Below are 253,960 nucleotides of genomic sequence, written 5' to 3' on the forward strand. Positions count from 1 at the left end.
TTCATTTTTTTTTTAATTGAACTATTCAAAAAGGTTTTTCAAAATAGCAAAAAAGGCAAAGAAGTTTAGGGATAAGGGGTATAGCACTGGAGAAAATAGGTCCCTTTATTGTGTGTGTGTGTGTGTGTGTGTGTGTGTGTGTGTCTGTCTGCCTATCTGTGTCACAGCTCATTGGTGTTTACCTCCAGTTTTCTTTTCTTCTCACGTGTGTTATACTTCATGAAATATAACTTAACTTAAAATGTATAATGGCAGTCAATGGAGCTATCTGTCATAGATATGTCATTATAGATGACTTCTTTCACAGGCAGGCCACGCGATGAAGTCTTAAGCCACACCATTCCCATGTGGTGATTCACCCTTGTCTTCATATATATGCTATATTTGATTAATAGATCATGCTCCCCACTTCCCTATTATTTTCCCCGGGCACCTTTGTCTCAGTTTATCAGTGTGATTTCTTTCTGTCTCAGGGTGTGGTCAACCATGGAACCAGCCACGGGTTGAAGGCTCCACCAAAGCTCTACAGGTCTCGGGTGGTCGGAGTCCGACCCACTGACGTCACCTCCATCCACTTCTCACCGTTCAGTCCAGCCCTGTTCCTGGTGAGCCCTTTAACACCATCGGGGCCCATGGCATGACGTAAATCACCGTCAAGTTCAAGTGCACGGTCATGTGCCCGAAATTAGTGCTATGAAAACTGATCGCATCGCTCTACAGCCTAGAGGTGCTTGCTGACGATGGGCACATTTTATTAATAATTGCAATAGGCCCGGGCCCTCAAGGTGTTAACTTTAGCTTGACGATTCATTGTCACACGGCACGATTAAACGATAAATTATTTAATTGTGTTTTTTGGCATTGAACACTGGAACATATCAATACACATTTTTATTGCCTTTTCAGGCTTCGTAATAAATAAATCAAATCACATCTCAGATATGACAAATTACCTAAATAAACAATTACATTACTGACATTAATAATAATTTTATACAATAATATAAAATAAATGTAACAGGCCTACCTCTCACGTGGAGTTCAAGGGTTTGTGAGGGCTGCAGGGCACATGTAGGGGTTTGTGAGGGCTGCAGTGCACATGTAGGGGTTTGTGAGGGCTGCAGGGCACATGTAGGGGTTTGTGAGGGCTGCAGTGCACATGTAGGGGTTTGTGAGGGCTGCAGTGCACATGTAGGGGTTTGTGAGGGCTGCAGGGCACATGTAGGGGTTTGTGAGGGCTGCAGTGCACATGTAGTTCATGTGACTGCAGACACCATGTGTACTGTAGTGTACACTGAGTACACGTCTTCAAACATGCTGATGTGTGCGTGCTAAATCTGCATTTGGTAGTAGTTCTCAAACCAAACCTTTTCTTGCCAAGGACCCCCAAATCGATATATATATTTGGCCGCGCGGACCCCCCATCTGAGAATGTGTTTGTGCCAGGGACCCCCAGAAGACATTATTTATGTTAAAAAAAATGATTCAAAAGTTTCCAAACATTTTCAATATCTTTCAAAAGTCGTAAGAAATTACAGATGAACCAGCTTACCGCTGAAGGATTGTGACACTACTGCTACTTTTCTACAAATTTTGAAAAGGCTGTTGTAGACATGATTAAAGTTCTTACTCTGTCTCCTCCGTTAATTTCAATTTGAGGTTCCCGTTGATCCTAGGAGCACCAATCTACGTTGTTAACTCAACTCTCATCTCCACACCTGGTTGATCTCTCTCTCTCTTGGCATGTGTTTGCTGTGCGTGTGCTGCTAGGTGGGCTGCGCAGACGGCAGCATCAGACTGCATGCGGCCTCCCAGGAACAGCCTGTGCTGGAGTGGAACGACTCCACAGCCGGCGAGCCGGTCGTCTCGGTGCAGTGGACTCGGACCCGGCCGACAGTCTTTTGCGTCCTGGATGCGGCTTCTAACCTCCACATATGGGACCTGCAGAGGAATGACCTGGAGCCCGCCGTCACTGAAAGGATCCACGCTGACAGGTAACAACATGGAGAACAAATGACCCAGTGTTTATTTATGGTTTCGTTTTTTTATTTATCCCACAATTCTGTAACCACTTTTTTCACCCGCCAATTGCCTAAGCGGTAGTGTAATCCTGGCACTAGGCCTACTCTCCCTCTGCCAACCTGGGGAGAGCCCCGAACTGAGCTCATGCTTCCCTCAATGCGTGAGGAGTGAGCAGGCCGCCTTTTTATCACCTGACAGTTTCCCCGGGAAGGCGTGGAAGGAACACGTTATTCCAACCAGTTCCTTTCCCCATCCATCAGGATTACTGCATGTTTTTTTCTGAGCGTACCTACCATAGAGCAGAGGTTCCTAAACACTGGTACGCAGACCGGTGCCTGTCCGCGGGACATGTACCACCGGTACGCGAGAAGACGGGCGGGAATTCCGAGTTTTCCCAGCCTTGCGACTCATTGTGAGATTGTAGATCGGCTATTTTAAACTGATTTGAAAGCTTGAAATGAGACATTCTGCACAATACTTTCTACTTTTGGTACTTTCACTACATTTGATACCAATACTTTTATTCAAGTAAATTTAGAATTCCAGACATTTACTTGTAACAGAGTATTTCTACATTGCAGTATTGATACTTTTACTTACCCATTTTGGGCAGGAACCCCTTTTGGTGTTAGCATTATGTTATGCTTTAGCTATTGAAAAATAGCAGATCTACAAGCTCATAGCGCGCCACCAAGTGGCGCACTACAAGCTTGTAGGTCTGCTATTTCTGAAAAATCTTAGAATGATTGACATAGAAACATAGCTTTTTCAGAAAACTGTCAGGATGTAGAAGACATTTTTAGAATCGTTCCCAGGTCAAAATGGGTTAATTAAATTGTGAGTACTTCCACTGGTCAGGGTGACGGCCATGTCGGTGTTTGGAGACTCAGGACAACAGAACATGTACTCGGGTGTAGCGCTGGCTCACGAGTCGGGGAAACTGCAAGTGCAGTATTTCAACGAAAGATTCACCGTTCCCAGTGCTGCAGAACCAGAGACTTTGGAGAGTATGATCAATGACGCCTTCTGAAATAATGTGTCAGCTTATGATTTGGTTTTTACGTTGTGTTTTCTTTGTGTAACACGTACACATTCTTTAAACTCTGGAACAATGTGCGTTTTTTCTTTAACAGTCAAATGTTGTCATTCACTAGCTTAGCCTACTTTTTTTTGGTTGACAACTTGACAGTATCCATATATGAACACATGAAATGATACATGTAAATAGGTTTTGGTATGGTGTAAATAATTTTCATCACTATGAAAAAGTTTATTTTTTATATTCTGCAGAAAATAAATTAAGACAATTGTACACATCCGTTGTCATGCATTCCTTTTATTCCATAAAGAGGAGGCAGTCAAGCTAAAGCATTAGGTTTGTAAACAATGCAGGCAATTAAATGCCACTAACCAGTCTGAGCAGTTGCCAGTTTTCAGCGACCCGTTGCTTGGCAACTAACAGCGCGCACCGTTGTTAAACTAGTTAAAGCAAAGGCTCTGTGAGGTAGAGAGTGAAGTTACATTTTATTCCTTTACATTTACGAAGACTCGCCAAAAGATCAGTAGGGTGTTTTCTGACTTTTTCCATTTGAAGATAAATCTCGGCTTAGGACATGCTATAATTTATTTACCTTTTTTCTGTAAATTGTGCTTTGTTCAAATTCGTCTAAATTTGTTCAAATAGTTCTTAGTTGAGACGGAACACTACAACATCAGACTAGATGTTTCTGTGCCCAGCGCACTGCGCAGATGCTTGTCTCGTTGGTTTTATCAGGGAGGGAGACGGCAGATGTAGAAAGTAACAGCAGCAGAAAGAGGGTCAAACCAATCTTGACCCCCACACCGTCTGGAGAGAGAACCTGAAGAGAAGACACAAGGAAAGTCCTGTGGGAAGTGGAAGTGACACTTCCTGTGAAAAGGAGCAAGGAATGGACAAGGTAAGGTAGTTTTAAGTACAATGTTGAGGTATTTTTTTTACATTACTGGAGCACTTCTACTTCTACTCCACTTACACCTCAGAACCAAATATTGTACTTTTACTCCACTACAAGTATTTGAAAACGTAGTTATAGTTAGCGACAACCACGGCGGGCACCAGGCGCCCCTGCTGGCCCTGAGTGCCTACCCTTAAAAAACATACATTAACCACTTCAACATGCTATTTTTGAAAGATTTCTATACATTTCGAAAACTTATTATTTTTATGCTTACTTTTACTTTTAGTACTTTAGTAAATTATATTGCCAACACGTTTCCATTTTGAATACCAGACTTTTACTACAGAGTATCTTTTTTTTGTTTTTATGATATTTTTGGGGCTTTTTCTGTCTTTATTAATAGTTTGAAAGTAATTTGACATGGGGGGGAAGACGCGGCAAAGGCCGTCAGGATCGGGAGTCGAACCCGCAGCATGCCCTCAGTCTGGCTTAGCAACGTAGGTGCCCAGACGGTTATGCTATAACCGTCCATGCCACTAAAGAATATTTCTACCTAGTGCTATTCATTATTTAATTTTACATAAGTACAAAATGTGAGAACTTCCAACACTGGCTACATAAGACACAGTAATACAATCCTGTCTTGTCTCTATCCAGGTTCAACATGGTGATGACAACAACCCCCCTGTCTTCACTCACGGTCTCCATCACCTCCGTCACCTTTCCTCCGTCAGCCCTGTGCGCTACATGATGTATTGTGAAGCCGCGGCAGCGTTCATCAGCCTGCACCAGGACAACACAGTCCAATTCTACCAGCCAGATGGCCGACGTCGAGCTTCCACAGACCAAGGTTTTAATAGAGATTCTTCATTTTGAATATATATATTTTCTAATGCAGTTAGTTTTAATAGTTTTGATATTGTGTAATAAAAACTTAACAAAAGATAGCATTTAAAAATGTATTCAGTTACAGATATACAACCACACAATACAGTGTTAGTCATCGTGTATTTTATATAAAAGCTACAATGAGTAGCTTTTATATAGTTCAGTTGACAGTTCTTTTTTCCAACTTTAGTTTTCGTTATTTCGTTAAGTTTCTGTTAACTACAATAACCTTGCCACAGACGACTCCATGTCGATGCCCTTCATGGGCCTGACCTCCACCAAGCTGCCCGGCGGTCGCCTGGTGGGCTGGGGCCCGGGGCCGGTGCTCACCCTGCTGGACGGCAAGCTGCGTCGCCTGGCATCAGCCCTCCAGCCCCTGGATGTACGTGTGTGCCAGGCTGTGGGGCACCACTCGTCCACAGAGGTGTGTTGTGGCAGGATTAGGAATTTACCTTACTCCAGTAAAGAAATCACACCTGTGTGAACTGAGTGGTGCAACTCCCCTCTCTCTCTCCCCACTCCTCTCTCTCTCTCTCTCTCTCTCTCTCTCTCTCTCTCTCTCTCATTAGCAGGCAACAGTGCAGCACTATCTCTCTCTCTGTTTCTGGCACAACAGCGCCCCTACTGGTACTCATAGTCATACTGGTGCTCATAGTCACATAGGTGAACCATAGGTGAACTACCACATAGGTAGGTTAACGTCACGGACATTGCTGTTCCTTGGAGTGGTTGCACCACTCAAAAACAATGAAGGAATGAATCAATGCATTTATTTAACAAAGGTCGAGAGCTCTCTGAGACTGTCTCATGCAAATGCAGGCTCCTCAATATCAGACATGTTTTCCCTTACACAACAAGATTACACAAATAGATAAGCTCAGTTAGTGGACAGAGCCACACGTGGCTTTTTCTACAATGACGATGCTAGATTTACAAATAGTTATTCTGACAGACTAGTCTACCGACAGATGAGAACATGCTTTGCTCACTAAACTGAGTTCTATATAGACCTGTATAGTGAACAAAATGTCCTCTTAGTAAAGGCTCATAGGAGGCATAACCATAATAATCACAGACAATCACAGACGGTGGCACAGTCGGTGTCGCTGTCGCCTCACAGCTAGAAGGTCCTGGGTTCGATTCCTGCTGGGGGGCGTGTTCTCTCCCCCGTGTTATCAGTGCCTGGGTGGGATTGACAAAAGGGCCTTTCTGTATGGAGTTTTCATGTTCTCCCGTGTCCCCTAGGTATAGGTACAGAAACTATAGAAAAATACGCACATCACTTCATGGAGGTGCTGGGTTCAAAAAGTAACATATGAAAAGAGAAGGGAACCCGCACACTCGTATGCTCCAAAAGATAACTTTTATTGACGACGTTTCGAGCCAAGGCTCTTGGTCAGTTTGACCAGATGAAGAGCCTTGGCTCGAAACGTCGTCAATAAAAGTTATCTTTTGGAGCATACGAGTGTGCAGGTTCCCTTCTCTTTCCCTAGGTATAGGTACCCTCACAATATACATGCAGCAATCCTGGTCTCTAAACTGCCTCCCCCTGGTCATCCGGGGCGCCTGATGGAGGGGAAAGGAACTCGTTGGAATAACGTGTTCTTTCTACACGCTACTTCCAACCAGGGAAACTCTCCCTTGTCAGGTGAAAAGAAGTGGCTTTGACTCGTCATGCATAGAAGGAAGCATGAGGTTAGTCAGTCCATTGCTCTCCCCAGGTTGGTAGAGAGTCTAGCGCCAAGGATTACATTAGATAATTGACACTGGGTGAAAATTTGAGACACTGGGTGATGAAAGGAAACATTTTAGAAAATAAATCAAATAATCACAGTCAAAACAGTCTATCTAGTCTAGTACTGTCATGTTCTCCATTGCAGGTGGTGACTGCGGGAGCGGGCAACGTGTGTGTGTGGGCCGTCATGACGCACACGATGCAGTGCAAGGTGAAGATACTGGAGGGCGTGAGCCGCAGTGTGTTCACTCAGATGGCGTTGGCCCCGCCGCGTCACAACAGACCCCGCAGGGCCTTCGCTGTGTGCGGCCGAGTCATGACGGTGGTCGACCTCGATGCCGGGCACGTACTGGAACACAAGAAGAACCTCTGCTCGCGGTACGTGAAGTGTGTGTGTGTGTGTGTGTGTGTGTGTGTGTGTGTGTGTGTGTGTGTGTGTGTGTGTGTGTGGGGGGGGGGGGGGTTTGAGACGGTATAACATCTCTCTTCTTCTAGTGACATCACCTCAGTAGTGCACTGCTCACAGCTGGACCGTTTGATCGTGGCATCTAAAGACCTGTCCATTAAAGTCTGGGGTCCCTACTGGGAGCTCTGCATGGCTTTCACAGGACACCAACGTAATAAAATAATGTCTTACAAAAACTCATAGAAAACGTACATCACTTAGAAGAGGTGCTGGGTTGGAAAACTTGGATCTGGTCAAACTCGAGTTTGACCAGATGAAGAGCCATGGCTCGAAACGTCGTCAATACATTATATTGGAGCAGATGAATGCGCAGATTTATTCTCCTTTTTAAAACATGCACATTCCTATCTGTCTGTGTTGCTTTCTCTGTCTATCTCTGTTTGTTTCACACATTACACCAGGAATGATTGGGTGTTGTCATGGCAACAGTGTCATGGCAGTGTGGGAACATGCATATAGGCACCTGAGCTCCAGGTGACTGGATCCTTCTGTACCATCATTTCCCCTGTTGATTCACAGTAAACGTTTGCATTACCATTTACCTCTCGTGTATGTGGCTTCTTTGGATATATAATATATATATATCCCTTTGGCTATTGAGCATGGTATAAGGGCCCTCCTCATGTCTGTCTGTCCGTCCGTCCGTCCAGATCTGGTGACCTCGATGCTGTACTGCTCCAAGACGGCCATGTTGCTCTCAGCCTCTCAGGACCGCACCGTGCGTTGCTGGGACATCATGGAGGCGCGGGGCGAGGAAGTCCAGTGCGTCCACACCGGCGGTGAGAATCCCCCCTCGTACATCGGTGGGGGCCCGGTGGCCGGGAAGAGAGGTTCCGTCATCTTCTCCTACTGCCGCCACGGCGGGGTGGATTTCTGGACACTCAGCCGCGTGTACACCCTGCACTGTAAGCTGGGAGGAGGAGGAGGAGACGTGAGGTATACTATGTGACATTTTTCTTGTGGAAAACAGACCCCCTGGTTGTACGGCTGTGCAGCCTGCAAATAAGACCCTACGGCTGTGCCGTTTGTGAAACAAGCTTGTAAATATCTGGAAAGCCCTTACTTGCATTGTAAATAAGATCACTGATCAGAGAGACCCCATGGCTGTGCTGTTTATAAATTACCTAAGAGAGACCCTACGAGTGTGCTGTTTGGGTGTGGAACGAGCATCTAAATTGTCTTTCCTGCTTTGATCTCCTAACCCCCCGCCCCCCCGCTTCTTCCCTTTCTTTGTTTTATAACACGATGAACAATAAAAACAAATTTCACCCACTTTTTTACTTTTTTGACTCTGATTCTGAGGAGGAATCCGCTGAGGCAGATCCTTGTCCCGCCTTGCCGCGCTGCCCCCTACACCTCCCGTGCGCTCTGCGTGATTGGGGACGGCAGCGTGGTGTTGGTGGCTGCGGAAACGGGAGCGGTGTTGTCGTCCTTCTCGGCGGCGGCGGAGAGGGTTGTGAGCGCCGCGTACTGCGTGCACAGAGAGGTCCTGCTGGTCCTGACGGAGGCAGGCGCGGTGCTGCAGGCCAGTGTTGATTTTGCCGTCTAAAAACTGTGACAAAAAATGCTCGTCGGGAGTTCACTGACGAACACTAAATAAAAACTACCGGTAATAAATGATGACTGAGCCTAAATATATTGACAATCTCGTCAACAAATAAAAAGTAGACTAAAATGTTATGGAGAGACTATAGTGGAGAAGAGATCCAGTGGAACTAAAAGACAAGTTATTTTAAGTTTGGTTGCGCTCTGGTGTTGTGCTCTGACAATAACAGATCTTGTAGAGCTGCTATTTTCAGCACGCAACCAAGTGTAAAAAAATCAACCATTATACTTTTTTGTCAACAAAAATCTTTGATATTCAGTCGACTAAAAGTAAAACTAAAATGAAACCAAAACTTTTCAGAACTTTTCAAAAGACTCAAACGAATTCAAAATGTTGCTGTCAAAAAATGAACACTGCAGGCCGACACTCTGACCAACCCAGGCACACTGATGGATGAGTGGAGGGGGAGAGGTACGGGCCCATGGTGGGGTGATGACAAGACCCCTGGTCCAGGCCCTGGGCCGGCCTCCTGCCTGGCTCTCTACAGTCACGTGGCTGATGCCCAGACGGCCTTCCAGGAGTGGAGGAGTTTGCAGGAGGAGACAGGACACAGTCACAGGAACGTGGCGGCTCTTCTTCAACACGATGCCAATAACAAGTGAGCTACTCCTGCTGCAGCCCCCCCCCCCCCACACACACACACCAAAGAATTTAGTTAAAAATGTTTGCTCTAGAAAAATTAAGAAGAAGTGCTGAAGAAGTTATCTGTCCTGGGCCTTGACTATGTTTGTGTGACTGTGTTGCCACAGGTTTCTGGTGGTCCTTGGCCAAACCGGAGGCTGTATCAGTGTCCTGGAACTGAACAATGGCAGATTGTTGCACAGGACACCTGCACACAATGGCCAGAGAGTCCCTGGCATGCAGACTGACCCTGAGAACAGCCACCTGCTCACCATAGGTACATGCCTATAGTTCAATAGTTAGGAAATACTTTTGAAATATGTTGGAATCTACTGTATATCTATAAATGCACCAAGTCTCTGTATGTCTGTCTGTGTGTACGTCTGTAATGCACGTAACTCGAGAACCGTTCGCCCCACCGACTTCAAATTCGACACACGCGTTCCACACCCCCACAGGGAGTGCAGTGCCCGGTGTCGAGTCGGTCGGACCCACGGTTATCCAGGACCGCCACAAAAGGCCTCTGCCCGGGTTCTGGACAGGGCCCCTGCCCAGTGTCAATATATGGAGCTGGCCTGTTCTGACATCACAACACTCCATATTTGGGCATGCCTGACATCACAACACTTTGGATCTGGCCTGTTCTGACATCACAACACTTCATATTTGGTCATGCCTGACACAGAACTCCATATATAGGAAAAAAGGGCCACAGAGAGACAGATACAGAAATCTCCATATAAGGGGCATAAAAGGGACACAGACAGATGGGTGGAACACGGATACAACAGGTATTGCATAACCGGGTGGGGCATGGATCTCCAACTTCCATCATTACCGACTCTGTGCTCTACAGCCGGGCACCGGTCTAGTTAATTTAATTAATGAAAAAATAAACTCTTTTAAGTCTTTGGAAATATGCTGTTTTTTTTAATGGAAGACACAAAAAATGGGATATAAATGATGTTGTATGGGAATGGTGTAGACTGGCATATTACTGACCAATAGCAATAGTAACATTTTACACAGCATCGGCAGCATTTCCGATACTGGTATCGGAACAACTCTACTGGAAACCCTCTTCTCCTCCTCTCCCTCTCAGGTGAAGACCAAACGGTGTCGATATGGATGGTGTGTCCTTACTCTGAGGAGTGCCTCCTCAGCCTCCATCGTAGCCTGTACTGTGGCCAGTCTGTGCTCCATGTGGCCGTGCTGGGACCCCGACTGGCCCTGCTCTCCCAGGACCCCCACAGTACCACATCACACAGCCTGCTGACGCAATACAGCCTGCTCAGCCAGAGTCCTACTACTGACCACCACCCTGCAGGCGAAGGCCATATGGGGTACCATATAGGTGACAGAGACAAGATTATTTTAATATTTATTTTATTGATTTAGCAGACATAAAAGACATAACAAGAAAACAAACAAGCACCAGATTATAAAGCATTATAAACTTAAATCATGAACCTATCATGATGATTAGTGTTACTGGTGGTTAAGTACCACAATTGAAAAGTTGGACACATTAACAATTATACAGAGCAGAGCAGTCATACAATACAGTCAGCAGAGTGAAGAGGACCCGTGATATGAGCCAGGTGTATTCACATTTTGTTAAACTCTTTGCAACGCAAAGCCTCTCCAGATGTGTCAATACAATCTCATTAAGCCATCTAGTGAAACAAGGAACAGTTGAACTCTATTAAAACCCATTCTGGGCAGGAACCCCTTTTGGTGTTAGCATTATGTTATGCTTTAGCTATTGAAAAATAGCAGATCTACAAGCTCTACGAGCTTGTACTCTACGAGCTCTACGAGCTTGTAGGTCTGCTATTTTTTTTAAATCGAAGAACGACTGACATAGAAACATAGCTTTTTCAGAAAACTGTCAGGATGTAGAAGACATTTTTAATCTGATCTCAGGTCAGAATGGGTTAAAATGATTCTCTTGTGCACCCTTACCAACAGAGTACGGTAAAGCGAGAGGGTGGAGTCATCAATATGTCCGCAAGGCGCACACAGACACATGTGTCCCTGGAAGACGTGTCCTTGTCCATTACAAATTCTATATTGAGTTTTTACTCACAATTATAATGTTCTGATTTTGACACGACACACAATTACAGAATGTCAGTCTCCAGGTTTTCTTCATAATATGTACGAGTAAGACGCGCAAACGCGGGAAGCGAACGCAGCTCGTACATATTTGGGTTTTGGACGTATAGCATGCTTTGGGGACTTATGGTGCCCCTTTTGTGCCCATATATGGAGCTGAGTGGACCTGGCCCCTTTTGTGCCCATATATGGAGCTGAGTGGACCTGGCCCCTTTTGTGCCCATATATGGAGCTGAGTGATTGCTGATGCAACACACTCCATATTTGGATAGCGGGACAGACACACAGACAGACAGACATGATCTGCTAGGTCTCATAGTAAGTGCTCTCTGCATTCGCAATGACACTGAATTGCTATCATAATAATAATAATAATAAACTTTATTAGCACCTTTCATGACCTGAAATGCAACTCAAAGTGCTTTACAAAGCAGTAAAGAAAAACTAAAAGCAAATGCATAAAACAACATTAATAATAATAAAAACATTGCATGGATGCACCTGGGACGTATCCTCAGTGATGTATCCCATGGTCATTGGGTTTTCGGGTCTGGCAACAGCATCACTCAGGTGACCCAGCCGGAGTGATCAAGTCCCGACTTATGTCCCAGTAGCTACCCTCGATCAGTCCCATTATGGAAAGACCAAGGCCACACAATCCGTTGCTCCGGAACTACTCTGCCAGGACTGGGAGAACCAGGTTCTGGCGCGTGGAAGGACTAGGCTCTGTGGGTTGACTCCTGTCTGGGCCCTTCCTACGTCTCACCGTCTCATTAAAATATAATAATCAGGCAAAACAATGAATGAATAATAAAACACAGACATTTAAAAATGTTAAGAGTAGGCCTTGAGCTGTGCTGAGCTAGGACACCACTATGGCACATTAGGAGACCACTAGAACGTTAACCTTGACCTTGACAATTGTAATGTGTTCCTAATGAGATGTACCTGATGCATATTGAGGTGTTCGGTGACTCCGGTGTGTGTCATTGTTTATTTACATGCGTGCTTACGACTTACGGAGGCCTTTGTATGCCCTGTGTTCCGAGTGTTTACTTACATTGTGTGAGTGCGTTCCTGTTCCTTACCTTACGGAGGCCTGTGTGTGTGTGCGCTAAGTTTGGAGGCCTTATTTACTGTGTGTGTGTGTGTGTGTGTGTGTGTGTGTGTGTGTCATGTGTGTGTGTGTGTGTGTGTCATGTGTGTGTGTGTGTGTGTGTGTGTGTGTGTCATGTGTGTGTGTGTGTGTGTGTCATGTGTGTGTGTGTGTGTGTGTGTGTGTGTGTGTGTGTGTGTGTGTTCCTGTGTTCCTTACCTTACCTTACGGAGGCCTGTGTGTGTGCCCTGAGTTTGGAGTGTTTGCCTCTGCCAGCGCGGACGGGACAGTACGTATTTGGAATCAGGAGAATCGTCTCATCAGGTAACATCTCAGGGGCAAATATTATACTTTTACTCCACAACAATTATTTGAAAACACTTACTTTGTAGATTTGGAATATTATTACAAAACATACATTACCCACTTTGGCCCAATATACATTTCGGCCATTTGGAAATAGCAGATCATGAGGCGACACAATGTGAGCTTGTGGATCTGCTATTTTTGAAAGATCTTTTATACATTTTCTGAAAACGTGTGAATTGGGACATTCTGCATAATGAGTAGGCTCCTTTTGTACTTTTATTTTAGTACTTTAATACTTTAGTACTTTTACTGAAGTAAATTTACATTGTGGTATTGTCATGTCATGTCGTGTCGCTTTCTCAACTTTATTTCTTAATTATGGATGTTATGTCGGTGCTTCGGCTTGTATCTTGTTGTCCTCTCTACTGGGATACTACAATTAAGTGCATAGCTTGCCTTAGAGTGTAGTGTCCTCTCTACTAGGACACTAGTAAAGTGCACAGCCTGAGTGCATAGCTTACAGTCTGGTGTCTGTTACGCTCAAATTGTTAAGCCAAATGTGCCCGGGGACCCCAAAGGCAAAGACACTGAGACAGGAGTATGCAAAAGGAAATTTTATCCAAAATCAAAACTTTACGTCAGGGGTAGAGATGTGACGTTCGTGAACGAATCGGATCATTTGAACGGCTTTTTGAAAGGAACGATGGGATCCGGTTCACAGTAGGGAGCCGTTCCTTTTTAGAGGAGGATGGGGGCAAGGGGGTTTCAACCAGGGCAATCTGGGATCCTAAACAGGATGGATACACTGGCCCCCTTTCTGAAACCAGCTCCTCGCCACTCGCCCTGCTCTCTGTCCGCATGGAAACCGCAACCTACAAATGTAAGTACCACCACAAATAAATAATAAATAAACGCCTCCTAAACAATCTTCATCTGATGCAGAATAGACAACGCTCCAACTGATGTTCACAAGGGCTCTTTATTTACCCCACCGTGAAAAACTATAAATGAAACCACACAAACAAAACAACTTTTAACAATGACTTATAAACACCATGGATGTATATGACATTTTTGACAGTCACACTGTATTTCCTTTTTCCATATTAATGAAATCCACATGTCACACAAACATACACGATGCAATGCAATATAACTGTACAAACAAAATAACAGGTAAAACAATTGCATGACGGTAACCATGGCAACGAATGGTGTCTGTTTCCTGTTTCTGCACAAGGAGGGCGAGTGTATTTCCAAACAGTTTTTTATATCCAGCATCCTAATCAAGGGAACTTGATTCAGCTGGAGGGGCACTTCCTGACGAGGGAACCTCCCGAGAGCACTTCAAGTCAAGGGACTGGTTTCAGAAAGGGCCTGGGGAGGCACTGTGGAGACACTGGGGAGTTACTAGGGAGGCCCTGGGCAGACATTTGGGAGTTTTTTTTTTTTTTTTTTGTCCCCCAGGCCCCCACCCATCGGTGAGCCCCGTGAGCCAGTCTTTTGAGCCAGTCTTTTGAACGACTCTTTGAAAGGAACGGATCCTAGAGATCCGGCTCCCTTCAAAGAGCCATAAATCCCATCTCTAGTCAGGGGTGGGTTGTTGGAAGCAACGTTCAAGCGTCGGGCGCCGGCTCTCAGCAGCTTATATTGGCAGCCTCTGTTGATGGTGATTGTGGAGCAGCTGGGCTGATTGGAATCAGCCACACCTGTGCTGGCTGCTGGCTGAGGAAGACACCCGGCCCTTGCCCTATGATGTCGTGCATGGGAGGGACTAGGAACGTGGGGAGCTTGTGGCACAACAGTGACTCCTCTCTACTAGGACACTACAGCTAAGTGCACAGCCTGAGTGCATAGCTTACAGTCTGGTGTCCTCTCTAATAGGACACTACAGCTAAGTGCACAGCCTGAGTGCATAGCTTACAGTGGAGATGGAGGAGACTTGCTGCTGGGCATCAGAGGGGACTTGTACAGGATCAGCTGTGCCACATTCCTACCACCTGACTACCATATAAAAGTAACTCACTAGGCTAGTGGATGGATGCATGCATGCATGTTTTAGTCACAGTCTTTTTAATAAAATGTATTTAGTTTGTCATATTTTAGTCATCGGAAATGTTTTAGTTTTAGTTCGGCTAAATATCACACGAGTTTAGTCGACTAAATCTACAGTTGGTTTTGCTGGTAATTTATGCCTGATTGTACACTTCAGAGTGCAACACCTGAGCGCAACCAAACACATTGTTTTACTGGATCTCTTCACCACTATTGTTTTAATTGTTAGATGAACATTTTCCATCATAGTTTTAGTCGACGAAATTATCACTGGATGGATGGAGAAATGTATTCATAAATATGGAAATCTCACCCTGCTGACTTTGCATTACGAGAACTGATATTCCCAGGGTCGGGACATTTTCACAGCAAGACTGCACATTCCTCCACTGTATGCATTTTCTGTTAACAGTTTCTCTGCACGCTGACATCAGAGCCTGTTCCTGACATCACCATGTTCCTCAAACACAGGTAATCCACTTTAATACTGGTGCCACTATTTTGGGCATGTCGCTACACATATACATGTACAATATGATTGTATCCTTTAATTTCATAAATATTTCTTATGAAATTAAAAAGATGTTAAAAAATGTTTTTTCAAATTAATTAATAAGTGATTGAAATTCTGTGACCATGATCTTTACAAACTGGTCTTCTAACAGGGCCAAAACAGAGGAAAATGGGACAAACTTCAGAGGTATTGCCAGGGATTCACTACAGAATGCTGATCTATGGAGTCAGGTGTGTGTGTGTCTATAATTTCAGTTCATTTAATTTAGTTTTGTAAACACACAATACATTTTCAGTTAGTTATCATTTATTATATTTTTATTGTAGTTTTTATTTAGTTCAGGTAACGAAAATGTTTATTTTATTTTTTTCAATTTAAAATTTCGTTATTTTGTTAGTTTTCGTTAACTATAATAACTTTTGACAACACAAGTGCATCTCTAAACCCAGGACTATGAGGCCTTGCTGTCCCGGAACAAAGACCTGGCTTCCCTCCTACAAGGGACCGTACAATGCAAGGGAAGAAAACCCTCCTCTACGCCCAAAACTCGCAAAGATGCTTTTGATCGCTATATAAAAATGATTTATGGTACACCTCCGAAGATTAAGGTAGGTTCAACTACAAAAACTAATAGAATAATGCACGTCACTTTGTTGAGGGTGCCATGGGTTGGAAAGTATCATGAAGGAAGTCCTGCATGCTCTTCTGTTCCAATGTAATTTAATGACAATGTTTCGAGCCGTTTAACCTGATGAAGAGCCTCGGCTTGAAACAACTGCAGCAGTTTACTGTATATACCCATCTGAATGCAGTTTACATCCCACACAACAAGTAGTAGATCACTAATTATATACTTTGATTTGAGATTGAAGATCGGAAAGCTCTCCTGTTTCGTCCCAAACCACGACAAGAACAACCCTGTTCCGCTCCAATATTGGTAAAAGGCTTCTTCTCTGAGCGTGTGGATTCAGAGACTAAGAAGAACCAGGTAAAGACTCACTGTATGCATTGATTCGATGGTGAGATTGGGGTTAATTTTGGATTGCTGTTGTCCAGTGTTGTAAAGTAACTAAGTGCATGTACTCAAGTACTGTACTTAAGTACAATTTGAGGTATTTTTTACTTTACTTGAGTATTGTGTCGTGAGCTTGTTTTCTAAAGATTTTAATACTGTGTATATATTTGAAAACATAAAATCGGACATTCTGCTAAACTACTACTTTTACTTTTGGTAATGTAAGTATATTTTGATGCCAACCTTTGGAGTTGGCATCAAAGTAAATTTTGCAAACAGGACTTTTATTTGTAACAGAAATATGTCTACATTATTTTACAAAATAAATTGTATGTATGTAAATAAAAGTAGGGTAATTTCATATTTTTTCAGAAATAAAAAGCTACGCTTGAATTATATTAAGCAAGTCAGCTGTCTGTTGAAGCAATACTCCACCGATATGGAGGATAGGATATGGACAATACAGTAATAGCTGCAGTGCTATTGTGTGCCTGAAGTTCGTACAATAAATAGATGTAGATAGAGTTGAAAAATCACAGAAGTCTTTCTCCGCCATTACAGAGAAACCAGCAAAAGCCAGCTCCAGCCCAGTGCAACACATCAGGAAGCCAACCCAACTCGATAGTTGTAGCAAATGTAGGCATTGTAGGGGCTGAACAAACCATTCCCAAGGAACCCTACAGACTCAAGGATCACTTGGGTTGGGATGTAGTAGAGGTGAGTGCACAAGCATTCTTTTGAGATGGAATGTGTTATTATTTGTGCGAGAAATTCGCAAATAGCTTGAAGCTGTTTTGATGTCCCCATACAGAGCAAAGAAGAGAAAAGGGCTAAGTTTAAGGTTGTGGGATATCCGGATAATATGGAATCATTAGTGTCTCTTCTTGGAGAAGAAGAAGAGGAACTCCATCCTCCTCGGAGGGTGGGCATGACACTTCAGGTGAGACAGTGAACATGGAACATCTCTGCACCCCGTAATGAATTGTTGTGCTGCGGTGAAAGCACATCGCTCGATATGACAGCATGCATGTCTGAGTGACCTTTAGTTGTTGTCTCCGAAGAACCCTTCCCAAAGAACGCCTCTTAAGGCCCTTTCTCCAAGAACGCCTCCTTATACCCTTTCAACAACGTCTGCTGAGACCCTTTCTCCGAGAATGCAGCCTAACTCCAGAAGCCCTACTCCACCTCCTCCTCCACCAACACCACCCCAGACATCTACGCCTGAGATTCCAGGGTTCCTCGAGCAGTTTGCAGAGGAGGGCTGGTTCAAGGACATCTATTCAGATCATAGGGTAATACAAGTAATCTTCAAAGCTTCCCTTTGTGTGCGTGACATGCTGTGTGTGTTTTTTGTGTGTGTGTGTGTGTGTGTGTGTGTGTGTGTGTGTGTGTGTGTGTGTGTGTGTGTGTGTGTGTGTGTGTGTGTGTGTGTGTGTGTGTGTGTGTGTGTGTGTGTGTGTGTGTGTGTGTGTGTGCGTGTGTGTGTGTGTATACATATATAGTATAGTATATTAGTGGTGTAAAGTAACTAAGTACATTTATATTTATTCAAGTACTGTTGCTAGTTTTGTCAACAGTACACGTTTGAGGATTTTCTTTTGCTTTACTGGAGTGTTTCCTATTTTTTAAGGATTTTTGTACATACAAATATTTATACATTTGAAAACATGTGAAATGGTACTGCAAGTACTTTTACTTTTGCTACATTTTGATGCCATACATTTCTGCTTTTAAGTACATTTTGAATACCAAACTTGTACTTACTAACTAACAGACAATTTAGGCTATTAATACTTATACTTCCTGTAAGTAAAAAAAATCACACCCGTGTGAAGTGAGGGGCGCTATAATAAAGCAATAAATTCTCCATTCATTGTCAATGGCATTTAATGTTTGTGTTAAGACAGAATCTACACTATAGCTGAGTAGTTTTCCCACCACAGAATATTGTACTGTATAATAATGTGCCCCCATGTATGCAGTGTATTCCATCCACGCTAACACCAGAGGACTTGTCTGTTTATCTGCTGGGCTGCCTAAACCACTGCACTGCTACGTCCAAGTCAAAGCTCCTGGCAGCGCTGCAGATGCTGCACAGTCAGAGACCTCTGCAGAACTCGGACAACGTGTTCAAAGGCCTCATCGACTCTGTGTATAAATGCGTGGGGCCAAACATGGTAATCCATGCCCAAGCTTTCCTCTTTGTGTTTGAAGCATTACTTCCAAATGTTGTGTCCAAATCTTCACGTGTGTGTGTGTGTGTTTCTTTTTCAGGACCTTGAGGAACGAACCTTGATTAGTGAAACGTTAAAATTGTTAGTATGTCTGAAACCTGACAGCGATGACCTGACGATGACGCTTCTCTCTCTACTGGCCTATAAAGACTTGTCTCTCCAGTAAGATGCACAGTAGTACACTACTGCTATACAATGAACGGCAATGCATGTCTATTGAGCAATTCAGATCATTTACCATTTACCCCCAGGTGAAAATGTTCAAATGCGCATGGTGGAGCATATATTTTGACTGATTCATGGAATCAGTCCAAATATATTTATGTACAATGCTGCCTTCCTGCACAGAAAAACAGTGCTGGGCTTGCTGAAGGAGTTGGGAGTAGAAGGGGCCGAGGAGTGGCTGTGGCCAGAGCTGGAAAGCTGGGAATCCGAGTCACGGCCCGAGCACCCTGACACCTGGAAGAGTCTGCGGGACAGAGCCGACAATTGGTTGGAGTTTTGGACCACAAAGTATATGGTATAAATGAAGTGTGTGGTGCGAGTTAAGCTCTGGCTGCAGATTGAGTTTCTTGAGGACAGAAACTGGTTTTAAATTCCCCATCACCATTAATTTAAAGTATTTTTAAACACGACAAAAGAGCAGAGCAGGGGCATGACAAATGAGGGCATGAATCATCTCTCCACCGTGTATGTCCTTTTCTCTGACCCCAACACCTCTAAATACGACAGCGTTGATGATTGGCGTGGTAATGTGGAGGTAGGTATCGCTTAAACCGTTTTCCTTCTCTCTCCTGCTACTGTATACCTCCAGGAACATAGCAGATGTATTTCCCCCCAGACCAACGCAGAGAACCCTTTGACCGTACTGAATTACTTCTGCTCAGTCCAGAAAGAGGAACCTTTGAATCCACATTATGTTCCACCTAAAGGCCGCAAAGATGCAGTGCTTCTCCAGACGTCTAATTACTGGTACTTTAATGCATTAGATACTTTTACAGTACAATGTACATACAATATAGATCCTATATGACCTGTTATAGTGGTAGGCTATTACTAGTCAGTGTAGACTTAAGGAATTTATCTTGCACTAGTATGACACAATTTATTTTCTTGAATGTTACACGGTACCATATATTTGTTTTTAAAACAAAACAAAAGTAACCTTACAAAGTCCCTTGCCATTTATTATCCAACATATTAAACAAAAGTAGATAATCTTAGCTAAACTATTGGGGACAATTGTAGTTCGGAAGTTTAACAATTTTTGCAGTAAGAGAAAAAAGTGCGTCTTATTTAGTCTCTAGGCTTTAACCTGTTCCTCTAAAAAATACTTACTGTACATCTGTGTGTTTAATAGCTCTCAGCCAGTCCACCGTCTAGGAGAGAATTATTGCATGGCTCGGAAACGCAGGCCAGGTAGTACATTTCACAAATTCGACATCTGGAGAAACTAGCACACTTATCTACCAGGGGAATAAATGCATGTTTTCTAACCCACAGTGGGTTTTCGTCCCACAGGTAGGATCCTGCCCCCTGTCTCAAACCGGCCTTTCCTCATGGGCTCTACGAATGTCATCACCTTGCCATTACCTCGGATCAGTCTCCTTCCCTTCTCCATCCACCTACAATACCCAAAGGCCATACCACAACGACACTTCATTCTCAAAAGCTCTTATGTAGAGTACTACAGGTGACGATGGCAGATATTTTGCCAGGCAAAACTAATTGGGCCCCTTGAAAACCTAGCTAAGTTTGTGTGTACATACTTTTATTGAGGGATGCAAACACATCTAGTGTACAAAACGTGACAAAACCCAGAAGACATTACCTATAGCTAGCTATAATACCTGGAGAAGTAAACAAAAAAAAAGAAAGGAAGGTATTTTAAAAGCCCATTTCTAACTTTAAAATGAAATGTTTTGGATGTTTAGCAGATGCTCTTTTCCATAACATTGAAAGTTCTAGGTCTGAGTTGACGGCATTAACACTACAGAATAATGAAATCAAAAACTAGGTGCAACATACAAATCACAAGGACATGTTTACACACACACACACACACACACGCACACACAATAAAGCAAATGTGACACATTTGGATGTGTGTTTATTGGATGTATTCTTGCACAATGGTGGTTTGGTACAGTATTCACACCGATTCTTTGGAACTTGGAAGTCTTATAGACAAACACAGAAAATAAGTAATTTTCAAGCTATACAGTATACCTACCATATATGGACTAATTTGTATTAGTCTATGTGGTAGGCATACTGTATACTTGTATAGTATAGTGTCAGAAAATAAAGGGACTCCTAAAAGGCCCAAAATATATCACATGATAAGAGAGGTGGAAAGCCACTTGAATGTATGTTTAATTTCTTGGTTAGTGTACAATGAAATAGAAATGTATGCATTTATATGCCTTTAGTGTGCTTCTAAAATGCGCACCATTTGAGCAATTAAACACTGTAGCACAGTATATGACAGTGATTCAAATGACAAGAATAGCACAAAGATAACAAAATTAGCAAAACACCCTGTTTTTTTTTAACTGACTAGTAAAAAAAAAAGGAGTACTTATTTCATAACATTTCCTTTTTAAGGAATCGTTTATGTAGCATTTACCAAGTATAATGCTATGAAGTTGCTTGTTATTATGCAATGTATGTTACAACATGTTTTTCAAATGCATGATCTGTGGCATGGCTGCAAGGCCACCCCTACTGCAGAGATCTGTGGATGTGCCTTTCATTGACAAATACTGGTGACGGATGAGAAGGCACATGGGTGGACAGGCGGTAACCGTACACCTGGTGAGCTTGCTGATGTGGCTATCCCAACTACGGTATGTTCTACTCTGCTTATGTAACAAGAGGTATGTTACAACTGGATTCATACAGTTAAGACATGATAGTATTTAGACATTTTAGACTTGAAGCAATGTTTAATTTAAGAATAGGTTTTACTTCCGATTACGCCGAGAAATGAGACATGCAATTAACTCACTAAAGAAGACGATTAGAAAATAGTACTTTTTCAAAGCCCTTACATTCTCATACATTGATACTTTATTGTCAGATTGCTCATTGCTTCAGTAGATTGGATAGTGAGTTTTAGAGCTCATCAGAGCTTTCCTCTAGTCCACTAAGTCTTTGTCATAGTTAAGCAGGTCGCAGGTCAAAAAGAGGTCAGTGCGGCCGTTTTCCGTGAGCACCCTGTTTAGCTTGATGCTGGTGTTGTTGACTTCCATCAACTCGTCCAGAGGCCAATCTAGCAGCTGCGAGCTGGAAGGCAACTCGGGCAATCCCGGCTGGTAGTCTTCCAGGGGATTGGGGTAGAGAAGCTGGCGGAGTGAAGGCATTCTCGCCGCGATTCTCACCAGATCCAGGAGCCCGGCTAAAGAGAGCGGGTTGAGGGCCAGGCCCAGGCTCCTCAGGGACTGGCAGCAGCTCAGAGAAGGCAGCAGGGTCGCCAGCAAGCCGTCGGTGAGGCCACAGCCGCTCAGGGTGAGATGCTGCAGGGTGCTAGAGGCCTGTGAGAGCAGGCGGCGCATCGAGGGCAGCGTACTCTCGTCAAGGTGGTTCTCGCTGAGGTCCAGCTGCTGCAGCATGGAGGCGTGCTGGCTGCAGGATAGATAGGCGAGGTCCGCCGGCGTCAGTCTCAAGTAGGGAAGCTCCAGTATCTCCAAAGGATGAGAGAGAGAGCTGGAGCAAAACGGGAGAGAACATTTAATTGGTCTACTAGCAAGTCCTATGATGATAAGTGATAAGAAGTGGACACTTGATGGTTGAATGCTCGTGCTCTCTTCAATGCTTCATAGAAGAACAGGAAAATGAAATTGACATGCTTACGTTTCAAAGTCTGGTTTGAGAAAATTAAAGTGGGCCCACAGGTTTTTAAACTGAACTTCCAATGTTGTATTTACCTTCTGGATAATATAATTATGATACATTTCCAAGTACTTGTAATTTAAGCCATGATCACTGTCATTGATGCATGCTATACAGGAAACTGTTGTCAGAATCAGCATGAGTTAGGAAACAGAAATCGATAACCGGACGCAACTTTGAAAAGCCCTGACATTTGTCATTTACTGTACTCAATCAAAAAACACACTGAGGGTTTAGACCCTCTTTTCCAGTGGTGCAGATCGCCGACATCACAAGAAATGTCATAATCTAATCATATATTTATATTTTTTCCTTAGATTACAGGTATTGAACACCCTTTATGTCTGTGTGTTGGTTAAAAATATATTGAACCAATGAAAAGTAGTAAAAAGTGCTTTGGAAAATAACTTCACTCCATTAGATTTAGACCTTGAAACTGTCTGCTAATAAAGCAGCTAACTCCACCACCTCTCTCCCTCTCATGCAAGTAATTGACAATATATAAAATCACAACACCAACTTTGATGGGGCAGTATGGTAAAAATATAAGGTTTTATAGTTATAGTACCGGTAGTATAGTTTTCATTTCCTGACAAATGAACATTTTGGAGTTAGGTGGTTAATTCCCGACAGAAGAGATATACAACATTAGATTATTAGATGATAAACAAGTCATAGAGGCTAGAAGAGCCTTACCTGAGCAGCATGCGTAGGTGTCCAGGGAGGCGCAGTGCAGTGAGGCTAACGTGGCGCAGTTGCTGTAACTGTCCCAGACCCAGTGACATGTCCCTCAGAGCGTCCTCTTGCCCAGGCTCATCTCTGCGGAAGTCCAGGTTGCAGTAGTGCATGCGCAGGGAACTCAAAGCGGGGAAGGCGGAGAGCTGGGGCAGCAGCAGAGAGAGGCCGGTCACGCCCAGGCTGCTGTAGCGGATGTCCACTCCCAGCAGGCTCTGGCGAGGCAGGAGATCCAGGAGCGTCCCGATGCTGGACACAGAGAGTTCCTCCACGCGGAGATATCTGCACTGGAGCTTTAGAGGCCCCGTCGTGCTTAGGGCCGCGCGCACGCGCTCCCAGGAACGGGCGTTGACAAACAGGTCGGCTCTCACGTGCACTAGCACCTCGCTGTCTGGATCTACGTCCCCGGTCACCCCTCTGCTATCCGCCACGCCCTGCTTTGCAGCAACCTGCCTCATCCTCTCCATCCTCCTCCGTACCCCTTTTATCAACTCCTCGTCACCCGAAGGCCCTGGCGCTCCCATCTCCTCTGTAACGACTCTCACATGGTCCCTGGCGCTCTCTGTGTTCTCCTCACAGTCACCCGGTCCTCCCAAAACCATCGCCTCTGGCTTCCCTTCTTGTCCCCGCTCTCTTTTGACATATTTTTCTCTCTCCATGGCCAAGACTCTTTTTCTCTCCCGCTCGCCATCTCTTCTCTGTGCTCTCTGGACTCCTGTTCTGGCCTGAACGACCATGGTGCACAGAGCTACGGTCAGAGACCAGCCGCCCATGGGGTCTCCCATTCCGCCTTCCTCACCTTGCAAGTCACAGAGGTCCAGCAGCTGCAGAGCACACCTAGAATGTTCAATAGAAGACGTTACAGACTAAAAGCCTCAGTACATATAGCACTGCAACATTAATGATGATGATGATCAATATAGATTCTATATTATAGAATAATGCCACATCACACAGTAAAGTCCTCAGTGTTTAAAGCAAATCCATTTCCAAATATTCAATCCTGAGAGTGAGCAAATGTAACCACTGGTTATTTTTGGTTACATTGTACATTCTCAGGAGTTAAGTTAAATTAAATCAAGTCTTGTCAAATGTGTTTATAATAAAACATTACGACAGGCAAAAAAAGGACAAAGATCAAACCAGACAAAACACAAAATAGGAATTATTGCATAATGAAGTTTAAGCACATTAAAGCGCAAAAAATAAAACTGTACAAAAAAGTATACTAAAATCATACCACTGTACTACAAACTGTTGCAAACTGTTAATAAAGTATCCAATCAATGGTTGTAACTGCTCTAAGTGTAGCCTCTGGGGCTACTGTAAGTGTAGTAGCCCCCATATAATGGGGCTACTGTAAGTGCAGCATTGCATGGGTCACCTTTTGTCCAGCAGTCCTCTGACCACGGACAGCAACAGAGCCTGGATGCAGAGGCGGTTGGGGGTCTTGCGGCCCCGTCCCCGTCTCTTCTTGCCGCCCACCCTCAGGGTGCGCTCGGGCCACCGCTGCACCAGCTCACCCACGGCCAGCGGCCGGCAGCTGCTGAAGGCGGCCTCCAGCAGGGCCGCGTACAGCTCCCTGGGCACGCAGCTGAGCCACGACGGCGAAGAGCTGTGGTCACTCACCACCTCCTTGGCGCAGAGGGTCACCAGGGAAACAAACACCATGGTAAATTGTGCGTTTGTTTGCCTCAGTCAAAATACTTTTTAAAGGTGTAAGAATGGACGCAAAACACGTCCTTATTAGACTATAGAGTTAAGCTGAATGAGTTTGCAGTCGCAGCTAACATTAGTTTTATGAGAGAAATCTGATGCGAGTCCATAAACTCTCCCAAAAAAGACTTTATAAGACCACCCGATAGCTGGCTATAATTTCTAATATTAAATAAACCATGCTCCAGTTACTGGTTGCATGCTGAGTGTTAAGTATATAAGGTTCCAGACAGTCCAGACGTGAATCTATCTCTGTATGCTCAGTCACAGTGCTGCTCCACTGTTTACATGGACCGTCTGTCGCGCAGTCGCACATCGATGATGTCCACTGACGCCATTTATGAAACGTCTCTTGTATTATTTTAGTTCCCTTCCCTGCCTGTGGTCAGGTCACTGTGAAAACTAAAGTATGCATTGCTTATGTAGCATTCCCCGCACAAGCGGTGAAGGGTCAAGCTGTGAAGCCCGGCCGACCCCGGGGCTCCCACTCGCCAGACCAACCGTGCCAATTTAGGGCTGATGAGCGGCCTGAGCCCGATTGGCAGGCTGGTTGCGGGCTGGGTCATGGGTCTACAACTCTTAACTCTACACTACACCATAGACTTAGAGTATTGGGGTCTACACTTTACTAATCCACAGGCTGTGGATGCCAAGTGATTAATTACGGTCCTCAGTTGTTAAATGATTAATAAAATGTTCCGAATTCCATCGTAGAAAACACGTTTCGCAAAAGAGCTGGTGGAAAGAACAGTTCAGCAGTTCAACTTCATCAGTCAAAATGCTGTCGACACTGCCCAGTTTAGACCCCAAAATGAACAACACGACACGTGACACATAATGTTGTTCCAGTTGTCAGTAAACTCAAACCAAGCCATGGTTAAATTGTAGCCTGCCTATGTATTGTAGTAGGCAGTGGGCTATTGTCGTGTCGGTCAATTTTTACATTACATTTTTAAGTCGGGAATCGGGATACCAATCATTCAATCGGCCAGAGCGACAAAATTGGAACTTGAACAAGAATCTCTAGTTGGATGAAATTGGATGAAATTGATGTCCCACACCTGGACACTTATTTTCGTTCAGGATACTACATCCTATATTATATACAAACCTGCAGGCCTGCCGTAAACTACACTCAGTTGTACTTGTGTGACATGTAATAGATCTGATTTCTCATTTCTTTGACTAAGACAAATACAAAAAGAAAACCATTCACCACTGTATTTCCTTTTTTTTAAACATAATTATGTTTATTAATTTTCTTTACAGTACAAAGAAGTATATTCAAAACAATTGACATATATTTTTTACCCCCCACATCCCCATGGCAGCACAAATACAAACAAAATCTTATCACAAAATGTTTTGTAAAAAAATAAAAAATAATGACAAAACGAAAAATAAGACGAAAATAAAACACATTACATACAGTTAAACAAACAAATACACAATGTCCGTCACAGTTCCCTACCCCCACCCCACAGCTGACTACTCAGTTAACCACTATACATCCAAAGCCTCTTCAATATCACCTCGCTTAATGAAGTCCAAGAACTTCTCCCATATCTTATAGAATACCGCAGGTTTCTTCCATTCACCACTGTATTCATTTATTTCTTAAAATGGAGCGTTAAATGTGCTACAATGCTACATTGTGCAAAAAGTAGTGGATTTCACGGTCACCCATCCAACAGTATTAGGGTAACCGGGCGGAGGCTATTGCTATATTAAAGAAGTTATTGTGAATCTGATGATTTCCCCTAAAATGTTTAGGAAAAGTAAGGGTAGGTAGGTTTAAACCTCCCTCCCTCGTCATTATACTGACATCTAGTGGCGATATTGAGAAACTAAATCACAAATTTTGAATTATAAAATGGAGCTTACAGTATGACACTATGTTCTCTCAGGGCCAGGGCGTCTTACTAGTAGTCATCATTATTACTAGGGATGCACCGAAATTCTTGGCCGATACTGATATATTTATTAATTTATATTTATTAATTTATATTATAGATAAGATCAGTTTAATGTTGCCGATACCGATATTGACCGATAACGGCAAATATTGGCCAATACCGATATGTGGCCGATACATCAGTGCATCCCTAATTATTACATTGTTATGAATTGTAAATATTTGTAGTTGTAAATATGCAATATACATGCATATACAATAAATCTGATAACATAGTTGTGGAATATCAATTAGTGCATGCAACAATGGAGGTATATTTTAGATATAGACCAACCAATATAGAGATACTTGCACATAAAGGACTTGCAAAATTTACTGTAGCAGCAGAAACGTTAAAGTAGGCTAGCTTAACGCATTTAGGACGGGAACCCCTTTTGGGGTTTTAACTTTTTACCTTCAAGACGGGAAACCCTTTTAAAGAAGTTATGTACAGTAGCAACATAACATTTTTGTAATACATATATATTTGAAGACCCCTAAGATATGAACTTCCCACTCACCCAAAACATGTGATAGCCATAATATGTATCATAGTTATGTATTGTAACTTGCATCAACACAAGTCCAATGTGCATATTGGTAAGCTTAAGCTAATAAGCTCCCTCCTTGATGCAATGAAAATAAATAAATACAAGAATAGCTTTCAAATGAATACTTAGTTTGAACATTTTGTGACTTGCATTGTTTGAATACGTAATCTGTAACTAGTAAATATCTTTGTTATGGCGAGACATATTATATACTCTATGTATAATTTATTCATGTGGTTTTAATTAGCAAGATATTTAAGTGTGGGCTGGAAATTGATCACCAATTGAACACCTGTGTTTCTTCTCTATGAACAGAGATAATCTAACCACGCCTGCATCGCCAAGAGACCTGGACCCTGCCAACGATGAAGACTGACTGCCAAGCACCTTGATGTGTACACGGTACATTTCAATATATATTATGGATTGACAACTTTTTTTAAACTCCTGCTTCTCAACTGTGCCGTATTAAGAAGCTCTGTTGTTTCAGCACCCTGTTGATCTTCTCGTTCTCAGGGAGTCTAATGTAATGTTCACAAGAATGTTCTGACGAATAGTCTGTTGACAATGTTCAATTCATGAAATTAAAATTAAATGAATAAACAAGATATTGGCCAGATATGAAAAGGAATTCGACTTGTATGCATTGCAGCATCACATAGAAAAAGAAGAAAGTGTAATCAAGTAGGGAAGGCTACAGTACATCTTGCACGACCCGTTTCAGTTTTTGAGTGATTGTCTTTCGTTTCGACTTCAGTTGTACATAAGTCAACACTGTGATATTCCTCTTTAAATAACTCATTACACAACATTTAGCCCAATCTGGTCATCTTATTATTCATACACTATAAGATGTTTGGCCAGGGTTTTCATCGTATATAATATTATGAGCTTGTACCCAAGCTTTGAATTATTGTAACTTATAATTATATCATAATTTACCATGGTTAGTCTGACTTGTACAGCTCCAATCAAATCAGACAGTAATTTCATTCAAACAATTTTATTCACATATTCAACATTGTATTACTCAATAAAGTAATGGAATTCCAACCCATTTGTATGAAACATAAAAGAGTACTTTCGCAAGTTTCTAAAACTTCAATATAATTATTTCAGGGGAAGTTCTGCAACCACTGTCTTTAAGTTGTACTGTACATTCACTTGCACCTCTCAAAGCCTTTGCTATGCAAAATGAAACAAACCGAGACAGAAACATATAAGTTGACGGGAGTTGGGATCTGTAGAAATATAGAAATATGAACAAAAGCAAAAGAAAACACACTGGAAACGGTATAATGTCGTGCAGCAAAACAAGACTGTTTCTACTATCTACCGGTATTAGATTGAAAATGATGTCTTAGCTGCAACCTGGGTGCCCATAGTACTTTCCTTGGCAGTGTTCTCCCTTCTGATATTGAGGAGCAATGTGCAGTAATATAAGATTCAATAGTACAGGTTACAAATGCAGCGTTTAAATTCAAACTCAGTGCTAAAGAGTATTTAGTTGTCACAGTAACATGAACAAAAAAGCAACACACAAAAAACAAAACACAAGAAGCAAATAATTATAAATGAGTCACACTGTCAATCACATCAACTCCATGCCCAGCCCAGCTCGCTAGGTAGAGATGCTACCAAGTCGCTCTCGTTGAACTGAATCACGTTAATGCTGGTGATGTGAAACTCTTCTTCTTGTTTTCTGGGTATGTATGACATCATTTGCAACTAATCTTATATTTGCAGTCTGTGTGATCACCTGTCCGTCACAGAACCCACACCTCCATTCAACAGTCTGCGATGGAATCTCTTTGGAAGTGCCTCATTCAATTCAAGGCCGGTGCTGAGAGATGTCCCAATGTGTCACAGGAATGGGAGCTAAGGGTCAGTAATCACATTGGCCAAAGGAGCTGAATGCTGCTAAAAAAACGTCACTCAGGGGTATTTCAAAATGTCCTTCACTTATGGTACTTTACTTTTCAATATTACGTCCAACTCGATGAAAAGGCTTCAAACATGCATGTCTCTATAGGAAAAATGTCTTTATGAGACAATGGCTTTGGATCAGGCAGCGGAGAAAAAAAAAGAAACACACAGACAAGTGGGTAGATCAGAGAACAGAAACGGGATATGTAGAGGGCTAGAATATCTTTGGCCCTGGAGTTTCTTCTGGGGAGCATCACACACAAAGCGCTCTGGGGAACCTGTACATGGGGAAGACGAGAACAAAAATATTTATTTGGATGCCGCACTGACTAATCTTCCATACCAATATGAGAAAATATTTGGGCCAATACGGCAATTTAAAGGTTTCTATATGTGCCAAAATATAGCATATCCGTGCATTTAACAAGTTGATTACGGGCTCTATTCTTACCTGCCCTCTGTGAACCCATCCATCTCTTCCTCATCATCAAGCTCCATGTCCAGCTCATTGTCAAAGCAGCCTTGACCATACCCGCTCATGACACTGTGGGAAGGAGACCTCGTTTAAAAAATTGTAGACAGTACATACTGATGTTAACTTAATATTCAAATCCAATATATGCTGCTATTGTGGCTGCTAACCTGACTGAGCGACAGGTGAAGAAAACAATCCTCTTCAGCTTCTTGTTGTAGAAGAAGTAGTTGAACGACCAAAGGCTGCCCTCTTCACCGAAGGGGTCAGAGTCCAGGTCAGGGTTGTAGCTGTAGGCAGACATGGACACATCCGTATCAAACCAGTAACATACCAAGTAAGCAAGTATTAATGCAAAAAAACAAAACATGAATAGCTTTGCCCTTGTGTACACACAGACGTCAGACAGTCAGACAGACACACACCTATAAATGTCACAGCCCTGTAGGGCGATCTCCTGCTCGATGACGTTCCACAGCTCCGGCCCCAGGGAGTTGAACTCTTCTCCGACAGCTGAAAATAAGCTGCTGTTCACAGCATTGGCCACCTGAGGGAGAGGTAGACAACACAGTCACACGCTTATCCTGTTTGGAGGAATGGAATGGCCTTGTCAGGGGGGAATCCGAATCAGTCCCCAAGGGGGTTGCCTTACGCACACAACTTTCAGATAATTCAATGGTATCCCTCATTTGTCTTTTTATTTATGTTAGGTTAGCAGCAGCACTGACCCAGTTGATGCTTGGCTCCCGGCTGAACTCGTGGGCCCGCGCCGCGCTGAAATCGTAGTCGGGCCTGAATGACTCGTTGAGCGTCGTGATGAGGTAGAATAAAGTCTTCCTGCAACACTTGTCACTCAAAGGGCTCTCGCCATCCTCGCTGCTCTTCGCCAGTCTGGATAAAAGGACAAAGTGCAATAAGAGATGGAGAAAGAATTCGGAGGAAAACCTTCATACCATAATCGTATCCATCTCAATCTTCTTTTTCAATGTGTATATCACAGAAGGATGTAATATACTCCTTCTCCTATCACGATTAGAGTAATGACTGAGGTAGAACTGCTACTTGTCAAACCATATAGTAACTGGCCCGCACTGTGGGCTGCAGTACTACTCACTGTGAAGGACTGGCGGCAGATGTACCGCTGGCAGACTGAGGTGGAGATAGGGCCTCCAAGACATGTGGCTCCCCCTCCTGGCAGAACTGCTTAAACATGTGTTTGTCATCCCCTGCCATCTTACAGGAGTAGCTCTCGATCCTGCAAAGACAGCCAGAGATGTATCACTATATCATTATACACGTTATTAATAAGTAGTGATACATTTTATGCTTGTGCTATGATGAATATGCATAATGGGTTAATTAAAGGCTGAGTGATAATGTGCCTTGAATTCCTTTACACACAAGTAACACTTGTTTATTTTCAAAGTATGTTAAGTTTGAGCAAACTTGATAAACTTGGAACAAATTTCAGTTCAGTGTTCCTTAATCTTTACTTATTTTTGTCTATCTGTTAGCAATAAGCTACAGATGACTGTAAGCTACTTTGCAAGCAGAAGGCTGATCGCTGATGATGTAACATGGCAATGTTACAATAACTCCCCTAAGGTGCTGTAAAAGTGTTTCTGGGTCAGAGATCGTAGGCACAGAGATAGGAACAGGGCTGACTGGTGTGTGTTTACTTCCCCCCCACTGTATCCAACACAGTTATGCAAGAGCAAAGTTTGTGAAACTTAAGAACGGCCTGTCTCAGAGCCTCAGATACCCTGGCTAGTCTAATTATAGGGGCAATTACCCAAAGGGTATACGATGCATTGTATCATTTTGTCTACTAAAACTATGATGAAAGTTTGTTGATTACCAGGGACTAGTGGAGAAGAGCTCCAGTATAAAACAAAATAATACATTTTATTCAAAAGATCGTTGTGACTGAGTGATGTAGCCCTGGCAGCCCCGCTATCATCCGCAATGCGCAGCATTGTGATCTTGTGGATCTATTTTCATTGCGCAACATGATGCACTTCCAAGTATAAATAAACCAGGCTTTTAAGCTTGGGAACTGCTGCTGTCATGATGGCTGCTGTACTAATCCACTAAGCAGCCTAAACACCAGCAGACTAGTTTTGGCAGCTACTGCAGCACTCAGCTGTGATATGGAGGTGTGTATACGTGTGTGCCCACTCCTATTATGATCTCCATTACAGTCTTCAAATAGCCACAAAGACATGTTAGAGGACACTGTGTGGTGCCTCAGAGCAGGTCACACGGCCAGTGTAGAAGCACAATCGATGTCCTGAAAACAGCTTACGTAGTACCAATTGCTGTTTATGTGAGTACCGAGTATACCGACTGAAATACGCAGAGTCAATGGTCGGGCGAAAACAGCAGGGGTTCTGAGTGTTGGTGCGTGCATGGTAGTCTGTAACTTTGTGTGTATACTGTAGTTTTGGCTGTAATCAGACTGTAGCCACTAGCCAGTCACGTTCAGGTTTAGTCAGCACAATATAGTGGAGATGTGGGGTGGTGTCATTTTCTACACAAAAAACTCTGGAGTCTGGACTTGTTGTGCAAATGAGAAAGTGATGTACATGTAATGAGGGCGCTCCGTCTGAGAAATTGTTTTACATTTTTAGGGGATCACTGCCGACCCAGGCTGCTGTGACCTCCGCTGTTGTCAGCCGGTAGTCAACGTGGTCTATTTTGGTCGTTGCCGTTTACTCTAGGTCCCACAAAATAACAGACAATTTACATTTAGATAGAAGGAGCTTTAACATTTAGACCTGAGGACGATTGTACAAATGTCTTCTTATCATGACAGTTTTCTGAAAAACCTATGTTTCTATGTCAGTGGTGCTCTAACTATTTCATGTGAAGGACCCCCAGAATTATATGTAATTGGCCGCGGACCCCCATCTCAAAATATGTTGTTCCAGAGACCCCCCTCCCATTTTCACGATTAAAAATAAATAGCAGATCTACAAGCTCGTAGCTAAAGTATAACGTAATGCTTAAAACACCAAAAGGGGTTAATTAATGTATCCTGTGGAGGAGGAAATAGAGCCACCAAAGGCAGCAGAAGTAGTTTTACAGAATCAAAAGGTCAAAAGTCAATGTTGAGTGAGTCATAATTATATTAACCAGAAATTGTTCGTTTGCTCTGCTGCCCTTAGCTATCAGCAGTACTATGTCTGTGATCTCTAGAACAGCCACACCTGATGAAGCAACCTCATACGCCCCCTTTACCTACTTTTATGACACCAGATAAAGAAAACCCCCATTGTATTTGTCAAAGTAGTCATGTAGGGACTTGTTAACTTGTTTACACTGACTGCACTAGTCTACTTCCAATGCTTCTCCTTCCAACTACTTGGGCACAAGTGTTTGTCTGGCAGGACTGTTGATGATGTGCCCATTGAGCTTCCCAGTCTGGACTCCAAAAATAGAAACACAAAACTTTAAGCTAGTCACAAACACACTCAGCAAGGTGGGCATGAAGTGTGTTGGCGTGCGCGCACACACACACACACACACACACACACACACACAGAGGGGTATGTCTTAAACGAACCGTGGCCTAAAAAAAACAACAAAGAACAGTGGTATTCATCACAAAAGCTTCAAGACCATCTGTTCCATATTGATTTGATTTTGACAGATAATGGAAGTGAATGTCTGCCTGGCCCTGCAAATAGTGCAGAGGTCTGGACGCTGTCACTGTATTTCTGAGTATACAGAGTATACATGATATTACATGTAATAGTATTACTGTAATGTTATGGCTAGTCCGCAACAATACAAATACTTGCAGTCTTTGAAGTTGTTTCATTGGTGTGGACTGGCCTTGGAATTGTGACTAGTTGCATTGGTGCAGCCTGGCCTTTAAACAAGACACATTCATGGCATGCAGAGACACCAGCGTTAACATTGGAAAGACACCAGGTAACATTGGAAAAACACCAAGATTCGAGCTGTTACCTGCCAATGATGCGAGACTCTCCTGTTTCAACACACAGCTGAGAGCTCATAGCCTCGAAGCTGGAGTTCTCCAACAGTTTCATGTTGTCTGCAAGGGGTGTACAAAATGCAAAATACATGTTAAAACATCAAACGCATTTACTCGTATGGGGATAGCTGGCATCAATATAAAGGTTGCCGTTTTGTACATTTGGTCCTATTTGTCTTTTGTTTACTGATCTATGATTGTTAATTCCCAGTTCACAGATTTGAACTGCATTGTAGTTATAAAGAACACCTTAGCCAAATGCATCTATGTTGTAAATGTCATTAGTATTGTGATGTTAGTACACACATACACATCATATGCTGTAACTATTTATTTATTTGGATCACAATGGAATTAAGTCCTCTGACTTTTTGTGCAATCCTGATAATTCTGTACTGCTCTTTTATGAATTGTATCATGAATATATCAAAACAAAAGCTGCACTGTTCCGCTAAGCGTCAACTGACAAGATAATCAGGATGGAAAACAAAACTCAGCTTGGTGTCGTTGGTACTACTCAATTAAACAACGTTGAACTTGTTATGCTTATCCTAACTGTAGTCACCTTGGATCAAGACTATCAAGACTACGTTTTTTTTATCGAGTCCGACTTTTACTTTCGTATCTAGATATGCAGATGTCAATAAAAATCTATGATAGTCTTGATCCAAGGCTAGACTACCATAGACATAGATGCATTTGATGGAGTCTGACATTAAGCAAAAGTCAGACACGATCACATTACATGTCTTGATTGATCCGAGGCTGTTGTTTACACAGTCAACAAGACAACAACTTACAAAGAGAACGACGGTTTCAGAGATCATAAAACATGAACGGTTTCGCTCAGAAACATCATTTTTGTGTATAATAAATAATAATATAACTGGTTTTGTCACATGGACCCCGATGGAAACAAGCCGTACGGCTTTATTATGCTACCCTATTGGCATCCTTTTGTATGAAACTGTACCTCTCTCTTTTTAATACCAATCAATCAAAACTGACAGTATGGTAGACCACAGCGCCCCCCTGAGACCAGTTACATACAGTAGGGGGGGACGGAATTTCCTCTTTCTGTAATCTCTACTGCCCCTCCCCCACCTCAATTCAAGTCGAAGTTGCTGTAATTTGTCTTCCTGGTTCTATTTTACACCCGTTTCACTCACACAACTTACCCAAATAATAACAATATCAAGAAGCGGAAAGTTACGTCTTCTGAGACACTCGAGTCGTAGATAAGAACAGTTATTTCGTCCGCTAATTCGTAGATTTCGACGTCCGTCCCGCTTTGTTGTTGATCTGCGTTGGTTCGCTGGCTCGAGCTGCTGCTTATTTATTTATTTAATAGAGTCTTCTTCTTAATTCCAGGCTGATATTAAGCATCTTTCGAAAGCACTCGGTCGAGAATGATTCGTTCTTCTGCAAACGTTCGTCGTCGTACTCGTCGTTATAGAAAAACTGCTCTTGCCGATTAAATGTGACGATATTAAATCCAAAGAACGGTTTTCGCTCTGCAGCGACGGCATCCCTTTTGACCTGGTTTCACAAAAGGCTTTTTTTGTGCGCGAGCTGGATCAAGTCGCCTCCACAACAAAGCGACTCGATCATAAAATTCAACAGTGGGGAAAAACGAGCTGTCTGAATCGAAAAAGCAGGAATTAAGAGACACAATTATGTGAAATACTCCGTGCGTTCCTGTAAAATCCTCTGTGTCGGTCGGATCCACAACAACTGACAACAATCCCTCCTCCTCTACGGTCTCCACTGTACAATGATGAAGGTTGCCAGGTTTGGGTAAAACAAGCAACCTAGTCTATGAAAACGAGCCCAAAAGAGGCACCTATTATAATGATAATGATTTTTATAGCACCTTTCTTCACACATAATGCAAAACTCAAAATGCTTTACAAAAAAGAAAGAAAGATCATAACATTTAAAACAATAAAATAAAAATGCAAAGTACATAAAGAAATGTGCAGAAATATATAATATAGGCCTATACAAATGAACAGAAAAGAAACCCCACTATCTCTCAATACTAATCATTGCGATAAGGAACTGAGCTCAGCTAGGCATTATGTATTGACTATTTTAAATTGGCTATTTCACAAATCTTGACATAAAATATTTCCAGATGGGGGGGTCTGCTGATAAATACATTAATTTGGGCGTCCTCGTCGACATACATGAAAGTGTTTGAGAACCGCTGGTTTAACAATATTTAGGAAACAAGCTCAAATAATCAACTTCAACAATGAAAAAGTACAACCCACAAGGCCACAAGTTCCACAACTAGCAATATTTAAAAGCAACTTTACAGAAAAATAAGCCTACAATAGCTTACAATAAGCGAACATGGCAAGCCCGCGATGAAGCCTAGCCCAATTTTCATAGTAATTTATCTTTGCCACACAACACGCCTACTCTGCGTGTCAACGTGTGTGATTGGCTGTTAGACATGTCGTACATTAAATCCGATGAAGCGATTGGCTAAAAATGTTAATTTAGCCAACAAAGCCTTTTATATATTGAATATTGTTTTGCTTGGGAACAACATTTAGTAATATAACAAAACATTATCATATATAATACTTAAATTGTAGGCCTGTAATTGGAGCGCAAAAAACAGCCCGATGGGATAGGTTGTTTTTGTTTAAAATTATGTTTAAATGGTCAATTTTGCAGATGCATGATGCAGTTTATAAGCGACACAACAATTCGAAATACTGCTTATTTGCTCTGTTCCGGTTATTGAAACGGGAGCCTAGGGTAATTCATGGATAGACTGGATATGTGTAACTACTGTTAAAGTTACAGTCCATTTGGTTTAATTTTAAATTTAGCCTACTCTCTCAGATGAAAACCTGCTGCAGTAGGCCTACTGCGTATACTATTTTTGAGATAAATTGAGAAGAATGTGGGTCTGGCCGTCTGGTCTGGGTCGTATTTGTCCGCGCTATATTCAAGTTTCAACTAAAAAGCATGCAGTACTGCTAACAGTGCAAAGCGCTAATTTGTACATATTTGTTTAAATATACCATTTAACAGCCTGGCCCAGTGGCCTAATGGATAAGGCATCAGCCTCCGGAGCTGGGGATTGTGGGTTCAAGTCCCACCTGGGTCGAATGAAGTCAGGTTTTGACCTAGATGCTACATTGTAAACACTGTTATCTCTTAAAACAGAACGCTTTGCAAATGTACTGATTCTACTTTGACCTAATTCCCTTTCACATATTTGCAACTGCATTGTAGTTATAAAGAACACCTTAGCCAAATGTATATTTTCTAATGCTATTATGCATTATGATATCTGCTATTTGATGTCTTATTTGCACACTTCTATTTCATTCTGGTTTTGATATTCAATACATTTTCTTATTTAAAATGGACACCACAACATTGCATTTAGCTTGTATGAGTAATCGATTTAATTTGTATAACTTCATATTTGACACAAATGTCAAACTGCTGCACTGCATGAGTCAAAAGAAAAAAGATTTATACAACCGCGATAAATATATAACCTTCTGATTATTCTGATTCAATAAGTAGGAAGCTTGAATTTCACCAACTCTTTTACACCTATAAATGTGTCAAGTTGAAAGTAATTATTGGAAAATGAATCTTAGGCCAGTTGTTTTTAATAAGAAATGTAGTAATACAAATATACAGTAAAGTCACTCAGGGACATATTCGAGCACATTCTCCAGGGATGTGGTTTCATTGTCCAGATACTCCAAGATCACATTACCCCCACTGTATAGGGGTGTCTCTGGGTGAGCCAGGAGGGACTGCAGCGTGTCATCCATCCGCAAAGCTTCACCTGTCTGGGGATGGCACAACCGCAGCTTCTAAACATCACCAAGACAACGTGAGTAAAGAAGACAGAAGCATGTTGTTAGCTACATGTGTAGAGTTGTGCAACCGTAACTCACAAATGTCTTATAATCCAATGAAAGCTTTAGCAGAATATATCTTAAAAAAGATAGATAGGCTGCAAAATTCCTAAATTAAATAAAATGTATTTTTTTCTCTGTAAAGTATTATAAATCTATAAATGCTATGTTGATTAATTGAATACATAAGGCCACAATGGAAACAAGTTCCCAGTATCTTTTTTTTCTCCTTCTTCCTTTTAGCTTTACATTTTAAATGATTAGTTCACCCCAAAAATGACTTATTTTCGATAAATTACACTCCCCACAAAGCCTTTGTTTTCCTCTCGTCACATTTGGATGACCAGGTCATCAGTCAGTAGGAGAATCTTTGAGTCTCAGCCGGTCAATTATTGGCTTAGGAATGTGACAATAACAATCCATGAATTTGGCTTCGTGGGGTGTGTAATTGATAGAAAATAATATTTTTTGTCTGAACTACTCCTTTAATGTTACTGTAACACATGCTGTTTATATTTCGGACTAATAAAGTATTCAATTAATCAATCGATCCTCTCTGGGGATGGACTGGAAATATGGTTTGGCCAGGGTAGAGGCGAGGACACTGGATGCCTCGACATTCAAATTAATAAATTAATGTTATACTTGGCTCAGCCATGGTATTGTGATTACCTTAGCTGCCAGGACATTGTTGTTATTTTTTAGGCTGGCTAGAGTGGCAGCATAATCCACCACTTTTCCCACACTCCACTTAGAACAGAAGAACATGGGTTTGCTGGAGTCATCAGACTCTTTGGGGAGGTGCACCTGAAAATAGGTCCTCTCTGTCTGGAAAGCCAAATTGAATATAAATGCATACACGTATCACATAATTACTGATAATCATAAGAAATTTGCAGTCGCATATACCAACATTTTGATGATAGATTAAACAAATTTCACAAAAACCCAGCTCAAACTTATTTGAATTAGAATTGTACCTGTGGTAGTCCCTTGTCTCCCACAGCATGCAGTTTCAATTTCATCAATGCCACCTTTGCTGCAGTTGCACTATTCTTTGCCCCCTTCCGTCCCTTTTTGGTAGGTGCCGACTTTGACTCTTAAGAGGGGAGGAAAAAAAGAAGTCAACCAAACAAATATAATTGGAGTATTGGACTAGTGTTCCAGACTAAAGTAGTACAGAGTAGTGATACAGAGCAGAGTGTTCTATACTGCTCCTGTGTGGATAAAGAAAGAATGGCATGAGAAACATGTAGTGACATGTAGGCAATAGACATGGCACATAATTCCATTCCAATACCCCAAATATCGGTCAATCGCTCACTCACACTCAGTCACTCCCAAGGCCCCAGTGAGGCTCTCCAACGTTGAAGCACTGGGCCCTAGTGGTAAGCTGCTGTACTTTATACCTCATACTTTAATGCTTAGTATGAGGTATAAAGTACAGCAGCCTTGTGTTCCTAAAACAGAAAGATTGGGTATTGTATCTTTCAGGACCTTTCACTGCTTTGTCTCAACCATTACTCAATGGCTCTGGTCTCAGCCACAGGCAGTAGATTTTTTGACATTCATTTTTTAAATGTTGCCACTACTGTTGGAGCAGCCATAAACTACACAGGTTCATCCAGATGTTCTAGGCATCTTTGTAATGTTAGTGTTACTGTAGTAAAAAGCAGGTAAAGGAGTAACGTTTGAGGCAGACTAACATCAGCCACTTTTCCATTCACTGTAGAAGAAGCTTGGTGCGGGGAAACCGCAGATGTGTTGTCTCTGCATACAGGAAATACGTAGGCTGCGACCATGACACCCGTTATGGAATCGGTCCATACTCTATGGGTCACTCCAGCTTGGCAGTGTTACGATATATGAAGTCCACGATGGTCACCAATTTAACCGTAACACCACCATGCTGGAGTGACAGAGTGTGAGTGAGTGGGTGGCTGAGATTTGGGGTATTGGAATTCAGATATAGACACATGGCTCTGCTGCTACAAAACTGGTTTATAAAACAAGAAATAAATAGGATAGGCCGAGATTTGGGGAATTGGAATTTGGCTTTAGCCTTAGGTTGTCAAAATTGTCACAGACCCACAATCCTTTGCACTAGCGCTTTGGTGGCAGCCATTCGAGGCTTGGGTGTCTCCAGTTTCACACACTTGTGATCATCTTGATGCCGATGGCTGTAAAAAAAAACAAGCAGTGTCACAGGAGAAATGGGTGCATTGAAATAGGTTACACACTACAGTTTGAATCACTGAATTGAGAGGCACTCTGGTGCTTCATACAACAATATGTATAGTAGTGTACAAATAACATTGGCTTAAAGAAGAGATGAAAGTGTGTGAACCTACGCCAAACAGAAATGATTTTCACACTGTGGGCAAATAACTGGTAACAGTTCTTTTCCCTTGCAGTCTTGAAATGAACATGGATAACTTGAACTGCCGCCCGAGGTCTGACACTCCCTTTGCACCGACACCTGTATAATGAATATACAATATTGATATTATGTGCAAAAGGCATAGGCCAAAGGCAAATTCATACCAAAGGTGACAAATGCTCTTGCCGCTGTTGGGTGGAACCTCATCCTGAGTTATCCATGTCCAAAACCATTCCTTTGTATTATTAAAAAGAATAATACACACCGCTCTCGTGAGCGATGCAATTTACGTGTCACATCGCATTGTGAGCTTTTAGATCAAAATTATCGACTAAAGAAAATAAATATTTTCATTGAAAAAAATAGAATCGTGTGAGAATCGTGATCTCAATTCTTGTGGAGAATAGATTCACATTTGATAAAAAATTGTGCAGCACAAGATGTATTTGTGTTAGTTTGTTTAGAGGTTACTACACATTTTAGTGCACTATAGCCAGCCTACCTCTGGACATGAATGGGATGCTCTGCTTCTGTGCTCAAGACTGTAAGAGAAGGTAGCGTGGACATTTGATACACAGTACAGGAACACAAACACCCAAATATCATTGATAAAGTGGTTAAATTATGTATGGTATGGGATGGGATGAATCATCTTACCAGAACATGCCACTACATGAAGCACATACAAAAGGCAGGAAATCTATTGGAAGAAGGAAAATACGTTATACGTCTGACACTATAAAGGGCAAGTTCAAAATGATTATTAATTAATAATACACCTGATATGCAGTTGACATTAAACTGATCTTTATTTAATGCTATAGCACAGGCGTCCGCAACCTTTTTGCCATATCTTTATTTTCTTGATAATCAGTGTGCCACCATGTCAATAAAGGCAGATAAAGCCCAAAAAACATATTGTCCATAGGCTGTACGTAACATTGCTTTAGAAATATTTTTCTTTCACATCAGGACATTGCAATAAGACACCCATCTCCCAGACTCCCTCCCCATTCAGTTTGAATGAATGTAGAATTTGTAATCCCCGCTCTCACACACTTTATATGCCAGTGAGTGATCAAACCCCCTTGTGCCAGTGCCAATATTAGACAGGTACATGGGTACCCCTGCTATAGCGTGTTTAGATTAGTTATTAACAGTTTGGAGAATTACAGTACATTTCAAGCACGACTCAATACAAAACTGTTAACTGTGGACGACACCAGGCATAAAGCATTACACTTTTACTTCATGATAATCATGACAGGGGTAGCCATGGTTCACATTGTGAACCATGGCTACTCGGTGCTAAGCCTCAGAATTTAGCGTTAGCCACCGTGATAGCCAACATTGACAAAACGACTTTGACAATTAGATTAAGTGATCGCGATTAACTGGCCAAATGGACATTTGTATTCCATGCAACGTCGACACTTTCGACACAAACCTTGTTGATTACATGTATCGATTTGGCAATGACTCCCGATGTCTATTTCAGCCATGATGATTCTGAATGAATGTCAACATCAACTTTGACCCGAAGAGTCATATATCACGTGACTTGCCCCGCCCCTCCTTTGGCTCCGCCCCCCATAGATATATGCTGCCCCCCAGTAAGAAAGAAAGAAAGAAAGAAAGAAAGAAAAAATAGACCAAATACAGTCTTGAAATATTTAGGTGAAAGAGAAAACTGCATATGATAGAGTCAGACAGGCGTATTTTTGATAAATTCATTAATTGTCTCCACCACCACCAGGCCGAAGGCTAGCCCCTCTCGGCACCCACCGTAAAGTTTTCTGAAATTTGGATGTTACTTTACGTAGGGTCCTTATGCATTTATTCCACGCGATATGGTATACAGATGTACCCTCCGTGCTGGCCGTGCTGCGGCCTTTTGGTGGTGGTGAGATGTTTCAAAAGAAGCATATATCGGCTATAGGAGACAACAGAAACGTGAGAGAATTTTCATTTGGCGCAGAAGCCGTTAAGTATTTTTAATTTTTTAACTTTGTTTGACCGTTTTGGATGCCCTGAAATTCTCTCTTCCTTCCTTCCTTGCTTCCTTATTGACTTCCCATTGTACCGCCTCCCGCACCTACACTAAACCCAAGCGTTTAGGTTTTAAACAGTTTTAAACACATAATTTTTAACACTTTTTAAACGTGTCACAGTGTCTAGACAGTACAACATGTTTAATCCCTGTAACACTTTTTAAACACATAAACGTGTTTAGTTTTTACAATCAAAGTCAGTCATATAGGTGTTTAGAATTTGAACACTAGGTGTTCTCGTGAGGTGTTTGAGTTAAACACTTTGTTTTTGAGTTAAACAGCATTTTATTATTAAACACATGGTGTTTAGGTTTAAACGCGTCACATGTTCCAGGGATTTACAGTGTAGAGTGGCTATCTGCGCGTCCCTACGTTCCTGCCTCTGATCTGCTCTGTCTCAGACTTTTCTGTTTGGATTAATGGGCTGTCTCCTGTCTGTCTATAGGGAAGTTGCACCTAGTTAGCACCTTGCTGACAAGATGGCAGCCGTGTGCTGCCATAAACCAGGTTTGTAGCACCAGATCCATGTCTTACTCTATGGAGCCATGTCTTGATGTATATGGCTCTGTGTAGCACAGAGTACCAGAGATGTCACATGTCACCTGGAGGTTCAAAGGGCGTCAGTCTTCAAGGCACGTAGAGTAGGCCTACGTCATGCAGGTGGTGTGAAAGTTCACTGGCTATGTCTGCTTTTGAATGCAGGTAGAAAGCATAGAGTAATAAAAGGATAGAGGGTAGAAAGCCGTCGGGCAGGAAGATCAACTTCTTACTGAGATACCGACCAAAGTTTTGACCCTGCGGTTAGCTTATCGTCTAAAAAGTAGTGAATGCAGCTGTAGACCCGGGCAGTGTGTGTACCAAAACAAAAAACGGCTTTACAATGAGCAAAATATCGAAATTGTTCGATTGGTCGCGGTTGGGATCGGGATCGAGTCCGACCCCACAGGAGGCAATCCACAGGCTGCGAGAAACCGAGGAGATGCTGTCCAAGAAGCAGGCCTACCTGGAGAAGAAAATAGAAGAAGAAATAATGGTAGCCAAGAAGAATGGCATGAAAAACAAACGGGGTATACGTTTTATTATTATTTTATTGTATTGTATTGTCTGTATTGTTTTATCTTTTCTGTAAAGATTTCGTTGTGTAATGTATTTATTATTTTCTTGTCTAGTTTAGTTTCGTTTGTTGTCTTAATTGTTTGTGAAACTAATTGAAAAAGCAATAATAATTTTAAAAAACTAGTCGCGACCTGGTCGTTGGTCGCTATACCGGATCTCGCCTTTCCTGGAATAATTGACAAACGTTAGGAAACAAAAACATGAAGGTATATTCACTCGCAACCCATGGAAATGGATCTGTGACCCACAAATGGGTCCTTCGAGTCCTGACCTAAGCATTGAAGTTGTTGAGTGTTAGCAAAATTGCACAGGGCAGATTATGACAAATAATCATGGGGTTGATTTAATTTGGATTTCAAACTAACTAAAAGGCAAACATTTATTTTTTGTGTAATGTAATGTTTTTGTGGTGTTTCAGATTCTCTGCAGGCCCTGAAGAGGAAGAAGCGTTTCGAGCAGCAGCTCACCCAGATTGACGGGACCCTCTCCACCATTGAGTTCCAGAGAGAAGCACTGGAGAATTCCAGCACCAACACTGAGGTTCTGAAGAACATGGGCTTCGCTGCCAAGGCTATGAAGGAAGCCAACCAAAAAATGTAGGCTAAGTACCACTGGGCAATAAAAATGTATATATATTTAGATTAAATAATATTTAGATTCAATAACAGACTTATATTATAGTTTTTTTGGATTCTTTTTTAAATAATAAACTAACTCAATTAGTCTTAGATCTTTGATTAACCACCATTTTTGTACAGTGGTGAAAATAGTACAAATTGTGAAAATAGCCGCTGTACAAGTTTACAATGCATCGCGTTGTGAGCTCATAGATCTGCTACAATTTTCCTTTTTTTATGAGACATTCATTAATCGTAATCGAGGCAAAAGTTTAAAATAATTGTGATGTTGATTTGAAGTCAAACATACGACTATCTTTTCACCACATGACTAGGTGTGATAGGCAAAAATTGATAGCGTGTTGTGAGCTTGTCGATCATTGCTGCATTCCACGTTGTTTAATAAAAAGGCATTTTTATCCGAGCGCCCCGGCTATTTTTTTCAAACGGGGTGTGTTCGGAAAACTCACCTATTAGTTTGTATTGGCAGTCCGGTCAGCATGCCTATATCGAACACACCCAGTGTTTCAGAGTGCAACACTCCTTCCCCACCGATAGGGGCGCATGGTTGAAAGCCTATGGCAAAAAAACAGCTCGGATAAAAATGCCTTTTATTAAACAACGCAATATGCATAAATGCTAATAAGCACATTTCTAACACCCGTGGCCCACGTGTTGAGTACTTTATATTTGAAATCTGAATGTTTATGTACACGTTTTCACAGTAAATGTAGCGATCGCGTAACACAGGTGGAAGTTAAGCCATGCTCGTGAAGTAACCACGAGCGTCATGTGAACCATGGCTAACGCTGGGCAAGACCTACTCTGTAGACGGTATAATTTGTTTTTGTCGGCAGTTGCAGGATTTGGGCGGAAGTACCGCTCAAGGAAATGACGTTGACGCTTTACAAATTTGAAATACATTTGACGGATGTTCCGACCCGCCGATACCGTTTCTGCCTTAGGTTGTACCCAGGCTTTTCTCTTTGCAGATGAGTAAGCCTCATGGGGCCGAGGCTAATAGGATAGGGGGTTCCAAATGAAACCTTACGGGACTGTAACTCCATTTGTACACTCTCAGAGTTATGGTGGTCCTTTACTTTTGAGAACCACCGGTATTATAATTATATAACAGACATGAAGTCGGTTCCCAATGTTTCCAACCGATTCTGGTTCCTTAATGTTGGATTCAGTTCCTCCGGTTCCGGATCCCAACTCTAGTACTGTATGGAATGCATAATGGAACATTAATTTCCTAATATGCTACAGTGTGATCTGATATCATGGTTTGATTGATTGATTTAAATATTTATTAACAGTTTGCAGAATTACAGTACATTTCAAGCACAAACTCAATACAAAGACTGTTAACTGTGAGTGGACGACCCAATTAAGCATTACACTTGTTTACAAGAGGGTCCACCATGTTCAATGCATCAAAACATTTAGAGACGTACAAATAGACACTTCTATATAGTTAACTATATGGTTAACTCTATGTGCCTGCTTTGAAGACAAAACGCATGTATTAGTAACAGTGTGTTCTTACCACTCACTCTCTACTCTCTCTTTCTCAGGGACATTGATAAGATAGAATCCATCAGAGAGGATATCACAGAGCAACAGGAAGTGGCTCAGGAGATCAGTGATGCAATCACCCGACCTTTCGGCGAGACATTTGATGAGGTAATGACATTTCAAGTCATTAATCAAAATGAATCCCATATCTATGTTTTTCCTCCTTTCTTTGTAAATCCATTTGTTACCACAGATCCTACTATGGCACATGTCATGTTAATGATCTATAATCATTAGATGCATCATAATGCATCTGAGAAAGTATTAACTTTTTTTTTAGGATGAGCTGTTGGAAGAGCTAGCAGAGTTGGAACAGGAGGAGTTTGAGGAGAGCATGAAGAACAGGGGCAGGCTGCCTAGTGAGCACTCCTCCAAACTCCCCTCCACACGACCGAGTCAGCGTGCATGTAAGTATTACACAATTTCACTTTTCAACTTAAAAAAAAACAACAATTTGAACCATCCATATTCTGTGTGGATTCTGTGGAACATTAGCCCAAGAAAAGGAGATCTACTCAAGCTTGCACGTCATAGTTTTTGTAGATGGAAAAAAGTGGCCGATGTACAGAGCCAACTCGGGTCCAGTTTACTAAGTCTAGACTAGAGGGTTGAATGGAATAGTGTGAGCCCTTAGAAATGGCTAGTTTTAAATGTCAACTAAATTGGCAGCCATTGTCACTCATAACCAATGATAATGATTTCCTACCATATAATATTATGCCCAAACAATAGTGTATAAACAATTGTATATAATATGATGTACAGTAATAGAGAGTATGCGTGTGACATCATCATCATACCCGGAAGTTATGCGGGAACGCCTACTGAGTGGCAAAAACAAATATGTCTTAAGTTGACAGCCCATACATCCAAACAGAAATCTGATTGCATTAAATGACGTTAAACAACATTTAACTCACTTTGCCACTCACTTTGCCACTCGATATGCCATTCACTTCATGCATGTGCATTGTGCCTCCTCCATTTGCAGCATCCAAGAAGAAGGTGGTCGAAGATGACGATGACATGCAAATGCTCGCTTCCTGGGCAACTTAAGTACAATAATGTGAATTGATTCAGATTGATACAGCACACATTTTGTATTATTAGCTATTTTGATGGTAAATATGAAGTACTTTCTTTTTTATGCACACATACTGTCATGTGTCTTGTTCTGTGGTAGGCCCAGGAATGCATGAAGGATTCAATATATGGCTCTATCTATGCTATTTTCTTCTTCCCATTGTTTGTTTCATGTTTGTTTGCTCATTGCTAAGATAATGTTGTATAGTTTAATTGATATTAATTTATTTGTGCATTACATTTCCCCATGGTCACAGTTGAAGTGAGTGAGCACAGTGATATGCTGCCCCCTAGTGTCATTTGTTCATGTAAAATGTCTGCGGTCTATTGTTTGGTGTCCTTTTTTTTCATTACATGTTGTGGTATATCAAACAGATATACAAAAGGCAGGAGGGCCAGAACCAGATTTAAATATTTATCCCTATCCTATTGATGTATTGTTTTATAAACCAAGTTTGTTGCATATGGATATGGCTCTGTAGCACAGAGTAGCAGAGATGTCACCTGGAGGAGGTTCAGACTCAGAGCTGGTTCAGAGGGCGTCGGTCTTCAAGGCACGTAGCGTGACGTCATGCAGGTGGTATGAATTTTCTGTGAAAGTTCACTGGCTGTCTGCTTTTGAATGCAGGTAGAAAGCCGTTGGGCAGGAAGATCAACTTCTTACCGAGATACCGACCAAAGTTTTTGACGCTGCTACGCTGGACGGTAGAACTTAACTTATAGTCTAAAGTAGTGAATGCGGCTGTAGACCCGGGCAGTGTGTGTACCAAAACAAAAAACGGCTTTACAATGAGCAAAATCTCGAAATTGTTCAAGGGGAGCAGCTCCTCCAGCTCACATTCACATTCATCCAGTAGTTCTTCGAGGTCCAAACAGCATCGGTCGCGGACGGGACCGACCCCACAGGAGGCCATCCACAGGCTGCGAGAAACCGAGGAGATGTTGTCCAAGAAGCAGGACTACCTGGAGAAGAAAATAGAACAAGAAATAATGGTAGCCAAGAAGAATGGAATGAAAAACAAACGGGGTAAGGCAGGCTGTGTTGTCTTTTGCAGTGTGTGCTGCTTGTTAGATTTGAAAGCGTAGAGACAACAACAACACTACAGCCTTCAACAGATTGTGTAGGCTATAGCCCAAGAGTTTTTTTCGATTCTGAGAGCGATATCGTCAGAATCGAGAAAACGCACGCACGCACGCACGCACGCACACACACACACACACACACACACACACACACATGGATACCAAAGTAACCAAAAGACTCCCCCTTTACCAACTCTCCCCCGCGAATTCAGTTAACAGTTAATTTAGTATTTCCCTCCCTCTGAAATGATCTTGCATACAGATTTATTTGATTGTATAGTAGTCGATCTCTCTCTATACGCTATCAAATTCAGAAAGAATAACATGAGACAGAGACGGTGACTGCTTAAGTAAGTTAATTTTGGACCTTCTAACTGCAGTTAATTTAGATTTATTAAACACATTTTTCCATGTAGCCCATGTTTTGTAATGGCATCATGTTATTGGTACCCTAGTTTACCTTTTCTGAAGTTTGGACGAAGGTAAGTTAACCCTAGGGTCCCTGATCGGTTATGCCACTCTCCATGGGATGCAGATGTACATAGCTAGGCCTACCCTCCATTCAAAGAGAGTGGCGCGCCGCTTGAGTGTTTGTGAGATGTTTTAAAGATGCATAACATGCATAACAAATGTGGGCGAAATCGCATTAACCGCCGATGCCGTTAAGTATTTTTTTTTAAGTTTTGGCTTCTCTGAAATTCTCTCTTACTCAATTCCTTGACTTCCTTATTGACTTCCCATTGTACCGCCTCCCGAGCCTTGACTGGCTAGCTGCACGTCCTAGTTACTGCCTCTGATTGGCCGACCGCGTGCATGCATGATGTTTATAATGCTGTTGTGTCGTGGGAGGCGGGACATGGGAAGTGAGGAAGAGAGAATTTCAGAGAAGCCAAAACTTAAAAAAAAGATTAAAAATACTTAACGGCATCGGTGGTTAATGCGATTCCGCCCACGTTTCCGTTGTCTCCTATAGCCGTGTCATGCATCTTTGAAACATCTCACCAACACTCAAGCGGCGCGCCGCTCTCCGTGAACGGAGGGTATGTACATCTGCATCCCATGGAGGGCTTAATAACCGATTAGGGACCCTAGGGCTAGCAATGTCCAAACTTCAGAAAAGCTAACAATGACTTAACAATGATAAATTAATATGATAATACCTTTTTATATAATCACCAACATGAATTATGTTTGTTATTTACAGCTAGGTAGAGTAGTCGGGCGATGGAAAAGGGGCGTGTGTGTGTGTATATATGTGTGTGTGTGTTACTTTGAAGTTTTTGGTTATTATTTAAGCAATATTACACGAGATGACGAGAGGGTGTTGTTTAACGTGATTATTGCCACGACAGTGATGCGGTAGGGCAGGGTTCCCCAATTCATTTTCCTCAAGGGCCATATTTTCACTAGCGTACCAGGCTGGGGGCCGAGTCTGCATGCGCGAGGTCGAGGTCTTGCCCTGAAAATTCATTTTCAGGGCAAGACCCCATTTGAAAAGGATGCCCAGTTTGACATGCATAGGCTACTGACCCCAATTTAATGCCATTTATATCTGGGACCCTTAAAAAAATAAATATATATATATATATATATATATATATATATATTTTTTTTTTTATTCCATGGGCCACAAGGGGGCGCTCCGGCCCGCGGGCCGCCTATTGGGGAACCCTTTCGTCTCGTTCCGCAAGCATCACTGAAGTGGCAATAATCACGTTAAACAACACCCTCGAGTGTAATATTGCTATTAGGAAGTAGGAGGGGCCTGGACATGAGTCAACCCACAGAGCCTAGCCCTAGTCCTTCCACATGCCAGACCTCCCAGTCCCGGCAGAGTAGTTCGGGTGCGACGGACTGTGTGGCCCTGGTCTTTCCCTAATGGGACTGATCGGTTGCTAGTACTGGGACGTAAGTCAGGACTTGATCACCCCGGCTGGGTCACCTGAGTAAGGGTTATGATGTTGCGAGACCCGAAACCCAGATGACCTTGAGATACATCACTGAGGATACGTCCCAGGTGCATCCATGCAATGTTTTTTCTTCGTTCTTAAATTCACACGCAACCCATGGAAATTCATCCGCGACTCACAAATGGGTCCTGACCTACTGTTTGGGAAGCAGTGTTCTAGCTTATGCTACCGCAGGCAGGGCTTGACATTATGGCTTTTCCGCTTGTCCGGGACAAGTAATAAATCTTTCCGGACAAGTGCATTACAATTTTACTTGTCCGTTGGACAAGTTACTCTTGATTTCACTATTGTCTGGCTTTCCTAATAATCACCTTCCCAATATTGTTAATGGCGCTAGAATGTCTGTGATCTTACATACATTTCATGTGTTCCAAATACACAGCCATAGATCGGTCACAGACAGCAGATTGACCACGTCGTTGTTTAAACTACACACGCAGTACAAACTGCGTGAGTAGTTCTTAAAACTAACTCAGTATTTAATTCCCAAGATTGGAGTCAGATATTGTCTTCTAGTTTCATATCCATTTGAGAGTTCTGGCAGAAAACGTGTGTTAAGTATAATATAGCCACTTTTCCAAGAGGAAAAGCTGGACAAGGAACAGTGTTTGGAAAGCACAAACGTATGTGGCACACAATTGACAGGTGTGTTGCGATTGGTGTGGGCCTTGGGGTAATTGATCACACCACCTATTTTGTGTGCCTCATACATTTGTGCTTCATAATAGCCCCTACACACTGTAGGACTCTGCAAGTCATCAGTTTATGTATTTCACGCTACAGGAGTCTTAAAAAAAAAAATCGGCTGTCATATTATCTTTGTGGCTTTCACACTAAACGATTGATCGCTGACTAGGCATTACACACGGCAAGAGTTCACCAAGATGCGATCCAGACCCGATACATATAGGCTATATCATTTGTTTTTTATTCCAATTCATGTTGACATCTCACGCAGGATGCCGTGATACAAGCACGAGACGGGACCCACACAGGGCGCATCTCTCTCTCTCTTTGTGTGCACGCCACACACAGGAATAGCCAGGCTACACAGGGCAACATGTTTTTGATAGCGCTGCGCTATAGCGAGACAGGACGTTATAATCTTGAGTTTCATTAAATAACTCTCCGCGCATACACACAGGTTACACACAGCGCACAAGGTTCAAAAGTTTGCTCTGCACTGTTGATTCTGATGAGGTTTTATCAACATTATTCAAGTGAAATGCGGCTATTGGGCTAATATACCAATATGTACGACACTGGGATTTACCGACGGAATGAAGAATCTTATCATCTGATCAGATAGACAGCAGTGCTGTGAGCAGTGTGCTCTCATTGGCTGTAATGCAGGCCGTAAAAACTCGGCGATCAAAGTATGATCTTGCATCAGATCGAGGTTTTTTCGCCAAGCGCCAGAAATGCTCCCCGACAGCATAATCGGAGCAAATATCGGGGAGTGTGTACGAGGCATAAAGGAAGTTTGATATGTTCAGTCCTACAGTCATTCCGGGCCCCTCACCAGAGAGAATGTCATCCGTGTACAACAGATATTTTACAGTAAAAAAATACACGTTTTCTGCCAGAACTTTCTAATTAATATGAAACTATTCCCCAAAACTACTCCAAGTCTTAGGAATTAATTATTGGGTGAGTGCACACGCAGTGCTACAAGTTTAAAGGCCGACTAGGTCAGTCTGCTACCCGTGTGTGAATAGGACCTATCTATGGCTGTGAAATTGGAATACATAAAATGTATTTAAGATCAGACATTCTAGGGCTATTCACTTGTAACCTGAGAATATTCAAACATGTATTCACCAAAACCCAACTTACAGTTTTTTTGTGCCCGGACAAGTGAATGGCAAGTGAATGCCTCAAAAAGTCAATGTCAAGCCCAACTACCGCTACCCTGTAGTCCAAAATTGCACAGGGCAGATTATGACAAATAATTGTGCGGTTGATTTAATTTCAAACTAACTAAAAGGCAAACATTTTGTTGTTGTTGTGTAATGTAATGTTTTTGTGGTGTTTCAGCTGCTCTGCAGGCCCTGAAGAGGAAGAAGCGTTTCGAGCAGCAGCTCACCCAGATTGACGGGACCCTCTCCACCATTGAGTTCCAGAGAGAAGCACTGGAGAATTCCAGCACCAACACTGAGGTTCTGAAGAACATGGGCTTCGCTGCCAAGGCTATGAAGGAAGTCCACCAAAAAATGTAGGCCAAGTACGACTGGGCAATAAAAATGTATATATATTTAGATTCAGTAACAGACTTATATTGTAGTTTTTGTGTGGTGCAACCACTCCTATAGACAGCTACAGTGTGTGTGTGTGTGTGTGTGTGTGTGTGTGTGTGTGTGTGTCTGTGTGTCTGTGTGTCTGTGTCCGAGCACGGAAATAGCATATTGTCACCACCAAGTGTCACTGTTGTGCAGCCTAACACACAGACACACAGGCCAGGGAGGAGAGCTAGTACAGTACAGTACAGTACAGTACAGTACAGTACAGTACAGTACAGTACAGTACAGTACAGTACAGTACAGTACAGTACAGTACAAATACAAATACAGTACAGCACCACTCACTTCAGACGGGGCTGATTGTTTTGGATATATATGTTTTAAAATAATCAACTAAGGAGCATATACTTATTTAAACGCATGTCGACAGTGGGTGCAGGGCCAATGAATCCTTTACCAAAATAATGGCTACCTCCTTCCAAATAATCAACGAACTCAATCGTAATCGAAGCAAAAGTTTAGAATAATTGTGATGTTGATTTGAAGTCAAGACATACGACTGACGTGAAATCTTTTCGCCACATGACTAGGTGTGATAGGCAAAAATTGGTAACTGTTTGTGATCAGACAACTGACTTCCATTTTAAAATGTTTAAAAAATATATTTTAGTAGTCTACTGCCTACTAATGGCGTGCACAAGAACTCTGGTGCTGCTACCATTTACTTCACTCTAGGCTATATGTACGGATCAAGTGTGTTGTAGCGACTACTTCTTCCCATCAATTCAAATAGAAGTATTGCTATGAGGCTGAGCTGTCGGCAGGAACTGTGTGACGCGTTTCAATCAAATCCAGAAAAGTTCTTATTATAGTTAAGTTGATTTATTGTCAAATAAACAAGGTCCAAAAAGAATGTACTGAAGATGTTGATAAATGAAAACGTAGGTATACTTATAAACGACTAAACGACTAAACGGTCAACAGAAAATATTGAGCCTAGAGCTCACCCCCATTCTCTCACTGAATGCCACTGCCCAGACACACAGCTGACATAAGTACCATGATTAGCAGACACACAGCAGGAGCTCATCAATCAAGTAAGGGCTGTGGCACATCGAAAACCCAAGCATGGGAAAAAATAAACAAATAGAATAAACAACAAACAAAATGTATATTTTGGCTCCTACAAAGTGGTTCATACGATCTAAGAATTGTGTAGTCGTGTGCAGCATCTGTTTCTTTTCTGAGTCCGTTCTGATTTACGTCTGTCTGACTCCTGGACACTTATCAATTGTATCAGAGAAGATGCCAATCAGGAGAATGACACTAGCTGGCCTTCAACACCATAAACTCCCTGCCAGCAAGCTCGTACTGTGGAAACCAACACACAGGCATGCCGTCAATCACAAGGACATCCCCACACCTAGTGGGGTTGTGCTAAAGAAAGATGCCGAAAGCACAAACGAGCTGGCCAGATGTTTGGAGAATTGAGATGACTGGATAAGCTGACATTTTCATTGATAAAATGCATATACATATGCTCTCCCTATAGGATAGGGGATTCCAAATGAAAACTTACGGGACTGTAACTCCATTTGTACACTCTCAGAGTTATGGTGGTCCTTTACTTTTGAGAACCACCGGTATTATAATTAATACAGACATGAAGTTTGTTCCAACTTCCAACCCATTCTGGTTCCTTAATGTTGGATTCAGTTCCTCCAGTTCCGCATCCAAAACTCTAGTACTGTATGGAACGCATATGCCACATCAACTAATTTAATTTCCTGGTTATGATACCTGTGTTATCTGATATCGTGGTTAACTGTATGTGCCTGCTTTGAAGCCAAAATGCATGTATTAGTAACGGTGTGTTCTTACCACTCACTCTCTACTCTGTCTCTTTCTCAGGGACATTGATAAGATAGACTCCCTCATGCTGGATATCACAGAGCAACAGGACGTGGCTCAGGAGATCAATGATGCAATCTCCCGACCTTTCGGCGAGACATTTGATGAGGTAATGACATTTTTTGAGTGGTGCAACCACTCCTACAATCAGCAATGTCCATGTACCTACGTGTGTGTGTACCTGTGTACATGTGTACATGAGCCTGAGTATATACTGATTTATACCAGTAGGGGGCGGCAGAAACAGAGGGAGGGGTAGTGCTGTGTAATGAGAGAGAGAGAGAGAGAGAGAGAGAGAGAGAGAGAGAGAGAGGGGGGGGGGGGGGGGGGGGGGGGGGGAAATTGCACCACTCAGTTCACACGTGTGTGATTTTTAGTCATTGATCAGAATTAATCCCATATCTATGTTTTTCCTCCTTTCTTTGTAAATCTATTTGTTACCACAGATCCTACTATGACACATGTCATGTTACTGATTTATAATCATAGAATGCATCTGAGAAAGTATTAACTTGTGGCTTTCTGCTCATTCTTTTCTTTTTTTTTAGGATGAGCTGTTGGCAGAGCTAGCAGAGTTGGAACAGGAGGAGTTTGAGGAGAGCATGAAGAACAGGGGCAGGCTGCCCAGTGCACACTCCTCCCAACTCCCCTCCACACGACCGAGTCAGCGTGCATGTAAGTATTACACAATTTCACTTTTCAACTTAAACAAAAGGTTGACATTTCTTTTTGAACCCCGCCATCCATATTCTGTGGAACATTAGCCATTAGAAATGGCTAGTTTTAAATATCAACAAAATTGGCAGCCATTGTCACTCATAACCACTTGCAACTGATTTCCTACCATATATTACGCACAATCAATGGTGTATAAACAATTGTATATAATATGATGTAATTGTGCCTCCTCCATTTTCAGCATCCAAGAAGAAGGTGGTTGAAGATGACGATGACATGCAAATGCTCGCTGCCTGGGCAACTTAAGAACTGATACAGCGCACATTTTGTATTAGCTATTTTGATTGGAAATATGAAGTACTTATTTTTTTTTCTTACGTCTTTTTATGCACACATACTGTCATGTGTCTTGTTCTGTGTTAGGCCTGGGAATGCATGAAGGAATCAGGCTCTATCTATGCTATTTTGTTCTTCCCATTGTTTGTTTCATCATCCTCAAATGTTACTAGCAGTCATTCTAATCCTTATGAAGACATGGGTGATATTTTAATATGATTGATGATTCATGTTTAACAAAGATGTTAGTCATTAAAAAAAAGAAAAAAGCTATGTAGGTCTATATATTTTTTTAATTTTGATCTGTTTATTCCTTTATCTTTTAACCTATTCCAACCAGGAAAGCATGCAGTTGTTTCAGATTTTAGTTATAGCAAGTTAGCAAGATACGTTTAAAAAAATAACCCATTAGAACTTTGGTTTAGATAAGTGGTTCTCAAAAATAGCAGATATACAAGCTTTATTTTTTTCTCGATCCTGGGCCCGATCCTGTTTTTACTGTACATATTGCCCCTAGGGTTTATCATAACTAAACACAACATCTCATTCCGCTGATGATATTCAAATATATTTACCTCTTTCACTCAAGCCAAACTAAAATAATATTGATTATAATCCATTAAAGTTATTACAGGACTGCCTGATGGCCTCAAATGTTCTCAATCTTAACGCTAGCAAGACAGAAATCATTTTCATCCTCGACTCTCCCACCCCTCCCACCGACATCCTAGGTCTCCTCAATTCTTACATCCACTCCTCAGTCAAAAACCTTGGTGTCATCTGCGATTGAGCCTTTAAATTGGACAAACGGGTCAGCTCGGTCGTCAAAAAAGCTTTTTTCATCTCCGACTGCTAGCTAAAGTGAAAACATATCTCTCCCATAATGACCTGGAGAGGGTCATCCACGCATTAATCTCATCTAGATTGGATTATTGCAACTCAAGGCCTATTCATAGTCTGGATTTTCGGTGATGAGGTGACCACCGGAGCTGAAATATCATTGAGCGGTGGTGAGTAAAAACAGAGAGAAGGGCTGGAGCGGTGGTGGTGGTTTGCTCTTCACCGCGGCTCGTGACGTCATGTTGTAGTTCGGTGGTCACCTAACCACCGTAAATCCAGACTATGTATGAGCCTTTACTCTATGTCGGCATTGACCAATCGTTGCTCAGTCGCTTACAGCTGATCCAAAATGCCGCTGCCCGTCTCCTCACTGGAACAAAGAAGCAAGAGCACATTACTCCAGTCCTAGCCTCGCTAGGACTGGATTCCGCATTGATTTTAATGTATGTTTTTTAAATTTGCAGTGGGTTAGCACCCTCATCCCTTGCAGACCTCATTTCTAATTACAACCCACCTAGGGCTTTGAGGTCGGCCGACCAGCTAAAGCTGGATGTGATTGCGACCAAGGTCAAAGGTTGACCGGGCCTTTGCGGCAGCTGCCCCAAGCTCTGGAATACCTTGCCTCTTCACATCAGAGCTGCCCAGTCCATAATTACCTTTTAAATCTCTGCTTAAAACATATTTATTCTCCTTAGCCTAACCTCCCACGAGGCAGCACACCTAAACCTAACCGTAACCCTCTCCCAACCCTTAACGCACCCCTCACCAACCTTAATCCGGTCGTTTTAACGCACCCCTCACTAACCTTAATCCGGTCAGACCAATGCTATGTCTAACCAAAGTATGCCTCCCAGCCCTGCTCCCCTCATTTGTGAAAATGTCTGCTTTTCGCACCCCTCACCAACCTTAATCCGGTCGTTTTAACGCACCCCTCACTAACCTTAATCCGGTCAGACCAATGCTATGTCTAACCAAAGTATGCCTCCCAGCCCTGCTCCCCTCATTTGTGAAAATGTCTGCTTTTGTTTGTGCTTTTTGGATTGCCTGCTAAAATCTGTCTACATTGTATTGGTTCTTTTTTGCTTCTATTTCAAATGCCTGCTTAAGTTTTTAGGTAGGTTTACGTATTATAGTTTTACTGAGGTTAAGGTTAGGTTTAGGCTGTCAATCACAGCGACTGGCCAATCACAGCACACCCCTTGCACAACCTGTGTAGGCTTTGGTATGACACATCCTTTGTAATGTTTCTGTATCTCAATGAAGAAACTTGGTTCTTGATATGATTCTTTATTTGAACTGGTAGGGTTGGGTAGCATACAGGTCATACATCCTATTTCTATGATCTGGAAATGTTTGTAGGTGTGCCCATGATATAGGTGTGGCACAGTCATCATCATTGCCATCTAGTGGCTGTTACATATCACAACATCTCCTTTTCTTCAAATGTAAAATCACACAACACATTCTGTGAATTGTTACTCAACTGTTGCTATTCCAAATGCATAACACATATCAATGTCCATTTTTTTCTTTTTTTTTTTCTTTTTTTTAATGCGTGCTCAAAAGTATAAGTGTTTTTTCTTTTTTAGTTTTACTGCAAATAGATACAGCTCTGGGGCTGTCCTTTAGAGGACCAGTCTGTCAGGTGGTTTCGACTGGCGTGTTGACCTTCTCAGTACAGGTGTCTGGTCAGTTGAAGTTGTCTGGTCAGCTGGAGGTTTTGCCAGCTCAGCCGGTGGTGCTGCTGTGGTACAAACTTCATCATCAGCTGACTGTTCATTTTGTTCAAGTGTCTCTGGTGATTTCAACAAGCTCCTTCGATTCCTTCTCAGCACTTGACCATCTTCTGTCCTGACAGTGTACGATCTAGGACCCACTTCCTTCAAAACTGTGGCTTTCTTGTTCCAAGAGTTAGAATCTTCAACTCTCACTGTGTCATGTTTTGATAGCGACACTAAACATTTTGACACTTTGTCATAGTTTGCTTTCTGTCTGTTTTGCAGACACTTCTGTTTCTGTCTCACGATGTTATGCTTTTTCTGTTTTACAGTGTGAGGAAGTGTGGTTCGTAGTCTGCGTCCCATCAGTAGCTCAGCTGGAGACATTCCATGTTCTAGTGGTGATGCTCGGTAACTCAGTAGAGCTAGATATGGATCAGAACCACTTTCTTGTGCTTTTTTGAGTAGATTTTTTACTATGTGCACACCTTTTTCTGCTTTGCCATTGGATTGGGCATACAGGGGGCTTGATGTGACATGCTGGAAATCATATTCTTCTGCAAAGTTCTGGAACTCCTTACAGTTGTAACATGGCCCATTGTCTGATTGCAAAGTTTGACAAATCCCATGTCTCGCAAAGATAGATTTCAGATGTGTAATCACACAAGTAGCTGTCATGCTGGAAAGCAGTGCAATCTCTGGAAAGTTAGAAAAATAGTCTATGACCAGTAGATAATTCTTTCCATCCAGGTGGAACAAGTCAGTTCCCACTTTCTGCCAAGGCACAGTAGGTAGGTCTGTAGTTACCATGGGCTCTTTCTGCTGCTTGGCATGATGTTTCAGACAAGTTTCACAGCTCGAAACCATCTTGGCAATGTCTGTGTTGATTCCTGGCCAATAAATTGATGATCTGGCTCTTCTCTTACATTTCTCCATTCCGAGATGCCCCTCGTGAAGTCTTTTCAACATCTCTTTTTTCAGTGACTGAGGAATGACAATTCTGTTCTTTCTGAGTAGAAGTCCATTTATAACACTCAGCTCCGCTCTGATGTTATAATATGGTTGACATTCACCTCGAGGCCAGTTCTCTTTCAGATTTTTCATGACCCTCTGTAGTACGGGGTCCTTCTCTGTTTCTGCTACAATCTGCTTAGATTTCCTGTCTGACACAGGTAGTGATGCTGTAATCAAGTTCACATGTAATTGAACATCAGTCTCTGTAGAGCTCACTGGTGTGTCACTCTGTGTTGTTGCCCTGGACAGAGTATCAGCCATCACAATGTGTTTACCTGGTGTATATGTCAGCTCGAAATCATAACGTTGCAGTTTCATCATGAGTCTTTGTATTCGTGGTGACATCTCACTGAGGTTTTTCTTTATGATGGAGATTAATGGTTTGTGGTCTGTCTCTGCCTCAAACTTGGGTAGGCCATACACATAACTGTGGAACTTTTCAAATTCATACACTAGTCCTAAGCACTCCTTTTCAATTTGTGCATAGCGACATTCTGTTTGTGTCATTGTTCTTGATGCATAGGCAACCGGCCTCCAATCTTCTCCATCTGCTTGTAACAACACTGCCCCGATTCCATTCTTTGATGAGTCAGTAGAAATCTTTATCCTCTTGAATGGATCGAAAAATGTCAGCACTGGCTCCGTTGTGAGAATGGTTTTCAGTGTTTTCCACTCCTCTTCATGACTTTCAGTCCACTTAAAGTCACACTTATGGTGTAACAGCTGCCTGAGGTGCGCTGTTTTTGTTGATAAAGTTGGTATGAACTTTCCAATGAAATTTATCATTCCCAGCACTCTCAACACTCCTTTCTTATCTTCAGGCCTCGGCATCTCCAGTATAGCTTTCACCTTGCGTATGTCAGGCTCAATACCTGCACTCGACAGCTTGTCTCCCAGAAAGGTGATTTCTCCCACACCAAACTGGCATTTTGCTCTGTTCAGCTTTAGTCCATGCTTTTTGATGTTTTGCAGCACTTTGATGAGTCTCTCATTGTGCTGCTCCAGTGTGGATCCCCACACAACGACATCATCAACGAACACTCGTGATCCATCTACGCCTTCCAGGATGTGCTCCATCGTTCTGTGGAACACTTCAGGTGCAGAGCATATTCCAAAAGGCATTCTCTGAAAGGAGTAGCGGCCAAACGGTGTATTGAATGTACAGTACTTTGTGCTGTCTTCATGCAGTTTTATCTGCCAAAAGCCCTGTGAAGCATCCAGTTTACTGAAGTATTTTGCACCAGCCATTTCACTTGTTATTTCATCTCGGGTTGGAATCTGATAGTGTTCTCTTTTAATGTTGGCATTTAGGTCTTTTGGATCCATGCACACACGTAGATCACCATTTGGTTTCTTGACACACACCATTGAATTCACCCACTCTGTGGGCTCCTCCACTCTCTTTATAACTCCCAGCGACGTCATTCGGTCGAGCTCTTGCCTTAACTTCTCTCTGAGTGCTGCAGGTACTCGTCTGGGAGCATGAATGACTGGCTGTGCATCATCTTTTAGTTGGATCTTGTAGGTGTATGGTAAAACACCAAACCCCCGGAATACATCTGCATACTGATCCACTATTGTCTCTACGTTGTTCTGTGCATTTATTTTGATGCTATACATCCTCTTGACTAGACCTAATTTCTCACATGCTTCATCTCCCAACAGTGAGTCATGTCCATCTGGAACTATTACAAACATTAGGTGATGTTCTTTTCCTTTAACTCTCACCTTCAGTCTGCACATTCCTCTTGTAGGGATGGGCTGTCCATTGTAGGCCTTGAGTGGAATTAGATTAGGACGAACGTGCGGCTTCACTTTCATGTTTCTGATGTGAAGTTCATTTATCATGTTAGCCTTTGCTCCTGTATCCAGTTTGAAAGGAATTTTCGCTCCATGTATGTGCAATGTCTCCGTCCACTTGTCTTGCTCCACTCGATTCACCCTTGTCTCTTCAGACATGTTGTCCACATCTTCTGTCACCATGCCCACAAAGAAGGTATCACCCAAGTCATTTTCCTCTCCTATGTGATGTTCCTGCACTGTGTGTACACGGTCACCTCTGCCTTGTTTACCCTTGGAAAAGCATTGCTTGGAAAAGTGATTTTGGCCTTGACACTTGTGACACATTTTCCCATATGCTGGGCATTGTTTTGGTGCATGGCGTGTACCACATCTTTTACAATGGAAAGTCTCTGATTTATTTCGCTGATTGGACTGCCTCGGTGCTTCTTTGTTGTATGTCTTTCTCGAGATCATGGCGACTGCTGCACCATCCTTTATAGTGTCGCCCGCAAATGTTCTGGCATGCTGTATTGCCAATTCACTGGCATGGCATATTCTCACAGCTGCTTCAAGGGTTAGCTCTGTCTCCCGCAGTAACCTCTCCCTCAATTTTGAATCTTGTATGCCAAACACAAGCTGATCTCGGATCATAGAATCATGCACATCTTTAAAGTTGCATGTTCTTGCTTTTAGCTTTAAATCCGTCAGAAAGACATCAAAACTTTCAGCAGGCTGTTGCATTCTGGAGCGATATACATATCTTTCAAAGGTTTCATTTTTCTTTGGTGAACAGTGTTCATCAAACTTCTTGACAACCTCCTCAAACTTATCTTTGTCTTGCGCGTTGGCAAACTCAAAGGTGTTGTATACTTCCACAGCTTGTTGTCCAGCGACAGTCAGAAGCAGTGCAATCCTCCTTGCCTCCGACTTCTCATCTAGGCCTGCAGCCATCAGGTACAGCATGAAACGCTGTTTGAAGGTACGCCACTCATAGTCCACATTACCAGTCCAATTCACTGCGTCTGGCGGCTTCACACTTTCCATGACGACTCGTGACCACTCCTGGTACCATGTAATGTTTCTGTATCTCAATGAAGAAACTTGGTTCTTGATATGATTCTTTATTTGAACTGGTAGGGTTGGGTAGCATACAGGTCATACATCCTATTTCTATGATCTGGAAATGTTTGTAGGTGTGCCCATGATATAGGTGTGGCACAGTCATCATCATTGCCATCTAGTGGCTGTTACATATCACAACAAGTTTTTAGGTAGGTTTACGTATTATAGTTTTACTGAGGTTAAGGTTAGGTTTAGGCTGTCAATCACAGCGACTGGCCAATCACAGCACACCCCTTGCACAACCTGTGTAGGCTTTGGTATGACACATCCTTGACCACTGATTTGTAGAATCGGCTCAGGACAGGACTTCATGGGTTAAACTTAAAACCTTGGCATGCGTGTACTGATATGCAGAGATCATGGTGTCTGGAGGTTTCCAGGCTAACAAGTTGTATCTGCTCTGCATGTCAACAAACCAGGAAATCCACCACTGGGGCAAACACTATTGACACTAGCAGAGAATGCTTAATTTCTTTGGAGGGGGTTAATGTTGACTCTAATCCGGAGTATCTGGAATGATTGGTCTACTTGGGCTGTTTATTGTTTCCTGGTATGTTCATTTTTGAGTGGTGCTAGCCACTGAGTGAGTTCTCAACAGGCCTGAAAATTAAGGAGGCCGGCCCTAACTGCTCTTGCCCGAGGCTCGGTCCGGCCTAACTAATCAGTAATCAGCATATATTTTAGGCCTGAGTCCAAATTGTCGTACCTATTGGGTTTGGGCAGAATTTGAGAACTTGAGTAAAAGTGGCAAGTGCCAGTCATTACCGCATATTCTGATATTCATAATAAACAGACGGAACATCATTATTTTTATTATTGTAAATTAGGTATCATAGCCTACATTTTAGACCTGGCCGGGCCTAAAATGTATCATGCTAATCAAGGACATACGCCAGATACCGGTATCTATACGCAAATGCATACATGTCAGGCAGGCTCGATAAAATATATCTACGATCGTCTTGATCCAAGCCAAGGCTACAAGTACTGTACTACTGACTACTGTTAATTGCCACTAAAAAAATAAAAATAAAATAATCAGACGGAGTTTTATTTTGAAGTCCAAGACCGGACGTCATATGTCCCTTTAGTGACTCCCTTTTGTTTTTGAAACTAGAGCCGGAAGTCCTTGTTTCTGTTTCTTTCTTATTCTTGCCTAGTCTCGGCCAGGTCTCGGCCCTAAAGTATAATACAAGTTGGTCTTAACTAGTATAAACTCAAGAATGGAAACGAATACACCGGAGGAAGCAACCGGTGAGTTCTCAAACAAACAGTTATATTTATTTAACCAGTAACAAGTGTTGCGAAACAACGGGAGATCGCGGGACTTTACTTTGTGAGGAAGCGTCGCTTTTACCGGGAATGTGACACGTTTCATACGCCAGTTCAGTGTCACTGGGTTAAGTTTACAAGGCCAAAATGTCACACAAGGATGAATTAACGTTAACGTTCTGATCGTAAACACGTCCAGAAGAAGCTCACCTTGCTCTGACTTTGACTGAACTGAACGCTTTATGTAACTTGATCCTTGTTGTATATTATCAACAGAGGCTGCCTGCTACACATAACCTGCTGAACGGTTCTGGCTGAACCTTGTTTTATGTTGATATGCTGAACGTTTGTGACAGGAAAGCAGTACCAGACCAGTGCATAGGAAAATCCGAAATTGACATATTTTATTTATTTATTACAATTACGAGGACACACACACACACACACACACACACACACACACACACACACACACACACACACACACACACACACACACACACACTACACTAGGCCTATATCAGTGGTTCCCAAACATTTTTAGTGTAGAAAATAATAGATGTAGCCTACTAAGATTGCTTCACCACTTTTGAATAGCCAACCTATAGAATATGGAATATGGAAGTGGTTAAAATGATTATGATGCTATACTAGAAGTTCCTGGGTACCCCCACCTCTGGTACCCTCTCAAGGACCCCTGGGGGTTCCGAACCCCACTTGAGAACTCACTCTCTCTCATGGATATATACAATTGTATTTAACCACACTTAGCAACTCCTGGTGGAAAATCAAGACGATAGTGGTGTAAAGTGCACAAATGAATATAGGCCCCCTCCCTCCCCCCATTATGTGTTTTGTATTCACATTGCTACCCTGACTTGTCACTACAGGGACGACAGGAAATGGCACGCCCGGCCCTGAGAAGGAGAAGCGGGAGCCGGCGGCCGCCTCCACCCATCTGTCCGAGCTTCGACTGGTGCTGCTGGGCTGGAGGTGGCCCGGGAAGAGCCTGACCGGCAACACCATCCTGGGCCGCGAAGAGTTCCGCTTGGAGCGAGCGGCAGAGTTCTCGGTGAAGCGAGAGACCGAGGTGGCGGGGAGACGGGTGATCGTGGTGGACACACCAGGCTGGTTCACCTCCCAGGACACGCCCGCCTGCTACCAGCAGGAGATAGTGAAAGGTCCCACCATGTGTCCTCCGGGGCCCCACGCCTTTTTGCTGGTCATCCCGGTGGGCATGTTCTCGGAGGTCGACCGCGCTCGCATCGAGGAGCACGTGGGCCTGTTCGGGGAGAGCGTGTGGAGGCACACGATCGTGGTGTTCACCTGGGCCGAGGTGCTGAGGAACATTTCCATCGAGAGGTACATCCGCAGGGAGGGCAAGGACCTGCAGTGGGTGCTGGAGAAGTGTAAAAAGAGATACTTTGTCATCAATAACTATATCTTCGGGGAGCACCCCCAGCTAGGGAGATTAATGGAGAAAGTGGAGAAGGTGGTGGCGGAGGAGGGGGGCGGCCTCTACAACCCAGAGGAGGAGGTGGAGCGACGGAAGAGAACCCTGGATCAGAATCAGAACCCTACTGCTCAGAGCCAAGCCAGGGAGGGGCGAGAGCTCGGGGCGCGGCCCAAACAGATCTCCTCTGCTGCACTGGCTCAAGTGGTGGACCCTCCTGTCAGTGAGTGATGTATTGATCTTAACTCGCAGAGTTCAAGTGTGATTGCATATATCAGAACTCAACATTCAATCTATATTAGTATGATTAAGCTGCTTAATACGCAATGCCAAGCTGCTTAATACGCATTATTTTCTACTGGTAACCAGAAAATGCAGGTAAAATGGGGGAGAACATTATCCACCCCTTTTCTGGTGGGTAATGGTGTCCGGCAGGGGGGATTTTATCCCCAGCCCTCTTCAATTTATATATGGACGGCCTGTCAATGCAGCTGGGGGGGTGCATAACAGGTTGTATGATGGGTGATAGCCTAATTAATCATTTTATGTATGCGGATGACCTTGCCATACTTTACCCTAGTAGCTGTGGGTTCCAACAGCTACTCAATGTATGCACAAATTATGGTATTGACTTTGATATTCACTATAATGCCAAGAAGAGCATGGTACTTATAGGTAGAACTAAAGAAGATCTGGAGGTCTGGTCAAATTATGAATGTGTCCAAAATTACAAAATATCTTGGGCATATCATAACAGATACCTTAGAGGATGACGAGGACATGTTTAGACAGGAGAATGCATTATGTACAAGCCAACATGCTGGTCCGTAAATTTCATCATTGTACTACGGATGTTAAGGTAAACCTCTTTAGAGCTTATTGCACCCCTCTCTACACAGCTCCACTGTGGGTGAAGTATAGACCGATTCCGTAGCTTCATGGTCGCAGCCTACGTATTTCCTGTTGGCGTACTCAACGTAGCTGCGGGGTTTAAACCCTCACCAGGCGCATCTCTTCCACTACAGTGAACGGCAGAGTGACTGATGTTAGTTTCCCTCAAACTTTACTCTTTTACCTACACTAACATTACAAAGATGTCCAGAACATTGAGATGAACCTGTGTAGTTTATGGCTGCTCCAACAGTAGTGGCAACATAAAAAATAAATAAATACGGAATGTCAAAATATCCACCGCGGTGGCTGAGACCAGAGCCATTGAGTAATGGTTGAGACAAAGCAGTGAAAGGTCCTGAAAGATCCATCATTTCAGTCTTACCCAATACCCAATCTTTCTGTTTTATGAACACAAGGCTGCTGTATTTTATACCTCATACTAAGCATTTAAAGTATGAGGTATAAAGTGCAGCAGCCTTGTGTTAATAAAACAGAAAGATTTGGTATTGGGTAAGACTGGCGTTATGTATCTTTCACTGCTTTGTCTCAACCATTACTCAATGGCTCTGGTCTCAGCCACCGCGGTGGATATTAGACATTCCGTTTTTATTTTTATTTTTTTACCACTACTGTTGGAGCAGCCATAAACTACACAGGTTCATCTCAATGTTCTGTGCATCTTTGTAATGTTAGTGTTAGTAAAAAAGGTTAGGTAAAGGAGTAAAGTTTGAGGCAAACTAACATCAGTCACTCTGCCGTTCACTGTAGTGGAAGAGGTGCGCCTGGTGAGGGTTTAAACCCTGCAGCTACGTCGAGTCCGCCTACCTAACCCTTGTAGCACTCTGAGATTCCCTGTGAATGAAAAGTGCATTATAATTAAAATTCATTATTATTATTATTACGGAATCGGTCTATAAGAAGGAGAGCTTACGCAAACTGCAAGTAGCCTATAATGACTGTCTTAGAATCCTGTTAAAAAAGCCCAGGAGCACTAGAGCCAGTGGGCTTTTCTGTTCATTGGGTCTCGCTACGTTCATGGCTCTATTGAGGAACCTGATATTCAAGTTCATGAGCAGGCTGGATCGTTCACTGAATGGACTCATTGGACAGATGACAGATGACAGATGACAGAAGGTACACTTCTACCATCAGAGGACACTGGCATGAGTGCCTCGCTTAGAGTAGTAACCTGCTGGGGCTGTATTTATTTATTTTTTAATTTATTTGTATTCTCGTATATGTGATGTGTGTCTTACCTTGGGTGCCACGAGCCTGTAATAAAGTTTATATTAAAGGTAGCTGGCTGCACTAGTGCACTTTTAGGCTGTTGATCATGATTTAACCAACTGGAAAGGCGCCTGTGTCATTTTAGATTTTTGCGTTGGCTATTAAGAAAATAGCAGATATACAAGCTCACAGCGCATCAGTTCATACTGCGATGCAAGCTTGTACATCTGCTATTTTTGAACATATTTAAAAAATCTTGAAAGTGTGTGAACTGCTGATTTAGAAGGCAGAGTTGTAGAATCAACCTCAGGTCGTAATGGGTTAAACCGCAGAAGCGATGTAATGTAATTGTATGCTCTACAGTGTACATCTTTCCCCAACTGCCTCACTTTGTGAGAACAAAAGATTGACAAGTTCTATCTGTCTGCTTAGTGCTATATGGCCGTCATGACCTAAGAATTGACCTTTAACAATTTATCCGTTTTTGATTTCAGATTAACTGGACACTTCCGCTGTCTGATGGATCCTGCAAGCTGCCACTAGGGGGACACTAAATAATCTGCTTCTTACCTGATCGTAAACAACATGCAGATTTTATATCCTCTTGAAACGTAGCCTACTGAACATGCAAGTATGTATGTTTATTTTTGTGGAGAAAGCATATTTTGGATTTGTTAGTGTGGACTCTGGGCAGTCTTTATTATGCAGAATCTTCCCTGCTGGTTTGGTGTGTCCGACTTTGTTTTTGCAGTATCACACCATTTTTCAAGTTCAATATTTGGCCGCAGCAATTTCAACAGGCGGCCTTTGCTTGGGGCTTAGATTTTCATTAATGTCTGTGTGATTTTTAATAGACCAAGAAGGCTGTTGGTTTGTGATGATAATGGCACGAGACAGCCTTAATTGGTTCTGTAAGAAGGAAGAACATGCTGTTACTCAGGCAGCTGTGACGAATTGCAAACCCTTGATGAACAATTATCTTGTCTTTACTGACAGACACCCATGGCACATCTGCACTACTACATTGTTACTGTAACGTTCAGGGGAAGATATCCTATTTATTGTGACCAAACTCTTTCTTCCCTTTTACTCTATAAGTGTATAGTTGTTCAGCCGCCCAAAAATTACTTATTTTATATTACACACCCCACAAAGCCTTGAATTCATGGAGATTATTAGTTTTTTGTCGCATTTCCTAAACCATTAATTTGATGACCGGCAGAGTCTCTGGGAGTCTCCTATTGACCGATGACCCAGTCATCAAATTATTGGCGTAACAATGTGATAAAAAACCAAAAACTCCACAATCACAAATTGGGGTGTGTAATTGATATAAAATTAGTAATTTTTGGGGTGAACCACCCCTTTAATGCTACTGCTTGTTTGTTTTTCCTTCTCTTGCAACAGTGCTTACTTGAAAGCATGTGCTTTTCTCGACCATGAATGTATTTTTACTGCACTAGCAGTGTGTGTATATATATATATATATATATATACATACACACACACACACACACACACACACACACACACACACACACACACACACACACACACAGTATGAGTGTGTGTTACAGTACAATTGGAAAACCAGTGAAAATGGCACGCCACCTGAAGGTGACTTGAGCTACGAGAGGCATCGCCGAGTGAGCTTAAGGCGAGCGAGTTGCATTGCGTTGCGAAGGCAGTCACCTTCATTCGACTCAGCGCGGTCAAGTTATGTCCCGATAGGGACAGAATCATAATTCATCCCCCCCAAACACACACGAAAACGAGCACTCCTATTTTCAATCTGACTGGGGCTTTTCAATCATACTGTAACATTTACAGTATATAAAATATAGTCTGCTACAGTGCATTTTTATTTGTGTGTTTTGCTGTGTACAGTATACTATATATATACATTTATCTGACAATCATAACATGCACTATAACTGTCTTGAAATGTGGCCAGATACTGGCCAGACTGTTGAATAGTACTGAGTACTGACGTATAACCATAGTCCTAAATGTAGTCCAAGTTTAGCCTGTTATTGAATATTGTGTGTGTGCATGTGTACAGTACACAATACAATACACATTACATGTAACTATCCCTCATGCTGCATGTACCAGCATGTGAATCAAGTTACTTTTAAATACTTTATATGGGGAAAGAGGGTGTTACAACTCCATATTTTAATCTCCATGTCCTGTTGTAGCCTATAGCCCTAGTTACAACTCTTGTTTTCCTACAGAAATGATCAAAGTTTCCTATCAAGAAAATAATTTCTATCTTTTAACAATACAAGCAAGCACTGGTCTTGTCTCTTTTCTATTTCATCAAAATAAATGTCTATTTTTGATTAAAGTCTAGACCTAGTTCTTTAAAATCTTAACAGACAGTGACCCTCGAGATCATAGTATTTTGTGGTGTTGACACGGTAGAGTTGCCCATTATTTGTTTACCCCCTTTTTCTCCCAATTGTATGTGTTATGTCAATGAATTGGTCCCTACTTTCTGTATTGCCACTTCTGTTGAATCCCACTGGTCCACCTTTACCCCATAATTTAGCCCACATGCGTACCCCTAACTCGTACCCTAGCTCCATAACTCACCTAATGGACTCGAATAGGGGAGGTACTTTGGCTGTGCAACTTTGACAGTGTTCTTTGTACCACTAGATGGTAGTAAGATATCACATTTCATGACAGACGACATGCATAATAATGTACTTTGATGGGCATTGGTGCATAATTGTAGTGAACTTGCCAACAACAGAATCATGTTTCCTTCACCATGATATAGAGGGCAATGACATGCATAAAGTGAGTGTCAAAGTGAGTTTAACATCGTTTAATGCAATAGGATAGGATAGGCTAGCTGGCCACTGCCACCGACATCATGAACTCCCGGCCAAAAAGCTTGTACTGTGGGAACCAACACACGGGCGTCGATCGAGAGGACGTCCCACACCTACATACGTGGACGTACTAAAGAAAGATACTGGTGCGGAAAGCACAAAGGAGCTGGCCAGATGTATGGAGAACCGAGATGACTGGAGACGACGATGGAGGGCTCGTCTGAGGACGACGTAGAGAGACGTATGGGCTGTCAATGCCAAAAGGTAGTTTTATGCCAGTAGGTGATCCCACATAACTTTCGGATATGATGATGATTATGTCACGCGCATATACCCTCTCTATATGATGGGTGTCCAACTATCACCTCACCTCTACATAATGGGGTCATTCCTACTAGTATTCAGTGCCATTTGTGTCCCCAGGTTATAATACAGCATATCTTGTGTAAAATAAGCAAAAACACTAATTCCAAAAATCTTATACTATTAAAGGTTTTCCACCATAGAAAAAATATTTGTACCTCAGAGTGAAATCCTGCATGTTTTTTCAGCTTCAGTTACAAATATATCTAATGAAATTCAAAGTAAATCTAAATTTTTAAATCGTATTATACTAGAATTTCGCGGCCCTGACGGGCCGCTCACCCTGGTTACGTTGCAGCGCAGTATGGGAAGAAGGTAATTGCGGGCGCGCGCGCACACACACACACACACCGCCTCCTGGCTGCTGCAGACCCAGAGGCTCTGTGCAGTGAGACCCCGATATTTATTTATCGGGTTAACGCAGCACGTTAGGTTGAGAAACACTGCTGTAGGCTATACCCACACATTTAACTTGAATAATGTGTGCAGAGAGTGCCTGTCTAATAGCCCATGGTCCAAAATGATGAGAAACGAGGATAACTTTTTTTTTCAAAATTTCAAAAAACATGCGCTATAACCCATCGTTTTTGTCATTTCGTCATTTTTTTCAAATCCTCAAAAATTATGAAAAACTGCGCGCTATAGTATGCCGTACGATATGGGCTATAGCCCACGGTCCAAAATGATGAGAAACGAGGCTAACTTTTTTTTTTAAATTTAAAAAAACATGCGCTATAACCCATCGTTTTTGTCATTTTTTCATTTTTTTCAAATCCTCAAAAATTATGAAAAACGGCGCGCTATAGTATGCCGTACGATATGGGCTATAGCCCATGGTCCAAAATGATGAGAAACGAGGCTAACTTTTTTTTTCAAAATTTCAAAAAATATGGGCTATAACCCATCGTTTTTGTCATTTTTTCATTTTTTTCAAATCCTCAAAAATGATGAAAAACGGCGCGCTATAGTATGCCGTACGATATGGGCTATAGCCCATGGTCCAAAATGATGAGAAACGAGGATAACTTTTTTTTTCATAATTTCAAAAAACATGGGCTATAACCCATCGTTTTTGTCATTTCATCATTTTTTTTTCAAATCTTCAAAAATGATGAAAAACGGCGCGCTATAGTATGCCGTACGATATGGGCTATAGCCCACGGTCCAAAATGATGAGAAACGAGGCTAACTTTTTTTTTCAAAATTTCAAAAAACATGGGCTATAACCCATCGTTTTTGTCATTTTTTTATTTTTTTCAAATCCTCAAAAATGATGAAAAACGGCGCGCTATAGTATGCCGTACGATATGGGCTATAGCCCATGGTCCAAAATGATGAGAAACGAGGCTAACTTTTTTTTTCAAAATTTCAAAAAATATGGGCTATAACACATCGTTTTTGTCATTTTTTCATTTTTTTCAAATCCTCAAAAATGATGAAAAACGGCGCGCTATAGTATGCCGTACGATATGGGCTATAGCCCATGGTCCAAAATGATGAGAAACGAGGATAACTTTTTTTTTTCAAAATTTCAAAAAACATGGGCTATAACCCATCGTTTTTGTCATTTCATCATTTTTTTTCAAATCTTCAAAAATGATGAAAAACGGCGCGCTATAGTATGCCGTACGATATGGGCTATAGCCCATGGTCCAAAATGATGAGAAACGAGGCTAACTTTTTTTTTCAAAATTTCAAAAAAAATGGGCTATAACCCATCGTTTTTGTCATTTCGTCATTTTTTTCAAATCCTCAAAAATGATGAAAAACTGCGCGCTATAGTATGCCGTACGATATGGGCTATAGCCCACGGTCCAAAATGATGAGAAACGAGGCTAACTTTTTTTTTGTAATTTCAAAAAACATGCGCTATAACCCATCGTTTTTGTCATTTCGTCATTTTTTTCAAATCCTCAAAAATTATGAAAAACTGCGCGCTATAGTATGCCGTACGATATGGGCTATAGCCCACGGTCCAAAATGATGAGAAACGAGGCTAACTTTATTTTTCAAAATTTCAAAAAACATGGGCTATAACCCATCGTTTTTGTCATTTTTTCATTTTTTTTTCAAATCCTCAAAAATGATGAAAAACGGCGCGCTATAGTATGCCTTACGAATATGGGCTATAGCCCATGGTCCAAAATGATGAGAAACGAGGATAACTTTTTTTTCCAAAATTTCAAAAAACATGGGCTATAACCCATCGTTTTTGTCATTTCGTCATTTTTTTCAAATCTTCAAAAATGATGAAAAACTGCGCGCTATAGTATGCCGTACGATATGGGCTATAGCCCATGGTCCAAAATGATGAGAAACGAGGCTAACTTTTTTTTTCAAAATTTCAAAAAACATGGGCTATAACCCATCGTTTTTGTCATTTCGTCATTTTTTTCAAATCCTCAAAAATGATGAAAAACTGCGCGCTATAGTATGCCGTACGATATGGGCTATAGCCCACGGTCCAAAATGATGAGAAACGAGGCTAACTTTTTTTTTCAAAATTTCAAAAAACATGGGCTATAACCCATCGTTTTTGTCATTTCGTAATTTTTTTCAAATCCTCAAAAATGATGAAAAACTGCGCGCTTTAGTATGCCGTACGATATGGGCTATAGCCCACGGTCCAAAATGATGAGAAACGAGGATAACTTTTTTTTTCAAAATTTCAAAAAACATGGGCTATAACCCATCGTTTTTGTCATTTTTTCATTTTTTTCAAATCCTCAAAAATGATGAAAAACGGCGCGCTATAGTATGCCGTACGATATGGGCTATAGCCCATGGTCCAAAATGATGAGAAACGAGGATAACTTTTTTTTTCAAAATTTCAAAAAACATGGGCTATAACCCATCGTTTTTGTCATTTCGTCATTTTTTTCAAATCTTCAAAAATGATGAAAAACTGCGCGCTATAGTATGCCGTACGATATGGGCTATAGCCCATGGTCCAAAATGATGAGAAACGAGGCTAACTCTTTTTTTCAAAATTTCAAAAAAAATGGGCTATAACCCATCGTTTTTGTCATTTCGTCATTTTTTTCAAATCCTCAAAAATGATGAAAAACTGCGCGCTATAGTATGCCGTACGATATGGGCTATAGCCCATGGTCCAAAATGATGAGAAACGAGGATAACTTTTTTTTCCAAAATTTCAAAAAACATGGGCTATAACCCATCGTTTTTGTCATTTCGTCATTTTTTTCAAATCCTCAAAAATGATGAAAAACGGCGCGCTATAGTATGCCTTACGAATATGGGCTATAGCCCATGGTCCAAAATGATGAGAAACGAGGATAACTTTTTTTTCCAAAATTTCAAAAAACATGGGCTATAACCCATCGTTTTTGTCATTTCGTCATTTTTTTCAAATCTTCAAAAATGATGAAAAACTGCGCGCTATAGTATGCCGTACGATATGGGCTATAGCCCATGGTCCAAAATGATGAGAAACGAGGCTAACTTTTTTTTTCAAAATTTCAAAAAACATGGGCTATAACCCATCGTTTTTGTCATTTCGTCATTTTTTTCAAATCCTCAAAAATGATGAAAAACTGCGCGCTATAGTATGCCGTACGATATGGGCTATAGCCCACGGTCCAAAATGATGAGAAACGAGGCTAACTTTTTTTTTCAAAATTTCAAAAAACATGGGCTATAACCCATCGTTTTTGTCATTTCGTAATTTTTTTCAAATCCTCAAAAATGATGAAAAACTGCGCGCTTTAGTATGCCGTACGATATGGGCTATAGCCCACGGTCCAAAATGATGAGAAACGAGGCTAACTTTTTTTTTCAAAATTTCAAAAAACATGGGCTATAACCCATCGTTTTTGTCATTTTTTCATTTTTTTCAAATCCTCAAAAATGATGAAAAACGGCGCGCTATAGTATGCCGTACGATATGGGCTATAGCCCATGGTCCAAAATGATGAGAAACGAGGATAACTTTTTTTTTCAAAATTTCAAAAAACATGGGCTATAACCCATCGTTTTTGTCATTTCGTCATTTTTTTCAAATCTTCAAAAATGATGAAAAACTGCGCGCTATAGTATGCCGTACGATATGGGCTATAGCCCATGGTCCAAAATGATGAGAAACGAGGCTAACTCTTTTTTTCAAAATTTCAAAAAAAATGGGCTATAACCCATCGTTTTTGTCATTTCGTCATTTTTTTCAAATCCTCAAAAATGATGAAAAACTGCGCGCTATAGTATGCCGTACGATATGGGCTATAGCCCACGGTCCAAAATGATGAGAAACGAGGCTAACTTTTTTTTTTTAATTTCAAAAAACATGCGCTATAACCCATCGTTTTTGTCATTTCGTCATTTTTTTCAAATCCTCAAAAATTATGAAAAACTGCGCGCTATAGTATGCCGTACGATATGGGCTATAGCCCACGGTCCAAAATGATGAGAAACGAGGCTAACTTTATTTTTCAAAATTTCAAAAAACATGGGCTATAACCCATCGTTTTTGTCATTTTTTCATTTTTTTCAAATCCTCAAAAATGATGAAAAACGGCGCGCTATAGTATGCCTTACGAATATGGGCTATAGCCCATGGTCCAAAATGATGAGAAACGAGGATAACTTTTTTTTCCAAAATTTCAAAAAACATGGGCTATAACCCATCGTTTTTGTCATTTCGTCATTTTTTTCAAATCTTCAAAAATGATGAAAAACTGCGCGCTATAGTATGCCGTACGATATGGGCTATAGCCCATGGTCCAAAATGATGAGAAACGAGGCTAACTTTTTTTTTCAAAATTTCAAAAAACATGGGCTATAACCCATCGTTTTTGTCATTTCGTCATTTTTTTCAAATCCTCAAAAATGATGAAAAACTGCGCGCTATAGTATGCCGTACGATATGGGCTATAGCCCACGGTCCAAAATGATGAGAAACGAGGCTAACTTTTTTTTTCAAAATTTCAAAAAACATGGGCTATAACCCATCGTTTTTGTCATTTCGTAATTTTTTTCAAATCCTCAAAAATGATGAAAAACTGCGCGCTTTAGTATGCCGTACGATATGGGCTATAGCCCACGGTCCAAAATGATGAGAAACGAGGCTAACTTTTTTTTTCAAAATTTCAAAAAACATGGGCTATAACCCATCGTTTTTGTCATTTTTTCATTTTTTTCAAATCCTCAAAAATGATGAAAAACGGCGCGCTATAGTATGCCGTACGATATGGGCTATAGCCCATGGTCCAAAATGATGAGAAACGAGGATAACTTTTTTTTTCAAAATTTCAAAAAACATGGGCTATAACCCATCGTTTTTGTCATTTCGTCATTTTTTTTCAAATCTTCAAAAATGATGAAAAACGGCGCGCTATAGTATGCCGTACGATATGGGCTATAGCCCACGGTCCAAAATGATGAGAAACGAGGCTAACTTTTTTTTTCAAAATTTCAAAAAACATGGGCTATAACCCATCGTTTTTGTCATTTCGTCATTTTTTTCAAATCTTCAAAAATGATGAAAAACTGCGCGCTATAGTATGCCGTACGATATGGGCTATAGCCCATGGTCCAAAATGATGAGAAACGAGGCTAACTTTTTTTTTCAAAATTTCAAAAAACATGGGCTATAACCCATCGTTTTTGTCATTTCGTCATTTTTTTCAAATCCTCAAAAATGATGAAAAACTGCGCGCTATAGTATGCCGTACGATATGGGCTATAGCCCACGGTCCAAAATGATGAGAAACGAGGATAACTTTTTTTTTTTTAATTTAAAAAAACATGCGCTATAACCCATCGTTTTTGTCATTTCATCATTTTTTTTCAAATCTTCAAAAATGATGAAAAACGGCGCGCTATAGTATGCCGTACGATATGGGCTATAGCCCACGGTCCAAAATGATGAGAAACGAGGCTAACTTTTTTTTTCAAAATTTCAAAAAATATGGGCTATAACACATCGTTTTTGTCATTTTTTCATTTTTTTCAAATCCTCAAAAATGATGAAAAACGGCGCGCTATAGTATGCCGTACGATATGGGCTATAGCCCATGGTCCAAAATGATGAGAAACGAGGCTAACTTTTTTTTTCAAAATTTCAAAAAATATGGGCTATAACACATCGTTTTTGTCATTTTTTCATTTTTTTCAAATCCTCAAAAATGATGAAAAACGGCGCGCTATAGTATGCCGTACGATATGGGCTATAGCCCATGGTCCAAAATGATGAGAAACGAGGATAACTTTTTTTTTTCAAAATTTCAAAAAACATGGGCTATAACCCATCGTTTTTGTCATTTCATCATTTTTTTTCAAATCTTCAAAAATGATGAAAAACGGCGCGCTATAGTATGCCGTACGATATGGGCTATAGCCCACGGTCCAAAATGATGAGAAACGAGGCTAACTTTTTTTTTCAAAATTTCAAAAAACATGGGCTATAACCCATCGTTTTTGTCATTTCGTCATTTTTTTCAAATCTTCAAAAATGATGAAAAACTGCGCGCTATAGTATGCCGTACGATATGGGCTATAGCCCATGGTCCAAAATGATGAGAAACGAGGCTAACTTTTTTTTTCAAAATTTCAAAAAACATGGGCTATAACCCATCGTTTTTGTCATTTCGTCATTTTTTTCAAATCCTCAAAAATGATGAAAAACTGCGCGCTATAGTATGCCGTACGATATGGGCTATAGCCCACGGTCCAAAATGATGAGAAACGAGGCTAACTTTTTTTTTCAAAATTTCAAAAAACATGGGCTATAACCCATCGTTTTTGTCATTTCGTCATTTTTTTCAAATCCTCAAAAATGATGAAAAACTGCGCGCTTTAGTATGCCGTACGATATGGGCTATAGCCCACGGTCCAAAATGATGAGAAACGAGGCTAACTTTTTTTTTCAAAATTTCAAAAAACATGGGCTATAACCCATCGTTTTTGTCATTTTTTCATTTTTTTCAAATCCTCAAAAATGATGAAAAACGGCGCGCTATAGTATGCCGTACGATATGGGCTATAGCCCATGGTCCAAAATGATGAGAAACGAGGCTAACTTTTTTTTTCAAAATTTCAAAAAACATGGGCTATAACCCATCGTTTTTGTCATTTCGTCATTTTTTTCAAATCCTCAAAAATGATGAAAAACTGCGCGCTATAGTATGCCGTACGATATGGGCTATAGCCCACGGTCCAAAATGATGAGAAACGAGGCTAACTTTTTTTTTCAAAATTTCAAAAAACATGGGCTATAACCCATCGTTTTTGTCATTTCGTAATTTTTTTCAAATCCTCAAAAATGATGAAAAACTGCGCGCTTTAGTATGCCGTACGATATGGGCTATAGCCCACGGTCCAAAATGATGAGAAACGAGGCTAACTTTTTTTTTCAAAATTTCAAAAAACATGGGCTATAACCCATCGTTTTTGTCATTTTTTCATTTTTTTCAAATCCTCAAAAATGATGAAAAACGGCGCGCTATAGTATGCCGTACGATATGGGCTATAGCCCATGGTCCAAAATGATGAGAAACGAGGATAACTTTTTTTTTCAAAATTTCAAAAAACATGGGCTATAACCCATCGTTTTTGTCATTTCGTCATTTTTTTTCAAATCTTCAAAAATGATGAAAAACGGCGCGCTATAGTATGCCGTACGATATGGGCTATAGCCCACGGTCCAAAATGATGAGAAACGAGGCTAACTTTTTTTTTCAAAATTTCAAAAAACATGGGCTATAACCCATCGTTTTTGTCATTTCGTCATTTTTTTCAAATCTTCAAAAATGATGAAAAACTGCGCGCTATAGTATGCCGTACGATATGGGCTATAGCCCATGGTCCAAAATGATGAGAAACGAGGCTAACTTTTTTTTTCAAAATTTCAAAAAACATGGGCTATAACCCATCGTTTTTGTCATTTCGTCATTTTTTTCAAATCCTCAAAAATGATGAAAAACTGCGCGCTATAGTATGCCGTACGATATGGGCTATAGCCCACGGTCCAAAATGATGAGAAACGAGGATAACTTTTTTTTTTTTAATTTAAAAAAACATGCGCTATAACCCATCGTTTTTGTCATTTCATCATTTTTTTTCAAATCTTCAAAAATGATGAAAAACGGCGCGCTATAGTATGCCGTACGATATGGGCTATAGCCCACGGTCCAAAATGATGAGAAACGAGGCTAACTTTTTTTTTCAAAATTTCAAAAAATATGGGCTATAACACATCGTTTTTGTCATTTTTTCATTTTTTTCAAATCCTCAAAAATGATGAAAAACGGCGCGCTATAGTATGCCGTACGATATGGGCTATAGCCCATGGTCCAAAATGATGAGAAACGAGGCTAACTTTTTTTTTCAAAATTTCAAAAAACATGGGCTATAACCCATCGTTTTTGTCATTTCGTCATTTTTTTTCAAATCTTCAAAAATGATGAAAAACGGCGCGCTATAGTATGCCGTACGATATGGGCTATAGCCCACGGTCCAAAATGATGAGAAACGAGGCTAACTTTTTTTTTCAAAATTTCAAAAAACATGGGCTATAACCCATCGTTTTTGTCATTTCGTCATTTTTTTCAAATCTTCAAAAATGATGAAAAACTGCGTGCTATAGTATGCCGTACGATATGGGCTATAGCCCATGGTCCAAAATGATGAGAAACGAGGCTAACTTTTTTTTTCAAAATTTCAAAAAAAATGGGCTATAACCCATCGTTTTTGTCATTTCGTCATTTTTTTCAAATCCTCAAAAATGATGAAAAACTGCGCGCTATAGTATGCCGTACGATATGGGCTATAGCCCACGGTCCAAAATGATGAGAAACGAGGCTAACTTTTTTTTTTTAATTTCAAAAAACATGCGCTATAACCCATCGTTTTTGTCATTTCGTCATTTTTTTCAAATCCTCAAAAATTATGAAAAACTGCGCGCTATAGTATGCCGTACGATATGGGCTATAGCCCACGGTCCAAAATGATGAGAAACGAGGCTAACTTTATTTTTCAAAATTTCAAAAAACATGGGCTATAACCCATCGTTTTTGTCATTTTTTCATTTTTTTCAAATCCTCAAAAATGATGAAAAACGGCGCGCTATAGTATGCCTTACGAATATGGGCTATAGCCCATGGTCCAAAATGATGAGAAACGAGGATAACTTTTTTTTCCAAAATTTCAAAAAACATGGGCTATAACCCATCGTTTTTGTCATTTTTTCATTTTTTTCAAATCCTCAAAAATGATGAAAAACGGCGCGCTATAGTATGCCGTACGATATGGGCTATAGCCCATGGTCCAAAATGATGAGAAACGAGGATAACTTTTTTTTTCAAAATTTCAAAAAACATGGGCTATAACCCATCGTTTTTGTCATTTCGTCATTTTTTTTCAAATCTTCAAAAATGATGAAAAACGGCGCGCTATAGTATGCCGTACGATATGGGCTATAGCCCATGGTCCAAAATGATGAGAAACGAGGCTAACTTTTTTTTTCAAAATTTCAAAAAACATGGGCTATAACCCATCGTTTTTGTCATTTCGTCATTTTTTTCAAATCCTCAAAAATGATGAAAAACTGCGCGCTATAGTATGCCGTACGATATGGGCTATAGCCCACGGTCCAAAATGATGAGAAACGAGGCTAACTTTATTTTTCAAAATTTCAAAAAACATGGGCTATAACCCATCGTTTTTGTCATTTTTTCATTTTTTTCAAATCCTCAAAAATGATGAAAAACGGCGCGCTATAGTATGCCTTACGAATATGGGGTATAGCCCATGGTCCAAAATGATGAGAAACGAGGATAACTTTTTTTTCCAAAATTTCAAAAAACATGGGCTATAACCCATCGTTTTTGTCATTTCGTCATTTTTTTCAAATCCTCAAAAATGATGAAAAACTGCGCGCTATAGTATGCCGTACGATATGGGCTATAGCCCACGGTCCAAAATGATGAGAAACGAGGCTAACTTTTTTTTTTTAATTTAAAAAAACATGGGCTATAACCCATCGTTTTTGTCATTTCGTCATTTTTTTCAAATCCTCAAAAATGATGAAAAACTGCGCGCTATAGTATGCCGTACGATATGGGCTATAGCCCACGGTCCAAAATGATGAGAAACGAGGCTAACTTTATTTTTCAAAATTTCAAAAAACATGGGCTATAACCCATCGTTTTTGTCATTTTTTAATTTTTTTAAAATCCTCAAAAATGATGAAAAACGGCGCGCTATAGTATGCCGTACGATATGGGCTATAGCCCATGGTCCAAAATGATGAGAAACGAGGATAACTTTTTTTTCCAAAATTTCAAAAAACATGGGCTATAACCCATCGTTTTTGTCATTTCGTCATTTTTTTCAAATCTTCAAAAATGATGAAAAACTGCGCGCTATAGTATGCCGTACGATATGGGCTATAGCCCACGGTCCAAAATGATGAGAAACGTGGCTAACTTTTTTTTTCTAAATTTCAAAAAACATGGGCTATAACCCATCGTTTTTGTCATTTCGTCATTTTTTTCAAATCTTCAAAAATGATGAAAAACTGCGCGCTATAGTATGCCGTACGATATGGGCTATAGCCCACGGTCCAAAATGATGAGAAACGAGGCTAACTTTTTTTTTCAAAATTTCAAAAAACATGGGCTATAACCCATCGTTTTTGTCATTTCGTCATTTTTTTCAAATCCTCAAAAATTATGAAAAACTGCGCGCTATAGTATGCCGTACGATATGGGCTATAGCCCACGGTCCAAAATGATGAGAAACGAGGCTAACTTTTTTTTTCAAAATTTCAAAAAACATGGGCTATAACCCATCGTTTTTGTCATTTTTTCATTTTTGTCAAATCATCAAAAATGATGAAAAACGGCGCGCTATAGTATGCCGTACGATATAGGCTATAGCACATGGTCCAAAATGATGAGAAACGAGGATAACTTTTTTTTTCAAAATTTCAAAAAACATGGGCTATAACCCATCGTTTTTGTCAATTCGTCATTTTTTTCAAATCTTCAAAAATGATGAAAAACTGCGCGCTATAGTATGCCGTACGATATGGGCTATAGCCCACGGTCCAAAATGATGAGAAACGAGGCTAACTTTTTTTTTTCAACATTTCAAAAAACATGGGCTATAACCCATCGTTTTTGTCATTTCGTCATTTTTTTCAAATCCTCAAAAATGATGAAAAACTGCGCGCTATAGTATGCCGTACGATATGGGCTATAGCCCACGGTCCAAAATGATGAGAAACGAGGCTAACTTTTTTTTTCAAAATTTCAAAAAACATGGGCTATAACCCATCGTTTTTGTCATTTCGTAATTTTTTTCAAATCCTCAAAAATGATGAAAAACTGCGCGCTTTAGTATGCCGTACGATATGGGCTATAGCCCACGGTCCAAAATGATGAGAAACGAGGCTAACTTTTTTTTTCAAAATTTCAAAAAACATGGGCTATAACCCATCGTTTTTGTCATTTTTTCATTTTTTTCAAATCCTCAAAAATGATGAAAAACGGCGCGCTATAGTATGCCGTACGATATGGGCTATAGCCCATGGTCCAAAATGATGAGAAACGAGGATAACTTTTTTTTTCAAAATTTCAAAAAACATGGGCTATAACCCATCGTTTTTGTCATTTCGTCATTTTTTTTCAAATCTTCAAAAATGATGAAAAACGGCGCGCTATAGTATGCCGTACGATATGGGCTATAGCCCACGGTCCAAAATGATGAGAAACGAGGCTAACTTTTTTTTTCAAAATTTCAAAAAACATGGGCTATAACCCATCGTTTTTGTCATTTCGTCATTTTTTTCAAATCTTCAAAAATGATGAAAAACTGCGCGCTATAGTATGCCGTACGATATGGGCTATAGCCCATGGTCCAAAATGATGAGAAACGAGGCTAACTTTTTTTTTCAAAATTTCAAAAAACATGGGCTATAACCCATCGTTTTTGTCATTTCGTCATTTTTTTCAAATCCTCAAAAATGATGAAAAACTGCGCGCTATAGTATGCCGTACGATATGGGCTATAGCCCACGGTCCAAAATGATGAGAAACGAGGATAACTTTTTTTTTTTTAATTTAAAAAAACATGCGCTATAACCCATCGTTTTTGTCATTTCATCATTTTTTTTCAAATCTTCAAAAATGATGAAAAACGGCGCGCTATAGTATGCCGTACGATATGGGCTATAGCCCACGGTCCAAAATGATGAGAAACGAGGCTAACTTTTTTTTTCAAAATTTCAAAAAATATGGGCTATAACACATCGTTTTTGTCATTTTTTCATTTTTTTCAAATCCTCAAAAATGATGAAAAACGGCGCGCTATAGTATGCCGTACGATATGGGCTATAGCCCATGGTCCAAAATGATGAGAAACGAGGCTAACTTTTTTTTTCAAAATTTCAAAAAACATGGGCTATAACCCATCGTTTTTGTCATTTCGTCATTTTTTTTCAAATCTTCAAAAATGATGAAAAACGGCGCGCTATAGTATGCCGTACGATATGGGCTATAGCCCACGGTCCAAAATGATGAGAAACGAGGCTAACTTTTTTTTTCAAAATTTCAAAAAACATGGGCTATAACCCATCGTTTTTGTCATTTCGTCATTTTTTTCAAATCTTCAAAAATGATGAAAAACTGCGTGCTATAGTATGCCGTACGATATGGGCTATAGCCCATGGTCCAAAATGATGAGAAACGAGGCTAACTTTTTTTTTCAAAATTTCAAAAAAAATGGGCTATAACCCATCGTTTTTGTCATTTCGTCATTTTTTTCAAATCCTCAAAAATGATGAAAAACTGCGCGCTATAGTATGCCGTACGATATGGGCTATAGCCCACGGTCCAAAATGATGAGAAACGAGGCTAACTTTTTTTTTTTAATTTCAAAAAACATGCGCTATAACCCATCGTTTTTGTCATTTCGTCATTTTTTTCAAATCCTCAAAAATTATGAAAAACTGCGCGCTATAGTATGCCGTACGATATGGGCTATAGCCCACGGTCCAAAATGATGAGAAACGAGGCTAACTTTATTTTTCAAAATTTCAAAAAACATGGGCTATAACCCATCGTTTTTGTCATTTTTTCATTTTTTTCAAATCCTCAAAAATGATGAAAAACGGCGCGCTATAGTATGCCTTACGAATATGGGCTATAGCCCATGGTCCAAAATGATGAGAAACGAGGATAACTTTTTTTTCCAAAATTTCAAAAAACATGGGCTATAACCCATCGTTTTTGTCATTTTTTCATTTTTTTCAAATCCTCAAAAATGATGAAAAACGGCGCGCTATAGTATGCCGTACGATATGGGCTATAGCCCATGGTCCAAAATTATGAGAAACGAGGATAACTTTTTTTTTCAAAATTTCAAAAAACATGGGCTATAACCCATCGTTTTTGTCATTTCGTCATTTTTTTTCAAATCTTCAAAAATGATGAAAAACGGCGCGCTATAGTATGCCGTACGATATGGGCTATAGCCCATGGTCCAAAATGATGAGAAACGAGGCTAACTTTTTTTTTCAAAATTTCAAAAAACATGGGCTATAACCCATCGTTTTTGTCATTTCGTCATTTTTTTCAAATCCTCAAAAATGATGAAAAACTGCGCGCTATAGTATGCCGTACGATATGGGCTATAGCCCACGGTCCAAAATGATGAGAAACGAGGCTAACTTTATTTTTCAAAATTTCAAAAAACATGGGCTATAACCCATCGTTTTTGTCATTTTTTCATTTTTTTCAAATCCTCAAAAATGATGAAAAACGGCGCGCTATAGTATGCCGTACGATATGGGCTATAGCCCATGGTCCAAAATGATGAGAAACGAGGATAACTTTTTTTTTCAAAATTTCAAAAAACATGGGCTATAACCCATCGTTTTTGTCATTTCGTCATTTTTTTTCAAATCTTCAAAAATGATGAAAAACGGCGCGCTATAGTATGCCGTACGATATGGGCTATAGCCCATGGTCCAAAATGATGAGAAACGAGGCTAACTTTTTTTTTCAAAATTTCAAAAAACATGGGCTATAACCCATCGTTTTTGTCATTTCGTCATTTTTTTCAAATCCTCAAAAATGATGAAAAACTGCGCGCTATAGTATGCCGTACGATATGGGCTATAGCCCACGGTCCAAAATGATGAGAAACGAGGCTAACTTTATTTTTCAAAATTTCAAAAAACATGGGCTATAACCCATCGTTTTTGTCATTTTTTCATTTTTTTCAAATCCTCAAAAATGATGAAAAACGGCGCGCTATAGTATGCCTTACGAATATGGGCTATAGCCCATGGTCCAAAATGATGAGAAACGAGGATAACTTTTTTTTCCAAAATTTCAAAAAACATGGGCTATAACCCATCGTTTTTGTCATTTTTTCATTTTTTTCAAATCCTCAAAAATGATGAAAAACGGCGCGCTATAGTATGCCGTACGATATGGGCTATAGCCCATGGTCCAAAATGATGAGAAACGAGGATAACTTTTTTTTTCAAAATTTCAAAAAACATGGGCTATAACCCATCGTTTTTGTCATTTCGTCATTTTTTTTCAAATCTTCAAAAATGATGAAAAACGGCGCGCTATAGTATGCCGTACGATATGGGCTATAGCCCATGGTCCAAAATGATGAGAAACGAGGCTAACTTTTTTTTTCAAAATTTCAAAAAACATGGGCTATAACCCATCGTTTTTGTCATTTCGTCATTTTTTTCAAATCCTCAAAAATGATGAAAAACTGCGCGCTATAGTATGCCGTACGATATGGGCTATAGCCCACGGTCCAAAATGATGAGAAACGAGGCTAACTTTATTTTTCAAAATTTCAAAAAACATGGGCTATAACCCATCGTTTTTGTCATTTTTTCATTTTTTTCAAATCCTCAAAAATGATGAAAAACGGCGCGCTATAGTATGCCTTACGAATATGGGGTATAGCCCATGGTCCAAAATGATGAGAAACGAGGATAACTTTTTTTTCCAAAATTTCAAAAAACATGGGCTATAACCCATCGTTTTTGTCATTTCGTCATTTTTTTCAAATCCTCAAAAATGATGAAAAACTGCGCGCTATAGTATGCCGTACGATATGGGCTATAGCCCACGGTCCAAAATGATGAGAAACGAGGCTAACTTTTTTTTTTTAATTTAAAAAAACATGGGCTATAACCCATCGTTTTTGTCATTTCGTCATTTTTTTCAAATCCTCAAAAATGATGAAAAACTGCGCGCTATAGTATGCCGTACGATATGGGCTATAGCCCACGGTCCAAAATGATGAGAAACGAGGCTAACTTTATTTTTCAAAATTTCAAAAAACATGGGCTATAACCCATCGTTTTTGTCATTTTTTAATTTTTTTAAAATCCTCAAAAATGATGAAAAACGGCGCGCTATAGTATGCCGTACGATATGGGCTATAGCCCATGGTCCAAAATGATGAGAAACGAGGATAACTTTTTTTTCCAAAATTTCAAAAAACATGGGCTATAACCCATCGTTTTTGTCATTTCGTCATTTTTTTCAAATCTTCAAAAATGATGAAAAACTGCGCGCTATAGTATGCCGTACGATATGGGCTATAGCCCACGGTCCAAAATGATGAGAAACGTGGCTAACTTTTTTTTTCTAAATTTCAAAAAACATGGGCTATAACCCATCGTTTTTGTCATTTCGTCATTTTTTTCAAATCTTCAAAAATGATGAAAAACTGCGCGCTATAGTATGCCGTACGATATGGGCTATAGCCCACGGTCCAAAATGATGAGAAACGAGGCTAACTTTTTTTTTCAAAATTTCAAAAAACATGGGCTATAACCCATCGTTTTTGTCATTTCGTCATTTTTTTCAAATCCTCAAAAATTATGAAAAACTGCGCGCTATAGTATGCCGTACGATATGGGCTATAGCCCACGGTCCAAAATGATGAGAAACGAGGCTAACTTTTTTTTTCAAAATTTCAAAAAACATGGGCTATAACCCATCGTTTTTGTCATTTTTTCATTTTTGTCAAATCATCAAAAATGATGAAAAACGGCGCGCTATAGTATGCCGTACGATATAGGCTATAGCACATGGTCCAAAATGATGAGAAACGAGGATAACTTTTTTTTTCAAAATTTCAAAAAACATGGGCTATAACCCATCGTTTTTGTCAATTCGTCATTTTTTTCAAATCTTCAAAAATGATGAAAAACTGCGCGCTATAGTATGCCGTACGATATGGGCTATAGCCCACGGTCCAAAATGATGAGAAACGAGGCTAACTTTTTTTTTTCAACATTTCAAAAAACATGGGCTATAACCCATCGTTTTTGTCATTTCGTCATTTTTTTCAAATCCTCAAAAATGATGAAAAACTGCGCGCTATAGTATGCCGTACGATATGGGCTATAGCCCACGGTCCAAAATGATGAGAAACGAGGCTAACTTTTTTTTTCAAAATTTCAAAAAACATGGGCTATAACCCATCGTTTTTGTCATTTCGTAATTTTTTTCAAATCCTCAAAAATGATGAAAAACTGCGCGCTTTAGTATGCCGTACGATATGGGCTATAGCCCACGGTCCAAAATGATGAGAAACGAGGCTAACTTTTTTTTTCAAAATTTCAAAAAACATGGGCTATAACCCATCGTTTTTGTCATTTTTTCATTTTTTTCAAATCCTCAAAAATGATGAAAAACGGCGCGCTATAGTATGCCGTACGATATGGGCTATAGCCCATGGTCCAAAATGATGAGAAACGAGGATAACTTTTTTTTTCAAAATTTCAAAAAACATGGGCTATAACCCATCGTTTTTGTCATTTCGTCATTTTTTTTCAAATCTTCAAAAATGATGAAAAACGGCGCGCTATAGTATGCCGTACGATATGGGCTATAGCCCACGGTCCAAAATGATGAGAAACGAGGCTAACTTTTTTTTTCAAAATTTCAAAAAACATGGGCTATAACCCATCGTTTTTGTCATTTCGTCATTTTTTTCAAATCTTCAAAAATGATGAAAAACTGCGCGCTATAGTATGCCGTACGATATGGGCTATAGCCCATGGTCCAAAATGATGAGAAACGAGGCTAACTTTTTTTTTCAAAATTTCAAAAAACATGGGCTATAACCCATCGTTTTTGTCATTTCGTCATTTTTTTCAAATCCTCAAAAATGATGAAAAACTGCGCGCTATAGTATGCCGTACGATATGGGCTATAGCCCACGGTCCAAAATGATGAGAAACGAGGATAACTTTTTTTTTTTTAATTTAAAAAAACATGCGCTATAACCCATCGTTTTTGTCATTTCATCATTTTTTTTCAAATCTTCAAAAATGATGAAAAACGGCGCGCTATAGTATGCCGTACGATATGGGCTATAGCCCACGGTCCAAAATGATGAGAAACGAGGCTAACTTTTTTTTTCAAAATTTCAAAAAATATGGGCTATAACACATCGTTTTTGTCATTTTTTCATTTTTTTCAAATCCTCAAAAATGATGAAAAACGGCGCGCTATAGTATGCCGTACGATATGGGCTATAGCCCATGGTCCAAAATGATGAGAAACGAGGCTAACTTTTTTTTTCAAAATTTCAAAAAACATGGGCTATAACCCATCGTTTTTGTCATTTCGTCATTTTTTTTCAAATCTTCAAAAATGATGAAAAACGGCGCGCTATAGTATGCCGTACGATATGGGCTATAGCCCACGGTCCAAAATGATGAGAAACGAGGCTAACTTTTTTTTTCAAAATTTCAAAAAACATGGGCTATAACCCATCGTTTTTGTCATTTCGTCATTTTTTTCAAATCTTCAAAAATGATGAAAAACTGCGTGCTATAGTATGCCGTACGATATGGGCTATAGCCCATGGTCCAAAATGATGAGAAACGAGGCTAACTTTTTTTTTCAAAATTTCAAAAAAAATGGGCTATAACCCATCGTTTTTGTCATTTCGTCATTTTTTTCAAATCCTCAAAAATGATGAAAAACTGCGCGCTATAGTATGCCGTACGATATGGGCTATAGCCCACGGTCCAAAATGATGAGAAACGAGGCTAACTTTTTTTTTTTAATTTCAAAAAACATGCGCTATAACCCATCGTTTTTGTCATTTCGTCATTTTTTTCAAATCCTCAAAAATTATGAAAAACTGCGCGCTATAGTATGCCGTACGATATGGGCTATAGCCCACGGTCCAAAATGATGAGAAACGAGGCTAACTTTATTTTTCAAAATTTCAAAAAACATGGGCTATAACCCATCGTTTTTGTCATTTTTTCATTTTTTTCAAATCCTCAAAAATGATGAAAAACGGCGCGCTATAGTATGCCTTACGAATATGGGCTATAGCCCATGGTCCAAAATGATGAGAAACGAGGATAACTTTTTTTTCCAAAATTTCAAAAAACATGGGCTATAACCCATCGTTTTTGTCATTTTTTCATTTTTTTCAAATCCTCAAAAATGATGAAAAACGGCGCGCTATAGTATGCCGTACGATATGGGCTATAGCCCATGGTCCAAAATGATGAGAAACGAGGATAACTTTTTTTTTCAAAATTTCAAAAAACATGGGCTATAACCCATCGTTTTTGTCATTTCGTCATTTTTTTTCAAATCTTCAAAAATGATGAAAAACGGCGCGCTATAGTATGCCGTACGATATGGGCTATAGCCCATGGTCCAAAATGATGAGAAACGAGGCTAACTTTTTTTTTCAAAATTTCAAAAAACATGGGCTATAACCCATCGTTTTTGTCATTTCGTCATTTTTTTCAAATCCTCAAAAATGATGAAAAACTGCGCGCTATAGTATGCCGTACGATATGGGCTATAGCCCACGGTCCAAAATGATGAGAAACGAGGCTAACTTTATTTTTCAAAATTTCAAAAAACATGGGCTATAACCCATCGTTTTTGTCATTTTTTCATTTTTTTCAAATCCTCAAAAATGATGAAAAACGGCGCGCTATAGTATGCCTTACGAATATGGGGTATAGCCCATGGTCCAAAATGATGAGAAACGAGGATAACTTTTTTTTCCAAAATTTCAAAAAACATGGGCTATAACCCATCGTTTTTGTCATTTCGTCATTTTTTTCAAATCCTCAAAAATGATGAAAAACTGCGCGCTATAGTATGCCGTACGATATGGGCTATAGCCCACGGTCCAAAATGATGAGAAACGAGGCTAACTTTTTTTTTTTAATTTAAAAAAACATGGGCTATAACCCATCGTTTTTGTCATTTCGTCATTTTTTTCAAATCCTCAAAAATGATGAAAAACTGCGCGCTATAGTATGCCGTACGATATGGGCTATAGCCCACGGTCCAAAATGATGAGAAACGAGGCTAACTTTATTTTTCAAAATTTCAAAAAACATGGGCTATAACCCATCGTTTTTGTCATTTTTTAATTTTTTTAAAATCCTCAAAAATGATGAAAAACGGCGCGCTATAGTATGCCGTACGATATGGGCTATAGCCCATGGTCCAAAATGATGAGAAACGAGGATAACTTTTTTTTCCAAAATTTCAAAAAACATGGGCTATAACCCATCGTTTTTGTCATTTCGTCATTTTTTTCAAATCTTCAAAAATGATGAAAAACTGCGCGCTATAGTATGCCGTACGATATGGGCTATAGCCCACGGTCCAAAATGATGAGAAACGTGGCTAACTTTTTTTTTCTAAATTTCAAAAAACATGGGCTATAACCCATCGTTTTTGTCATTTCGTCATTTTTTTCAAATCTTCAAAAATGATGAAAAACTGCGCGCTATAGTATGCCGTACGATATGGGCTATAGCCCACGGTCCAAAATGATGAGAAACGAGGCTAACTTTTTTTTTCAAAATTTCAAAAAACATGGGCTATAACCCATCGTTTTTGTCATTTCGTCATTTTTTTCAAATCCTCAAAAATTATGAAAAACTGCGCGCTATAGTATGCCGTACGATATGGGCTATAGCCCACGGTCCAAAATGATGAGAAACGAGGCTAACTTTTTTTTTCAAAATTTCAAAAAACATGGGCTATAACCCATCGTTTTTGTCATTTTTTCATTTTTGTCAAATCATCAAAAATGATGAAAAACGGCGCGCTATAGTATGCCGTACGATATAGGCTATAGCACATGGTCCAAAATGATGAGAAACGAGGATAACTTTTTTTTTCAAAATTTCAAAAAACATGGGCTATAACCCATCGTTTTTGTCAATTCGTCATTTTTTTCAAATCTTCAAAAATGATGAAAAACTGCGCGCTATAGTATGCCGTACGATATGGGCTATAGCCCACGGTCCAAAATGATGAGAAACGAGGCTAACTTTTTTTTTCAACATTTCAAAAAACATGGGCTATAACCCATCGTTTTTGTCATTTCGTCATTTTTTTCAAATCCTCAAAAATGATGAAAAACTGCGCGCTATAGTATGCCGTACGATATGGGCTATAGCCCACGGTCCAAAATGATGAGAAACGAGGCTAACTTTTTTTTTCAAAATTTCAAAAAACATGGGCTATAACCCATCGTTTTTGACATTTTTTCATTTTTGTCAAATCATCAAAAATGATGAAAAACGGCGCGCTATAGTATGCCGTACGATATAGGCTATAGCCCATGGTCCAAAATGATGAGAAACGAGGATAACTTTTTTTTTCAAAATTTCAAAAAACATGGGCTATAACCCATCGTTTTTGTCATTTCGTCATTTTTTTCAAATCTTCAAAAATGATGAAAAACTGCGCGCTATAGTATGCCGTACGATATGGGCTATAGCCCACGGTCCAAAATGATGAGAAACGAGGCTAACTTTTTTTTTCAACATTTCAAAAAACATGGGCTATAACCCATCGTTTTTGTCATTTCGTCATTTTTTTCAAATCCTCAAAAATGATGAAAAACGGCGCGCTATAGTATGCCGTACGATATAGGCTATAGCACATGGTCCAAAATGATGAGAAACGAGGATAACTTTTTTTTTCAAAATTTCAAAAAACATGGGCTATAACCCATCGTTTTTGTCAATTCGTCATTTTTTTCAAATCTTCAAAAATGATGAAAAACTGCGCGCTATAGTATGCCGTACGATATGGGCTATAGCCCACGGTCCAAAATGATGAGAAACGAGGCTAACTTTTTTTTTCAACATTTCAAAAAACATGGGCTATAACCCATCGTTTTTGTCATTTCGTCATTTTTTTCAAATCCTCAAAAATGATGAAAAACTGCGCGCTATAGTATGCCGTACGATATGGGCTATAGCCCACGGTCCAAAATGATGAGAAACGAGGCTAACTTATTTTTTCAAAATTTCAAAAAACATGGGCTATAACCCATCGTTTTTGTCATTTTTTCATTTTTGTCAAATCATCAAAAATGATGAAAAACGGCGCGCTATAGTATGCCGTACGATATAGGCTATAGCCCATGGTCCAAAATGATGAGAAACGAGGATAACTTTTTTTTTCAAAATTTCAAAAAACATGGGCTATAACCCATCGTTTTTGTCATTTCGTCATTTTTTTCAAATCTTCAAAAATGATGAAAAACTGCGCGCTATAGTATGCCGTACGATATGGGCTATAGCCCACGGTCCAAAATGATGAGAAACGAGGCTAACTTTTTTTTTCAACATTTCAAAAAACATGGGCTATAACCCATCGTTTTTGTCATTTCGTCATTTTTTTCAAATCCTCAAAAATGATGAAAAACTGCGCGCTATAGTATGCCGTACGATATGGGCTATAGCCCACGGTCCAAAATGATGAGAAACGAGGCTAACTTTTTTTTTCAAAATTTAAAAAAACATGGGCTATAACCCATCGTTTTTGTCATTTTTTCATTTTTGTCAAATCTTCAAAAATGATGAAAAACTGCGCGCTATAGTATGCCGTACGATATGGGCTATAGCCCACGGTCCAAAATGATGAGAAACGAGGCTAACTTTTTTTTTCAACATTTCAAAAAACATGGGCTATAACCCATCGTTTTTGTCATTTCGTCATTTTTTTCAAATCCTCAAAAATGATGAAAAACGGCGCGCTATAGTATGCCGTACGATATAGGCTATAGCACATGGTCCAAAATGATGAGAAACGAGGATAACTTTTTTTTTCAAAATTTCAAAAAACATGGGCTATAACCCATCGTTTTTGTCAATTCGTCATTTTTTTCAAATCTTCAAAAATGATGAAAAACTGCGCGCTATAGTATGCCGTACGATATGGGCTATAGCCCACGGTCCAAAATGATGAGAAACGAGGCTAACTTTTTTTTTCAACATTTCAAAAAACATGGGCTATAACCCATCGTTTTTGTCATTTCGTCATTTTTTTCAAATCCTCAAAAATGATGAAAAACTGCGCGCTATAGTATGCCGTACGATATGGGCTATAGCCCACGGTCCAAAATGATGAGAAACGAGGCTAACTTATTTTTTCAAAATTTCAAAAAACATGGGCTATAACCCATCGTTTTTGTCATTTTTTCATTTTTGTCAAATCATCAAAAATGATGAAAAACGGCGCGCTATAGTATGCCGTACGATATAGGCTATAGCCCATGGTCCAAAATGATGAGAAACGAGGATAACTTTTTTTTTCAAAATTTCAAAAAACATGGGCTATAACCCATCGTTTTTGTCATTTCGTCATTTTTTTCAAATCTTCAAAAATGATGAAAAACTGCGCGCTATAGTATGCCGTACGATATGGGCTATAGCCCACGGTCCAAAATGATGAGAAACGAGGCTAACTTTTTTTTTCAACATTTCAAAAAACATGGGCTATAACCCATCGTTTTTGTCATTTCGTCATTTTTTTCAAATCCTCAAAAATGATGAAAAACTGCGCGCTATAGTATGCCGTACGATATGGGCTATAGCCCACGGTCCAAAATGATGAGAAACGAGGCTAACTTTTTTTTTCAAAATTTAAAAAAACATGGGCTATAACCCATCGTTTTTGTCATTTTTTCATTTTTGTCAAATCATCAAAAATGATGAAAAACGGCGCGCTATAGTATGCCGTACGATATAGGCTATAGCCCACGGTCCAAAATGATGAGAAACGAGGATAACTTTTTTTTTCAAAATTTCAAAAAACATGGGCTCCCTTCACATTCAGTAGATCCTGTGAACTTTTGTGGCCAGATGTAATTTCTAGGTCTAGTAGGTCTATAGTAAATCATTTAAAAATGTCTACATGGGCTATGGGCATGGGTCCGAGTGGGCCGTGCACCCAGTTTTCACAAAGGGTCCACCCGTGTTAGCCCATATGGGCTTATGCAGGTTTCTAAGTGGGTCCAAATGGGCCATTCTATTTCAGAACCATGTGTGCGCCACCTGTGTTTGCCTGTATGGGTTTGAACTGGGATCTGATTGGGCCTTAAGTGGGTACCAGCTGGGCGAATTATATGTGACCCATGTAGGCCACACTTGTGTCCGCCCTCATTGTCTTCCGTCCTGTTTCTTGCAAGCCGAAATAGCTCAGTTGGTAGAGTATTAGATTAAAGGTCCCTCAACCTGGGTTTCGGCAGTTGAAATGAAATTAGATATTAGATATAGAAAACCGTATGACTCTCAGGCTGAAGTTTGTTCAGCCAAATTTGTTTAAAAAGTAAAAATTAATTCTGGCTATAAAATAATTGTCTTGTAGAGCAGTGGTTGTCTGTGGAGCGAGGGGTAGGGCAGAGGGCGAGGGGTAGAATCCCCTTCGTTTGAAGGGATGTCTCGACGGGACTTAAAACGGAGCAACATCACTGAGGGCTGAAAGGTGGACGAGGTAAGAAGCCTTTTATGTACTTTATTATGGAAAAATATTATAATAACCAATATTATATGAATGTATTAACAATCTGCATCGCCAAAAATATCGCAATCTCTAGCAAAGGTTAACGTTCCCTCACATGAACTAACGATATGATACGGCGTTGCATTCATACAACGTTACCCATTCATTTGGCGCCGCATCGGCGCTTTATTCTTTTTTATTTATCGCCGGTGCCCCGGTGATAGGCTACAACTCGGAAGCAAGCTAGCTTATTAGCAGGCATCAGTCCGACCCCCCTGACCACGATATGTCAACATTCTGCAGTTTTGGAGCTCTTAAAAGCCGTGAAATAGCCTACTGTACCTACATAACGCTGTCGCTGCATAACGTTGGCTACTCGCTGCAGTGATAGCTATGGTTTTATCATGACCAATGTTAAGCTAATCCCCACAAGTTGCAAAACTTACATAACTAATTAGCAATCTTGTTGTTTTTTCCCCAGGCAAACCAGCTATGGAAACAGATTGCAAGCTGCTGTGCAGACTGTACATTGGATGGAGATGAATCACGATGGCATTTTCATTGATAGAAAATTACTCTGTTCTTAATGATATTAAAAACGATGACCAGTGACCACAGCCCCTTCTTTCTATACTGTAAATAGTTTTTCCTTTTTCTAACCCTATATCTGTACCCATGCTATACAAACCAATAATCAATGAATCAGGTACAACTGTTGAGCAGGTGTCAGAATGAGCTATATCTAGCTGAATTACATTCTGCATGGTGGGCTACCAACATGAGACAAAACTACAATATATTTATTTCATCATAACCACAGCAATGTTATATTTACGTTGCATCTCTACAGCTTAAATCAAATGGAAAGTAGTTTCCAAAGTGGGTTATGGGCTAAATGATAGTTTAACATTCATATAACAATATAAATTGGGGGTCCTAGAGACAGAAATGCCATCAAAGTTTGGGGACCACTGGCCTGCAGTGAGCTTGCAGATCAGCTATTTTCTGAGAACAGGTTGTATATCAATATCTACAAGGGACGTTCAATATTTAGGGACGTTCCAATTCCTAGGGGGATGATTTATCTCCCTACCCCTTGACACTCATTATGTAGGGACAAGGGGCAAGGGCTGAGGGGTAGGGTTAAAAAACGAATTGGGATTGGGCCTAAATGTTCAAATCCCACTCTTCCTAAAGTTTAATGCTAGTTATTGAGCTTCATTTACTGCTATTCTAGCAGTGGCTCACAGCCTCAGCCTCAGCCTGACTACCTCAAAACTCTAATTGTCGTAGTGGTTAAGATGTTGGCTTTCCACGTGGGAGACCAGGGTTCGATTCCCGGCTGTTACACTGTCATACAAAAGAAGACCTCAACAGCGCTAAGAAACATCTGATTAATATAATGCTGTGTTATTTAAACTTTACTGAAGGCTAACGAACAAAAGATCACTTCAAAATTACCAGGAAACTTTGCCTGAGAGTGTCTGACTGATGGTGCAGTGGTCTAATCATCAGGCTTTCAGTACAGACATTCCATGTTGGCCGGTTCAAGTCCCATGTCATGACATCAAGGTGCTGGAGGACCATCGGGAGTTCCTCCTACAACTCAATGCTGCAGTAATTTGAACTTTTCAAGGCTTGAATAAAAAATAAAAACTCAAAAGCACCAGGAGACATCTGCTGAATGCCCCAAGGTGCCTTGGTTCAATGGTGTAGAGCGCTTGACCCGTTGCTTCTGCTTCAGACGGTTGGCCGGTTCAAGTCCCATGTCATGACATCAAGGTGCTGGGAAGGACCATCGGGAGACGGTGCTCTCTCCCCCTGTTTCCTGAAAAGTAACGGTTGGGCGTTATGTCTGAAAGAACCCTGTCCACCTAAAATTTTACAGATAAGAATTAGGTCAAACGTTTAAAAATAAAATAGCAATGCATTTTGGCCCATCATCTGACAGAATAGTCTGTGTTTTTGCATACTGGGGCCCGATTATAATCGTGGACAATGGCAATGTCATTTTCTTGAATTTTGACAATGAAAAACTACCGCAATTTCCGCAATTCCGCAATTTCCGCAATTACCATTTCCGCAATTTCCGCAATTTCGCAATTTCCATTTCCGCAATTTCCGCAATTATCATTTCCGCAATTTAGCAATTTCCATTTCCACAATTCCGCAATTTCCGCAATTAACATTTCCGCAATTTCCGCAATTTCCGCAATTAACATTTCCGCAATTTCCGCAATCTCCGCAATTACCATTTCCGCAATTTCCATTTCCGCAATTTCCGCAATTATCATTTCCGCAATTTAGCAATTTCCATTTCCACAATTCCGCAATTTCCGCAATTAACATTTCCGCAATTTCCGCAATTTCCGCAATTAACATTTCCGCAATTTCCGCAATCTCCGCAATTACCATTTCCGCAATTTCCGCAATGAACTATAGTTCATGGTTTTCGCAACGATTTAAAAAACAAATGTGAAAATGATAAAAAAAACGACATACTATAGTTCAAAAGGTTAGCTGGACAGAGTTCTTTCAGACATAACCCCCAACCGTTACTTTTCAGGAAACAGGGGGAGAGAGCACCGTCTCCCGATGGTCCTTCCCAGCACCTTGATGTCATGACATGGGACTTGAACCGGCTAACTGTCTGAAGCAGAGGCAACGGGTCAAGCGCTCTACACCATTGAGCCAAGGCACCTTGGGGCATTCAGCAGATGTCTCCTGGTGCTTTTGAGTTTTTATTTTTTATTCAAGCCTTGAAAAGTTCAAATTACTGCAGCATTGAGTTGTAGGAGGAACTCCCGATGGTCCTCCAGCACCTTGATGTCATGACATGGGACTTGAACCGGCCAACATGGAATGTCTGTACTGAAAGCCTGATGATTAGACCACTGCACCATCAGTCAGACACTCTCAGGCAAAGTTTCCTGGTAATTTTGAAGTGATCTTTTGTTCGTTAGCCTTAAGTTAGTAAAGTTTAAATAACACAGCATTATATTAATCAGATGTTTCTTAGCGCTGTTGAGGTCTTCTTTTGTATGACAGTGTAACAGCCGGGAATCGAACCCTGGTCTCCCACATGGAAAGCCAACATCTTAACCACTACGACAATTAGAGTTTTGAGGTAGTCAGGCTGAGGCTGAGGCTGTGAGCCACTGCTAGAATAGCAGTAAATGAAGCTCAATAACTAGCATTAAACTTTAGGAAGAGTGGGATTTGAACATTTAGGCCCAATCCCAATTCGTTTTTTAACCCTACCCCTCAGCCCTTGCCCCTTGTCCCTACATAATGAGTGTCAAGGGGTAGGGAGATAAATCATCCCCCTAGGAATTGGAACGTAAATAAATATATTGTAGTTTTGTCTCATGTTGGTAGCCCACCATGCAGAATGTAATTCAGCTAGATATAGCTCATTCTGACACCTGCTCAACAGTTGTACCTGATTAATTGATTATTGGTTTGTATAGCATGGGTACAGATATAGGGTTAGAAAAAGGAAAAACTATTTACAGTATAGAAAGAAGGGGCTGTGGTCACTGGTCATCGTTTTTAATATCATTAAGAACAGAGTAATTTTCTATCAATGAAAATGCCATCGTGATTCATCTCCATCCAATGTACAGTCTGCACAGCAGCTTGCAATCTGTTTCCATAGCTGGTTTGCCTGGGGAAAAAACAACAAGATTGCTAATTAGTTATGTAAGTTTTGCAACTTGTGGGGATTAGCTTAACATTGGTCATGATAAAACCATAGCTATCACTGCAGCGAGTAGCCAACGTTATGCAGCGACAGCGTTATGTAGGTACAGTAGGCTATTTCACGGCTTTTAAGAGCTCCAAAACTGCAGAATGTTGACATATCGTGGTCAGGGGGGTCGGACTGATGCCTGCTAATAAGCTAGCTTGCTTCCGAGTTGTAGCCTATCACCGGGGCACCGGCGATAAATAAAAAAGAATAAAGCGCCGATGCGGCGCCAAATGAATGGGTAACGTTGTATGAATGCAACGCCGTATCATATCGTTAGTTCATGTGAGGTAACGTTAACCTTTGCTAGAGATTGCGATATTTTTGGCGATGCAGATTGTTAATACATTCATATAATATTGGTTATTATAATATTTTTCCATAATAAAGTACATAAAAGGCTTCTTACCTCGTCCACCTTTCAGCCCTCAGTGATGTTGCTCCGTTTTAAGTCCCGTCGAGACATCCCTTCAAACGAAGGGGATTCTACCCCTCGCCCTCTGCCCTACCCCTCGCTCCACAGACAACCACTGCTCTACAAGACAATTATTTTATAGCCAGAATTAATTTTTACTTTTTAAACAAATGAACAGTGTTGGCAAAATATTACTTTAACACTAATATACTACTTATTACTTATTACTTTTAAAAAAAGGAATAAAGTTATACTTTTTATTACTCCCTGAGAAAAGTAACTAGTTACTTATTACTTATTACTTTACTCATTACTTTTTTTCCCTCTCGCCTCCAGTAATTGCATATTTTGTCCCCAAAAGTCTTACTTTGCATTTTCAACATTAGCAGTCCCCCCTCCCCTATTCTGCAGAGTTTATTTAACTCTAAAAAGTGTACTGTATAGTGTACACATGATGATGGGTCCATCTGTACACATTGATTAGAAGTAGATTTTTTCGACGTGGAATATAGATTCTTCCCTATGCACAACTTAAGCGGACAATAATGTTCATCTCGTCTCGATCGCGGACATACACAAAATAATGCGAATACTTCCATTACTGAAAGTAGTATATTACTTAAGTTACTTGCCAACACTGGTTATAGCCCATGTTTTTTGAAATTTTGAAAAAAAAAGTTATCCTCGTTTCTCATCATTTTGGACCGTGGGCTATAGCCTATATCGTACGGCATACTATAGCGCGCCGTTTTTCATCATTTTTGATGATTTGACAAAAATGAAAAAATGACAAAAACGATGGGTTATAGCCCATGTTTTTTGAAATTTTGAAAAAAAAAGTTAGCCTCGTTTCTCATCATTTTGGACCGTGGGCTATAGCCCATATCGTACGGCATACTATAGCGCGCAGTTTTTCATCATTTTTGAGGATTTGAAAAAAATTACGAAATGACAAAAACGATGGGTTATAGCCCATGTTTTTTGAAATGTTGAAAAAAAAAGTTAGCCTCGTTTCTCATCATTTTGGACCGTGGGCTATAGCCCATATCGTACGGCATACTATAGCGCGCAGTTTTTCATCATTTTTGAAGATTTGAAAAAAATGACGAAATGACAAAAACGATGGGTTATAGCCCATGTTTTTTGAAATTTTGAAAAAAAAAGTTATCCTCGTTTCTCATCATTTTGGACCATGGGCTATAGCCTATATCGTACGGCATACTATAGCGCGCCGTTTTTCATCATTTTTGATGATTTGACAAAAATGAAAAAATGACAAAAACGATGGGTTATAGCCCATGTTTTTTGAAATTTTGAAAAAAAAAGTTAGCCTCGTTTCTCATCATTTTGGACCGTGGGCTATAGCCCATATCGTACGGCATACTATAGCGCGCAGTTTTTCATCATTTTTGAGGATTTGAAAAAAATGACGAAATGACAAAAACGATGGGTTATAGCCCATTTATTTTTAAATGTTGAAAAAAAAAGTTAGCCTCGTTTCTCATCATTTTGGACCGTGGGCTATAGCCCATATCGTACGGCATACTATAGCGCGCAGTTTTTCATCATTTTTGAAGATTTGAAAAAAATGACGAAATGACAAAAACGATGGGTTATAGCCCATGTTTTTTGAAATTTTGAAAAAAAAAGTTATCCTCGTTTCTCATCATTTTGGACCATGGGCTATAGCCTATATCGTACGGCATACTATAGCGCGCCGTTTTTCATCATTTTTGATGATTTGACAAAAATGAAAAAATGACAAAAACGATGGGTTATAGCCCATGTTTTTTGAAATTTTGAAAAAAAAAGTTAGCCTCGTTTCTCATCATTTTGGACCGTGGGCTATAGCCCATATCGTACGGCATACTATAGCGCGCAGTTTTTCATCATTTTTGAGGATTTGAAAAAAATGACGAAATGACAAAAACGATGGGTTATAGCCCATGTTTTTTGAAATGTTGAAAAAAAAAGTTAGCCTCGTTTCTCATCATTTTGGACCGTGGGCTATAGCCCATATCGTACGGCATACTATAGCGCGCAGTTTTTCATCATTTTTGAAGATTTGAAAAAAATGACGAAATGACAAAAACGATGGGTTATAGCCCATGTTTTTTGAAATTTTGAAAAAAAAGGTTATCCTCGTTTCTCATCATTTTGGACCATGTGCTATAGCCTATATCGTACGGCATACTATAGCGCGCCGTTTTTCATCATTTTTGATGATTTGACAAAAATGAAAAAATGACAAAAACGATGGGTTATAGCCCATGTTTTTTGAAATTTTGAAAAAAAAAGTTAGCCTCGTTTCTCATCATTTTGGACCGTGGGCTATAGCCCATATCGTACGGCATACTATAGCGCGCAGTTTTTCATCATTTTTGAAGATTTGAAAAAAATGACGAAAAGACAAAAACGATGGGTTATAGCCCATGTTTTTTGAAATTTTGGAAAAAAAAGTTATCCTCGTTTCTCATCATTTTGGACCGTGGGCTATAGCCTATATCGTACGGCATACTATAGCGCGCCGTTTTTCATCATTTTTGATGATTTGACAAAAATGAAAAAATGACAAAAACGATGGGTTATAGCCCATGTTTTTTGAAATTTTGAAAAAAAAGTTAGCCTCGTTTCTCATCATTTTGGACCGTGGGCTATAGCCCATATCGTACGGCATACTATAGCGCGCAGTTTTTCATCATTTTTGAGGATTTTAAAAAAATGACGAAATGACAAAAACGATGGGTTATAGCCCATGTTTTTTTAAATGTTGAAAAAAAAAGTTAGCCTCGTTTCTCATCATTTTGGACCGTGGGCTATAGCCCATATCGTACGGCATACTATAGCGCGCAGTTTTTCATCATTTTTGAAGATTTGAAAAAAATGACGAAATGACAAAAACGATGGGTTATAGCCCATGTTTTTTGAAATTTTGAAAAAAAAAGTTATCCTCGTTTCTCATCATTTTGGACCGTGGGCTATAGCCTATATCGTACGGCATACTATAGCGCGCCATTTTTCATCATTTTTGATGATTTGACAAAAATGAAAAAATGACAAAAACGATGGGTTATAGCCCATGTTTTTTGAAATTTTGAAAAAAAAAGTTAGCCTCGTTTCTCATCATTTTGGACCGTGGGCTATAGCCCATATCGTACGGCATACTATAGCGCGCAGTTTTTCATCATTTTTGAGGATTTTAAAAAAATGACGAAATGACAAAAACGATGGGTTATAGCCCATGTTTTTTGAAATGTTGAAAAAAAAAGTTAGCCTCGTTTCTCATCATTTTGGACCGTGGGCTATAGCCCATATCGTACGGCATACTATAGCGCGCAGTTTTTCATCATTTTTGAGGATTTTAAAAAAATGACGAAATGACAAAAACGATGGGTTATAGCCCATGTTTTTTGAAATGTTGAAAAAAAAAGTTAGCCTCGTTTCTCATCATTTTGGACCGTGGGCTATAGCCCATATCGTACGGCATACTATAGCGCGCAGTTTTTCATCATTTTTGAAGATTTGAAAAAAATGACGAAATGACAAAAACGATGGGTTATAGCCCATGTTTTTTGAAATTTTGAAAAAAAAAGTTATCCTCGTTTCTCATCATTTTGGACCGTGGGCTATAGCCTATATCGTACGGCATACTATAGCGCGCCATTTTTCATCATTTTTGATGATTTGACAAAAATGAAAAAATGACAAAAACGATGGGTTATAGCCCATGTTTTTTGAAATTTAAAAAAAAAAAGTTAGCCTCGTTTCTCATCATTTTGGACCGTGGGCTATAGCCCATATCGTACGGCATACTATAGCGCGCAGTTTTTCATCATTTTTGAAGATTTTAAAAAAATGACGAAATGACAAAAACGATGGGTTATAGCCCATGTTTTTTGAAATGTTGAAAAAAAAAGTTAGCCTCGTTTCTCATCATTTTGGACCGTGGGCTATAGCCCATATCGTACGGCATACTATAGCGCGCAGTTTTTCATCATTTTTGAAGATTTGAAAAAAATGACGAAATGACAAAAACGATGGGTTATAGCCCATGTTTTTTGAAATTTTGAAAAAAAAAGTTATCCTCGTTTCTCATCATTTTGGACCGTGGGCTATAGCCTATATCGTACGGCATACTATAGCGCGCCATTTTTCATCATTTTTGATGATTTGACAAAAATGAAAAAATGACAAAAACGATGGGTTATAGCCCATGTTTTTTGAAATTTAAAAAAAAAAAGTTAGCCTCGTTTCTCATCATTTTGGACCGTGGGCTATAGCCCATATCGTACGGCATACTATAGCGCGCAGTTTTTCATCATTTTTGAAGATTTAAAAAAAATGACGAAATGACAAAAACGATGGGTTATAGCCCATGTTTTTTGAAATTTTGAAAAAAAAAGTTATCCTCGTTTCTCATCATTTTGGACCATGGGCTATAGCCTATATCGTACGGCATACTATAGCGCGCCGTTTTTCATCATTTTTGATGATTTGACAAAAATGAAAAAATGAAAAAAACGATGGGTTATAGCCCATGTTTTTTGAAATTTTGAAAAAATAAGTTAGCCTCGTTTCTCATCATTTTGGACCGTGGGCTATAGCCCATATCGTACGGCATACTATAGCGCGCAGTTTTTCATCATTTTTGAGGATTTGAAAAAAATGACGAAATGACAAAAACGATGGGTTATAGCCCATGTTTTTTGAAATGTTGAAAAAAAAAGTTAGCCTCGTTTCTCATCATTTTGGACCGTGGGCTATAGCCCATATCGTACGGCATACTATAGCGCGCAGTTTTTCATCATTTTTGAAGATTTGAAAAAAATGACGAAATGACAAAAACGATGGGTTATAGCCCATGTTTTTTGAAATTTTGAAAAAAAAAGTTATCCTCGTTTCTCATCATTTTGGACCATGGGCTATAGCCTATATCGTACGGCATACTATAGCGCGCCGTTTTTCATCATTTTTGATGATTTGACAAAAATGAAAAAATGACAAAAACGATGGGTTATAGCCCATGTTTTTTGAAATTTTGAAAAAAAAAGTTAGCCTCGTTTCTCATCATTTTGGACCGTGGGCTATAGCCCATATCGTACGGCATACTATAGCGCGCAGTTTTTCATCATTTTTGAGGATTTGAAAAAAATGACGAAATGACAAAAACGATGGGTTATAGCCCATGTTTTTTGAAATGTTGAAAAAAAAAGTTAGCCTCGTTTCTCATCATTTTGGACCGTGGGCTATAGCCCATATCGTACGGCATACTATAGCGCGCAGTTTTTCATCATTTTTGAAGATTTGAAAAAAATGACGAAATGACAAAAACGATGGGTTATAGCCCATGTTTTTTGAAATTTTGAAAAAAAAAGTTAGCCTCGTTTCTCATCATTTTGGACCGTGGGCTATAGCCCATATCGTACGGCATACTATAGCGCGCAGTTTTTCATCATTTTTGAAGATTTGAAAAAAATGACGAAATGACAAAAACGATGGGTTATAGCCCATGTTTTTTGAAATTTTGGAAAAAAAAGTTATCCTCGTTTCTCATCATTTTGGACCATGGGCTATAGCCTATATCGTACGGCATACTATAGCGCGCAGTTTTTCATCATTTTTGAGGATTTGAAAAAAATGACGAAATGACAAAAACGATGGGTTATAGCCCATGTTTTTTGAAATTTTGAAAAAAAAAGTTAGCCTCGTTTCTCATCATTTTGGACCGTGGGCTATTGCCCATATCGTACGGCATACTATAGCGCGCAGTTTTTCATCATTTTTGAAGATTTGAAAAAAATGACGAAATGACAAAAACGATGGGTTATAGCCCATGTTTTTTGAAATTTTGAAAAAAAAAGTTATCCTCGTTTCTCATCATTTTGGACCATGGGCTATAGCCCATATCGTACGGCATACTATAGCGCGTCGTTTTTCATAATTTTTGAGGATTTGAAAAAAATGACGAAATGACAAAAACGATGGGTTATAGCCCATGTTTTTTGAAATGTTGAAAAAAAAAGTTAGCCTCGTTTCTCATCATTTTGGACCGTGGGCTATAGCCCATATCGTACGGCATACTATAGCGCGCAGTTTTTCATCATTTTTGAAGATTTGAAAAAAATGACGAAATGACAAAAACGATGGGTTATAGCCCATGTTTTTTGAAATTTTGAAAAAAAAAGTTATCCTCGTTTCTCATCATTTTGGACCGTGGGCTATAGCCTATATCGTACGGCATACTATAGCGCGCCATTTTTCATCATTTTTGATGATTTGACAAAAATGAAAAAATGACAAAAACGATGGGTTATAGCCCATGTTTTTTGAAATTTTGAAAAAAAAAGTTAGCCTCGTTTCTCATCATTTTGGACCGTGGGCTATAGCCCATATCGTACGGCATACTATAGCGCGCAGTTTTTCATCATTTTTGAGGATTTTTAAAAAATGACGAAATGACAAAAACGATGGGTTATAGCCCATGTTTTTTGAAATGTTGAAAAAAAAAAGTTAGCCTCGTTTCTCATCATTTTGGACCGTGGGCTATAGCCCATATCGTACGGCATACTATAGCGCGCAGTTTTTCATCATTTTTGAAGATTTAAAAAAAATGACGAAATGACAAAAACGATGGGTTATAGCCCATGTTTTTTGAAATTTTGAAAAAAAAAGTTATCCTCGTTTCTCATCATTTTGGACCATGGGCTATAGCCTATATCGTACGGCATACTATAGCGCGCCGTTTTTCATCATTTTTGATGATTTGACAAAAATGAAAAAATGACAAAAACGATGGGTTATAGCCCATGTTTTTTGAAATTTTGAAAAAAAAAGTTAGCCTCGTTTCTCATCATTTTGGACCGTGGGCTATAGCCCATATCGTACGGCATACTATAGCGCGCCATTTTTCATCATTTTTGATGATTTGACAAAAATGAAAAAATGACAAAAACGATGGGTTATAGCCCATGTTTTTTGAAATTTTGAAAAAAAAAGTTATCCTCGTTTCTCATCATTTTGGACCGTGGGCTATAGCCCATATCGTACGGCATACTATAGCGCGCAGTTTTTCATCATTTTTGAAGATTTAAAAAAAATGACGAAATGACAAAAACGATGGGTTATAGCCCATGTTTTTTGAAATTTTGAAAAAAAAAGTTATCCTCGTTTCTCATCATTTTGGACCATGGGCTATAGCCTATATCGTACGGCATACTATAGCGCGCCGTTTTTCATCATTTTTGATGATTTGACAAAAATGAAAAAATGACAAAAACGATGGGTTATAGCCCATGTTTTTTGAAATTTTGAAAAAAAAAGTTAGCCTCGTTTCTCATCATTTTGGACCGTGGGCTATAGCCCATATCGTACGGCATACTATAGCGCGCCATTTTTCATCATTTTTGATGATTTGACAAAAATGAAAAAATGACAAAAACGATGGGTTATAGCCCATGTTTTTTGAAATTTTGAAAAAAAAAGTTATCCTCGTTTCTCATCATTTTGGACCGTGGGCTATAGCCCATATCGTACGGCATACTATAGCGCGCAGTTTTTCATCATTTTTGAGGATTTTAAAAAAATGACGAAATGACAAAAACGATGGGTTATAGCCCATGTTTTTTGAAATGTTGAAAAAAAAAGTTAGCCTCGTTTCTCATCATTTTGGACCGTGGGCTATAGCCCATATCGTACGGCATACTATAGCGCGCAGTTTTTCATCATTTTTGAAGATTTTAAAAAAATGACGAAATGACAAAAACGATGGGTTATAGCCCATGTTTTTTGAAATTTTGAAAAAAAAAGTTATCCTCGTTTCTCATCATTTTGGACCATGGGCTATAGCCTATATCGTACGGCATACTATAGCGCGCCGTTTTTCATCATTTTTGATGATTTGACAAAAATGAAAAAATGACAAAAACGATGGGTTATAGCCCATGTTTTTTGAAATTTTGAAAAAAAAAGTTAGCCTCGTTTCTCATCATTTTGGACCGTGGGCTATAGCCCATATCGTACGGCATACTATAGCGCGCAGTTTTTCATCATTTTTGAGGATTTGAAAAAAATGACGAAATGACAAAAACGATGGGTTATAGCCCATGTTTTTTGAAATTTTGAAAAAAAAAGTTATCCTCGTTTCTCATCATTTTGGACCATGGGCTATAGCCTATATCGTACGGCATACTATAGCGCGCCGTTTTTCATCATTTTTGATGATTTGACAAAAATGAAAAAATGACAAAAACGATGGGTTATAGCCCATGTTTTTTGAAATTTTGAAAAAAAAAGTTAGCCTCGTTTCTCATCATTTTGGACCGTGGGCTATAGCCCATATCGTACGGCATACTATAGCGCGCAGTTTTTCATCATTTTTGAGGATTTGAAAAAAATGACGAAATGACAAAAACGATGGGTTATAGCCCATGTTTTTTGAAATGTTGAAAAAAAAAGTTAGCCTCGTTTCTCATCATTTTGGACCGTGGGCTATAGCCCATATCGTACGGCATACTATAGCGCGCAGTTTTTCATCATTTTTGAAGATTTGAAAAAAATGACGAAATGACAAAAACGATGGGTTATAGCCCATGTTTTTTGAAATTTTGAAAAAAAAAGTTATCCTCGTTTCTCATCATTTTGGACCATGGGCTATAGCCTATATCGTACGGCATACTATAGCGCGCCGTTTTTCATCATTTTTGATGATTTGACAAAAATGAAAAAATGACAAAAACGATGGGTTATAGCCCATGTTTTTTGAAATTTTGAAAAAAAAAGTTAGCCTCGTTTCTCATCATTTTGGACCGTGGGCTATAGCCCATATCGTACGGCATACTATAGCGCGCAGTTTTTCATCATTTTTGAAGATTTGAAAAAAATGACGAAATGACAAAAACGATGGGTTATAGCCCATGTTTTTTGAAATTTAAAAAAAAAAAGTTATCCTCGTTTCTCATCATTTTGGACCATGGGCTATAGCCCATATCGTACGGCATACTATAGCGCGCCGTTTTTCATCATTTTTGAGGATTTGAAAAAAATGAAAAAATGACAAAAACGATGGGTTATAGCCCATGTTTTTTGAAATTTTGAAAAAAAAAAGTTAGCCTCGTTTCTCATCATTTTGGACCGTGGGCTATAGCCCATATCGTACGGCATACTATGGCACGCCGTTTTTCGTCATTTTTGAGGATTTGAAAAAAATGACGAAATGACAAAAACGATGGGTTATAGCCCATGTTTTTTGAAATTTTGAAAAAAAAAGTTAGCCTCGTTTCTCATCATTTTGGACCGTGGGCTATAGCCTATATCGTACGGCATACTATAGCGCGCCATTTTTCATCATTTTTGATGATTTGACAAAAATGAAAAAATGACAAAAACGATGGGTTATAGCCCATGTTTTTTGAAATTTAAAAAAAAAAAGTTAGCCTCGTTTCTCATCATTTTGGACCGTGGGCTATAGCCCATATCGTACGGCATACTATAGCGCGCAGTTTTTCATCATTTTTGAAGATTTAAAAAAAATGACGAAATGACAAAAACGATGGGTTATAGCCCATGTTTTTTGAAATTTTGAAAAAAAAAGTTATCCTCGTTTCTCATCATTTTGGACCATGGGCTATAGCCTATATCGTACGGCATACTATAGCGCGCCGTTTTTCATCATTTTTGATGATTTGACAAAAATGAAAAAATGAAAAAAACGATGGGTTATAGCCCATGTTTTTTGAAATTTTGAAAAAATAAGTTAGCCTCGTTTCTCATCATTTTGGACCGTGGGCTATAGCCCATATCGTACGGCATACTATAGCGCGCAGTTTTTCATCATTTTTGAGGATTTGAAAAAAATGACGAAATGACAAAAACGATGGGTTATAGCCCATGTTTTTTGAAATGTTGAAAACAAAAGTTAGCCTCGTTTCTCATCATTTTGGACCGTGGGCTATAGCCCATATCGTACGGCATACTATAGCGCGCAGTTTTTCATCATTTTTGAAGATTTGAAAAAAATGACGAAATGACAAAAACGATGGGTTATAGCCCATGTTTTTTGAAATTTTGAAAAAAAAAGTTATCCTCGTTTCTCATCATTTTGGACCATGGGCTATAGCCTATATCGTACGGCATACTATAGCGCGCCGTTTTTCATCATTTTTGATGATTTGACAAAAATGAAAAAATGACAAAAACGATGGGTTATAGCCCATGTTTTTTGAAATTTTGAAAAAAAAAGTTAGCCTCGTTTCTCATCATTTTGGACCGTGGGCTATAGCCCATATCGTACGGCATACTATAGCGCGCAGTTTTTCATCATTTTTGAGGATTTGAAAAAAATGACGAAATGACAAAAACGATGGGTTATAGCCCATGTTTTTTGAAATGTTGAAAAAAAAAGTTAGCCTCGTTTCTCATCATTTTGGACCGTGGGCTATAGCCCATATCGTACGGCATACTATAGCGCGCAGTTTTTCATCATTTTTGAAGATTTGAAAAAAATGACGAAATGACAAAAACGATGGGTTATAGCCCATGTTTTTTGAAATTTTGAAAAAAAAAGTTATCCTCGTTTCTCATCATTTTGGACCATGGGCTATAGCCTATATCGTACGGCATACTATAGCGCGCCGTTTTTCATCATTTTTGAGGATTTGAAAAAAATGACGAAATGACAAAAACGATGGGTTATAGCCCATGTTTTTTGAAATTTTGAAAAAAAAAGTTAGCCTCGTTTCTCATCATTTTGGACCGTGGGCTATTGCCCATATCGTACGGCATACTATAGCGCGCAGTTTTTCATCATTTTTGAAGATTTGAAAAAAATGACGAAATGACAAAAACGATGGGTTATAGCCCATGTTTTTTGAAATTTTGAAAAAAAAAGTTATCCTCGTTTCTCATCATTTTGGACCATGGGCTATAGCCCATATCGTACGGCATACTATAGCGCGTCGTTTTTCAAAATTTTTGAGGATTTGAAAAAAATGACGAAATGACAAAAACGATGGGTTATAGCCCATGTTTTTTGAAATGTTGAAAAAAAAAGTTAGCCTCGTTTCTCATCATTTTGGACCGTGGGCTATAGCCCATATCGTACGGCATACTATAGCGCGCAGTTTTTCATCATTTTTGAAGATTTGAAAAAAATGACGAAATGACAAAAACGATGGGTTATAGCCCATGTTTTTTGAAATTTTGAAAAAAAAAGTTATCCTCGTTTCTCATCATTTTGGACCGTGGGCTATAGCCTATATCGTACGGCATACTATAGCGCGCCATTTTTCATCATTTTTGATGATTTGACAAAAATGAAAAAATGACAAAAACGATGGGTTATAGCCCATGTTTTTTGAAATTTTGAAAAAAAAAGTTAGCCTCGTTTCTCATCATTTTGGACCGTGGGCTATAGCCCATATCGTACGGCATACTATAGCGCGCAGTTTTTCATCATTTTTGAGGATTTTTAAAAAATGACGAAATGACAAAAACGATGGGTTATAGCCCATGTTTTTTGAAATGTTGAAAAAAAAAAGTTAGCCTCGTTTCTCATCATTTTGGACCATGGGCTATAGCCTATATCGTACGGCATACTATAGCGCGCAGTTTTTCATCATTTTTGAGGATTTGAAAAAAATGACGAAATGACAAAAACGATGGGTTATAGCCCATGTTTTTTGAAATTTTGAAAAAAAAAGTTAGCCTCGTTTCTCATCATTTTGGACCGTGGGCTATTGCCCATATCGTACGGCATACTATAGCGCGCAGTTTTTCATCATTTTTGAAGATTTGAAAAAAATGACGAAATGACAAAAACGATGGGTTATAGCCCATGTTTTTTGAAATTTTGAAAAAAAAAGTTATCCTCGTTTCTCATCATTTTGGACCATGGGCTATAGCCCATATCGTACGGCATACTATAGCGCGTCGTTTTTCATAATTTTTGAGGATTTGAAAAAAATGACGAAATGACAAAAACGATGGGTTATAGCCCATGTTTTTTGAAATGTTGAAAAAAAAAGTTAGCCTCGTTTCTCATCATTTTGGACCGTGGGCTATAGCCCATATCGTACGGCATACTATAGCGCGCAGTTTTTCATCATTTTTGAGGATTTTAAAAAAATGACGAAATGACAAAAACGATGGGTTATAGCCCATGTTTTTTGAAATGTTGAAAAAAAAAAGTTAGCCTCGTTTCTCATCATTTTGGACCGTGGGCTATAGCCCATATCGTACGGCATACTATAGCGCGCAGTTTTTCATCATTTTTGAAGATTTAAAAAAAATGACGAAATGACAAAAACGATGGGTTATAGCCCATGTTTTTTGAAATTTTGAAAAAAAAAGTTATCCTCGTTTCTCATCATTTTGGACCATGGGCTATAGCCTATATCGTACGGCATACTATAGCGCGCCGTTTTTCATCATTTTTGATGATTTGACAAAAATGAAAAAATGACAAAAACGATGGGTTATAGCCCATGTTTTTTGAAATTTTGAAAAAAAAAGTTAGCCTCGTTTCTCATCATTTTGGACCGTGGGCTATAGCCCATATCGTACGGCATACTATAGCGCGCCATTTTTCATCATTTTTGATGATTTGACAAAAATGAAAAAATGTCAAAAACGATGGGTTATAGCCCATGTTTTTTGAAATTTTGAAAAAAAAAGTTAGCCTCGTTTCTCATCATTTTGGACCGTGGGCTATAGCCCATATCGTACGGCATACTATAGCGCGCAGTTTTTCATCATTTTTGAGGATTTTTAAAAAATGACGAAATGACAAAAACGATGGGTTATAGCCCATGTTTTTTGAAATGTTGAAAAAAAAAAGTTAGCCTCGTTTCTCATCATTTTGGACCGTGGGCTATAGCCCATATCGTACGGCATACTATAGCGCGCAGTTTTTCATCATTTTTGAAGATTTAAAAAAAATGACGAAATGACAAAAACGATGGGTTATAGCCCATGTTTTTTGAAATTTTGAAAAAAAAAGTTATCCTCGTTTCTCATCATTTTGGACCATGGGCTATAGCCTATATCGTACGGCATACTATAGCGCGCCGTTTTTCATCATTTTTGATGATTTGACAAAAATGAAAAAATGACAAAAACGATGGGTTATAGCCCATGTTTTTTGAAATTTTGAAAAAAAAAGTTAGCCTCGTTTCTCATCATTTTGGACCGTGGGCTATAGCCCATATCGTACGGCATACTATAGCGCGCCATTTTTCATCATTTTTGATGATTTGACAAAAATGAAAAAATGTCAAAAACGATGGGTTATAGCCCATGTTTTTTGAAATTTTGAAAAAAAAAGTTATCCTCGTTTCTCATCATTTTGGACCGTGGGCTATAGCCCATATCGTACGGCATACTATAGCGCGCAGTTTTTCATCATTTTTGAGGATTTTTAAAAAATGACGAAATGACAAAAACGATGGGTTATAGCCCATGTTTTTTGAAATGTTGAAAAAAAAAGTTAGCCTCGTTTCTCATCATTTTGGACCGTGGGCTATAGCCCATATCGTACGGCATACTATAGCGCGCAGTTTTTCATCATTTTTGAAGATTTAAAAAAAATGACGAAATGACAAAAACGATGGGTTATAGCCCATGTTTTTTGAAATTTTGAAAAAAAAAGTTATCCTCGTTTCTCATCATTTTGGACCATGGGCTATAGCCTATATCGTACGGCATACTATAGCGCGCCGTTTTTCATCATTTTTGATGATTTGACAAAAATGAAAAAATGACAAAAACGATGGGTTATAGCCCATGTTTTTTGAAATTTTGAAAAAAAAAGTTAGCCTCGTTTCTCATCATTTTGGACCGTGGGCTATAGCCCATATCGTACGGCATACTATAGCGCGCAGTTTTTCATCATTTTTGAGGATTTGAAAAAAATGACGAAATGACAAAAACGATGGGTTATAGCCCATGTTTTTTGAAATGTTGAAAAAAAAAGTTAGCCTCGTTTCTCATCATTTTGGACCGTGGGCTATAGCCCATATCGTACGGCATACTATAGCGCGCAGTTTTTCATCATTTTTGAAGATTTGAAAAAAATGACGAAATGACAAAAACGATGGGTTATAGCCCATGTTTTTTGAAATTTTGAAAAAAAAAGTTATCCTCGTTTCTCATCATTTTGGACCATGGGCTATAGCCTATATCGTACGGCATACTATAGCGCGCCGTTTTTCATCATTTTTGATGATTTGACAAAAATGAAAAAATGACAAAAACGATGGGTTATAGCCCATGTTTTTTGAAATTTTGAAAAAAAAAGTTAGCCTCGTTTCTCATCATTTTGGACCGTGGGCTATAGCCCATATCGTACGGCATACTATAGCGCGCAGTTTTTCATCATTTTTGAAGATTTAAAAAAAATGACGAAATGACAAAAACGATGGGTTATAGCCCATGTTTTTTGAAATTTTGAAAAAAAAAGTTATCCTCGTTTCTCATCATTTTGGACCATGGGCTATAGCCTATATCGTACGGCATACTATAGCGCGCCGTTTTTCATCATTTTTGATGATTTGACAAAAATGAAAAAATGACAAAAACGATGGGTTATAGCCCATGCTTTTTTGAAATTTTGAAAAAAAAAGTTAGCCTCGTTTCTCATCATTTTGGACCGTGGGCTATAGCCCATATCGTACGGCATACTATAGCGCGCCGTTTTTCATCATTTTTGATGATTTGACAAAAATGAAAAAATGACAAAAACGATGGGTTATAGCCCATGTTTTTTGAAATTTTGAAAAAAAAAGTTAGCCTCGTTTCTCATCATTTTGGACCGTGGGCTATAGCCCATATCGTACGGCATACTATAGCGCGCAGTTTTTCATCATTTTTGAAGATTTAAAAAAAATGACGAAATGACAAAAACGATGGGTTATAGCCCATGTTTTTTGAAATTTTGAAAAAAAAAGTTATCCTCGTTTCTCATCATTTTGGACCATGGGCTATAGCCTATATCGTACGGCATACTATAGCGCGCCGTTTTTCATCATTTTTGATGATTTGACAAAAATGAAAAAATGACAAAAACGATGGGTTATAGCCCATGTTTTTTGAAATTTTGAAAAAAAAAGTTAGCCTCGTTTCTCATCATTTTGGACCGTGGGCTATAGCCCATATCGTACGGCATACTATAGCGCGCAGTTTTTCATCATTTTTGAGGATTTGAAAAAAATGACGAAATGACAAAAACGATGGGTTATAGCCCATGTTTTTTGAAATGTTGAAAAAAAAAGTTAGCCTCGTTTCTCATCATTTTGGACCGTGGGCTATAGCCCATATCGTACGGCATACTATAGCGCGCAGTTTTTCATCATTTTTGAAGATTTGAAAAAAATGACGAAATGACAAAAACGATGGGTTATAGCCCATGTTTTTTGAAATTTTGAAAAAAAAAGTTATCCTCGTTTCTCATCATTTTGGACCATGGGCTATAGCCTATATCGTACGGCATACTATAGCGCGCCGTTTTTCTACATTTTTGATGATTTGACAAAAATGAAAAAATGACAAAAACGATGGGTTATAGCCCATGTTTTTTGAAATTTTGAAAAAAAAAGTTAGCCTCGTTTCTCATCATTTTGGACCGTGGGCTATAGCCCATATCGTACGGCATACTATAGCGCGCAGTTTTTCATCATTTTTGAGGATTTGAAAAAAATGACGAAATGACAAAAACGATGGGTTATAGCCCATGTTTTTTGAAATGTTGAAAAAAAAAGTTAGCCTCGTTTCTCATCATTTTGGACCGTGGGCTATAGCCCATATCGTACGGCATACTATAGCGCGCAGTTTTTCATCATTTTTGAAGATTTGAAAAAAATGACGAAATGACAAAAACGATGGGTTATAGCCCATGTTTTTTGAAATTTTGAAAAAAAAAGTTATCCTCGTTTCTCATCATTTTGGACCATGGGCTATAGCCTATATCGTACGGCATACTATAGCGCGCCGTTTTTCATCATTTTTGATGATTTGACAAAAATGAAAAAATGACAAAAACGATGGGTTATAGCCCATGTTTTTTGAAATTTTGAAAAAAAAAGTTAGCCTCGTTTCTCATCATTTTGGACCGTGGGCTATAGCCCATATCGTACGGCATACTATAGCGCGCAGTTTTTCATCATTTTTGAAGATTTAAAAAAAATGACGAAATGACAAAAACGATGGGTTATAGCCCATGTTTTTTGAAATTTTGAAAAAAAAAGTTATCCTCGTTTCTCATCATTTTGGACCATGGGCTATAGCCTATATCGTACGGCATACTATAGCGCGCCGTTTTTCATCATTTTTGATGATTTGACAAAAATGAAAAAATGACAAAAACGATGGGTTATAGCCCATGTTTTTTGAAATTTTGAAAAAAAAAGTTATCCTCGTTTCTCATCATTTTGGACCATGGGCTATAGCCTATATCGTACGGCATACTATAGCGCGCCGTTTTTCATCATTTTTGATGATTTGACAAAAATGAAAAAATGACAAAAACGATGGGTTATAGCCCATGTTTTTTGAAATTTTGAAAAAAAAAGTTAGCCTCGTTTCTCATCATTTTGGACCGTGGGCTATAGCCCATATCGTACGGCATACTATAGCGCGCCATTTTTCATCATTTTTGATGATTTGACAAAAATGAAAAAATGTCAAAAACGATGGGTTATAGCCCATGTTTTTTGAAATTTTGAAAAAAAAAGTTATCCTCGTTTCTCATCATTTTGGACCGTGGGCTATAGCCCATATCGTACGGCATACTATAGCGCGCAGTTTTTCATCATTTTTGAGGATTTTTAAAAAATGACGAAATGACAAAAACGATGGGTTATAGCCCATGTTTTTTGAAATGTTGAAAAAAAAAGTTAGCCTCGTTTCTCATCATTTTGGACCGTGGGCTATAGCCCATATCGTACGGCATACTATAGCGCGCAGTTTTTCATCATTTTTGAAGATTTAAAAAAAATGACGAAATGACAAAAACGATGGGTTATAGCCCATGTTTTTTGAAATTTTGAAAAAAAAAGTTATCCTCGTTTCTCATCATTTTGGACCATGGGCTATAGCCTATATCGTACGGCATACTATAGCGCGCCGTTTTTCATCATTTTTGATGATTTGACAAAAATGAAAAAATGACAAAAACGATGGGTTATAGCCCATGTTTTTTGAAATTTTGAAAAAAAAAGTTAGCCTCGTTTCTCATCATTTTGGACCGTGGGCTATAGCCCATATCGTACGGCATACTATAGCGCGCAGTTTTTCATCATTTTTGAGGATTTGAAAAAAATGACGAAATGACAAAAACGATGGGTTATAGCCCATGTTTTTTGAAATGTTGAAAAAAAAAGTTAGCCTCGTTTCTCATCATTTTGGACCGTGGGCTATAGCCCATATCGTACGGCATACTATAGCGCGCAGTTTTTCATCATTTTTGAAGATTTGAAAAAAATGACGAAATGACAAAAACGATGGGTTATAGCCCATGTTTTTTGAAATTTTGAAAAAAAAAGTTATCCTCGTTTCTCATCATTTTGGACCATGGGCTATAGCCTATATCGTACGGCATACTATAGCGCGCCGTTTTTCATCATTTTTGATGATTTGACAAAAATGAAAAAATGACAAAAACGATGGGTTATAGCCCATGTTTTTTGAAATTTTGAAAAAAAAAGTTAGCCTCGTTTCTCATCATTTTGGACCGTGGGCTATAGCCCATATCGTACGGCATACTATAGCGCGCAGTTTTTCATCATTTTTGAAGATTTAAAAAAAATGACGAAATGACAAAAACGATGGGTTATAGCCCATGTTTTTTGAAATGTTGAAAAAAAAAGTTAGCCTCGTTTCTCATCATTTTGGACCGTGGGCTATAGCCCATATCGTACGGCATACTATAGCGCGCAGTTTTTCATCATTTTTGAAGATTTGAAAAAAATGACGAAATGACAAAAACGATGGGTTATAGCCCATGTTTTTTGAAATTTTGAAAAAAAAAGTTATCCTCGTTTCTCATCATTTTGGACCATGGGCTATAGCCTATATCGTACGGCATACTATAGCGCGCCGTTTTTCATCATTTTTGATGATTTGACAAAAATGAAAAAATGACAAAAACGATGGGTTATAGCCCATGTTTTTTGAAATTTTGAAAAAAAAAGTTAGCCTCGTTTCTCATCATTTTGGACCGTGGGCTATAGCCCATATCGTACGGCATACTATAGCGCGCAGTTTTTCATCATTTTTGAAGATTTAAAAAAAATGACGAAATGACAAAAACGATGGGTTATAGCCCATGTTTTTTGAAATTTTGAAAAAAAAAGTTATCCTCGTTTCTCATCATTTTGGACCATGGGCTATAGCCTATATCGTACGGCATACTATAGCGCGCCGTTTTTCATCATTTTTGATGATTTGACAAAAATGAAAAAATGACAAAAACGATGGGTTATAGCCCATGTTTTTTGAAATTTTGAAAAAAAAAGTTAGCCTCGTTTCTCATCATTTTGGACCGTGGGCTATAGCCCATATCGTACGGCATACTATAGCGCGCAGTTTTTCATCATTTTTGAGGATTTGAAAAAAATGACGAAATGACAAAAACGATGGGTTATAGCCCATGTTTTTTGAAATGTTGAAAAAAAAAGTTAGCCTCGTTTCTCATCATTTTGGACCGTGGGCTATAGCCCATATCGTACGGCATACTATAGCGCGCAGTTTTTCATCATTTTTGAAGATTTGAAAAAAATGACGAAATGACAAAAACGATGGGTTATAGCCCATGTTTTTTGAAATTTTGAAAAAAAAAGTTATCCTCGTTTCTCATCATTTTGGACCATGGGCTATAGCCTATATCGTACGGCATACTATAGCGCGCCGTTTTTCTACATTTTTGATGATTTGACAAAAATGAAAAAATGACAAAAACGATGGGTTATAGCCCATGTTTTTTGAAATTTTGAAAAAAAAAGTTAGCCTCGTTTCTCATCATTTTGGACCGTGGGCTATAGCCCATATCGTACGGCATACTATAGCGCGCAGTTTTTCATCATTTTTGAGGATTTGAAAAAAATGACGAAATGACAAAAACGATGGGTTATAGCCCATGTTTTTTGAAATGTTGAAAAAAAAAGTTAGCCTCGTTTCTCATCATTTTGGACCGTGGGCTATAGCCCATATCGTACGGCATACTATAGCGCGCAGTTTTTCATCATTTTTGAAGATTTGAAAAAAATGACGAAATGACAAAAACGATGGGTTATAGCCCATGTTTTTTGAAATTTTGAAAAAAAAAGTTATCCTCGTTTCTCATCATTTTGGACCATGGGCTATAGCCTATATCGTACGGCATACTATAGCGCGCCGTTTTTCATCATTTTTGATGATTTGACAAAAATGAAAAAATGACAAAAACGATGGGTTATAGCCCATGTTTTTTGAAATTTTGAAAAAAAAAGTTAGCCTCGTTTCTCATCATTTTGGACCGTGGGCTATAGCCCATATCGTACGGCATACTATAGCGCGCAGTTTTTCATCATTTTTGAAGATTTAAAAAAAATGACGAAATGACAAAAACGATGGGTTATAGCCCATGTTTTTTGAAATTTTGAAAAAAAAAGTTATCCTCGTTTCTCATCATTTTGGACCATGGGCTATAGCCTATATCGTACGGCATACTATAGCGCGCCGTTTTTCATCATTTTTGATGATTTGACAAAAATGAAAAAATGACAAAAACGATGGGTTATAGCCCATGTTTTTTGAAATTTTGAAAAAAAAAGTTAGCCTCGTTTCTCATCATTTTGGACCGTGGGCTATAGCCCATATCGTACGGCATACTATAGCGCGCAGTTTTTCATCATTTTTGAGGATTTGAAAAAAATGACGAAATGACAAAAACGATGGGTTATAGCCCATGTTTTTTGAAATGTTGAAAAAAAAAGTTAGCCTCGTTTCTCATCATTTTGGACCGTGGGCTATAGCCCATATCGTACGGCATACTATAGCGCGCAGTTTTTCATCATTTTTGAAGATTTGAAAAAAATGACGAAATGACAAAAACGATGGGTTATAGCCCATGTTTTTTGAAATTTTGAAAAAAAAAGTTATCCTCGTTTCTCATCATTTTGGACCATGGGCTATAGCCTATATCGTACGGCATACTATAGCGCGCCGTTTTTCATCATTTTTGAAGATTTGAAAAAAATGACGAAATGACAAAAACGATGGGTTATAGCCCATGTTTTTTGAAATTTTGAAAAAAAAAGTTATCCTCGTTTCTCATCATTTTGGACCATGGGCTATAGCCTATATCGTACGGCATACTATAGCGCGCAGTTTTTCATCATTTTTGAGGATTTGAAAAAAATGACGAAATGACAAAAACGATGGGTTATAGCCCATGTTTTTTGAAATTTTGAAAAAAAAAGTTAGCCTCGTTTCTCATCATTTTGGACCGTGGGCTATAGCCCATATCGTACGGCATACTATAGCGCGCAGTTTTTCATCATTTTTGAAGATTTGAAAAAAATGACGAAATGACAAAAACGATGGGTTATAGCCCATGTTTTTTGAAATTTTGAAAAAAAAAGTTATCCTCGTTTCTCATCATTTTGGACCATGGGCTATAGCCCATATCGTACGGCATACTATAGCGCGTCGTTTTTCATAATTTTTGAGGATTTGAAAAAAATGACGAAATGACAAAAACGATGGGTTAGCCCATGTTTTTTGAAATTTTGAAAAAAAAAGTTAGCCTCGTTTCTCATCATTTTGGACCGTGGGCTATAGCCCATATCGTACGGCATACTATAGCGCGCAGTTTTTCATCATTTTTGAAGATTTGAAAAAAATGACGAAATGACAAAAACGATGGGTTATAGCCCATGTTTTTTGAAATTTAAAAAAAAAAAGTTATCCTCGTTTCTCATCATTTTGGACCATGGGCTATAGCCCATATCGTACGGCATACTATAGCGCGCCGTTTTTCATCATTTTTGAGGATTTGAAAAAAATGACGAAATGACAAAAACGATGGGTTATAGCCCATGTTTTTTGAAATTTTGAAAAAAAAAGTTAGCCTCGTTTCTCATCATTTTGGACCGTGGGCTATAGCCCATATCGTACGGCATACTATAGCGCGCAGTTTTTCATCATTTTTGAAGATTTGAAAAAAATGACGAAATGACAAAAACGATGGGTTATAGCCCATGTTTTTTGAAATTTTGAAAAAAAAAGTTATCCTCGTTTCTCATCATTTTGGACCATGGGCTATAGCCCATATCGTACGGCATACTATAGCGCGTCGTTTTTCATAATTTTTGAGGATTTGAAAAAAATGACGAAATGACAAAAACGATGGGTTATAGCCCATGTTTTTTAAAATTTTGAAAAAAAAAGTTAGCCTCGTTTCTCATCATTTTGGACCGTGGGCTATAGCCCATATCGTACGGCATACTATAGCGCGCAGTTTTTCATCATTTTTGAAGATTTGAAAAAAATGACGAAATGACAAAAACGATGGGTTATAGCCCATGTTTTTTGAAATTTAAAAAAAAAAAGTTATCCTCGTTTCTCATCATTTTGGACCATGGGCTATAGCCCATATCGTACGGCATACTATAGCGCGCCGTTTTTCATCATTTTTGAGGATTTGAAAAAAATGAAAAAATGACAAAAACGATGGGTTATAGCCCATGTTTTTTGAAATTTTGAAAAAAAAAGTTAGCCTCGTTTCTCATCATTTTGGACCGTGGGCTATAGCCCATATCGTACGGCATACTATGGCACGCCGTTTTTCGTCATTTTTGAGGATTTGAAAAAAATGACGAAATGACAAAAACGATGGGTTATAGCCCATGTTTTTTGAAATTTTGAAAAAAAAAGTTAGCCTCGTTTCTCATCATTTTGGACCGTGGGCTATAGCCCATATCGTACGGCATACTATAGCGCGCAGTTTTTCATCATTTTTGAAGATTTGAAAAAAATGACGAAATGACAAAAACGATGGGTTATAGCCCATGTTTTTTGAAATTTTGAAAAAAAAAGTTAGCCTCGTTTCTCATCATTTTGGACCGTGGGCTATAGCCCATATCGTACGGCATACTATAGCGCGCAGTTTTTCATCATTTTTGAAGATTTGAAAAAAATGACGAAATGACAAAAACGATGGGTTATAGCCCATGTTTTTTGAAATTTTGAAAAAAAAAGTTATCCTCGTTTCTCATCATTTTGGACCATGGGCTATAGCCCATATCGTACGGCATACTATAGCGCGTCGTTTTTCATAATTTTTGAGGATTTGAAAAAAATGAAAAAATGAAGAAAAAAAAATCCGCAATTTCCGCAATTACGATTTCCGCAATTTCCGCAAATTCCGCAACTCCGCAATTTGACAAAAACGATGGGTTATAGCCCATGTTTTTTGAAATTTGAAACAGAATGGCTCTGTGAGCCCAGAATTATAGAATGACTTACATGATGGATGAACAAACGACACAACCTAACACACAGACAAATGGAACTACAACTAAACCTGACATGAAACACATAAGCAGTCGGCTGGAGGGAAGGCCACACGCTGGAGTGCTCCCACACCACACGCAGCAGTGTTCCCACCCCGAAGTCCAGACAGAGAGTGAGCTTTACAGTCCAGGAAGCAAGGCCTGAGCTGCCACAGGACCAATCCGAGGGCTGATCAGGCTCCAAGCCAGGCCCTCCTCAGGACGGCAACACATTAGGGACAACAATGCTCAGCACCTGCAGGGGACAGAAGCAACAACCAGTACCAGGCAACATAATAGGCGCTCCTCCTATAACCTAGTACCTGCTAAACAAGCATACTAATAAATATATATAGATATGATAGCATCAGCTCTATATATATTGATCATCATTAATCAAACATAATCAAAACAGCCAACAGCTGTCACATGATAGGAACCAAATGGATCCGTTCTCAGGTACATTAACATTGATATTACAATATAAATTGCGGTCAGAATAGAAATACCATTAAATGTTTGTCCGTGTCTATGAGTAGCTGTCTGCCTGCCTGCCTAATTGTCCATGAGTAGCTCTCTGTCTGCCTGTCTATGAGTAGCTGTCTGCCTTCCTGCCTGTCCAATTGTCCATGAGTAGCTGTCTGTCTGTCTATGAGTAGCTGTCCTCATCCTCATCGCTCAAAACAAACAAATCACTGGCTTCCTTCAAGACAGGCCTAAAAATTCACCTGTCAGCAAGTCAAAGGGAGAGGAGGTGATCGCATCAGCCGCTTTTGTGCGAAAATAATCCCCTTCCGATTAACTTTCGGCCCCAACCTGTAAATACTGTATATTTCATGTTTAGAGGAAATGTATATGTTGCCTTAAATTATTATTGTTATATTGTGGCGGGGGCGGTTAAATAAAATACTTATAACAAGAAACACAGTAAAATTAATTAAAGTGCACTATTTAAAGTGCGGTGTGCATATACTGTGAGACTTATTTAAAGTAAAAGGTAGCCAACTACGCCACTTGCTTTTTCGAGGTGCAAGCCCTCAAAGATATTCTTAAATTTCAAAGGACACTCAGGTTCATGTTTTACCCAGGTAAAAGAGCAATACAGCATAAAGAAACCAGGAAAAAGTCTGACACATAAACCAGCTCTCAAGGTAAGTATACACATTTATTATGTTATTCCTAATAACATGGGTTCCTAAAACACCTGCTTAAAATACAATACAAAATGAATACTAAATCCTAAACGAACAACCAAATAAACAAAACAATCAACTCTTAAAATCTGTTACTATCAAAATGTGCAAATTGGCAAAGGAAGGGGTCAGTCCATATGGTAAAGTGCAGACAGTGTCAATAGGAGAGAAGTCTTCAGAACCTTCTATTCTTCTTGTTGATACTGCGAACACACAAGGACAGACCGACAGTACATCCGCTCACAATATCTTATCTCCAACAAATAATAGCAGCCAAAAGGCACACGTCGTCATATCTTCAACATCAAGGCCACAGAGGGGGTACTTATCTGGAAAGAGGGGCTAGTCGCAACTTGGCCCCTCTGCTGAGTCAGTCTGGCTTCCCCTCTTTCAGCGTCTCAAACACAGGTTCCCCGGTCAACCTGTGTGATCATCTCATCTGCTGGTCCCCTTGCATTGTTGCCTCACACCGACGGCCACACGAGCTATCCTGGCCTGGTGTGGGAATTGTCCTCTCCTCTGTCCAGTACCCCACCTTATCAACCCTGTTGCCGCACGGGCAGAGCTGCTACCTTCTAGACCTGCTTCCTTGGCTCTCCTTTCCCAACTGAGTGTGTCCCTATTTGAACCCCAAGGCCGGCCCAAAGTCATCAGCGTGGCTGGCAGTCATCAGGCAATCAAGGGAGACGTTCAAGAACACAACATTATTAAACACACTCAGACAGTAATACACCCGACACAAAACAAGATTACTCAACAGTTAAATAATAAGGCCATTATGCAACACAACAAAAAAAAAGAAAGAAAAGCACACTTGACCCCCGTCACAATATCACTTACTATTACTGTGTTAACTTATTATTCATGTCATGTGTGAGTGGATAGGACCCGAATGGAAACAAGGCCGCAAGGTCTTTCTTCAGTGAAATCCTTTTTTGGACAAAAATGCATGACTGTACTTTGTGCTGTTTGCATTTATGTTGCCTAATAAAGTATTCAATCAATCAATCAATGTCTGCCTTCCTGCCTGTCCAATTGTCCATGAGTAGCTGTCTGCCTGCCTGTCCAATTCTCCATGAGTAGCTGTCTGTCTGCCTGTCTATGAGTAGCTGTCTGACTGCCTGCCTGTCCAATTCTCCATGAGTAGCTGTCTGTCTGTCTGCCTGTCTATGAGTAGCTGTCTGCCTGCCTGCCAGCCAGCAAGTTGGTTAACAGAAAATAAATTGTTATGGCTGAGTAAAATAAAATACAATAAACACAATTTGCCTAAAAATAGATTACCCAGCTATGACCTTTTTCATGAAAAAAAATGAGTAGTGATATGGCTGACTGAGTAAAATAAAACAATCTACCTGAAAATAGATAGCTATAAGTGAAGAGCAATTTCCGCAATTACCATTTCCGCAATTTCCGCAATTTCCATTTCCGCAATTTCCTCAATTTCCATTTCCGCAATTTCCGCAATTTCCATTTCCACCATTTCCGCAATTTCCGCAATTACCATTTCCGCAATTTCCGCAATTTCCATTTCCGCATTTCCGCAATTTCCATTTCCACCATTGCCGCAATTTCCGCAATTACAATTTCCGCAATTTCCATTTCCAACTATTAATGGCAGCTGGGTTTCATCATTCAAATAAAATAGAATTCTGTCCGTTTAATTAGCTATAAAATTATGTCAGGGAATAGGGATACACAGTATGTCTTTCATTTGCATTGCATCTCCCCCCCCCCCCCCCCCAAGCTTTTATTTCCGTTCGAGTAATAGTACAACTCTAATAGTATTACTTATAATAATGTAATTAAAGATAACTTCATTCAGATTTATTTATTTTTATTTCATTTTCCAGATTATTTTTTCTTCTTTTTTTTAGATTTTCATTGGTGGGCCAGTCATAATGGTCCCGCGGGCCACACCTGAGGTTGAGTATCACTGGTGTAGGGAAATAATCGCACATGAGCATCATTTAAACAACATTCTTTATTTCAAATGTAATCAAAATGACAGTAGTTACATAAAGTACAGACAGCTATGGTACTGTGTGATTCTCATCGTGTCCTAAGGAGTGTCATGATAAGGTCAGAGCGAAACTAGGTCACAGTTAAAAGAAAGTTAAATTCTTCTCACCTCATATTAAACTCGCAAAGTGAAACCATGTATCAGGATCAATCATTGTTTATTTCAATGTGTAAATCAGAGAAAATGGAACAGCACATCACCACAGTAACCCATCTCGACGACAGAAAAACGTTGCTTTTCTTCATCTAGAAAGAAAGTGAAACATGTTGACTGAGCGGAGTAAAGCAATCAATCAAGTCCAGTGAAGCAATTCACTTTTCGTTACATGCCTCTTGCTTTCTGATATTTCTTTCACACTCAAACTGTCTAGGCTTTGTAGATAGGCCTATGCTATCACAAATGGATCCAACAGTTTCTCCTCGCCTGTTTTTGACAGTTGCGTCATGAAAAAAAGAAAAAATATATATATTAGCAGTTTCAAGTGGCAGTGTACACCCAGCAGTTACTGTTGGTCTATGTGCTTGCAAAGAACAGTTTGTCATAGGAAAAAAATATATGACAATGTAGAAAAAAATAAAAATAAAACTATATGCATGAAAAGTCAAACGCATTGCTGCCATGCAGAGGATCCGGAAGTCTAGCTTGTGTTCTGCGGTAGTCGGGTCAGTGATCCGAACCTCAGAAAAACGAGGCATTGTCAATGGCCATGAACAACACGGCAGCGATCTTACCCTTATGTCCCCAAAATATGATGTAGGAGCATACTCTTACCATGTGAATATGGTCAATCCGGGTGGCGTTGGGTGTACCTTTCTAATCTAGCCGATGAGTCATCAATCCTCCACAATTAAACAAATGTCTTTCTGGGTTGACTGTTTGTAGTGTGTTTGTCTGACATTGGGGTCAACGATATGGACACTTCTACATTCTGGACTGTGGTACAGTAGAACTGTAGAGTTGGGATAAACACTGTGTACAGGGGGTCAGCTCATCTGAGAAGGTCGGGGTACATACAGTAGTTTACAGATAACGCAGATGGTGACATTAGTCTTTGGTCTCAATACAAGGTCAAACAAAAATGATTAATGGTGAATCTGAATGATGTAAAACTGAATTGTTTTAATATTGCACTTTTGACTTTCTAGCAGTGGCGTGCACAGACATTTAGAGAGGCAGGTGCTCAAGTGAAAAAAGGGCACTTCGTGCAGTGCGTGGAACCGGCCGGTTGCCTTAATAGTGTGAGATTTATAGATTGTGGGGCCTAAATAATATAAAGCTTTTAATCAACAATTGATCAATGTCACCATGGTCCACACTGTACAGTGTACACTGTACAAAAAAGGGCACATTGCCAAAAGGGCAGGGAGCACCCCCTATTGTCTATATGTGCACGCTACTGCTTTCTAGTGTCACATTTTTCACAAATGTCTTCTTAAATCGTTTTCAGAGACTGCATGGAAATAATATTAACAACCGAAATTTGATTTGACTTAATCAATTCAAAAGCCTGATTAGAAACAGCAATGACTGCAATTCTGCAAACATATTCACATTGACTTAAGTAGAGGGTGAAAAACGCAGCTCATAAAAAATAAAAATAAGTTTCCAATATCATACAGGTACGGTATGCTTTGTACAGTATATCATCAGTTACCTAAATCTGCAAATGTTTTGGCCTGAAGGGTCCTTTATATACATCATTAAAACAGTGTTAAAACGGCATTGAATGAGCCAATAATAACCATACTGCCTGCACTGCTGCAGGTCAAATTATTAAAATAAGAAACCACACTGTTTATCCTAAAGGAAAGTCAAGGAAATCTCCTTCCAAGGAAAACTGTGGCCTACATCGGTGGTTCTCAACCTTTTCAGGCCACGACCCCCACAATAATCAGATTATTTTATTGAACTGGGGACCTCCCCACCCTGACAAGCACTTGGAATTATAGCTGTTGAGGCATTCAATTTAGTTTGACTCGGTTCCACCGATGAATAGTGGAAAACAGCAGATCTACAAGCAAGCTGATTAGCTATTTTCAAAAAAATTGCCTCTTGACAATTTGGCCAATGTTTTACCAGTTTTTATAGTATCATTTGTTGATTACTTTTGATGGTCTTTTTCTTTTCTTTAGTTATCAAGGTCTTAAATGTCACTGTCATCTGGGGTCTGGGGATCACCCCAAAAACATGTGGGGACCCCCCTGCTGGTTCTGACACAGTGACATAGGTTGAGAACCATGGGCCTACACAAGCTGTGTCTAACAAGTGAGAATTAAGTACACAGAGCCAGCTCAAACATCATACCCTGCAAGCAGGTAGGATTTCCAATCATTAAAGTACACACACACGCACACGCACATGTACAGTATGTACACACATGCATGTACACATGCACATTGTGCGCACACACAAAAAAGAAAAATCACCAACTCATATTAGTGCACACATTCAATCAAGCATACACACTCACAAGCGCCTGTCTTGTAATTTTGCATTAGTACCACATGTTGAAAGAAAAAAACTGCATGGAAAAAATAACTTGTGCAAACTCTAGTCAAGGGCAAAATGGCACGGCAACGTAAAAAACGGCATCAATAGCACAAGCAACCAGTCAAATGACCAATCCAACAAATAGAAGATTAGAAGAATGTAGAATGTACCCATCACCCCATCCAAGGAATAGCAATATATTCCTAATAAAAATAAAACATTCCGATTCATTGTCAGATGGAAGGGGAAAAAAACATCAAGGAAACCAACCTAAAGTCATCATGAACTTCATGAATAAACGTTGCTGTTGCATGTCTTGCAGGACTTTCATATCACACAAGGCCCTGGTGCAGACACTGCAGTGTCAGAAAGCCTTGACTCATACTTAGTTGCTCGCTAGACTTGCACTGAAAACAGCCAATGTAGAAGCTCAGAACGCGCCGTGAAATGACGCGAGTTTGTTAGAGCCGATTCATACTCCTATTGCTGTAGTGCCGAAATGATTTCGGCTCGTCAGAAATGTTCAGTAGCACCGAAGAGACGACTTTAGGACTGTACCCGCCCCACCGAACCTCGAATGACGTCACATTGTAGGCTCTACAGAGCCGAACCGACTTTTATTCGGCTCTAAAATAGGAGTATGCGCCTTAGTTTTGCAGTGCCAGACAACTAGTTCACAATTTCCGAATGCTATATAGAGTCTGGAAACACACCTCCCGAAATCCATGAAAATATATCCTAAACTAGAAAAGGTGCCCCTCGGGGGACACAGGTCTCCACCAGGCCAGGTCAGGTTGTGGCCTCCTGGTGGCGCTATAATAGGCCAATGTGAAAAGGGTGCCATTTCTTCTTACGCCTTTGATGGCAATTGGATGATTTGACTAGTATGAAAGTGTGTGAAAGATTTCACGTAAATTGCAGGCTGCGTTCATGATTTGAGGCTTTTTGTTAAAAATGGGCCAATCCTGCAAACTTTGAAAGCCGATGGACAGACGGACGGACGGTGCAAAACATACTCTCCCCATGCCTTCGGCTGGTGGAGACAAATATCTTTACACTTTATTTATGGTAAGCTGCAAGCTATATAATTATGCTTAGAGGTTTTTATGCTCCAGACCATATGACCGAAAGCATTTGAAAATTGTGGGATGAGCAACGAAGCAATGAGCTTGTAGATGTGCAATTTACAGTGCGAGACAGCGCTCACCGAGTATAAACCTGGCATAAATGATACAGACCCCCCCCCCCCCCCTAAAAAAAGGCAAACCATGAGTTAAACCTGATGGATATATAAAGGCCTATATAACCCCACCAATGATGAAGGTGAAATCTCTGTTCACATACTTTGTTATTATTTCAGAAAATATATATTGTATAATTCATCCTGCTGTCACCTCAAGTACACCAGTATAAGTCTACTAGTCACGTTTGTACAACCACTCCATATATAGCAACATGGGGGGAGGAGGGGGGGTAGTCTTACATAATCTTGGGTTAGTTAACCGGCTTTGGCGACCCCAATGCTATTTTCTTCCTCTGTCCCATGACGAGTCAGTAACTCAGCCAACAAGAACTCTCTTAGAAGAACCTGGGCAATGATCTGAAACAGAGATCCTGTTTTTCCTTTTTTCTTTGTTATGGCACAGGACAGCAGCTCCTCCGGCATCGACCTCCCCGTCCCGTTCCCCCTCGGATACGATCCCCAGATGGGATCGTATCAGATCTCAGGCCGGTCCTGGTACAAGTCTCACGTCTACAAGTCACTGAAGGACACAACCAGAGGTCAACTCTGACAACATCCACATCTCATTTTTCTCAGTTTTACCCCACTGCCAGTGGGGTCCTGGGGTCGGGGAGTGGCGCGAGCCTCCCCTGACAGCCCTGGAGGTTCGGCGGCCGAAGCGAAAATACTTTTAAAGTGTTGGGAGCCCAGCAGGTCTGGGGCTCTCTCCTCTCTTCCCCCAGCGGGAGAGTGTCTCTCGAGCCCAGGAGGTCCTGGGAGGTCAGTCAGTTTTCCGGCGAGAGGAGGAGATCATGTCGGAGGAGGTGGGTGGCTATGACGGGGTGGGGCGGGGTTGCGGGTGGGTGTCAGGGAGGGGGACGTCGAGGCCCCCTCCTCTCTCAGCACTGCTCGGACTCGATGAAGCCCTCTTTCTCCTGGCCCACCGGCTCCACCTCCGCGTAGGCCGGGTGGCCCGACCCCCGACGGAACTTCATGGCGGGCCACTTGCTGGGACGCCTCTGGAATGGAGGGAGAGCAGACGTCATTATAGGCATGGGATGAGGACATGGTCAAAGGCCTGAAGGTCATCTTTGCCTCTCTAAAGCCCTAACAACACCAAAGGGTCGCCATGCAACTCCTTGGGTCCAAATGGTTGCGAGGCGTTGCATGGTGACCCTTTGGTGTTTTTTGGGGCCATTGAATTCCATGCGTTGAATCACTTGGGACAACTTGGGACGATGTGCGTCAACGTGCAACGGGACATATCACACCGCTGGGACAACGCTAAAACCGTCTCGACCCTTTGGTGTGGTTAGGGCTTAAGGCTAAGCAAAATTAGCAGTATATTGGAGGCACTGCATGGAAAGATTGTGCTTCATTGGCCTCCTGGTGGAACTATAATAGGCCAATGTGAAAAGGGTGCCATTTCTTCTTACGCCTTGGATGGCAATTGGATGATTTGAGGCATTTTGTTCCAAAAATGTGTTTTGCAGAAATCCACCTGTTGGTGGTGCTATAACAGGCCAATGTGAAAAGGCTGGGATATATTCCTCAGCCTAGAAGGAAAGTCTGTGAAAGACTTCACATAAATTGTACAGTGCGTTCATGATTTGAGGCTTTTTGTTCAAAACAGGGAAATCCTGCAAACTTTGAAAGCCAATGTTAGCCAATTAGGATGGAATATGAAATATCGGACAGATCCGGCTTGAACACATGACTATAGAGATAGTGTGTAGCGATTTGCAGGATTTTTGGACAGAATCTGGAGGAGTGATTTTCAAAAGGCGGCCTCCTGGTGGCGCTATAACAGGCCGTTCTGGAAAATTTGGGGCAGAGGTTCATCGTTGGCATCCAGGGAGTGTGTGTGCAAAATTTGGCATAGATGGGGTTAAAAACGGGCACCCTCAGTAAAACTACAGTAATACTGCACTCAAGTACAGCACTTAAGTAAATGTACTTATGTTACTGTCCAGTGTCCACCGCTGCATACTCACCTCGATGAGGAAGAGGCTGGCGGCGGAGGTGGGGTGATGGTAGATGTAGACGGTGAGCAGGACGCCGGCCACCATGATGAGCATCACCAGCAGGATGCCCAGGATGAGGCCAGTGTGCAGAGGGTGTGACGCAGCGGCCCCTGTGGTCCTCTCTGCAGCGCTGTCCGCTGGCATGGCTGAGAGAGAGAGAGCACAAGCATAGATATAAAAAAATAGATGACTCATTGGCCGCTGCAGTTCGTTGGAGCGATGCGTGTTGAAGGAGAGGCGGAAGAATTTACACTGGGAGAGGAAGTACGCCGGAAGTGTGGAAGGCACGTGACGTTACGTCACGCTGCCACTCAAGTGATTACTGGCCAATCACAGCGCATCTTTTCCGAGACTTACAGACCCAAACATGCGCTCTGTGACGCACGCTCACGCTCGGAATCTCGGGAATGTTTTGCCCTCCCTTGAGCACATACGCTCCAGAGCCGGAAAGGGCGTCTACGTTTATGTCTAGGCCTGGTGTCGTAAAAACCAACCAACAAAACGAAAAAGAAAACTATATACTGTATATATATATAGACTAAATACACACACACATACACAAATTGACTTATTTTCTATCAAATACCTATCCTAAGCCAACAATTTGATGGGGTCTCAAAGAGTCTCCATTGAGTCTCCGAGAGATGTCAGTGACAGAAAGTATTCTAACGGCTATAAATACCCACATTAATCTGCCTATACATTTCAATTTTGTAAATGCACGCGCACACACACACACACACACACACACACACACACACACACACACACACACACACACACACACACACACACACACGATAACAATACAATCATTATTAGTTATTACACGTTCTTTATTGCAATTCCTCTAATGGCCACTAGAGGACAGTCATTGTTGTCTTTTTACTCTGGACATCAGAATCAAAGTTTGGCAACATTGTCATTGCACTGGAATCAGAAAAGGGCACCGTTTGGTTCTAATATTAATAATTTCCATGTTCAATGTAAGCAATCCTCGATGAGTAATGTATGATTGAAACTAGTCAAGCTTGGGTCCATTTTGAATAGAAACAAATAAGCTCTAAATGACAAACAGATGGACATCGTTGCTGCAGGAGAGTTAACATTTCAGGAGTCAGGTTTTGAGCTGGCTCTTTAACAGATGGAGGGAGGTGTCTTATCTTCTATCATGCAATTTTAAGTATAGTATGTGGGCTGTTTATCAATTCAAGTCCTCACTACCTCCCCTCCAGCAAAAGATAATCCCAAATCAAGGTTAGCAGTGAATGGTCTTGACAGGAGAAGGAGAAAAACGGATATATGAGTGCTGCTGATACAGCGTTCACTGTGCTATCAGAGCCCACAGCTTTGGTCACTGCGGTCCGGACCGATAAGGCTGTGTGATGACTGCATAATAGCCTTACGGAGAGCCTTGGAACGAATCCCGTTATCGTTAGCACCTTGTTTGTTTTGGGGTCATAGAAATGTTATGCGATCTGGACAGGCTTATTCGGTATTCGTTTACCCACAATATTCCACAGGGCATCGAGCAGTCTTCTTCCCATACTACGGCAACACAACTTTCTTGCCACACAATTGCCCCCCAACAATATGTCACGTGGAAGAAAAACACATGTATAAAACCAGTTGTTACAGGGGGGGGGGGGCACCAAATTGTTGTGTGATTGGCACTTCTTTTTACACTAACAAACCACTTGCATCACTATTCTGAGGGGAACATTAGGCAAAAATAGCAGATCTACAAGCTCACAACACATCACGCTGCAAGGCGTTGTGAGCTTGTAGATCTGCTATTTTCGCAGTACAGAGCTAAATGTCAAGATTACTAAATATTGGGAGTTTAAGTGGTTGAAGGTCTGAAAACACGCATTTAACATTAATCCAACATATTGATAGAAAATATAATTCAAATAATCATCATGTAGCACTGTAACGTGCATAACTGATGAAGTGAAAACAAACAGGACTCTGGCCTCATAGCTGCTCTCCAACAGATTTACAACGCATTCAACAGCAGCTGCCGATCCATTTATTATCCTCCTATGCCCCACCCCCAATGAACACTCCCCACAAACAATCCTCCTCACAAGCTTTAATTAGCAGCTGTATACTGGCTGCCACTGCACCCACCACAACTAGTCAACCAGCCTCTCTCCCCTGGCTCTCTGCTGTATTGATTTCCGGCACACAGAATAACAAGGGTGGTTCAGAGTGCTAATCACACCTGTCCACAGTCGCGTGTGCAAATCTTGTTGATGTCTGGTCTGTCTCTACATCATATTAGCCATTATCTGATTTCAGAAACTGTAGAGGCAGAAACAGCACATAATTGATGAGTTGTTGCACTTCCGTGTATGTGTATGTTTGAAGTGGAACTCCCCATTAGAATGAGATAATTTGAGGGTGAATCTTGTTCATAATCATTGCCAACCACAAAGTTATTAAAGTGAAAGTACACTTGAGGACAAATATCATATTATGACATGCACAGGCTCTATTTACCTTGGCTGAGGTGGCGATAAAAAAAAGACTACCATCAGCCCTAGGGAATATGTGGCAGCCGACCAATCAGTTCGAGTGACTTTGTTGCTGTTCGTGTTGAGATTACAATTTTAACCCAAGTAACCAAAGTCCCATTAATACAGAAGTGGATAATTAGTAACGAGTATGCATTGTATTAAATATATATAATCTAAACCAACCATATTATGTTGACATAACTAGTAGTGTGCTGTTTCATCCTGTAGGTGTCACCGATGATACTAATTAAGGCTCTGTTCTATTTAGTGTAGTATTAGCTCAGTGATACCATCCCAATATTAAGAACCACCAAGTCTTTCCGGGGCGGCACAGTCACTGCTCAGCCTGGTTTTCCGTCCCACCCAGAGGTCTGCGTGAGGACGGCGAGCCCCACCCAGAGGTTTGCGTGAGGACGGCGAGCCCCACCCAGAGGTCTGCGTGAGGACGGTGAGCGTGTTTCAAGGCGAGCATTCCGGTTACCTTCATGTCAACATGGCTGCCGTTAAAAAGGCTTACTGAATTCGTCTTATGACAATGTAAAATAACAAGAATATAAATGTTAGTAAATAATAGAAGTGTGTGTGTGTGTGTGTGTGTGTGTGTGTGTGTGTGTGTGTGTGTGTGTGTGTGTGTGTGTGTGTGTGTGTGTGTAGTCAAATGAGATAATAAAACAAAAGATAGAAATATAAAAACTAATAATAATTTGGGATGCACGATTAATCGGTAGCATAATCGGGATGGTCCATATTGGCCATAAAAATGCCATCTCGGTATTGGATCGGTCTCAAAATAACACATATTATTATTATAGAATTATAAAATGCCATCTCGGTATCGGAACGGTTTCAAAATAACACAGATTATTTAATCAGAATTTTAGAATGGAAGCACTCGTTATCAGTAAAGCAACCTCCTGCTAACTCCTGCATTATGTCCACATTCAAAACAGGTGGTACGCATGGGCCGTTTAGTGATAGTCAACGAGTGCTTCTAAACTCCAGCACTTAGAAAAGAATCAAGATATTTCTTGACAGGAAGTAGCTCATAAAATGTCTACAGTGGATTCTTATGAAACAAACACTGAAAGAGGATAATTCAAGCTTTCCCTGCAATGTTGGTGATTTTGACGGTGTTTAATATAATTAGAGAGGATTTTTCTGTTTGGATGAATGGGCTGTCTATGGGAAGTGTCACCTAGGTATCACCTTGCTGGCAAGATGGCTGCGGTCTGAATATGAAGAATAGGGCCTATAGGCTTGTTTCCATTGTGGTCCTCTGTATAATATCAGAATCGGTCAGAATCGGTATCGGCATATTTGACCCTACAAATAATCGGAGATCAGATATTGGTCATAATTTCATAATAGTGCAGCCCTACTAATAATAAAAAATCTCTCCAATCTCATTGATGCATAGAGTTACAGAGGCAACAGTAGAGATCCACCAGAAGGGGGCGCTGTAGCTGTAGTTGTCACTGCTTCTGTTGAACGTTCAGCAGCTTCAGGATGGCGTCTGCAGGAAGCCTGCGTCTGACCAGTTCCTCTTTAAGCGTTGGCAGCACTATTGCCCTGATGTCTTCTTTGGTCAAAGGAGTCTTTGAGGAGATTCGCACTCTCAGGGCGCTGGTGCCACGAGACCCAGGGGTGTAGCTAATTGAGATATCTGCTGTGGGCAGTGAGATTGTGACTGTTTCGGGTGGAGATGTCACAGTCATAGTTGGTTTAGCACTAGTACTACTAGCAGGTGGTGGTGGGGTTGTAATAGGTGGTGGTGTTGTAGTTAAAGTATCAGGAGGTTCCATGGGTGTAGTTGCAGGTGGTGTGGTGGTTGTAGGTTCGTTTGAGACACTGACAATGACACAGCGAAGCTCCGACTGATATGTGGACGGACTGTTGGTCTGAGCAACAAAGCAGACAGGGTGATGTTCTCCATCCTCTGCCTGTGATGGTGTCCATCTCAGGATGAACTGTCCCTGTGCTGGTCCAGTCAGCTCCATGTTGTGAGGTCCACTGAACAGCAGCTCAGAGACCGTGGAGAGTGTCGTCTCTGTGGTGATGGTGATTTCCAGTGTGTGACCAACAGGGGTGTAGAGCTGTGCTCTGTTATCCGGGGTGGGAGGCAGGAACCTGGGTAGATACTGTCCCTCTGTACAGCTGGCTACTGCTCCATCCACTTTGATAACAAACTGTAGAGGTATATAGCTGAGATGGTCTCTGGTAGTGTGAATGGGCTGAGATCCATCAATGAGTGTGACGGTGATATCCTGGTTGGGATAGTCCTCCATAAACAAATCAATAACGTAGTTATCCTCATTACTGCTGTTGGTGGCAGCAAATGACACAGTGCAATCGGTTGACGTGTTGATAAAAGAAGGAAGAGTAGAAGCATACAAATTCACGCATCCAACCCGGTCTCCATCTGGGTCAAACGCTAACAGGTTGAGGTTTCTCCCACAGTTAGAAGGAACTCGTAGTGAAGGTATGATGGTGGTCTGAGGAGACCTGTTGGATTTCCCAGTGTCTGATCTGGTCCCGAGGTACACAAGCGTATACGCATCCCAGCTCACAGCGTTGTTATTGTTATTTATCCAGTTACCACCAGATAACTCCATATCCAAGTCAGTGTTGATAGGAACCAGTCGAGTCATGATTCCCTCTCGTTGACACCACTCTGAGGTGTTATACACCGTGTTCACCTCCAGGTGGATCTCACTGCCACAGTCTCCACTATAACACTCCCATGTGTCTGAATCTGTGCAGGACGTGAAGGCGTTCTTATAGCACAGAACCACCGTCATAGTTCCATTTTCGTATGTGTCCTTTGGGTATTGGGTGATGACAGTTCCATAAAAGTTGTTCTGTTGGGTTCGTCCACGCTGAGCTCCACAGAGGAGCAAGAACACCGCCGCTGTCCAACTCCAACACACACTCATGGTTTACGGAGAGAAAAAACGTTGAATTAATAAACCAGTGGAGCCGGAGGCTCTGGTTACTACCAGCGTTGCGGAAGATATTTCTACCTTTTGTACTGAGAGAATGGAACAACATCTACTCTGCACTGGCAGGTTTTATACACATTACACACACACTCACCCACACCCACACCCACACCCACACACCCACACACACACACACACACACACACACACACACACACACACACACACACACACACACACACACACACCAATGCCATGTTTGTTAAGAATGCTTAAAATATATATGTATATTTAAATTGCAGCTGTAGTCTAATACAGCTGAATATTAAATGTTCAGTTACTGTGTAAAAGGCTGTTTTGTTACACACATTTTGTGTAACAAAACAGCCTTTTACACGGTCTGAAGTAAGTATAATGAACACTTAGCTAGTGCAACGCTCGTGCTGCAACCATACTATTCAGAGCAAGACAGTTGGAAATGATTTGGACATTTTCCCAGGTTCTAATATCAACAATTGAGCATTGCACCGACTTCATCTTTCCTGCTTGCCGTTTGAAAGGCAATTTGTCTGTGTCTTTCCAAGAGGAGTTTGGGGTCCAAGAACCAGTGGTGGAAAGGAACGGAGTACATTTACTCAAAATCTCTGCATAGTTTTCATACAGATATATGATGATCCACTGTATTTGTTGTATAGTTAATTGAAGATGTGTATTAATTGCTGTATTGGCTTATAGACTATGTGATCAATTAATCAAATGAGCTCACCACCTGCTATGGGTCTCATCCTATCAGGTGTGCATTTGTGTGACTTTATTGCCACATATTGGTCAATAAACTTGACTTGAAACGATATCCTACATTTACTTAAATAAAAAATGTCGAGTACTTATTTTCTTTCTCCCACCACTGACACCACTTGGGTCAACTGGAAGCCCAAAACGTGGTGGAAGGCTGTTAGTCTGAGGTGTTAGCAGGTCAGCAGCAGGAGGCAACGCTACGGAGCCGGAGGGATGGAGAGCCAAGGACAAATCAACAGAACCCCTGACTGACAGTTTCATCTGGACTCATCTGCTGAGAGGTGGTGGTGGCGGGGTGTAGCTGGAGGGAGATTTAGCAAGGGGATGGTGAATGGTACATTTAAGCCATTTGGGCAGTGAAGACATGGGGTGTGGATGCATCCAAATAGCATTCACATTGGGTCATAGTGAGCTTTAGAAACATGCCAGCAGCCTCAAGTCATGTGGACTAAAAGTCATGACAACATTCTCACTGCATGAGTGCTAGATTGTGGATGGAAACTGTCCAGTTATGGAAGTACTGATATGTTTTACTTAAGTAAAAGTCACAATGTAGAAATACTCAATTAAAGGTCCTGATTTAAAAATGTACTCGAGTAAAAGTACAAATGTATTGGCATCAATTTCACACGTTTTCAAAATGTATTAAAATCTTTTGAAAATGATCAGATAACAAAACACAGTGAGTAAAACAACAAAAGAACGTCAGAAACTAATGAAAACAACGGCCGGGAGGTCATTCTTGTTTCACCTGGCAGTTAATGATACACATGTTTCACCTGGCAGTTAATGATACGCATGTTTCACCTGGCAGTTAATGATACATGTGTCATTCTTGTTTTGCAATGGCAGATTCGTCTGGTTTCCAGGCTAGGGTGGCTGGACCATTTGCTGTACTCTCTCCACTATCACTATCAATTAAACAAATTTTTACAGATGCCCAGAAATAACTTTAAAGAATAACCATTTCAATAGGCACAAAATAGACAATATTAAAAGGAAATAAATAGCCTCCAATGCATCCATTAGCTTGGTACCCTAACTTGGTACCCTAACCCTAACCCAATACCCAAGGAGATTAAGCCAAGACTAATGGAACGTCAACCAGCAAATATGTGGATCGATTCATAATTCAGTCTCCTCTCGGTAATTGCCCAAGCATATTCTGCTGTAGCTGGAATGCCCCAAGGGAATAGAGAATACGATGAGACCAATTGACAGGAGACCGAGACCAAAGCAATGTCAAAGGAAGATGTAGCATATCAAGTACCGGTTCCCTTACTGTACCTGTACTCTGAAACCTATTTCCCCACACTGATGTATTGTTATACATGCATTTTACAGTGTGTGTTACATTCACACACCATGCAAGGCACCAACCTGCTCCCCGGTCCGGGAGCAGTTAAGAACATCTCAAACATGAAAACTCTGTAATAAGAGAGCTAATCCGTATACATGAGCACATGTTTCAGCACAGCAGTCACAGTAACTGCTACGGTTCAACTGTACATCAGAGCAGCGAGGATGCCTACCTCCGTTGTCTTTGAGATGCAGCGCAATCTTGGTGTCGTCTGTGAAGAAAAGAGAGAAATACAGAGAGAGAGAGAGAGAGAGAGAGAGAGAGTTAAAATAAAGAAAGATTGTCAAAGCAAAATATTTTTTCTCTTTAATATTTTGTTTGGCTGCCGAAACACAGAGCTTGCCAAAATCAGCAACTCCCCAATGAGGGAGTAAAATATTCAATATTTTCACCGCAAGCTTTTCTCATTAATGGATTATCTTTCAAAGTGAACTGTACATGGTTGATTAAAAATGTATGTTCAGAGTATAATGGTAGAGCATGCATTATTCAACAATGTAAAAGATCAGTCTGGGGTTAACTGTAACTACGTATATGAAATATGTAAATGTATGACCCACTTCTCCTAGAGTAGTGATAGAAGTATTTAAACACACCATACAATATTCACACATTATGCAAATTTGCCACACGCAAAACCAGGAATATAATTAGCGGTAGAGCTACTGTAATTGCATGTACAGGTTCATAGTATTTGACAAAGTAATAGATAATTTCATTATTTTACTCTTACAACCACTGATGCGTTTTTCAGCCGAAAAGCTTGCGGATCTGCTACTTTGGATACTTTCGTTTCGTGCTAGTGTGATCAAATAGGGCACTAAGTTACAAAATGAACACCTTCTTATGAAGATAAGAGGGTTTCGGCAACGATATATGCTGACAGATATGAGACAGGCAGAGTGTGAGCTCTAGAGATGATGTCATTGGGTGGATCCTCTGAGACACTTGCAAGCAGACAGGGAGGAGTTTCCATGTCGGATTATCTCACATCCCAGCAATTTGCCTCCCTACTGCCTCGACACAATAATAATAACAATAATAAAAGGTTGAGGTCTTTCACCTTGTGGTATTGCCCATATGGTTTGTTCAAACATTTTATTTGCCGGATGGGAACCGCAAGGTTGCCAGTTCGAACCCAGGCTCCCCCAGAGTTAGTGTCGAAGTGTCCTTGAGCAAGACACTGAACCCCTAATTGCTCCTGATGTGCTGGTTGGTGCCTTGCATGGTTTCCACCGACATCAGTGTATGATTGTGTGTGTGAATGGGTGAATGTAATGCACAATCTATGTAAAGGGCCTTGGATAAAGGGACTATATAAATGCACCATTTACCAATAAAATGATCCTTCACGTACACGTGTCAGCCAGCTACACATACTCTCATCCCACTCTGCACTGTGTCACACACATGAACAAATATACATAGGCTACATGCAGTGGTGGAAACACTGACAAATTTGTCATTGCAAAAAAACTAGAAGAAGGAAGAAAAATAATTCCCTCGTGCAGTGATATTTGTTTGGCCAAGCCAAGCTAGTGGAAAAAGTACTCACATTTCTTACCCAAGTAAAAGTATCAATAGTGCAATGTAGAAATAGTCTAGAATTCAAAATGTACAACTTTAGTTTTTTTCAACCAAGGTTCATGTTTTAGGTTGTTATTAGATAAAGTAAAATATGGGGGCATTCAAACATGGTCCTAAATATGTATTTTTTTTATTATTTACTATAGTCCTACTAGACCCCAAGAAATTATATCTGGCCATAAAAGATCACGGGATCTATTGAGTCTACGACACACAGTATGGCATCCCCCCTAGTACCTCTACCTTCACATTCAGTAGATCTTGTAGATACAGTGTGATCTTTTGTGGCCAGATGTAATTTCCTGGGGTCAAGTAGGACTATAGTAAATATTAATAAAGAAATTGCCGTCAATAAAGTAACTAGTAGCTAAAGTTGCCAATTAATGGTAGTGGAGTAAAAGTACAATATTGGCCTCTGAGGTGTAGTGGTGTAAAAGTACAGCAAATTGGAAATACTCCAGTGAAGTAAAGATACCTCAAAATTGTACTAAAGTACAGTACTTGAGTAAATGTACTTAGTTCCTTTACATCCACTGCACACAATGCACACACAAACAAACACACAGTCTTCTTCTCTGAGGCCACTCTGGTGAGTGGCCTCACCAGAGCAGCATACAGTTCATGGACTGACCTATATTTGGAGGGCCGGTATGTTTTTACTGCACAGCTGGTCAACTTTCACAACATCCGTCCTTTCCACAGCACCCGTAACCCGCATGCCAATGGGCTTGTAGTACAGGCTATTTGAACTCCATACTCTCTCTACAAGATAATACCAGTAATACGGGTGCCCTAGTATGAAACTGAAATCAAGCTAACTGCCTTTTCTGAACTCTGAAGTCTATAGACCTGACATAAAGCCTGATAAAGAATACTATTGCTAGTACTAGTGCAATGGTTCACAGACTGGGGGTCGGGACCCAAAAATGATTTCCGTGGTCTCATAGACGCATTGAGAGCTTGTAGATCGGCTATTTTCGCTGTGCAACATGCTTTCATTGAAGACATGCTGGCTTCTAGGGAATCCAAATTACTTAAATCAGTCATGCCGTGCCGACTGAGAACCTTAATCCATGCTCATATGAAGACAAATTAGCCGTTTATTGCAATTAATTGATCCAAAGCTATTAACAGGGAAATGGGGGAATGGACTGAATCCAATCAATATAGGCAATTCCACACTCGAGGCTGAGAGATAGACAAAAAAACAAACTACAGAGCACACCATAGCCATTTGCTATGGTATACCATAGCCACTTGCACCAACAAAAAAGTTAATTATAATTATGATAAATACAATTATAAGAAAGTCCAGAATTTGCATCAGATAACTTTGAGATTATGTATGGTTCAAGATAGCCTCCCACTGTGCTGTTAATAATTCACTGCACTACAGTCTGTGGAACATAACCAGCATTATTTCCTGATTATATTTAATTGTGGTGTCCTATGGGAAGGCACTCCGATTGCAAACGCCGGTTTTGTACCATCAAAGTCGTGTCACCCTACCTTGTCAGAATACCTGCGTTGGTATCCCACACATCACTGTGCGTTGTGACAGTGAGACATCGTTATGTGAACAACCTGTTATATTGACAGGATGCTGTATAAAAAACAACGTAGTGTGAGAGATTCATTGTAAAAAGATCTTTTTGACAGGCCAGGGCTGTCACCATTGCATTGTTTAAGTGGACGATTTAATTGCCATACATTCTTTTGCGATTAACGACTTAATTGTGTTTTACTTTTTGGCATTGATGTGAATACAAATGTATTCAAATCAGTTTGGCCTTTAGGCTTTGTAAACAAAGATCGCACAGCGCCGATATGACAAATAGAAAAATAATATACAAAGAAACTACTGACATATTTAATAATGTTAGTCTTCTTGCCTATGAAAATAATGACCATGCCTCATAATACTTTCATTATGTGGCTCATCTGTAATCACTAAAACAAAAATGTAACTCAACTATGACTATTTACTGCAGGAATGTTCTCAGTCCCCCAAGGAAGGAAACATCTAATTTTTAATTGAAGGGAGTGAATACAGCCACAGGTAATAAGGAGAAACAGTCCCCCGTCCCTTAAGTACCTATATCTGTTTTAAATCTAACCATTTTTACTGAATTCCATAAATAATTCCAAAGTCACTTTTAATTTGCAAAGACAGAGGCCAGGACTCCACCTATCAAAGATTCAAAAAATGCAGCTCTTACTCAAACAAATACAAACATTATAATTCTAGAGTTAAACTCTATAATGTCCTGGAGGGTAACTTCAAAAAGAGACTATAATTGGGAAACTTATTTGCCGACGAAGCATGTCTGAAGACTGAGTACTCTGCTACCTAATAATCCATCATTAGAAAAATGCGAGTCTGTTTTCTAAAAGGGGATTCGTAAATCAAAGACTGATTGCAAGCTAACGGAGCTGAACAAGATGAACATGAGTCTGTGTAGATGCATTTGTTTTAGACCGGAGGGATCTTTTTTGCTCAAGGAAGAGAAAGATCATTCTAGACATTCTTCTTGCGAGTACAGAGAGGGAGAGGAAAGCATGATGTGAACACTGTGAAAGAGATACACAGCAATCCCAATCTGAGGCTCAGTTCCAGCAAAATGCACTTCATTATAGCTTTCAGTCAGAACTACACGCAGTGTAGTGTGGATCCGGGCTCCAACAACATGGCATTTTATGTGGCTTTGTTCCAGAATGGCAGTGGTGTAAAGTAACTAAGTAGATTTACTTAAGTAGTACTGTACTTTAGTACAGTATAGTACAATTTTGAAGTATTTGTACTTTACTTGAGTATTTCTAATTTCCAATACTTTTACTTACACTTAATTTCATATATATTTGAACACCTTAGTTACTAGTTACTTTGTAGATTATTATTATTACAAAACATACATTAACCACTTAGACCTATATACATTCCGGCCATTTGAAAATAGCAGATCTACAAGCTTGCAATGCGTCACAATGCAACAGATTGTGAACTTGTACAGTAGATCTGCTATTTACAAAAGATTTTGTGCACATTTTGAAGTTGTGAAATGGCTTTCTGCAATATGACTACTTTTACTTTTAGTACTTGAGTACATTTTTAATACGGGGCTTCTACTTAGTACATCTACATTACAGTATTGAAACTTTTACTTATGTAAAACATTTGAGCACTTTATCCACCACTGCAGAATGGTGGGGCTGGCAACTATCGATTATATTCTTAGTCATTTAATAAATCATTGCTATTGAATACCCTTGTACGTGTGTGCTGGTTTTACAAATATTGAACGAATGAAAAGTATTAAAAAGCGCTTCTGACTAAACCTCCTGACTCCACTGAATTCTCAAACTAATTTAGTTTTTTCCCCATCTGACTTTATCATTCTAATCAATGATGGACAAAACAGCGATATCCACAACAGCACTTAAAGGGACACTTCACCCCTTTTGCAACCAGATCTTATTTTAATGATCTTTGGGAGACAATCTGAAACACTTTCTGGGGTTTTTATGTGGATAATATGTGTTTTTAGATAGTTTAACTGAAAACTAAGTTTTCAAAGTGTCCATGGACTCCATTATGTCATGGACACTGGGCTCACTTACTTCCTGGACTACATGTTGTCTCAGTAAGACAGCCCTCCCCTATCCACAAGGAGGAGCCGTGCATCAAAGCATTACGAGAATTGTTCAAAAGTGATTATTTGCTGTACCTTCCGTAGGGACGCTGGTGGGCGGGCGGGATGTGGACGAGGGGTCTCCAGCAGCAGCAGTGGTGTCTTTGCTCCTGGCCGTGGTCCTGCTCACCACGGTGGTGGTGAAGGTAGGGAGCGGCGTGGGGTTGATGATGATGTCACACGTCTTGTCCTTGGTCTGCACGAGGACAAGACACACAAGCAGGATTAAAGCAATAAGCCACAAGAGGTGTGAGGTTATCGTGTATTTTATAATGGCTGAGAGGCGTGGTGAGACACGAGCACAGCGAGTGTCTCCAACCCTCTCAGACATTATAAAATACAGATAATAAAAAATTAAGTTTTCTACTGTGTGTGTGTGTGTGTGTGTGTGTGTGTGTGCGCGCGCGCGCGCGTGTGCGTGCGTGCGTGCGTGCGTGCGTGCGTGTGACCATAGCCATAGAGGAAGCCTTTACGACCAATGTCATTAAATACCAACCACTTAGACTTAGACCATCTCAGAGCTGGGCTATACTGTAGGTGCCGGTAGCGTAGGAGGACATGCCCACAGACTGGTTGTTACTATAGACTCTATACACACACACACACACCCTATAGTATAGAGGGTGTGTGTGTGTGTGTGTGTGTGTGTGTGTGTGTGTGTGTGTGTGTGTGTGTGTGTTTAGATATGAGGGTTTTGATATATCATTGCAAAGAGTATCCATCAAACTGGCAGTTAAACAAAATGAGAAATATACTTTCACTCACGCACACACACACACACACACACACACACACACACACACACACACACACACACACACACACACACACACACACACACACACACACACACACACACACACACACACACACACACACACACACACACACACACACACACACACACACACACACACTTGATATGGTGTGTCCCGCCGCTGTCAGCAGCAAACTAATCACAGCTGTTTGTTGCACATCATTAGAAATTATGAGTCTGGAGTTCACCTCATCAGGGCAGCTGCTGTCCACCCAGTCCTGGCGATGGCGATCAAAACCACTGGAGCACCTGAGGACACAACATGGCACATCATCACACTGAAAACCACTGGAGCATCTGAGGACACAACATGGCACATCCTCACACTGACGCAAATAATGCAACAGCTAACACTATTCTGTCACGATTATTGTTACGGAGATGGGCTCCCGGCGATAGAATATTTAGTTAAGTATTTGATCATTATTACAAGTATCAGTATTTGATCATTAGGGGGAGGGGCAGAACACCACCAGCAATCATCAATCAAACACAAATGTTTGGTCAAACCATGTGACTCCCATTGGAAACATTAGCTTGATTGGTGTTTCATACGTGTGAATGAGGCCTAAGAGAAAACCCACTATACGAGAGTACCACCCTAACAACATATTGTTTCTCCCCAGCAGTTATACTAAAGCAGGCTGAACAACAATTCAAAATTAATTCCTTTGAATAGTGCTTTGAAAGTGTGCACTCCGGTTCTAACCACCACATATATCGCCTCTTCCTCCCCGAGTCTGGATCCACAGAGTCCAGGGAGGGAGTGGCTTTATATGGATCGAATATGAAGGATTTGTCGAGAGGAAGTTCACTGGGTCAGGGTGTTAGCGAGGGTAAATGGGTTGGGCGGGGGTCTTTGCCTCACGGCTAGAGATTTCTAATACATTTCAAAAGGCTTTCTGTGACTGGCCGCAATTACTCATTCTCAGTCCCATACAAGGAGTACAATTATTAACTCACCCGCTGGTGAACCATCGCCTTCCTTCCGCCATGATTTCTGATTAGTAAATTACAGAGGTTTTCTAAAGCACATACGGTTTTCTAGGCTGTCCCTGCAGTGTTGCCAGGTTTTGCGAGCAACCATGCCTATGGAGAAGGCAAAAGAAGCGACTAGGCTACATGACTACTTGAAACCTATATACAGTATATTTGGAAATAGCAGATCTACAAGCTCACAATGCATCGTATCTTGTATCTAACTCGTGTGAAGTGAGGGGCACTAATATATTAATATATACTGTAAGTCTAACTCATGTTGATTAGGTGATGTAATGGTGATGTAACATTAAATGCCATTAAAAATAAATAGACAATATGATGCAATGAGGGACAATATGTAAATTTTCAACCATGACAAACATATATGGAGGGGAGACCTGACGGACAGACAGGTTTTGCAGGTTTTCATAGTTATGTGCAACCTACAGTCGCAATAATATACATATTAATTTGCAAATGTTTGAGAACCACTATCATGTTGACTAATGATGCATCTTTTTATAATTTTAATTTTAAAATATTGCTGCAAGGTTAATATTAATGGGACCTACAAAGCATCATAAATTTGAAAACAAAGTTAAATTAAGAACTGTGTACTGTGAATCTGTAGTGTAGGTTTAAAAAATTAGGAAATAAGGCCAAAAATGCAAATGCACTTTAGAAGAAAACCCCCAAAAAACCCCAGCCAATATTTACAACCGACCTTACTGAAAAACGAGCCCAAAGTCGCTTATAATAAGCAGACATGGCAACGCTGCATGCTCTCTGGAGTTTACTGTCAAATGGAGTGACGTCTGAGAGTTAGATACCAATATATGACTTGGATTTAAAAATGTCACAAACGTCAAAACGTCCGACAGATTATGTGCTTCATGCTGTCAGGTTCAATATGGGCCCAGTAGAGTCACGGCCATACTGTATTGTATATGGAGCCAGCAGACTAGTAGTTTTTTTCGTTCTTAATTTCTTTAAATTGCCACTGTCATCTGGGGACACGCAAAAGTAATGTGGCCCACAGGTTGAGAACCACTCAAAGAATAGGGGGAAGTAGTAGAGTCACAATCAGTCATATAACGAGGCCAGCAGAGTCGCAGTCAGCAATACAGTATATGGAGCCAGTAGAGTCACACTCATACTGTTAGCGATGGGACTGTGGCCAACATAATTGCAATTAACGACATTAATCAATATATGCTTAAAACTCTTCAAATTGAATTAACCACTTGAACGTCAGCATCCATATCCTGGGGTAGAGTGGAAAAAACGTACCAAGTACACTCTTCGCAGGTCCGTTTTGATCAAGTATTGAGAGTTTAAGTGGTACCGGATTTGCAGCTCAGCAAAAGTAAAATGCCAATTTCACGTTTGTCTGTTTGTTTAATCACGATAAACAAAAATAACAATTATCGTTATGAACTATGATCAATGGGTCCATATGCTGTGACTATGGACTGTATTTAAGTACCAGGTCTTATTACTTAACTTAAGACCTGGAGGTGTGGTCAATGCTCTTTGGCCACTCAGAATAGCCAAATGGCATTGATCGCGTGATCAATGCCATTTGGCTATTCTGAGTGGCCAAAGAGCATTGACCTCCAGGTCTTAAGACACGCAAAATACAGCCCATATGACTCTGTTTGTAATTAAAACAAGCAAAAGAACAAAAAAACAGAAGAGGCTATTGGAGAACCGGATTTGGATAGGGACACATGATCTGATGCAGGACAATGTCACTATGACAGAACCCTGACCCTAAACCTAACCCTGGCCACTAACCCCAACGACTGACCCTGACACAAGAAGAAAGGAGGATAATCTCAAAAATAGCCTAGGCCTATGTATATGCATGACATTCTCTAGCGTTGCACAGCGGAAATGTCAGATCTATAAACACACAGTCATATAGTCAGTCAGCCAGTAGAGTGACCCATAGTCAAAGTCATATGAGGCCACTGGGCCAGTAAAATCCTGCTCATAAATGGGGCCAGTAGACACAGTCACGGTCATCCCGACCCGAGCAGACTGACAATATTGTTGTGGAAATAGCTCTGCATGGAGACAAATCCATTTTCATCTTTCTGCCTCTCTGATCATCCCATTTAACCTTCTCCCCTATAAAAAAGAGAAATCTGCCTCATCTGCTCAATCAGGCGAGACAGAATCCTCCCGCTAATCTCCCTCTCTTTTCTCCGCTTCTAGCCAGTGTGGGTAAAAGGTGGGATTGCAGAGTAAGCCGGGGAGATATTACACTGAGCAGGTCTGGTCCGATGGGAAGCACTCATGTAGGCTTTCTTCAATGGAGTCCGACTCAGTTAATCACCGTCTAACGCGCCAAGACATTGTGCTTTTAATTAGAAATGGGCCAAGGTGCCTCATTTGAATATAAATGAATCCACGAGGGAGAACGTTTCTATTAGGATTTTTGTTCCATTCACTGCTGAGTGGATGCATTTCCTTATCGAGGCTCATAGCTGATGCCTTCTCCATCTCAGAGGAGGTATATACTGTATATACAGTCATATATCTTCGTTTGGATTCCATAGTAGGAGGTGCTTTGCATAATAGTGGAAGCTCACGCTGTGCTATTTGCAGAAGGGAGTATGGGAGTATGGTGAAAAGTAACTAAGTACATTTACTTAAGTACTGTGCTTATTCTTTTACTTTCTTCATTATTTCCAATTTTCAATACTTTTACTTCTACTCCACTACATCTGACAGCTTTAGTTACAAGTTACTTTGCAGATTTAGATTATTATCACAAAACATAGATTAACACTCTGAGCGGCATACACAGAGGTCTCCGATGATATCATAACCGAGCACATTGATGTAATTTCCGGTTGGGACGTCATCCAAAGTGACCCCCCCATTTTAGTGGATGAGATCGAAAATCTTAAAACGTGAATAACTCTTGATCAAAATCAATCCGTCGAATTCTAACCAAAGATTATGTTTTTGACGGCCCATCGCGGTCCCGTCGCTAGTCGCGTTAGAAGTAATCATACCTCGCCTCGGGAGTGTTTTGGCTACATCTAGCTACTTCAGCTACATTCAAGATGGCGATAGCTGCAAATATGAGTACTTCTTCCATCACTGAGTATTATGACGCCACAGCAATTACAGTATTGCTTGACACAACTCACAGCGTGGGAACGTTAACGACTTTAGAATGCTGGGGGACCGAGATTGGTTAAAATCCAATATTCTCCCACTTTAATCTTTAATTGCAAAATGCAAATGAAAGCCATTGCATTTTGACAAACTGTGTTTGTGACACCCAGCAGCTGTGTGTTTTAGAGTAAACAAAACCCCACCAAGCATTTCCACTTACCAGATCAATGCCCTCTAAGCACTGACTATACTGATAGCTATGCTCTATCTATAAGGGATGTCTGGCACCACGCTTCACTAACCCAGCCCTGCGTTTGTACTGACAGCTATGCTCTGTCTATAAGGGATGTCTGGCACCACACTTTACTAACCCAGCCCTGCGTTTGTACTGACAGCTATGCTCGGTCTCTAGGGATGTCTGGCATCACGCTTTACTAACCCAGCCCTGCGTCGTTTGCATGCTGTATGATTCACTAGCCACAACCACTTGATTCGACTCCCGAGCCCGATGGCCTTTGCTGCGTGTCACTTCCTATCTCTCTTTCCTGTCTAGTTACTGTACCCTATCAATAAAGGCAAAAAAACGTCACTTTCTTTTTAAAGAGTGGGTTAACTCGTCCATTAAGCCTCAATTATACTTATATACTACTGTATGCATGGTTGTTGCGCACCAAAAATAGCAGCTCTACAAGCTCGCAGTGCGTTATCCGGTGATGCATTGATTGTAAGCTTATCTGCTATTCTTGGTGCATGCCACTGGTGCCACAAAGAAGTAAATTATAAATCACGTATTACACATTGATGTGTTCATTAGGGTTGTTCGATGCAAACATATCATTCATCGGTATCATTCATTAAGTTCAGGCTCAGCGAGGCTGCTGTTACGCATGCTAATTAGCCTGTTTCTTTCAAAGCAAGCGACCGACAGTCACAAAGGACAAAGTCAGAGTCAGTCAGATGTGCATGATAGTTATATTATTAGAATAATTAGAATGCAGCTTAATTAGATCACCACTGTTATGGCATACACTGTCTCCTCTGCATCAATAGATCCATGTCAGATAGTCATAAATGTGGGTCTATTGCAATGAGCTGTGGTTGCATTTGTTTGTGTCATTCGTAAAGAGTGCAGAATTTCACATAGGGCAGGACACCATCTGACCCCTCACTAAACAGGCCACCATGGCTTACAGAAGTAATTATGAGAGTCATTGTTGCAATAACTGATGAATTAGGGCCTTAAACAGTGAGGTTAAATAAGTCAACGAGACATTTTCCTGAAACCTTTGTGAGAAACTTCACTCACTCGAGTCGATGGACTCGACACCTTAACTAAATTGTAACTTGGACTTTCTAACTGTAACAACTAAATCTATGACAACATTCCCCGCCATCATCACTTCATTTCTACTCTCCGTCTGTTAATCACAGGCCTTTCCATTCAACAACACATAAAGCTCTTCCATTTCACATTTCTGCTGTCAGGATATATATACCCGGTCTGAAAAATAACATTCTTTAGCAACTCAAATATTTACTTTTGTTTGAGGCACGGGGAGATGTGAGGGACGGAACGATGAGAGAGGAAGAGAGGAGGAGGAGTAGGAGGAAGTGACAGAGACGAGTGTGGGTTCGGTGTGAGAAGACGAGTTGAATGTCAAGATTAGCCCATTTTGGGCGGGAACCCCTTTTGGTGTTAGCATCATGTTATGCTTTAGCTATTGAAAAATAGCAGATCTACAAGCTCATAGCGCATTTTTAGAATATGATCTCAGGTCAGAATGGGTTAGAGAGTTTGCTGACGGCAGAACCACCACCACCCCCCCTCAGGTGCTTGTTGTGGCTTATCTTGGTGATCCAGCAAGTGAGTCGGGGGGAAAGACGAAGAGTTAAAGAGATGAAGGAGAAAAACAAGAGAGAGGTAGAGCTCTTCTCAGCGGGATTCGTGGACCTCAGCAGGAGACGGGGGGTCTGGTTCACTGGGAAGCCTCCAGCTCCATTATGAGAACCAGGTGTCAATACAAGACTTCTTACACTTGGGCACTTGCCATACAGAAACACATTTTTCACTTTACTGGAATATTGCCAATTTTCAATACTTTTACTTCTAATCTACACATCTCAGAGGCAAATATTGTACTTTTTTTAAACTTTTGCGGACATTCGCTGGCGAATACTACAACTCTGCTCTCTGACCAATCAAAATGCAGCCCAAACTGCGTTTTGAACTACTGTATAAACAACGTACAATAGTTGTGAACGTACCCGCTGTGATTGTGAACAGAGCAGCAGCCGGCCCACGGCTCTGCAAGGTCCGGGGAGCCTTATCTACGTTACTAACCTACCCTCCACCACACCAGAGCTGTTGGGGGGAGTGGAGCACTTGTGTGCGAACAGCAGGCACCAACTACATACAGAGAGGCAAGTATTTATAATAACATTTTACCGACGGCACGGGTGGGCGGGCCATGGACCACAAATCACTCTGGGTCCAAATTGTGCTGTCTGCATCACGGTAGTGAAGAAGTGGTGGGAAAGATACCAAATTACCAATGACTCAGGAGGAGTGGAGAGGACTGCAGGTGAATAATCAGAAGCAGGAGGAGGAGAGGAGTGCCGATTAATCGCATATACGTGTCACATTTAGATGTGTATAGGCAGATCCGTCAAAATTCAACGGTTTAATATTTCACATTTTCGGGTCGTTTATTTGCGTCGCATTGCTAATTCGCCAGTGTGAGAGAGAGGGATGACCTTAAAAGTATTAATACACTATTGAGTACCAAAAGTAAAAGTAGTCATTGTGCTACAGTATAATGAGTTTTTAAATGTATTAAAACATTGGGGGCCCTATTTTGCATGTCTCTTTCGTGTACCAGGTCTTATGTCTTAACTTAAGATGTGTGGCCAATTCTATTTGACTGTTTTGAGTTAAGAATAAGGTTAAAGAAAGGCTGTTGAAAGGAGAAAGAGTATTAGTCCAACCTGTTGAGCCGATGGCACCAGCTACAGTTGAAGTTGATCTGTGCCGAGATGCAGGAAGTACAGCTGGTGAACTGGAGACAGGCTGGAGGGAGAGAGAGGAAAGGCTAACACCTTGACAGCTTGTACAGTAGATCTATAGGGCTCCATCGTGCGCCACCCTTATCCCTTATCCCTAAACTAATTTGCCATTTCTTACTATTTAAAAAAACCTTTAAAAAAACTTTTAAAATAGTTCAACTAGTTATACTAGCCGATCTACATCGAGACATTGTGAGCTTGTAGGCTATTTGAACCATTTTAAAAGGTTTGGCAAATTAGTTTAAGGATAAGGGATAAGGGGTGGCGCAAGATATAACCCCTATGCAGAAGTATTTGACAAGTGATGACTGTGAGTCCCTGTCCCATGTGATGGATCAGCTTAACACAAGGGTGAATGAAAGTATTACTCTCATGTGAAAATGAGAAGAAGATAGTTGGAAAGTGTTCATTGGTGCTGGGGTAGAAAACAAAAAGGATGATGCTGGAAAAGAGGGCACAGAACACTGCTATCCGATAGATAATTGGATCAGAGCTTTATTGATCACTGAGGGGAAATCTGCCCTTTGGATCAACATGTCCTACATGGGGATTGGGAATTGAGTAATGGGCACAAGTTTGTTATCAACCAGATTAATAACTGCTATTAGAAATGTATAATTGTGCCTAACACCCAACAATGACATTTTTAACTGACTGGAAAAAAGAGCTAAAGTAAATTAACTAGTGGGGCTAAAAGTGAGAGAAAGAAAATGTCTGAGAATGGTGGTAGAGGAAATGTCATGGGTTCACTCAAATTGTGATGGTGCCTCCTCCAAGTGCGTGTAATACACGTATGCATGCGCTCTGCAAATTTCTTGGCAATCCACCTGGTCCAAATACACGAGCAAGCATATTCAAGCTTAGGTTGCACAGATATTTATTGCATGTTTGCATGTATGATGGCACACTTTGGACAGTAATATGAGTAAAAGCTATTAAATTGATTTACTGATTGATTGAATACTTTATTAGACTGCAAATGCAAACAGCCCAAGGTACTTTACAGTCAGACATTTGGGCTAAAAGGATAACTTCTCAATAAATTCTCCTTACTGGGTAAAGGCATCATCTCCACTGCTGTCGAATTGGTGATCTTAGTCTTAGTCAGCTCCACACGGTGGTACTCGTATATAGTTCTCCGCCTCACATCTAGATTGCAGCACAAGAAGGAAAACAGAAAGAATGAAAAGGGGGGTTTAACCATCATCACAAATATTCCCTTGGGAGATAAAACTGGGACAAGTGGTCCCCGCAAAAAGAGGGTGAGGGAAAGGGAGGCAGAATGAGGTCATGTGGGATGCTAGCGCAGCACTCTGTTTCCCCTCCCTTTGTGCCATGGAGACAGACAGACTACAACTTGGCAAAAGGGGGCGGAAGAAATCTCCCCTGGAGCCAATATAAATCAGCACACGTTGAAAGGCAGTCATCAGCCAAGGTAAGATTCAAAGCGATTGATTAGATACATCACTGACTCTTATCGCTCCCCGGCCCTTATAACTCATTGGGGTGCTGCCGTAAAATGCGCCGGCTGGCTATTGCCAGTCATGTACTGCATCTCCCTCTGGCATTAGTGCAGTGAAAAGAAAAACCGGGGAGGTATCACATAAATCCTTCTTAATAAAAACCTGGAAAGAATTGCCGTGCCTAAATCCCATAAGTGTTACAGATCTGCTTATAATTGCTTGTTAGCCAAAACTGCTAATACCATGGTGAAGTTAAACCCATAAAGGGATTTCTATGTGGCATGATGCACGTCAAGTGACGTCGTTTAACACACAAAACATTATTTTCCACCTCTCAAGACACTCCGCACTGCCTATTAAGCTACGGTCACACCTATTAATGGTTTTCAATGGGAATTTTGTTGGCATTGTGCAGCTTTCCACGTGTTGCGCACACCTTGCATTTCGACGTTATATGCACCAGAGCGCCTCGAGTAGAGGAAAAAGTATATTTGAAGCAGATAAATGCTCGTGACCGTCGGTGCTTTACCCCCTCTGTCCAATCGGCCTGGCAATGTCAAGACAGAAGGCACTGCAAGCTACAGCCAGTGTGACCATAGCCTTGAACATGGAATGTTGCTGTTAGAAAGAATAAACACAGAAGCAACTGAGGGTTCCTGTTTTGTACAAGAGGCAAAAACAAAGTCTTAAAAGTCCTTAAATTGTCACTTCACTATCATCTGAGGACCCTCCAACAAATCATGTGGTGATGCCCCCTGGGTGTCCCAAGACTCCCAACCCACAGGTTGAGAACCACTGTAATAAACTGTCGCTGCAGCCTCTGTAATCTTCGGCTCAGTGGGACAAAAAATAAAGAAAAGGGGGTTCTGACTACCGAGTCAGGCAGTGACAAAGTCACTGTGGACGTGTGGAGATTGAGACTGGTATCCGTTTGAGTGCTGAACATGAAAGACGAGACCCCAAGGCCAGATTTTCTCCTCTGCCCCCTCGGACCCCTTTTTTCCTGTTCAGATACCGCGACTTCAAAAGCCTTTTGTGCTGACTCTGCCTCCCCACAAACCTGACTGTGCTGACTGCACCTTATCCAACCAATCTGCTGCTCAACCCACACAGATCTCTTTCACCAGCCAACGGCTGCTATGGTGCATAACTGCACGGGGGTTTCATTAAATGAACGGAACACTGGCTGAGGGAAAAACTAGGAAGACTTTCTGCACTCGCTGTAAAATAACAGAAATGTTGTCCTTGCAACTTCTGAACTGAAAGCAGCAGTGTGGTTGCAGCAGCATGTAGAAAGGTTGATATTTGCAAAGTGCAGACGTCCGGGTGCCTGAACGGAAAAGGGGAGAATTTGCATCATGGGGCTGCTGTCAAAATTTGTTGTGTCAACAGCACACTTGAAATTGAATCATTTGTTTAGCTACTTAATCAGGATATGAAGCAGGTGGCTTGCGCACATCTAGTTCTTGGCTGGTGCACAGGACACAACATTTCATCAGGACACAACGGCCTTCATCAGGTGATAGACTGACTATCACCTGATGAAGGCCGTTCACGGCCGAAATGTTGTGTCTAAAATGATCTAAAATGGTGTTTTAACACAATAAACACTGTTGGAGCTAAGACTGTGTGCGGATCCCTTCTTCTCTGTATATTTGATCTAAAACCCATATCTTTAGAGTGAACATTTCTGAAAATACTGGGTTAATGAACCCAGTGGAATTCGGAAGGGAGTCCCCAATATTGAGAATGAATCATCAAGTTTCTTGAATCATTGTATTTTCCTTCACATTCCAGTCCATTTGGTCCTATAGCCAGCAGGTGCAGGCTGTACTGGAGTGCTGCAGTATCGATTGCTGCCTATCTGAGCATGTGAAAAGGTGGGTTGGAAACTCTTGCTAAGGGACATTCCTTGAAGAAAGATTTTTCTGTATTTCACTTTTGCATTTTTCAATCAGAAATGTCCTTGAGCAAGACACAGAAGCTGCCTAGCGCCTACTGCTTGTTTACTCATTATCAACTTCAAGCACACTGGGTGTAGTGCCTGCTAGATTAAAACTAACAATTTATTCGTAAGAGCAACTTCCAAAGTGCAAGATCAGAATAAATGGCAAAGCAGGTAAATAGAGTGCAGAGGAAACTATGAAGTGCTTCAAGGTAAAAATCAAACCTATTCTAAACAACATGACAACAACATGTCTAGACAACTAAACAGCAGACTTATAATAGCAGAAGAAGCTGGGCTGAGATAAATCATGTAGAACATTTTAAAGGAAGACAGGTGTGGATCTGTTCATATTAAAACTAAAATAAGACGTCATGCCAATTAAAACATGGCCAATTCAGCATACATTTTACGCCACTCTAATTTGAATACTCAAAACATTTGACACTATCTGCAGGCAAAGCAGTGTACCGTATATATATATGGGTCCTGTGGCCATGGAACAAAATTAGAATGTCAGGTGATGGCAATGCTGCTCTCCCTGGGTTAAGAACTAGGGCTTTGGTTTAATTCCCAAGGCAGATATGGGCCAGCTTATGCATTATGAATCACGCTCAAAGCATTATTCTTCAAATGAGTTTCTCAAACTCCCCAAAAACTAATTCAGTTTCATACCTACAGTACTGTACTTGTGTGTGCCTCGATTTATAGATGGACTGGACTTTCTAATTAAATTGGATTCTGCTTCTCGTATTATTATCGTCTGCAAGACATTGAGTGAGAGTCGGTAATTATAGTAGAAGTCAGCATTTTAGTGTTCCTCATTTTGGGGATTACAGTATCATGCAGCAAATGGTTCGTCCATCCGGGGAATCGCACCAGCTACTTGCCGTCAGGCAACAGAGCCTATGTGGTACGCACCCTAACCACTCGGCTATCGGGCATCCAAGTTTGCATAGTATTGTAATGAGTTTGTTCACTGTCTGCTTGTCAGTGGACAAACTCCCACCAGCTCCCCAGTAGGTGTCAATTAATGTCAGCATGTCAGTCGATGGAGATTCATACATATATTCTCATGTTCATGGACTGTAATAACCGTGTATCACTATGCTCTTCCCTATGGGGGTTTGTGTGCTCAGAGTCTGTGTCATGTTTGTTAAATGGTAAATGGTGCATTTATATAGCGCCTTTTATCCAAGGCCCTTTACATAGACTGTGCATTACATTCACCCATTCACACACATACACCGATGGTGGCGGAACCCCCCCCCCCAACACCCTGTTTTATTCTGGGCTACACCAAATACAAATGCATACTATATAATATATTTTTATATATTTTCGATAAAAGGTTTTCATCTCTCAACGAGAGTGTCCTGACTGAGCTTCAACGGTCAGAGGTCTGGTACAACAAATGGTGTGAGTGTTAAAACGGTTCTCACACTGCCACTTTGGGCAGCCAACATGCATCAAAACCTCTCTCCAGGGCAGTTTATGTGCATGTCCAGTGTATACTATATATGAACCTGCTTCTAATTTAGAATGATGGCAAACATTTCCAGGAGCTATTGCCGTACGTCTCAATTCCTTTGTCATTGCAAGGACAGAAACTGAAGATTTTCTTTACGGAACACAGTCTTCTGGTTTTCCAGTTGGAAATTGTGCTGTGTAAGCAATCCTCATACAGAGCACTGTTTGATCAAAGGGTAATGAGACTCTTGTCCAATCTTATTATCTTATTATTGATTTTTAACTTTACCACACATTCTGATTGATTTCCATCCATTTCTATCCATTCTTAGCGAATGATGAATAAGGAATTAAATGGCCAGCTGTCGTTGTGATTTTCATGCCTGATTAATGTTGATATAATACTTGATTTTTCCCGGGCATTTTTCCATTGTATTCTTGGAGAACAGTGGCTGTGTTTGGTGTGCATTTGTTTCCTCCCCGAGTGTGGCTTTAATTTGATTATGGCCTAATTGACACTCTTGTGCATAATTAATAACACAGCTTGTGTAAATCCTCTTTTCTTTGATAGCGTTGGTGGATTGTCGCTAAATCCTCATTAGGCCTTGTTTATGCCGTGGCTGATACGGACCGGTAATAGCTCTGATTTGCAGCTACAATCCTCTGCCACCTCCCCACTGCTGTAGTGCAGTGTTGCCATAAATGCCATTGTCCACTTATTATAAGTGACTTTGTGGCAGATTTATTACATTTGGCCACTGACTCTATTTTCAGATGAGGGGCCAGAGCAAAACACATGTCATTTTTGTATTCAGGCAGACTGTGTCTGTATGCCGTCAGTCTTTACATTTACAGATTTCGGGATATTATTTTGTCATTTTTAGTTTTTTGTAAAAATCTGAAGAATATACACAATATACAGCAACAGTCCTGTAAACTAAACGATGAATAAAGAAAAACAGGTGAACATGTCCTAATAGCTACAGCATGTACGATATGGACCTGCACTAATTAATGTTTGTCATCACTTGAATTACCAGACTAAAAATAACCCACATGGGCAAAACTGTAGTAACTTAATTAGAATCAGTATTTCAGTGGCAGCCAGACTCAAGTATATGTTAATCAGTTGTGTCATTAGACTACTGTATACAAGATCCCATTCGGTAAAAAAAAGAAGAAAAGAAAACAATATGTTTCCCTCCTTTGTTTTTGCCTCTGGGTATGGGGGCACCACCTCCTTTGTTATTTAAGGGAACTTAATTGGGTTTGGTTCTTCCTTTCGGGTAGTTCAGAGTTTATTCTTATAACAACAACCTGACATGTTTAAGGCTTTGGTCACTCCTGCACACTGGCAGTACCTTGCAGCGCCTTCTGTCTTGAAATTGCCAGGCCTTCGACTCATCTGATTGGACAAAGGAGGAAAAGCACCAACAGTCTCCAGCATGTATCTGCTTCAAATATACCTCTTCTCTACTTGAGGCGCCCTGGCGCATAGAATGCATAACGCAAGGTCTGTGCATCACGCGGAAAGCTGCACAACAGCAACAACATTCCCATTGAAAACCACCAAAAGACGACCACATAAGCAGACACAATGTTAGGTTGTTAGTTTGAAAACCACCAATCTGATAATTACAAATGACCACATTCAGCCAACCATCAACAGTTTTGTATTGTGGCTGAACATTGTGTGACCGACAGACAGAACAAACAATCAACTAAGAGACAACACCGACCAACAGAGTAGCTTATAGCTCTTTGGTTGCTGCTAAAAATCCCACCAACACCATAATAAATACTTTCCCGTCCAATTCCACAACCAGACACCGAAGCACAATGCTATTTCTCATACGACAAGCAATATTTATTTAATATATTAAGTGTGTCAAATGACATTCGAAACCAAGTTTCACACGTGCAACCAACGCACACAGCGTAAATCACTGAATAAATCAGGTTTGACAACTCATTATTGTGGCAGACTTTTTCTTATTTTTATCTTAAGAGCATCTGATGTGGCTGAGAAAAAAAGGCCTGAAGTTTCTCCTCTTTGCCTGGGGTTGTTTCAATTTTAATGGGCGCAAATTGGCAGAACTGAGAAGCGAGACTGATCTGGAGCCGAGCCCATAGACCTCCCCACTGTGAGAGGTGGAATGGAGCTGTGCTAGGAGAGGAAAGTGGTGACAGACAGGCCGACAGAATGAAACAGCCAAAAGCCTGCGGCCGGAATAGCTGCCTCTCTGGGCTGTCCAATACAGTTTTATAGTGTAAAAAAATACAACACATACAGTAACAGATTTGTTTGGGGGGGGGGGTTGGCTTACGAAGAATACTACTTACTCAAACAGTAAATGGTGCACAGTAAATTCTGGAAAAGTTAATTGAACTATGAGACTGTGATAAAGCATTAGCGATTAAAGAAGATTAATTAAGGATTAATGTAGGGTTCAGTGGGATAGTGGATATCATCGCTGTGGGGTGAAAATGCTGTATGTCCAAAACCGTTCCTTTTTTAAATTATAATAGTTTGCACGGTTTAAATAGTGAAAATAGCCAATCTGCAAGCTCACAACGCCTCGCATAATTTTCACTACTTTTGTGCGACTCTCTTGCATGATGAAGTAGATATTTAGTAGAACATTCATGTACAAAAAGAACACAAAACGTTAGAATATGGACCTACTGTATGAGGTTTCTGCCCGACAGCAACAATATACACCCCTCTCTGAGGTTATGGCTGTTATCCGTGCACTACAACTAAAACCAAAAATGGTTGTTGACCACCTTTTTTCACTGACAAAAATGAAATAAAAACTAAGACTAAATAGTGGACAAGAGATCCAGAAGAACTTAAAGACATTTTATGTTTGGTTTCGTGCGCTTGGGTGTTGCACCCTGAAAATAGCAGATCTACAAGGTCTCAACGAGCTGCATCGGCTATTTTCAGCATGCAACCAAGTATAACATCTGCCATTACGGCCCGCCAAAACACATTTTAGTCGACAAAATCAACTGTAGATTTTAGTCGACTAAAACTAAATTAAATTTCACTCAAAAGACGATGACTAAAACTAATTCAAAATGTGCTGCCAAAATCAACACGTGGCATGTTGTTGCCGGGCGGACACTTACTGGGGATCTGCTGGATTCTGTGGACCACCACGAAGGCGTCGGACAGGCCCACCTTCACCGGGTGATTGACGGAGCTGATCTGCGACACCTCAATCGGGATCTGAGGGAGACAGAAAGAGTGACGGGTAGAAATCAATTAACAATTAAGTGCCCATTTGTCAAGTCTATAGCACGGTCTATAGCAGTGGTTCCCAAAGGACCCCCCTCGTACTGAAATACCGTAAGGAGGATACGGTGAGCAAGAAAGAGTAAGAAGAGATACTTCATATGCATTCGATGCAAACCACAGTATGTCAAATGAGAGTCGATGAGCTTGAACTACAAACCACACATGCAGAAACTCGCACGTGCGCACACACACACACACACACACACACACACACACACACACAGTGTTTGCAAATGGCTGTGAGAAAACATTGGTCCTTTCTGTATCAGAATATGTTTTGTCAAACACGGGCAATGGTAGCCCTGGCACTTTATTCATATACTCATTATACTGTCCCAGTCTAAGTGTTTTCGCTATGAATATATAGTGAGTTATAGTGAATTTACGTGACACCACTGGAGAGGAGGGCCGGGTTACACCGGGGAGAAGTATATCCCATGATTGGAAATTTGGAATGAATGCTTTAAACAAGAAAAAAGTGAGATGGAGGAGGTGCTCGGGTCGAGCTAACAGGCTTTCCGGTAATAACTCCAATTACATGTAATGGTCGGGGCTTTAGTTCTTCACAACAATAACGCTGACAGGAGATATTCCATGGGAAGAACTGGGGCTGCTCTTTCAAAACCACTTGAAACCACTTAATTAAATACAGAGAAATATAGCACTATACAATTTACAATTTACAATTTAGGCATTTAGCAGACGCTCTTAATCCAGAGCGACTTACATTAAGCAAGAACAAAAAAGCATGGGAATACATCACATAAAAGCATTTATCATGAAACATGCGTAAGCTAAGAAAGTAACAGTGGAATATCTATAATGAAACTATACATATAAGCTATACATCTATACTACTATGCTACACATATGTACTATGACGTGCTATGACTACATACAATGCACTTATGCCGTCTACATAACATGCTATAAGTCTGTATCAAATGCTATCTAAGTCTACAGAATTTCTATCTTAAGTGCTATGGGCCATGATGGAGTCTGAAAAGGTGGGTTTTCAGATTACGGCGGAAGATTGGGAGTGATGCTGCAGTTCTGACTGCAATGGGAAGTGCATTCCACAGTTTTGGAGCCAGAAGGGAGAAGAGTTTGGGACGTGTGGATCGTTGTCCCGGCTTTTTAGTGAGGGTACTTCCAGCTTCCCTGCGTTGGCTGATCTGAGTGAGCGGGAGGGTTTGTAGGGTTCGATCATACTTGCAAGATATGGGGGAGCCATACCTTTGGTTGCTTTGAATGCCAGCATCAGAGTTTTGTATTCTGTGCGGGCAGCGACCGGGAGCTAGTGGAGGGAGCGGTGCAGGGGGGAGACATGTGAGAATTTTGGCTGGTTGAAGACCAAGCGAGCTGCGGCATTTTGGATCAGCTGGAGAGGCTTAAGTGCACAAGGAGGGAGTTACAATAGTCGAGTTTTGACTATAATGTCAAGTTCAGTCAGTCTACTCTAGAGTGTGGGCGAGCTATTCCTCACTCTTATCGTACATACAGTATCTTCTTGGCTAATAAAAGTTTTTGATTGAATGGTACAATGGTCATATTGTACATATTGGACTTACTTCTCTTTATTCTATTAAGAATAATTAAGAATTGTTCTGCATTTACTCTGTTTCTTATTAAATGTAATTTATGTCTTTCCCATCCCTCCGCCCACGGGCAACTCTAAATGTAAGAGTTCACTAGACACACACATCGCAAAATCTAATAAATGTAATCTCTCTCACATGTGTGAGTGAGATGCTGCCTGCGTACGGTATGCTCAATCACCGTTACAGCTAAATGAAGCATATGGAAACACTATAGGGACATTAGGTCATATTTTCTTAGGCAGTGAAAGTCATTATATTGTCAGTCATGGTGGCGTCGCGTTATGAAAGCCTGGGGTAAAAGTGAGGGGCTTGCGAGTCGTGAACGTGACGCTTTATTTCATCAACTCAATCAAGAGATGGAGGTATAAGGTGACGACATTGTAAGGTCTAAAGTATATATGGAATTTTTGTCTTTCTTTTGTTTCATTTTGTTAGAAAGACAGGGTTCATGGGAGGAGCTAGGAAATAAAACATATCTCTGCTGTCGGGCAAAAACCACCTAACTCCAAAATGTAACTTTTTCAGGAAATGAAGAAAACCATATAATTTTAATGAAAGTTGGTGTTGTGACTTTTTATTTATATTCAATTACTTGCATGATAGGAGAGGTGGTGGAGTTAGCTGCTTTAGCAGACAGTTTGAGGGTCCAATGAAGTTAAGAAATTCTGTCCGAAGCACTTTTTAATACTTTTCATTGGTTCAACATTTTTTTAACCAACACACAGACGTAAAGGGTAATAGCACTGATTTACGACCATTGATACGTGTGTGGAATTCATTATTTGAAATTGGCCGTGACTTTGGCCATAAACTATGTCCATTCTCAAGTCAAGTCCGACCCTGACTTACAGGGATCCACGCTTGCGTATATGTATTTACAATGCTTTAGTCTTCATGCTGAATCAATTAATAGGTCCCAAACCTCAAATAAAATATGTAAGCTATCTGCCCAACATTATAGCCTATAAATAGCCAATGTGTTGCACAGCTTCTTCTGCAGTTTCTTCCCAAAAGGACTGGCCTGGTCAGCCTGCAATGACATGCATAAGATCTGGTCATCCAGATAAGATCATCAGTAAGATGTTAAAAGTAAAAAGATTTAGGACGACCGTTGAGCCGATTCTACTCTATGGCTCCGAGACATGGACACTTTCAAAGAAACAAGAGAATCGGTTGGATGGCACTTACACCGCCTTCTAATGAGAGCGCAAAATCTGTCTTGGAAGAGCCACCCATCGACTAATCTAATAAACGCAACCGCGTTTCTTCACTAGTCCGATCCAGAAGAGTGCAGTTTGCCGGCCACTGCTACAGAGCTGACAATGAGGTTATATCTTCCCTTCTTCTCTGGAGTCCTGCCTCAGGGCGGACCAGAGGTAGAAAGCTGTCGTTCCCTGATGTAGGCAGGAACTGGGGGTGGCAATGAAGGACCGGTGCTTCAGTAGGCAGGAACTGGGGGTGGCAATGAAGGACCGGGAAGTCTGGCGTAGCATTGTGGAATCCATGATCTCGACCGCGGTCAAAAAATGATGATGACGCTTATAGGCCTATGCATATTCTATTGTTCACATGACGGTCTGACAAAGACAGACTGACAGTCACTAGGGCTAATTATATAACAAATAGAAGTCCACATTATTGAATGGCATCGGCGTGTTTGCAAGTCGGCCAGTCACAGTTATAAGCCTGTACCTGTACAGGTAGGTAAGCTTATGTGAAACAAACAAAAAATAGTGGACAAAATTTGCCTAAAATGTCATAAAAATACCTTTAGCATTAGTCTGTCAGTTGAATTCAAAATGCTAAATGCAGGCAACTGGGGAGGAAAAGCCATTTTCCAGAAAACCTAATGACTAAAAACAGACCTTAACCTTGATCAGCTCTCCAAAGTATACAGTAAGCTCTCTCCAAAGTATGAGATCATGCCTTACATGATACAATACCGGCTGCCTCGCTGGGCACAGTGGTATTAATTACTACTGTAGGCTACTATATTGATCTCATCATGAACGACATGCCTCAGCACCGAGGCTTCCATCATGCCAAGTGGCAACTAACTCCAAATGTCCCGCGAATCATTTTAATATTATTGACGACATCATCAAGTGAACCATTCATACTATAAATGGTAAATGGTGCATTTATATAGCGCCTTTATCCAAGGCGCTTTACTGTACATAGATTGTGCATTATATTCACCCATTCATACACTGATGGCAGTGGAAACCTTCCGCTAACCTTAGTTTGTGTCACAAGTGCATCCACTCATAACGCATATTGTACGCAGTGCTAAAACAAATGAAGGCACAAGGTTGATTTTCACCACGAATAAACAAAACTAACAGCATGGCACTTGAGCACAGACTACTTCACTTCAGATACTGTCACACTTTGCCCTATAGTGTGGGTAGTGTTTGCCAAAAATAAAAAGGCACATGTAGGAAGCACAGCCAAAAACTGGAGAAAACTGTCTGACAGACACCTTGGATGCAGATAAGTCGGTTCTTTATTCACCTTTTCACAGACCATCAAAATTGAAGAACGAAGGTATTGACACTGGGCAGTTTGGCTCTAGGTCCTCACACCTCTGCAGTCCTGCATTGACTGACTGGCTGTGGGAAGTCTCCCTACTTATATAGGCTAAGCCCCTCCCACGGACCATACCAAACATAAATTGATTCCACAATTACCCCAGCTACTCCTCAATGTCCAGAGACATCACATTTCATATACACATTTAAAGTGTTACATAATATAATATAAATTATCCACATAATATGATCCACATAATTAAAGAGTTCTCTAAACAAACCCTCCCACTGTTTGCATGTTCCCCATACCCCACAGCTGGTAGTTGCTCCCTTCAATGGAGTCAACAATCAATTATCAATCAATGAATCAGACACCACACAATATACATAAAGTCACAATAACAAATATCACTAAAACATAAATAATAATTCAAACTTTAGCCATTCAGTCTCAGTGGCAGGCTGAACTGCCACACAGACACAGAACATTTGACAGAGAGAGAGAGAGAGAGAGAGAAGAGAGCAAAAAGGCCGACCTCCTTGTAAGCGAAGATGATCCTGCCGTCGTTGTGGAGCGTGGCTTGGAACGTGAAGCTGCCCAGGTTGTAGCTGTCCTGCAGATGGACGTGGTCCCACTGGACCACCAGAGCAGTGCCTGGGAAGCACAACCAGAGCAGGAAAATGGGCTCACATTTCAGTGTTCAGACTCACTTTAGTGTCACTTTCAATGCACTGTTTAGGTACATACTGTACATGTGAAAGAAACGTGTAAGCTCGGAAGCTCCAATACAATAAAAAACATGATAAAACGACCTAAAACACTAAATAAACAACAGGCAAGAATATTAGTCAAATAAAGTGCATAGTGCAAAGTACAGAGGGTTATTATCACTTTTCACTGTCTGTTAGTGTAGAAGTCATGAACACCTATAATTTCTCCCAATGTGCAGGTTGGTGCCTTGCATGATTTCTTCCGCCATATTAATGTGTATGAGAATTTGTGAATGTAATGCACAATCTATGTAAATCGCTTTGGATAAAAGCACTTTACATAAATTCACCATTTATTTACCAATATGTACAAAATAAATACTCTTTTACAAGTAAAAGTCCAGAATTCAAAAATGTACTTGAGTAAAAGTACCAAAGTATTGGTATAAAAATGTATACTTAAAGTACCAAAGAATACTGTACTTGACTTGAATGTATGTTACACCACTGATCAGAACCACACATGCACGCACGCACACACACACACACACACACACACACACACACACACACACACACACACACACACACACACACACACACACACACACACACACACACACACACACACACACACACACACACACACACACACACACACACACACACACACACACACACACACACACACACACACACACACTTTATGACCACAGAGAATCACAAAGAACCACACAGACTAAACCACATGCACTGTAAAAGTCCTGACAGTTCATTTAACTCTGAGAGTGTACACATGAACTCTTAACTGTCCACATGGTTCCATTTGTACACTCGCAAGAATTAAATGAACACACAGGGTTTTACTGTGTGTCAACCACATGTGTACTAGCAGCACAAACTCCAACAAAGCAACGCTTCACCAATTGAAATCAAACCGTCGTAGAGTTTGATAAAAACGATGCACTCTCAACTGAAAAAGTGTTGAGTCTATCGACGTCCAACTTGAGCATTGTCTTTTTGTACAAAACAACTTGTATGACAATTAACAAAGTACCTCATCCATAGTCAAGTTCTGGGCCTGCATGAGCCCAGATTAGAACAGTTCCACGTGGCATACAGTATGTTAATCTATACCGATACCATTATCTGAAGCCAATCTGAATCAGATTAATGATTTTAGAACGCTAATATCTCAGATTCTTCTTTTTCACGTGTTCGAGTCCCATTCATGACCACCTTTGCTGCATGTCTCTCCCCTTCTCTCTCTCCTTCTTTCCTGTCAATCTTCACTTGATACTGTCAATAAAGGCAGAAAAGCCAAAAAACGACTTAAACAAATAAATACACACTGGTATTGGATTGGTACTCGGTATCGATATGCAGTTGCGGATATCGGAATGCCCCAGACAGCAGGCTTCGCTCATATACTACTGTCTGGATTCAGCGTGAGCCTCAGAGAGACCCTATCGACGGGAAAGCAACGCCTACGCCTGTAGTCATTTGGCGCAGAGCCAAGGCAATAAAGGTTTGTTAACACAACCAATACTTTTTTCCATCACACAGCCGGAGCTGTCCTCTCCATCCACAATAAATAGAAGATTTAGTTTACCACACAGCCATCTCGCTGCTGCTGCTGCTGCTATGGGAAGTCCCATAATAATTCACATGTGGCATGTGTTGCCCTGGCATGTGTTGGCATGAAGTGGCACCGGGGAGAGGTAGAAGCGGCCCCGGTGTCCTCCTGACGCCGTGTTGGTTAAGACACTGAACCCACTGCTCCCAGCCGACGGACAAGCAGGTTGGCATGGCTTCCTCCGCTGTCCGCGTGTGAATGTGTAGTGGCCGGAACGGCTGAATGTGAGGCATGCATTGTGAAGCACTTTTGAGTGGTGGGTAGAATAGAAGAGCGCTATATAAATGCAGTCCATTTACCACTGCTGGCACAGGTCGTGGCAGAGGCAGCGTGCCCCTCGTTTGGAGACAGACGAAGAGGCATGGTAGACAGTGACACCGTATCGCAGTGGCGTACTGTGGACTTTTGAGCGGCGCTAGCCCCTCCAGTCTATGGACTTTTAATGTTTGTTTAAAGCCTAATTAAAAATAGCCCACGAATCCATTATCCCAACGTTCTCTTTGGACTGCTTCAGGACATCTGACAGTATGCCTACACCTAGAGTACTTAACAGGCCCCCCAATGGACCATTGATATACATCCAGCTAGGGTCATTCCTATATTAATTCATGCTGGCAACACTGGGTGGCTTCGGTGAGCAGTACGGATGGTTGTTTCTGATCGATACACCAGGTAGACACATTCTCACGGGCACGTGTGCAGCTCAAGCAACTAGTCAAAGGCTCTATCTAGCTCCACCACACCTCCTACCCCCCCTGCCATATGGACCCTGCACTGACGAGTAATGATTACTGTCAGGGTAAATAGAAAATGCAGTACATGCAGTAACATGGGCCGGGTCAGGAGAGCGGTATTGTAATCTGTATGATCATACTGATTCATTAATGAACAGTATAATGACCACATTTGTTTGGATGAAAACTAGCAGTGGTATAGTCTGATGACAGGCGGAAGTGGTAGAGGAGAGGTGCAGTGTCATTATTCCGACGGCACGTTGGTCCGACTCTCACATTACTAACCCTATCCCTATAACCCTAACCGCATGCGAAGCCACATAGTCAGACTAATGGGATGGTGGTGTCATGGGCAGTCCCCAGAGGAGAGGGATTAGGATATACAGAAGACACATGATGATGTGAATTCAGGCGACCGAGATGGTTTACCATGCAGGCTACGGTTAGGAGGGAATTAAGGCAGCGAGAAAAAGATGCGCGAGAAGGGACAGTATGTTAGTAAAATAGTGTCTTAGACACCACTGTAAAGCCACAGGCTCAAGCCTACTTAAAATGCATTTAGTTCAGGAGGGAAGGCTGCCATGCAGCGCTATTTGGGGCTACCTGGCTAAAAATACAGAGTACACACTGGCCTTGTTTCTTATTCTATTCTAAATAGCCCGGAGGCTGCATGACGAGAAACAAAAACAATATGCAGCCCTCCTCCTCTACCGGCAGGCATTTAATAGGAAGGAATTATTCTGTCCATAAGACACACTGAGCTGTATTTTGCGTGTCTTAAGTACCAGGTCTTATTACCTAACTTGAGTAAACTAAAGACCTAGAGCCGTGATCAATGCCATTTGGCTATTCTGAGTGGCCAAAGAGCATTGATCACGCCTCCAGGTCTTTAGTTTACTCAAGTTAGGTAATAAGACCTGGTACTTAAGACACGCAAAAACGTGTGCGTACGTGCATGTGTGTATCTACGGTAACTTATATGAATCCATTAAGACCTGAAGCCGAAAAAAACTGTTTTCTGGAAGAAAAAAAATATTTTGTTCCAGGGACCCCCAGAAGCAAAGATTTGAGTTAAAAATGTTCCCTTTAAAAATGATTTATTCAAAGATTTGCACACATTTTCACGACTGTTCAAAAACAGTAGATCTCACACGCTATTAGTTTGTATAGCTGCTATTCTTGAATAGCCAAAGTATAAAAAGACACATTGTGCTTTCCTGCTTTTAATACATGCCCTGCACAGCCCACATGGATTTGGATTGAAACCTTCCAGAGCGGTGCGTTATGATCTGGGGGAAGGTCATGGACCACTTCTAAGAGAGCTGAAACATCAATCAAAGTCAAAATTGCCATTGCTGGTGCAACAATGGCTTTATACTTTAATATCAAAACTTTTCTAAACCTCTAATGTTTATACTGGAAGTCAATCGAGTCTGAAAGTGCACAATATCTGACATCATAAACTAAATAATTGATTGGCATTCATAATTTCTCACATGCCAAGTCTTTTTACTTGACAGAATGCATGTGAGTTCCAGCAGCAACTTACAGTGTTCTCAGAGTCAGTGTCATTTTAGATTTAGCTATTATATACAGCAACATACGTTTTTCAGAAAACAGTAGTAGTTTAGAACAGTAGCTCTCAAAAATAGCAGATATCAATTGGCCCCAGATCTTAACGGATTAATCCAAATTTGCAAGGACATTAATGTTTATCTAATATTGATCTATTAAGTAACTTAAAGGGTTAGTTCAGATTTTGTCACATGGAACTATTTTTTGTGTCTAGTGTCACTACGCCAGCAGCAGCACAAACCCATAGTTCCATGTGACAAAGTTGAACGAAAGTTGCTCTATATTTTAGAAATAGGTCAACAATACAAATGATGCAATTTTTTTGGATTCATTCTTTTTTTAATGAGTGGCACCCAGTGCCCCCCACCAAATGATCGGAATTACTTATTATTCACCTAAACCAGACCAGAACTCCCACCACAGGATTCAGGCAATCAATGAATACCTTTGCAACCATTATATTAATGGAAGTATTTCCTACAGCTTTTATGTCCAAACATCTGAACTATCACTTTAGAAAGTGTCAATCAAATGCTATTTGGTTGTTGTCTTTGTGAATAAATAAGGTTGCGTATAAACTTGTGCAGCGACGGAACCATTGTAGATACAATGTATCTACACTACAGTATACTGTGTATGACATTACAAATGCATTGACGTACAGTATGGTAAATAGTAGTACTGTATATCAAGGTCACCACAGACTTCCTTTGTTGTGAATGTTGAAAAGCCTCCAGAGTCTCTGAGATGGCCAACAATGCAGCTGTTTGTGCAACATGGGCATTCTTTTGAATAAACGTATAATCCATATATATCGATATATATCGTAGCGTGGCCTCTGTATCGTGATACAGTACATATCTATTGTGAGATTGCAAGCAATATCCACCACTAAGTGCTTGTAGTGATTGCAATGGCAGGGCATTGACTGATGTACAGGACAGACAGAGCGCCAGGGGAGCAGCCTTAACGTTAGCATTGATCCTCTGCCAGTCTGGGTAAAGCCTGATGAGCTTCACTGTAGAAAGTCAAACAGCTGGCAAATGATCCTCACGTCTCTACTGGAAGCGGAGTCCCTTTAGAACAGAAAGAACTGGCCTTTATGGTGGACAACCTTAACCGACAGATGGCAAAAGGAAATGAGGTGTATTCTGTGGCAATTGGGGATGACGAAGTTATCAGACAGGATTGAGATTTTTATTTCTGTAATGGGAATGAGAGAGCCAAAATCATCCATCAAAGTCAAAATTGCCATTGCTGGTGTAACGGCTGGGAGCCCTAATTATATACAAACAAGCATATGCCCCCATTCCTGGCCTGAAACAAAGTACACACAGCTAAATCAATTTTACACTTTCTGGGCCCAATAATCTTCCACCAAGCACAATGCAGCGTAAAGCCAGAGCACAATGATCCTTAATATTTCCGGGCCGCCGCAGTTCACATTTTCTCGCCCTGCGCCAGCGTTGATGACAAATGATCTTGTGATTATTTTGCAAGTGGGGCGTAGGGGTGTGTTGGTCTAAAAATGAGGTGTGGCATCTTACGCACAGACTTTGTGTTTCCCCATAACACATGAATTGCTTATGGCGGAATATTCTGTCATATGAAATCCAACCGTGAGCTGCTTCTGATGGAATTCTCCGTCATTAAAGCTTTTTTTAATGATATAAAACGGGATCGCTGTAATCCTTTTTATTTGTGCATGCGCACTGCCGTTCACTTCCTTGTTTACGGCCCGACTAAACTGTCTCTTCTCTTCTCTCTTATATTAATGCTTCTAAATAGACATCAGACGAGGTAGCGCAAAGTACACTTCAAGGCACTCTAGCACCTTTATTCTGAAAAAGTCCCCGGCAGTAAGACGGTTTAAGACCACATCCAAGCTGGTGCAGTGACAGTGCAGGCCTTCCTGACATCATTCAACTCTGCTCCCATATATTTGTGTCTCCTTATCTACTATGCAATTAGCAATAAATGAAAATCCAGCCGGCGCACCTGGCTCTAAAAGGAGATGGGGGCCGACACTCTGATTGATCTAATTAACACCCATGACTAATAGCTCCCACATACATAACACACCATGTAATGTAAGTAGCACCATTTACTGTAGTACCTTTCGTTGTCTAAATAGGACCCTCTGAATTAAATTATGATTCCGTATTTTACTCTGACGAATGTCTAGGGTTGGCATCCGGAACTGGATCCAATATTGCGGAACCGGAATCGGTTCCATCACATTTGGAACCATTTCTGGAATGTTTTTTTAATCACACTGCATGTGGACCTCACGTCTGCTATACAATTACAATACGGATGCTTCTCAAACTCCTTTACATTTCTAGGACCACCATAACTCAGAGTTACAGAGCCGTACGGGTCCATTTGGAACCCCCTAGGGGGATTGTTAAGATGGAATTGTTAACCCATTTTGGGCGGGAACGCCTGTTGGTGTTTTAAACATGCCGTTATAATTTAGCTATTGAAAAATAGCAGATCTACAAGCTCATAGCGGTGCACTATGAGCTTGTAGATACCGATTTTTCAAAAAATAGCAGATCTACAAGCTCATACGAGCTTGAAGGTCTGCTATAATCGTGAAAATATTTATTTCAGAAAACTGGAGGATTTAGAAGATTTTGTTTATATTTCGAGGTCAGGCCTAAATGGGTGGACCCGGAATTGTTAAAATCCTAAAGGATCCCAACCCTAAAAAAAACGCCCTGTTTGAACAAGATGCATCAGGTGTGTTAGTTACCGTTATCAAAGTAGATGACAGTAGAGTTCCTGGAGACACTGGGGTCAAAGTTGGCCATGAGGGGGGCGATGTACTGGGTAGCAGTTAACATCCGATGGACCACATCCCCTGTGTAGATGAAACCTGGGGGAGAGGAAGAAAATGGCACATGTAAGACATATAGGCAGCATCACAGCGTATTATAAACGTTCTATGCATACAGTAAGTATTAGAGTTGTTCTGATACCAATACCAGCATTGGAAAAGCTGCCAATATCTTACAATGAATGCACTGAATCTCTATACGTACAGTACGTGTACAGTGTGTATGTGTGTGTGTATGTACGTCTGCAATCCACGTAACTCGAGAACCGTTTGCCCCACCGACTTCAAATTCGACACACGCGTTCCACACCACCACAGACAACCTGAGCCAATTGGTTACCATGGCAACCCCAGCCTTATTCCCCAATCCCCACACCTGACATTTGATTACTTAGTCAGTCCACTTTTCACAGTCCGTTTGTACTCTTCACACATTCTCCACATACGTTTACCACTGCACACATATACAGACCGTTAAAAAGTTTACCATGTACACATACAGACCGTTAAAACGGGTGTTTACCACTGCACACACATACAGACCGTTAAAACGGGTGTTTACCACTGCACACACATACAGACCGTTAAAACGTTTACCACTGCACACACATACAGACCGTTAAAACGTTTACCACTGCACACACATACAGACCGTTAAAACGTTTACCACTGCACACACATACAGACCGTTAAAACGTTTACCACGGCACACACATACAGACCGTTAAAACATACAGACCACTGCACACACATACAGACCGTTAAAACATTTACCACTGCACACACATACAGACGGTTAAAACGTTTACCACTGCACACACATACAGACCGTTAAAACATACAGACCACTGCACACACATACAGACCGTTAAAACGTTTACCACTGCACACACATACAGACCGTTAAAACGTTTAACACTGCACACACATACAGACAGTTAAAACATACAGACCACTGCACACACATACAGACCGTTAAAACGTTTACCACTGCACACACATACAGACCGTTAAAACGTTTACCACTGCACACACATACAGACCGTTAAAACATACAGACCACTGCACACACATACAGACCGTTAAAACGTTTACCACTGCACACACATACAGACCGTTAAAACAGGTGTTTACCACTGCACACACATACAGACCGTTAAAACATACAGACCGTTAAAACGTTTACCACTGCACACACATACAGACCGTTAAAACAGGTGTTTACCACTGCACACACATACAGACCGTTAAAACATACAGACCGTTAAAACGTTTACCACTGCACACACATACAGACCGTTAAAACAGGTGTTTACCACTGCACACACATACAGACGGTTAAAACGGGTGTTTACCACTGCACACACATACAGACGGTTAAAACGTTTACCACTGCACACACATACAGACCGTTAAAACATTTACCACTGCACACACATACAGACCGTTAAAACGTTTACCACTGCACACACATACAGACAGTTAAAACGGGTGTTTACCACTGCACACACATACAGACCATTAAAACGGATATAATGAGTATTGCATACTAGGGTGGGGTATGTATTTCCCATTTTCCCAAATAGGCCGGAGCCCAAGTGGCACACGACTAGTTGCCTAAAATGCGGCGAGTATGCCAGTCTGTGCCATGCTGATACCATGTAATTCATCACATGATTTAAAGTAGTTTTGAATGCTTCATTTGATGTTGCACGACTGTTTTAAATACTCTTACTGTACGATTTACATTAATATTTAACACTAGATCAGTGGTTGACAAAACTTTTACCTCTTACTCGACCCCCATAACTCTGAGAGTTGTACAAATGGAACCAATTGGACTCTTTCCCAGAGTTACAGACCCTTTAAGGGTCCATTTGGAATCCCGTCAAGTACGACAACTCATAAAACATAACCATCATTCATTCTTTCCTTCCTCCTGCTCTGCCTAGACATTGTACAGAATGCAAAAATGCAATGTCATCAGGTGTCTAAAGTTAAACTCTCCTCATTACCCAACACATCTCTCTCTCCCCCTCCCCCTCTCCCTCTCCCCCTCCCCCCTCCCTCCCTCCCTCCCCCCCCCCCCCATAAAGCCTACAGGGTGTTTCACATCATCAACTGGAGAAGCTGATTAATTAGCCGATCATTATTCTCCATATTAAAAAAGGGGGAACTTGAAGGGCTACTGAAAATGTGCTGAGCCAGTAGTCACTTATATTGACCATTATTACATCTAGGGCTTTCGCATTTCATTTTTCAACTGGACACTGACGTACTGACTGATGTATTTCCCAAGTGGAAGCATCTTAAATCAAAGTAAACTAGAGTTGCATCATTTAGTAATGCTTTTATTAATGAACTCCAGGGAGGTATAGAACAGTCCTATTACTCATAATAAGTGGAGCAGAGCAGAGCAGAGAGAATTCACATTCATAAATGCAGCAAACGGCTCCCATGACAAGAACGTGATGCACAGTAGTCTGTTAGAGGAGAGTTCCTCCAGCCCTGCCTGTGGTGATTACAGTGTCTTATTATACTCCAAGCATCAATCACCACCAGGTGTTATGAAATCACTCCCTGTGCCATGGAGAAGTGTCGCTCAAGGGGAAGTTCAAGGGTAAGTGTCGACCTGAAAAATGACCGTCTGAGGGATATGAGTCAAGGGAAACCTTTTGCTGAGCAAAGCAGAGAAAAGGCGAAGAAAATGAAAATGATTTGGGGAAAGGTCACGCTGATGATGGATGAGACAACGAGCTTACATCAGCATATGCAGTGGGTGATCTGTACATTTTTTAACGGGGGGCATGGCCCAGATCTAGCAGGTGTTGCTTTTCTTAACGCTGGCTGCCGTGCTGCGTCCGTTTGTATGCTAAAGTTGAGAGTTTGAGAGCAGGCTTTGCCAATACAAACACAATATTTGGAATTGGATCAATCATTAATCTACAGAGCAACCTTTGAAGATATCTTGCCAATTGCAAATTACATCGTGGCAAGGTTAGCCCAGAAAGTTTATGACAATACACAACGCAAACTTCCACCAAAGCTGGAGTGCTTTAAGGAGGGGGGAGGCATTACAGTTAGTTTGCTAACAAGGGGCAGTGACAACCCCTCCCCCCCTATTCCCCAAATCACCTACTGAGCTACATGTCTTCACAAACAGCAGAGCAGAACATTTATCACGTCGGCCGAAAGGCCAGGGGCAGAGTAGTACGCCACGAGGGGAATTGCATATCCTGCCTCTAAAGACCTGCCCTACACCCTCCTCAGAAGTGTCTCTCTAATAGTGCTGTCAGCAGGACTCGGAGAGAGATGGAAATGGCGAAAGATAAGTGGGTGCACTGTGTGGGTGTGGCTGGCAGTGATGGAAGAAGTACTCGTGTTTTTTACTTAGTTACTTTAACTTACTTAGTAAAAGTATAAATATCTATTGTAGAAACACTCAAGTTCGATATTCAACATTTACTTGAGTAAAAGTACAAACACATCGGCATCAACATTATGCTTAATGCAAATGTAGTGTAGTTACTTTCCACCAGTGGTGGGAGGTTGTACCGTAAGAAGGATGGAAAACATTAATAAGATCCGGTTGCAAAAGGGGTGAAGTGTCCCTTTAACTTTATCTGTCGATAGCAGCGCATACTCAACTGGAGCACAGAGTCACACGCTCAGGGACTCATTTAGAACCAGGACACCGTGTGAATGTGATAATGTACTACGTGGCAGAATAGAGAGCTACTGTAGCAGGAGGTCTGACACCGAGGCCACCTCCCCCAACAGCCAGAGAGCAACATGCTTTAAGCCCTGCCAGAGTCGGGGCTTCAAACCCCCACTGGAGAAACACCTGTATGTGCTTAAAACTGGACACGGTGGATGAAAGCATCCAGCAAATGACCAGCGCTATGTATCTGCGCGCACGTGTGTGTGTGTATGTATGGGTGGTCGAAATAGTGAGAGAGACATGGCTACTGGACATGCAGGCACTGGTGGTAGAATAGAATAGCGGTATCTGTAATATACAGTATATATAAAAATCACACCATAATGTGAAGTGAGCGGTGCCTTAGCACAGTTAATTCCTGGCCTGTGTGTGTGTGTGTGTGTGTGTGTGTGTGTGTGTGTGTGTGTGTGTGACCTGAATGCGACCCCAATGAGCTGCAGGGGTCAAAGAGTCATGCTACAAACATACAGACGCGGCCAGCCATTGGAGCGGTTAGGCTAGGTTAGGTACAAAAACTATAAAAAATAAATGTATAAAGCCTTCATAATGTCGCCGACCTAAAATGTTCAGCAAAGCAAAGTACAGCAATACAAACCTGTGTGTGTGTGTGTGTGTGTGTGTGTGTGTGTGTGTGTGTGTGTGCGTGCGTGCGTGCGTGCATGCGTCAGTGCACGCGGAAGGGTTTGACACAAATGATTTTCCCTTCCACTCAATCTCCACATTCCATCTCCTCCCCATGTTTACCCAACATCTACACAAACATATTTATCGCTGTCGACTCATCTTGTCCCTGTCTGTCTATACCTCGCTCTTCACTCCTCTGCCTTCCACTTCCCTTTGTCTGCAAAGAAACGCCCACTCAAACACGCAATTATCTGGCCAGACACACAAGTTGTTTGGATGCACACATTACGCACGTGTGCAGACGTGCGCGCGAACACACACACACACACACACACACACACACACACACACACACACACACACACACACACACACACACACACACACACACACACACACACACACACACACACACACACACACACACACACACACACACACACACACACACACACACACACACACACACACACACACACACACACACACACACACACACACACACACACACACACACACACACACACACACACACACACACAGAGAGTGTCATGTTTTTTTCTCCCCGCCATCAGACTGCCTGCAGGCACACAGCTCGTCCAGCGATCTATTGTAAACACAATGAAAGTTATCCAACAGTCTGACGGAAATCAGACAGCCTCTCAATACAGCACAGTAACAGAGCGGACCAAACCGCTGGGCAGCTCAATGGGCCAGTCGTTTCCTTCATTATGGTCATCACTTACACAGCAGAGCAGAAAGGAGTAATGCAGGACTCGGGAGGCAACAATAGATAAAAGAATATGGGAGAAAAATAATGTGGAAGAAGACGCCGACGGGGGTAGGATTAAGCTGTGGTGGAAAAGTAACTAAAAGTGCATGTGCTCATTACTCAAGTACCGTACTTAACTTCTTTTACGTTTATAAACGTAGATGGAAATAAAATAATTAAGTGCAATTTTGAGGTATTCTTGCTTTATTTATTTCCAATTTGGACTTCTTTTACGTTTTGTCCAAGAGTTTGGTTCCAAGGAGAGGGAATACTGGAAATCTCTGTTGGAACTGTTACCCCTGCAACCCGATTCCGGATTAGCGGTTGAATATGGATGGATGGACTACTTTTACTGAACTACTACGCTCTCAGGGGAAAATATTGTACTTTTTGCTCTACACTACAATATTTGAAAACTTTTACTAGTTTACCTTGCAAGATTTATATTATTAGAAAACATTGACCCTGCAATATACTTCAGCAATTTGAAAATAGCTGATCTACAAGCTCACAACACGCTATTTTCGAAAGATTTCTTAGCATTTAGAAAACTTGTGAAATGGGACATTATGCATGAGCACTTTTACTTTTGCCACTTTAAGCATCATTTGACGACAATACATTCACACATTTACTCTTATATAATTGGATTGTGGTATTGATACATTTACTCAAGTATTAACAATTGTTTAGTATTTCCATCACTGGGATTAAACGAGAGCCCTTTCCCTGAGAAGTTGTGTTTATGCGTGGTGCTGTTTGAAAGTGCTTTGACTGTATATCCAAGACAAACACAGGCGGGAATTAGTCGCCCCATTGGGTTAAAGCTGCACTTTATTGGACGGTCTGTTTAGACAAGTTTCATTGTTCATACTTCATTCGGAGCTGCCGTGTTTAATTCATAATTCACCACAGCTGCTCTCGGCCCTGGTGCAGTTGGTGGTGGGATCGCACGCATACATGCTTGCACGCACACATACATACACACTTTAAGAGTATACTATGTATACACAGAAACGCACGTGAATTTCGTTATACACACACACACACACACACTCTATTTCACTGATTCACAAACAGTGAATCCTACATAACAAAATCACACCCGTGTGAAGTGAGGGACGCTCTTATCATCATACATCATCATGACGCAAAATAGACACTATGCTCAGACACAAAAACAATCTTTTCCTTTCAGGGGTCGCCACCGTGAATTATCTGCCGCCATCCCACCCTGTCCTCTGCCTCCTCTTCTCTCACAACAACTAACGTCCTAACTAATGTCCTCTTTCACTACATCTATAAATCTTCTCTTTGGTCTTCCTCTAGGCCTCATGCCTGGCAGTTCCACTCTCAACATCCTTCTACCGATAGTCAGTATCCCTCAGCCCAGTATATCTCAGTCTGGGCTCTCTGGCTTTATCTCAAAAACGTCTGACATGCGCTGTCCCTCTGATTTACTCGTTCCTGATCCTATCCATCCTTGTTATTCCCAGAGAGAACCTCAACATTTTAGTCTCTGCTACCTCAGCTCTGCTTCCTGTCTTTTCCTCAGTGTGACTGTCTCTAAACCATACAACATAGCTGTCTGTCTCTAAACCATACAACATAGCTGTCTGTCTCTAAACCATACAACATAGCTGTCTGTCTCTAAACCATACAACATAGCGGTCTGTCTCTAAACCATACAACATAGCGGTCTGTCTCTAAACCATACAACATAGCGGTCTGTCTCTAAACCATACAACATAGCGGTCTGTCTCTAAACCATACAACATAGCTGTCTGTCTCTATCTAAACCATACAACATAGCTGTCCGTCTCTAAACCATACAACATAGCTGTCCGTCTCTAAACCATACAACATAGCTGGTCTCACCACCGTCTTGTTCTTGTACACCTTCCCTTTCATCCTTGCTGATTCTTTCCTGTCTCACAACACACCTGACACTTTTCTACACTCATTCCAACCTGCTTGCACTTGTTTCTTCACCTCTTTTCCACACTCTCCATTGCTCTGAAATGTTGACCCTAAGTACTTAAAGTCCTCCACCTCCTTCACGTCTACTCCGTGTAACCTCACTGTTCCACTGGGGTTCCTCTCATTCACACACATGTATTCTGTCTTGCTACGGCTAACCTTCATTCCTCTCCTTTCCAGGGAACATCTCCACCTGGCTAGCTTTTCCTCTACCTGCTCACTGCTCTCACTAGAGATCAAAATGTCTTCTGCAAACATCATGGTCCATGGGGATTCCTGTCAAACCTCATCTGTCAGCCTGTCCATCACCGTGGGCCGGCAAACAAGAAAGGGCTCAGTGCTGATCCTTGCTGCATACCACTTCCACCATTGTTTTGCATACTTTGAGCCCTGCCTATATGCACCCGTCTCTGAGCATATCAGGTGTGCATAAAATTTGTTTCCATGAATAAAATCCAAATAATTTCCATAAACCTTCCCGAGTTCAAGCTTGTGCATCTGCTATTTTCACTAGTTTGGGTTCTGGGCAAATTAAGTAAAATAGAGCTTAAATGTTTTGGAACCACTGGCTCTATTTTGTTAATGACATTCACTCTAATTAAACATTGGCTCATCATTTTACCCTTACAAAATGTGTTCTCTTGCTTACTTGTGCATTGGTCTGTCTGTCTGTCTGTCTCTCAGACATAGAGAAAGAGACAGACATAGGTCTTTCTCTGTCTGTCTGTCTCTTTCTCTATGTCTATGTCTGTCTCTATCTCCGTCTCTCTCATCTCATCGCCTCTCCTCTCTATAAACACACTTCCTCTCGACTGTCCCAGATATTATGAGGATGACACAGGGCCAACTTTGGTATAAACGTGTCCTACAAGTGGTGTCCTACATACATATACTTAGCGTTGGCTCAATTTACATGATGAATTTTGCTCATCATACATGAAAGCTTAAAAGTTCTTTGCAAATCCTTTGACTTAATAAACTGCCATAAAGTGATATCACTTTCACCGCAGTGCAACAACTGCTGAACAAAGTTAGCAAAGTTTGCGTGTGTGTAAACAAGAATACATTATGTTATCTGTGTTTTGCAGGGGCTTGGCTTGTTCGCCTGGTTTCCAGCCTAATTCACTACAGTATATGTTTCCATGAATTAGTTTCATCACTTCGCTACTCAAGTGACAAGACAAATTCACGGAACGCAGCGAATCAGGCTGGAAACCAGGCTATTGGCTTGCAGCACATGGGTTCTCAAAGTAGGGTCAAGCGCCCCCCAAGGGGTCATTGAGGGGGTTCCAGGATGTCCAGGATGTCCCCAGCAAAATGTGTTACAGTAGCATTAAAGTTTAACCACGTTTAACCCTAAGGTATACTGTATCTACAAGCCCATCTACAAGCAGCGTGGGTGGGAGTTCTGCACAGAGGCCCGAACCTCAGGTTTCACAATTTCACACGATATTTTGTCCCTCTAGACACGGTTATGAGGCACAATTTTCTTTCAGATGGACGCAGCCAAATTCATATCAATTTGGGGGTTCTTGACATAAATATGTTTGAGAACCACTGACTGCTGCAGGAGGTTTGAAATCTTTCCCAGTTAACGTGCTGTAGTCAACACAGCTGTGTCCAAGCACTGACAGCTGGCTTCCACACAGCGCATATCACGCATTAACTCTGACACGGTGACACCACCTGTCTCTACCACTCTTATCCACCACACACACACACGCTGACCCACATAAACACCCGCACACGCGCACACACACACACACACACACACACACACACACACACACACACACACACTCTCTCAGAGGTTCTCCTCTGGTAACCACAACATGTCATCTCACTACTGTTTTGACATCAGTTTAGTTCTGGGCTGTTGAACGAATGTGGACCGCTAACAACGATCTGTCCTACAGCCTGATAGCGGTTGGCACGTTGGGAGAGCTGGGTGCTGGAGGGTGCTATGCTGTCAGTGGTTGAACGCAACCAAGAACAATTACTCAAGTACTTCACTTTTGAGGTATTTTTGAGGGGTGTGGGTGAGGCTGCCAGCACGTAACAATGTTTGTCTAGATTTTGACGTATGACGTAAATCGTAAATGTTGAAGTCTATGGACTTTATGGATACTACTATGGATATTACAACGTTTGTTTAGAGCACTTCTGATTTTTACTTTACTGGAGTGTTTCCAATAGGCCTACTTTATACTTCCACTCCACTACATTTGAGAGGCAAATATAGTACTTTTACTTTACTACAATTATTTGAAAGCTTTAGTTACTACCAGTAGTTAGATTTGGATTATTAGTACAAAACAAAATATTAACCACTTATTCACCCTATTCTGTATATTTTCGGGAAATATTTGGAAATAGCCGAACTACAAGATCATGTTTATACACTTGAAAACTTGTGAAATGAGACATTGTGCATAATTTTACTTTTAGTACAGTAATATACTTTGTATATTTCAATGCTAACACATTTTGAATACCGAACTTGTATTTCTAAATTGCAGTAGTGATACTTTTACTTAAGTAAAAGGTTCATGAGTACTCCTTCCACCACTGTTTCTGGGTGCTATGCTGTCAAAGCTCTGCTGCTCCTTTGTCACAACTACCCTTAGCTAGGACATTATCAGTCCCTGCAGTGTGTGCGCTGTGCGTACGTGGGCAGGCAAAAAGGTGACACAAGAAAATTTGACTGAACGCAGCAGGAAAGAAGGGAGCAGAGGATTGGGGGCTGACTTGTCAGCGCTAAAACGCAGAGAAAAAACGGGAGATTTTCAGAGACAAAGCTCCCGAGACCTGCAGACGACAGATAGCCGCCTCCATCTCCTCCGGGTAACGCTTCTCCTTCCTGGCCTCGTCCCCTCGTCTCTGTCTGGGAGAGTGCAGATTCTCTTTATCTTTGCTAGGCTTTGCTGCCAGCTCCTTCAGAAGCCAGTCATCCCCCTGTCGCTACACCACACAGCCTACTTAATGCTCACGCCAATGTAGCCCCTGCCCTTTGCATTGATTCTTCCTCTGTGTAGAATTCCATGCCGTTTAGGAGCTAAAGAGTGCAGGGTCACGCCTCCAAAATAGTCGATCTACAAGCTCTCAACGTGTCGCAGCGCCACGCGTTGTGAGCTTCTAGATCTGCTATTTTCTCATTTTTTGCCAAAAGTGCCCTTTCAGGGGCAATTTCAGGCTCTGCATGTTAGAGAGTAACATTCACTTCTCGTCTCTGCTGCCAATCATGTGTATATGGCCACGGATCAAGGGGCGAAGAGAAACAAAATTACCCCTCATTCTGATGATTGAGATGATAAGTAAAAGGATGATAATTTATTTCTTTATTATTGCACTGGCAAGTCGAATGCATGCCATGCCAGCATCGCTGGAATAGTTGGGTAAAGAGTTGGGATTTAGTCTTTTGATGTGATAATAGCCGGTTAGGGTGTTGTGGTTTCAAGCCTCCAGATCCGAGTGGAAAAATAAATGCCTTTTTGCATACAATGGCACACACTGATGCCGCTGTCACGCGTGGAGCACACATACAGTACAGTACGTGCCTACAGTACGTGGAGCACACATACAGTACGTGTCTGCACTTGGGAGAGAAAAGAACTCGCAGAGGAACGCAGAGAGACAGAGATCTATCCCGGCGGGGTTATGGCTTCTCAGGCTCATCCCTCCTCCTCCCATTTCGTGTTTGTGTATGACAGTGGCGTTATAATAAGAGCGCCTTGGCAGTGTGGATTACCAGTGTTTTCCACTTCCAAACCCATACAGGTCTGGATTGCTCTTCCAGTAGACTCTAGGGGTGTGGGGGGGCTGCTTTGCGGGCCAGCCAGCCGGCCAGCCAGGGGGAAGGTGAGGGTTCTACGTGCCTGCGTATACCGGGCTGACAGCCCAGAGCCCAATGCAGGCGGTCTGCAGCGCTGCTTGAGTGCTGTTGGCGGTTTTGCACTGCATCGCTGTACCAGACATCCCTCAGTCTGCGCGCTTGCTTGCTTTTCTGTCGTGGTCTGGACGGAACATCCACCCGATGACACGACCTGGTGAAATAACTCGCAGCTTGACCCTTTCCAATGAGCTGTAAGATCTTTGTGTTCAGCTCTTATGTCTCACGTGCACAGAAAGATTTGCAGTTTAACACAACCAGGCGCACACACGCACGCACGCACACACACGCACACGCGCACACACACACACACACACACACACACACACACACACACACACACACACACACACACACAGCTGCTCTGAATTGCATAAATATCTCTACAAATTGCATAAATATCTCTGCCGCTGGCTGGCTCAATTACACTAACCCTATTACATTATAGTCAGTGGGTCGGGCAAGAACCTTGTGTCTCCATATTTCAACCTTTTATGGTTTTTCGTAAATGAATGCCCTACTCCATCATACAGTGTCACACAAAAATAGCCAGAATGGTCGATCTACAATGTAGACCTGGAAAGTATCCGTTTTGGACATACAAGGTTTCCACTCGACAGCAACGATATTCTCCTGGAGGATAAAGAACTGTCTGTATACAGGCTAAATTATTATGCCACGTATAATTCCAGTAGAATAGCATACTATAGCTAACATTGAGACAGGGAGTAGTAAGAAGAGAGTGTGCCCTTACCGCCTGTCGCCACCGTGATCTCGCGTAGGGAATGTCCATAAAAGGGGAAATCGAAGGATAGATTAACCCTCTGTGGAATGAAATAAAAAAAAGAGAAAGATGAGGTCAGAGACATACAGAGAAACAATATATAGATATGTTGTCTAATATTAGTACAATATAACATATACAATTGGGGTGGTTGTATTTGGTCTCCCTGCTCTTCTATAGAGCGTCGCAGTCCCGCCCCCTTTCATGACGACGCCAGGCCCAGGAAATAATTCCCAATGCATTTTTCCCATAGACATTTCAAAAAGTATTTATTTAAATACCTTTTAAGCGTCATACGAAGCCAACTCGAGTCGTGACAAATCATGAGAACAAACACAATATCTTGGACCAAACAAATAATTACAAAGAAGAAAAATAACAAAAAAAGTGTTGTAAACTGCCGTTTTTTTTCTACTTTCTAATTCTTTGTTTGGCCCAAACATTGTGTTTATTGTCATGATTTGATTTGGCTTTGTCCGCGGCGTAAACGTCTTTAAATAAATACTTTTTGAAAAGTCTATGAGGAAAATGAACAGGGATTTCTTTTCCAGGTCTCTCGAGGGGGCGGGACTGCGACGCTCTATTGAGACATTTAGATCCGACACACCCTTTGACACCTTCCTGTTTGAAGGTCAAAATTCTATTTCTCCCCAGAGCAAGCAGGCAGGCTCTATTAGCATCAGTGCTAAAAAAATGTCAGCACTTGGGCAGGAGTTCAAATCCGGGGTAGAAGAGAAACGTTACATAGTGCAGCTTTGACACGAGTGGGAAACATAATACACAGTGTATAGAAAAGACAGTTTGTACTTCGTTTAAAACAAGTGGGTTTTGGGACTGAGAAGGAGGAATGTGAAATGTAAACACAGAGTAGCTCTGTGTTTTACCTGCCTGTCCCACTCCTCAGGGCCAGGCTGCATGAGTTATTTTAGACACATCTCCACAGTCAAATCCTGAATGTTCATTTTGTATCCTTTACAGTTCAGTTTTCACACAGTTATCTCAGGATAGTGGTGTGTGTTATGGAACTTTTTGAAGCGCATTATAAATCTCACACTGTGACACTGGTAGAAACCTCATTATGTCCAAAACAGTTGTGACTTTTGACTGACTTCGCACCACGTTCCACGTTCTTGTGGATCTGCTACTTTATGTTTTTGTGTGATGCTGTAGTCACGTAGGGTTTACGAAAAAACACAAAAGTAAAAATATGAACATAAGAGAGTTTTTTGTCCCGGGAGCAGTGGAGCAGCATGGTTGGATCCTGACGTCTGGTGGAGCCAAGTACAACACATATTAATGTCATCGAATGCAGTTCAGATTCCAACTTCTGCAAAACCGCACTTTCAATATCATGCAGTGTGTGCAGACTGTGCACACATGCTCATGACCGTGCGCTGTGCACTTTTGTTGACCTATTCGACTGATAGAACTGAACAAAGCTTCTCTATGCATGAACCATGGACATCAACAAAGGGCTGGGAATTGGTAAATGGAACAAAACGTACATAACTCAATGGGCTTTACAAAAAAATGTGTTCGGCAAATGGACTATTCTGAAAGAAATGTGACGTCTTCCTGGAACACAAACTAGTGAAAATAGCCTTGTCTTGGATTTCTTTAACAATGAATGAAATTATCTTGACAAAATGTTTACAATCCCTTTTTAATTTCAGATTTTTTGAAAGTCTTTTAAAATAATAATAATGATAAAAGTAGCAATCGGGGGAAAAGGGATATTTACTCCTGACCCGTAAAAATGGGTACGTGACCCAAACGCTCCGTCCCCCCTGAGAGTCCTGACCCATGTGTTTCGGAAACACTGCTCTAAATGACCTCAAAATATTGCCTAGCATAGCAATTACACCAACCCTGGGGGGAAATTAATAACCGTGCGCACTGCAGGACCACGCTGGGATGTCGAAACAGAACTCCATGGTAAACATACAGAAACACACGCGTCCTGGATTAGGCCATGGGGGAGCAATTCTGTGGTTGCACCACAACCCAATCCATCCCGTCAATCTACAGCTGCGCTGCTCTGCTGGGTGGTGACGAGGCCTGACCTCTGCGGTGCCTCTGGTTTCATCATCCTATTGGATGCTTATGCTGAGTGGCAGGCAGAGTCGAAAATTGTAGTGGAGCAGTACAACATTTGCCCTCTGAGATGTAGTGGAGTAGAAGTAAAATACTCAAAACTTAGTCTGTGCAAATACTTGAGTAAATACACTTGTTACTTTACATCACTGACCCAGCACCGATATCATAAACTTTATTAGTCTCGCATGTTGGTCAGTTGACATGAGGTTTGGCATAGCTGGCTGACACTTAAGTTCAAATTAAAATGTCCATCCCTAGTTTTATCTATGTTCCAGAATTTCTGTGCAGTGCTATGTTCAAGAGGGGGGAGGGGGGGGGGATATTATTCACATTGAGCTTATTGATTTTCCAGACGCAGTTTAAGTCCAGAGAAGCCGCCCACTTTCGTTCCTATGATCAGGATGAAAGGGACCTTTGCCTTGCGGTCCTTTCTCTGCCTGAGAAGAATAGCACATGCCATGGGTTTGTATGGCTCAATCCATCATGGCGTTACTGAAGGATGGGGAGCAGAATGCTCAATGGGCAAGTCCTTTCTATCTCATTTACCAGCCATTGTTCACCCTGGGATACACTTTGCAAAAGTGCCCCCTCGTCCTGTCCCGGACCGGACCGGACCGCCCAGTGGTGGAAAGTAACTAAGTATTATTTATTCAAGTACTGTAGTGAGTACAATTTTGAGATATTTGTACTTTTTCTTTACTGGAGTAAAACTTGAAATGGGACCTTCTGTAGGCTATAGCACTTACATTTGGTACTTGAAGTACATTTTGATGCCAATACTTAGTACTTTTACTCAAGTACAGTCTGTGCATTTACTTGTAGATCTTGTAGATCTGCTATTTTCAAAAAGTCTTGAAATAAAATGTGCAATATTTGGAAGATATTTTTTTTCTGGTACAGGGCTCCCTGGCACATACACATTTTCAGAAGGAGGTTAGGGACAAATACATTCATTTGGGAGTCCATGACATGTAAATATTTGAAAATCACTGGTTTAAATAATAATAAAAATGTGGAAGCAAGACCAAATAAGCAACTACACTTTAGGAAAAAAAAAAAAGAAAAAAAAACTACCAATATTTACAAGCGGAATAGGATTATAGGAAAGGAAGCCGCTTATAATAAGCGGACATGGCAACACTGCTCCCAGTCACTCCTTAATGACCTAATCTGTATGCGCCTCACATGAGGGCACCTGCCCGTTCTGAAGTAACAAGGGAAGAGGGAGGGGAGGGTTTGCCTTATAATTGTCGCTGTTGGGTGAAAATAAACCTTATAATCAGGAAGTGGGAAAAACAACAACCTGTGTTCCAAGGATCCAATGTAGTTAGATATCATGTACTGTGTAGTGTAGTCACACCTCTTGTACTTTTCATTGGTTAAATCAATATTTTATATACATATAAAACCCTTAACCATGCACTTTCACAAAACAAAACAAAATTGTGAGCTTATGTAGATCGGCTACTTTTGCTCCTTTTGTGTGACAGTTTAGTTAGTATGATGAAATTGAAAATGACAAAAAAACATGCTGGGTTTCTGCCTGACAGCAACGATATAGGGCAGAGTAGCACTTTGGCTTAAATTTATACAAACGTTCCAGCATACTAGCCTATAGTGAAACCAGTTCAAGCTCTCTGGTATTCTTGGCCTGAAAAAGACCACCAGGGGAGGTAAATGTAAATACCTTCCATTCACTGCCGCCGCTTTTCCTTTTTGTCTTTTGCACATAATTATTGTTGATGCCATGTATTATTGTGGGGGGATTTAGGACCACAACTAGTCTCCATCCTGGCCTTAATGTCTCACTGTATGTGCTGGTTAAATCTTTCTGACTAATAAAGTAGCCTATTCAATGAATTCCCTTTTAAAACGTGTGGAGCAAAGACCCAATGTTTCCATCAGAAAGACCTACAGTATTTCAGGGTCAGTATAGCAGACCCAAACATAGCAGATGCCATCCAAAATGCCACATCTTGAGTTTTACATTTTATGATGAAACAAATGAAAGTTTACTGTATCCAACAAGCTCATGTAATACCGTCAGATCGTCGGGCAGAGACCTTGTATACCAGTATCCATATTTCCTACCTTTTCATGATTTTTCTTTAATGCCCTATTTTTTACTTTTTATGGTATGACAGTAGCCTATCTATATCTATCTATATATATAAAATAGCAGATCGCCAAGCTGATTGTTTTTCCACTTGCTGAAAAGTCAAGATTTCTACCCGACAGCAATGATAAATCATTTCTGACACCCTCACCATACAATTAGCACAAGTGTGTGTGTGTGTGTGTGTGTGTGTGTGTGTGTGTGTGTGTGTGTGTGTGTGTGTGTGTGCGTGTGCGTGTGCGTGCTGAATCTTACCGCAGCTTGCCTGTGCGTGTTAGACAGGATACCATGGATCTTCACCTTCTCCTTGTCCATGTGGTCGACATCTACCCACAAGTCCTTGCTCATGGGGTCAGTGGGGCCGTACGTCTTCGATGTGTAATAGTTATGATCCGTGTCCTCCTGTTGGTGTAAAAAGGAAAAGTCATAATCATAATTCATCCCGTGGACATGTTTACATTTCCGTCGTCACAACGGGGTACCAGGAATGACCTCTACTTTGTGGTACGATGGTGTCACGCGAAAATAGCCGAAATAGGAGATGTACCAGCATAAGCTCACAACGCGTCGCATCGCGCTATAAAGTGAGCTTGAATATCTTCTACTTTTTCGTGAAACATTCATGAAAGTTTTTTTAAATGTTTGACCTATACTGACACGACAGAAAAGAAACGAGGACATCATGCTGAAAGTGGTAAAATAAAAGAAGAAACAACTTTTATGTGTGCTGCTGTGTACTGCGGTGTTCATTTATGAGTCGTTTCTGCTGCTGAGCAAGGACATCTTTCCCAGCATGCCGCTCAGCTGAACCAAATTCAAACTTAACACACCCCTCCCCATCCCATTTTTTTTACACACTGAACATTAATAATGCAGTTTCAACTCAAAGCCTGGAATTTTTTTTATTTTCCTGAGAAACGAATTATCTGCTTCGCTGGATTATCAGATTGATTGCATGCTGTGTGTGGGTGGGTGTCTGCGTGCTTCAAATGTGACCAGATTGGACTGAGATCCTGCCATCGCGCAAAATCCAGCTTTTCACCAGAGGAGTAAAACTTTTTTTTTTTTTTCAAAAATGAATTAATAGCACAGGCAGACTCATACTAGAGCATGTCTGAAATAAGTGTCAGAGCTGAAATCGAACATAAATATGAAAAAATGCTTAAACATGTAGCTAGGTGTAAGAGTCCACAGAAGTGAACCTTTCAAGCCTGTTTTCTCAACTCGTTGTTTTCTGCAAGACATTACTCTATAAGCCATATCTCCAAAACTGGTGGGTCAAACTGAACAACCAATATGTCAATTTGAAGCTATGATTCCCTGAAACAAAAATTTAAAACAATCCAATGGCAGTCCCTCAGTCAAATCTTGTCACAAATTAAGAATGCCAGATGTCAAGTAGAGGTGCCAGCAATTAATAGAACTAATTGATTATGAAAAATAAACCATAATAACCAATATGTTTTGGTTAAACACTTATCGGATATTTATATAGGAAAAGTAGGCAATAGAATAATCACTTAGAATGAATACAGTATAATTGATAGTTGCAGCCCTAATGTCAAGCAAGAACAAATTGTTGAACTCTCAAAGAGCCCGTCCGCTCCAGACTGCAGAGTCAGGGCCACGTTTTACAACAGACACTTTCATGGGCCTTTTACGGCCCATATGGGAGAGGCTCGTCTGCTTTTTATGGTTTCCTGTACAGAGTTTGGAATAATGCACAGTTCACAGACCCCACAAAGCTTGTCTCTTTTCCTCCGGGTTTAATGAGACGTCTCGCAGATGTTTCTTTTATCCAAACACATTGTCTGACGCTTTAAATGGAAAATGCTCTTGTTGCAATGGAAGAAATTCATTACGATTGTGACCTCACTGCCAAATATACTGTACTACTACTACTGTGATACCAATCTGCCAATAAAAGAGAAGAAAACAGTGCCTTTTCCTCTGAATATGCCTCTGGGGGCGGCGCCAAACAGAATGTGGATAGCAGGATGTTGCCCATTTGCTCCGCCGTAGGCCCTCCTCTTCCGGGCGGGGTGCCTATGTTTTAATTCCCACTAACAACAACAACGTCTACACGTTCTGAATGACCCTGCCGACAGATTCAGTAGCGTAGCTCGAACTCTGCTCTTGAGAGATTACAAATATGATCGATAAAAATCAGCTATAGTTAAATTAATCTATAAAAAGTAAAACCCGTGATCTCTGGATTTGACAAAACCAGTGTGGTAAATGCTAATCAAAGTGCAGCTCTTCATTTCAATTTATTGTAATGCCGTGGAATAATATTGGAGAGTCGTGGTGTGTCCCCTAATACAGTAACATGTAATTATTGAACATTTGCATTGTAAGTAGAGGATCAGAGCTTCATGATATACTGTATTGCTTAGATTGAGTTTTGAACAACTGTAAACAGTTTTGCAATCACTATAATTGATATACACATCAGGTTGCCAAATGGAGTTCAGCCTCGCAGGGTTTCTTTTTTTGCCTTTGGCTTCTGGTATATTTGTAGGTTTAAACGAGCAACACCACCAGAAAGCTTTCAACGCTAGTTAATCTGCACAGACAAATCTTGTTAGGGAATTAAAAAACAGCCCAAAGGCAGCCAAACATACTTTGTAGGTAGAAAAACAAGGGCGCTGGTTAAACGACTAGACACAAATTCAAGTCCGATTAGTTTTGCACTAATGAGCACAAGATGTTTTGGCTTTCTAAAAGAGGTCTGGGGAGAATGGGAGTCTGTGAAGGTGAGAGGGAGGACCAGCTGCCTCTACTGTTCCCCAGATTTCGCCTCTGGTTTCCAGGGAAAGAGTGGCGGGATGGGTGGCCAAGATTCCATACTCCGGCTGGATGTATGGGAGGGTGGGGGAGACATAAACAATGCCAAGACAGAGCAAAGCGAAAAAAGAAATCAACTTGGTGCTCAGTGGAGGTGCAAAAAGTTAAAAAGGTATGGAAGGTGCTTCCAGAATCAAAAGAGATTTAAGAGGAGATGGCGGATATAGAATCAGGGTACTGCCCTAAGCTGAGGTGGGAGCTCAGGGCAGTATATAGGGAGCTCTCCTGGGAGCTCAGGGCAGTATATACTGTAGGGAGCTCTCCTGGGAGCTCAGGGCAGTATATAGGGAGCTCTCCTGGGAGCTCAGGGCAGTATATAGGGAGCTCTCCTGGGAGCTCAGGGCAGTATATAGGGAGCTCTCCTGGGAGCTCAGGGCAGTATATAGGGAGCTCTCCTGGCTGCAGCTCAGTCTCTCTCTGTCCTCCCTGCAAGCAAGACCTGCTTGGGTTGCCACCTGGCTCAAGGGCCTAACCGACCTTTTGTCTAAGTTATGTTTTGCACCATTTTAATACAACACGCATGCAGCACTCTCCACACATCCATACACTGCAGACATTACTGATAACAGATATCCTCACATCCCACACTTCATTATTTGCCATTCCTCAATTACTTTAATATAATAAATATCATTTGAAAACGTTTATACTCTTGTGTGGACTCCCTGTTTTTGACATCCCCTAGTGCATGACAAAATGGGGGCTCGTCATTCTCATTAAACCTGGGAAGTATCCTCAGATTCATGCCAATGTCAGCAGACTCACTGTACACTGGCAATAGTGCAAATGGTGTGAGCACAAAAGGTTCATCTTCTGACATTGGTATGAATCTGAGGATACTTCCCAGGTTTAATGAGAATGATCCAGACACATTCTTTCTGTTATTCGATAGAGTAACAGATGCGCGAAACTGGCCAGACGAAGACCGTGTTTTGTTGTTGCAGTGTTCTCTGAGGCTTCGTACACACCTACACAACAAACAAACACACACCAGTCTATATTGGAGGAGAGCATGGTGCGGTGCCTGCGATGAATGCTTATAAGGACATGACTGGAAGATGGATGACTCTACATGATGAAGGAGGGAGGGGTGGGAAGAGCCTTGCCCGTCAAACACAGTGGTGGAAAACGTATAAATACTACAATGTAAGAAATACTATGTAAAAGTCCAGAATTCAAAATGTAGTTTTGGTATAAAACTTAATGTACCAAAATAAAAAGTACTCAATATGCAGAATGTCCCATTGTACCTAAGTACAGTACTTAATTTATATGTACCTGATTGCATACACCAGAGTGATGCCACATCCTGTCTGTCTGTCTGTCTCACCCTTATTGGAAGCCCATTGTGTACACCGGCTCTGAACGCTCCGAAGGCCAGGAGCACAAAAACGAAGAAATTGCATTCAGCACACAAATCAATCCCAGACTCATTCCCATTTCTGTCCGAGGCGGGGCATTTACTTTGCGCTGGCTTTCGCATCAATATTGCATTACGGGGCGATGCCTGAATATATCTGCGCATGTTTTCATTTCTGAATGGCTCCATCTTTCCAGGAGAGAATCTGTCTAACATAATTCATTTCGGTAACGTTGTTATTGGGTTATCGGGCGGGGGACGCAGACCTTTCTGTAAAATGAAAGAACAGTAACTTGGAAATTATTCAGAGTCTGGTATTTTGTAGAAAGCCTTGGCTGAGATTAACTTAAATCATTATCTCACTGTATGTAAAGCACTTCATGAGATCTCTCTGTGAGGAGTGCTGAATAAATAAAATGTACTTAGATACTGAATGGAAGCTCCAGAATACTGTTAGCAAACATTTAAAAAAAAGTTAAATGAATAAACATTGAGCAAATGCATTGACAAATTTTTATTTACCTAAAATGTTATCAGAAACTTTTCTTTCTGGACTATTAAAGGAGGAATAGAGATTGTTTTCAGACTTTGGTCACCCTTGTTATTTTAGCACTCAAATACGCAGTAAGACCAGCTACATTGAGGGGGTACTACTGCACCTGCAGTGGACAATGGAGTAGTGCTGCACACCTACAGTATGCAATCTCATTTCTAAATTTGAGCAAGAATCGTGCAGCATGTTGGCTGTCCAATTCATTTGAGTTACTCAGAGTAACTGAATTGGTATTCCCCCAGGGATTGATACGGTGTTCCACTATATACCATAAGATAATAATATCCTTTAGTTCTCTTTTAGCCAGACGTCTCATGTTTCTCCACTTGAAAAGATTGGATTCTCACTTAAAATGGTTCTATGACAACTTTCCAGCAAACATGGACCATGTAAAAACCCTGACGGTAGTACCAGAGATGAGCAATATTTGAACTAGGGAAGGTTCAAGGTTCAAGGTTCAAGTCTATTTAGTGTCCCTGAAGGGCAAATTGTGTTGCAGCATAGACAGTACATTAAACAATGAATGAAACAGTACAAACAAACAAACAGTTCACATAGCGGATACCAGAGTACAAAGGTGCACACAACCATTAAAGTGCAGGCGTTTAAAGTGCTATGCGATAGATCATAAAAGTGCGTGTGCATAGACATAGGCACGAAATAATACAGTAAAAAGTGAAAGTGCTCATCATAAGGTTATATCCTCGATCTACCCACAGCAGCATTCAGTGTGTATTACTGTACCTCAGTGTTAATGGAGTTGATCTGTCTAATGTCTGATTGCATGTTCTTCAATGTCCTGAATCTTGAGTGTAGCCAATTATTTAAGGTAAGGTCGACTTTATTGCGACTGTAGGTCATACTATGAAAACCTGCATCTCCGTGTGTTAGTCACACCTCCATATATTATGGTCACGCCTCGTGACATCACACCTCCATATATGGTCACGCCTCATGACATCATGCCTCCATATATGGTCATGTTTTTAGGACTCGAACATTTGCAGGAATTTCCGAGCGAACATCCGAACCATTTGGTTAATTGGTTCCAATTAATTAATTTCTCCGAGTGCTTTTAACCAGGCTACAATTCATAAATAGATCCTCCGGGGCACACACACACACACACACACACACACACACGTCACATCCTAGTACTGTCCCTCTCATTTAAAAGTCTAAACTTGCTGAAGGAACAAACGGCATGCCAAACCTGGCTGTTCTTATTTTCCTTCCTTTGCACCGATATAGCTTTTAGTTGGAACTTGTTGTGTAGAGAGGGCGAGCAGGTTCTTTGAGGATGCAATCAGCTTTATTCAGAATGAGGTCTCTGCACAGCAGAGACATCTGGTCAAACCAAATGACCTCTCTCACCATCCTGATCATGCACTGCGACTACCAAGACCAGACATCCAGGACTCCACTGGGATTGTCCCGGTTTCAAGCAGAGCGTCCCGACAAATGTCACTAGCCACCAGGTATGTTAAGTGCTGAAGTAATTGTCCCCCAAACACAGGTGATTACATTTTCTTTGTAAGAAAATGACCGAAACAAAATGGCAGATTTACAAGCTCACAATGTAAATCGCGATGATGCGATAAAATGTTTTCGCATCATCGCGATGATACTGGTTATTTTTGGTGATCAGCACTGTTGTAGGGTATTTCTCCAGTGACACGGACACAGTGCCATTTCATCAGTATGAAATGTGTGTAAAGCAGTAGAGCAAAAGGTTACAGCAAAGCCGAAGTGCGTATTGAACCGAGAACCATTTCACCCAGTGTCGATCTGGACTGGGTGTCATGGTGATTTGAGCCGGAGCCATTAAATGCCCTTGCCTCCTTACTGCACACAGACATTTTTCCCAAGAATGAATGCCAATTGTAACCTTTCCCATTATAGAGAAAAGCCAGATGTCAGTGGGGTTTTTGTCCAGTGGGAAATGGGCTTAAGAGAGCCTCTGGGCAGAGGCAGAGCGAATACAGCATATTGTCACTGTCGGGTGCAAACCTCCTATCTCCGCTTTTTTTTTTTCTTTAATAAAATCAGTGCTATTGAACGCCCTTTATGTCTGTGTGTGGTTTTTTACAAATATTGAAGGAATGAAACGTATTAAAAACCACACTGAATAAACCTACTCCCAACTCCATTGGATCCTCAAACTGTTGGTCAAACCACATGACTCCAATTCAGTTTTTTTCCCTGTCTGACTTTGTCTTTTTAATCAATGACGGACATGACTATGAACATGAACTATAACCACCGTCACTGGTCAAAAACCTCCTAACTCCACTTGAGCTGTATTTGGGTAAATTGATGATAATACAAGGACATATACTAGTATCACTATCTTCCGATGTATGCAGTCACAATAGCAACTTTAATGAGGCAGTATTGTGTTGAGGCATACAGTATAGCCTAGTTGGTTTCTGCCTGACAGCAGAAATACACTCACAGCTACGGAGGCCAAACAGGGCTGAAGTCACATGCAACACAGCTGACAGAAATATTCCATGGAAGATCTCCCTCATTTCACTATTACCTTATAAACGTGACACAACTGAACCAAAAAACAAACAAAGTAAAGAAACTTCCAAAATAATTATACTCAGGTTTTATAACACGGACTGAGGCAGGGATAAACGCACCTCAGGGAATCAACATGAAGTAATGGAATTCATGGAACTTAGCAGCTCACGGTCTCACTGCATTAATTTTCACCCTGTACGAAACAGAACATATTGAAGCATCAGGCTCATTGCCAACCTCCTGAACAGACATACAGTGATGCAGCAGACAGCTACTTTAAGCATATTCTTATGCCAATACCTTTGTGCTTTTACTGAAGTAAATTTTGAGAACCTGACTTGTACTTGTAACAGACTATTTCTACAATACTTCAATAGGTTTAATAAGTACAAAAATGTAGTACTTCTTCCATCACTGGTAGTAAGAGTAGCCTACAGCTGAACATATCAAATAACAACACTTAACTACAAACCACACCCATAAGGCCATACATCAAAGCAAGCAATATACACTAACAACAGTCATTGTGGAATAAATATGTGCTCCCAAACGCGCACGTGTGTGCGCGCACACACACACACACACACACACACGCGCGAGCACACACACACACACACACTATCACCAAACTGACTTTTATATGGCTGTATGAAAAAGCACCTGGACAACGGACATCCTGTGGCATGACAAATGAATGAATTATGTGAAAAATCCAGGTGTAAAAATGTTTGTGTAACTCTGATTTATTACGCTGCCAAATGTACACCATCAACTCAGAAGAAACATGAAGAGCAATATATTTCTAATCGGTCTGATGCGATGATCTTCGCATGCAGCAGATGGCTCACAGCCAAAGGTGTAAAACTGAGTTATAAATAATCTGAGTAATTTTGACAACTACAAGGCTGTTTGTATGAGTGTGCATATCACATCTTATCCTTTGCGTATTGTCTGATCAATGACTGGCTCAGTCTAATGCCTCCGATAAAGAATTTGGACTTTGAAATGACACAACCCAGGCAGGCATCGATAAGGACCACAGAAACCAACAGCAGAACAACAAAACAACATGAGAGAATAGATCAATGTCACTAAGTCACTTAGTTTGTGGCATGTCCAGACTTGCTTGTGGTTGCAGTAAGAAATGGTTATGAAACCTTGCTTACATCCAGGCATTCCAGCTCTTTTAGCTCCGTCTTTGTCCTCATGGGAGGACTATTATTCTGCCGGTTTACCTGAGGACACCATAACAACCCAACCTTTTTGACCTGAGATCAGATTAAAAAAATGTCTTCTACATCCTGACAGTTTTCTGACAAGTTTCTATGTCAGTCGTTCTTCGATTTTTCAAAAATAGCAGACTTACAAGCTCGTAGCGCACCACTCGGTGGCGCGCTATGAGCTTGTAGATCTGCTATTTTTCAATAGCTAAAGCATAACATAATGCTAACACCAAAAGGGGTTCCCGCCTATAAGGACCTCAGGCCGATTATACAACATGTCTTCTAAATCCTAACAGTTTTCTGGAAAACAATGCATGTTTCTATATCAGTGGTGGTACAGAAATACTTCTTTATTTAATATTCGTCTGACATATCCATCCTGTTGTATGTGGATCTTCATCGGGTCATCACATCCACAGCAGGATGGAAACGTCACACGAATATTAAATAAAGAAGTATTTTTGTACCCATCCTGGCGTGCGGGGTCTATCCATCTTTAAACTGTAGTAGCCCAGCACCCACCTGTCGATGTGCGTTACATGTACATGTACGTCTTCTTTCTATATCATTGGTGCTCAAGGTTTTTCATGTCCCCCAAAATGTATTTTTGGTTTGGTTAATACGGCACAGATGCTTTCCTGGTTTTAATGGGTTAGTCTGGGTCAGAGACATACGTAGGCAGCGTGACTGAGAGAGTCGAGGCCTGCATGGCGTCTGAGAGTCTGCGTAATCCACTGTTTGGAACCTACTGTACATGGTGGAGGTGTGTGGGAAACTATTGTTGCCAACAATGGCACCAGCTAACCCAAACACCGTCTCCTCTCCGAGCAAAGACGGAGAAGGTCACGGTGAGTGTTGTTTTGAAGTGGTAGGCTGATTTATGGGAGCTGCAATGGTGCTGTAAGCCCCGAGTTCAAATAGCCCAGAGATTTTAAGCAGCGATGGTGCCTAACTGGCTGAGTCTCAGACAGTTAGTGCAGTGGTTTTTTCAACCGGTAGGTGGGGACACCTAACCTGACGCTGCCAGATCCAAGAAGCTTGCTACACATGTTTGTTTCACAGCTTATTGGGATCTGGGATCGCGGAAGCAAATTCGATGACGGGGATGTTCCTTTTTTTCAAGATACATGGTAGATGATTGGATGGGACCGTCTGTCTATCACCGTGTGGGCGTGCAAACACAACCAATCATATTGACGTGTCTGTATAGCTTCACATCCGGTTTCGCACATATCCCGCCCTTAGCTCACGCTGATTGGTTCGGTACGGAGCGGTTCGGCGTTAGCTCAACTCCCTGCGAGATTCCAGATGGATGTGGTGTTGGGGAACATGGTTACCCAATACCGCCCCCAGCTGGCAAAGTCAGGTTAGGGGACACCCAGGGGGGCAACCATTTTCTGATCTACCTGTACAAGCTTGTAGATTTTCACAGTATTTATTTGTGGAGTCAAACTAAATGTAATGCACAACTCAAGTACTTGTCAGGGTGGAGGGTCCATAGTGAAGTGTGGTGAAAAGGTTGAGAACCACTGAGTTAGAACACAGCCTGTATATGCTCTTTGTGAGCACTGGGACCAGCATACCAATTGTCTCTCCTCTCCCCTGTCTATCTGCCCTTGGTTTCTTGTTTCTCAACACCACATTTTTCTTAAGTGTGGGGTCCAGGGACGTCAATGGGTCTTTGAGGGGGTTCCAGGGGGTCCCCAGCTAAATGTGTTAACATACAGTAGCATGAAAATCTGTTCAACCCCTTTTAACTCTATAAATATAAATACATCAACTATTCAAAAATAGCCACAAGCTCACAATCTGCTGTTTGCTTTTAACATTTTAACAACACAAGTCTTGTATGGGGGTCCCTGGCACAAACTCTTTTCAAATAGGGGTCCGTGGCCAAATACAAATCAATGTGGGGGTCCTTGACCTGAAAATGTTTGAGAACCAATGCTATAACATTATCATATACTAACATTATGCATTCCTCCCATCTCCATCCATCTCACCATTGTCATTCAACAGTTACTGCACGTAGCTTGCATGATGCAGGGGATGGATGTCTCTCCTGTTTACCATTACCACCTTCTCAATATGAAAGCATTTTCCTTGTCAACAAAAAGGTCGGTGTTGTGTGAGCGTAAATGTTGGCTAGAGGGGTATGAGGGTGTGTGTGTGTGTGTGTGTGTGTGTGTGTGTGTGTGTCTGTCTGTGTGTGCGTGTGTGTATTGGGGGGGGGGGGGGGTAGATAATGACAGGAGCAATGACAGCTTGTTTGTGCTGCAGCCCGGTCTTCCGTTCTGCAACAGCAAATGAGCTCAAAAGTAGGAAAACAACCAGGGAGAGGTCTTGTATTGTGTGTTTATGATGGGGTGTGTGTGTGTGTGTGTGTGTGTGTGTGTGTGTGTGTGTGTGTGTGTGTGTGTGTGTGTGTGTTCGTAAATGACTTGCACATTCGTGCGCGTCGCTGTGGGTGCATGTTTTACAGCTGACGATCAAAGCGCCCCTCCTCCCTCCCATGCTGAGCTGATGCCGGGCTGTTGAACCCGAGATGATTAGAAGGCAGGGGGAGACTTAACGAGCTGTCTGAGGCCCAGGGAGCCGCCATCATTACGACAAAACTCCTCAGCATGGCGCACTGTGCCCGGCCAGGCACCATGAACAAGGCATGCATTTACAAAGCTCAGGAGATACATCGCCCCCGCTGAATTGTGCATGTGTGCAGTGGTGCAAAATTGTACTTCTATTTCATACCTACTGACCACCAGAGGCCTTGTTTTCAACCCCTGGATATGCATCACGCGCTTGCGCGTAGGTCGAATACTAATACCAACACTGTCACTCGTGACCACCTGTGGGCGTGAGCCACCAATATAGCGTGTTCGCCGCGTCTGTGAGTCAGACTCTGCAGCAGCGCAGCACTGAGGGTGTCTTTCGCCCCGCCGCTGCTGCTGGCGTGCGTTCTGCAAGAACTGAATGATTCTGTGAGCCAGTGTAAGTACTTTCTACTGTTGTTTGACAAACATTAGAATTCGACCTATGCGCAAGCACGTGATGCATATCCAGGTGTTGAAAACACCGGTCATCCGGTATTCATAGAACCTTAGTTATATGCATAACTCTCGTTAATCGTAGTCCACTATATCTCGATGCAATGCATTGTGAGCTTGCAGAATGCAGATCTGCTATTTTGTGTGTGTGTGTGTGTGTGTGTGTGTGTGTGTGTGTGTGTGTGTGTGTGTGTGTGTGTGTGTGTGTGTGCGTGTGAGGGGGGTCTGAGTTAATTTCCTCCTCTGGTCTGCCTGGAGCAGGAACCTGTCTCTCACCCTAAGTGGAGGAACAACGGGAGGGGGAGGGGGGGGGCTGTGTTAAAAAGATTTATCCTGAAATGTCCCCCTGGACCCCCTTGTTAATTACTAAACAAATACAAAGATTTATAGTGGCAAAGGATCCGTTTTAGTATTTTAGGTACGGCTCAGGATTTAAAAGGGGGATTGGAGTTCATCGATTGAGCAGCTGTTCACTCAGAATTTAGTTTATAACTGGGGGAGAGTTGCTGCCATGCAATCTGTGAAATGAGGCACAACTAGAAACTCAAGTGACACCAAATCAAGCAGTGTTGCCATGTCTGCTTATTATCAGCTTGTTTTTCTGTAAATGCCACTGAACTAAAAGAATTCAGGCCCATTGCTCTTACTTCCATTTTGGGAAAATGTTTTGAAAGAGTTATAAGCAGACAAATCACAGCTTAGATCATCTCCAATTTGCTTATAAAAGTCAGAGAGGAACAAATGATGCAATGATCAGCCTGTTTAACACCCTGTCAAAGCATCTCCAAGTCCCCTCCCACTTTGCCAGCGTCCCTTTTATTTATTTTACCTCTGCTTTCAACAGCATGCAGATACATACCCTTCTGCAGAGACTCATTGACATAGGGGTAAATGGAGGTATTATCTATCTTGTCAGAGACTTCCTCTCTGACCGTCCTCAACAGGTCTGTGTTAATGATACTCTGTCTGACATCACTGTGCTTAACACCGGCGCTCTGTAGGGGACTATCTTATCCCCCTTACTTTTCTCCTTATATACACAAATTAATTCCAGTTAGACCAGGATATGATTAATTTGTTCAAATATGCGGATGATATGGCCCTGGTTGCCTTACTGAAGAAGGGGGACACAGTGGGGGAGGAAGCATACAGAGTACATGTGTCATCTCTTCAGAACTGGTGCGATAAAAGCTCCTTAGGAACCTGTGCAGTCCATTACAATTAGTGGACAAATAGTGGAGGTAGTAGACAATTTTAAATACTTAGGCACATATTGACAGCAAACTCAATTTCAGTGAAAATACTGACCAGATTTTTAAAACTTGTAACCAACGCCTCCACCTACTACGCAAGCTCAACTCCTTTAGAGTGAGCAAGCATATCATGGAAACAGTCTATAAGAACCTGATAAGAGGGAATCTTGACTTTTAAAATGGCAATGTGGTATGGCAATCTTAATGTAAAAGGAAGAAGCAAGCTGCAGCGAATAGTGAACCTAGCCTCAAAAATCTTTGGGAAGAGACAGAAACAATTAAGTTGTATCTACAAGGAAGTACTTCGGAAAAAAGCTGTCAAGATAGAAACTGACCCCTCTCATCCACTCTGCAGGCAGTTCATACTACTTCGCTCTGGTAGACGGTACAAAGTACCAAAAGCTAACCGTAACATTTAAAAAGTTTCCTTCATTCCAAATGCCATTAAATGATACCATGTCTCGCTAGATTTGTTGTTTTTCAATGTATTTGCTACTGTTGTCCTGCATTTTTTTACACTTCCTGCGTATGTAGCCTAGATGTCTAGCCTTCTTTTTGGGCTCATAAACCTGGTTGCTTATTTCTCTCGCAAAATCCGCCAACACTGGAATCAAGCCAGCATACCTCTATCTGGGAGCTGTTGTCCTGTGTGTCCTCAGCGGAGAGCAGACCTGGGAAGCCCTCTGGTTCCTCGGGTTCCTCGGGGTCCTGGTCCTGGTCCGGGTCGGGGCTGGCCCGGTTGCTGTCCATGTTGCGAGGCTCTGGGGACAGCCATCTCTTCCAGCGGTGACTGTACAGCTTCACATCCACCGCCACGTCCTCCTCGACTGCGAGCGCCGCCCCCGGCCCCTGCGCGTATAAGTAGGAAGCTCCTGAGGAGACAGGATGAGCGATGAGTTCAGTAACGAATGGTATAGAAGAAAGAAAATAGTACATAACGATGCAGGGACGGATTTACAGTAGCTATTTCAATTAATTCAAAATTAAACAGGCCAGTGAGGCCACCATGGGAGCATACAATCTTACTGGCATACAATCTGCCCCACGTGGGCAGATTGTATTTTTCCTTATCCCCTAAACATTTCAAGGACCCCCATAACTCTGAGAGTGTACAAATGTACACTCTCAGAGACCCACTGGTATAGCAGAGTGTTTCCAGTGAGCCAGAAATTTGAAATAACAAGTGGAGGGTCTGGATAATTCTTTGAAGTGCGTGCTCACCACGTGGAGAGAGAGGGGTTTGATTTTCTCCAGCTTGGCTGAACACAATTGGCCGTGCGTTTGGATAGGGATAGGGAGCCGGTATAGCTCTGGTCCAGTAGAGCAGTGACAAGGACGAAATTGGGGATCAAATGAAAAAAGTAAAAATTAAAATAAAACAAATACAAATCCCTAATTATACCCCTGGTAAAGTCAAATAACACCAAATCCAAATCCAATATTAAACTCACTGTCACCGCAAATATACTTTTATTGCTGTAATTATGCAACATGTTTACTAGCATCTTCAAGCCAATGAAATGAAAGCCATTGAAGCCCCAATTAGTGAAACTGAAAAGAAAACCTCTTTAGCCTGAAGTGTGCACCAGTAGATGGTAGAAGTTACATAATTACATGGGACAATATATTTTTTATACCGTCAATAAGGCCGTGGTCCAGCCTCAGAAGTCAGAAGCATGCGGGCGCCTTTTGAATCATGAATCATTCCGTCTCTCCCTCATAACTCACTATCTTAATGAACCATTCTCTTTTTGCAAATCTTCACTGGCTGAAACAGAATGCACATTAATCACTTTACCCAAACGCAGCTAGCCAATAGTAGCCGGTCTACAAAGCTCACAATGCTTGTAGGTCTAATGCTATTTCTGGCAAAGAGATTTGGTGTAGAAGGAAACAACAGCAGACCAAGTACAGTACATTTGTAACTCAGGTCCGTTTCACTAAGAATTGAGGGTGGTTAGCAGGATTGCAAGCTTTTTGACATGAAGTGCCATGATGTGTGTGTGTGTGTGTGTGTGTGTGTGTGTGTGTGTGTGTGTGTGTGTGTGTGTGTGTGTGTGTGTGTGTGTGTGTGTGTGTGTGTATGTGTGTGTGTGTGTGTGTGATAATTAGATCCTTACAGTACACATGAGTCTTCTGTAGCATCTCATTTCCATGCTCTGTATTTATGCTCTTGTGCAGCTCAGCTGTAAGGGTCCAAGTTTCACAAGCATAAGAAGGATTGAGATGACAAGTGATCGCAGTAGTATCACCTTTGATGTCAGACTATTTTAAAATAAAAATAAATCCTTATCCTTATGCCAGTGTGCCATCGATCAACCTCCCCCTGTGCCACTGTTGGCACCGTGCCTAAGCCTGCCTACCTCTGAGGGTTTAAGTGGCTATAAAAGTGACTCAGAGTGACTCAGCGCAGCCATCACACACACCAGTGGGCCGCAGTCACTCACGTACTAGACTGGAACTCACCTATGCTTTTTATAGCATAGGCAGCTCCCGGCAGGATCCGCCGGGAGAAACTAAGCACAGCTGCTGGAAATGAGACTAATTAATTAGAGCGACAGAGAGAGAGGAATGTGTGTGTACGGGTGTGCGTCAATTTAAAAAAGGTGCAGACGATCAGAAATCAGCAGAGAGTGAGCGACATTTTCTCTAGTGTATGCCGAATTGAAGTGGACTCGGCCCCAGACTTTTTTTTCCTCCCTGGAAATAATAAAAACGTCTGGGTTTCCGAGGCTACTCACGGCCAATCAACCTAATCACTGGGTTGCCAGAGATAGACTGATGGTATAGTTCAAACAGTGGTGTTAATGACAGTGTGGTGGGTGCTGCTGTATCCCTCATTAGAAAAAATCCAAAGAGACAAAACGCTGGTGTTTGTCGTCTTTTATTTGCACGGACGCACAGCTTCCTAGAAGTGCACGCAAAACAAAAGACCAGCGCACAGCTTACATGGTTAGCCAACAACTGGTGTCCTTTTAAAAGAATTAATAATAAACGCGTAATAAATTACATAATTATGACCATAAGACGTTTGGAACACTATCCAGTATACAGTCAGACTTTAACCCCTATATACCCTTTTAGTGTGTGTTATTACTTCAGGCCGACGCCAAAGCATAATAAACCTTTCCAAGGAGGGAGGACTGCTACTTGTGGAGTAATTGATGGAGCTGGTGGAGGAATGCTGAAACAGAGCGATGGATCTGAGATGAGACCTCCACACATAGACAGCCTATAGTATACCAATCGAACATTCGAACTTTGTTCGATGGCACGGACATAAAAAAATATATATATATAAAAAAATATATATCTGTCAAAATGGCCCTGCTGAAAAATCCAGCAAAAAACATCTTATGATTGTTGCTGGTTTTAGCTGGTCTTAGGCTGGTATACCAGGCTCGACATGCTGGTCTTGCTGGTTTGTCAGTGTATTTGGTTAGCTGGTCTAAGGCTGGATTCTTTGCTGGTGAGCCAGCAAAGCCAAGCTGGTAGCCATAATGGATATGTAATCAATCAAATGGATTATATACGACACGTCAGCGTCACACCGACTCATCGACGGAGGTCTCCACTAGGTCAGGTTGTGGCCTCCTGGTGGCGCTATAATAGGCCAATGTGAAAAGCGTGGCATTTCTTCTTATGCCTTGGATGGCAATTGGATGATTTGAGGCATTTTGTTCCAATTTTTTTTTTTGCAATAATCCACCTGTTGGTGGCGCTATAACAGGCCAATGTGAAAAGGGCCAATCCTGGCCAATCCTGCAAACTTTGAAAGCCAATGTTAGCCAATTAGGATGGAATATGAAATATTGGACAGATCGGTCTTGAGCACATGAATATAGAGATACTGTGTGACAATTTGCGGGATTTTTGGACAAACTCTGGAGGAGTAATATAAAAAAATGTGTTTTTCAAAAGTGATAAAGGGATAAAAGGCCCAAAAATAAATTGTACAGTTCCTTTTTTTTTTTTTTTTACCCGAGAAACACCTTCACAAAGTTGTCAATGCCCTTATTTCATCTTGCCTGAACAACTGTAATGCCCTCTGCTCAACTCTCAGCAACGGAAACAATCCATACAGCGCCTGCAGTTGGTGCAGAACGCAGCTGCCAGACTCATGAGTGAGGCTTTCAATGTACTACTTTAAAAGAGTGAGAAACCAACCAATAGGCACAACACCAGAGGGAGCTCCACTGATCTCATTCCCCAAATGACATCATCAATCTGAGATTGTGCAGGTCTACAAGCTAACAACACTTCACTTTGATGAGTGTGTGTGTGTGTGTGTGTGTGTGTGTGTGTGTGTGTGTGTGTGTGTGTGTGTGTTGCTTTGAATAACATGAATCGTAACATGAATCGTCTCTTGAGACAGGACACATCAGTTGCTTTGAAGAACAGGATTGTTATGTGCATTTCATCAACGTAAACATGCACTGATGATGAACATCATGCAATCAGGGAGAGACAAACTCTCATTATGCACTTGCACCAATGCAAACAGGTGAAATGTTAACATCTCCTTGTGTTGGCACAGTGCCAGTTTACTCTGCAGCCCTCCCTGTTCAAACTGAGAAAAGGCAGGGAGTGGCAGCCCGCAAGTGATACAGAAATCAATATTGAAGACAAATTGGTTAAATTTGTTCAGGCAGGTCAAGGCAGGTTTCACAAATTTGTTTTTGAGTGATGCCTCTAACCGCTCCAATGACTGGCTGCGTCTGTCTGTCTGTCTGTCTTCTGGGGTATGAATGGAGGCAATACCGGTGGGTGACCTAAAGTGGCACTGTTGAGCCGCCTTAAAGGGCCATTCACACTGAGCACTATCATCATACTATAATTAACTCAATGTCTGAATGTGTGTCAGAAACACTGTCGTAGCTCCTCACTGCCTGCACCAATCACTCCCACTTTAATAATATGGAGGTCTTAACGAAACCCTTTTTCCCATTTACCACAAAATTAATAATTACTTTATTAGTGAATTAAAATTTCCCCAATTTTGCGCCACCATCTACCTCCGCCCCCTAGCGAGACCTGCCACCGTTCTCACTGTTACCACACTGGTATGCTTCCTCTAGCTACCGCAACAAACAGTGGCCTATACAATTTTGCGCCACCATCTACAGTCGAGGTAAACCTTAATATATACTCTAAGAGGTAAACAAGACAGCTGCTTGCTTCGAGCGCCTCCTCACAACGCCACGACGCATGCACAGCCTCACGGAACCTAGCGCCGCGCAGCCCTGTCCTCCAACCTTAATCTTCCCTGCATTACACACGCCAAACAATCAATACCTTTTATGGTGCACTATGGGTTTGTTGATGTTCGTGTGGGCTCACAAATGGACAATTTGGAGCAGTGTTCATCTCCTCGGCTGTCACTGACATATATGCATGTATAGCAGTGTTTCCCTTATCCAGAAGCTAATAGTGTGGGGGGAACACTTGTACACCCATGCACACTTTTGCAGCGCACGTGAATGTTTAGGACCTGTGCACAAGTGTGGGTGGGCGTTAATTTGCCTTTTTTGGGCCTATATACGCGTCCGCCTACTAAAAAGCATGCTGTTCTCCCACACACCGAGCGTTTCTCTCTCAGGCATGCGGTTATGGACGCAAGCATTTCATCTTCATCTGGAACACCTCGCTCCGTGGGCATGACCCGTGCAAGGTCTAATTTGAATGCTGCACGGCTTCCACACAATGTCACTGACTCACTGCCAGTGCTATTGAAAAGTGCAAGAGAGGCCCGTCTACCAGGAGCCTTTATGGATGTAAAATGGTGTGTATGAGGAATGGTCATAGATTGTCTCATTCTGAGCTTCAGTTGTGAAAAGTTCTTCCTACAAGATTTATAGATAGAAATGCACCATAAATCAGCCTGGCATGTACCGTTTGAGTTTGAGATTATGTTCAGCTGATTGAATTCACATTCATGTCACATGCATTGAATGTTCATTCATGTGCATTCATTGCCCTGCCCAAATTAATTTAAAGTAAAAGTATGTAAGTTAAGCTTACACACATGACTGTGGGTCTTTTTATTTTTAGCCATTAAAACCGGGAAAGCATCCGTGTCATTTTAGATTTTTGCATTCTCTATGAAAAAATAGCACATCACTTCATGCCATGCTGAGAGCTTGTACATCTGCTATTTTCGAACATGTATTTGAAGTGTGAGTACTACTGATTTAGAAGGCAATAAGGCATGTTGTAGAATCTGCCTCAGGTCTTGAGAGGAACATGTCACTTCCCCACCCAGTGTCTCAGCATCTCGTCCCATCGTGGGAGTTAGACATACTGTAGTAACTGGAGGCACTTTCCCAACTGCCATCTGAGCCTCTGGATCAAGTGGATATGAAAGTGTTGTCTTTTAAGACTGCTAGCCTACTGCTGGAATTCGCTTCGTTGAAGCGTGTCAGTGAGAATAATGCACTCTGTGCACTTGGGAGTGTATGTGTGCACACGATCATGAGATGGTAGTAATAGATTTTATAGTAGCTTTCATTCCGAAAAGTGTTACCTTTGAATTTAAAGCTTTTAGCCTCCCCCCCCCCCCCCCCCCCCCCTGCATTTTCCTCTCTTGTCTGCAGTATGACTGTAAATTAATACTGTTTGTAATGCTCGATAGGCAATCTTCTTCAAAAGACACAAGACATTTTTTCTCTCCCTCTGGTGGCTCTGTGTCCGTCTCCCAGGGTCCGAGACCAGTGATCCTCAGAGGAAATGAGGGAGAGAGACAGAGAGAGAGAGAGATGGTGGGGGGGCTGGTGATGAGAGCAAAGTGCTAATGCACAGCCAAAGTGGAGGGCTGACACTTTATAATGAGCATCTGCTGTTCAAGGGGCACGAGGGATGTTTTGACACACATGCGCACACACAAAACACATGTGATGCGTGCGCACACACACACACACACACACACACACACACACACACACACACACACACACACACACACACACACACACACACACACACACACACACACACACACACACACACACACACACACACACACACACACACACACACACACACATAAAATAGGATGTGCAGAAGACCTGCATTAGCGTGTTTTGTGTGCAGCTAATTAATATGCAGATTATCTCAGTCCTGTTGTCTCTAAAACGTCTTCTCTCCATAGCCAAGTGTTCAGTCACTCTTCTCACTGCACCTCTTTCTCTCCCCGACACCCTGTCCCTCTCGCCTCATCAGCTAATGGTCAATGGTCATTACATTAGTCACGTCCATCAGGACAATGTGGCCATGGCTATGTGTTTAAGTCCAACAGGAACCTACTGTATAGCCTACACATTCCGCAGGCACATCAACATCTCTTCTCATCGACCCAAAGGACCTTTGTTAGTGTACGAAGGAGAGCTGGCAAACAGGAGGTGCTTTAAAACACACCGTGACAGGAGAAATGTGGGCCTCAAAAAAGTAAACGGCCGTGCCTTTCCCAGCATGTGAATCACTGTGATGAGTTGCCATGTAAAGGGAGCACCTGTGGAAGTCTTTGCTCTGCCACATTCTTTAGAGAACACTCACACCTCTGAGAGGTCCGAGAGCGGACCCCCGAGCGAGGAACACCTAAAATAACCTCCCAGCATGATGAGACTTATCCTCTGCTCCTTATAGCTTTTGTGCGAGATCTTTCCCACCCTCTATTCTTCTTTCTTTCTCTCTCTCTGTGAATGTCCTGCATACCTTCATCCTGACTCTTTAGCTTTAGCGGGCCTGTTTAGCCGGACTCATCGTGCCTGTCAGCGCCCGTAACCTACCGAAACACCATGAGCTGTAACATGGTTTCACCCCAAACCTTTCATTTTATGAGGTCATAAAATCGTGGGCTGCAAAAGGTGCCTGTCTGCAGCACCCTCTCATCATTCCAGATTCTCCTTGATTCTTCTCTTTTCTCCAAGTGTCGACATGACTCAATGGCACTGACAGGGAACATCCACACATGGCTGTCACTCTACATGGCGATGGCGAGCTGAATGCTTTGTGTGTGTGTGTGTGTGTGTGTGTGTGTGTGTGTGTGTGTGTGTGTGTGTGTGTGTGTGTGTGTGTGTGTGTGTGTGTGTGTGTGTGTGTGTGTAACTGTGCACGTGTACGTGCATGGGTGTGTGTGTGTGTGTGTGTGTGTGTGTGTGTGTGTGCGAGCGTATGTTTGCAAATGTCTAAAGTTTGGACTAGTATAGTCATCTCTGTCAGGTGGAAATCTCACATGTTCAAAACAGTTCGTTTTTCAGGATTCAAATAAAACAAAAGTAAGGAAAAAAACAGCAAAAGTAGGAGATCTACAAGCGTGCCGCTTTGCGCAGCATTTCGAGCTTTCAGAACTGCTTGTGTGAGGGTGTTAATTTATGGGAAAAAAATAAACAAAAAGTTAAAATACGTATAGGTGGTTTCTGCCTGACAGCAATTATGTATGTGTATACAATATGTGTGTGCACATGTGCATGTGCAAATGTGTTTGTTTGTGTGGGGAGTGCTTGGCTATATCAGTGTCTCTGTCAGCATGTTCAGTTGGAACTTAAAACCTTTTGACAGAAAACGCCTATACTCAAGTTTCTTTCAGCTGTGCATGTCAGGGTTCTTCATTATGGCCCCATTTAAAGCGTGTTTATCAATATACCAGCAGACCCTGTGCTGCCGTGCCAAGCAATCTGGGGGAGCCATGCCTCGCTGGCGGCCATCTTATATCTGGAATACTCTCCCTGAAGATCCACTCATTACGAACAGTGCGGAAATTACCCATCACAGCTACTCCTCACAAGCTCGCCTCATTGAAGATGCTCTTAATAAGTCTTTGATGAAGCATGAAATGTGATAAATGAAACAAGCCAATCATGCTCAGTCTAAAACGTTTGTCATTTGAAGAGCGCATTCTGGAAATAGCAGTATGCGCGATGCATCATTTTGCAAACAGCGTTATGATGTGATTAAATGTACCATTCAGTCTTGTTCTCATTAGCGGTGAATGATTGATCGGAAATGATTGCCAGTAGACGTGCTCCATCTCTTCCTCTCTCCACACACACACACACACACACACACACACACACACACACACACACACACACACACACACACACACACACACACACACACACACACACACACACACACACACACACACACACACACACACACACACACACACACACACACACACACACACACACACACACACACACACACACACACACACGTGTTAATTATATAAAACATTGTTCATTGTAATTTCATTATCACTTGCCTCTCTCTAGCAAGCCAGTCTAATTATCAATTCAAATGACGGTATTTCCGCTACACCCGTTATTTCCGTTATTAATTCATGAAGCAGTTATGCATAGCTTTGTTCGTTTGGTGATTAAACAGACAGACAGAAAGACATTTTCTACAATGGCAGAGTCTGTTTTCTTATGGCTGTGAACTCTGGACCCTGAAGCCTACCCTGCAGACATCCCTGCATGGATGGGATGCTACACCAGAATGCTGCATGCGGTGCTAAACAGCAACCAGACCCACAAGCATCTGTGTGGGGCGTTGCCACAGTGAGTGAGAAGGTATCATCTGTATGGAGTGTTGCCACAGTGAGTGAGAAGGTATCATCTGTATGGGGGTGTTGCCACAGTGAGTGAGAAGGTATCATCCAGGGGGATGAGCCTGGAATGGTTTTTGCTGCCAGCAAACCGATGCTGGGAGCCAACATCGGGCGATCAAGCACAAGGCTGTCTCGCACCAACCTGACCAGAGTGACGAGCAGATGGATGTTTAATTATAGCACTAGCGCCCCAATAAGGCAGTTTGGGGACGTGTCTGTTGTGCAAGTAATGCACACAACTTATCATTAGTGGAAACCTCGACGAAGGTCTCTATCGTTTACCACCGCGTCATGGGAGTTTGAAAAGCGTGGCAGGAGGAGAAACATCTGCACAAAAACAACAAGCCCCGTGGGCTTGAACCCCCGAATAAACCCAGCTTGCAGAACGGATGCAGAAAGAGATCCATAAAATTGTTTAGCTAATCAGTAAAGCGAGGAGGTGTTGTTTGACCCTGACCTCGTAGACGGAGCATGCAGACAGGGGGTGACCTCTTGACCTCTCACATGTCAAAGCACAGCCAGTGAAGCCTCAGGCAGAAGTACTCACATGTTTAACTAAAGTAAAAGTATCAATACTGCAATGTAGATCTACTCGTATTCAAAATGTACTCGAGTAAAAGTACAAAAGTATCGTATCAAAATCAAAATGATTCTCAAAGCAGCATATTTTGAATATTGCCAATCTACAAGCTGATGTGATGCTATTTTCAAATGGCTGAAAAATATAAATACGGAGTTAGTGTGTTTTGTAATAGAAAGCTCAATCTACAATGTAAATATTTTACAGACTAGTTTTCAAATCATTGTAGTGGTGTAAAAAGTTACATAATATGCTTCTGAGATGTAGTGTAGTAGAAGTAAAAGTTTAGAAATTTGTAAATACTTGACTACCCACTGCTATTGCTATATACACTAAAAACATAAATAGGGAGATAGTTAACAAAGTGAGCTTTAAAAAGGGAGATGGCTGCTCAACGTGCATTAATTTGATCTCAGATAGGCTAAGCTAAGACAAACATGATGACAGGTGTTCTGTTGCAGTGCGCACGCTCCCTTCTGAGGGTGATCAAACAATCTGATTTAGGGTCTGATTGATGCACTATATCCTAATTTACCACACCTGGTGGGTGATTAAATACCACTTAAATTGCGTTCAACTTTTGGTAAATGATTTACTACACATTGCATAAAAAAAATGCTTTAGTACTGTGGTAATAGTCAAGTGCAGACTCCTCAAATCTCTCTGTCCCCTGAAGGGTTGAGGGATAAATATGAACATTAAAACACAATATAGTCTAACATAGAATTCACACACGTTCCAGACATGCGACAGTCTTTAATTAATATACGGAGGAAAGTGTGCTGCATTGCTAACCTGCTATATACTGTAGCCTGCACTTAACAGTGCCTACCTGAAAATAAAACGTAAGCCTATCATTAAAGCAGACAAAGTGAAAAGCGCTGACTATAGGGAAAAGGTAGACAGACAGACAGACAGCACCTGCATAGTTAAAGTCCTTTTAAGACAGCCACTATAGAGTAAAAATCACACCTGTGTGAAGTGAGTGGTGCAACTCTGTGTGGGGTTCCCCGGAAGTTCCAGACCCACAGGAACGCGCCCAGGGTGTCGGCCCGGTTCCGGCAAGCCACCCCGCATCCGAAACAGTCCAGAAATTACACATTTAAACTGACTAATAAAGTATTCAATCAATCAATCAAAAGCTTGTAGAAAGGCTATTTTCGCCAAGTTGCCAGTGAAAGATTTTGGCTGTCATGTTATTTGTGTCCAAAGTGGCTACACTGATACCCCAAACTGTATACGGTAGTGCTGCTATAACGGTATATGTCAACAAAAAGGAAAATATCTAGGTAACAAGCTCAGTCAACAGCTGCATCTGTACTGCTGACATATAGTACAGAATATCATAAATTGCATTAAAGACCAAAAATAAAACACCATGCAGCATAAAGATGCGAGCACGGAAACAAAACACCATACTCCAACAATACTGACAGGCCCAATTTATACACTGTTGCGAACTTGCGACTAATGTATGCGAATAGATCCAGGTATGAGAAAGTGCTCTATAAATAAAACAACTTCCAAAAAATGCCTCTCTCTTTCCCCTAGGTGGATTTGCTCATTTGCACACATCATAAACAAACCGTCGCTGCCATATTTGTAAGGAATTTTTAGATCGAATTGTTAATTTCCAGCGGGTTCAAAGCGCTAAACGCTTTGGAAGGCGATACCCAAACAGTCGAAAGCCACAATGTACACAGAAACAAATCCCAGTCACATGGTATCAAACCCTTAAACACAGGGTCACAAACCCTGGGGTAAACCATCATGGCGCAGGCTGTCACCACCGCGGCTTTCTTTATGCAATCAGCGGTCGTGTTGGCTCAGGCATTGGTCAGCACAAGAAAGAACCATAGCGCACGCGCACACACACACACACACACACACACACACACACACACACACACACACACACATTGAAAGGAGACAAAGTCACATACGCAGTGATGTAAGAAGAATAGTGATTTACTCTGTTACAAGTCAAAGTCCTGTGTTGCGATACAGCTTGTAGATCGTCCATCTATCTATACTGTAAATGCAACAAGTCTCTGTATGTCTGTGTGCAGGTCTGTAATGCACGTAACTCGAGAACTGTTTTCCCCACCGACCTCCAATTCGACACATGCGTTCCACACCACCACAGGGATTCCACCACAGAATTGTGGTGGAGTAACAAGTACAATATACAATGTACAATAAAGAACAAACAACAAAAAAAAACTAAATAACAAGAAAAGTAAAGTAAAAAATACACCTCAACATTTTTCTTCAGTACAGTACTTGAGTTAATGTCCTTAGTACTTGAGTTAATGTCCTTTCCTTTACATCACTGCACATACGCAGAGCCAGCTGCAGACAAAAGGCTAGAGGTCAGAGGACAAGGAAGAGAAAGGATTGGGTGGATGGATGGATTAGAACTGAGAAGGAGAAGTGTGTGTAAAGCACGGTGTTCCCTGAATGACACAGCTAGGCCTCGTGGAATTTCAGATTCCAGTGAGGCGGCTGTGGAGTGTATCAGTCTCATATTTCACAGGATTGAGTGATTGGGTTCAGGACGACAGAGCGCGGCTGTCCGACCCTCCGTTCCACATTTCAACGTCTGGAGCTGAACAATGCGTTCGGGCCGAGCAGCCTCGAGGCCTTGAATTACAGTACCTTCCCGTGAGAGAGAGAGAGAGAGAGAGAGAGAGAGAGAGAGGGCCGGCCTGCTATGGTAATGTGGGTAACGTACAGTACAGTACAACCAGAGATTCTGCTCCACCTGTAACAAATTATTCTCCCTCTTCCTCTCTCCCTCCAGCACCGTCTGTTACTGTACCTCTGGTATTCAGTATTCTTCAGGCAGTGTTGCCATGTTTGTGTACAAGAGACTTTGAGCTTGTTTTTCCTGTAAAGTTGCTTGTAAATTGTGTGGGGATTGTTTAAAGTGTAGTTGCTAATTTGGGCTTGCTGTCTAATGTTGTTTAATCAGTGGTTCTCAAACATTTTCATGTCAAGCAGAAGGACCCCCAAATGATGTATGTACGTGTTCTGGAAAGAATAATGAATAATAATATCACTGGACTCGACTGAAAGAATCTCTCATTCTGCCTCTAAAAGCTCTCCATGCTGAATCTCTCTATCGAGTCTTGGGGGCTTGCTAAGTTTACAGATCTTAAAATTGGAAATCCTGTTAATCCTCAAACTGGTACCAGTGAATAGAAGGATAGAATGTACAAAAGGGGCCAGGCAGAGTTGTACATTGATATGCTGCCACATCACAAGGTAATGGCCCTGACTTTTCTTCTTGAATTACACACACACACACACACACACACACACACACACACACACACACACACACACACACACACACACACACACACACACACACACACACACACACACACACACACACACACACACACACACACACACACACACACACACACACACGCTTCTTGAATAAGAGCAGATCGTTCCACAAATAATTTATATGAATGAAATTGACACTAATAGCTGGAAAATGTAAGATTCACATATTTTATTTATTTTTCATATTTTACTGCATACTGTAGGTCAAACGTTTCTGTTGTTTACCTGCTCAGAGTACGAATGCATTGAGTTTTAGAAGGCTTCGAATGCTACATTGATTTCATGGGGTCATTTGAGGTTAGGATGAATTAAATGCAGGCGATGATGGTGCAGTGCAAATGTTCTTGGCCATTGGCCAATACCCCAACAACAATAACTTTTTGGCAAGCCAGCCTCAGAAATAATTATTTGTAATTAATTAAGTGCTATAAAAATCAATGATTAAAAAGCTATTATTGTTATATTATGATATTATATGTGTTTGCCCTTGGGTAGTGTAGACTCAGTTCCCGTCAAATGCATTCATCATGGAGCCTCTTTGATTATGAAATCATCCAATCTCGATTCAAAGTCACATGAAGTGCTGTTAAGCCAAATGCTACAGCTAATATGAATGCTTAGCATTAATCACCACCGCTTCCTCAATAAAACCATCTCAACCATCACAAAGAGCTACTTAAGAGAGTAAACTATGGTTTGTTCCAAACACATTGATCAACATGGGGCTTCAAAAGTAAATGACAACAGCTCGACTCCTGCCACTTTAAAGGCAATCTATCAGAAGGTGACAGACAGCCTTCTGTGAGAGAGAGAGGGAGCCGGTCTCACCACCCACTCTAAGGAAGATTGATTCCCTGCAGGGTGCACATATTATGTGCTATCACAGAAATTGAGAGATAGTGTGTGTGAGTGAGAGAGAAATGGAGAGAGAGAGAGAGAGAGAGAGAGAAAGAGAGAGAGAGAGAGAGAGAGAGAGAAAGAGAGAGAGAACAGTTGATTTTTTTTTTACAAAAAGAAGACGTTTACCTCAAGTTCGTCTAACATTCTATAACAGGTAATGACTAAAAGATGAACCGTTCTTGCATGACCTGTGCTGGACCTCACTGATTCTGCTTGTTAGTTATTATGGCCTCTGACATCCCAGATATAACATTTATTAGAAGATGGATACTGTTCTTTCTCGGGCTGGCAGTGACTCAGGAGGTAGAGGTGTCACTTGGGAACCGGAAGGTTCCAAGTTAAATTCCAGGCTCCCCCAGTTATTGTCGAAGTGTCCTTGAGCAAGACGCTGATCGGATCCCTGTGACAAGGATCCAGGTGTGTAATGTGTCTGATTGTGGCTAATGCTCCTCCTTGTGCTGTACAATGTGAGAGAGCACTCAGTATGAAGAGGTTGAGTGACTGATTTGTGCGTGAGTGCGTGTGCATGCGCGTCTGACTCTGGCCTCCTCTTTCCTACTACTCCATCAACATCAGTGGCTCTGCCAACACCTCTCCTCACAAACACTCTCTTAGAAACAGAAAACAAAACAAAACAAAGCTAAACTAAATTTAAAAAAAAAACTAAAAACATGGAGTTTATATCTGAACATTAAGATGAATTCAGACCAAATAATTGGGACGAGCCGAAATCGAAAATTGTTACGTGGCAACAGAATTCCCAAAACTGTGGGAGCTGTGTCCTGTAAAGCAGGAGTTCCCTACAGTAAGTTGCATGTACTGTACTGTATACGTATGCAACACACACCTAAAGTACCCACCAAGAGTGTACACACAAACACACACACACACACATGGTTCAATATCAGTTCAGATTGCGTGCCTCCCCAAACACTATATCTCATCTCATCACCAGACACAAGCTCCGCTCGTGAGAAACTCAACCGAAAACACGCAGTGTCGTCACTGTCGTGTGGTTCATCATCATATAGCTATCCCCTTTTCCAACACCAAGGGTGGTTTCTAAAACCACAAGGAGATTCCTTATTATCGATCAATGCAATTTGGTAGAGGCAGAAAACACTTAGCATGTGAGTAATAAAGAACTCCTAAACAGAAACATGTACTGTATGGAAATCATTCCAGTTCTTCCTTGATGTAGTTTTTTTCCCAACATTTTCCAATATGCAAAAAATACACTGAAATCTAAAGAGATAAATAGATAAAGATAGAGAGAGAAATAGACAGCCAAAAAGAGAGATCAGTCAAATTGCCAAACCTCACTGCCAAACCTCATCTCATACTGTGTTCTGTCGACAATCACACAGGATGAACCACATGGACCTCACTCCTATTTAGACCTGAGGACGATTTTGAAAAGGTTTTCTGAGGCTTTTCAGATTTACGACAGACACCCTAAAACATCAGGTCATTCTGAGAAACTTACCGGAATCCGTAAAAGTACAGAAAAATACTACAAAACCACAAGAAACGTGCACGCATTCCGGGCTTGAGATAAAGTAACATGGCCGCAGCAGCCGGCCGCTCTAAATGGGTTAATTGCATGATGTTGGTTGTTTCAATTATTGAAAAGAAATCAACTTGCTGTTTATATGAGAACCAGTGACTGTGCCTAATACTATGAGTATGACTTTGTAGTCACTCTGTACTGTACAATAGCTTACTAATTATATTGAAGTTCCCATTAACGGATGCATTGGACGTGTGTACAGTTGTACACGTCCTAGCGCATTCTCAATGATATCAGGCGAGGGGAGAATATTCAGAGTTATTTCCTTTTTTTTTTTTTTTTAGTCGGACTCTCGGCCACCGTACTTCGCTCTTCAGTCATATTAGCTTAACGTTCACTAGCCTGCAGAAAGAATGCCTCGTATCTGCTCATCTAGGGCGCTCTCCGTGGTTTTGATCTGATGGATATACTAGCGCTTCATTTCTCCCCCTCATCCGCCCCTCATTTTTTAAAAGCAGCCATGTCATTTTGAAGGAATCCCAGCACTGATTGTGTTAAGTGAGGAGTTGCATACACAGAACAACAGTCTTAAGTAGAGAGCTTCTTCTGGGAACTCTGATTAATCTCTTGATGACACAAGAGATAATAAAATATGTACTTGTTCCCTCATGTCAGAGATGGATTCAGACACATTTTCTGCCCTGTCAGTTAAATGACACATTGATTTTGTATGAGGTCCTGCCCACTGTGATAAAACATAATTACACGGCTTCACTCAATGACTCAGCAGGGAGTGTACACAGTTCTGAGCAAGTGCACGCACAGTTGCGCACGCACGCATGCCTCTGGGCTGCAGAATGAGTGGTGAGAACAGGTATGAATGATTACTGTAGGTCACTGTTCCCCAACAGTGAGTCGGGACCAACTTTCTTTTTTTTTGTCAAAAAATGTCAAAATCTATCCTTCTTTAAAAATATATATAATTTAATTATACATCATCATGAATCAGCCAATCAAATCATCACATTCCGTCGTACAACACAAACACATGCTAGTACAAACACACCTACACACAAAGCTGTGCATAGGAACTTCAACCCTAGACAGAAGAACCTGTATGTCAGCACTACTGCCCCAAACATGTAGTGTTAACTGTTCTGAAGGCTCTCATGACGTGCACTTACCGCGCACAGCATTAAATTGCAAGCCATGCAAGCATGCATGATTCATGTCAGTGACATGGCCCCATGCAATCAGATTACCGCCTTATGTTGTTGACTCAAGCATTTGTTTACATACTATAAGTATACAGTGTTGACAGCATCCCGTTGATGGAAGGGGAATTAGCGGGGAGAGATTTGTGCACTTCCGTCTGCAGCGAGCGCCATCGATCCCTCTAATAAGACTATTGATCTTATCCAAACATACAGTATATTTGACCCCCCCGCAGAGAGGACATGCTGAAACTAATTGCTGCGCGTTGGGGCGGACGGCACCATTTGTCTTGTGCAACAGCGTGTGTGTCGCAGCATCAAGGGAACCGTCAAAAAGAGGCATACTCAGACACAAGGCTGGAATTACAAATGGAATAATTGCCTCTTCTAAAAAGCCTGGATGCTATGTTAGCTACACCCTCCCGAGAAGCCAATGGAGTAGGAGATAGATAGTAAAATGGTAGGGAGTGTTCAGTCTCCTAGGCCGTAGAGAGACAAATGGATGGCCTCTGCACCCTCTGTCATCCTCCACCCACCCCATCCACCCCCAATATCCCCTAATGTGATAGTGTGTACATCGCATCGCACCAATGCTGCCGGGCACTGTGCCACCGGCACTTGGCCCTTTGTCCCGCAGCGCGGGGCTCCATTGATCAAACTCTGGGGTCCATAGAACAACAGACATATCCATGGCTGCATTCCCTACAAGCAGCCGGGGGTTACCGGGGCCGAGGAGGAAAGGCAGCCAAACATCATGACAAAAGAAATTGATCTGCTTCAGAATCAGAATCAACTTTATAGAAGGTATGCGCCTGACATCATCATCATAGATACCCAGAAGTTATGCGGGAACGCCTACTGAAAGGCAACAACTTTCTGGCCTTGACAGCCCATACATCCACACAGAAAAGTGCTATCTGATTGCATTAAACAGCGTTAAACTATGTTAAACTCACTTTGCCACTCCAAGTCCAATTACTATAGCATATTAGAAAGATGGCAAGAGGGAATGCAGAAATGCTTCGCGTGCAGGTGGGAAACATTATTCAAAACATGAAAATCACACCTGTGTGAAGTGAGGGGCGCTCTTATCATCGTACATCATCATGACGTAAAATAGACACTATTTGCTCAGACAAATCTCAAATTCTCAGTTCATTGTCAATGGGAATGTAATGTTTGTTTAAGATGAAGTTTGTGGACGGTAACTAAAAGCTCGATGTAGGAGGGGGCACCCCTCAAAAATATATAATCATACTCTTTCTCACAAGTCTTATAGCATAGCTGTGTGTGTGTCTTTTCTAAGGAATCCAAGGCTAGAGTCAGCCAACAGGTTATAATGAGGTAGGGATAAAGGGCCCAGAGAGTAGATAGAGTATAGCTGTCAGAGAGCTATGCAGTGAGAAAGGGCCTCTCTGGGGGATGCTCCGGGACACAGAGAGCCCCCACAGCGGCAGAAGACATTAACTGCCACCGCCACGCCATTTCCGCTCCGCTCCGTTCAACGCTGCCCGTCTCCGGAGACCGAGCCTCTGGAGACAAGCAGCCCCGCGGCTTGACAGGGACAGAACACAGGCTCCATTACACGGAGACACACGCTGAGAGGGAAACGCACACCCGATGCAATGACACCTCTGGTGAGAGAGAGAAGAGAGAGAGAGAGAAGGGAGAGAGAGAGAGGGAGACAGAGGGAGGGACCAAGTGAGAGAGAGCATGTGTTGCCATGATGTCTGCTCATTATAAGCAACTTTAAGCTTGATCTTTTTTCTGTAAATATTTAGTTGCAGGTTGAGTTTTCTTTTCTTTTCTCACAACTTGATATAAAGCTTGTATAAAGCTAATTTCCTGTAAAGCTGATATATAGGTTTAAAGCGCTCATGTGTTAGACGCTTCTGTTGGGCTTGTTTTCATAGACCTGGTTGGCTGCTTATTTCTCTCGCAAAATCTGGCAACACTGGTAGAGAGGGAGTGAGAGTGGCGGGGGACGGGGGTGGTGGTAGGAGGTATAAACCTCAACACTGTACCATCTTCCTCTCACAGATAATTGGATAGTCTTGAGAGAAGACGACAGAAAATGGCTTTCTTAGAGGCGGCCATTGGTTAAAGCGGTTGCATCGAAGGTCTATTGATTCTGCAAGGTCTCGTGTGTGATTTTGTCCTAGAAGAATAGAATAACTAACTTTGTTGTTTGACAAGAAAACTAATTATAGCATTAGCATGCCATTACTGGCCAGCGGGAAGACGATAGATCAGCGAGAGCCTCCTCCTTGGTCCCTCTCCAACTGTGTGCCATAATATTTGCCAATAATTGTGACATTGTATGCCTTAGCATCGATTTCCTTTTGCACTCTTGACTTTGCATTACTCACAGAGAGCAAAGTCAAGAGTGCAAAAGGAAATCAATGCTGAAGGAGAAAAATATATAAAAAAACATTAATATATCAGTTCTCTCTCTCTCCAAGAAGAAGAAGAGACCTTTTTAATTGCTTGTGGGGGGGATAAAGTCACCTTACCAGGGTTCAATGAATAATTGCTACATTCATTAGGTGGCACAGAAGCAGAGGAGATCTTATCATTATCATTTCCTTTCTGAATATCAGCCAACTATATGAGATCTCTCTCTTTACCCTGCCAAGAGACAACATGGGTGTGGATGAGGTCAGGAACAAGCACGTCACGCAGGTCACAACGTGATAAAGTGCAGCGTAAAACTGAAAAACGAAATGCCGATATAGCCCCCATAAAGATTACTGGTGGGCTTGTACAGTATGTTGGATTATCACTTCTATCGAAACGCATCTACTGTACAATCTTTATGACCAGCAAACAAACACATACTATGCTTGCAGAGACACGTAACCAGCCAGAGTATGCTTGGTTTGTTGGTGTTTGTTTCTTCCCCTGCTGATTTAAGCAGGGTAAACCAAGTGACCTTGCATCACCGTCAGAGTGTCCTGCATACCAAACTACAATCATAACAAATTATCCACTAGGATCCATGGGATGGGCCTGGGTGTTTCCACAGTGATCATTAATCCTGGCTGTTACTGCTATGACAGGAATGACCCAAGCATTAACACAGATGTACAGTACTTTAAAATATATTGGAGATACATAGCCATTTTCTAATCATGCACATTGGACTTTGTATGTTTGCTTTATCAATTGGCGTTTAACATGTTCTTCTGTGCTCCTTTCTTCTCTATGTGTTTTCCCGCTCCCTATATTGTAACTTTTCCCCATTCTAACTCTTCCAGTAACTGTAATGTTGAAAGCTTGCACAACTAAAGAAATTGAACCCACTTTTACTGCACGCAAACACAAACACGCATGCACGCAGACTATAATTGAATATTTGCCATCTGTCATTGCGGGCTAATGGCATGGCACAACACATTAACCCCACGGCATCCCATTAATGAGCCATTGTCAACACATTCAGGCCACAATTCCCACTCAAAAGGCCAGATAATTGCAGAAACACCTCATGCTGTAAGTGGGCGAGGGGTGCTATTCATATGAAACGGTCAGATGGCACTTACACCAGCCTTCTAATGAGAGCGCAACATCTGTCTTGGAAGAGCCACCCATCGACTAATCTAATATACGGCAACCTTCCCCGTGATTCTTCACTAGTCCGATCCAATGCATTGTGTGCTTATAGATCAGCTGTTTCAGCACGCAACCTGTCGGACGACGGATTATTATTATGCTTCGTTGGAGGACATTTATTTTCAATCTAAATGTTGGACAATGTGCGATGCAATTGGCCGGGTTACAAGCACCATGCAGTAGCCTCTCTTCATGATTTAATACAACTTAAATGAATGCATTCCCTGACGCAAAAAGAGCCATAGTGGAATGGCTGATATTACTGGCAGGAGAGGTGACAGAGAAACAGCATTTCAGAACAAACTTAAAGTGGGTGGCAGCATGTGCCTAAGTTCCTCGTGCGTGCACATAGATGCACAATACGCACTATACATTTGTATACTGCGTGTGTGACGCGTCTGCGTGCGCACGTGTGTGTGTGTGTGTGTGTGTGTGTGTGTGTGTGTGTGTGTGTGTGTGCGTGCGTGCGTGTGTGCGTGGAGATGTTTGTTTGGGCATGTGGGAGATAGATAGTAACCCAGAGAGAGAGAGAGAGAGTGAGTGAACGAGACGGGAACATTGGAGAAGGTGAGAGAGATATGGCGTCGAACTTGAGGAGGTGGAATTTTGCTGACACGCGATAAACAGCAGCATGCAGGCCTGCTCCGCTAACGAGCTTATGATAAGAATCTCCCCCGCCTGCGTCTGAGGCTCAGCCTCTCCCTGTCAGACCACAGAGAAGAGAAGGACCAATCCTATATCCTCCTCCAATGTGTGCACCACACGTACTCCCTTTAATCAATTTCTACCTGATTCCCATACTACAAATTCCCTTCTAAATCAGCAGTTCTCAAACTTTTTCAGGACACCAAAAAGGTTATGTGTTTGGCGGCAGACCGTACCAGTCTGAAAATGTTTAGTTCCGGGGACCGCGAGAAGAGAAGATTTGGGTTAAAAGGGTGCATAACGTACAGTGCAGTGTCTTTATAAACGAGGCTAACATACAGCATAAAGACTGCTGTTTGACCTCCTGGGTCCATGAGTTCAGACACAAGGCCCTCACATTCCTTTTCTCCAGTCTGTCCATGTTTTGTCTCATTGTCCTCCTCATACAAGGCCAGTCGATTTCATCAAAGTCCATAATTTATTCTGCATTTGAGCCACGGACCACCCAAAACTTTGAATATCTTTATATTCCATGCTATATTGATGTTGGTACCATACTAGGAGAGGGGAGATTGTGTAGACTTCTTGTGAATTAATTAAAAAATGCAGTAATAATAGTTTGTCGGTCATATATTTTATTAATTTTTTTGAACATTTCCACCTAATGCCATGCCCAAAATAGGATGCCAGGTACACAAGGCTCCAGACTAACTTTAATCTCGAGGCCTGCAGGTACAGTTTAGCTTCAATAACATGAGCTCATAAAGGGCATGGTGGACCCCTCCCAGCAGTTCAACATTTATCACTCTAGGGAGAGAGAGAGCCATCGATAGTCAGACAGGGTCACATTCGCCACCGCGGCGTCAATCACTCCGCAATCCATTTTAGCACCGGCACCCACCGTGGTGGGGCAGCCAAGGTGTCAGTGAGCCCGAGGCCTTTCATTACCCCCCTGTCAATGTGATTGTACTCTGATATCAGGCGTGCTTGTGTTGCCTGTCAAGTCTGCACATAGGGGCCTGTCGCCGCAAATCTGCCACAGGGGGCAGGGGACCCTACCAAAGGAAATCTGTCTGTCATGAGTCAGGCCCCTGGAGGTGCACTGATTTGACACCAGGTCATGAGTTACGGTGAAATACAGCCGCTCATACAACACAACACAACACCCTATAGTGTCTACTGCATTGGTTCTTCTCAAACATTTTAATTCCAAGGACCACCATAACATAACTCTGGAAGTGTACCAATTGAATGTCAGACTATTCGGTCGGTATGAGCCAGTCTATCCTTGTTTCGCAGTGCGCTAGACCCCTGGGACCTGGATTGCTGAGGAGGAGCGCTACACCTATCAGCTCCCACTACTTAATTGCCACACCCAAGCTGTGCTACTCATATGCTGAGTTGGCGGTGCCCAGGATCGAACCCATGACCTTGTGGTCTAGAGGTGAGTGCTCTATACAGACTGAGTTACCCGAAAGTTCTCAAAGTTACATACCTAGAAGCAGCCCTGAGGGTCCCCACAGTGGACCCCACATTAAGAACCACTAGTCTACTGCTTCTAAAACCTTGCACCTGCTCAGAAGTCAGAACTGATTGTCAGTTACAAATGAATGGCTGACCCTTGCCTCCGATACTGAGGAGGCAAGGGTGAGGAGCTCCCACCAGGAGGATGTAACGCCTCCGTCCTAATCCTCCAATTCAACACTCCCCGCTGAGGCGCAAATATTGCATTCCTCGCCCAGCTTCTATATCCCTGAACACAAGTTGTGTTCCTGGGAATCATAGATTCCACGAAGACAGGTACAAGCGCCACAAGGTCTGTTTCTCCAACGCTTGCCAAAAACTGTAATAACAACATGACGTTTCTTTTTTAAATTATGTACTAAAAAAGGGTATAGACTGTTTACTAACCGTAGGCCTATGCATTCTGAAGATGTGGGCTCATAAAGTTTTATGAACAAGGCGTTCTTATCTTAAATGGCTCATTGCGTGGGCCCATTTTGAACAGAATCCTAAGAAATCCAAACATAAGCCGACAGGGTCCCTTTTTCTGCCTCTGAAAAATGACCCACTTTATGGGGTTCCAGTGACCCTAACTATCTGGCACGGCTGTAAAACTGAGATTTATTACTGTACATTCGCATGGTGAATGAACACATTGTAAATGTCAACATGACAAAGCGTGCAACCTGCTTCCCTGAATCCCTACATGGCCAAACCGAGGCTTGGTAATCCTACGAGCTGTGTTCTTACACTGTTCACATATGCTATCCACTGGCACCGGAACACAGCACGTTTAGGCAAGGCAATACAGTATGATTTGACTTTGACATCTTTATCGATAACCAAACGCATGTAAATGACATATTATCCAAAAGATAGACCGAAAAAGCCATCCATCTTATTTCCATTGTGGTCTTTTCATCGTACGTACTGTAGCAAATTATGTTGTGTTGTGTTGCGTGATGTGATGTGTATCTGTGTAATTTCTCTTAAGTCCACCTAACCAAAGGTGCCAAATGGAGTATGGAGTCATTTCTTAAATATGAAAATCCCTCCATTGTCTTTGAGTCATATTTTCCCTTTACAACCAACGCTCCTCCTGTGGTCGTTAATACTCTGTTCTCTACGTCTATGGAAGGTTAACTAGGATGAATGAACGTGTTATCCCTTTGTCTCCACGATGAATACAGACCCTCCTGGGTCCATTGAACAGAGAGCCTCATGGCACAAAATAGGGATGCCAGTGTTAATGTAGTTAAATTAACACTTTTTTTTGCACAGCCGTGATGTATTATTTGCACATTGATTACAAAGCAGCATTGTCCAGTTAAGTCAGTGTGTGTCCATCATGATTTGTCTATTGCAGTATTTGGCCCTTGGCCTGTGGCAGTGACATTCATGGGTTTGTTTCTTCTTGTTCACACAGAGATAAATGTGGACAAGGAGCTGTGGTGTCAGGGAGCCACATTGGGAGTCTTTTATTACTGCAAGAGAGGGGTCAGGGGGCACAGTGGAGGACATGTTTTCATATTACTGTAGCTCTCTGCCTCTCTCGGACACAGGCAGTGGAGGAGGGTTAGTATTAATTTTATTACAAAGAAATCTCCGGATTGCAGTCATACACGCTGGTGTGCAGTGGTTAATATTTCTGAAACACCTGCTGTTGCTAGCTCAGGTGGTGCACGCGCACACACACACACACACACACACACACACACACACACACACACACACACACACACACACACACACACACACACACACACACACACACACACACACACACACACACACACACACACACACACACACACACACACACACACACACACACACACACACACACACACACACACACAAAAACGTTGCTCTATCATGTGATTTTATGCACCTGCCTTCCTGTTACTTGTTCCGTTTTCTTCTTTATTCTCTCTTCCCTATTCTAACTCACCCTGAAGGAACAGTGTGTTCCACTGTCCCTTATAAGTCCAATAATTTCATCATCATTTGTACTGCTATGAGAGAACCTTCTGCCGATAAGCAGAAAGTTAGACTGGGCAAGCCGTCTAAACTGACGCCGGTGACACACACACAAGAAAGTGCTACGCGCGCCTGTGTGTGCTCTCTCGTCTCTGTTGATTCAACGCTGTGCAGTGTAGTGAGGCAAGGCGCAAGACTCCCGTCCTCTCTCTTAAAGGGATCATGACATAAAAAAAAAGGTTTTGGAATTGTTCTTATTTCTTTTAGGTTTTCTAATCTCAATTGCACCCAAAAAACATGAACTTTTAACATTCAGTAGATTTTCTGTGATCTGGGGTTTTCTGGCTCAAACAGGTGCTCTGATTTGCCGGCAGTTTGTGCCTGCAAATCCCATATATGTCAATGGGATTTGCCAGCAGATGTCACTGTTTTCACTGTGTTGCCTGTTTTCATTGTAGCTCAAAAGGCTTCCAAACCCCAAAGAAAACTTCAGACCACAGAAAATCCACTGAATGTTCAAAGTTCCGTTTTTTTGGGTGTAATTGAGGTCATAAAACCTAAAACAAAAAACAAAAACAAAAATTAATGAAAATGAATGTCATAAAACCTTTAAAAGTTTCCTCCCATAAACGCTAACGTTTGTACAGTATGTAACGTTGTCCGTCAGTAGACTAGAGGAGCCTAGTTCCATGCCGAGAGAGCACGTTCGGTTCCGTACATGCTTGGTCTCGAGGTTCGGGACCCACCCCTAGCCACGCCTCCATATATGGTTGTCACTCCGTCACGGCACCATATATGGGCGTCAGTCCATCACGCCTCGTGACACGCTCCATACAGTATATGGCCGTCTCCATATATGAAGTTCACGACCTCTGTTCAAACTGACCTCATCAAACCCTGGCTAGCCGTACATGGAGAAGACTGGATGATCACCTAGATCTGCATGGAGCCGGCCGGCAGCAACTCTACATAGACCTCCATTCTCCATATATGGAGCTGATCTGCAAAAAACGAATTAGCTTTTGTTGAGCTGCCGCTTAAACCCTCTGTACTTGATAAAACAGACTTGTAAAGAGCACATTTGCTACGCTCTCATTTCACTCTACACACATCCCTAGATAGGATTTTTGATACACATCATAGGTCTGGGCTACTGTAGGTTGCCTATGCCTTGGAGGAAGACCCCTGCCAGCCTGACTGTCACTGTTCATCTTCTTCTAGCAAGCCTGTGTCAGAGACTATGCAGGCAGGGGCCGACATGAATGGCGAATGAGCCGTCAAGTCTCAGAGGAGGAGATAGTGATGGGAGACAGGTGGGGGGGTGGGGGCTGACGACAAGAAGAGGCAGACATATGAGGCAAAGAGACAGAGTGTGATAGAGAGAGAGAGAGAGAGAGAGAGAGAGTGGAGTATTAAAAATTCAGAGAGAACATATGGGGTATTTAATGAGTGTGACAGTTTTGGTGTTCCATTTTAGGAGCGACTGCAGCACTTCCACCGCCTGCTATACCAGCAGAATGGCAGTGTGCCGGGCATTGTACCCAAGCTGCAAGCAAGGCCCTAGTGTGATAAGTAACCCTCTATTCTCGCCTGGTAGATTACTGTGACCTCCAGCTCATTAAAAACACATCCTCTTGTCAGCCAGACACTCTATGGGTCCAGGGCCATTGAGGAGCAGTGCGAGAAAATAGTCATTATTTCTTACTAATGGCATGTGACATCTACTGGAGGAAACCAGGGAAGCAAAGACCGGGAGCTGCTAATTGCAAACAGCAAGAAAGAGTCTTGGCTGCAGCCTCCTGGACACACATGGCTCTCATGGTGGTGGTGAGCCATCTCTGTAGATTATCTCACAAAAGCGCTTAAACAGATCAATCCCATGTTGCTTGTCACCACTCGTTCTTGGATATATCATCAGATTAAGGTAAAACAACGGTTAGGAATTCTCCTTTAAAGGACAACTTTAGTTTTTTTCAACCAAGGTTCATGTTGTAACTGTAAGTTGTTATTAGAGAAAGTAAACGATGAACAAACAAGAGCTATTTCAAGCATGTGTGCAACATGAGAACTGTTTTAAAGTATTGTATTGCAGGCTGGAATGTGAAGGTAGCTTACTGGGGGAAGCCACACTGTGTGTCATAGGCTCAAAATGTCAGTTTGACACATTCAGTAGATCCCGTGATCTTTTGTGGTCAAATATAATGTCTTGGGGTCTAGTAGGATTATAGTAAATAATAAAAAAAGAAACGGCTAAAAAATACATATTTACTATTTAGCCCCATGTTTGAATGCCCCCGCCATGTCAAAATCCCTAAAACAAAAGAAAGCCGCAAATGAAAAATAATTAATCTCATATGCCGAGTTGGCGGTGCCCAGGATCGAACCCATGACCTTGTGGTCTAGAGGTGACTGCTCTACAGACTGAGTTACTCGAAGGTTTCGGGTTACTTTTACTTTCTCTAATAACAACCTAAAACATGAACCTTGGTTGAAAAAAAACTAAAGTTGTCCTTTAATTTTAAAACATCTCTGAAGGATGATCCAATCCAAAAATAACTATCCTCTCCTCAGTGTCCATCTCTGAAGGATGATCCAATCCAAAAATAACTAATCCATACCTGATCAATATCTGACAGCTGCTGTGAAGAGGCTGTCTCTCTCACACACACACACACACACACACACACACACACACACACACACACACACACACACACACACACACACACACACACACACGTCTATGTGGGTCTCCTCCCACACCACACAAGAAGAAGAGCGTACTCAATCTTGTGTCAGTACCCGTGACCAAGGAGCCTGCTGGCACCAGGCACTGCTCCTAATGCTATGGAAGGGTCAAATACAGAGGACACATTTACCCACAGTTGTCCATAATTCATAACTTAACTCCCAGGCTTTCTCATGAGCCTGTAAAAGATACGGGCAGGCAAATTAACACACATGCACACGCCCATGAACTTGACCTTTTAATTAAGAACCTCACTCTACAAATTCATCCCTACAATCTGTGACTATAAATTGCCTGCTGAGAAAGTTCCTATTCTGAAAGAATAGCTCACACTTGCCTATATGATGTTTCCATCTACTCATCTTGTTGTTTTTTCGGAGACACTGAGGACAGTTGTTGCCAGAAAAATTCACTGATTTTAATCGCCTTCCCTACATACGATTATTCTCTTAACCTGAATGTCCTTACCAGTCATAGTGGGTGAAATGACCAATTAAATAAAGAATGACGCTGAATACAACTCTGTAAAGTAGGAGAAGTTCTGTCTTAAAGGAGATCCAGACCATGCAGCTCTTTTCTTCCTGAAATGTTATAATATTTAACAACCAGTAGTAATACAAAATATATATCCATCTAGAACGCACCACAGCTCAGAGCATGCGCACTGGGTCATAGGCTCGTTTGCCAATATATAGAAGCCCCTTTGGGACAAAACACTGCATGTCCATCATATTTGGTCATTATGATTATGAAGAACAGATGTGTAGAAAAAAACAATACAATTTCCGAAGCGATCAAAATAAGCGATTTAGCATATGACCCAGCACGCACAAAGCTGCAGTGCGCTCTGTTTGGAGTTATATTCCCAAAGATATGTACATGTATTTATTGAGAGGTAAAAACACAAGGTTTCGACCTGTGCCTTGACCGCGACTGTATGCAACTCTAACAGGGGATTACCCCTGGGTGTGCTTGAGGAAAAGTGTGTTGGTCTTTTGGTTTGGTCAGATTCCACAGGTCTCTAGGATACAGTAAGATGCCAAAATCTGCACAATGGTTTGAAAGCCCTGCCAATGCCAGACAACAGTATGTGCCAATTAAGAACCACTTCTTTACCAGGCGTTGAAATAGGACTATTATGTGGACACGAATGTTGCATGAAGTCATTTTGTTTAGACGTAGGACTGTAAACACTTCCTTCAGATCCTTTCAGACGAAATTGTCTTGAGAATTTCCTTTCCATTTTTGTAATGGCAGAAAAATCCCTGAGAGCTCAGTGTTTGAAGTGTTTGAAGAACACAAACATTTGCAACCCGTAAATATTGGACAGCAAAAGTGGTGTTACATAAGTCGTTTTGTGTAATCTTCTAGCACCTGTTTCCCATTAGTGAGTTGTGTGTGTGTGTGTGTGTGTGTGTGTGTGTGTGTGTGTGTGTGTGTGTGTGTGTGTGTGTGTGTGTGTGTGTGTCGTCAAACCGCTGGACCAATCAGTGCCAAATCTTTTGTGCACACTGCCAGTAGGTCAAGGAGGAAGACACTCCCTGAATAGAGGGTATGCGTGAGGCAGCATCATCAAACCCGGAAGTTATGCAGGAATGCCTACTGAGTGGCAAAATAAAAAACTTTCTGGCCTTGACAACCCATGCATCCAAATAGAAAAGTCCTATCTGATTGCATTAAACAACGTTAAACAATGTTAAACTCACTTTGCATGTTGCTTTGCCACTCAATGTGCCATTCACTTTAAGCACGCATACCCTCTATAACTTTCCAATCCGTAACGACAACTATGTTATTCAATATTTTTGTGAACGCATTACCACAGACCTACCAATAGGATGGACAGACGCGATGTCCCCATTCATAAGGAAAGGGAAGCACCCCTCGTGTCACAGTCTTACTACGGAGTGAAGTTGCAGGACCCCCCCCCCCCTTCTCACAGCGTTTGGGGCCGGACCGGTCTGCAGAAGACACATGATGATGTGATTTCATGCCACCGGGATGGTTTACCACTGTCTACATCGCATTGGCACCTCTGCCATTTCACGCGTATACGTGATACGCCCAGGGGTGAATAGAACGGGGAGCAGGAAAGACATGTCATCAATATCCTGGAACTCTACCCTGGATGCACATCAGCCTTTGGGCCTACAATGATAAAGTGGAGTCTGTACGTCAGACAATAACAGTAAACAGAGAAACAGACATTTTGAGGGCAAATTGTACAGACAGCCGAGAATAGAGACATGGTGCTGTCATAGTTAGGGGGTGTTAGCCAAATTTGTGATAAATCTGCAAAATAAACCAAATTAGCTTTCTTTGTGTTAATAAAGGTATACTCACCTCTCAATTTAGTTCCAACCCAACTCTCTTGGGGAAACTTTGTGATAGCTGCTATGCAGGCAAACATTAAAAACAGATATTCTGCTTTTTAACCAAGTAGCATGTGACAGGTCAAACTAGGGATTTTTCATGATTCTGAATCCATTGCAAAAGTGTGTCAGGTCTGACGAAGGTCTGATCGACCCAAGCCCAAAAAAACGCAACCACCAATATTCATAAGCAACTTTACAGAAAATCAAGCCCATAATAGAGGGCATGCACGTGACATCGTCATCATACCAGGAAGTCACGTGGAAATGCCTACTGAGTGACAGAAAACTACTTTCTGGCATTGACACTCCATACATCCAAACAGAAAAGTCATATTTGATTGCATTAAATGACTTTAATCAACATTAAACTCACTTTGTCACTCATTTTGCCACTCGATCTGCCATTCACTTTATGCATGCGCATACCCCCTATTAGCGGACATGGCCACACAAGGTGCTGTTAATGCAATTGACATTCACGCCTCTGTCACAACCTCCGTTTTAAGAGATATTTTAGAGTCAATTAAAAGTCAATTGGGCTAACTGTATGAATAGAGGATTCATAATTAATTAATTCCATAATTCGTGGACTTGGTATCCAATTATAGTGCCTCGTAGTGTAGATATGTCAGAGACCAAAAAGACATTAAAGGAAGTCAATTAACTCAATTAACTGTGGCGAGGTTAGGTCCACTTGTGTCGCACTCGCAATGTGATACTCTCATGAACAGCTAATCCTCATGGCCTCTCCCTTGGGACAATCATAAAGGAAGGATTTACAGTATGTTAACTATGAACAGTATAATAGGACAAGGACATTCCTGTGAATTCCTGTGAATCTTGATGAACTCTTCTGACTGAACCATGATGCACGATTGCACGCCAGTAAAGTGTCCTCTAAACGTTATACTATTCCTTCTGAGAAAATACTGTTGGGTATAGAAGTAGGTGTATTGTCTCCACCAGCCGAAGGCCTGGGGAGAGTATGTTTTGCACTCGCCGTCACCATTAAGCCGGTCGATGCACACAAACTCCCTGGATGCCAACATGAACCTCTGCCCCAAATTTTCCAGAACGGCCTGTTGTAGCACCACCATGAGGCAGCTTTTCACATTTTTACCTAGAACTGCACCGATCTGCATGAAACGTTGCATACACACTCCCTAGAGGCCAAGGACAATCCTTTGACCTGCATTTCATACTGTAGCGAGGAGGCCCACTTTTATAAACAAAAATCCCACCAATCGTTACACAGAATCTCTATAGTCATGTGCTCAAGACGGATCTGTCCAATATTTCATATTCCATCCTAATTGGCTAACATTGGCTTTCAAAGTTTGCAGCATTGGCCCGTTTTGAACAAAAAGCCTCAAATCATGAACGCAGCTAGGTCTGATCCATAGCTCTAATGCAGTTCTAATGCCGTTGCAGTTAGAGCTATGTTACCGATGACTTACGGGGCTCGCATAAATGCAGAGCAGCCTCACGGGGTTGTGTCATTAGAAAGCCTACTTTCCTTAGTGGAAGCACTCTGAGCCTCCCACCACACATATAAAAGGTACTTTTTGGCCGGAGGAAAATAATCTGTATTAGGGTTTTCTCTTGGCAATATCGGTAGAGGGTGCAGTGGAGTAACTACAAGTATTTTTTTGCCGGGTTTGGCCAAAAAGTACCTTTTATACGTATGGTGGGGGGCTCAGAGTGCTTCCACTAAGGAAAGTAGGCTTTCTAATGACACAACCCGCATTTGTATTGGTGAGTAGCAAAAACTTTATTTCAATTCAATTCAATTCAATATTCAAGATTCAATCATTTATTTGCCATGTCAACAAGTTGATAGGAATTTGGTTCATACTCAACATATACAGACAACCATAGATACACAAACAAGAAGGACAGTACAATACAAAAACAAAAACCAGCAGCATAGGAAATTACATTCAGTTTTTTAAAGTGCTACGTGTATATGCATATACTATGAGTTCAGATGTCTAATGGCTATACGGGGTAAGTGCTATCCCTGAAGCGACATGTTGAGCTCTGGATACTTCTATATCTCCTGCCTGATGGGAGGAGATTGAAGAGGTGATGTGCAGGATGGGAGTTGTCTGCAATGATTTTATTTGCCTTCCTAATTATTCTGGTGGAATAGAGTGAGGAAAGTGTAGGGAGGCTGCATCCTATGTTTTTTGATGCGCAACGTACTACTCTTTCCAGCATTGATTTGTCTTGAGAGGTTGTGTGACCAAACCATACAAGCATAGAGAAGGTGAGAACACTTTCAATAGTGGCCCTATAGAAGTGAGTCATGGCTGCTTGGCTGACTTTGAACTTCTTAAGCTGCCGCAGGAAATAGAGACACTGGTGTGATTTGCTTATTAAGGACTCATGGATGGTGGTCCCTAGGAACCGGAAGGAGGAAACTCTTTCTACCTCTTCCCCATTGATGAAGAGGGGGGGGAGGGGACACGATTTATTTTTCCTAAAATCTATGAACATCTCTTTGGTTTTAGAGATTTATTTAGCTATGGACCAGGGCTAAAACGCAGCATGCAATTTACGTGAAATATTTTCCTACAAGACTGAGGAATATACCCTTTTCACATTGGCCTGTTATTTTATACTCGCTGCCTCAAGTACAGTAAGGAACTTAAAACAAAACAAAGTGGCTGTTAATGACTTTGGTTTAGTGCTGTGGGTGTCTGTGGATGAGTAAACACTACCAATCTAGAGCTTCCATCCCTCACATCAAGGTGGATGTTGTTTGTTGTACTAGAAATGCTACAAGGAGAAAGAAAAAACATTTACTCCCACTCTCTCAGCTGGGTATGCCAGTGGACTTCTTGGTTTCCAGTTATTCCAAATCAGTCAATTTAACATTTAAGGTGTACAGCTCAACACAGCTATAAGCACTGCCAGCCTCCCCCACTCCCCGTCTGTCTCTCACTCATTCAAAACACACACACACACACACACACACACACACACACAGTCACACACACACACAGTCACACACACACACACACGTCGTGGTTACACTTTGCAATTCATCATCACGAGGACTCAAAGCAGGTCTTTTTCTGTGGCTGAGCTCCAGCAGTACAACTACAGGCCTCTCCGCTAACAGGCATGAGAGAGACACACACACAAACCCAGGGGAGCCACTTGAACTCAGGCGCCCCATGATCGCACATCAGACTGGTCCCCCAATATTGATTAAACGATCAACTGTATAAAGCATGCCATGTTTGAGGGCCCCTCAGGCAAGCACAGGGGACCTCTTTTCTTTGGGACGTCTCTACAAACGTTCACCCCTATTTTGGCTCCACTGGCAAAACCTGTTAAGCACTCTTGGCACCACCTGGGTGTCATTTTCACCAGAAACACCTGCTGACGCGGCCCTCGCCCATTATGCTGAATCAACACGCTGTGTCATCGGCAGGCTTGTCTCATCAGGTTAGCTGAAAAAGCATGCGCGGGTAAACAGACCGCAGATAAATTGGATAATGAAAACAACCTGTGTGTCTGTTTTTGGCATTTAGGCGTTGATGAAACTCCTAGTTAGGAGGGGAGCTGCCAAAAGGAGCACACATCTACAATCCTGCACGCTAAGCATGGCCATGAGCTCAGCGGAGACAGAGAGGGTGGACGCTGACAGCTGGGAGGCATCAGCCGCGGCTCCACCGAGACCATGTGCTCTAAACAAGAAAGGAGTGTGTGTCCTTCAGAAGCCTCGTCGGCTCTGCTGCATGGGGAAAAAAAGTCCCTCAGCCTCAGTCAGGCCGGTCGCCCCATTCCAGGCAGGGCCTCCTGATCCCGACATGTCACATCAACCGACTGGGAGCAACGCAGCACAGCAGCGGTAGATCCCGCTACACTTGCAAGCAAGCATTACAGATGTATGCCAAAACAAATCAAAAATGTAATTGCTGAAAGCCTGATCCTCGTTAGTCATTTAACCACTTAAACCATGTAAGACAGTAAGAGTCCCCGGATCTATACTACAGTATGCCTTTTTTCCTTCTACACAAAATTGCTCTGCAGAAAACAGCCTGTTTTTGGTGAATGTTCACGCCAGGATAGGGATTGATTACTTGCTTGCAAAACGTACAGTGGTATACGAATACAATTATACAATGCTGCTAGGACAACACAAAAAGCCCTGAGGGCTTGTTTCTATTGTGGTCCTACAGTATGTATTCAATTCACCATGCTAGGGTGAATATATGGTTAATAAGAATTTCAGAATAAACAAGTAAGAGAACATTTTGCCATCCTCTCTCTCACTTACCGCACAAACTTCTGTTACAGTTACAGTACAGCACTATGTGTTGTGCTGTGTAACTGTCTATAGCCCATAAATCTGTGTTAATTTCAATTTCTGCAGCACTTAAGAGTGTCATAATTGAATCAGCGGAACACAATTCACATCAAAGGCACCCGGCCACGTCTCCAACACAGTGTGCAGATACTGCTGACATGTGCCCTTGAACGCACAACAACAACATCAAACGCCGACCCATAAACCCGGGTAATTATTCTCACACAAAGATCTACCGATCTAGCTCGGAAAGGAAATAACTGTCCGTCCGAATGATCGGTTTACGGCTAACGGATCGAAGATGGAGAACTTTGATCTTAACTCGAGTCAGTCACCATTTATTCTCTCTCCTCCTCCTCACAGTGGAATTCACTCGCGGTTGTGTGGAGATTCTTTCATTTTCACCCAAAAAACTCATTCGGACCAGTCAAAGTAATGTGAGGGCGGGCAGCACTGCAAGACAGCCACTGCTGTGGGGCATCCTTGTACGCTGTCACAACGGGTTTGGTTTGAAAACCGGTGACTTTAGGACAGAGAAGATGTTGAGACATTTTCTGGGCGAAACAACAAAGGCGGTGTTGTTGGACCTAGAGCAAGGAAACATATGTGAGTCTGCCAGGGTTTGCTTGGCACAGTTTAGAAATATCATTTTAAAAAGTATGTCACCAAGCATAGGTCAATGTAAACCTCAAGGTATGTTTTGACTTGCCTGGCAGCTCCTATTCAATACTATTAGGGTATAAGGAAACGAGTATGTATGAGTTATTAAAACTGCAGTTGATGGCCATCGTATTTGACTGCACACAGAGTGAAATACTGTAAGTCAAACTTGTTAAATCCATTTCTCTAGTAACTCAGCATAAGTCACACTCGCACAATGCACGCACATGAAATCAATGTAAATCAGACCCACTGGTGTAGCAACATGCCAACTGACAGTCAATCTATACCAGCTGTTCTTTGTGTGACTGTCCAAAAGGTTAGCAGTTAACCACCATCTTCAACACAGATACAGAGAGAAGACAAGCGGACAGAATGCCATTGGGTGGAGGGGGGCAGATAAGTAAGCCTGGGACCGAGGCTAGGGGGGGGGGGGTCGACAAAAGAAAGCGAGAGTGAAGGGAAAAGGGAGAGATGGGGGGGGGGGGGACAGACAAGAAGAACAGAGAGTAACAAAGAGGCAGAGAGCGAGAGTAAGTTCTATCTACATATGGGCCGAGGCATGTGGCAGCATGCTGTGAGCCCCTAGTGACTGAAGCAGGCTGTTATGCGACATAGCAGAGAAGCTACTACCACGCTGTGAGGTTCTGGGGATGGACGGAGCCTGGTGCGGCCTGGGCGGGGTGGAGGGGTGAGAGCCGGGTCTAGATCTACTGCTGGCCCTTTATCTCCCGTGTGGGCATGCCTGGACACACGCCTCTCGATCCTCTCCCCTCCTCCACAGACAGGCACGTGAAGCCATGATTGTTGTCGGCGAAGTCTGAGCTCGATCTCCAAAGTTTGTCCGTAATCAAATTTGACTATATGAGAAACTTTGATTACAAATTTATTTTTATTATAATCTTGGCTGAGTAACGCTGAGATGAAAAACATGTAAACGTTCACTATTAATTAGCTCTCAGGAGCGCACTCTCGACAGCTGGCGTTTGGCACAGAGTTGTTGTGTGTGTACCTGCAGGATTCTGAAAGAAAAATGAACGATCCTCCTGGTGGAGAGACCACAGTTGTCCTCCCTCCCAATTACCCTAACTAGGCTGGAGAGACTAATCACTCGTGGCTGCTGCATGGTTTACCTCCCAGGTCAAATTGGAAATGTCTCTCTCCCTCCCTCCCTGTTCCCTCTTCCTTATCCTTCACACACAAATAAAGGAATTAAAAGTCCCCCTTCCTCACCATTGTCCATGCCAGACAAACAAATCATCCCATCTGGGTTCCACATCATTACCTCGGTGAAACGTGCCAACATACTTCTAGCCACCGGGGACTCCAGATGCACAGACTGTATGCCAGAGTCTGTATGCCACACTCTACAGAAGTGGTTCTCAAACTTTTTGTTATCTACGGACTATGGCACACCTGAATTATACTGTTAATTATTTAGAATATTATGTCATATTACAGTACATAAAATATGTACCGTCTTAATACTTAATACTTGATGACGCTAACCACATACGTACAAGCCCAGCATCCCTATTTATTCTGGGGGGGAACATTCACCAAAAATAGCCGATCTAGAAGATCACAACGTGTCACAATGTTGTGAGCATGTAGATCTGCTATTTTTGGTGAATGTTCCCCACTTGACGCGTTGCGAGCTTGTAGATCTGCTATTTTTGGTCAAGAAATTTGGTGTAGATGGAAAGATAAGTACAGTGCAATTCAGGTCTGTTTTACAAAGTCTAGACGATCAAGAAGTTGAAGTTGAAGTTGTTATACTGAAGTGATATTGATAAATTCCAAATATTATCAAAGTAAATTATCAAAAAGTATTCTGTGGCACCCATGGACACCCACTTTGAGAACCACAGCTCCACAGTACCCACTACCATACCCACTCCCCCTCTCACCTGTTATGCTAGACTAGCCTATAAACTTCAGCCGTGTGAACTTTAGGTTAATGCTGTGAAATACCAGACACTTGCTGGAGTGTATCTGGTTTAATCCCACAAAGGCCTTGTGAGGGGTCGGGTGACTCACTCTAAACATCCAGCTTAGAGCGCCCAGTCATCAGTCTCAGTCTGTCTGTGCAAACAAACACCACACAGCAAAACAACAGTAAACACACTGCATATTACATACTACATGTTTCCCCTTTCTCAGTACTATGTGGGAGATGAATATATCAATCTTCAGTCAATCTGCGGAATATAATATCGGTCTTGTGTCATAATAAACGATAACATGCACTGTATCTCATTTCTCTGCAACAATGTGCTTTCATATCCTAAAGGCTGAGATAGTATGTTTGCAGACTACTACCATGAACATATACGGTATACCAGGGGTCTTCAACAGGGGGTTCGGGACAACTAGGGGGGCCCTCAGAGTTACTACAGGGTGGCCGCAAAATCTTTGTGATGGAATCTTTCCTTTCTTTTTTTTTACATGAACCTTAGCATCCCAATTCTGAGGGGAACATTAGCCAAAAATAGCAGATCCACAAGATCATGCAAGGCATCGGGAGCTTGTGGATCAAGTTTCTTTATTGAGGGTTTTAGTGGTTAACTGTCTGCAAAAATAAATAAAAATAAATAACAGGAATTGTACAGTATCTCTGAAATCTATGAAAAGGTTTAATCTGCAAAACAATATTCTTCAATGTGTAGTCCTAGCTTCATCTATCTGTCAACTAGGAGGTAGTAGGGGTCCTTGACGGAGTTCCAAGGGGTCCCTAGCTAAATGACAGATACTTCGGAAGCAAATGGACCCTTATGGGTCTGTAACTCAGAGAGTGTACATATGGATAAGTGTACATTTGGGGGTCCTTGACATGAAATGATTTGAGAACAACTGTACTATATAGGCCACACACACACACAGTGCTGTCCAGTACTGTACCCGACCTTAACCATTTCAAACACAATGTTCCCAACCTTACACAGAGTCCAACGTCTGCGATGAGAGAGAGCATTCATGGCACTGAGATGAGAGCGCTCACCAGGGAGAGGAAGTGCCATTTCCCTACCCTCCCCTTGTCGTTATCGGCTCACACTTTCATCCCGCAGGCAAGGAGAACTGACAATCCCCTCCTGCCTCCTCTCCCACCCAAATAGAAAAACATTTATCTTGTTGTTGTTTTTTTATCTCTCCTTAGCACACCCATCCAGCATCTCCTATGCTAAGGCTGCATGCTGGCAGATTATTAGCGTGCACCAGAAGTTAGGAGTTAGAAAGTACCACTTTCACTGGCACTAGAGGCCAGAGGGTATGCACGTGCATAAAGTTTAACATAGTTTAATGCAAATAATATATGGCATTGTTTGGATGTATGGGCTGTCTAGGCTAGAAAGTCATTTTTTGCCAATTAGCGAAACACTGACATTTACAACACTCACACAATGGAAATAAGATCTCAAGCTTTTTTTTGTTGTAAATATATGACTTATTAGCCTTTTTACTAGAAAGGATAAAACCTTAAGTAGCTCTATTTATAAAAGAAAATACACACAATAACACAAAACACACACCCCAGGGAGTGATTACTGCAGTCCCTAAGAGAGGTAAAAGGAAATAGGCAAAAAGCTTGATAGCTTCTGCCAGGCCCAATACAAAGACTGAAAAGAAAATAAGCTTTTAGAGCCACAAGAAATTCTATACTACAAAATACAAAAGAGCAGCTTAACTACACTTAACTCATTGCAGCAGTCCAACCCACTAGTGTCCTATTTGACCGTATATCACCAAAGACAAAAAAAAGAAACCATCTCTGGTTTATTTCCCGGAGACCGAAAGCAGGTCATAGTCAATTATTTCCAATGGAACAGTGAACAGCCTCTGAACCATTCTTTAGCTCCGTGGTCAGGTCACTGAACAAAATATTGAACACAATTGTCACAAAGCCACACATTCTTCCCAAGATTGCCATACTAAAATAGCTTTTTTCAGAGAGACAAATCAGGAGAAAATCTGCATCATTATTGACCCATCTCTGTCCCAGCAAAACACACTTGCAGGATCTGGCACCAGTAAACATCGGACGTTCGCGAGATCTGTTGTCACCATACTGTAGATTTGTGTACCATTTCACCTCTAGTGGCTCCAATTGGCATGGTATATATTTTATAATTGAATATCTCTGATATGGTCAAAGCAGGTGACAGGCGATATTTTGCGATGCGATACATATTTTGATATATTGCAATATATTTTTAGATGAATCACTCGACAGCGAACTAAAGTACAACATCTAGAGAAGCAAAGTGTCAGGATATATATATACTATATGATATACACTCTTGCCATATTGATTATATTGCCCATCTCTACACAGATGTGGTTCATTCTCAGAGTCGAGGAGGATGTCAGTGGGGACGACCGGGTCTCAGTAACCTGCTGTCACCACATACCGGGGCAGGACAATAACCAAACCCCGGGACCACCACTAGCCATCACCTCTCACTCCCCTCTTCTCTCCCTCATCCCTCCTTTCCCCTTCCCGTAGCTAATACCACCCCAGCCCCCCGTCATCCATTCATGGCAGATCCTTTCAGCGGGTCATTCAGGAGGCCAATAAAGAGGCTAGCTCATTCTGTCCATTCTAGAATGTGCAATGTCACAAGGAGGAGAAAAGGGGTGGGAGGGGTGGAGGGGTGAAATTCCAAGAAGGCTTATAAACCGCACACAAACACACACACACACACACACACACACACACACACACACACACACACACACACAGAGTAAGCTGGACCTCCCGTTTTGGGACCGGCTAAATCCTTCGCATAGGCCGTTCCTGCAAGTAAGTAAGCCCTGTCTTCTTCGCTGCGACCGCAAATGACGAAGACAAAATCTCAGCCAATTCATCACGAACGACACACTACTACTTGGAGACACGAAGGTCTCCAAAAGAGTCAAGAGCTCAGAACAACACAGCCTGGCTGACAGTGGAGCGGACGATTTCTGTGCCTGTTGCTATGCGAGTCACACGTACAGATGCATGTGCGCGCGTGTGTGTGTGTGTGTGTGTGTGTGTGTGTGTGTGTGATTGCAGAGGCAGATCCTGGCACTATGATGGATGAGGGTCTGTGCGTGTGTAGCTCCAGGCTGCTCTATCGCTCGGCTGTTGCCTGTGTGTATTAACCCACCACTGAAGTACCTCCAGTCCCATTCAGCACACAGCCACTGTCAGAGAACAAACCCACAGCGTCCCGCTGTCCAATGCATTTGGACACACACACACACACACACACACACACACACACACACACACACACACACACACACACACACACACCACAATCTTAGCACATTAACAGCCCTTCCGGCAGGGTTTTAAAACAGACCGCATCGTTACATGGGGCAAAATGTTCTCTCACTCTCTTTCACTCACTCTCCCTCTCTCTCTCTGACAGACACATGGACACCCACAATATAGTTCATCCTTTCACTATATTGTGCTGAAGCAAAGTGACCCCAGACTCATCCACAGTTTTCCCTTTCTGCTCCGTTTGCCGTGTGTGAAGCGAACGTGACACCAGTATCACTGGCAGACACTCACACAGAGTCAAGGCGAGAGCTAGTGGGGGAACATTTCAAAAGCACTCACAGTTCACAGGATGTTCCGTAATACCGTCCAGATGTACTGTACTCCTCGGCTTCATCTCCCCGATAACCGAGGAGAGGGGAAAGTGTGTGCACTGCACGCACGGCGCACACGCGGGCATGCAATGTGCGGGATAGTTTATGCAACTGCACCCCCCCTGCCCAATGCTCCAGCGGAACCGTTCCAGTACATACCAGCCCAGTTCAGAGCTTTACTGGAGGAGTGGGTACCCCCCACTCCTCCTCCCCCCCCCCACCCAGTAGACTTAAAGTGTGCATAGAACGACTCACCTCCTGTCTATTAATACTCCTCTATCTGCAGAAAGGAGCACAGGGCTGCTCCTCACTGCACCGAACGGTTATGTTTGGTCCATCGTGGCGAGGAAAGCACCTCAGCCAACGCTCTAAAAATAATGTCCTACATACTGGAGATGGGGGGGGGGGGGGGTCTAAGTTAACTGTCTCTGAATCTCGTGTCAGGAGACGTGGAGTTGCTTTCGAGATGCAGCGGTGAGAAAAGTACTCGCATGTTTTACTTAAGTAAAGCAAAAGTATCAATATTGCAATGGGAGATATAGGCCTACTCTGTTAAATGTACGGAAAAAGGTATCGGCATTAAAGTATACACCAAATGTAAAAGCACTCATTGTGCACTGCAGAATGACTTTTTTCAAAATTTATGAAAATAGCCACAATGAGCTTGTAGATCCCATTTTCAAATGGCCAAAATATATATATAGGGCTGAAGTGGAGGTTAGTGTGTTTTGTACAATATTTTCCTCAGAGATATAATGTAGTGGAGTAGAAGTATAATATTGAACATTGTAAATAGGCCTAGTGAAGAAAGTGAAAATACTTGAGTACATGTACTGTACTTATTCTTAATTACTTTAGACAAATGGCTAAATTGGACTAGAGCCGGACCGATGCCAGCTTTAGGGGTCCGATGCGATCCTGATTTGGGGGATTTTTACCTGTAATGACATGTGCAAAATATGAATAATGGGTTTCAAGCGGATACAAATTCTGACACATGAGCTGCATAACCGCAAATGATGGCCATGTGGCCCAAAACTGATATATCAATCAGACAGAAAAAATGGACACAGCTTCCCCGTGAGAGACACAAATCTCTGGTTGTGTACACTAGGCACAGCAGCTGTTATTTATTCTAGAAAAACAGAACGATCCAGAGCTGCGCAGAGGAAGAGATTGATTCGATTTCATGAATAACAATACCTGGCACTGAAACTGTGTGTGTGTATGCATGTGCGTGTGCGCGTGTGTGCATTAGATTGTGCTGCCAACCTTGTGAATGGTCGTATATGACTATAGACTAGTATAATCGCTCTCAAACAGACACACATTCCAATAACTCTGTGGTCTGTGAGGCGCACGCACACACACGGTTTTAATTTACGGTCACTGTCAGCGAGCGAGCACATTTCTCTAACCATTATCCCATACAAGAGTCACAAGATGTAGTGCCCTTCCCTTGCAAAACAAACGTGCGCCTGGCTGTGTGAACCAGCGTTACCATGAACTTGTCCGAATGACTGCCAGTCAATTGGACATTATGAGCGAACTAGATCTTAGATTAAAGAGCTGCAGAACAGGTTGCGTTTTGTTTGTTTTGCTTTTTATCCGTTTTTATCCCCACCCAATTTAGTCGTTATGCCAATTGATTGCTCCCCACATGTTTGTGTGTTGTCACTGCTGTTGCATCCTACTGACTCACATGCCAGTGAGGAGCCCCCACCGGGAGGACGTAGCCCAACACTCTCTGCTGACAGGTGCCGCCCCAGCCCGCAGGAGCACGTGCAGTGATCATTTTCACCGACTCCCACTCCCGAATGACAAGGGCAAAGTGTGTTCGTCTACGATCGACAAAGCCGGATGAATGCACCGCGGTGGATCCGAACCTACAGCCTCTGCGGTGGTGGGCACACTGGGCAGGCAGGCACTGAGCCACCCAAGGGCCCAGGTATGCTATAGATTAACAGTATGGTTACTTTTGACACATGGACTGCTAACACACCTGGACCAGAACCAGCCCATTGAGCCCTGATGTAGACCCAATAATCATTAGGACCTTGAATGACATCATGAGTGCACCAGTCAGGAATCAGGATATCTACACACACACAGTTCAGTCCCAACCCACGGTGTCAACGACGAGTCAACATTTCTGAAATCGTGGGTTAAGTATTTAAATGATTTCGTTAGTGCCAATAAGTGGCTGCTATGTCAGGAACACTCTTCTAGACTAAATTGTGCAGCCTTACATTGTTGTTCTAGGTCACTGCAGGCTGCTGTGTTTGAGTGTTGACACAGGGAAGACTTGGTTAGACAAGACTAGGTTTTGTTTGTCCTCTCTTATCATCTTCGCCAGCTGCACAGCAGCTTGAAGCTGGCATCACACGTTAATTGGTACAGCCTAGTACTGTGGTGTTGGAGCCACTTGAACTACTGCATACTAGTGTATAACAGCTGAGATTCCCCAAACAGGAATAATAGGAATGTGCATCTGACTGAATATTTCAATTGGCAGTTAAGTGACAATAAATATGAACAACTCAGCCATGTAATTGTTTTAGTGTAAACAACAACATGCCCTTAATTTAAATTAAAGGATAATGACATTATGTGCAACATCAGCACGGACGCACACACAGTCTCTCTCTCACTCTCACACACACACACACACACACACACACACACACACACACACACACACACTAAATAAAGAACTGTACGGGAACAATAACAGCTCCTGCCCCCAATCTGTCTCTCGCGCACAAAGTGAGGGAGGGACACGAGCTGAACCGAGAAGGCGCACTTGCTCTGTGCCAGACCAGAGCAGCGTGCAGCCACAGTCAGTATCATATCATTATGATTAAAAAATATACATTTGTAACACAATTGCATTATCACAGCCATGCAGTATATGAAAATCATCATGAAAAGCAAAACAACAACAAGTAAAATAGCACTCGTGTGTTTTGCCAAGACTGACAGTCGGGGCTGTCTGAATTACTGCTAAATATTTGCAGATGTAAATCATCCCTCCCTGACCTGAGCACAGACCAGGTTAATACTGTATATTGGACGCAGCTTGGTACAGTCGCCACTGCATGAGTGAGCAAGCAAGTAGACAGTGGCAACACCAACATAACTAATAGAACATAAATATTCTTACCGTTGGTTGTGAGCTCGCCGGCTTGGGCTTGAAACGCAATTCCCAGACAGAGAAAAACTAAAACAACTCCAACAATGAGGACTGTCTTTGCGCCCGCCATATCCAAGCAGCTCCGCGGCTGTTCCGTCCTTAATATTATCCCCGCGCAGAAGCACAACGAGATGGCTTTCTCATACAACAACACCACCAAGATAATGCTTTCTCATTGACTTCCTTCCGAAAACTCTTCTGCTGCTGGTTCCTTCTGCACAGCAGCCCCTCTCCTCTCCTCTGAGAAGCAAAATAGTGAAGCAAACAATGTGATTCTGCACGGCTCGTCCGCTCAGGCGGTCAGTGGAAGAAAGCGCTTGTTTATTCGCGTGTGCGACTGCGAGCTTATACGCGCATGCAGCATGTACACCGTCTCCCAAACAAACAAACAGGTCCCCGATGTCCACGCCACGCTCTGCCCTCCAAAAAAAAGCAGCACAGTTCAAAACATTGAGGTCATCAATTCATCCATCCAGCGCAGAACACACAGGCAGGTCTCACTCCATGGAGAGGATCTGCATGTGTGTGTGTTGTGCTCGGAGAGCGTACGGTGCGCTCCTCTCCTCGCCGACACCAACCCGCCAGAGCCAATGATGTCGTTCCCCTCTTGCTGATAGTTGTTAAAATCACTATCACACGTGTGCACAAAGCGTGTGTGCATGTGCGCGTGTCGTGTACTTAATTGAAATTATGACATTCTGTGATATCAACATGGCAATCTTTTGTGGAAACAGTGATATCCAGAGGGGTGTTAAAAATAGACACCGACGCCAGAGAGCTCCTCAGGGGGATGAAAGTCCTTCAAATCAAGAATGAAATATGGATAATGATGTTCGCTTCTCCAAACAACGGTTCGTGCTCTCGTATTCTTACATAGTTTCATCTAATTCCCTCCATACACGGCAATACACATTGAGAAAAATGTGTAATTTTAATGTAAACTTTGCTCCTACACGTGACATCACACCTGCTGTGCTGTGCAGCCAGGTAGGTTGCTTTATTGACTGTAAGAGCGCCCTCTTCAGTTCATAAAAAATATATATATTTACACATAATGGCATATTGTTTTGTCATATTTTCAACATTTATGATGTAATATAGTGACACTCTATCAGCCCCTCCCCTAACCCCTCCCCCTTTATCATACAACAACAGCTGTGGGTGTGGCTTCAGTTCAGGTGGATCACCACTCACCATTACCACCCACCAGGCAAACCAGGCATACTTAATTAACTGGTGGGTGTGCACACATAAAAACGACATTTTAACAAATACTGTACACTTTTTTGAAAATATTCTTCCTCCTTATTTAACAATAAGACCTGATGATCATGTTTTAGGGTGGAAAAAAATCATGGCACTCCATCTTTAACGATTCACTAGCTCTGGTCCAACGGCAGCAAGGCTATGGAGCAGAGCTAATGATTCACCAGGAGACAGCACGTATCTGCTCAGATTAGGCAGGTAAGTGCATGAGTAACTTAACTTAATTATATGATTAGGCTGAAGAAAAAAAACTATGTATGAATATAATCTCCAAAGGGTCTCATTTTGGAATGTTTATTAATTAAATTTGATTTGATTCCTATTGATGGTTGTATTATAGTTGTTGTATGCTACCTTTTTCTTAGGCAGTCATTAGTATAACTGTATATATCTGGCAGCCAGGCTGGAAAGCTCTCAGTTCCATTTGCCTGCCTGCCAGATTTTATGAGGAAGAACTTTGGGTCTTCCAAGCCAGCACTTGTGTTCCTTAGGAATTACTATTAATGTGTTTCTCCCTCATTGGCAGTAGTGGAAAGTATGTACTTTGTTTTAGGTACTTTTCCTTTTACTGGAGTATTTCCAATTTTCTATATGTTTACTTCTACTCCACCACTACATCTCAAAGGCAAATATTGTAGCCTACTTTTACTCCGCTTAACTTTAGTTAGAATTAATCTACAAAGTCTAGATAAACTCGATTTTTATTATTATTACAAAACCACTTCAGACTTTGGCAATTTGGAAAAAGCCGATCTACAAGCTCGCTTCGCAACGCCTCGCTTTGCAATGCGTTGTGGGCTTGTAGATCTTCTATTTTCAAAGGATTTTTATACATTTGCCAACTGTAATGGCACCTTCTGTATAATGAGTACTTGTACCTTTGGTACATTATACTAAGTATATTTTGGTGCCAATACCTTTGTTCTTTTACTTGAGTAAAATCTGAATACCAAACTTGTACTAACAGACGTAAAAAATGTGAGTAATTCTTCCATCACTGATTGTTGGCTCTGATGTTGCATGGGAAGGACAGCCTTGGACCACATGTATGTTCCAATTAAGCCACTGGCAGTGGGAATTCAGAAGCTGTACACTGTACAGCCACACCGCAGTCATGGAAAGGATTCATATGGATCAGAAATCAACTCATCAAGTGCCCGGTTTTAAAGTTTACATCCACATATTATGTGAAAATACAGGGATGTGGTTCAGATGTCGACGACCCTTTACATATGATTCCACTGGGAAGAGGAATTTACATCACAAATGTTTAACAAGGCTTTTTTATTTTCGTTATGGTCTTCCTCGGATATATTGGTTTGTAAAACATAGATCTGTGTGAATCACAAGAACTGAAAGCCAAAGCATGCATTCACAGTCCTGGATGTAGGCTACCGTACGTCTCTGAGATTCACAGTCCTGGATGTAGGCTACGTATCTGAGATTCATTCACAGTCCTGGATGTAGGCTACGTCTCTGAGATTCACAGTCCTGGATGTAGGCTACGTCTCTGAGATTCTTGGAGAAATAGGGAGAAAGCAAGATTGTGCGTTCGATGCCAGTCTAGCTCTGCACATGAAAACTGATAGGCCACTAACAAGCCAATGTGCCATGGTCTTTTGCCAGCAATTTTCCATACTGTTACCTCACCTGACCAAAAGTATTTTCACTTTTTTGTGAAATTTGCATTACAGCAATTTGACAATCTCTGGCCAACCACACGTTTGTAAATTGCTTTCTTCATTTCACCAAGTATGCATACTGTAAGCCCATAATATCTGTTCTGTGATCCATAAAGGCAAGCCATGTTGGCTGCCAGTGAAGCCTTAGTGGTGGTGCTAAAGAGATTTGTTTGCTGGAGGACGGAGGGTTGCAGCTGGTGCTCTGTGCTAGGCCCAGTGATGTCCGACAGCAAAATGCCTTGACTTTGCTAAAGAGGAGACCCACTACTACCATATAGGATTCTTATTTCCAGTTTGTAGTAGTAGCTTTTACTGTATGTTCCAGGTGAATAAGTCCTTGGGTTTAACATAACCTGAGTTTAACTAGTCCTTGAGTTAGATAGATGCTTTATTTGTTAATTTTGCACCAAAATCACAATACATAAACAAATTATACTACACAACACCTCTCTCTTACTGAGAGGAAAATAGAATAGGCTACATAGTTCAAGAGGCATCACATATCACATTTGTAAATGCAACTTTGCCCTATATGCCCTCAGTACCCTGACTACTACCTCAAAAAAAGTGAGCGACGCCCACAGCCACAATAATAGAGGGAGCGAGAACAACAATCTGGTACCACCCACCTTTAAAACAAACATGGGTAAATTCTCCTTCTATAGCACTGCCACCCAAGTGTGGAATGCCTTGACCCCCAGATCACTGGCATCCTTGAAAACAGGCCTGAAAATTCACCTTTCAGCAGGCCAAAGGGAGAGGAAATGATTGCTCCTTCCTTAGTCAAGTGACTACCCCACACGTCATTTAACCCCCCCCCCCCCCCCTCCCTTCCCCCCCAAACCCTTTTTATTATTATTATTAGGTGACCTTATAGCGACCTAGTCATGCTTGGCTGCCTCCTAAGCCAATGGGAATCTGAATGGCATAAAAACCTATACTCTGAACGCCGCATTGCGGAGTGAATGGCAACAGCTGCTAATGTTATGAACTAACCAGAGCTACAGGAAAGCCATAACAAAACACCAACAAGTGAGTGAACCAACAAAAGAAAGTCAGAAACGAACAAAAATGTGCGCTACAAGAGCTTGTTGCACCTGGCAGTTATGACTTTTCCTTTGTTTCATGATGATTTTTTTTTTAATTGAATACCCACGACCTGAATGGCAACAAGGACTTTTTTCAGTGATATCCTTTTGGACCAAGTGTTTGACTGCACTCCGTACCATTTGCATTTCTGCCACTATTCAATCAATCAATCAATTACACATTATGTGCAGAACTCAGATCCTGCCTGTTTGTTCAGAAGGACAAATGATCTGTGAGCCCGAGCTTGCAACTGTATCTTCGTCCTGATGGTAAAAGGTCATTGTACAGTCAGTACAACGGGTGCATTCTATCCCTAGTAATAGCTTTCCTCTTCCTTGCTACTGTAGGTTCCTTATAGAGGTTGTTAAGACAAGAGTTGAGAGACACACTGGTCTATAAATCTTTAGTCAGGAAACAAATTCACACAATGTCAGTGTGAGGATGTGTATTCTTTCACTTCCCTTTAAAATGTGTCTATGGCAGGCATTGTTATGACAATACACAAACAAATAACTGCTGACCAAAGCCTAATTTGTACTTTGTCCCATGACATGACAGATCATGTGCAGATCAAGTATACTGTAAATTAGCCTATACGGCTCATCTGCCTTCTCACATGAACCCGAGTCAAACATGCTGTAGCGAATTCACTCAAGAAGCCTGGATACAAATAAATTAGATGATTTGATTTAGTCCTATAACAATGAGTCTGAAGCCAGGATGCTTCCTAGACCAGAGCCAGTGTCCAAAAAAACATTCGTTCTCCTCAATCCTCTCCCGCCTCCTCTGTCAGACACACATACAGTAACCATCCATCCAGAACCCCATCCCTTCTCTGTTGTTTAGATCACTTTTCAAGAATAGTTCACCACTTGAGCCCTGTAATACTTCATCACACGACAAACAACAAAAATAGCCAAACTACTGTAAGCTCATAGCGTGTCATATCGTGTTAATGTTGTGGGCTCTTACAGCTATATTTGAAAATGGGGGGGTCTTGCATGCCTCCGTTTCCTCAGTTTATGGTTATAGGCTTGGGGGCCACGGCCAGTGTTAGTCGAGGGAATGAAGGGCTGAGAGAACATACTGTAGGTACACTCCTGTTGAGCAAACAGTGCTTACAGTGCTAATTGTTTTGGGCGAGCAACATGAACATACAATGAAATATGAATCATTAATCTGTATATGCATCTCTGCTAAACTTTGCATTCTACTCTCTTAACCCCTTCCTTTGAAACCTGTGTCTCTCACATCTCTCTCTGTGGTGGAGAAAAAACCTTTTTGGTATTAATGTATTAAAATAAGCTGAACAGACCAATCGTACTGTTCTGTAATGCCTAAAAGTCATTTTCAAATCCTTCCCGGTTGCCTCTTTCCTATAATGAAAGTAGGCACAGTCACATGTTCCATGAACTTTTGCTTGGCTGGAGAGTGAAGAGCACTGGAAGACCATACAAAAACTCCACCTCCTGACGGTGACCATCAACACATTACAACGTAGCCGTAAGATGAAATAGGAGGCTTTCAGCAACACAAAAGGCCCTTGGGTTATAGTGGCAAGTGTTAATTTTCCGAGGTCTGCTTATTGTCTTGGAATCAGGTTCCTATACTTGTCGAGTCGCAGGGCATTGCATTTCACCGCAGCATTTATGATGCTTGGCTACTTAATAAATGGCGAACGCAGGGACCGTGTGGCAGTCAGTCGCTAGCCACCGCCGGTAGCTCCAGTAATACACGTTAATAACGGTTAGCCACAAAGGAGAACAAGATCGACTCTGTCTCTTTCTTTCCATTATGGGGCTGCCTGCCTTTCCGTCTCACAACAGGGTATATTATATTATATTAGCCAGGAAGAAAGTATCGTTCTGTCTGCTTCAGTGGAAACTTTATAGGCTGAACTTGGAAAAGTTGTGCCGTTCTACAAAGCCGTGCGTAAAAGCGAAGTGGTGCTGCAGAGACGACAGCCAGAAAACACAGGTTATCAGGCCTTTGATGCGTTGTTGTTTTCCGTTAAACTGGGTTTGGAATGAACATGTCATTTTGGAAAGGCTGTATTTTCTGGTCACTGGGCAAATGGGAAATTTCTTTTACAGCTTCACTCAGCCAATGGCTGCTCAGATGTGCAGCCATTGTGGGTGGTGGGTGGGTTGGGGTGGGTGTAAGTGTTGCTCAGGGAATATTCTACACTTGGCAGGTCGAGGGTCGATCCAGCAACCTTCTGATTCCCAGGTGGCCTCTCTACCCATTCAGCTACAGCCGCCCTTGGTGGACACTTCTGTCCAATGCGGCGCCCAAAAGGCAGCATTGTCCCAAAATGGATCAATCATACAAGAGTTTCTTCTTCATCTTCTCTCGGCTAGTTCTCATCAGGGTTGCCAGTTTACCACAGCAGATCGTCATTTTCCATCTGGTTCTGTTGTATGTCTTCCTCTGTGACTCCTGCATGCATGTCATCTCTTACAGCACCACAAAAACCTTCCTCTTCTCAATCATACAAGACAGCAATATAAACTTCCCAGCAAAGATAATTTCCCTCCATTCAATCATTCTGTCGAGCCTAATTTCTGTGCCTCAGAGCAAACACTAAATAATAAATATTAATATTTATTAATATTTTCAACTTAATATACCGGTAGTGCTCAATTATACACTGACGTACACCGTCTTGCGTTTAGAAATGTTAATCAAGCGTCAAGAGAAAATGAGGCAATGAGGGAAACCGTGTGACACGATTCAATATATTCAGGACGAGCTAATTGGTTAGATGCATGCAGCAGCGCAGCACACAAACCAACACAGAATTCTTTCAAGATATAATGAAGCTCCCCTGTACCGCGTGCACAGGAAGCAGTTAAAGTTCACATAAAAGGAACCCAAAAACCTTTCATGTTCCTCCCACGACTCAAGATGTGAGAGCAACCAATCAAAAGCAGCCCTGCCTGGAGCCATAGCTCTCATTCACTCCATCCTCCTCCGACCCAACACCTACATTATGGCATGTTTTTGTCTGAAAGCTTTTCCCCCTCTGGGCGGAACAGAATTCGGAGATGGACCATTACATGTCTTGCACTCAGCCAGAGAGCGAGCGAGCGAGCAAGCGAGCGAGCAAGCGAGAGAGAGAGAGAGAGAAATCATTTTAAGGTACAATATATAATTACCAGGGGAGAAGAGTGGATTTCTCCTGGACATGACTTGGGCTGACCCTGGTGAACCCTGACGTCCAGCGACGGACACAGAGGAGGGGAATAGTTGACAGACCAGGGTGGACTAACACCCAGGAACCTCTCATACAGCTGAATATTAATGTAAAATATGGTGACAGTAGGTTGACAGACCAGGGTGGACTAACACCCAGGAACCTCTCATACAGCTGAATATTAATGTAAAATATGGTGACAGTAGGTTGACAGACCAGGGTGGACTAACACCCAGGAACCTCTCATACAGCTGAATATTAATGTTAATAATATGGTGACAGAAGGTTGACAGACCAGGGTGGACTAACACCCAGGAACCTCTCATACAGCTGAATATTAATGTTAATAATATGGTGACAGAAGGTTGACAGACCAGGGTGGACTAACACCCAGGAACCTCTCATACAGCTGAATATTAATGTTAATAATAATATGGTGACAGCAGGTTGACAGACCAGGGTGGACTAACACCCAGGAACCTCTCACACAGCTGAATATTAATGTTAATTCTGTATATAGTATGAGCTTTATTTGGAGAGAGAGAAAGTCAGGACTTCATAAGTAGTTGTTCACATCTAAAAAATATTTTTTTGGGGCTTTTTTTTTTTTTTGCATTCCTAAGCCAATAATTTGATGACCGGCAGAGACTGAAATTACTCCAAATTATTGGTTTAGGGCGATAAAACAAACAAAAAGAAGCAGTGACTTTTAAGCCTGATTTGTAGTTAGTTGTGCGCTGGTGTCATGCACAATAACAGATCTACAAGCTCACGATGCTTAATGCTGCGGTGTTGTGAGTTGGTGGATCAACACATTTCAGTGTGACACTGTGCACAACAAAGAGCAAAAGCCATTAGATTGCCCGTGCTCTATACTATAGTATAGTATATACTATAGTATAGAACACGTTTGTTTGTCTGCTATAGTCTAACCGACAAAATTTGAAAAACAATTGTCGCACTGGGGTGGGGGGAAAAAGCTGACTAGCATTGCTTTATATGGAGAGTTGTCAACAGGGAGAAGACAATGGCCAATGTGCTGTTGTTGCTAGAGGCCTATACCAGTCGACCTGCATGCTATTCAACCCCCATGAATAGGTGAATAATGAAACTACCAGAAAGATGCACCATTCTCCCTTGGGACAAAAACAGATGGGGGGTAAAAGGTTGAGGGGGTGAGAAGCACCGATGCCTGCACATTATCAGTCAGCAGACCATCATGTGAGAGTGGACAAAGTAGACAAGGCATTGGAAATGTGGCGTGTGCGCGAGCGTGTGTGTGTGTGTGTGTGTGTGTGTGTGTGTGTGTTTGTGACTCTAGACGCAGAGCAGTTCATGTGCCAGACATTGATTGTTTTGTGCCGTTGGGGTCAAGTGTCAAGGGTGAGACAAGCAAACACGGGTGCAGAGAGGCTGTGGAACAGCTGAGTCTGTGTTATAAAGTTATAAAGTCAGAGACCCAGAGAAGAGATGTCCTTGAAGTTGTTTTAAAAAATCTTCATCATCATCTTCATCTTTGTCTGTCATAATCACATTATTTTTTCCGTAACGATGAATGAATGAAAATATATTCATAGTAATAAAAAAGAGACACTGGGTGGACTAGGACTGTTTCATCACGAGCATTTCTGGCTAATGGACTGGAAGACGAAACGGGAGCAAATGAGGCTCAGAGCACTGAACAATAAAGTGGTAGAAAAGGCAGCCATAATAATAAGTCTATGGGCCATGCAAGAATCACAGACAGGCCAAATATGGAAGAACATTTCCACTACTGAATAAAAATAAAACGTTTCGTTCTTGCAACTCTTATGAATATTTAGTTTGTCTCACAGATGTAAGATGAGATTGTTTTGAACTTGTATCTGCTATCTTTTAATTAGAATCCTGTAAGTATTATTAAAAAGCGCCTGAGGGTCCATTGAACCCTCAAACTCCACCAGCTCTCCCCCTCTCATGTAAGTAATTGGCAATAAGTAACACCAACTTTGATGCATTGGTTTGGTTTGTTTTCAAAATATGTCTTCATTTTTTTTTTTAGAAAAAGGAAATTAACATTTTGTAGTTGGGTGGTTTGTTCCCGAAAGCAGAGATATGAATGTACAACCAGTCTCTCAGTAATGTGTATGAATGATGATGTGGCACCATGTCCATTCTTTCCACAGTAATATTATTGAAAAGTCTCCTTATGGTATTAATTTCTTCAGAACGTTTTGCAGCAGCAGCATGTGAGCACGAGCACACAAAAGTGTTGTGCATCAGTACTGAAGGAGAAGTCGTTACAATATGCAGCAGTCTAATGGTGTGTTTCTAACGTGCTCCCATTGCTTTTTCAAACAGGTGAAAATGAAACACCATCAGCGTTATACACACTTCATTGCAATTGAGAAATATAGGCACAGTTATTATTAGTTTGCTTTGCACGATAGCTGGCTATACCAGACAGAGTTAATAGAAGTCTCTCAATGTGGTTATTTGCTGCAATGCTGGACATAGTTCAATATTGATAGGTAATAAGGTTGTGTACTTTGTCCACCAATGCAGATTGTAAAGCAATGTTATCTTGCATATTTACTCTCTAGTCTATTTCATTTTAGGTGTTTCGGTTTTGGATGAGTTCCATATCAGTCTCTGTATTTGATCTTTGATGTTGTGTGTTCTGGTTACCCGAGTTCTCTTCTCTAGAACCGGGTTCTGCCTGCTTGACAGTGGTTTTACTAAATCAAAATTTGCTGTCAAAATCCAAACCTGACAGCTGCCTCACCGATCCCTAAGCTTTGTACAGTACTAGCACTGCCTTATTAATAAATAATTTGTTCCTGTTCCTCCCTATATCACTATGCCTGACAATATCCTGCAGCTGTCCAAGCCTCAGCACTCTAGATAAAGTACATATCAAACACAATGGTGTTTCTTATCTGTATCATTTTATTAGCAAATAGACATGTCAGTGCCCTGAGCAAGTGGGCTGGCACTATTTGCTCAATGGTAAACATGTCAGCACATTTCACGGTTCAAATCCGGGGTAGAAAGAGAAAAGTTCCATAGCACTGCTTTAACATGATCACTATGTGTTTAAAGGGTAAGACCACTTTTTGTGTAGTTACCTTGCCATGATGTAACTCCAAATGTGGACAAGAAATACAAAATAATTGCTCCAGTGATTAGAAATTGATAATTAAAAATATGCTCCTCATTGACTTACACTGTACACTAAAACAGTTCTCAAAGTCACTCTTTTAGTACGTAAACAAACACAAACAAAGTTGATTCAGACAATATAGAGCATCACCAAAACTCATGTGGTTTTATTTTTTCATAAAAACATTAACTTCCTGTTGATTTGTCCATTTTATTAGGAAGAATCCGGATCCAGTTCTAAGTAAAAATCAACAGGAAGTTAACATTTTAATGAAAAAATAAAACCACATGAGTTTTGGTGATGCTCTATACTATATTGTCTGAATTAACTTGTTAATTTTTGTGTTTGTTTACGTACTAAAAGAGTGACTTTGAGAGCGGTTTCAGCATACAATGTAAGTCAATGAGGAGCATATTTTGAATTATCAATTTCTAATCACTGGAACAATTTATTTTTTTATTTATTGTCCACATTTGGAGTTACATCATGACAAGGTACTGTAACTACACAACCCAAACCTCAAAGTTGTTTGAATCTCCTTCCTCAACCAATCTTTTCTCCAGGCAGGGGATATTTCTATTTAGACTTTTCAAGCTAATGCCTGTCTCAAAGTGGGGTCCGGGGACCCCCAGCAGTCCCCGAGTGAGTTCCAGGGGGTCCCCAGCTAAATGATAGTTTGGAACCACCAAATGGACCCTTATGGGTGGGTCTGTAACTCAGAGTGTACAAATCTTTTAACCCATTAAAACTGGGAAAGCATCCGTGTAACCACTTGACTATTATTTGATACTCTGGCTAGTCAAAAATAGCAAGCGGCACAAAGTGATGCGCTGTGAGCTTGTAGATCTGCCATTTTTGAGTACTAAACGTCAGGGAGTCCCTGGTACAAAATATTTTGAGATGGGGGTCAGCAGACAAATACATAATTTGGGGGTCCTTGATGAGAATGTTCGAACCACTGAAGAAGAATTTGTATGGGTTAAATCTGAAATCAACCAGCAAATTCTGATGGAACAGAACATTAACGACATATGCAGTCTTTAAAAGCTGTCCAGTAGTAGCCTATACTAGCATGTCCTAGCAGTACTGTGTGTTCTTGTAAATCACCCATGTGAAAGTGGCATCAAAGCGCAACGACCATGGCAACGGCATAACTACAGTTTAACTGTGACATTAATGGCCCCCTTTGTTCGGTGAGGAGAATGCAAAATGACAAAGCATCCCGCCCACACAGACAGAGCAGCCAAAAACACGTAAAGCATTTTAATTTTCACAAAGTGCAAATAAACCAGCAGCACAAACCGGTTGTATTTGCACTTGTGAAAATTAAAATTGATTATTGCGACTGCAGGTTATTGAGAAGTTGGTATTCTTCTGGGCATCTTATTGGCCTCAGTGGAATTCATGTTTGAATCTAAATGTACGCCTCCTTTCACCAGCAGGGGGCAGAATGTTGTTTTCCAACTTATCATTGTCA

General features: G+C 41.5%; 9 protein-coding genes across 12 annotated transcripts in view; 5 read left to right on the forward strand and 4 right to left on the reverse strand.

The window, feature by feature from the left end:
• Positions 1–3,304, forward strand: part of dync2i1 (dynein 2 intermediate chain 1) — a 17,518-nt gene extending 14,214 nt beyond the window's left edge. For all 3 annotated transcript variants that reach the window (XM_080793698.1, XM_080793700.1, XM_080793699.1), the window contains 3 exons: positions 474–605; positions 1,771–1,994; positions 2,881–3,304. In XM_080793698.1, coding sequence (XP_080649824.1) covers positions 474–605; positions 1,771–1,994; positions 2,881–3,052 — 528 coding nt within the window. In that variant the 3' untranslated portion in view covers positions 3,053–3,304. The remainder of the gene's footprint in view (positions 1–473; positions 606–1,770; positions 1,995–2,880) is intronic.
• A 5,739-nt stretch (positions 3,305–9,043) lies between these two features.
• wdr97 (WD repeat domain 97) lies at positions 9,044–20,313 on the forward strand (the record flags this gene model as incomplete). The annotated part of the gene is made up of 17 exons (XM_080793328.1): positions 9,044–9,252; positions 9,404–9,552; positions 10,378–10,618; positions 14,683–14,815; positions 15,266–15,324; positions 15,519–15,597; positions 15,817–15,975; positions 16,233–16,355; positions 16,944–17,099; positions 17,194–17,322; positions 17,444–17,674; positions 18,365–18,559; positions 18,657–18,778; positions 18,965–19,136; positions 19,431–19,588; positions 19,977–20,035; positions 20,138–20,313. 17 exons carry the CDS (start codon positions 9,044–9,046, stop codon positions 20,311–20,313), a joined length of 2,550 nt encoding a protein of 849 aa, XP_080649454.1.
• Positions 20,314–20,709: 396 nt separating this feature from the next.
• LOC308336277 (leucine-rich repeat-containing protein 14) lies at positions 20,710–25,241 on the reverse strand. Of its 2 annotated transcripts, XR_013966140.1 has the most exons (4): positions 24,630–25,241; positions 23,207–24,082; positions 20,899–22,324; positions 20,710–20,845 (listed from the first exon to the last, which is right to left on the reverse strand). XR_013966140.1 is itself a non-coding variant. In XM_080793588.1 (3 exons), the coding sequence occupies exons 1-3, from the start codon at positions 24,914–24,916 to the stop codon at positions 21,757–21,759; spliced, it is 1,731 nt and encodes a 576-aa protein (XP_080649714.1). In that variant the 5' UTR covers positions 24,917–25,241; the 3' UTR covers positions 20,710–21,756. The 2 variants fall into 2 exon arrangements, 1 of the variants encoding a protein (XP_080649714.1); XM_080793588.1 differs by having other exon boundaries at positions 20,710–22,324.
• A 3,212-nt stretch (positions 25,242–28,453) lies between these two features.
• Positions 28,454–35,624, reverse strand: maf1b (MAF1 homolog, negative regulator of RNA polymerase III b). The gene is made up of 8 exons (XM_080794002.1): positions 35,043–35,624; positions 33,837–33,924; positions 30,979–31,119; positions 30,593–30,755; positions 30,290–30,411; positions 30,035–30,154; positions 29,844–29,936; positions 28,454–29,670 (listed from the first exon to the last, which is right to left on the reverse strand). Exons 2-8 carry the CDS (start codon positions 33,917–33,919, stop codon positions 29,646–29,648), a joined length of 747 nt encoding a protein of 248 aa, XP_080650128.1. The 5' UTR covers positions 33,920–33,924; positions 35,043–35,624; the 3' UTR covers positions 28,454–29,645.
• Positions 35,625–37,498: 1,874 nt separating this feature from the next.
• Positions 37,499–41,663, reverse strand: zfand1 (zinc finger, AN1-type domain 1). The gene is made up of 8 exons (XM_080793567.1): positions 41,591–41,663; positions 40,801–40,843; positions 40,646–40,685; positions 40,115–40,242; positions 39,852–39,943; positions 38,744–38,862; positions 38,436–38,591; positions 37,499–37,718 (listed from the first exon to the last, which is right to left on the reverse strand). Exons 1-8 carry the CDS (start codon positions 41,643–41,645, stop codon positions 37,545–37,547), a joined length of 807 nt encoding a protein of 268 aa, XP_080649693.1. The 5' UTR covers positions 41,646–41,663; the 3' UTR covers positions 37,499–37,544.
• A 1,411-nt stretch (positions 41,664–43,074) lies between these two features.
• On the forward strand, positions 43,075–46,666 carry LOC308336084 (charged multivesicular body protein 4c-like; the record flags this gene model as incomplete). Its single annotated transcript, XM_080793329.1, has 5 exons — positions 43,075–43,261; positions 43,729–43,906; positions 45,505–45,613; positions 45,786–45,912; positions 46,497–46,666. The coding sequence occupies 5 exons, from the start codon at positions 43,075–43,077 to the stop codon at positions 46,559–46,561; spliced, it is 666 nt and encodes a 221-aa protein (XP_080649455.1). The 3' UTR covers positions 46,562–46,666.
• A 551-nt stretch (positions 46,667–47,217) lies between these two features.
• LOC308336088 (charged multivesicular body protein 4c-like) lies at positions 47,218–55,073 on the forward strand. The gene is made up of 5 exons (XM_080793333.1): positions 47,218–47,615; positions 51,679–51,856; positions 53,793–53,901; positions 54,341–54,467; positions 54,712–55,073. Exons 1-5 carry the CDS (start codon positions 47,378–47,380, stop codon positions 54,774–54,776), a joined length of 717 nt encoding a protein of 238 aa, XP_080649459.1. The 5' UTR covers positions 47,218–47,377; the 3' UTR covers positions 54,777–55,073.
• Positions 55,074–62,400: 7,327 nt separating this feature from the next.
• Positions 62,401–68,817, forward strand: gimap4 (GTPase IMAP family member 4). The gene is made up of 3 exons (XM_080794214.1): positions 62,401–62,536; positions 63,445–64,230; positions 66,623–68,817. Exons 1-3 carry the CDS (start codon positions 62,506–62,508, stop codon positions 66,625–66,627), a joined length of 822 nt encoding a protein of 273 aa, XP_080650340.1. The 5' UTR covers positions 62,401–62,505; the 3' UTR covers positions 66,628–68,817.
• A 54,181-nt stretch (positions 68,818–122,998) lies between these two features.
• On the reverse strand, positions 122,999–242,811 carry plxdc2b (plexin domain containing 2b). The gene is made up of 14 exons (XM_080794126.1): positions 242,079–242,811; positions 198,881–199,128; positions 185,703–185,849; positions 181,205–181,274; positions 169,381–169,503; positions 162,503–162,621; positions 157,666–157,765; positions 150,706–150,801; positions 149,575–149,656; positions 142,665–142,725; positions 141,696–141,855; positions 136,556–136,594; positions 128,735–128,910; positions 122,999–127,759 (listed from the first exon to the last, which is right to left on the reverse strand). Exons 1-14 carry the CDS (start codon positions 242,176–242,178, stop codon positions 127,640–127,642), a joined length of 1,641 nt encoding a protein of 546 aa, XP_080650252.1. The 5' UTR covers positions 242,179–242,811; the 3' UTR covers positions 122,999–127,639.
• Between the last annotated feature and the right edge of the window lie 11,149 nt (positions 242,812–253,960).

The sequence above is a fragment of the Protomyctophum bolini genome, assembly GCF_963924005.1.
Source record: "Protomyctophum bolini genome assembly, chromosome: 21".
Lineage (NCBI taxonomy): Eukaryota > Metazoa > Chordata > Actinopteri > Myctophiformes > Myctophidae > Protomyctophum > Protomyctophum bolini.

Excerpts from the sequence above, each read along its gene's own strand:
- maf1b (XM_080794002.1), bottom strand. The coding sequence starts at position 33,919 with ATGAAACTGTTGGAGAACTCCAGCTTCGAGGCTATGAGCTCTCAGCTG. Across the intron at positions 31,120-33,836 it reads GAGTCTCGCATCATTGGCAG|GATCGAGAGCTACTCCTGTA; the intron begins GTAACAGCTCGA and ends CTGTCTTTGCAG. Across the intron at positions 29,937-30,034 it reads TTCACCTGTCGCTCAGTCAG|TGTCATGAGCGGGTATGGTC; the intron begins GTTAGCAGCCAC and ends TCCTTCCCACAG.
- LOC308336088 (XM_080793333.1), top strand. The coding sequence starts at position 47,378 with ATGAGCAAAATCTCGAAATTGTTCAAGGGGAGCAGCTCCTCCAGCTCA. Across the intron at positions 51,857-53,792 it reads AAGGAAGTCCACCAAAAAAT|GGACATTGATAAGATAGACT; the intron begins GTAGGCCAAGTA and ends TCTCTTTCTCAG. Across the intron at positions 53,902-54,340 it reads TCGGCGAGACATTTGATGAG|GATGAGCTGTTGGCAGAGCT; the intron begins GTAATGACATTT and ends CTTTTTTTTTAG.
- LOC308336277 (XM_080793588.1), bottom strand. The coding sequence starts at position 24,916 with ATGGTGTTTGTTTCCCTGGTGACCCTCTGCGCCAAGGAGGTGGTGAGT. Across the intron at positions 24,083-24,629 it reads AGAGGACTGCTGGACAAAAG|GTGTGCTCTGCAGCTGCTGG; the intron begins GTGACCCATGCA and ends TGAACATTCTAG. Across the intron at positions 22,325-23,206 it reads CACCTACGCATGCTGCTCAG|CTCTCTCTCTCATCCTTTGG; the intron begins GTAAGGCTCTTC and ends GTTTTGCTCCAG.
- gimap4 (XM_080794214.1), top strand. The coding sequence starts at position 62,506 with ATGGAAACGAATACACCGGAGGAAGCAACCG. Across the intron at positions 62,537-63,444 it reads TACACCGGAGGAAGCAACCG|GGACGACAGGAAATGGCACG; the intron begins GTGAGTTCTCAA and ends TTGTCACTACAG.
- plxdc2b (XM_080794126.1), bottom strand. The coding sequence starts at position 242,178 with ATGGCGGGCGCAAAGACAGTCCTCATTGTTGGAGTTGTTTTAGTTTTT. Across the intron at positions 169,504-181,204 it reads GATCACGGTGGCGACAGGCG|GTTTCATCTACACAGGGGAT; the intron begins GTAAGGGCACAC and ends CCTCTCCCCCAG. Across the intron at positions 162,622-169,380 it reads TGTCATCTACTTTGATAACG|GCACTGCTCTGGTGGTCCAG; the intron begins GTAACTAACACA and ends TGTGCTTCCCAG.
- zfand1 (XM_080793567.1), bottom strand. The coding sequence starts at position 41,645 with ATGGCTGAAATAGACATCGGGAGTCATTGCCAAATCGATACATGTAAT. Across the intron at positions 40,686-40,800 it reads TCATGTAGTGGCATGTTCTG|TCTTGAGCACAGAAGCAGAG; the intron begins GTAAGATGATTC and ends CTTCTCTTACAG. Across the intron at positions 39,944-40,114 it reads GAAAATCATTTCTGTTTGGC|CCATCGGCATCAAGATGATC; the intron begins GTAGGTTCACAC and ends TTTTTTTTACAG.